Source organism: Pseudorca crassidens, chromosome 1 (assembly GCF_039906515.1).
Source record: "Pseudorca crassidens isolate mPseCra1 chromosome 1, mPseCra1.hap1, whole genome shotgun sequence".
NCBI lineage: Eukaryota > Metazoa > Chordata > Mammalia > Artiodactyla > Delphinidae > Pseudorca > Pseudorca crassidens.
Window position 1 is genome coordinate 145,964,648 of NC_090296.1, and position 267,471 is coordinate 146,232,118.

The window sequence follows — 267,471 nt, forward strand, 5'->3', positions numbered from 1 at the left end:
TTCTACCAAACATAAGTTCTGGAGCTACAGACTTTCAGAGCCATTCTTCTCACTACGCCAACTGATATTTTGAGCCCCTTTTAAAATTCTGTTATGGATTTCAAAACTCTTTACCTCATCCTCTGACTACTCTTAGAAATCTGCAAATCCTACCCAGTTTATCTTTTGATTTTATTTTATATTTCTTGGTTTTTAAGATATATACATGTTTTTATTTTAATTCTAAAGACCTTTGTAATGGATGAAATTCAAATGTGTAAATGCATTTCCTCTCTAATCATAAAGGTTATGAAACTAATGGGCTCTTGCATTCTTTCTTATTCCTAGAACCATACAATTCTAACAGGTATTTAAACTAATATCCCATTGAGTTTCAGATATCTCAAATAGCTTCATCTGATTGTCACAAGTTAAGTCATTCTTCATAACTATAATAACTGAAATGTACTGAGGCTTTACTGGCCTCTGTGTTTTGTATTTATTTTCTAATCTGAGCCTTATAATAATCCAACAAAGAACTATTATTATCTCCAATTTACAGATGAGAAAATGGAGAACTACATAACTCAACTGAAGCCACACAGCAAGAGGCAGAGCTGGAACTCAAACCCAGGTCTGTCTAGTGACAAAACCCACATGCCTGGTCAATAAATACAAGTTTCATAGAAATTCACATTAAGGTCATAACTGACATCAGAGTAGCAATGTTTTCTTTTGTTTTTTTAATTGATACTATTGGCAAAGGGGTGAAAAAGCAACCTTTCTCACACACTGCTGGTTTGGCTATAAACTGGTATAACCTTTCTGAAGTCCAACTTTGTGTTATGCAGTCATCCTTCAAACAACAAATTTTACTTCTTGGAATATATCATAAAGAAGTTATTTTTTAGTGTGCAAAAATTAGTGATGAAGATGCTCTTTGGAAATGTCTTAAATGCCTGCCACTGGGTTGTTTTTCTTTGTTTCTTTGTTTTTTACTCAGTGATGGCAACTCCACACAATGGAATTCTATACAGCCATAAAAGTCATGATTTGTGGTTCTGGTCAGGCTTGAATGGCTACAAGGAATAGAGACCCACTTTTCTTTTTCTTTTTTTTTTTTTTTGCTGCCCCGCACAGCATGGGGGATCTTAGTTCCCCCACCAGGGAATGAACCTGTGCCCCCTATAGTGGAAGTGTGGACTCCTAACCACTGGATAGCCAGGGAATTCCAGAGACCCACTTTTTTACCTCTAGAGGAAAATAGGCTGGAAGGGAGGTATTTATAATAAAGCTATATATGGACTAGAACTGGAGCAAGAAAAAACAGGACTAACAGAAGCCTGAAGGCATGGCTCTGTTGCTCTGGGCATCTCGGCTTCTCCACAGGTCTACTCTACCCTCCTCTCTTTGACAACCAGCTTCCTCCATTCTAATATTTTGTGCTCCCTCGCAACTCTGGCTTCTATTTGGTGGAAGGCCATGGCATCCTTACACCATCAGCTCCATTGAGGATATCAGTTGCCCAATTTCATAATCCAGTGGCATCTGATTGGATTAGCTCATCTTTCCACCCCATGAGTATGTCTCTGACTACCTACAGGTGGGCTGTTCTTGGATCAGATGCCAATCCTTTAGTTCAATTAGCTGGGGTCAGGGAATCAATCAGTTAAGAATAGAAAACTGTGAGCTGGCATTATTTCCTTCAATGGGAGACTGGGTAGGCAAACAATGATCAGTATTTTAAATGTTATGGTTAAGTGAAAATAACATTATGAACTAATAAATATATTATGATATCACTTTTGCTTTAAAAATATAGATAGATATAGATGTACATATAAATAGAAAAAAGGCTTGAAGCACATACACCAGTATAGTAACAGTGGTTTCTCCAAATGGGGAATTACAATGGATTTGTGGCTTTGTGTGTGGGATTTGTTTATTTGCTTCTTTCTATTTACCAAACTTTCTAAATGAGCTACTCAAAATATTATTTTGTCAGTAAGTATATATATGAATAAAGTTAGTAAATATGAAATGAATAAATAAACAAAAATTAAATGGCAAAATAATGAGCTAATGGGTCGCTTTGGAGATAGAATTGGTTCATGACCTCAACGAACTTACAGATTCATGGGAGTGGAGCAATATTAACAGAATAGCTTCAGATAAGCACCATAATAGAGATTTCTCTTGGCCTGGGATACCTTTTAGCCTCTTATCTGCCTGGGAAACTCCTACTCAACTTCCCAGACTCAACTCAAATGTCACCTCCTCCCCAAGCAAAATTAACCACTTCCTCATTTATTTTCCATAACACTTAGAAGCATATGTCTTCCAAAAAAATGTCCCATTTCACATTTTTAATACTTCTGAAATCAGGATAGTCTTACAACCAGTAATAAAAGAAACTAGTCAGGGCTTCCCTGGTGGCGCAGTGGTTGAGCGTCCGCCTGCCGATGCGGGGAACGCGGGTTCGTGCTCCGGTCCGGGAGGATCCTACATGCCACGGAGCGGCTGGGCCCGTGAGCCATGGCCGCTGAGCCTGTGCGTCCGGAGCCCGTGCGTCCGGAGCCTGTGCTCCGCAGCGGGAGAGGCCACGGCAGTGAGAGGCCCGCGTACCGCAAAAAAAAAAAAAAAAAAAACAACTAGCCAGCTGCCAGGTAGAGAAGTAGTTGGGAAAGTACCATAATTGTCATTGTAGATGTGTTAATTTAACTAATTTCTCAGAAAAGATCAGAGAATTTTCAGAGCTGGAATCCATGACGGATTCATGCTTTAGGAATGGCTAAGTGGATCCAAATAGAGTTAGACTCTTCACAAAAAGCTTGGCTCCAACTTTGATTTAGAGAAGAGGCTAGTAAGTAATCCCAGTGATAAATGTACGCTACTGTCAATCAAGTTTTTTAAAACATATACATTTGATAAGATATTCTCAATGTCCCAAAAAGCTGTTGGAATTTGATGGTGTACCCCACAGTCAAAAGTATCTTAAATTCCAGGAAGTGTGTACCTTTATATGGCTCTATTATAGCACTTAACTCATAGAATTACAATTAGTTATTTACCTGTCAATCTTCCCAGAGAGATCATTAACTTCTCAAAGACAGAAATTTGGGTAAATAAACCCCGTGTGAATAGTTAACAAATGTAGCATCCTTACTGTTGGAGTTTTAAGATTTGCTTTTTATATAGTTCATATAGAAAATTTCCAGAAGGATGGATTCCTTAGGACAGATGGCAACACTTTGGACTGCTTTGGTTCTTTGTCTTGTATGAATACATGTAGGGCTTTTGATACATATAGCCTCTTTTATAAAAGGCTGGAAAATCTGAGGTTATAGCTTCTCATCACTCTTAAAGATCAAATGTTAAGGAATTAATTTGAGGGATAGCTTTTCAGGAGGTTGTAGCTATGCTGGGGTAGGCAGAATTTTAAGATGATGCCCAAAATTCCATGCTTGGTTATCCATTCAAACACTAATCTAGGTAATGTTTTGAAGGGCTCTTGCTGGTGTAATTAAGGTTACTAATCAGCTGATCTTAAGGTAGGGAGATTATCCAGGTAATCACGTGAGCCCTTTAAAAGCAGAGAGTTTCTTTAGGTGGTAGCAGAAGAAGTCAAAGAGGCTCAAAGTACAGGAAGGATTTGATGGGCAATTGACAGTTTTAAAGATGGAGGGGGCCACATGGAAAGGACCTGAGAGCAGCCTTGAAGAGCTGAGAGTGACCCCTGACCAGCAGCCAGCAAGGAAACAAGGACTTCAGATCTACAAATGCAAGGAACTTTGACTCTGTCAACAATTTAAATGAGCTTGGGAGCAGATTCTTCCCCAGATCCTCAAGATAACAGCTCAGTTCAGAGAACGTTTTTACTTTGGTCTTATAAGACTTGAGCAAAAAATCCAGTCAAGCTTGCTCAGACTTCAATAGAAAACTAATACATATGTCCTAGGACATTTGGGTGTATGGAGAGGGGAATAAGGTTGTTCAAAGGTAGTATTGCCAAATATGCTGATGATAAAATTTTGCATTAGAAGAACTATGAGCTAGCTGGGCACTCTGCTCCGCTCTGACAAGTCTGTCTCCATATATTCAATGAGTCTTTTGAGCAGAATTAGCTACAGGACTACATGGCTGGTGGTTGGTTGAATCCCTGGATGCTGAGGAAGCACGGATACTGAGGGCTGACTATATATTACATGAAGATTAATCTAGGAGTTGTTCAAGGGTCAGCTATAGTAGAATTCTCCAATTTAAGGATGAGGAAACTGAGACTCAGAAAGGTTAACTAATTTTCCAAAGATTACACACCTAATTAGTGACATAGGCAGGATTCGAAATGCGTTTGACCCAAAACCCATATATACTATATATAAAATAGATAACTAATAAGAACCTACTGTACAGCACAGGTAACTCTACTCAATACTCTGTAATGATCTATAAGGGAAAAGAATCTAAAAAAGAGTGGATATACGCATATGTGTACTGATTCACTTTGCTGTACAGCAGAAACTAACACAACATTGTAAATCAACTATATTTCAATAAAATTTTTTTTAAAAAACCCATGTATATGAACACTACTGTGCGCTGATGTGCCAATCCTTGTTCACGGTAGGGGCTACCTAGTGAGCTGAGTTGAGAGATTTGTGAGGCCCCATTTGCCAAGAACATGATGCCCAGACATGGCAAAGCACTCCCAAGGAACTTTTAGACATCAAGACAGATTAGGGAGTACAGATCAGAGAACAGTTGATTTTTACTAGGTGATATAAGAAGATTTTCTAGAAGAGGTGTCATGTAAGCAAGGCTTCCAGGGAAGGCCAGTGGAAAGGATGAGAAAGCACAAGTTGGGGAAACAATGTAAACAAAGTCAGGAAATTGTGAAAATGTATGGTGTATGGGGCATGTGCATGTGTGTATGTGCCCTGCTTACTTCCTAACTCACTTCACTGCAGCCTCCTCAAAGAGCAGAAGCCACATGATGCTTCAAAAAGTCCAAGTGGGGACTTCCCCGGCGATCCAGTGGTTAAGACTTCGCCTTCCAATGCAGGGGGTGTGGGTTCGATCCCTGGTCAGGGAGCTAAGATCTCACATACCTCGCGGCCAAAAAACCAAAAACAGAAGCAATATTGTAACAAATTCAACAAAGACTTTAAAAATGGCCCACATCAAAAAATCTTTTAAAAAAAAATTGTCCAAGTGGAACCTCTTTGGAAAGACACCCCATCTTTGCAGAGGGTATAACCTTCTCTTTCCTTGGGTACCACGGATTTTTGGTTGGGGAATGGGTAGACCCTTTTGGTGAGAGGGATTATAAATACCCTCTTCCTTTGTCACTCCTCATTCCCTCTGATTGGTATGCAGATGGCAGAATGCTCACCTCCTTTGTGGAATGCCACTTTCCTATGGGTTCCTCCAGAAGTGGAGTATGGAAAAATCTTCCTGGGCCTCTCATGAGATTACAGGCAAACTGGGGACATTTCTACTACCATTTGTATTTACAGAACAGGGCAATGTAGAATACTGTGAGACTCCAAATATATGTAAACTATCACAGAAAAAAAATGGGAGAGACACACACATATGTAGCCATGTTTCTCCCTAAGACAACAGTCAGTTAACTGACCCATGTCCAGTCTGGTAGGAAAATGGCCAAGTTGGAACTGCCTCCTCACAATACAGAGATGGGCTTTCCAAATCATAAGTACCAATCACATTATTCAGTTCAGGAATCACTGGTAACATCCCATGAATCAGAGTGTCTTATGTGGCAGAATTCATGCGTGAAGCTTAAAGAAAGTTTAATTTCAAGATCATGCCTTGTATTCATCTACTCATTCATATACCAATTGCTCTAAGTGACATCTCCTCCAGGAAGTCTTCCTTGACTCTCAAGATAGCACTTCTGTGGCTCCCATATTCTTCTTTGTATTGAAAATATGTGTCTGTTATGTCTGTCTCCTTCAACTACTCTATGTGCTCCTCGAGAGAACGGTCATGTTTATATCTGTATCCCTAGCACCTTGGACTGAGCCTAGATGTAATAGGTAAATAATAAGTGTTTACTGAATTAAAATGAATCAGTTGGGAAAATACAATGTGGGTTGGCCATGTATTCATATATTCTGTTTGTGATATGCCTCTGACTCTGAAGAGGTAGGACAGGCTGCATCCAGGCCTAGACTCTAGGCTAAGGTGCTGAAGTTAAGTGCTTTGGGTTTTCTTCATTTGAACCCAAGCCACCTAGATAAAGAAATGTATGAACTCTTAGTACACAAATGACAGATTCAGGGCAAAATCCCTGCTCATTAATAAAAGCAAGCTTCTAACTTCAGGATCCCTAGATTTTCTCTTATAATCTGATGGGCAGCTAAAACAGGTGGGATCAACCTGCCATCCTGACTGCAAGGAGAGAAGCCAAACATTTGAGTACTGGGACCTCATTGTGGACAAAGAACCCAGTATCTGGGGCAGAAGGCAGGGTCATACCAGGAGAAGAGTCAGGAAAGGAAAGTTGTTGCCAGAGCCCACATAAGGGTCTTAAATTCTATACTAAGGAGATTCGACTCTCCCCTATAGACAACAGGAGACTAAGATTTTATAAGCTGGGAAGGAGTATGATTTGATTCAACAAAGATTTATGAAATGTTGTACTTAGGTACTAACGTGGTCATAAAGTTGAGTTAAACATAGTCTCTGCTCTTTAGACAAGTATACAAATGAGAGTACAAGATGTAATAAAAAGTGAGTGAAACCCAAGATATGGAAAGGGTTATAGAGATCCAAAGGAGAACTCATCTGCTTGATGGAGGAGATGTAGAAATATTTCCTGGAGAGGGAATGTTTTAAAGGGGAGCTAAAGAATGGGTACTTTATGAACATAGAATTCACTCAACAGCCAATAAACCTGTAAAAGTTGTTCAACTTCCCTACTAATCAGGGAAATGCATGTTAAAACCACAATGAAATGTTATTTCATACCCATCAGATTGCAAAAATTCAAAAGTCTGACAAAACTAAAGATTGACAAGAAAGAATAGTAATGGAAATATTTATATACTTCTGGTGAGAATGGAAATTAGTACTACCACTTTGGAGAATAATTTGGCAATATCTAGCTAAAGATGCACTCAGCCTGTGACTTCAGAATTTCACTTCTAGGTATGTATATCCAGAGAAACTCCTATCTAGGTACACAAGGAGACGTACCAAAATACACAGAAATACCTGTGACAGCAAAAACCAGAAATGACCTAATAGCTATCATCAGGAAAACAGATGAATTGTGCTGTGATTATACACTGAATATTAAAGCAAGGAAATTAAGTATATGTGCCAACATGAATGAATCTCACAAACATAATATTTGGGGTGGTGCAGGATACTTACCTTGATACTCATTCATATATAATATAAACAAGTTTATGCAAAATAATATTATACATTGCTTAGGGATCTATATCAATATCTCCATACAAATATACACAGAGAGACAGAGAGCATAAATAAATATAAAGGCATAAGAGTGAGAAATACCAAATTCAGGAGAGTGAAATATGGGTTGGAGAAGGGCTATATTTGGGGAGGGGTTCACAGGAAACTTTAGTGTATTGGTGTAAACTTTAAGTGTAAAATCATTTTTCTTTCTTTCCTTCTTTTTTGAAATTTCTTAAGCTGCATGGTAGGTACATGGTTGCTTTTGCTCTACTCTTTATACCTTTTGTATATCTTTTTTTTTTTCTGGCCACACCACATGGCATGTGGGAACCTAATTCCCCGACCAGGGATTGAACCCTGGCCCATGACAGTGAAAGTGCTGAGTCCTGACCACTGGACCACCAGGGAATTCCCCCTTTTGTATATCTTACATATTGAATTAAAAAAAATAAGTGAATACTTGTTTAGTCTGAAGAATTGAGGCAGCAAGTCATTCTAGAGAGAAGCATGTTCTGGAGAGGGCAGGCTACATTCAGGGAACAAAGTGTCACCGTTCTGTTTGGCAGAATAAAGGGTATTTTATGGAATAAGCACAGCAACTTGCATTTATATTTATATAACATCCTGCAGCATATAGATCATTTTCACATACACCAGCTCATTTAATTATCAACTTGAAGAAAAGTATTCTCATTTTATAGATGGGGAAACAGGCTCAGAAAGGTTATGTGATATGTTTGTGAAAATCTTTGTTAGAGAAAAAGTTTAAAAGGATGTACAATAAACAGTAGTGATTATCTCTGGAAGGTGGGGTAATAGGTGATTTTACCTTTCTTGTTTGCTTAATTATATTTTCTGATATTTCTAAAATGAACATGTGTAATTTATGAAGTAAAAAAGTAATAAAGCAGGGAGGGGAAGGGAAGGGAGCAGGAAAAAAGTAACTTCCTCAAATAGTGGAGTTCTTTGATTCTGATCCTATACCCTAAATACAAGAATGACAAACAACAGAAGAAATAAAGAAGCTAACATAGGAAAAAATGTTCAACTTCACTGATAAAGAAATGTACATTAAAACAAGATGTAAGAATCATGTCTATTAAATTAGCAAAAATGTTTTTTGAGGGTGAGGGTGTGGTGAAATTGGTAGTCATTTATTGCTGGTAGCATTATAAATTGGTACAGTTCACTCGGAAGATGATTTGGCAGCAAGCAACGAGAGCTGTAAAATGTTCACACCCTGTGGAAATAATCTAAAATGTGGAAACATTTTTTTCTGAGAGGAAAAAAAAAAGGATGTTCGCAAGAGCATTATTAATATAGCAGGGCATCCTCCATTCAGACAGCAGTATGAAGTTGGCTATTTATAGGAGGGTGGGCTTGTAATCTTCTGAACGGTCATTTGCACTAATTGATATACATAAAGGGAGGGTTTGTTTTTTAGCTGAAGGAAAAGTGAGAAAGTGTGAGTGTGTGATTGAGAAAAAATGGAGGAGATTGGCCAGGTGTCTGTTCAGACCCAGGCATTTTGGATGGTCTTTTTTTATTTTTTTCTCTCTTCTTTCTTAGTGTAACTCAACTCTACGAGGTTTAAGTGGAAAAGGTCAGGGACTTCCCTGGTGGTCCAGTGGTTGAGACTCTGTGCTTCCAATGCAGGGGGTCCAGGTTCAATCCCTGGTCAGGGAACTAGATCCCACGTGCCGCAACTAAAGATCTCACAGGGCCGCACACGGCAATTAAGACCTGGCGCAGCTAAATAAATAAATAAATTTTTTTAAAAAAAAAAAATGTGGAAAAGGTCAGTCTCTGGAAGACTATTCTGTTTTCCTATTTGCTTTTTTCTTGTGAAATATCTTGTAAATAAAAAGTATATAAATAATGTATATTAAAGAATTATAATAAAAAGAAACTCTGTGTGCTCAGCACCCAGCTTAAGAAATAGAAACTTAGCATCCTTCTTCCCCATTCTAGTTAACCTCTACCCTGAATTTTATATTAATAAATACTTTTCTTTTCATTACAGTTTGTGTGTCCTTATTACTTAAGCAATATAATATTTGGTTTGGCCTGTTTTAGTCTTTGTTGTATTTTGACATTTACTGTATGTATTTTCTGTGTCTTATTTTTTGTGCTTAATATTGAGTTATTGAGGTGTATCTGTGTTAATGCTTACAACTGTAGCTTGTTCATTTGTCCTGATGCATTCAACATTTCCACTGTGTGAATTTACCAAATTTGCTGGAGGTGGGGCCACTAAATCTGCATTTTAAACAAGCACCCCCGAGTAGGACTAATGCAGGTAGTTTTGAGAAATATTCTTAGAGGATAAGTCCAAGCTGTTACTTTTTATTCTTCCAGCTCTCTAAATTTACCTTTTAATTTCATTTAAACTGCTTGTCTCTGCTTTTCCAAAAATATTTTCCCATCTTTCTTCACCTAGGTAATTCTTATTCTTCAAGTTTCCTCATTAACCTATAAACTCCTCCAAGGCAAAGATTATCATCATTATCATTGTTGTCATTGACATTTATAGAGCAGATACAATGTACCAGGCACTATGCAAAGAGTATTCTATGTATCATCTCATTAATCCTCATCCAACCCCATAAAGAAGGTACTGAGCTTATCCTCATTTTACAGATAAGGAAGTAAGTGTCAAAGAGAGTAAGTAACTTGCCCAAGTACAACAGCTTTTTAAATGTGGACCTCTTTCACTGTTTTGTCTTTGTACTTCCAGTGTCTGGTGTAGGACTTGGTACATAGCACTCAATAAATGTTTTTCAAGCTGAACTGAAGGGAAAAATCAAAGAGAAGAGGTGGAAAAACCATGCCTTTAGTTCAGATACTGGAGTGCGGATGGAAAAGAGGAGCTAGGAACAAGATTTGGGATGCCAGATTATCACAGAGTTGAAATCCGGGGAGTGAGGTTGTGGGAAGGAATGAGGAAAAGACAAGGCATTTCCATTTTTTTACTTTGGGCGCTTCTGTATTTTTTGGAAATTTTTACAGAAAGCACGTGGTGCTTTTACAATTAAGGGGGTGGGGGCAGTGTGGAGGCAGAAGCTACGTGACTTGGCACCAGCAAAATACAGGAAACGGGGAAAGTGAAATCTAAGCCAGAGGCACGCTGGAGGTGGGAAGCCTGATTAAAATAGCCTAGACATGACAGCCCTGAGAATATAATATATATTAATATTAATGGAAGTTTGACAAAAGGGGAGGGAAGGAATGTGACACTAGGGTTTAGGAAGAATTCTTTTGAGGTAGAAAGGTTTATTGATCTTGCCTTTTTGTTCTGTATCTCCCAGTGCCTGCCACAGTGCTTGGTGATAACATTCATTTATTGGAGACTCACTATGGGTCAGACACTAAGCTCTTTATGTCATGGATTGAAGCAACGTCTTTAATTTTTCTCTCTTGAATATGACTTACACATGGCTGCCAAATCAAACTTCCTCAAATGCTGACCATGCTTCTCCTCTATTGGAAAACCATCAATGACAGACACTCCATTCCCCAGAGAATAATATCCAAACTCAGTTTGGCAACTAAGAGCCTTCTTGGTGTGACCCTCACTCACCTGTCCCGCTTTGTCTCACACTGCTGCTTTTCTAGCACAAGTTCCTTGCCTGTGAGCACGCCTTCATTAATTCATCCAATGAACATTTACTGAGCACCTACTACATAGCAGGCACTGTTTTAGGTGCCAGGGAAAGAATGGCAAATAGGAGAAATGGCTCCCTCCCCCCAGTGAAGTTTACCAAAACAAATAAGTAAACAAGAAAAGATCAGGAAGGTGTAAAGCCTTTGATGAAAATAAAAGAGGATAAGGGCTTCCCTGGTGGCGCAGTGGTTGAGAGTCTGCCTGCCGATGCAGGGGACATGGGTTCGTGCCCCGGTCCGGGAAGATCCCACATGCCGCCGAGCGGCTGGGCCCGTGAGCCATGGCTGCTGAGCCTGCACGTCCGGAGCCTGTGCTCCGCAACGGGAGAGGCCACAACAGTGAGAGGTCTGCGTATCGCAAAATAAATAAATAAATAATACATACATACATAAAAACAAAAATATAAAATCAAATCAAACCTGCGACGTCAGTTGGGAGGCCACTGCAGGAATTCAGACGAGAGATGGTGGTCCCCTGGGACAAGAGCTTAGTGGTGGAGATGGGACGGCTGACAGATGGGGTTGAGAGGAATCTGGGAGGTAAAGCTGATAGGGCTTGGTGATGACGTGGATTCTGAAGTGAGGGAGAGAGGAGGTGTGGAGAATGTGCAAGAAGCCCAGTCATAGGGTAGAAACAAAGGGAACTCTGAAAAGTCAGTCATCTTGACTCTCGCCAATACCATTTAAGTATTCCCTGCTCATGGCTGGGGGGCGCGGGGTAGGGGGCAGGTAGCAGAGCCGCAAAGCAAGTCATGCATCGCCCCTCAAGAGCTCACATCTTATAAGGTAGACACATCTGTACAATATGAGAAACAGGGTGAAAGAAAAAGACTATTTATGTTATAAGCCAGTGAGCTGTCTGTTAAATACTACTAGGAAGTCTGCATAGGAGGGGCCGGAGCCTGGGGAGGGCCGAGGAGTGGGAGAGAGAGAGGGAGCCAGGCTATCGATGACCTGCTTTTATCCCCTCAGAGCTTGAAGGTGTCCGTGTGGAAGCGCTTGCTCTCGACGTGGACGATCCTAGGGTCTGTGAGAGCCCCAAATTTGTAAAGTGTTAGAGACAAAGATGTTTTTTCTGATTTCTCAGATAGACTGAAGCCTAGAGTGATCAACTGACCTGTCCAAAACCAGATGGCTAGTAAATAACCTCACCAAAACCAGAGGCTGGCTCTTCAGACCCTTGGTTCTGTGCTGCTTCCACACCCTGCCTCCTAAATCTAGGGTTGCTCACAGACCATGAGCACACATCACATTCCTAGCTGGGGTGAGGGTCATGCCTGCTTGTGCTAATAATGCAGCTTTTGTGTCCCTCCATGTCCTCTAACTGACTCCTTCTTGCAGGACACTCTTCTAGGACATTTCACATTAATCCAGTGCCAGATTCTCAGAATGTCCGAACTTTCTCATTCCCTGTTGTACCCCCGCCCCAGGCCGAAACACTTCCTCCCCTGGAGAGATGGTACGCCTGGATTTCACATGAATTACCCCGTACCTCTGCCTGCCAGTTTTTTTCCTTACCTTCTGATCTGATTGTTATACCTTATTGCTGTTATTATTTAACATACTGATCATATTTGATTTAGAACAATGCTTGGGTAGATAAGATAAATGAAGATGGTATACTCTCATATTACCATGAAAGGGATGTAAAACCATTCCCAGCTAATGGGAATGTAATTTCCTCTCCTGTTTTCAGGCCTGGATAGTATCGGGAAATATTAATTGGCAACTTAGCAAGTCCATCCCTGAGGAATCACTCAAGTATTTAGTGAGCTCTTCAGCACAATGCTTTCTGGCGAACCTAGACAAACTGGAGAGGGGTAGGCAGGAGAAAAACATCAAAGGCCATGAGAAAAGTTATTCTGAGTTGTATGCATGTATAAATGTCCTGTCAGAGAAGAGTCTCTCACTGGAAGGGGCTCCGAAATCTAAGGCATGGAGGCCAAAATTTATATAGTGATATTAAAAAAAAAAATCAAAGGAGTCCTAATCAAGCAGCTGTTGTGCTGTTCCTATACAAACTGTACCTCAGGGAAAAACCAAATAGTTGATTAGGGGTAGTTCTCTTTATAGAAGTATTTCAACTAATAAATGAAGAAGGAGCGACGGATTTAAAATATCATCATTTGGCAAACCGAAGTGAAATCAGGGCTTATCGATGGCTGCTAACATTACAAGAAAAGAGACAGAAAAACGAAAACAAAAACAAAACGCCAGGTACCTCTTGATAGAAGTTACATAAGATCACTATGGAGTATTCTTGCCCCCCCTCTCCCAAATCTGAACCTGATCATGTTTACAGATCCAACTACCAATATTAGGAAAGCAGAGGATAGAGGAGCATGTTAAAGGACCCCCATAGGATGGAATTAGCCAAATACAGACCTGTGGGAGACAGTTAAAGGACAAGGTTTTTTTTCAACAAATGAAATACAAGAAAAAGTGAGAGAGAGAGAGAAGAGGGAGGATTTTGTGAGGAATATATCAACCAATTGAATGTAGAGACCTTATTTGGTCTCTAAAAAATAAAAACAGGGAATTCCCTGGCGGTCCAGTGGTTAGGACTCGGCACTTTCGCTGCAGCGGCCCAGGTTCAATTCCTGGTCGGGGAACTGAGATCCCGCAAACCATGCAGCAAGGCCAAAAAAATAAATAAATAAATAAAAACAAAAAACACAAGATAATTAGGGAAACGTGAAAATTGACTGGAGTATTTGATGATTACAAAATCACTGTTCATTTTTGGTAGGAGCAATAATAGTACTGTGTCTACATTTAGTAGAAGAGCTACCTTTTAAAGCAGTGGTTCTCAACCTTGGGTATGCATTATAATCACCTGGAGGGCTTATTAAGCCACATATTGCTGGACCCCACCCCTAGAGTTTCCAGTTCAGTAGGTCTGGGGTGGGGACTTAGAATTTGCATTTCTAACAAGTGTCCAGGTGATGATAATGCTACTGGTCTGGGCTCACATTTTAAGAATTTACATCTCTGGATTAACCAGATTTTTTTTTTTTTTTTTTTTTGCGGTACGCGGGCCTCTCACTGTTGTGGCCTCTCCCGCTGAGGAGCACAGGCTCCGGACGCGCAGGCCCAGCGACCATGGCTCACAGGCCCAGCCACTCCGCGGCATGTGGGATCTTCCCGGACCAGGGCACAAACCCGCGTCCCCTGCATCGGCAGGCGGACTCCCAACCACTGCGCCACCAGGGAAGCCCCAGATTTTTTTTTTTCTGATAATTACCTATTAAAGAAAGAGTTTAGGTTATCAGCTGAGTTCTATCCCCACATGAGTTACAGCACTCAGGTGGTACTCCATATAATGGAAGAGAACTAGTGTTCCAAGGCTGATGTATTAATTTAGTCTGTATTGACACAGGAAAGCTTGAAAGAAAACACCTTCAGTCCCCCACTCTTCTCTCTGGAGTGTTCAACACCCAACTCCCTCCTTAACCACTTATATCTGCCATGAGGATCGAGGACCCCAGCACAGGACCCTATAAAGCTCTCGGGCATGTAGGCTACATCCCTCCATCATTTCCAAATTCAGAGTGGTTTGATGGATATAATATGGGTCCTCCAGGCCTGTGGTGTCTCAGAGACACTCTAACAAATCCTAGAGCTGGTCTGTTCCATGTTGTTGAAGAGGAGACCTGCAGAGATATCCTGGCTCTTCTGTTAGTTCATCACGTGACCCGTAATGAGTCACATAATGAGTTGAGCATTTGAAGGCCTTAGGTTTTCAATAGGTAAAAAAAGAAGTCCCTCAATATGAGAGAAAGTGGGACACCTTCGGAAACATTAGCCACAGCTCCTTGGAAGAAAAGACACTGGCAACAATACCGTAACATTAAACTTTACAGGTATTACACTTTATAGTTTAACAACAAAGTGCTTGCGTGTGTGTGCACGTGCGTGTATATGTATCAGATCCTCACAGTAACCTTGTGAGGTAAGTAAGGTAGGGCCTGAGAGAAGGGGAAAGTCTGGCCAAATTAAGTGTCAAGGGGCCAAGACACAAACACCTCACCTTCTCAACGAAGTTGGTGTGCCTTCCAACACACTGCCTTCCCTCCATTTCTTCAATTAAATAGAGGACTATACTAGTGCATAAAATGAATGACCCTAAAAGGATCAGAGACTTGCCTTAACTTACAACTAAAGGGCCAGTGACCCAGCAAATTACAAAACAAGGGTTACATCCTTCAGCTAAATGCCGGGAAGGATCCCTGCAATATCATTTAACATTCTCAGCAACTTTGCTTCCAGAATTTTACAGTCCTCATCCAGGTTCCTCTGGACTGTTCATCACAGGATATTTTCTATGCCTCAGATGGCAGCAAACTTCCAGGGGGAGTACCTCATACACTGCTGTACAAAGAGCTTCTAAAATTCTTCTAGTCTCCAAGTCACAAGACTGCAGACATCCTCTATGATAATTCTGCCTTGTCAGGGCAATGAGACATCTGGTGACTGCATAGCACTGGATTAGGAGAGTGTTTTCTGTTTTATTAAATCTATGTGTTCACACCCCGAATCTTCTAGTTCCAGTCTAATTTCTTGCAAGTTCTGGGCTTGTGGGGCTGCAATAATAAATTCCTCATTGAGTAATAAGGCTGATGAAAGCAACCAACCCTGTACTGAGTGTCTTTTAAAGGCCAGGCATTGTATCAAGGGCTTTGTATAAGATATCAAATATGAATCATTAACGATGAGAATGTGACTACATTTATCTCACTTCTCTTTTAGTAACCAGGCATCAAGCATTAAACTCACATTTTTCTGTCCAAGAGTCAGTCAAAAACACTGAAGGAATGCCTTTTGTGTTTAGAACATTATTTGGACCCTGTAGGTTTATCCTCACCATTAAAGCACGGAAAAAGAGAACAGATCAGGGCCCGACTTGAGCCGCCGACACCCAGTTTCAGGTTTTCTCTATTTGGAGCGCTTAAAGATAATAGCAATGGAAATTTGAAAGGGAGGAGAAGAACCATTAAAGACTATCTCCTAGATCAAATGGGTGTTCTGATGGCATAAAAGGTGTGCCTTCTGTCGGAAGCTCTTGTCACATTTACTACAGTGAAACGGTTTTTCTCCCGTATGTGTTCTCTGGTGTGTGAGAAAATGGGAACGCTGATTGAAGGTTTTGGCACACTCAGGACAGTGATAGGGTCTGTCTCCTAAGTGGATTCGTTGATGGGTAATGAAGTGGGAGCTCTGATTGAAGCTCTTCCCACACTCGCCACATTTATAGGGTCTTTCTCCTGTGTGGATCCGTTGGTGCTTGATGAGGGCAGAGCTGTCGGCAAATCCTTTCCCACAGCTGTCACACTGAAAAGGCCTCTCACCTGTGTGTGTCCTCTGGTGCGTGACCAGATGCGAGCTCTGACTGAAACTTTTGTGGCAGTAAGGACAACTGAACGGCCTTTCTCCTGAGTGAGTGCTCATGTGAGCCACAAAATGGGAACTATCTCTAAAGCCCTTCCCGCACTCCGGGCACTTAAAGGGCCGTTCTCCTGTGTGGGTTCGCTGGTGCTTAATCAAATCCGAGCTCTGGCTGAAACTCTCCCCACAGTCATTACACCTGTAAGGCTTCACTCCCGTGTGGGTCCTCTGGTGGGTGATGAAATTGGAGCTGCGACTAAAGCTTTTATGACACTCGAGGCACGTGTAGGGCTTCTCTCCTGTGTGGGTTCTTTGGTGCATTATGAGGTGTGGTTTCCGTCCGAAAGTCTTCCCACACTCCGGGCACTCGTGGGGTCTCTCACCTGTGTGGGTTCTCTGATGTTTGATGAGGGTTGAGCTGTCGCTGAATTTTTTCCCACATCCATGGCATTGGTAGGGTTTCTCCCCCGTGTGTGTTCTGTGGTGGGTGACAAGGTCTGAACTCTGTTTGAAGCCTTTCCCACACTCCATGCATTTATAAGGCCTCTCACCGGTATGGGTTCTTAGGTGTCTTATGAGATAGGAACTCTGGTTAAAGCTTTTTCCACATTCTGCACACATCGGCTTCTTTCCTATATATCCTTCCAGGAGCTTGTTTAATTCCTTCTCCTGTGAAAAGGGCTCCTGCTGGCCCTTTCCTAGAAGGGTTCCATGCTGCCCTTCTAATTCAAGACCCCTCTCCCAGTTTCCTCCCCAACGAGGAGCATGAGAAATATCTTTCTTGGCCCTTTCTGAGGATGTTCCACATTGTTCTGCTGTTTCAGAAATGTCCTGATTGAGTTTTACCACCTGATTCTTAAAGTCTGAAAAATTAACAGAAGTAACAGAGAATAAAGTTATCACTTATCAGGAAAGATCATCAGAAAGCAGCAAGAAAGATAAAAATTAGTGTTTTTGCAACAGACCACATTTAGTTTGACTACTCTCGTTTTCACTTTGTGAAAAGTTTATTGAAGATCATTGAGCTTACAGAAAACATGAATTCCTAATCCCTTTTTATTTTAAAATGGTCAGGTGAATCTTGAGGGGACCTTCATATCAAGAGTATACCATATATTGTCAAAATTGGGCAACTCCTCTCAAAGATGTTAGAGTCTAGACAAAAGTGAAATGTTTACTTAAAATGAAGACTTTATCTGGTCAATGACTGATTGCCCAGGAAGTCAAATTTAACCTTCTAATAGTAAGAACAAAAGTCTAGGGCAGCATTCCAAATTCCTCATTTAAACAAGGGCTGAAACGCTAGATTTCTGCCCACTGGGTAACACATCTCACCTGTGTGACTTTCCCTCAGGATCTTCCTAGTCTCAAAATTTTGGAGTGGTAGGACCCATGGCTCTTCCTTCTGCTCTAGCTGGGAGATTGCACTTGGTCTAGAAATCCTATAAGGAAGGTGAACACAGGATGTTAATGTGAGCCATCACACAAGGCCTGAGCAAAATGCAATCCCCCCTTCTTCCCTAGGTGGAGTAGAACACCCCAGGAAACTCTAATGTGTGTTAAGTCTCTTTAAAAGGGCAGCCATGATGAAGTGATAAAAAAGGGTGCTCTCCCCAAGAGGCTGAGAAAAAGCTCTTTTCCTCCCATTAAAAAAAAAAAAAATCAGACTTGGGTGATAGAAATTCTAGAATAAGCACAATAACTCATCTCTCAAGGCACAAGGCTAAACCCATGTGGAGATATAATTTTGTTTTGTTTTGTTTTGTTCGGTACGCGGGCCTCTCACTGATGTGGCCGCTCCCATTGTGGAGCACAGGCTCCGGACGTGCCGCAGGCTCAGCGGCCATGGCTCACGGGCCCAGCCGCTCCGCGGCATGTGGGATCCTCCCGGACCGGGACGCGAACCTGTGTCTCCTGCATCGGCAGGCATACTCTCAAACACCACGCCACCAGGGAAGCCCACGTGGAGATATAATTTTATCAAAACAAAGCTGCCATGACCTCCCCCTTAGAAAGAATCAAGGAAGTTAACTATAACTATAATGTTTACTTTTTATTTTTTATTTATTTATTTTAAAAATATTTATTTATTTTTGGCTGCGTTGGGTCTTTTTTGCTGCGCGCAGGCTTTCTCTAGCTGCGGTGCGTGGGTTTCTCATTGTGGTAGCTTCTCTTGTTGTGGAGCACGGGCTCTAGGCATGTGGCTTCAGTAGTTGTGGCTCGCGGGCTCTAGAGCGCAGGCTCAGTAGTTGCGGCGCACGGGCTTAGTTGCTCCGCCGCATGTGAGATCTTCCCAGACCAGGGCATGAACCCGTGCCCCTGCATTGGCAGGCGGATTCTTAACCACTGCACCACCAAGTAAGCCCCATGTTTACTTTTTAAATTTTCCCAGAAGGGCAGCAGTCGGTATTGCCATGAGAAAAAGACAAACACTTGTAAGAAAAAACAAAAACAAAAAAATGGACAAAGAACATGAATAGGCAATTCAGAAAAGAAAGAAATACAAGCAGCTTATAAATATGTGGAAAACTTTTAACCTCAACATTAACCAAAGAAATTCAAATTAAAACAATGATATACTTAGGCAATATAGTGTAGAGGTAAAGAGTGCAAACTCAAGAGTCATATTGCCTGAATTTGAATCCTAACTCTGCCTCTTACTAGCTGTGTGACCTCAGGAAAGTTACTTAAACTCTCTGTGTCTCAGTGTCTTCATCTATAAATTAGGGATAATGATAAAACCCACCTTACAGAGTTGTCGTGAGGATTAAGTGATTAAGTCCTCAGTAAATGTTAGCTATTACTATTATTTTATCCAGACTCTTAGATTATGATACCTACCATGATAGAATATGAAGAAATGGACACTTTCATACAATGCTAACAGAAATAAATAGCTTGGTTCAATCTTTTTGGAAGGCATTTTTCAAAAACACCAAATACCTTAGAAATCTATTCTCAAACCCAGCAATTCTAATTCTGGGAATTCTAAGGAAATGAAAAAAAGTAAAAAAAAAAAGAAAAGAAAAGAAAAAGAAAGAAAGTTGTGCAAAAGATATATTAGCTAATTATTAACTCATTATGCTTCAATAAACAATACTTTCAAAAAGACAATTAGCTAAGAGATCATCATCACAATATAGCTGAAAATTTGAAATAACCTAAATGTCCCTCAACGAAGAAATAATTACATTTGATTGAGCCATATGAAATTGGCAGTTTATAGGTAAAAAGTGGTCAAAAAATGGTCACATATATGGTTCAATTTAATGTAATTGCTGTATTCCATAAAACAAAATACTAAGTGGTTATTTTAAGTAATGTACAGATATTTATTGTCAAAATATATTCACAATACAATGTGTAAGAAAGTAAGATTTACAACTGAATATTCAGTATGATCCCAATTTTTTTCTTTTCTTTTCTTTTTTTTTTAATTGTATATATGCTTAGGAAAATGGCTGGAAGGATCGTAACTCTTCAGCAGTGGGATGGATGACTGTTGTTTTCATTTTGCTTGCCTTTTTTTGTGAGTACGTATCACTTGTGTATTAGATATGAAGTAAAGCAGGGAGAAGGCATTGCCATGGTATTTTTTCCCCCCTTTTTTTCGTTTTTTTTTTTTTGGCCACACGGTGCAGCATGCAGGATCTTAGTTCCCTAACCAGGGATTGAACCGGCGCCCCCTGCAGTGGGAGCATGGAGTCTTATCCACTGGACGGCCAGGGAAGTCCTGCCACAGTGTTTTAGAAAGAGCACTGGAGGGTTGTTTTTTTTTTAAGTGACAGGAAAAAAGCCATGGGGAGAGCTCCCCCTTTTCCACAAAGACCTGGGTTGAACTCTCACCTCTGCCACTTAACTTTTTGAGTCTCAGGATCCTGAGCTGGAAAAGGGGGATGAAAATATATCAAAGAGTTATGGTGAGATATCAGTAAGACAATAAATATCAAATAAATCTGCAAACTACTAAGTGCCATAAAAATGGAAGTCATTCTTTTTCTGCCAGGGAGGTAACAATTACTCTCACAGAGATCTGAAGCTCTAAGAGACCAACAACCCTCTCAAAATATCTAAGATAAAGGAGAGTAGCATCCTTACCCTTTGAGAGCCCATTCTTCTAACTGTGCTGGGTGGTATCCCTGAAGAGGACTCTCTAAGCAGTGTCCAGGTAATCCACTCGTCCCTGAAGTCCCCAGCCACATCATCAGTTCCTACAGCAAGAGACCTCAGTATGCATCAAGAGCTCTTTAGATATTCTCACCATTGTCTCAAAACCAAAATACAGCCACTATGGCCCCAACATACCTAAAGAAAACCCGCTGACCGGAATAGATAGCTCTGAGGTAAATGCTGTCAACCACAGAAGGGATGCTTTCCTTATTCTGTTTTAACATAACCTTTCCTTTGGCCAACTTTCTCATCACAAAATGAGTCCTGGACCTCCCAAACACATCTGCAGAACGCTCAGTCTTTTGGAGACATTAACTTTTTGAGGAACAAATTGTCCATGATGGACAAGATAAACAGAGGAGAGAGTGCACAGGTATAACTCAATTTCTGGAAAGCTTTGGATTCTCTCCAACTACATTTTCCTCAGCTAGGTAGGAAATTGCGGACTTCATTAGACTCATATTAGTTATGAGAATAGCTGACTTTTCCTGGCTTGTAGATTTAGTGTCAACTTCAAGGGACAAACTATGCAGAAGCCCAAAAGGAACTGCCCTAGGTATCATTCTATTTCAAGGTTTAATGCAGTCAGAAATGGGACTTAAAAAGACATGGATTTTAAAAAACAACATGGATAAGCTGTAAAATTAAGTGAAATTCAATGGCGATAAGCACAAAACAAAATGCTTGGGGGCTGAAAACAATCATTAACACATTAATAAAATTAACATCACTATCATGAAAAAATTATTTGGGGGGAGATGGTCAGGTTACTGGATGGATCAGTAATTTATTCAATAATTAATATTCTGTTAGGCATTAGGAGTCACAAAGTAATATAGGATAATGTTTGTTTTTTTGTTTGTTTTCCCCCTTGAAGAGTTTCCACTAAAAACAAATATAGTCAGCCAGCTGATTGAATAGATGAACCTTCTACAAAGAATTCTGCATTTCAGTGGAGGATGGATCATACCGGGGTGAGGAACTTTTACTCTTTCACATCTTTTGTCTCACCAATCAGAGCACCTGTGCATTACTAGAATACACACACTTTTCATGGAAACATTTATGCATTCACACATATTGCTATTGGTCACTTATAAAGTACTGGGTTTTTAGGAGCCTAAAAGCCGTGGGAATACATTTCATCTCTCTGGTTTAAAACCTTAACAAACAAAAATAATGTCATTAGGAAGTGAAAACTGTAATGAGTTTTGAGCATACATTTTATTTCTCCATTCATTACAAAACCCAACAGCAGGGCCCACCTGCAGGAGACAGCGGGATGGAGAGTTCTCAGCCAAGGTTAGAGAAACCCTGTTTCCCACCCGGTCTCCTGCCACCCGGTCTCCTGCCCCCCCGTACAGGAGACCTCAAAGGCCCTAGACCGCTGAGGTGCTGTGACTAAGTGCCATTGTGAGAAGCACTAGTTTGTTCACTGGGTTTATTAATAGGAACATGACCGCACGGGTAGGGCCGACACCCATTCTCCTCCCTCGCGGTGCTGTAGGCCCTAATCTAGGTGCAGCGGTCAAAGGGTCGCAAAGCTAAACTGAAACCAGAGGACCACCACCGAGGAGCAAAAAAATTAAGAGGATGAGCTATCCCGACGCCGGCAGAGAAAAGCGCAGCTACCTCTCCCCACTCCTCAGCAAGACCCGCGGGCTCGGAAAGGCGAGCGCGAGGACCCGGCAGAGACAACGCCGGGGCGGCGGGCGAGCCCCATCCACGCCCCTCAGCGGCGCCCGGGCTGCAGCCGCAGTCTCCTTCCCCGGATCACTCACCGCCCCGGGGCCCAGCCCGGGATGGAGCACGAAGTGAGAGTCCTCCACCGCCGAGCCGCACCCGGCCCGCAACGCCGTGGCAGTCCCGCCCAGAACCCGACTGGGATTCGTGACAGGGCTGTGGGGACACAGGTGGGACTCTGGACAAGACAGCCAGCAGCCGGAAAATACCGCCCCCGTCCTCTTGCCATTGGCTTCTCAGTTTCTGGGATGAGAAGTCTCCCCCGTCCATAGGCTGATAGAGCTTTCAATCACCGCGGAGCCTTTTGGGAAATGTAGTCCTGAGCAAGACCTAAAAGGACTGGGAGTCCCGGGACACCCAGTTCCGAGCGGTGACAAGGGCTAAACCCAGTTCACCCGAGCTACCCGACCGCTGGAACCGCCTCTTCAGAGCTGAGAAGAGGATCCAAAGACTGTACACCCAAAGATGGATCTGCAGATGCGAACCTCCAGGCCTCACCTGACTAGCGCCGAGCAGCCTTTACCAACCACAGCATCTCCCGCGCTCTGGCACCTTCCAGAGCGTGGAGCAGCTCAGCGCTATAACCTTGCGGTGCAGTCGCCTCTGCTGGGTCCCCCGCCTTACCCCGGGGCGGCCAGAGCCGCGGCCAAGTTCCAGGTCAATTCAGACTGGGCATAACAAACCCCAATCAGGAGCCATTAGTGGAAAATAGACGTTCTGCTTCCTTCTATTAGCAGCACAGTTCCCAGGCATATCCCTTTTCCATTATAGCCAGAGGAGGCCTGCGAGGGCGTCAAGTATTCTAGGAAATGTGGTGTTGGGTTCCAAACTGCGGAGACTCCTGGATCTTACGTGAGAGCCAGTGTTGGCTCTCTTTGCGGGGGTGCTGGGGCAGAACCTAAAAAATAATAAAAGCCTTTCCTCACAATGAAAAAAACATGCCTGTCTACTCTTGATTCACTCCAACTGAAAAAAGGAAAGTACATTTTGCGATGAACTGTAAAAAGCTTAGAATTACCAGCCAATGGGCTAATGTATTAGACTCCTTTGATGCCAATTCAACCATTCCTTCAACAAACATGTATGGTGCATCTTCTAACAAATATTCACTGGGAATGTTCTGTACTCAAGACTGTTCTGGGCACTGTGGTTACCCACAGGAATCACACGTGATCCTTGCTTTCATGAAGCTCACAGTCCAATAGGGGAGATAAACCATAAAAGACACTAAATATGAAGTAATATTTTGTCTTTTCTTCTTTTTTTTATATAACCAGTGGCGTCTCAGTATTTGCTATATAATTGTAGTCATCTGTGAGATAACCACAATCGCAGTTTAGGGAATTCTGTCCACTATAAACAAATGTCTGGTCTTGCTTTGCAGGAACAGCAAGGAACGTCCAGGAAACCTAGAGGTTTCCAGGCCTCATGTGACTGGAACATAGCTCAGGCCCTAGAGAATCAAAGGTATCTCTAGGCCTCTCAGAAATCTTTCTGGTATTCTGCCATCAGGGGAGATTCTGTAGTTCTTCAATCAATCAGCAGGGAATGTGGAGGGAAGATGAATGAAGAATCACAGAGTCTGGCTGATGCCTATCACCTGCCCCTTCTCTCTCTCTCTCTCTCTCTCTGGCTTATTTCTTTTGCCTCAGTCTCTTATTTACCATTATCAGGTGTGTGGGGAGAAGGTGGAAAGGGTGGGAAGGGGGGCAGAGAAGCTTGGTTTCCACAAGGAAGTCAGTAGAGAAAACAAGACCATGTACCTCAGGTGGCCACTTGGAGAGAGGACCATAACCTGTTTTTGTTTTGTTTTGATCTTCATTTTATTTTATTTATTTATTTTTACTTTTTTTTTTTTTTTTAAGGACCATAACCTGTTGGGATTTGGGTGCTTAAGAGTGTGGCAGAGAGGAACTTCCTTAGTGGTCCAGTGGGTAAGACTCCGAGTTCCCAATACAGGGGGCCTGGGTTTGATGCTTGGTCGGGGAACTAGATTCTGTATGCATGTGTGCCACGGCTGGGAGTCTGCATGCCACAACTAAGAAGTCTGTGTACCGCAACTACGACCTGCCGAAGCCAAAATAAATAAATAAATAAATATTTTTTTAAAAAAAAGAATGTGGCAGAGAGGAGGAAGTGGGGGAGGGAGCGAAACTGTGAAAGGACCTCCTGGAGAATGAAAAGAGAAAGATTTTTGGCAGGTGCTATAACTGAAATTTTTATGAGAGGGAGTATATTCGTTATCTTTTGTTGCATAACAAATTACCCCCAAACTTAGTAGTTTAAAACAACAAACATTTATTATCTTACAGTTTCTGTGAGTCAGATTAGCTGAGTGTCTCTAATTGAGGGTCTCTCATGAGGTTACAGTCTGGATGTCAGTTGGGGCTGCAGTTATCTGAAGGCCCTACTGGGGCTAGACCTGCTTCCAAGATCACTCATATGACTGTTTCCTCACGCAGGCCTGTCTTCATAACATGGCAACTGGTTTCCCCAGAGTGAGTGATCTATGAGAGATAGGAACCTCATCTTAGTAGGGATATGCCACCCCTCTGCCGTATGCTCTTGGTGACACAGACCAACCCTGGTACAGTGTGGGAGAGGGGCTACACAAGGACATGAACACTAGGAAGCAAGAGTCATTGTGGCTGGCTCCCACAGGTCTAAAGCAGATTTTAGGACATTTTCCTTGTGACATAATGTCAAACTCCTGTGACACCTCTTTAAGGAAACTTATAGTAGAGATCTATATGTATGGGGAACTTGGGGTTGGGGGGAGTCACAATGCATACACTATGAGCCAAATGTACAAAAATTTTAAAAATATCTCTATAATTGAACTTAGATTTCTCAGGAGATTCTCTTTACTGGGCAGTTCTTCAGCTTACCAGTTAACAGTCTCTTCTGGGTTAAAAAAAAAAAGTCTACTTTTGGGTAAATCTTAGTCAATTTGAAATTCATATTCCCTCTGAAAGCTGTCTCCTCCAAAGGTCTTCCCTCCACTTACTCCCTTCCCAAGACGTTATTTAGGTGCGAGGAGAAAGGACCCTAGTTCTCCAGCTGATCTTCTCCACCAGCTCCTGCTCACTCCACTTGAGGTGCAGCTCACGCCTAACCAGATCTCTGCTCTGGCCTCTGTACTGGTCGCATCCCCTCCTTCCCCATTCAAGCCTGGTGGTCTTTTTTCTCTGGTGCCTTCTTTGTCTGCTACCCAGAAGCCTTGGGTCACATGGTGACGCTTTGGGATGCTTCCTAGCTCCAGCTTCAGCTACTTCCATCCCTCTCACTGGGAGCTCTTAGGGACTTCTGGAACCCTTCATGCTACCTAGCATCAGAGAAGCCTTGGGTACTACCTCTAACCCTCTTTCTGCTCAGTTCAGCTGTGGCTGCCATTTCCACCCTGCTGTAACTGCCTCAGGTTGACTCAGGGATGCTTTATGGGTCAGTTTCCTTTAATAGTTCAAAAAAAAAATAGGCTGTACTTTCCATTATTTCGGTTTCCCTTTCAACCTCTCTGGGGTTTTTATCATCACTGCCATCCCCCTTCACTGATGATAAATTTCCTGGCCTACTTTTAATGGCTGCCTGGAAGTACATTTATAGGGAACAGCACTTGACCACTGTGGTTTAGCCAAATCAGGTGTTATTTTTCTCAGGTATCAAGAAGTGTAGGACTTCCCTGGTGGTGCAGTGGTTAAGAATCTGCTTGCCAATGCAGGGGACACAGGTTCGAGCCCTGGTCCGGGAAGTCCCACATGCCGCGCAGGAACTAAGCCCGTGCACCACAACTACTGAGCCTGTGCTCTAGAGCCTGCGAGCCACAACTACTGAGCCCATGTGCCACAACTACTGAAGCCCGCGCACCTAGAGCCCGTGCTCTGCAACAAAAGAAGCCACCGCAATGAGAAGCCCATGCACTGCAACAAAGAGTAGCCCCCGCTCGCCGCAACTAGAGAAAGCCTATGCACAGCAACGAAGACCCAACGCAGCCATAAATAAATAAATAAATGTATTAAAAAAAAAAAAGAAGTGTAGGGCTGGACTTCCCTGGCGGTCCAGTGGTTAAGACTCCGTGCTTCCAGTGCAGGGGACGCCAGTTCACCCCTGGTCAGGGAAGTTCCACATGCCCTGAGGTGCGGCCTAAATAAATAAATAAATAAACCAAAACCCAAAAAACAAGAAGAAGTGTAGCGCTGGTGCAGCGACTCTGAGATGATATCAAGAATCTAGGCGTCCTCTCTTCCTGCTCTGCCAACATCAGTGTGTGGGTCTTGTCCTCATGGTCACTTCCAGTTGTCATGTTTGCATTCCAGAATAGAACACTATTCTGCCATTATATTCTATTATCATTGAAATTATGTTGTAGAACATGGAAAAATGAAAATTTTTTTATGAGTCACAAAACAGTTACTGGAATATAATCCCATTTGTATGTAGTGAGTATCTGTCATTTGTCTACCAGCACACTATCCTTCTAGGGACAATAGCACCCGATCTTTCTTTAGGAAACAACACCCAGTGGTTCAGATGGGAACTGCCATCTGATTACGTGACCGTCCCTCTGTCACAGGGTTTGGATTAGAGGTGGCACTTGACCAACACTGAGGCAATCACAGAACTGGGCCAACTTGCCCATGACAATTTGTCAGGGAGTATGCGAGTAACCCAAGCTGAGCCTATCAGGGACCTTCCCGGGGACTTTTTAAGCTAGAAGCAAAGGAAAAAGACCTTTTCCTTCTTGGAAGTGAAAATGGGAAGAGGTGAAGCTGCAGGCTACTGGCAGCCTTGTTTCCCACCAGCCGAACTGCAGTCTGAGAGAATGAGGTGAACGCAGAGAGAGGGAAGCAAAGAGCAGAAGCCAGGAGGCAGCCCCGAGAATACTTGAGTCTTTGGTCACTGAGGCCAGAAATAACCCTGACTTTTCTTAGGTTTGTTTTACAAGTCAATAAATATTCTTTTCTTGACTAAGCCAGTTTGAATGATACAGTTCAGGCACTCAAAATTTTAAAATTCCCCACTAATGCACCATTTCTATTAAAAAACATATCCAAGCATCTGTACGCACATACACACAGACACACACACGTGTATACACATAAACATAAAAATACTTTTTGCTCATCTGTATTTTAAATATTCCTCAGTGAACACATTTTTTTAATGCCATATTTTAGAATGACCCATTTAAACTTAGTGAAAAAGGTTCAGATAACTCACATAAAAGGGAATAAAATTAGAAACAAAATGAGAAACTTAAATTAACTTTGTTAATAATAAAGAATAGTAAAAAAATTTTAAGCCCTTTTAAGCCGAATCACTTCTAGGATAATTAACCAATTCAAATCCTTGCTAGAGATTCAAAACAAAGCATCTAGTGCCTAGGTCTACGTGATAAAAAGGATCAGGCATGGATTCTCACCAATTGGTGTAATAATGGGGTAGTTCTCTTAAGAACCCGCTCTTTTACTGAAGATAGAGTTCAGCATGTCCTCATTTAGAGGGAAGCCTGAGATTTCTAGAGGGCCTCCCCACCACACCTCCTGCCAAGATCTGGGAACCAACCTCATTTCCTGTCTCTGGTAACCCTACATCCCATATAAAAGACTTTTCTGTGTACTGTGAACCGTATGAGGAGGGCTTTGTTACCCTCGGAGGCCAATTTTTGCAAGACAGAAATTCGCTACTTAAAAATGTATGTTGAAAACACATATTCCATCATCATGGGGAGTTTCTTATTTCCTCTAACAAAACACTTTATTTTTATGAGTATATAAGTAATATGCATTCATTCATTTTTGAAAAACTAGAAATATAGATAATTAGAAAGAAGAGAGACATCCTATCACCCACTAAAAAACTACTGTTGATATTTTATTGCATGTCAGAGTGTGTGTGGGTGTGTGTGTGTGAGACAGAAAATTTTAGCTGGGCAGAAGCTAGAGTTCAGATATCTCTGGGGAGAAGAGGAGACTCCTCCCTTTCTTTCCCTACTCCATTGCTTATTAAGCGTGTGGGCATCTGGTGTCTTTTCCTTTTTTATTTGAAGGAGGAGAGAGGAGTGTTTTGATGCAGAGGTGCCTGGGGAGGAGGAGAAGAGAGGAAGACAATTTAGGGAATAGCGAGGTGTCTGCCTTATTTTTTCTGCCACTCCATCATGACAGTAGACCGAGAAACAGAGAACCATGTTCCACAGAGGCTGACCTTGACCTTGGCCACTGGCAGTGCTCTTCAGGGCACAGGAGAAGCCATACAATCCAGACCTGGAGCAAGGACGGTCCTCTCCTAACCCGTGGGCGATGGTAATGCTGCCTGGTGGAGCAGCTCTCTGACTCAGGGCTGTTGCAGACAGGCCAGGGGTAAGGAGGAGGACGTGGGATGCGCAAAACAAGTGAAATAGTGCCACATCTGGGGATTCTGAGGAAAAAAAGGAAGAGTTTTCCGGGTGAGGGTGGGGAAGGACACTGAGGTCTTGCAGTCAAGGAGATGGGATTTAGAGCAATGTTTTCAAACTTGAACAGGCATATGAATCACCTGGGGATTGAGTTTTGTTTTTTTTTTTCATTTTTAAACACCTTTTATTATTTTGATCATTTTTCCTTCAATGACGTTACGACAGCACTCTATTTATGGGGGAATTTTACTTTACATTCACTTACATGGAGGATCCAAAATAAATCCCAAAGGTTTCTAAGTTGTACTACTTGGGGAACAATAAATATCAGATGGCATTTCTTTCTAACATAATGATTTAAGCAGCATTTTCTTTTCCTATCCTGTGCGAATAAAAGAAAGCAATATATGATTTTTTTAAAAGGTTGCAGGCAATGTGCTACATTTGGCTTCATTTTTAACACTTTTTGGAGGTAAAATTTATGTAACATAATATTCAAAAAATTTAAGTGTACAACTCAGTGGTTTTTAGTATATTCACAATGTTGAGCAACTATCACCACCACCTAATTCCCAAATATTTCCATCACCCCCAAAAGAAACCCCTTACCCATCAGCAGGAACTTCCAATGCCTCCTTTCTCTCATTCCCTAAGCAAACACTAATCTACTTTCTGTCTTATGGATTTGCCTATCCTGGACATTCATATGAATGGAATCATACAATCTGTGGCCTTTTGTGTCTGGCTGCCTTCACTTAGCATAACGTTTTCAAAGCTTATCCACATCACAGCATGTATCAGTACTTCATTCCTTTCTATGGCTGAATAATATTCCATGGTATGGATATACCACCATATTTTGTTTATCCACTCAGCAGTTGATGTGGGAGCTTGCATTTTATTTTATTTATTTTAATTGATTAATTTGTTTATTTTGGCTGCACTGGGTCTTTGCTGCGGCACGCGGGCTTCTCTAGTTGCAGTGTATGGGCTTCGCTAATTGTGGTGCGCCGGCTTAGTTGCGGCATGTGGGATCTTAGTTACCCGGTCAGGGATCAAACCTGGGCTCCCAGCAATGGAAGCACGGAGTCCTAAGCACTGGACCACCAGGGAAGTCCCCGTGAGCTTGCATTATTTTTAAATACATATTTGGATTCAGCAGGTCCAGAGTGGGGCCTGAGATTCTGCATTTCTAGCAATCTCCTGGGTGTTGTCCAGTACTGCTGGTTCAGGGACTGCACTTTGAGGAGTGAGGATTTAGTCTCTAAAGACTACACTTTAGAGCATCACAATTTGGGATGTTAATATAAACACACACCTGGAACATAATGGTTAAACACACTCATACACACTTTTAAAAAAAAAAGAGTGGAGTCATGTTGTCACACTTCTTTTGTCAAGGCTAATGAGGTATTTATTAATCTTTAGCATGGAGTTCTGCCTTCATTAAAGCCATTACTCACCATGAACACATGAAAGAACTTCTGTTTCACAGCTCGGACTTGACCTAAGCAAACATTTTCAGGCACGGATACCTATAAACAACGAATGGTCATATTAACCATAAGGACAGTTTATTAATCGACAATGGAAATTCGAGATCCCTGATTTATGAATTTGCTAATTGCTCTTCCCTGTTAAGGGTCTTTCCCATAGGAAGTGGGAGTGCCTCTTTTGTGAGAACATTTCTGGTCCCAGGGTATCAAGAGACGCATTGATACACATCAGCCTAAAGAAATTAATGTATTTCATCTAACCTGCCACTTATGTACTACCAAGAAAGGGAACAAAACGGCTAGTTACACTCAGACATGCTGTCAATTGTAAGACGCATCCTGATTTCAATGATGCTAAAAGGTTATAAATGTACATCCCAGGGTCAGTGAAATATGGCAATGTTCCCACCTGTATCAGACTCAGTTTATGTGCCATTACAAGTCCTGCATTTGCCTTGCTTTCTGGCCAGAACACTAGCAATGAATGACTTGCTCTGTGGCGGCTGTTCCATGTTCCTCATGTGACATGAGGGCATGAAACAACAATGCCAGGCCTCATACCAGCATCTATGCTTCTATCCTCTGCCGTGTGGGTTCCCTACTGCTGCTGATGTAAGAGACCCAGTGGACCACCTCAGAATCCACGGATGCACACTGACTCACCTGCAGAGTGACACTGGCCACAGAGCCTGACCCTGCTGTCTTGGGTTCTAGCTTTCTCTGTGGCTGCCCGAGTAGTGCAGCTCCACTCATAAGAGAGGAAGAGTTGACACAATGAGGGGCAAACTTTGACCAGTGGGAGACGGCAGCCTATGGATCAGTTTATCCCTCCTCCTTGCCCCTCCTCCACAGGGTGCCCCCCACAGAATGCTCAGAGATGCAGAAGCTTTACCTGGCTTCTCAAAGATGTCCTGTGATTCCCAGGAAGCAAACTGTGCTTGCAGAATCAGTGGCTAGCACGGCGCTAACACGTGCTCTTCTATTTGCTCTTCCTCGTTCCTTCACCCCCTTTCCCCTTCACCCCTGTTTCCCTGGGATACACACCCTCATAAGGTGCCAGTATAAAAACTTTGCCTCAGGCCCTGTTTTCTAAGGAACCCAGGCTGAGACACCATCTCAGTGTCAGTTGAGGGATGGAATTGAGGAACTTTGTGGGAATGGAGTCATGTGCCACTGTGAACGGGGAAAGAAGGAGGGTGTGAAAGGAGAGAAGTAGCAGAGGCATCCTAGAATTTTCCAAGAGGTCAGCACCAGGACTTAATGACTTCTTCCTCACAAAGGGCACAGATATAGATCTCTTTATGCTTAGGTGAACAGCTACTATCTGCCTTCAGAAAGGAAGAGTGGATCCAACATCTGACTTCTTAGAGATTAATAATAGTAATAATAATAATTAAAGATAATAATAGTTCCGTTGACCCAGTATTTCTACATCTAGGAATTTATCCTACAGACACACTTATGAATATGCACAAAGATGTGTATACTAGATAATATTATATTGTTTGCCATAATGTTTCAATTAACCAAAGACTAGAAACAACCCCAATGTCAATCAGTAGGAGATTGGCTAAAGGAATTATAAATCCCCAGACCAGGAAATACTATGTAATCATTAAAAATAACGAGGCAGATCTAAATGTTCTGGTGTGGAATGCCTTCCAAGATAGAGTATTGCATGAAAAAAAATGTTATCAGCAGAACAGAATGTGTAGTCTACTAACATTTATATTTAAAAAAGGATCAGTTGGGACTTCCCTGGTGGTCCAGTGGTTAAGACTCCATGCTCCCAATGCAGGGGTCCCAGGTTCAATCCCTGGTTAGGGAACTAGATCCCACATGCATGCCACAGCTAAGAGTTTGCATGCCACAACTAAGACCTGGCACAACCAAATTAATAAATAAAATAAATATTTTTTAATAAAAAAAAGATCAGTATACATATTCCTATAATTCACAGACTATCTCTAGAAGGATACACAAGAAACTGTTAAGAGTGGTTACTTCTGGGGAGGAGACCTGTGTCCTGAGGGATAGAGGTGGGAGTGAGATTTTTCTCCGTTCATTGTATTTCTACTTTTTAATCATGTGTATGATTACCTAATTGCCTACTTTATTGAGTGCTCACTAAGTGCTTATCTCACTCTATGAGGTGGGAAATATTATTATTCTCATTTTACAAGGAAGAAACTGAGGTGTAAGAGATAAAGTGACTTGCCCAGTGTCACACAGCTATAGCAGCTGAGCCAGGATTCAAAACCAAATCTAACTCCAAAACCTAGGGGGCACAACTCATCCTGATTTGCTTAGAATTTTCCCAGTTTGAGGAGTGATTATCCCCCATCCTGGAAAACTCTTAAAAACTATCCTGGTTTTAAAACTAAAAGCCCAAATTTTGGGGAAACCGGGAGAGGTGGTCCCCCTACCAGAATCCCAGATCTTGGCTACTTCGCTCTGCTATCTCCCTGATGAACTAACATGTTCTATCAGATCCAGCATTTATAGGGCCTGTAAACGTGTAACTTGTAGCTGCAACTGTGGAGGCTTTTTGAGGCCCCTCCCCAGGTCACACCCTCCATCTCTGAGACACGCCCTCCCTGCTGCGGTGGGGCCCGGGAGCCAATTATGCACCAGGGGATCGCATTTTTCCCTTGACAGGTGGTTGAACGGGGAGAGGATATTTGGTCCAGCTCAAGAACTCACTGGCCACAGTCGAATTCTCTCTCCCAGAAATACCACTTACCAGACTCCTACTCGAGGGTGCAAGAGGCCACAGAAACCCCAGGCGTGAGCTGAAGAAGCAGGCTTACCAAGGAGAAGAATGAATCAAGTGTCAGAAAGCAGCAGATTCAGGAGGCCAAGGAGGCTGGCTCTGGGCCAGGCCACATGGCTTTTAGCATTTACTTCTAGTCCCCTGTGGGCCTGGTTTCATTGCTGCCGCGGGATGCTACCAGATTGCTCCTTCCTACCAAATCCTCCTTTGGTCTAGAGCTGTTTTTTTGTTTGTTTGCTCTTGGTCACCCGGCATGTGGGATCTTAGTTCCCCGACCAGGGTTGGAACCGCACCCCACTGCATTGGAAGCACAGAGTCTTAACCACTGGACCGCAGGGAAGTCCCGGTCCAGAACTATTTTGAGTGGGTTTATATTGCTTGAAAACAAACATTCTCTAAATAAGTAAAACAATGGTAACTTAAAAAGCAAGTTAGAGGCACTTCCCTGGCGGTCCACTGGTTAAGACTCTGGCTTCCAGTGCGCGGTTGGGGGGGGGGGGAGTGCAGGTCCCATCCCTGGTTGGGGAACTACATGCTACATGCCATGTGGCACAGCCAGAAACTGAAGAAAAAAAAAAAAAAGGGAAGTTAGAAATACAGATACAATCTTTGCAATCTAAGGCAGAGGGCACTAATACTGCCCAACCTCAGGGGCCACAGGAATAATACTCAGCCCTTTAATTCATAGGGCTTTTTTCCCTTTTAAAGTAGATAATATATAACTATACTTTCATGGCCAAGGTCTCAAACAATACAGAAAAGATGAAGACCCACCCCTGCCTTCAACAACGCTATTCTTTTCCTCTACCCCGAGGTAACCACTGTGAATGGTCTGGTGGATGTGTATCTTTTCAGACATTTTTTCTGTTTATATCTGTACTTTTCTCATACATACTACCCCACACTGGGGAATACAATCTGGCAGCTTGTAGGCCAAATGTAGCCTATAATGGGTTTTGTTTGACTCACATAGAATTTTTTTAAATTTGAAATAAGTTGTCAACATTTTAAATTGGGATATTTCATGAAAATCCTTTCTTTTTTTTTTTTTAAGATTTATTTCTATTTATTTGTTTAGGCTGGGCCGAGTCTTACTTGTGGCATGCAGCCTTCTTAGTTGCAGCATGTGAACTCTTGGTTGTGGCATGTATGCGGGATCTAGTTCCATGACCAGGGATTGAACCCAAGCCCCCTGCATTGGGAGCAAGGAGTCCTACTCACTGGACCACCAGGGAAGTCCCATGAACATCTTGAAAACCTGGAAGATAAGGCATCACACTTCTTCTACCAGGAAAAAATTGACTATCAGTGAGCAGTGGGCTGCCCCCTGCAGGTGGGATGAGCTCTCCTCTTCCCCAGTCTCCACTCTTCCCAGATGTCTTCCCCACGCCCACCTCACCATTTTACATTACCTGCATGGCTCTTTTAAGCATTTGCTTTTTTCACCTTTATACATGTTGTTCTGAAACTCTTTTTTCACTTAAAAACATACCATGGGCATCCTGCTAAGCAAATACAAACTGATCTATCTTATTCTTTTTTCAAAAAAAAATTTTTTTGGCTGAGCCAGTGCAGCATGCAGGATCTTAGTTCCCCCACCAAGGATGGAACCTGCACCCCCTTCAGTGGAAGGACTGCCAGGGAAGTCCCTATCTTATACTTTTTAATAGGTACAGTTCATCCTCATTATCTACAGATTCCATATTTGTAAATTTGCCAACTCTTGAAAATTTATTTGTGACTCCAAAATCAATACTCATAGCACTTATGGGGTCATTTGCAGACACGTGCAGAGCTGCAAAAAATTTGAGTTGTTTGATGAGCGTATTCCCAGCTAAGGTTGAACAAGGCCATGCTCTGCCTTCCAGCTTCAGCTCCAGCTCTCGTACTGCAAATGAGTGTCCTTTGTGTGGTCTATTTAATGCCAGGTTTGTGTGTGTGTGTGTGTGTGTGTGCTTTTTGTTGTTGATTTCACTTTTTAAATGGCCCCCAAGCATAGTGCTATAGTGCTATGTAGTGTTCCTAGGATCAAGAAGGCTGGGATGTGCCTTATGGAGAAAACATGTGGGTTAGATAAGCTCCCTTCAGGCATGAGTCATAGTGTCCTTGGCTGTGAGGTCTGTGTTAATGAATCAACAATACCTTACACCTAGAAAAAGGAAGCGGAATTTGGCCAATCTGTACATGAGGCTGCTCCAAAAAGTGCTAAAGTATCATTTATAGTGTGTGATGAAGCTATGGAAAAGGTAGACAAGTAGTTAAATCTATAGATTCATGAGATGACAAGCAATAAAATAGCATAATTGACAGCATTGTTGTGAGGCTTGAAAGACAAAGCAATTTATAGTCACGTTGAATCAGGAAAATGTTAAATCCTTTCAGCAAATGATGGCTGGTTGAAACATTTCAAAGGCAATAGGGCATGTTGCCTGTTGCCTAAATGTTAAATTCACAGGCAAGGCTAGTTCTGCAGATCAGGAGGCTACGGAAGAATTTTTTAAAAACCTGCTAAATGTTATACAGCAAAAAGGTTATGTGGAAGAGCAGGTTTACAATGCTGATGAAAATGGCTTGGTTTACAAGGACGTTGGCAAATGAGCCCGTATAACTCAAATAGCCTCAAAAGCTCTGCCTCTAAATCATTGAAAGACTATGCAATCAATTATTTGTTAGAAATATATATTTAATAAAGTGTCTTTAAATAGAAACACACATAAAACAAGGTTATATGTTGATTAGTTGATGAAAATGTTGTGACTAGAGGCTCCAAGGAACCTAACCCTGTATTTCCGGTAGGAGAGATGGTTCTATATTTGCTAATTCAGTGTTTGCAGTGGCTTTTTAGAACATAATGACTGTTGTTAAGAAACAAAATTTGACTGAGTAAATCTTTTTTTTTTTTTAATTTATTTATTTTTGGCTGCATTAGGTCTTCCTTGCTGCGCACAGGCTTTCTCCAGTTGCGGCGAGCGGGGCTACTCTTCGTTGCGGTGCGCAGGCTTCTCACTGCGGTGGCTTCTCTTGTTGGGGAGCACGGGCTCTAGGCACGCAGGCTTCGGCTCCGTAGTTGTGACTCGCGGGCTCTAGATTGCAGGCTCAGTAGTTGTGGCGCATGGGCTTCCTTGCTCTGTGGCGTGTGGGAACTTTCCGGACCAGGGCTTGAACCCTTGTCCCCTGCATTGGCAGGCAGATTCTTAACCACTGCGCCACCAGGGAAGCCCTGATTGAGTAAATTTAAAAATCAAATTGGCTTTATTCAATGATGGATGAATCAAGCAGCATCCCATCTAGCAAACAGAAAGGAGCTCCAAAGAGCTGCTGAAAAAGAAAGGTTGTTATAGACAAAAGGGGGTAGTGACAAGGAAAAAAGTGGATGACCTTATCTTTCTCGGGGATGGAAGGGGTCTACCAGGAGATTACCACACTACTGTTGACCAGGAAATTCCAAGAATTAATTAAATTCTTAAGACTGACCAGTTAAGATGACATTTCCGTGGGAGACTGAAATTGCAGTTAGGTTTGGTACTAAGTTTTGGCTTGGTGACTTGGGCTTAGCACAAGTAACTCCATTTTGGGTCTCTTTTTTAATACTGTAAATAGTGAGAATCGACTGTACTTAGAATCAAACAATATGCCTCTATCATAATCAAAGTAATCACTCCACTATTGAACAATATTTAGGTGGATTCCAGTTTTTTTTTATATTACATCCAGTTTGTACATGTCTCTATATGCATGAATATGATACCGAGAAGTCCAAAGCTGATTTGAAGGGTTCTGCCCATTTAAAATATTGACAGATACTGCTAAATCATGTTCCAAAGGCTCGCTCAATTTATACTTCTACCAACTGTCTATGAAAGTGCTTGTTGGGAGTTCCTTGGTGGCCCAGTGGTTAGGGCTTGGTGCTTTCATTGCTGTGTCCCGGGGTTCAATCCCTGGTCGGGAACTAAGATCCCGCAAGCCGTGTGGTGTGGCCAAAAAAAAAGTGCTTGTTTTTCTGAATCTTCATCAGACTGGGTATTACCAACATTTTTTTTTTTTGTCCAATATTATTGTCATATAATGATATTTCGTTTTAATGTGTATATTTGGATTATTGGTGAATTTGCATATCTTTTCATATGCTTAGTGACAAATTCATAAGGTTTTACTTGAAAAATGTAATAGCTGGATTCTCATATAATATCCTGACATTACAGACATTATAATAAACCTACATATTTATTGACCCATACACCTCACCTTACCCAGGGCTGACATGATCTTGCATTGGTCTTAAGGAAGCTCCAAGTTTGGCACGAGCAGTGGCTTACTGATGTCATCAAAGACCTAGGTTCTTTCTATTTTTCTGCTCTGCCATCTCAGGCTGGCTTCCCCTTTTGCCACAACATGGCTGCAACAGTTTCAGACATCACATCAGCTATAGAAAAGTCCATAGATAGAACAGGACCATCTCTCCAGAGTATGGAAACCGTTCCCAGGAGCCCCCATGCCGATTACATTTCTCATCTCACAGGTCAGAATTGCGTCACTGTTCACCCCTTAAACCAGTCGCTAGAAAGGAAAATAGGACCACCACGATTAGCTTAGAGTCTTCAAATAGGCCAGGCCCTTGCACTTACAGTCTTCTGCCTGGAATGCTCTTCCTTCAGATATCAGCAAGGCATGGTCCCTTTCCTCCTTCCAGTCTTTTCCCACTTCTCACCTTATCAGCAAAGCCTTTCTTGACCAACTTGTTCACAATTACACCTCCAGCACCCTCCATTTCTCTCCTCTGTTTTAGTTTATTCTAACATACCACGTGCTTTACTTATTTTTTAAAATTTATTGTCCATCTCTTTCAACCAGAATGTAAGCTCGATGAGGGTAGGGGTTTTGCTATTTTATTCGTTGCTGAATCATTGGCACATCCTGGCACATATAAATAATACTCAATAAATATTTGTTTTGCAAATAGGTTCATCTGTACCATTTTTCTATATGCGTTAATATGAAATATTGTTTTTCTCTTTCTGACTTACTTCACTCTGTATGACAGTCTCTAGATCCAACCACGTCTCTACAAATGACCCAACTTTGTTCCTTTTTATGGCTGAGTAATATTTCATTGTATATATGTACCACATCTTCTTTATCCATTCACCTGTCAATGGGCATTTAGGTTGCTTTCGTGACCTGGTTATTGTAAGTAGTGCTGCTATGACTATTAGGGTGCGTGTGTCTTTTTTTTTTTTGCTGCATGTGTCTTTTTGAATTATGGTTTTCTCAGGGTATATACCCAGTAGTGGGATTGCTGGGTCCACAGACACAGAAAACAAATGTATGGACACCAAGGGGGGAAAGAGGGAGTGGGATGAATTGGGAGACTGGGATTGATATATATACACTAATATGTATAAAATAGATAACTAATGAGAACCTACTGTACAGCACAGGGAACTCTACTCAATGCACCGTGGTGACCTAAATGGGAAGGAAATCCAAAAAAGAGGGGATATATGTATACGAATAGCTGATTCATTTCACTGTACAGCAGAAACTAACACAACATTGTAAAGCAACTATACCCAATTTAAAAAAAAAAGGAAAAGAAAAAAAGCCTAGAAAAAGATAACTAAAAAATATTTGTTGAATGGGAGTAATCCATCTGAATGAATTCCTCCTGAATCCATCTCTCAATGAATGCTAAACTCAGGTGAGGGAAAGAGGGGAGTCGTTTACTGACCTCCCCCAAACTCCAGCAATAGTTACATATCAGCAGGATGGCTACACGGCCTCTCCATCGTCACCCACCAATCTTTGCCCCCCCCAGCACTGCCATCTAGATTTGGGGTTGCAGCTGCTCCATGGATGGTGGCACAAGTCGGCTGAAGCACAGCTCCTGATGCGGGTTGTGCTGCCCCAACATTCCCCTCAAACTGATCTCAGGCGGCCTCGTCCTGCAGCGGCTTGAAGCAGAATTTTGATTCCCAGCCAGAGATTGAAGTCAGGCCACGGCAGTGAGAGCGCTAAATCCTAGCCGCTAGACCACCAGGGCCCAGTGGCCAGTGACAAAGCCCTGGCCCATCAGCTGTGTAGAAATGAATTTCCACGTAGAGACAGAAAGTAGTGAAACAAGTAAAGTGTTTATTAGAAGGAAAAAGAGTATGTGTGGATAGACACATGGGTGGGCTCAGAGAGAGAGGCGTGCCCTCATGGTAGTTTGAATCACTTATAGGGGGCATTTCTTCCAGGTTTCCTTTGGCCAATCATCTTGCTTTGCCTGATTCTGAGTCCATATTTGATTTATGTCAGGGTCCTCCCATGTGTGCATGCATCTCTTAGCCAAGATGGATTCTAGCGAAGAGGCCTAGGGTAGGTTGACATCACTTACTATGGGGTGCTGCCACCTCCCTTTTGACCTCCAAGGAACCTTTCTGTGCATGTGTAGTCGGGAACGTCTCCCTGACCTCAAGAATGAAAAATATGTGCTCTTTTATCTCTTATCTGGGCAGGGGTCATCTCCTCTCTCGCTCCTCTTTTTTTTGAGTATCTGTCCACAGGGGAGAAACTCCAGCTGCTCAGCATGGGGCCCATCTATCTCCTGCCTCAAAATGACCACACCATGCCTGGGCGCCACACCTTAGCTGAGAACCTCTGCTCCTGGCCTCTCTGCGGCCTTCGCTGATGGCTTTGGGACCTGGCTAGCCGGCTCCTCTCATCCCAGTGTCTTGCCCTCATCCTCAGTGACCTCAGATGCATGTTGATGACATTTCCACCACCTGTGCTCATGGTCCCTTGGCCTCCACTGCTCCAGTGACTTCCACCTCCTTCTACTCAACCTCCAAAGGCCTGGCCGCATCGCACCCTGCTTCCAGTTCAGGACCTCACCTCCGTTCTCCTTATTCCATCTCTCCCCCACCCTTATGATAACTGGGACCTCTTTTGCTTCCTTGCTTATTGTTCCCTTGCTGCCTCTTACTCAGTCTAGACTCTGGTCGGCTTTTTAATCATGTTCTTGCTAGTGCCCTGGAATTCCTGTTTTTCAACTTTCTAATTCACCCACATGCAGGGGGTTTCCTGCCTTTACTTGTGCAGCTCTCAGTCTGGCAGAAGTGGCCTCCACACTGCCTAGCCAGACGGGCTTGTCTTCCCACCCCGGTTCCATCTGTCACTCTTTTTCCTCCTGTTGTGCTGGGTTCTGCCATCTGACTTGCCTGGGGAGTGGGACAGAGATGGGGAAGACAAGGGAGGGACAAACATCTGGGCCTAGTGCCCTGGGCTGTCCGCCTGGGGGGTGTGGGGGGAGAATCTCCTTCCTCCTTGAGGCCCATCTGATTCCGTTACATAAAAACTTTCACATCATTAGGGAAATTGCTTAATTTCACAAATGTTTTGAGTCAACTGGGAGCTCATTACTAGATATGAAAGAAAATAGTGCTTGCCTTCCAGGAACTCCCCAACGGCTCACTAGAGTTTTAAGCCCTTGAGAAGAGGCTGGGGTGAGAAACAAAAAACAAACAAACAAACAAAAAAGACTACAGTGTATGGACTTCACCTTGTTTTATTGGAAATTTGGAAATGTACATGAATACATTTCTTTATGTTTTCTAAGCACAAGAAGGAATTCTAGCTTTTGGTGATGATTCATAGTTATGAACTGTTAAGTCTTGTCCTAGCCTTTTTATTTTATTTTATTTTATTTATTTATTTTTTGGCTGCGCAGCACGTGGGATCCTAGTTCCCTGACCAGGGGTGGAACCCACGCCCCCTCCAGTGGAAGTGTGAAGTCTTAACCACTGGACCACCGAAGAAGTACCTGTCCTAGCCTTTTTAAGACTCAGTTTGACCTTGAAAATGAACTGTCTCCAGAATGAATCCAGGCCATAACCTATTAACCCATGCCTTGAATATGGGTGATGTTTAAAGATAATTTTTTAAAGAGGATGGGCTTCCCTGGTGGTGCAGTGGTTGAGAGTCCACCTGCCGATGCAGGGGACACGGGATCGTGCCCCGGTCCGGGAAGATCCCACATGCCATGGAGCGGCTGGGCCCGTGAGCCATGGCCGCTGAGCCTGCGCGTCCGGAGACTGTGCTCCGCAACGGGAGAGGCCACAACAGTGAGAGGCCCGCGTACCGCAAAAAAAAAAAAAAAAAAAAATCAAAGACATGTACATCAAGGCATATATACTTGTTGAAACTCTTTGTCAAGCAGCATCTTTATTTTTTTTTATTAGATATCGGATCTGTGCCTTTCATTGTATATAAATTTTATCTCAGTTGAAAATATTTTTTTAATCTTAAAAAATTACAAATTGAGAAAACTTGTGGACATTAAAAATATTGTTAATAAAATTAAAAATTAAGCAATACACTGAGACTGGTGGGGCCTGAAAGGGCTGGAACTAAGAATGAAGGCTTGGGAGCTGGTAAAAAACTCCTGAGGGAGTGGAATCCCCTAACAGGCCTGTCTGAAGGACTGGCCTGCAGGGTCACCTTGGTGGGAACCTGCACGGGCATCGGAGAGCGACACCTTGTGGTGGTGAGGAGCAATTGCAGAAACAGCCACCATCCAGAGCTTGGGACGTCTGGGCTTTTATCCCACTGGTGTTAGCTTCCACAGGACTCCTTTGTCAGTTACATAAACCCCAAGGCCCTGGGCAGTCCAAGAGAAGGGGAAGCTCCAAGAAAGAGGTAATGGGCTAATTCAGTAGTTAAAGGCTAGAGCTAGTTTTAGTTTCATTTACTTTGGAAAATGTTTAAAGACATCCTGATTGGCCACATTCATATGTATAGAAAAAAGAATGAAAGGAAATCCACTACAACGGTAACAGGTTATATTTGGGTTGAGATTATATATCATTTTTATTACCTTTTTAAAGGTTTCTGTATCTTCCAAAATTTCAACAATAATTATATATCACTTTGCTTTTTTGTTTTGACAGAAATATTTATTTTTCTCATAGAGGGTGAACAATGGTATGCTACTGTAATTTTTAAATTTTTTAAAAAAGTATTTATTTATTTATTTGGCTGCACTGGGCCTTAGTTGCAGCATGCTAGGGATCTTTTAGTTGTGGCATGTGGGATCTAATTCCCCGACCAGGGATCAAACCCAGGCCCCCTGCATTGGGAGTGCGGGGCCTTAACCACTGGACCACCAAGGAAGTCCCTAAATTTTAATTTTTTTTTTTGAAGACTTAATTTTCTAGAACAGTTTTAAGTTCACAGCAAAATTAAAAGGTAAGTGCAAAGGTTTCCTGTATATGCCCTGCCCTCACACATGCATAGCCTCCCCCGTTATCAACATCCCCCAACAAAGTGGTACATTTGCTACACTTGATGAACCTACACTGACATACCATAATCACCCAAAGTCCATAATTTACCTTAAGTTTCACTCATGGTGTTGTACATCCTATGAGTTTGGATGTGTCCATCATTATAGTATCACACAGAGTATTTTATTTATTTCTTTTTTTTTCTTTTCTTTTTTGTTTTCAACACAAACTTTCTTTATTTAGGAAATAGATGGAATTGTTAAATTGCTGCTAGGATAGAATAAGATGCTTTTGGCCTCAAGTCGCAGAAAATATAACTAGCAGTGACTTTACAAAATAGATGTTTATCTTATATAACAGAATTCTAGAGGTAGTAAGTTTCCAGATGAGTCCAGCGACTCTGTGATGTCAAGTTCTTTCTCTCCTAATCCACCATCTGTGTTGACTTCTCACCTTCAAGCTTTTCTCCTTCACATGCTAAATGGCTACTGTAGCCTTGGGCATCCTATGACCTCACAGGACCACTTTCAAAGCAGGAAGCCGTGAGGACAAGCAACAAGAGAGCTTTCCTTCTTTGTCTCTCTCTTTACCGTTTGTCAGGCAGCATCTTTATTCTTTTTATTAGTTATCTATTTTATACATATAAGTGTATATATGTCTATCCCAATCTCCCAATTCATCCCACCACCACTTCCCCACTCCTCGATTTCCCCCGCTTGGTGTCCATACGTTTGTTCTCTACATCTCACACAGAGTATTTTCACAGCCCTAAAAATCTTCTGTGCCCCATTTATTCATTCCTCCCTGCCCTAACTCCTGTCAACCACTGATCTGTTTATTGTCTCCATAGTTTTGCCTTTTCCAGAGTGCCATATAGTTGGAATAATACAGTATGGAGCCTTTTCAGACTGGCTTCTTTCACTTAGTAATATGCATTTAAGGTTCCTCCACTGTCAACACTGCTGTGTATTATCACACATTTTCATGACTTGATAGCTCATTTCTTTTTAGCACTGAATGATATCCCATTGTCTGGATGTGCCACAGTTTATCCATTCACCTACTGAAAGACATTTTGGTTGCTTCCAAGTTTGGGCAATTATGAATAAAGTTACTTAAACATCTGTGTGCAGGTTTTTATGTGGACCTAAATTTTCAACTCCTTCGGGTAAATACCAAGGAGTGTGATCGCTGGATCATATGGTAAGACTATGTTTAGTTTTATAAGAAACCACCCAACTATATTCCAAAGTAGCTGTACTATTTTGCATTCCCACCAGCAACGAATGAGAGTTCCTGTTGCTCCACATCCTCATCATTACTTTTATTTTAATACAAAAAGATTTAAGAATAACACAAAATTCCTCAACATTTTTAGTGAAAAAAATAAATAAATGCACACACATGGTAAAATGTCAAACATTAGGAAACTATAAAATTAAAAGTAAAAAAGTCTCCCTCCTGTTTTCTAGTAACTCTTGATAGAGCTACTCACCATTCACACTTCCTTGTATATGCAACAAGAAAAATTTCTGCATGTATAGTAAATGTTTCTTTCCTTTACATTTTTTTTTCACAAAATGTATCATATTATGTGCACAGCATTTTGTACCTTGCTTTTTTCACCCACCTGGAGATCTTTCTATGTTAGCATATAGAGATAAATCTCATTTTTTAAAAGGCAATAGAATTCCAAGGAAAGATATTCCAAACATTATTTATCTAGGCCTCTGTCTAAAAACATTAAAATTATTTCAAACTTTGTTATAAATATTCAGTAATAAACATTCTTGTATATACCTTGACATATTTTTATTATTATATCAATGGGATATATTCCTAGCAATAGAATTGTTGGTTCTCCTTCCAAAATGACTGTACCAATTTATACTACCACCAACAGTAGGAGAGTGAATTATTTTCCTCACTGTCAACACTACTGTGTATTAACACACTTAAAATTTTTGCCAATACCATAGGAGAAAAATGGCATCTATATTTGTTTTGATTTGCATTTAAAAAATTATTAGTGGGGTTGAGCGTGCTCTCTCCCTCTCTCTCTCTCTCTCTCCCTCTTTCTCTGTGACCTGCTTATTCTTATCCTTATCCTTTACCCATTTTCCTATTGAGTTCTTGGTCTTTTTCATACTCATTTGTATAAACTCATAGTAAATTAGAAATTAACCCTTGGTTTGTCACATGTGTTACAAATATTTCCCCCACTTTTTCATTTCTTTCTGACTTCATTTACGGCCTACTATGCCTTGCAGGTGTTTTTATTTATTTTTTAATAAATTTATTTATTTATTTCATTTTTGACTGCACTGGGTCTTCGTTGCTGCACGCGGGGGCTACTCTTCGTTGCGGTGCATAGGCTTCTCATTGCCGTGGCTTCTCTTGTTGTGGAGCACAGGCTCTAGGCACGTGGGCTTCAGTAGTTGTGGCACGTGGGCTCAGTAGTTGTGGCTTGCGGGTTCTAGAGCACAGGCTCAGTAGTTGTGGTGCACAGGCTTAGTTGCTCCACAGCATGTGGGATCTTCCCGGACCAGGGCTCGAACCCATATCCCCTGCATTGGCAGGAGGATTCTTAACCACTGTGCCACCAGGGAAGTCCTTCGCAGGTGTTTTTAATTTTGTGTTTTCAAATTTATTTTTCTTCCTGATTCTGAGTGCATTAGTTTTATAATTTACAAAAATTCAAGTTGGTTTTGTGTGTGTGTGTGTGTGTGTGTGTGTGTGTGTAAAGCATATCAAACACACAGTAGTAAAAGTCCATTAGGGGAAAGTCTATGGCACCAAACCATTCTCTGGGGATTTGTCTACCTCCCAGGCCATGTGGCTCAGTAAGTATCATAGTCGGTGGCTAAATAATTTTGTAAAGAAGTATCTAGGAGCAGCAATCTGATTTGACAAGCCAGTTAGACTCTGAATCCTCTTTTGGGTTCCAAGTGCATTGGAAGCTTTTACTAAAGGTCTCCAAAAAAATTTTTTTTTTCTCTTTCCAATGGTCAAGTAAGTATTTTAGTGATAATTTTCCTCCTATGAAGTAGCCTAGGGATACACTAGTGTGTGTAGTGTGTGATGTGTGTATAGTATGTATGTGTGTGCACGAACATGCAGGTATTTAATTTTTTTCCTTTTTTCTTCCTGTTTTTTGTAATAAGTCTTTACTTGTAATAGCTTGGGGGACACTGAAGATTATGGAGCTAGATTTCCTCTAAAACACCTCTCAAGCCACCCCTGATGCCACCCGGGCCTCTGTGTCCTGGCAAGCACCACCCCACACTGAGGCCACCTCCCGAGTCATTATGTCCAGCCCAGAGCACACTTGTGTCTCCCCAGAAATATCCTTGAATAGAGCAGTTCAGAATAGGGCATGGGAACGGGCCGGAGGTTGTAAATCCATTTTCCTTCTTGGCACCAGCGGGCTAGAGGAGCCCAGGCCAGCACAAGACAGCTGAGAAAGAGAAAAGTCGGCATCCGCCGAGGGGCAACACAAGGTCCAGAGGGCCTCCCTCTGCCACACTAAATACCAACCATTCATAAAAAACCGGAAAAGATACTGGTCTTGGGGGTAAAAAAATTCCGTTCTAAAAAAGAAAAAATCCTGCTCTAGCTCTTCTTTTTACACAGGTATGTGTCATGTGATACTTAATTTCACAGTTGTTCAGTAACACTTCCTTGGACCGAATTTCACCTTTCTCTCTTTAAAATAAACATTTCCCTGATCCCATTCTCTAGTTTCTCTTCCTGTCTGGGCATTCCTACGATGGAGCCCCTCTTTAGCCCTTTCTTTTTCTTTAGGCTGGTCTTACAGCATCCTACAACATTGTTCCTTTAAATGATCTTTTCCCAATCACACTTAGTGGCCGGGCTCTGTGGCCACTAAGTAACAATGAGACAACTAGCAAAAATGAGACACACCTTTCGCACAACCAGAGCAGTCTCCCTTCTTACTCTGTCACAGAGGACAGATTAAGCAATGATGGGGGTCTTGGGTAGGGGGAGTTACTTCCTGCATCCTCAAGGCCCAAAGGCCCCTCTGCCTCACCTGCTCAGGTGTCATTGGCCCTGCTTTTTTTATTATTATTATAAATTTATTTATTTATCTTTGGTTGTATTGGGTCTTCGTTACTGCGTGGGCTTTCTCTAGTTGCGGTGGGCTTTCTCTAGTTGCAGTAGGTGTGGGCTACTCTGTTGTGGTGCACGGGCTTCTCACTGCAGTGGCTTCTCTTTGTTGCGGAGCACGGGCTCTAGGCACGCGGGCTTCAGTAGTTGTGGCTCCCGGGCTCTAGAGCATAGGCTGAGCCATTGTGGCACATGGGCTTAGTTGCTCTGCGGCATGTGGGATCTTCCCAGACCAGGGATCGAACCCGTGTCCCTTGCAATGGCAGGCTGATTCTTAACCGCTGCACCACCAGGGAAGTCCCCACTGGCCCTGATTTTAACTAGGTGTTACAGAAAGCAGGATCTGCCCATCCCCATCTTCTTCACCTCCATCAACTTGAGATGAGCTGGGAGCTCCCTAAAGGCCTTAGGCCGAGCATTCCTTGGGGTGAGTTTCCTTCTCGCTCAACATCTAAAGACAAGTAGTGACTCATGTAGTTTCTGCCTGTCCAGTTTTTCCTAGAGGCCTTCAATCTCCAGATTGGAGAATTCACCTTTGTGTGGGAGTAACAGTAAGGAAATCTAGGAGCCAGATCCAATCCCCTCTCCCCTGGTGGGTCCAGGGAGTGAGCATGTGACTTAGACTCAGCCAACCAAATACTCTTTCCCTGGTCTGGAACCTTGAGAAGAAGGCAGGCAAACAGAGATGGCTGTAGCATCACTAGGGCTCATGGGGTGGGCAGACTGGGCTGTTTGTGCTAAGAGGTTGTTGCTGTGGTTTGGGGGGCTTTACTCTCCTTTTCTTAGCCCCTAACTATTTTCAAGCCTGATACTTTACCTCCCATTTACTCTGTAAGTTCCCTGATATTCTTTCAATAAGTCCCTTTTAAGTTAGCCAGAGCTGTCCTTTGAAGCTTTTAGTCAAGAGTGCTCGCTAGTAGAACGGAGCCTCTGTCATCCTTGTGGTTTGGTGGATGGAGAAAGGAATCACTTGGAGGACCAACCCTACTCACTGAACTGGGCTGTGTTTCCGGGCTTGCTTGCTGCCCCAGGCTGGTCTTAGGGCACTGGCTTGGGTACCAGAACCATTATGCCAGGAATTTGGTCTTAAATGTGACTTGCTCTCTATCTAAATGTAGGGAAGTTCACACTGGCCAGGACCAACTTCTCAGAGAATCAGGCACAGGACAGAGATGGCTGGGTCCAGGATTCTCCTGTGACAAGATGGTGCCAGTTTCTTGTGGTCATGAGTTGGCTTGGGATAGAAGCAGAGAAAAATGAACCCTTAGGCTGCTGGGAAGTTTCAGCTGTATCCCACCCTCTAACCCCCCACCCCAAGCAAACAAATATTTTCCCTTTTGTGTAAATTTCCATTCCTCATGAGGATGAAAAAGTGGAGAAACAAACTTTGTTAATGTAAGATCATGTCCAAGAATTATCATCCTCAATCATTTTGGAGATCTTGCTTTCTAGGAATGCTGACCACTGGAGAGGTGGTGGTTGGAAATTCTGCATCCGGGCACTCAGTGCAGACTTCTTAGGCCAGCCTGGAGGTGGGGCTGTCTGCATGTGGTCACTTTGGGCTAATAAATTAAGATGCTACCCTACCAGGGATGTAGCATTCAACAGATGAACCTCACTTTGCATTTTTATACTTAAAGAGGTTAATTACTGAAAAATGGGTAAAATTCAAATAATCTTTAGAGTGGTGGACAGAACTTTCTAAGAGTGACACAAAACTCAGAAGATATAAAGAGACAAGACTGACAAATCTGACGCCATAAACATGTCAAATTTCTATATTAAAAAAAAAACAGCAAAAAGCAAACAGCAAAGTGAGAAAACTAGCAGCAACTTCTATGACAAACAAAGGAATCATTTTCTTAATATACTAAGAGCTTTTACGAGTAAATGCAATTTAAAAAAAGGGAAGGAGATAGGAACAGTCAGTTCATAGAAAATGAGATTAAAATCACCAATAATCATGAAACATGTCTCAAACATTCATGAAATGAAATTTTCATGAAAATGAAATTTAAATGAAAATTAAAACAAATGTAGTCATTTAATTGGGCATGCCCCCAGTAATTGCTCTGTACAAAAATACACCACTGTTATATCACAGGCCATTAAAAGTGTCTTTCTCTCTTTTCTTATATTTCTCCCTTGGGTTTCCAGGCAGTTACTCACCTGCTGTCATGGGACAGCCATTTCTTTAAAAGCGCCAACCGTGGGAACCCCACAGTAGAAGCCAATTTCCCACTCTCACCTCCCTGTGCTGACACTGACAATACGTAACACTGGGCAAGTATTGATACTAAAATGGAGACTTCGAGCATGTGTGCTAGGGACGGTGTCCCTGCGAGGGAGGTGATGATGGGGCGGGTTCCATGCAAGAGGAGATAGACGAAAGAATGGGAGTTCTGCTGCAGAAGAGGCGGGACAGGGCTTTCCTCCAGACCCTGAAACACCACGTGCGAAAACAAAGGGGTGTGCAAAAGCCAGGTGCAAGTGTGGATCTGCAAGCTGTGGGAGGGGAGCCGAGCTCGGCGGGAAGGGACTTCTCCCGAGCGGATTCCTTTCCTGCTCAGGGACTACTTTCGGCCGTCGAGGGGCCTGACAAAATTACTTGCCTCACAGTTCACAGCTGAAAGGGAGCGTCCATTCAACTTTCCCTTTTCATAGAGAACTATATGGAGGACTTAAAGAAGTGAAATGACCCGTCCCAGGTCACAGCTCTGGCCCACACTGGGGTCCTGACTGCCAGTCGGCAGATTTTCCTTCCTCTGGCCCTACCGCACTGCACAGGGTATCAATCCCAAACTCTGCTCCGTGCCCCGCGGTCGGAGTCTGCTCGATGGACTACACCTCCCACAATGCCTTTGGCCCAGGCTCCCTCCCTCCGCCCAGCTGGGTCCGTATCCGCCAATAGGAAAGCAGAGTTTCCAGGTGCAGTTCTCGGTGGCCAATGAGCGCGGCGGAGGGCGGGCCTCTCCCGTCCATTGTTCTCGGTGCCCCTCGGGCTTGAGCCACCTTGACTCCGGAGGTGCCGGGCAGTGCCCGGGGGCGCTTTTGCGCGCGGAACGACCGCGGGATTGGCATCTGGTCTCTGGAGAGGTGAGCCCGGAGAGTCAGAGCTGGAGCCGCGCGGGCCGGGAGAGCAGCCCGAGGCAAGGGGATAACGGGCCTGGAGCCAGTGCGGGCAGCCCTGTTGGGGGAGGGGCGTCGGGGGCTCTGTCCCCGTCCCGCGGGCCCCCGCTCTCCCGGTTTAGGTGCCCGGTTGGCTCAGCGACCGGACATGGACTCTTCTCCCTAGCGGTGAGCTCCGTGTACATCCAACCAGGGGCGCAGAGTTTAGACTGGAAGGCACAGTGGACGACATCCCGAGCAGCTCATTTTACAGATGGGGAAACTGAGCTTCAGAGGGGGCGTGGCTTGCCCCAGGTGAGACAGCAAATTAACTGACTAGGAACGGTTTTCCCGGGCTCCCAGTTAAGAGTTGTGTTATACCTGTGTTTCTTTTAGCCATTTGGTGAATACATATTGAGAGCTTCGGTGTTTCCACTAGCTTTTCTTTTTTGTTCTTTTTTTAAAAAGTTTTTCCTTCCCTATTTTTTTTGTGTGTGGGGTTTATCGGAGTCTACGATGTAGTGACGATTTTTAAAAATAACTTTTCATTGCCTTTTAGTCTTTATTTTAAATAATTTGTCATTTCACTGCTCTCAACATTTTGTAGAATTTTTGTCCAGGTTTTTTTTTTCCTTGTGTATGTGTTCATTTTTAAAAGGAATTGGGGTCATACTGTGTCTATGGTTTTTTTGCTTTGCTGGTTTTGTTTTTATCCATTAATTTTCATATTATGAGGATTATTTTAAATAATTAATGATTAATAATTATTGTCAGCATAATTTTTAAAAATACATAGAGCAGAGTGCACAAATCTTAAATTTCATATGTATGCTCTTATGCAACCATTGTTAAATCAAGATATAGAACATTTCCAGCTCCACTGAGCCCCTTCTCAGTAACGGTCCCTCAAAAGGTAGCCATTATTACATTAGGACAGTTTATTTAATTTTATTTATTTGTTTATTTATTTTCGGCTGCGTTGGGTCTTTGTTGCTGTGCGCGGGCTTTCTCTAGTTGCTGCGAGCGGGGGCTACTTTTCGTTGCATTGAGCGGGCTTCTCTTTGCGGTGGCATCTCTTGTTGGGGAGCATGGGCTCTAGGCGCGCGGGCTTAAGTAGTTGTGGCACACGGGCTCAGTAGTTGTGGCTCTCAGGCTCTAGACCGCAGGCTCAGTAGCTGTGGCGCACGGGCTTAGTTGCTCCGTGGCATGTGGGCTCTTCCCGGACCACGGCTCGAACCCGTGTCTCCTGCATTGGCAGGAGGATTCTTAACCAGGGAAGTCCCACATTAGCATAGTTTTTAATATATTTTACTGTATGAATGCGCCATAATTAACCATTCTCCTGCTGCTGGAATATTAAGGTGTCAAGTTTTCTTTTTGCAATTAGAAACAATGTTATGGTTGTGTGTCCTTGCAAATAAATTTCTCTTTACAAAGATGGTTATTTTAAAAAATAAATTCCTGAGGGGCCAAGGCTGGATCTAAGAGTACAAACATTTTAAAACTTCATATTTAAAAATATGGTAATAATGCAGTTGAGGTATTTCCTTCCTTCCAGTGAGCGTCAAAGTGTCTTGACATCTGATCCTCTGCAAATCCTTGAAAGGTCCCCTTAAGATAAGAAGGATAGGTGTTATTATCTCTACTTATTAGGTGGTCAGTGAGGTTGTGTGACTGAGTTGTATGTTAGGTCAAGGTCACTCTGCAGCAAGTCTGAACTGACTTAGGGCAGGATAACTCAGTCCTGGGTTCTTGCGAGGACTTTGAATTTCTGTTAATCATGCTTTGGTCTTTTGGAAAGAAAAATACTCTATTTTTCGTGCTTGTGATTCTTCTTAACTTCTCTTGCCATAGAGATGTTTTCAGGAATAAGCCATTTTTCCTTTAAGAGGGACAGGAAACTTCTGTTGATTTGCGGATGTAAGAATCATTTGGTGGCCTGACCTGGGCTGCTGTGAGTTAGATTGTTTTAGGACAGTTTACTTATTGATTCTAGTTCTCTTTCTCATTCTTAGCCAGACTCCTTGTTGAAATTTGAGGAGGGTGCTGTCTTCTCAGAGAGCCTGGCTGGAGAAGACTGAAGGTCAAGGTTAGAAGCCTGAGTGATTCCCCCCAGAACGTGGATCATGGCCTCGGAGGTGCCGAGAGTAACCACTCCCCTGAGCCCCTTAGTCCGTGTCCCTCAAGAGGAAGATGACCAGGAGGAGGAGGTCGCCACCATGATCCTGGAAGACGACTCCTGGGTGCAGGAAGCTGTGCTGCAGGAGGATGGCCCTGAGTCGGAGCCCTTTCCCCAGAGCGCCGGCAAGGGCAGCCCCCATGAGGAGGTGGCCGGAGGGCCACAGGGTGCCCTTGGCCGTCTTCGAGAGCTCTGCCGGCGCTGGCTGAGGCCAGAGGTGCACACCAAGGAGCAAATGCTGACCGTGCTGCCAAGGGAAATTCAGGCCTGGCTGCAAGAGCATCGGCCCGAGAGCAGCGAGGAGGCGGTGGCCCTGGTGGAAGATTTGACCCAGACCCTTCGGGACAGTGGTGAGATGCAGAACCTCGTAGGGAGAGGGTGGGAGCAGCCCTCTGAGATGGAAGAGTGTGGTGTTTGCAGAGGAGGAGAAGGTGGTATCCAGGACTGAGTTCGGGTCAGCCCCATCCCTCTACTCTGTCTGCAGGTGATCAGCCCATTGTCACCCCAAAATGCCCTGGTTGTGTGCAGTGACAGTTCCAGAATTTCGGTATAAGAGGGGCTTAGAGGACTATTCTCAGAGCCAGATTTACGTAGTTAGCACAGTTTTTTTGTGTGGAGTTGGAGCGGTTGGGAAGCTGATGGAGGTTATGGGGTGAGGGGCTGAAGACCCCCATAAACCACCCCTTGGCACTTTCACCCAGTTGTGCAATAAACTTCCAAATATTTAAGTTCCAGCAATTAGAAAAACCAAATCCTGTTTTAAAAAAGTGATTATTTTTGTGAAATCAAGGTGAATGACGAGTAAGCCAGCTAATAACTAGGGACTTATCTGTGGTATAAAGTCATCCATCCCAGGCTCTTAAAAGAATAATTCCAAACCTGAGCTTTTTGCAACAGTTAATATATTTGTCTCTTGTGTTATTAATACGTTGTGGGACCCATGCACGCCGTTCAACCACTCTGCCTCCATTCTGGTCTTCAGTTGTAAACTGGACTGCCTTGCTTACCAGATATTTACTTCAGATCTACCTGTGCCCCTAGGACTGTTTCAGGACCCCCAGGAACCAATGGCTGCCTCTGTGAGGATGTTCAGGGAACGGAGTGGGGAGAGGAGAGGAGAGGTCAGAGAAGGCTTCACAGAGGATGTGACACTTGAGCAGGAGTTGAGCTGGAAGGGGGTTTGGAAAGGCGCAGGGCAGGGGGAGGGTGTGGCATCCCAGTGGAGCTGAGGCTCAGAAGGGTGGACCGGTGTGGGATCGGTGGGATGACCATATAAGGAAGGCTGGCTGATTGGAGTGGAAAGTGTGTTTTTAGGAAGGGGTAGGAAATAGGGTCTGGGGGAAGGGTGGGTGAGGCTTAGACCAAATGTCTTTGGCCTCAGCAAATTCTAAACTAGGGCCCCAGGGGCATGGGAGGAAGCTGAACTTAGCAACAGGATGCAGGTTTGATTACAGGAGGGAGAGGCCAGAGGGAGGAGAGCAGCCAGGAAGCTGTCTGGATGCTGGATGGGCAGTGATAGGGGTGGGTCCAAGGTGGGGACCGCAGGGGAAGAGGAGGAGACTGGACGCATGTGAGAAAGAGCTAATAGTAACCGTAGCCAGCACTGATGGTTCCTTTTTGTGGGCCAGCCAGCGTGCCTAGCATCTGATATGCAAAACTCACGTAAACTCTCAGAGAGCCTGGCTGGAGAAGACTGAAAGTCAAGGTTAGAAGCCTGAGTGATTCCCCCAAGACCGTGGATGATGGCCTCGGAGGTGCTGAGAGGAACCACTCCCCTGAGCCCCTTAGTCCAGGTCCCTCAAGAGGAAGATGACCAGGAGGAGGAGGTCACCGCCATGATCCTGGAAGATGACTCCTGGGTGCAGGAAGCTGTGCTGCAGCTTGGAGACAAGAGGAATTATCATCACCGGGGAAGATAAGTGACTCCCTTAAGGTCGCGCAGCTAGTATGAGGCTGAACCAGGATGCCAGCTCAGGGGTCTGAGGACGTGGCTAATGTTCTTAAGCATTTCGTCACATCTGATGCAAAGTCATAGTTGCCGGTGGGATGTTGGAAAGAGGGGCTGCAGATGAGGAGTAAGACAAAGGTGACTAACTCAGAGGCATCTAGTCTAGAGGATTCAGAAGGCTGGAAAGGGAAGGTGGTTTGGGGACAGAGTTGTAACAATGCCCAGGGACTTGGGAGATGTGAGTATAAAGCTGTCCTTTGGAGAAAAGGGTGGTCATGGAGGGCCACCTGTGAGCCCAGGCCTTCACTGAGCACCTCACATGTCCATCTTGCTGATAATCCCGTGAGGTGGGTGGAACTGTCATTTTACAGATGAGGAAATGGAAGTTCAGCAAGGTCAAGCTGTTCCTTGAGGTCACACAGCTGGTTAGTGATGGAGCCGGCCTTCAAACTCCAGTCTGTTTGCTTCCACGTGTGTTTGGTAGATCCCAGGTTTTATTTGAAGCAAAATACCTGATTTTCTTTGGCCCTGAAAAATAGCTTTTAATTTTACTCTTCCTACTTAAAAAAGCAAAAGCCTCTCATCCTGTTTAAAAACCTGTTTACTGTGTAACGAGTTTGTGATGAACCTCAGGCTCTTCAGTGAGATGCTAAAGAGGGGCCAGAGGGGTGGAAGGCTGAGGAGAAACCTCTGGGGTTACTGTTCAGTTGGGGAAGTCACAAAGCAGGGCGTCAAGTCTCATCAGGTGTCTCTGAGGCAATGACAGGCTCCCACTGTGACAGCCCTCCCCACCTGGCTTGCTGGAGGGGCTTTGTGCCTTTCATCTTTCACGGAACATCCCGGATGGGGAATGTCCCAGACTGAGTGGGCTCGTCAGTGCTCTCATTTCTGCCATTGAGATCGTCTTTGTTGGTTTTCATTTGTCTAACACATGCTCCTGACCTGCCTTATGATTACTCAGAGGAACCTCTTCAGTGATCTCCATCCCTTCTCAAACATTTACTCAACATAAGACCACTTGATCTCTAGTCTGTTTGTCTAGCTCGGGACCTTTGGTCACATTTACCCAGCACATTTTCAAGGCCTGGCTAGACAGTGGTTGTTTAATATTTGACTAGCAGGCACCTCTAGGTGTTCACAGTTAAAATATCTTAAAATTCCAGTTGAGATTGGACCTATATCAATAGTTTAAGTGGTAAAGCTCATCTCTCTTTGTGTTTCCCAAGGGCATTTTGATCCCCATACCCAGCCCTATTTCAGGCTCTTGGTATTTCACCTGAACTCTTGCAGCAGCCTCCAAAGGGAACCTGCCTTCAGCCTCTTTCCCCTGCATTGCTCCACTCCTACCTGAGTGATCGGGCACTCTCCTGCTTAAAAATCTTCTTGAGTTCCCCAGTGTCTCCAAATCAACCATGACCTCTTTGTCCTGCTCGCAGCCCGTGGCCCTGTGTGACCTGGCCCAGGTGCCCATGGCTGGTCCTTCTCTGATCCCCTTGCCACAGCTCTTGCTTCATTCAGACCAGATCTTGCTGTTTCTTGAACATAATCTGTATTTGCTGGCATTCACCTGTGCTCCTGAGTTTTGACTTGGAGTGGCCTTGTCCATCCCTGTGTGATAAAATCCTGGTCTTCCTTTGAGTGCACACCTTTGGAGACCTGCTCCATAAAGCTGTCCCTCCGGCCCCTGTTTCCTGTCCCCAGTTCCACCCGCCTGAGAGCATCTCTGATCACCTCTGCTAGAAGTCATCTCCCCCAGAACATTTGGATTCTCCTCCTCTTTTGGCTTTGTATCGTATTCTGTCTTGTTTTCTATTTGTATGAATACTCATCTTATTTCTTCTAGGAACCTATAAAATCCCCAAAGTCAAGGAACCTATCTTTTTCTTAACCTTTTTCTTTTTTTTTTTTTTTTTTTTTTTTTTTTAAGCTCTCGCAGTACCCAGCACAGTGCCCTATACATAGTGGGGACCCAGTAAGTATTGTCGGGATGAGGAAATGAATCCTTCGAGCCTCCCTGCAGGTGTGGAGAAGCTCACCTGCTGGGTCCATGAAGGAGGCAGATAGCTGCTTCCTTCCAGGCTTATCTGCCTCTCCTTGAGAAAGCCAAGCTAAGTTTTGTTTTGTTTTAAAACAAAATGGGGTCGGGACTTCCCTGGTGGTCCAGTGGTTGGGACTTCGCCTTCCAATGCAGGGGGTGCAGGTTCAGTCCCTGGTTGGGGAGCTAAGATCCCACATGCCTCGTGGCCAAAAAACCAAAACATAAAACAGGAGCGATACTATAACAAATTCAAAGACTTTAAAAATGGTCCATATCAAAAATATCTTAAAAAAAAAAAAAGGTCAAGCCCAAAGTTGGCAGCACGTAGCCAGGTATATTTCCAAATCTAGAAAGGGAGACTAGGTAGGACTGCAGCTTAGACCTGGGAGAATTCTTAGGCTGGTAGGCAAGTCAAGCAGCTTAGTCCAGCAAGAGAGCACCTACTCTTAGGTTTTTGTTCTTGGAAGCTCTGTATTAATCCTTTGTTTATGTTCAGCAAACTCAGTGAATATTATCATATTTATGCTGTTAACCAAGATGTTTATAAACATAGAGAACATGTTTCTGAGTGTGGAGGTGGGTACTATTGCCGTTTCTCAAATTCCAGAGGCTCAAGGATATCTCCCTTCATGGCCTGAGAATAAACCAGTAGGTGGCCTTTTTCACCTGTTGTTATCCAGCCAAACTGGTAGGAGTAGTCCATGGGACTGGCAGCATTTACTTGAAGGGACAAGCTTTGGATTTGGAAACCTAAGGTATGGTGAATCCACACCCCAGGGAGGACAGTTGCCTGGAGGTCTCTTGCACCGGGGAGCTGGTCTTGGATGTGGCCACCAGCGCACAAATGCCAGAGAAAATGAAACTGTCGTGGGCTGGACGTGGAAGCCGCAGTAGGGCATCACTTGTCCTGTGGAGACCATCCATCCAGTGATGTGCTCTTTCTTTTTATTTTTTAAAAAATAAATTTATTTATTTGTTTTTGGCCGTGTTGGTTCTTCGTTGCTGTGTATGGAGTTTCCCTAGTTGCGGCGAGCAGGGGCTACTCTTTGTTGTGGTGCATGAGCTCTACGCGCGCAGGCTTCAGTAGGTGTGGCTCGCGGGCTCTAGAGCGCAGGCTCAGTAGTTGTGGCGCACGGGCTTAGTTGCTCCGCGGCATGTGGGATCTTCCCGGACCAGGGCTCGAACCCGTGTCCCCTGCATTGGCAGGCAGATTCTTAACCACTGCACCACCAGGGAAGTCCTGTGCTCTTTCTTTTTAGATGAGATTGGCCCACATGGTTCACGCCTGGCAGCTGTGTTTTTAGCCTGTTTCACAGGCCTGTTGAAAGACCATTTATGAAAAGCACTAGTTACCTGTGTTGCTGGTTACAAATTACTGATGTAAAACCCAATACACTTCCTTTTTTTTTCTGGTGACTTGGAGAATGAGAACCCCAATTTTCCAGGGCAATCTTGAGTATTTGTCCTTGTAAAGCATCAAAATGTCTCAAATTCCAATAGCTGGCAGCCAAACCATACCTCTCAGAATGTCTCACATCGGTCTGTAAGAGGCCTGGGCCCTGGGGCCAGAAGTCGTTTCTCAAATTGTATGGCCTCATTTTCGGTTCAGAAAGTATAGTCACTAGAGTTGAGACAGCTTGTCCTTGAACTGTTCTCTAATTGCTCTACCCACCCTCATCTCACTTTCTGTATGAAGTAAGCAGAAAAATACCTTTAGAGCCCGGAGACCAGTGGACTCATGCCGCAGCAGCCTCCCCAAGATAACCCCAGACCAGTGTGGTTGCAGCATCAGGCTGAAAGGGGAAATGCTCCTCTCCTAACAGATTCTTTTTTTTTTTTTTGGCCGAATAGCACGGCTTGCAGGATCTTAGTTACCCGACCAGGGATCGAACCCAAGCCCCCTGCAGTGGAAGCTCGGAGTCTTAACCACTGGACCGCCAGGGAAGTCCCTAACAGATTCATTTTATCTCATAGAAGCCCCACCACCCGAAAAAGAAACTGCTGCCATCAGAGGGGAGCAAAGGGGAAATTATGGGGCTCAAAATTGATAGATTCGTGACATGTAAATCCTCTGACCATTAGTGTGGGGTCCCTGTGCCATCAGCATCATCTGGAAGTGTGTTAAAAATGAAATCCCCGGGCCTCCCTTCAGACCTACTGAACCGGAAACTCTGGGGGCGGCGTCCAGCACGTGGGTTTAACAAGCCCTCCAGGTGATCCTGATTCAGCCACCAGTTTGAGAACCACTGTGCTAGGCCTATGGTTCTCAGACTTCTCATTGGGGTCCTGGAACCCACTCCAGGGATTCTGATTTTCTGATTTAGTTGGCATGGGGGTGTGGCCCAGGCAAGGGAGTTTTGAAAGCTTCCTAGGTGGTTCTAAGATGCAGTGAAGTTTAAAAACCACTGCTCTAGAGCCTTGTTACTCAGAATGTGGTCCATGCACCGAAAACATAGGTGTCACCTGGGAGCTTGCTAGAAAGGCATACCTCAGTCTCAGCCCAGCCCCACTGAAGCAGGATCTGCATTCACCAAGATCTCCAGGTGATTTCATATGCACTGTGAAGTTCGAGAAGCACTCCTCTAGACTAGTCAGGAATGGAGATTATCAACTTCAAACCTACTCTTGTCCAACAGGTGAGCTGAGAGTCACAGCTGACCTCTCCAGCCATCCTCAGCATCACACCTGGCTTTTGGTGGGCACAGGCAGCAGCTTACCTATTTTGAGCTTGCTGGCCCAGCAAAAATGCTCCCTTGGTGACAGCAAATGAACAAATACTTTCATGTTTGTTAATAAGGGGAGTGAAGAGCGGTGCAGGGTTGTAAAGGTATATGTCTTTTTAAAGCCACAACTCTCAGTTTCAAGACAAAAACGCTTTCAGTTCACTTAAATATTTGAAGTGTATACCATACAGAACTCTCAGAGAGATGTAACATTATAACCGTAACTGTTTGGCAATCATTCATTTAAACCAATAACATCTCCTTGCTGTTTCGACCAGCGCTTTGTCTTTCAGGCAGTGAGAGTTCAGGGGGAACAACAGTCTCAGTCACTCAGGCGCTATCAGGTTCCCGCCAGTCTTGCCAGGGCAGCGCCCCGATAGGGAGAGCCCTACTTGGGCATCAGCTGTATCAGAATTACAGACCCACTTCTGCATTTTAGACCAGTGGCTCTGACCATGGTGTTGAGACACAGCGGTATGTCACAATCAGGGGGGAAGGACCTTACAAGAATTCTGAGCTTAACACACATTAAAGCACCAAAGTTTGTGACCAGTTATGTCACTGTTATAGATAAATTACAGCAAATTCAGGCTTATCCCCATATTGACAGCAATTTTTCTTACACTTATTCTGGTACGCTTTGTAGCATGGGAGAGAAAGCAGAGGCCTCTGACCAGGCAGGAGGACACACGTGGCCCTGTGCATTCCATGGGAATGTGCTGTGCATGTGAGTCTAGAGCCCATGTCAAGGGCAGGAAAATACAAGATCCATTGATTTAGACCGAGCTGCAATTGTCTAGTAACCAATAAGGGCCCTATGGCAATTCAGGAATTATTCAGTGGATGGACCGTTCAGTGGATGGTGTTTGGACAGTGTTCTGACCCTTTGAAAAAACTAAAACTGGATCTCTACTTCACAAGTTACACAGAAATCAATTCCAGATGAGTTATAGATCTATACTGTAAAAGATCTGGAATCAGCTATAGGAGAGGATTTTTATAATCTTGCAGTGGGGTGGGACTTCTTAAACAAGACAGAAATCGTCAAAGCTAAATTGAACTCATGGAAACAGAAAAAGTCTTTTATATTAAAAAGATACTGTGGACACTTCCCTGGTGGCGGAGTGGTTAAGAATCCACCTGCCAATGCAGGGGACACGGGTTCGAGCCCTGGTCCGGGAAGATCCCACATGCTGTGGAGCAACTAAGCCCGTGCGCCACAACTACTGAGCCTGCGCTCTAGAGCCCGTGAGCCACAACTACTGAGACCGCATGCTACAACTACTGAAGCCCGCATGCCTAGAGCCCGTGCTCCACAAGAGAAGCCACCACAATGAGAAGCTTGAACACCGCAACGAAGAGTAGCCCCTGCTCGCCGCAACTAGAGAAAGCAAGTGTGCAGCAACGAAGACCCAACACAGCCAAAAATAAATAAATAAGATACTATGAACAAAGTTCAACGAAAATGCACAGACTGGGAGGAAATATCTGTAACAAAGTCTGCAGTGTAGCAGATAAGAGTCAAAATCTTGCTCTGTAAGAGCATCTACAATTCATAAGAAATTGTCAACCCAGTAGAATAGAAGGTAAAAGATATGGTCCGGCAATTTAGAAATGAATAAAAACAAATTATATCCATATGAAAAGATGTTCAACCTTACAAATTACCAGGGAAATACCCATTAAAGCAAGATACTCTTCTTTTGCCTGTTAGGCCATCAGAAATTGAATAGTGTTTCTAAGAATTCTCTGCCTTTTTGAGCATTAACTTCATCTTTTAAAATTAATTCCAGAATTTTTCTAGTAAGGTATCAACTATTTTAAATTTGGTAAGAGTACATAAAATGATATATAAGGGCCATAAATTCTTTTTTCTTGTTATGGTGGTAAAATATATAACATAAGATTACCATTTTAACCATTTCTAGGTGTATAGTTCAGTGGCATTAAGTACATTCACATTGTTGTGCGGCCGTCACCACCATCCATCTCCAGAAATTTTTCCTCTTCCCAAACTGAGACTCTATACCCATTAACAGTAACTCCGGGCTTCCCTGGTGGCACAGTGGTTAAGAATCTGCCTGCCAATGCAGGGGACACGGGTTCGATTCCTGGTCCAGGAAGATCCCACATGCCGCAGAGCAGCTAAGCCCGTATGCCACAACTGCTGAGGCCCGCGTGCCTAGAGCCCGTGCTCCGCGACAGAAGAAGCCACCGCAATGAGAAGCCCACGTACCGCAACAAAGAGCCCCTGCTCACTGCAACTAGAGAAAGCCCACGCGCAGCAACGAAGACCCAACGCAGCCAAAAATAACTAAATAACTAAATAAAATCTATTAAAAAAAAAAAACACTAACTCCCCTTCTCTCCCCACAACCCCTGGCAACCACCATTCTGATTTCTGTCTCTATGAATTTGCTCTAGTAGTTTCGGGGGAGATCAAAACATTTAGAAAATGAGACCCCTTCTTTCCTGTTTCCTTAATGCCTGACTCATCTCTGAGTTTTCTCTACTGGAGATCTGGCTGTCCAACCGCTTGCTCACAAGCCTGCTTCCTCAGAAGCCTGCCTCCCTGTATCCAGTCTCATCCACAAAATATGCTCATTTTGAAATAGCAAACACTCTTTCTACTGGTGAAGTTCCTTTTTAAAGAAAATTCCCAGCTCCTACCATCTCATCCCATCTCTACCCATTAATATGTTGATGATATTCCCCTTTTATCTGACCACATCAGCTTCTGAGTTTTCACTTTCTTAATTGACCACCCACAAAAAAAGAGAATTGCCCGCAGTTGAATGTACTCTATACTCTTGATTTCACCAGTATCACCTTTTCTTGAGGAGGAGCTTGGGAGGAACCAGGATCCCTCATCCTTCCCAGCTCAGTGATTTTTTTTTTCCCATTTGGAGGCCCTTGTTAAGTCAGATCGCCCGAAGGGTGCTCTTTTCTGTCCTTTAGAAAGGCTCCCGTGCCTCTGTGTTATCAGAGACCAACCTTAAAAGAACTCTCAACCTTCCTTTGGCCTTCCCTGGAGTATAACAGTCTTGAATCTTTGTCTACATAAAGGAGGATAGGACTGGTCCTTAAGCAGCAGACAGTGAGGGGGTTATTGGGTCAGGATTCCGCTCAGATGGGCCTCTGCAGTGAGGTGGCAGAGGAAGATAATCACACAAATTAAGCATCATGTCTAAAGGCTCCCAGATTATAAAGGAATTCTCTCATATTCTTGTCTAATAGTTCAGTACTAATTTTTTTCCCTTTAAATCTTTGATCTATTTGAGATTTGTCCTAGTATGGGTCCAACTGAAATTTTTCCATTTGACTTAACTGCTTGTTCCCAGCATCATGAATGCTGGTGTCTTTTGGATGTGGTGTCTTTTCTCCATGGATTGGAGAGGCTACCCTTATATTCAACATATGTGAAATTCCCATAGTCATAGAGATGATTTTTTTCTGTTCCACTGGTCTGTCTATTCACGAGCCACCTGAATTCACATGTATTAAATTCTGAACTCACATGTCTACTGAGTCTATTTCTGGAGGTTTGGTTTTGTTTCATTGGTCTGATTGTCTATTAACGTTTTAATTACAGTAAGTCCCCTACATACAAACAAGTTCTGTTCCGAGAGCATGTGCGTAAGTCCAGTTTGTTCATTAAGTCCAACAGAGTTAGCCTAGGTACCCAACTAACACAATCGGCTATGTGGTATTGTACTGTAACAGGTTTATAATACTTTTCACACAAATAATACATAACAAACAAACACAAAAAATAAAACATTTTTAATTTGAAAGTACAGTACCTTGAAAAGTACAGTAGTAGAGTACAACAGCTGGCATCCAGGGGCACGTTCATGTCTTTGAAAGTTCGTAACTTGAGGGTTCGTATGTAGGGGACTTACTGTATTGAGATTTTATGTTTTAACATTTGACAGAGATAGTTGCTCCCCGCCTTACTCCCCTCATTTCAGTCAGTAATCTTATCTACAATAATGTTTATTTTTGTACTGTTAAAGACTCTTATACTTCAGTTACATGATTTGCCAGTTTTAAATGATAACCTTTGGACTCCCAGGTATACAGATGAGGCAGTTAATGAATATATCCTATATCCCAGTTTCTTCCCCACAACCCCAATTTTGGTTAGCATGTCATTCCTACATGTCTGTGTAACATTTACATTCTCTTTTTTCACTCTAATTGCCACAGTAGTTTTAGACGTTGTTCTAAAGTTAAATGTATCTGTTCAGCCCCAGTCCTTTTGCTCTAGCATTGCCTTTGTCTCGTGGTTGACCGAAATTCATCTCCCAATAGTTTCCTCAAGAAGGGTCATAGGAACAGTATTCTGCGAACTTGTGTATATTCAAAGCTGTTGGCCTGTAAACTTCATGCTTGAAGGACAGTTTTCTTCACATTCGTTTTCTTTGCTTGCATGTCTTGTAGCTCTTGCTGTATTATCTGCAGGGATTGAATGTTACCGGAGAGAAATTTGAGACTGGTTGATTTTCCTCCCCCATATAAGTGATTCGATCTTTTTACCTTCTTGTCCCCTGTCTCATTAGTAACCACCCTGGGTTAGTTTTCCTTGGCACACAGTGTACCTTTCAAGGGTTTTTCTGTCTTTTTTTTTAATGTATTTATGTATTTAATTTTTTGACCACGGGGTACATGGGATCTTAGTTCCCCGACCAGAGATCGAACCTGTGCCCCCTGCATTGGAAGTGCAGAGTCTTAACCACTGGACTGCCAGGGAAGTCCCATCAAGGGTTCTTCTATCTTTATAGATTATACTTGAAGGATTTGTTCTATTCCTTTGGCTTAGTTTCCTTTTTTGAGAACTCTAGTTATATATTTATTGATTCTCCTTTTATCTCACTTTGGTTTCTGTCATTCTCTTTAATCTTTTTTTTTGAACTTTATTTTTTTTTTATACAGCAGGTTCTTATTAGTTATCTATTTTATACATATCAGTGTATACATGTCAATCCCAATCACCCAATTCATCCCACCACCACCACCCTGCCCCGCTTTCCCCCTTGGTCTTTAATCTTTCTAACTTCTTTCTTTGTTTCCATCTCACTTCAATTCTCCCTTTCCCTTCCTGTGCTTTCCAAGGTGCCTATTTTCCGTTGAGTTCCTCCCCATTTTGTCTTCATTTCTCTAGATTTTTTTCCCTTCTTCCCAGATCACATTTCCTCTCTTCCTGTTGTCTCTTCTCAATTTCTACTTTGTGGTCTTCCTTCACAGAGGCGGTTGCTTCACTTAACATTTTTTAGGGATGAAAAATGGTCATTTTTCTCAATAACAATAATTCCTGTGATTCACTTGGGAGAGTCAAGGCTCTCTCCGCTGCTTTACAGAAACAGAAAGCTTCCTGCACACACAGCTCATCTGTGTGATTCTGTATAATTGTAGCCTCACCTCCCTTGCTTCTCCGAACCAAAGAAGCCAGCCCTGCTCACCCCAGTTCCCAAATGTACCGATGTACTTGAGGGTGAGTCCCTGACCCTCAGGAAGTGATTTTCTGCCTGAGCTTTTTGAGACACTTCCCCCAAGAGCGCCCCCCTCCTGCTTTCCATGCTTGTTCTCTTCACGTTTTCCCTCCTTGGCTTCCGCCCGGTCTCTGCTGTTTTTGGAAGCCCTTACATGTATTTTGTTGTCTGCAAATTGATCTCCCTCCTGATCTCACTGAAAATGAAGTCTGAGTTTTTGTTTTTCCTGTTGCTTCTGAGCTCAGCCTGGAACATACCAGTTCTGATTTTAGGGCAATGAAAAACTCTATTAACTACTGTCCCTATTCGGAAGAGAAACTACAAAGGTCATCACAAAAGGGTTTTGGGTCATGTTAGCTTGAAGAAAATGAATCAGGGCCTCAGCCTGGAGGTTCTTATAGAAGAGATAATAGCAGAGCTCTGTGATAGAAACTTGCAAAAGAGCAGTCTTGCAGGATGTTGAGGAAGCACAGAATTTCTGGCCCTAGCCAGGCAGGAGCTTGCATGGTGCCCCTCATTCCTGTATCCATCCCCTGGAGATCTGGGGGAGGGGGGCCCGAGGGCAATTATAGGAGTCCACAGATTACCAGCAGCATCTGTGTCAGTGTGAGCATGAAATGTAATTATATGCTTAATTGCAAGTTTAAGTAGATCTTATTTTGACTAAAGACATGAGTGGAACCTAGGTTCAACCTGAGAGATGTAGGCCACATTGTATCATGTTCATATACGGAAATTTACATTAACTTATAGAGACTAATAATCACTGAATTGAGCATCTAACCTTAAACAGTTTATCAGCATTAACAATGGAAATGTCACTAGGCCTTTGTGTAATTATTTTGCTAATTGTCTTCCTTGCTATGAATGGAACTACTTTCTTATGAGGTCTGATGTGTGATGTTAGGTCTTAGTAATAATCAGGCTATCACCTTTATCAGTAAAAGCATTGACTGACTTCTGTATACTCTATAGAATTTTAAAAAAGGGTTGAAGATACCTTACAGAAATAGAGCACAAAGAAATTATAGTAAAGAAGAAAATATTGGGAAGGAAAAAATGAAAGAACACAAGTTGCATGCTGTAAAAACATCCAGTATTCCTGCTCTGGGCTTTTGGCTCCAAGCTTCCAAGCAGGCAAGGCAGAGAGGGAGCCACAGTCAGGGGCGTGAGGCAGACACAGATCACTCAGAAGAGAAGCTCCTTTTGATACTTCCATCAGAGAGAAATTTCCTCCTCTGGCCGATCAAGAGGATATTGTGTGGTATAAACAATGTCGTCAACAACTTCCTGGCAGCCTTAATGTTCCTGACAGCTGCTGACTTAAAAAAATGCACAGTGTGAGAGTTGAGGGTTAAGTTTTATTTGGGAGAAAATGAGAACTATAACTCGGGAGACAGCATCTCAGGTAGCTCTGAGAAACTGCTCCAAAGACGTAATGGGGGAGGTCAGTATATATGTGATTTTGGTGAAGGGGGAGTATACACAATCAAGCACATATTTTTTTGCAGAAGGTTTCTGCTAGTCTCTTGAAGGTTACTGCTAATCCCGAGGGGCAGACGTCACCATGAAGGAATTGAGTGCTTTTCTAGATACGAGGAGATGCAAGAATTGGGCTCATAAAATGGTCTCCTGAAAATATTAACTATCTGAAGACCTGTTCTGCCAGTTTTTCCCAGGGCATGGAGGGCCTCATTTCTGCTCTCCACCCTGAACTCCTTTCAGGGGGAGTTGAAAGTCAGCAGCTGCAGCAGCATGTGATTTAGTCCTTGTAGAGGTAGATGGCAAGTGCCAGTTTGTAGCTGACACAGCCATTAATTTCTTTCTTTTTTTTTTTTTAATATTGATTAACAATGTAATGTTAGTTGATAGAAGTTCATTTCTTTTTAATTTTTTACTTTTTGGCTGTGCTGTGCGGCACGCGGTATCTTAGTTCCCCGACCAGGGATCGAACCTGTGCCCCCTGCAGTGGCAGCACGGACTCTTAAGCACTGGACCACCAGGGAAGTCTGTGATTAATTTCTAATGACCCTTCTTAGAGTGTTCATCAGTGTCAGCCAGAGTCATTAAACCAACACACAGTTCAGTGAACACAGTTCTGCCAGTGTCGGAGCAGTGTGATCCAGGCCCACAGCTCTGCTGGCTTAATCCTGGGATAGACTTTAGAGTCTCTCATTTGAGGAAGAGACTTGTTCTTCCAGCAGTCCTCCCTCATGATTTGTTTCACCCAAACGTTTGATAAGTATTGGGCAGTAGTTTGGCAAGTTTCTGGAAGGTAGATACTTTGTATTACCGATAGGAGATCTATCTGTAGACTCTCACTGCAGGTAAATTTGAGGGCTCTTTTTTTTTTTTTTTTTTTGGCTGCGTAGCATGTGGGATCTTAGTTCCCTGACCAGGGATCAAACCCGTGCCCCTATAGTGGAAGTGTGGAGTCCTAACCACTGGACTGCCAGGGAAGTCCCCAAATTTGAGGGCTCTTTTAACTGCCCACTTACTTGTTTCCAGTCATGTGTATAGACACATAGAGTCCTTGTTGCTGGTGCCCTGTCATCTTGTCTGTATCTTACTTAAATGCCAACTAATAAGATTATAAGCATCAGACATTTTAATGCACAGAATTATTATATAAGCTCCATTTGAAAGGAGACTGAGCTTTAGGGGAATATCTGTGGTATCAATAAGAAACTCATTCATTCATTCATCAAATTCAATAGAGCACCTACTAAGCATCGAGCACCATGGTGAGTATTGGGGACTGTGTACCCTGTTGCTTTCCTTTGATCAGGAATTTGAAAATTCCCACCTGATCTCATTTCCCAGTGGAGAAACAGGTAGAGACCTGAAACCCACATCTTTAAGACTTAGAAATTCTGGGTGATCACCCTAAAGATATGAGACCTGGCAACTGGATAACCAGTTAGAAGGAAATAAACCTGTCTTTTTTTTTTAAGTTTTGAGGGTTCTCTAGCCTTTTTATTTTCACTCGAAGTTTAATTCATTTTAAATTTCCCCTTTGGTTTTCTTTTCTCATCATTACAGGAAATTGAGTACAAATTGTACAATTTTCTTCATTGTTTCAGATTTTGAGATCCAGAGTGAAAATGGGGAGAACTCTAACCAAGACATATTTGAGGATGTTGAATCACATGAAATGTTCTCCGAAATGCCTGAAGGGGAAGGCATTCCACAATCTGACTGGGAAAGTGACTTGGAGAGAGACTGCAGCTCCCGGGGGCCCCGGGGAAACACCCCAGGGGAGGACCATGGGGAGGTGCCACCCCAGAGCAGGGAAGTTGGACAGCTCATAGGCCTTCAGGGCACCTACCTGGGTGAGAAGCCCTATGAGTGTCCCCAGTGTGGGAAAACCTTCAGCCGGAAATCCCACCTCATCACGCACGAGCGGACCCACACAGGAGAGAAATACTACAAATGCGATGAGTGCGGAAAAAGCTTTAGTGATGGTTCCAACTTCAGTAGACACCAAACTACTCACACCGGGGAGAAACCTTATAAGTGCAGGGACTGTGGGAAAAGCTTCAGCCGGAGTGCAAACCTCATCACCCACCAGAGGATCCACACGGGAGAGAAACCCTTCCAGTGTGCTGAGTGCGGCAAGAGTTTCAGCAGGAGCCCCAACCTCATCGCCCATCAGCGGACTCACACGGGGGAGAAACCGTACTCGTGCCCCGAGTGTGGCAAGAGCTTTGGAAACCGGTCCAGCCTGAACACACATCAGGGGATCCACACGGGAGAGAAGCCCTACGAATGTAAAGAATGCGGTGAAAGCTTTAGTTACAACTCCAACCTCATCAGGCACCAGAGGATCCACACAGGAGAGAAGCCGTACAAGTGCCCCGACTGCGGGCAGAGGTTCAGCCAGAGCTCGGCCCTCATCACCCACCGGAGAACTCACACGGGAGAAAAACCTTATCAGTGCAGCGAGTGCGGGAAGAGCTTCAGCCGCAGCTCCAACCTGGCCACGCACCGGAGGACCCACCTGGTGGAGAAGCCCTACAAGTGCGGGGAGTGCGGGAAGACCTTCAGCCAGAGCTCCAGCCTGATTGCACACCAGGGGATGCACACGGGCGAGAAGCCCTATGAGTGCCTGACATGTGGGGAGAGCTTCAGCTGGAGCTCCAACCTCATCAAGCACCAGAGAATCCACACGGGTGAGAAGCCCTACAAATGCAATGAGTGTGGGAAAGGCTTCAGCCAGCGCTCCCAGCTGGTGGTGCACCAGAGGACCCACACGGGTGAGAAGCCCTACAAATGCCTCATGTGCGGCAAGAGCTTCAGCCGGGGCTCCATCCTGGTCATGCATCAGAGAGCCCATCTGGGAGACAAGCCATACAGGTGTCCCGAGTGCGGGAAAGGCTTTAGCTGGAATTCAGTCCTCATCATACACCAGCGAATACACACCGGGGAGAAGCCCTACAAATGCCCCGAGTGCGGCAAAGCCTTCAGCAACAGCTCCAATTTTATCACACATCAGAGAACTCACATGAAGGAGAAACTTTACTGAAGGGGCAGAGAGGGAAGGTGAGGGACTGGCCCAGGAGGGCACTTGCCACTCTGCCCCCAGACAGGGATGTGTCTGTAGAAGAGCCATTCTTCCTAAAGGCTTGTTGGGGATCTTTGCCTTACCCCTACTCACCCTCATTTCTAGGATCCCATCGTCTTAGTGGTCAGAGTCAAACCCCGAGAACAGAGCGTAGGAATGGAAGGTTGGAAAGCTAGGGCTTTTTCTGTCACGTTTCTTGACTTGATTGGCTCCTTCTCTCTCCATCCTCTGTGCCCCAGTTTCCTCTTTGGTAGAACAGGGGGGATATTTCTCTGTGTGGAACAGAAGACAGCATGGCCCACATTTTAGAGAAATACCAGAAACCTGTTGGTGTTGTCTGGTCGTTCTGCTGCCAGTTGTTGGGCTAAGGTGCCTTCACCCGAGCTGCTAGCATCCCAGGGCCCCTGCCATGGCAGAACTGGCCCTTCCTGCCTTTGTGTCCTGGGGTTTGATTTCGGGTCAAGGTGGAGGGGCTTCTCCCATTCTGAGTCATCCGCATGAAGCTAAAGCCCTTTTCTCGTTCTAGAAAGTGTCAGGAACACCGGAACACGAGGGAGTCTGGCCCAGAACCAGTGTCCCAGTACCTTCCCATTGATAGGAGTTGCCCGGGGCCTGCCAGGGAAGGCATAAATGGAGATGTATGTGTTTGCTCTTGTCTCTGCTTACTGTCCTGGGGTAAGTCGGCTGTGGGTCGGTGGGGACACATTTATTCTTGCAGGGTTTTAGTTTTTGAGCGTGAGGTGAAGTCAGAGCCGCCAGCTGCCTCCCCCTGGTGGATGGTATTTCTGTCTTCTTCAGGGTGAAACAGTCCTGCACTCTGCAGGGTTGCCTTGTGTCTTTACCCCCCAGATACATGGCCCTGTAATCATCACTCTGTGCACTTGTCGTTTTTATCTTATATATGCAGATCTAGAATTCTGTCTGGTAGCTTTTGTATACAAAGAACGTTATTTTTAAGGAAGTGTTGATTTTGAGGACACATCACCTGTACCCTGGAGAGATTTGGGCTTGAATCAAGAGTTGTCCTACAGATGTCGCCCTTGATCTTGGGATGCTACCAGGGCTTTGTTCTTGGGTCCTTGAGCTATGAAACAGTAAAGACAGGATGATAGCAGGTGAAGGGCTTTGTTAGGAGGGAAGAGGAGGGTAAATAGGCTTTTCTCTCCTACGCGTAGGGCCTGCCTTCAGAACGCACCTTGGTTCTTACAGGGTGGATGCTCCAAATTGCCTAATAAAGTACAGTCCCACTCTTTTCCTGAGTCTGTCTTTTCACATGTGTTAAAAACCTGAACTTGACAAACCCATATCTCACTTCCCCACCCAACTCACCTCCTGCCCCAGGCTGGAAGTGGTCCAAGACCTTTAGGGGGAAAGAAATCACTTGCTTCAAAGAGCACACCTTTGGGTGAACCTAGTCCTGTGTGCTTGACCAGTGCACCCACCTCTCCACTGCTCTTTGCTATCTCTGCATCCAGTCTGTCAGCCAACACTTGGAGAGGCAGCTTTGGCTAAGGTGCCAGATGATTCCCAATGGTCTCCTTGGGAGGCCATCTCCATCCAGAATCAACTAAGTTAGACACAAGGAAGCTCTGGGCAGTAGCAGTTGTTACACCAAACCACGTAGGCTGTGAAATCCCCGTCACCGATTCCATTCCTTCACTTACAGGGCAAACGTTTACTGAGGGCGTGTGTACCATCACCATGCTAGGTGCTGGAGAAAGGTTGTGAACAAGAAGTTCCGTTACCTGTCGTCATGCCGCTTTACTAGGAGAAAGATTTCCATCTGTCTGGGAAGATACAAGAGCTGCCCTGCCTGTAAGGGAGAGTGGACAGGCGGGTTTCCTAGGTGGCATTCAGTTCTGGAATTTGGGTTGTAGAAATGGTGTTTTTTCTCTTTCCCTTAAGCTCAACTTGAGAAAAGAATTGGTATTAAGGTTTTTAAACCTTTCTAACTAAGTTTCTTTTTTTATTCCTCCCTACCTGGTATAAACACAAAATGTCCTGGAAAGAAAGGAAGCCAGATTAGCTGAAATTGCAGAATTAGACTGGAACCAGGTTGGGGAAATGACAAATGGTGGTTCTAGAAAGGTTGAGAGCCCATTGCTTCCTGTCCTGCTTGCACCTAGAGGGGGTCTGCAGAGGCAAGGAGGGGTCTTCATGCCGGATGTGTTGGATGGAAGGACACGGCCTTCTTCCCCTAAAAACAGTCAAGAAGCCCCAGCCCCCTCGGCAGATCTGCCTCTGCTACATCTCTGTTCACAACTCAATTACACCTGTGTCTCTGTAACAAAGACTATTTCCCCTTCAAGGTACATATATTTAGGGACCGAGTTTTTGTTACCAGTTTGTTTCTAAGTTCATGGGAACAGCCTTGGGACCATTAAAAACCTACAGTAAATGGTTTTTTTTTTAAGGCATCTTCTTTACCCTCAGTGTGGCCCCCAGGCCCACCTCAGCAAGTCTTTCACGTGACTTTGGTCACTTCCCTCTCCCCGGCCCCGCAGTGGCCGCCCTGTACCCATTGCCCCTCAGACCCACGCCAGCCCCCAGGCTCTGCTCACCTCTGAGAACCTTGAGCCTGCCAAACGTGGCCTCCCTCAGTGTCCCAACCAGCAAACTTCTGTGTATCAAACCCTGTCACTTCCTTGCCTCCGGGCTCAGCCGAGATGTGTGCTTTTGGTTTAATAGTCATCTATCTCCACCTGTCACTTGCCTCCACCTCCCTCCAGGACCCAGGACCTTGCTTATCTGCTATTTCCTCTCTCGATTTCCAGTCTCTCCCTCTCTACTGGCTTCTTCCTGCAACTTACTCACCTCCTGCCCTTGTTCCTAGAGCCTCAAACTTGCATGTTCAGAACTCAAGTCCCCCACCTGCCTCCCTTGATCAGGGTGCTGGTTCCACAGGTGTGTTTCCTCGTTGTGAGTAGCACTGCCATCCACTCGGTGTCACCCAACCCAAAAACCTAGGAGTCGTCCAAGACTCTTCTTCCCTCGAATCCCTTAGAGCCGTTTGGAAATCAAGCCCTTCTCAACTTTTCCCAGACCCGACCCCCCTGGCGTAGTTCAAACCCCTGCCCGACACTGCAAAAGCCCCCTTCCTGGTGCCCCCCAAGCTCCCTCTGGCCCTGCTTCCCGCTGCTCCATCCTCTGTTGTAGCCAGAGTGAGCGTCCTTCCACAGCAAAGAACTGAACCTGTCACTACCTAGCTTAAACCCTCCGGTGCTCCCCCATCCCCCTAAGGAGGGCAGATGAGGTCTTCCTGATGGGGGCCTTCCTGATGGCCTTCCTGATGGGGGCCTCTGTGGAACCTTACGTTCATACCTGGCCTTGCCCTCGTCACCACACCTCTATGCCCTTGACCATCCTCGCCCCCTGGCAGCTCCCCTCAATGAGCCCTGCTGGGCCTCGTCTCTCTGCTCCCTCTGCTCCCTCTTGTGGATTGCTGGGCTGCCCTGTCTGCCCAGGGCACACCTGCACATCTTTGAAGACTCAGCCTGGGTACCACCCCCTTCGTGAGGTCTTCCCTGCACTTGCCTGGCGGACGTGATCCCGCCCACCACACCCCTGAGCTCTCCAATTTCGGTGCCTGTGACTCTCATTGCATTGACCTGTTTCGTGATTCTGCCCTGTCCCTCTTCGAGTTTTTATGCTCACACCCCTACTGAGGTTCCAAACTCTCTCTCCAGCACTCAGAGCAGGGCCTGGCATGTGATAGGAAGTCAATAAATATATGCCAGTTGGGTTCTCTCCATACAGTTGTATGTAAATGCAAGAGGCGGATGGAGCCCAAAATTCTGACCTGGAAAATGGGTTAGGTTTCCTACACTTCCCTTTGGTAAGATGATTAAGTTATTTTTAACTTCAGTGACCTTTCACCTCAGTTACAATTTATTGGTATCAGTGAATGGAGACACAGCGAAAGACATTTATAAAAACCAACCCACCAACCAGAATCCTAACGAAAAAGCTTTTGTTTTCAAAATGTCACAGATCATCAAAAGTCAGTGAAAAACATGCATCCCCTTTCTTATAGCTAACTCCGTAGTACACCATCTATTTCTCTTCTCTCTGGGCAAGCAGTGAAGCTTGGAGACTTTATCTTACTCTCACCCTTTTAATCCCAGGGTATTCGTATAACTATATCCTGAGACAGTTCTTGTTTTAACTTTTTGTTGAAACATAACACACAGTGACTTCCCTGGCGGTTCAGTGGATAAGACTCCATACTTCCAATGCGTGGGGCACGGGTTCAATCCCTGGTCAGGGAACTAAGATCCCACAAGCTGCCCGGCACAGCCAGAAAAAAAAACGAAATATAACACATAGATAAGTGTACAGCTCATATAATTTTTACAAACTGTATACACCTGTGTAAACAGCACCCTGGTCAAGAAACAACTTAGCAGCACCCCGAAGTCCCCCCATCAGGTCCCCTCTGGGTCAGTAATTTGTCTCCTCCTGACCCTGTTCTGAAGTTTGCAGTGGGGCAGGTGGAGTGTTGGGAGCTGAACCGACCTGGCTCTAGACACACTTGTGCCACTTGTGTCACTTTTAATAGAGATTTTACATTTTGAGGCAGGTCATCATGAGACTTCCTCTTGTTTTTCATGGAATTTTATTTCCTTTTGGGTTGCATTTCTGGTTTACAATAAGCCATAGTAGCTTAGTGTAACACAATTCATGGTTCAGTATGTACCTTGCCCTGCACCTGTGGCTTAACACGCTACTCCTGAAGTCAATTAACCCCGCTGCATTATTACAGCCACGAGAAACACCTAAGGAACCAATGGAGAGAATAACAAAACACTAAAATAAAAACAGCATATTGGCTACTCCCCTAGTATCAAGATGATCCACAACTGTAACTGGTCCTTCCTTGCACGTGACTGGTGGTCGCCCTCCCCAACCCTTTATCCCTGATGGGAGTCCTGTCTCATAACCAGGGAGCTGTGCAGGGGCCCGGTGTGCTGGGCTTGCCCGTCCCACAGTCTTTCACAGACAGACCTGGAGTTTTTCAAATACAGGGCCATTTTAACCTCCCTGCTGCCTGGCCCTGTTAAGCTATTTCAAATCTCTGGACAGAATATTAGAGTCTTTCCTTTCTCTCACCCTCTTGACTTGATAAAATAGCCCGTGGCCACAGAGGAGGTGAAGGTGGAATCGCACGGATGATGCTCAGGTCGTGAGACAGAAGGTTGCAGAGGCCGGTGGAGAGTAGGGGCTGTGGTTAATTCCCTTTGGTGCTCCACCCAGCCACTGGTGCAACTGAGCTCTTGCCTCTGGCATCAGCAGAGACTGTGGCTCCTGGGCCTACCTGCCCCTCACTCCCTCTCCCCTGCTCACTCTTCCCAGTGTCCCAACTCTGTGAATTTTCCATCCATTCAAAGGCCCACGGCAGCTGTAGAAGAATGGCTGCTGGGAGGAGGAAGGTCTGGCTCCGAGGAAACACTTTGCCCAGGCCCCTCACAGCTCACAGGCCTTGGCAGGCACAGTGTGTCCGCCGTTTGTTTGCACTGTCGGTGTCGGGGCAGGAGGCCTGCCAGGATGCCTCGGGGTGGCGCATCTTGGCAGATTTACCACTCACGAGTTCCAGTCCCCAAGTTTCATGGTGCAGGCACCCAGAGATGACCGGACACTGGGTGGGAGGCTCCTGGTAACTAAATTTCCGAGAGACCAATATTCCAGAAGCCCAATTATTATTCATTTACTTGGGGATCTCCAATCCTAAGCCACTTTCAGAGCACCCCTTGTTCCTGGTCTCCAGTGACGGAAAATCGAAATGGTGGCTTTGTGATCAGACAGTGGCTGTTGATGAGCACGGATTGAAAGAAAGGGGTCATGTGACGCACCCCCCTCAGGTGATGAATGCTGCACTTCAAAATCCCCTTCTCTTCCCTGCCCCCCCAGCGCTGTCGGCTCCGTCCCCAAGATTGCCTCGTTAACTTTTTTTTTTTAATTTTATTTTTATTTTTGGCCGTGTTGGGTCTTTGTTGCTGTGCGCGGCTTTCTCCAGTTGCGGCGAGTGTGCGCTGCTCTTCGTTACGGTGCGCGGGCTTCTCATTGTGGTGGCTTCTCTTGTTGTGGAGCACGGGCTCTAGGCACGCGGGCTTCAGTAGTTGTGGCTCGCGGGCTCTAGAGCACAGGCTCAGTAGCTGTGGCGCACCGGCTCAGGTGCTCCGCGGCATGTGGAATCGTCCCAGGCCAGGGCTCGAACCTGTGTCCCCTGCATTGGCAGGCGGATTCTTAACCACTGCGCCACCAGGGAAGCCCTCGTTAACACTTTCTTCCAGGTTTCCCTGATGAACACGCCCCCTTCCACAGACAGGTTAGTGTCACTGGTTAAGTTGGAGTTAAGTGGACGATCCAGTGGGCTTAGGAGACAGTGGTCTCCACTCAGTACACGTGGCTGTAATTAGTTGAATTCTTAGAGCATACGCTTATTTCTTTCATCTCAAAATCCTTGTCTCCTTACACACTGCTTGTAAATCCCTCTGTGCCATGTTTTTCTAACATATCAATGGTCTAGAAACCACCCTCTTGCTGAAGAGTTTCAGCACTATTGTCACTTGCCTCTCTCAGCTGTCCCATGTGATGCCGCCTTTCTGAGACACTAGCTCCTGCCTGTCTCCCTCCTGTTCCTGTCCTGAGATCTGTGGTGCAGCGGATGGGGTATTGGGAGCCAAAGAGACCTGACAGGCCTGGTTCTAGACACACCTGTGCCCCTAACTAGCAGCATGACTAGGGCAAATCACTTCTGGAGATCTCGTTTTGCCTCACCGGCTCAGCTGATGCCCGTACTTGCCCATCCCATTCCAGAAGGCTGCTCGAAATCACTCGGTGTGGCGGTGAACGTTGAAATCCTACTGTCTCTGGTAATATTGATAACTCAGATCAAATGGAACCTGCTTTCACCAAAGAATGGACCTTTCTAGGTTTCTGAGACCAACTGTCCTCTGAGGAACCAGAAAGCTTTAGCTGGGAAAACATCTCATCTGTGTAGACTCTTCGGGGGCCTCTAGTCCCAGTCCTTGGGGAGTGTGGCTTGCAGCTCAAGGGCACGTATGCAAGTCTTCTTGTTTGGAGGATTGGATGTGGTTTTGACAGTGAAGGTGATAGGAGCTAGGTTTGGGACGACCCTTTCCAGGTTTGGTTTTGCTTCCAGTGAAAGTTCCATTGGCTCAGGAGATCCCTGAGTTAAGGGAATGGCACATGGAATACTTGGATTAGTCATTTTCCATTTTCTTTTTGTAACAGTGGAACCACTTTTTCAAGTGAAACCTTGAAATAATAGAAAACATGTAAAAGCAGAGATGCTGTGGTGACTGGATGGTGAGAACCCAAAGCGCTCTCCCGGGCTGGGTCTTTGCCCCACCTCACTGGTCCCTGAGGCAGCTCTCTGGAACTTCTGGGCTGTGTGTGCATGCTGAAAGCGCTGGCCCGAGTTTTCCACATTAGCCCTCTTGGAACTAAAATCAAGAGGCTAGAAGGAATCTCCATGGCCCAGACTTGTAACTGGATTTAGGACTCTACGGAGAGCCCCTCTTGTTGTTCTGTCTTTCCCTTGCCCCACCGCAGGCTGCCCCTCCTGGGGGGGAATTGTAGCTTCACCCACCTTCTGTTGAATTTTAGACCTTTTATCTGTTAAATAGGGAGTGAGACCTAACTAGGCAAAATTTGTTTTCAGAAGCAAACCAGATAAAATATGCAAAAGTGAAGTATAGTTTCCTGCCCCCTTTCCCTGAGGGTGCACCTTCTTTCCTCCTGGGCTGTCCCAGCTGCTCTCCAGTATTTCCTTCCAGTCATTTAATTTGAAAGCACCTCCATTTAGCACTTACCACACTGCATTGGAGTTGTTCACCATTTCATTTTAGAAAATGCATCCTCTGCCAGACTGCACTCCTTAAGAGGAGTGCAGAGCAGGGGCTGCACTAAGAGGAGGAAATTTTTCACTTGTCCCAAAGTATATGCTCTACAATTGATTGTTAAATGAATAAGCGTCAATGATATTTATCTTGAATCACCCAGGACCGTGCACACAGGAAATAAGGAAGTGTGTGTGTGTGTGTGTGTGTGTGTGTGTGTGTGTGTGTGTGTGTGTGTGTGTGTGTTAGGCAAGGGGGAGGATCCACAGTGGGCAACTATGCCAGAAAAGTACTTTAAGAGGCAAAACATCTGAATTGGAGTCTCAGCGCCACTCTAAAAGAGACCTGGGGTCCAAGCTGCCTGGGTTTATTCACCTGTATAATAGGATTAAATACGGATTAACAGGGATAAACACCCGCTTTCAGCTGTAAGGGAAAACGCTTTGGAAAGGGTCTCTCTTTCAGTGGTCCCCGGGCGGAGTAAGGCGAGAAGCCGCCACCTCCCCAAATTATCACGGGGGTGGGAGAAGCGAGGAAAGACTACCCGCTCCACGTGCGACGATTATAGTTGCGGATCCGCACCCCCAAATCCGGCGTGTAGGAAAGTCCCACCCGTCGTCAATGATTCGTCTGAAACAAATGGGCGCCCAAGCCATCCGCATAGATTACTGGTTAATCATGCTGTCAGTCTGCAGGGCCTTGTGGAGGCCTATGGGAAATGTAGTCCGGCCAAGCCCCAGTCTTTCTGGGGCTCGCATTTCCGCTTCCGGTGTTTATGGCTTTCCGAAGGTCGGGACTTGGGCTCTGGTCTCGTAGTGGGAGTGTCGTGTGGGGACTTTGCGTGCCCACAGAGAAGGTACCGCGGAGTCGGGGACCTCCAGTGGTCGCAGGGCCTCGGCGGACAGGAGCGGCCCTCACCTCGGGCCTGGGCCCGCGCGGGCTGGGCGTGACCGGGCGGAGACCCCGGGTCCCGCGTCCCCGCGAGCAGACCCCGGGGCAGGATGCGCCCCTCATGCTGGCGGCGTCCTCCTTCTCCCTGTCCACCTGGCCCGGTGGGGATGACCCTGGCCTCGTAGCCAACGAAGCGACCCTGTCCCCAGGACCCGCGTTTACCCCATAAAGCTTCTAAAGAAGGTCGCCCGCGGAGCAGAGTAGCCTTCCAGTGTAAGTCACGCTCTGCGGGCCAGTCAGCCGGTCCACCGTCACCGGGCTGAGCCACTGCCCATTTCCTGCCAGCTTTGTGACCTTGGGCAAGGTCCTGGGGGTCTCTGAGCCGTGACTGCCTCAGCTTTGAGGGAGTTGAAGCCTGACTATCTCTTAACTTTCGTTCCAACTGTAACATCCTGTGAGTCTGTGATCTTATTATCCTTGCTGTTACATCTTGTAACCTTAACCAGGGTAAATCTCCCTGTTTGGGAGAGAGTTACGATGCCAAGACTGAGGAATACAGAGAGGGCCCGCCCAAATCTGAGAACCCACCCAGAGGCGAGGAGAGTTGAGGGTTGGAGCGGTTGAATCTCTGACGCTTAGAGCGGGCTCCACTCAGGCTCTGCTCTCCAAGGTGCTGCTACCTTGTGTGCCGTCTGCCTCTTGTACTGCATGTACTTGGCAACACTCTGAAGACCAGTGGCTTGGGAGAATGAGCAGTTTATTGTCCCCATTATCTCCATCAGCTCATCCTCATTCTTCAGTATGGATCATTGGCATTTTCTTGGCGCTAAGTAAATCGCTATGCAAACACAGCTTCACGCTCCTCTGCTTTCCAACCAGACCACCAGCCCTTGACCCCTACTGTCAGACTTCTGGAGCTGCGTCCCCAGTGACAGAGGGCTAGACTCCATGGGCATCAGGACATGGGGAGGGAGGAATAGGAAGATTTTTCTTCACCTCAATCCCACTGGGCTAACCCTTGTGATTTTCACTAGAATTCACTCTGTAATGTATGTCTCTGGCTCTAGAATTTCAAGTTCTACTTAGACTCCTATCTAAAGGTGGCTTCCCAGTGAAGTAAAGGAAGAGGTTTGAACTTCAGGTCACAGCTGCAGGGTTCTTCTCTGATCTGAACAATAGCTGTAGCTGTGGATGAACAAATCCAGACTCCTCAAGTACAAGAAGAGCTCCAAACAGTGAAGCTGAAAGAAGATTCCCACTGGGAGCAGGAAATTTTCTTTCAAGGGAGTATCCCTGAACCAGAGACCTGCCAGCACTTTTGGTACTTCCACTATCAAGAAGCATCAGGACCCCGGGAGGCACTCCATCCAACTCCAGAAGCTCTGTCATCAGTGGCTGAGACAGGAGAAGTGTATGAAAGAGCAGATCCTGGAGTTGCTAGTCCTGGAACAGTTCCTGGCTGTCCTTCCCCAGGAGATCCAGATCTGGGTTAGACAGAAACATCCAGAGAGTGGAGAGGAGGCAGTGGCTCTGGTGGAAGACTTGCAAAAAGAACCTGGAAGACTGGGGCTGCAGGTGAGATATGGAAACTTAGTTCTGAGTAGTTAAAATAGAGGAATGTGAGAGACAGAGCCACCTTGGGTTGCCAGCAGTATGGGTGATGTGTACACTTTGCTGTTGGTGTCGGCATGGAATTTGCTTATTCCCTGGGCCTGGTAGCTGCAACTTTCCTTCCATTTTCAGACTGACTTTTCAGAGGACGCACAACATTGGTTGCTCTGAGTGTTGGTCCCCACCAGTAAATAAGAGAATTGTTTAAAATAGTTTGAGCACCACTCTGATCCAGGAGGAGCAGATACAACCTATTTTCTCTTTGGAGAACAGCTCTCATTCAGCAGCAGCCAGCCTGAAGCAAGGGGTTTCACTGGTCTTTATTGACATTTTTGAACCTTTAGGTCCTATTGCAAAATAGCTGCCTTGTTGCTTGCTCTCTCTGTATTGTTAGTTTTGCCTAGAGGTTGACAGGAGCAGCCCTGGGAGAGCTGGGTGGGCAGATTGCAGTGGGCCTGGGTTCCAGATCTTATCTCCATGGCATCTCCCACACATCCACATTCCTTACTGCCCCTGCAGTGATTTGCATAAGACTGAGTTCCCCCTTTGCTTCTTTATGTCTGGGGATGATTAAGTTTTAGTGCCTACAGAATTCTGACCATTTCCAGTCCTTGAGCAGGGACAGGAGGTGCTGTCAGAGGAGAAGGAACCCTCAGGATCGGTACTAGGTCCCCTAAACATCCATCTGAAGCAAGCACAGACAGAATCCATGTATCTGTTCCAGGCAGTGGTGAAGAACTCACAGCCAGAACCAGAAGACCAAATGAACCACAGCCCCAAGGTAAAACTTGGATCCTTCCACGAGAGCGGTAAGCAGCAGCGGTGTAGGGAGGGAGAAGGGACCCTTCTGTGGGGAGGGCGCGAAACCCGCTCTGAGTGCAGGAAGTGGGGTAGAGGGTACAGCTCCTTTCCCTGGGAGGATGTGGCATATAAACTGAGGCTGACCACATGAATCTGTGGAATCCTCAACAGGCACCTCCAAAGGGAAGAAGAACCTTGGTCGGCATGTTTTGTAAAACTACACAGCAGAGCTGGTGGCACCTCTCCTTATGTGAGTGAGACCTTACTGGTCCCAGGAGGTAAGGTGTGGGTACCAATTTTAGGCCTGGGTGGTAGGAAAGGCACAAGGTAGGGCTAAACTAGAGTGCGGTAATTCCCAAAACAGGTACGTGTCCCCAGACCAATTCAGATGATTCACCTGTGTTATCAAAACTGAAGAATAAAAGCATAAAACGCTGACGGTCAGTAACGTGGATGGATATGGAAGGGAAATCTGGAACTCTCCTTTGAGAAATGTGTTGTTTTGCTTTTTCACCAGTCCTTCTTTGATGGGACAAAGCAGACAATAAGAGGAGGAGGAAGACTCTTCTGTTTCCAAACCCGATGGGCTGGTCCCTGGTGGGGGGGGGGCCAAGAAGCGTTCCCTCTAATGGCTCCTTTCTCTCCCCCGAGGCCTGCCTGATTCTCAGGCTCTGGCTCTTTCTCCAGAGCACAGCTGTGACCAGGGGGGGCCATAAGCAGCTTCCAGGTGGGCCAGACATTCCTCTTACTCAGGTCACCTTCTACTACTGAGTGGGGCCCTTTGCACCAGTTCTCTTGCCTATCGGAAATTACAAAGGAACTTTACCCAGCGGGCAGGCCCAGTAACTTTATAGATGAGGCTCCAAATTTCATCACCTTGAAAAATGTTGCCCAAATCTCCTTCCTTGTGTAAGGCAGCGCCACAGCTGAGGTAGTGAGGGGTTGTATTAAGTCATTCTTTCCTTGACTCTAAGATTGCTTGTTTGTCTTAAAAGTAATGGCTACTTCCTTCTTTCGGTATCTGGATCTCGTCCTCATAGTATGCAGGATTGTGTAGTGGGAGAAAAACAAAAGCTTCAGATTCAGACAGTCTTGAGTTCAAATCCCAGCTCTGCCGCATACTAACGGGAATTTTGAGCAAATGTGAAGTTTCCAGTGCAGTGCCTGGTGTTCAGTAAATGGTAGCTTAGTTCTTCCTTTGCTTTCTCTCTTCCCTGTCCCACTCATTGCATTTATTTATTTATTTTAATTAATTAATTAATTTATTTTTGGCATGTTGGATCTTCCCAGACCAGGGCTTGAACCCATGTTCCCTGCATTGGTAGGTGGATTCTTAACCACTGCGCCACAGGGAAGCCCACCCTTGGACTTTTTTTTTTTTTTTTTTTTTGGCGGTACACGGGCCTCTCACTGTTGTGGCCTCTCCCGTTGCGGAGCACAGGCTCCGGACGCGCAGGCTCAGTGGCCATGGCTCATGGGCCCAGCCGCTCTGCGGCATGTGGGATCTTCCCGGACCGGGGCACGAACCCATGTCCCCTGCATCGGAAGGCGGACTCTCAACCACTGTGCCACCAGGGAAGGCCCCCCTCCCTTGGACTTAAAAAAAAAAAAAAATCTCCTCTCCCTGGCATATAAAGTGGTTGGGATTATTAAATTCACCCAACCATTATGTCTTCTTCTTGTCTCCCTGCAAACAGCCTTTCCAACCCACAGCCCCTGTGTGAGCTCCCATGTGGAGCAGGAGGAAAAGCCACAGAGCCCAGGTCTTCAGCGCTCCAGAGGGAAGGAGAGTGTGAGACTCCCTGGTGGGTTGGGGCAGAGTCAGGCCTGGCCAGGTGCCCATCTTGAGAAAAGCCAAGATGGGGGATGAGCTGGAGTGGCAGGGCCTGGAGGATGAGAAGGTGGCAGGGATGCATTGGGGCTACGAGGAAACCAAGATTTTCCTGGGAATTCACAGTGAGTCCTGGATTCATGAGAAGCTCTGTACGTGCCATGGGAACCGCCAGGTGTACCGGATTGTGGCTGAGCAGCTGCGGGAACGGGGCTTCCTGCGGACCCTGGAGCAGTGTCGCTACCGGTTCAAAAACCTCCAGACTACCGCAAAGCCAGGAGCACCCACACTCCAGGCACCTGCCCCTTATACGATGAGATGGATGCCCTGATGAGTCCCTGGACCCTGGCCAACACTTTTGATGCCTTTGAGGTGGCAGGAGGCGTTCTGCGGACTAGAGGGGACTCCAATGAGAACCAGAAGGCAGTGATGGGATGGTAATGAGGTGACAGAGGAGCCCCAAGAGGAGCCCGGGAGCCTCGGCCCCCAGGCTTTGAGGGGGTATCCCAATGGTAAGCTCTCTTCCCCGAAGTGCACTTCAGAACAGTGGGAGAGAGGAAGCCCCGCGGGAAGATTAGGGACCGTGAATCAGGAGACATGCTTATGTCTGTCACTCTGGTATCACTAGTCTGTATGTGAATGGGCTTGTCAGGAGGAAAATCGTTGATTTCTATAGAGGAATACTATTTACAGCCGATCTTTAAATACTGATAGAAACCAATAGTCCAGGGTGACTCAGGAAGATGATTTTGAGGATTTTGCTCTGCTTGCCAGCAAAGGGATCTCCCTGCCTGCTTTTAGTAACAATATTAGAGAAACAGGAGAGTTACTTAAAGTTTCAGTTGTTTGTTTCCACCTAAAGTGCCCCATAGGTGTGAACTCTGCATATATTATATATAACAGTCTGCCACTTTAAAGACTTGTCTGTTCCCGGGTACATTGGTTAAACACCCTGAGCCCCCATTTTCTTATCTGCAAAATGGACACAGTGATGGTAACTACCTCCCTGGGTTGTTACATTGTTTGCATTCAGCAAATGTTAGTTCTCATTGTCATTGTTATAATTATTGTTAAAATACATAAGCACATTGCCCTGTATGCTGAACTTAAGGGGGAAAATTTCCTAAGTCATTAACTTTTTCTTCTGAAAACTAGACCTTTCTGAGGCGTGCTTCCATTCTCATCCCACCTACCACTTCCACATATGAGAACAGAAGGCAAATTACGTAAGAACCCCATGTCCCTTCTTGCTTTTCCTTGGGCAGGACCTCCAGTTCCCCCATCAGATGGGGTCTCAAGTCTGGAGGGAAGTGAAGAACTTTGGAAGGACAGTCTCCAGGATTTCAAGGAAATTTGGAAAACTTCCTGTGCAGGTGGGAAATGAGTGAAAGCTAGTATCGTACCAACAAAGAAGTCAGACCTGTAATTCTGAACATGGATGAGCCAGCACTGGGCAAGGGCGGGAGAGGAACCCAGGCACTTGATCTTCCCGGGTTATTGTTCTGTGGTGCTGAAACCACAGGAGTTGTGAGAAGAACAGAAAAGAAAGCCTGGTCTCTTTAGTTACCTTGGAATATGTAGCTATAAACGAAGTATTAGTGTTTATGATTTCTCTCTTAAATTTCTATCTGAATTATAATTTTAATTAACTATCACTTAACCAGGTTAGTAGAAAAAGGGAACATGGATGACCCTAAATTAAAACTACAGTCAACCTTAGATTATTGAAGGGGTGAATTTCTCATGATTAAGATGAGCTCCCTTCCGTGGTGGGGCTCAGTCATTTTGCTGGAATTTCAGGTGATCTGGTAAATAGAACTGTTCTCCTACTCAGGTTCTAGACCGACTGAGAGAGACATGAGTAAGACATTGAGATCAGAATGGCAGCTTTCTAAATGGTGGAGCTCTTGAGGGTGTGGCTTAGCTGTGGGGTCACACAGAGCCCCAGAACTGAGCCACAGGCAGCACTGGACAACCACCACCTCGCCCTGCAGGGATAGAGCCTTCACTGCTGATCTGAGCCACGTACACCAGCTGCTTGTTAACCAAGGAGGTCATTCCTCCCACCTGTAAGGAAGGGGATGGAGAATGGCCAGGAGAATTATTCTAAGGCACATCTCTCTACCCAGAAGGCAGTATCAGGAAGAGAAAGGTGGCTTTTTAGTACCGATTGCCAGTTCGTAGGTGATGGGAGGAGAGGGGGAGCTGAGCTTGGCGACAGAGCCTCTGAGGAGGGGGGAGCAGCTCTGACTGAAGAGGAAGAAGTGCGCCTGGACCTGCCTCCAGCCTTTCTCCACATGACCTTCCTGCTTAGAAGCTGGGGGAGTGAGTGAGGCCTGGATGTCTGCTGGTCTTGACAATGGTTCAGCCATATTCCAGCTTATTTGTTCCTGGTTAATGGAAAATTGATTAAGGTCTGTCACCACCAATAACTTGTTTTTAAGTGACCAGTAAGGACCTCTTTCACATTGTTTCCATTCTTCTGAATCAGAAAGTAGGTAACCTTTGCAGTTTCATTTCATTCTTTCAGATCTTGAAACAAGGACAGAGAATGAGGAGGATTCAAGCCAGGACATTTCAGAGGCAGTAAAACTACCTGGGGTGTTATTAGGAAGATCCAGCGTGGATGGTTCCCAATACCTCAACTGGAGGAAAGACTGGGAAAGTGAATATGGGGCAGAGAAGCAGTGGGAAATATCCTTAGAAGATGGACAAGAATTGCTCTCTCCTCCAGAAAGAGACCTAGGTAAATTCATAGGTCCTCAGGGAACCTATGTTGGAGAAAAACCCAATATATGCTGTGAATGTGGAAAACATTTCAGCCTGAGCTCACACTTAGCTGTCCACAGATTAGCCCACACTGGAGAAAAGAAACCCTATAAATGTGGCCAGTGTGGGAAAAGCTTTGGCCAAAGCTCATATCTGGTTTGCCACCAGAGAATCCACATGGTGGGGAAGCCCTACAAATGCCCCAAATGTGGGAGAGGCTTCAGTGATCATTCTGACCTCATCACACACCAGAGAATCCACACAGGAGAAAAGCCCTATAAATGTGGGGAGTGCCGCACAGGCTTCACGCAGAGCACAGGCCTTATTATGCACCAGAGAATCCACACAGGAGAGAAACCCCGTAAGTGTAGTGAGTGTGGAAAGAGTTTCACCAACGGCTCGCGCTTGAGGACACACTGCTGAACGCACACTGGCGAAAAGCCCTACCAGTGCCCCGAGTGTGGGAAAACGGTCAGTAAGAGTTCCACTCTGACCAGCCATCAGAGGAGAGAAACCCTCTGAGTGTCTGGAATGTGGGAAACGTTTCAGTGACTGCTCAAACGTCATTACCCACCGGCGAATCCACACTGGAGAGAGACCCTATAAACGTGGGGAACGTGGGGAGAGCTTCAATCAGAGCTCAGGTCTTATTACTCACCAGAGAATCCACACGGGAGAAAAACGCTATGGATGTGCTGAGTGTGGGAGCCAATTCAACAATAGCTCACGTATTAGTGCACGTCAGAGAGCCCACGCCGGGGAGACTCTAGGTGTAGGGGACCTATCTTGAAAACACTGCAGAATCTACCCCCAAAACGGGTTTGTATGGCCCTTGATTCTATACCACGACACCCACAGGAGAAGGAGAGAGAGCTCAAAACCCAGTCCAACAGACCGTATTTTGTTTCTCTCACTCAGTACCCGCTGGGCTTATGAAATACCATGCAAGGCTTTCCTGTCCATGCTGTTAAAATGGAAGCTGATTTCCAGAGGTTTCAGAGACTCGTTCTGAATCTGACTGTATCACCATCTCAGTGTGTCTTCACTGTGATTCTGTGCCTTAATTTGCACAGCATGGTAATGTGAGGGTGAGATCCAAATCCTCCTTCCAGGCCGGAGGCGGCTCTGCCCTCCCGTGGTGATGGCATTAAAGATGTAGAACCAGCAGTGGCTGAGCAGTTTACTCCCGGCACTGGGCAGCTAAACAAGGATTTGTTTATGAACTAAATACATTTCTAAAGGTCTTCCCCTGTTCTCCCTCTGGGAGGACTGGAGCCTCGGAACTGTCTGTGTTTCCCTACATCCCCTGTCTTAGATTTACATGGAGTTACTTGAGAGGAAAACATTCTGTTGGGTTATTTGGAGGAGGGAAGAGGAGGAAAGATCAATGCTAAAGGCTGACTTTCTAAACCATACCATACCCTACTCTTCCTCCAACATATTAGGTTGAACCAAGGGAGATTGCCATTTTTGGTCTATAAAACTAGCGATTTCATGATTCAACCGAAGTAGAATTTTTGCATGGTTGAATCACTCCAAACTGCCAGCAGGGCTGCTGCAGAGCTTTAAAGCTCATACCGTATCCTACAAATGTGAGACCAGGTCTAGAAGATCGTGAACCAGGGTGATAAAGTGGGTGAAGTCTCTTCTGTTTGTAAATATGTCCAGAGCAATAACTAGGAACCATGGCGTTGATTAAGAAGACTCCTGGTTGGAGGAGTTACCGCTCTATCACCTGCCTCTGACGAGCTCACTAGTTCCCGTCTGTGCTCAGGTGTCCAGGTCCGACGGGGGAGGCCAAGTGCAGGTCGACAGGTTCTGGAGATTTGGGTATCTCTCTGGGAGCAGAGTCCCTGGAGGGCCTCTGACATACACAGCAAATGGTGCTTGGAAATAAAGGGAACACAGTTTCTCCCTCTTAAAATAATTTCCTTGTGTGTTTGATTTTAAAGGATTTTCCCACAACTTTCCAGAAACCCATCAATTATAAAACAAAGCACAATCTACACATAGTACAGTTTTATCTAAGTAGATTTATAAAGTATGATTATGAAGTAATTAGTCTTTCTTTAAAAAAAACATAAAAGAACTTATCTAAATAAGTATCTGTCAAAAGTAGTCATTTTGATGCACTGTGGACTTTATATGTTGTTGCCATTGTTGAAGACATCCTTTGGGTTTTCCTTTAAGAACTGTCTTCAAGCCACCTTAGAAAGCCTCGTGTCCGTGTATCTCCAGCACACAGAGATACACGTGGGGAAGGCTGGATAAACACTGACAGAAAAGACAGTTTGCTTATTGTCTAGCCTGATCACCTCCCTTATCCACGAGAGGTGACTCTGCCCAGTATCTCCTTTCCAAAAAGGGACTGACATCCCTTCAAAGCATGTCAATCTGCTGCCATTGAGGAGACTTTTCAAAGAGCCTTTTTTGGAAGATGGTTTTTCCAGGTATCCCTGGGAGTTCCCTGGTGGGCCAGTGGTTAGGACTCCACGCTTCCACTGCAGGGGGCACGGGTTCAGTCCCTGGTTGGGGAACTAAGATCCTGCAAGCTGTGCAGCATGGCCAAACAAACAACAACAAAGGTATCCCAGAAATCTGAGCTTAGAGTTTTTTGTGTAGCCAGGAAATAAATCTGATATGGAATATTTTCAATAATTTCACTCTTTTCAATGAGAAAGTCTTCACTTAGGTGGAAATTCATCATACTAAAACCTAGTGTAGCTCTGCATTATAAAAATACTTTGGAAGTAACCAGATTTCCTTTTAGAAAATTTGCTATCATACTTTGGAATGATCCAGAAGATTCAAATATAATACCCACACAATTTCATCTCACATGTGTTTTTCCCCTTAGCAAAATAAGGGAAAGTTGAGCTGGAGATTGTATATATTTCATATGTATTTTATCATCCTTAGAGCAATGTGACATGTTAGTTGCTTTAAGTAACGTTTGCTGTTAGTACTCCTACATGGAGTACTTACAACAGTGAGTTAAGTGTGGGTTAGTAGCTGCATGGAGATGTTTCCCAGTGAACCAAATGTAATATGATGATTTTTACAGCGTCCTAATTTTTTATTTGAAACTGTAGCCATCCATTCTCTTGCTCAAAAGTGTTTTGATTTACCTTTTCGCCTGCCACTGTGCTCAGCAGGAGCTAAGCTCTGGAGGCTCTTATTTTTAACTCAATTCAAACTCATAATTATGCCTTTAAAGTATCTGAACCAGACAAGCAGGGTGGCTTTTGGAAGCTACTTGAAAATCCCTCAAGAAAAAGAAGTTATAACTGGGGATGCATAAAATTCACTTCTTATAAAAGTTGCAATTAGGTGACACAAATTATGCATTGCCAAATTTTTATCGAAGAAACTCATAGCAAAAATACCTGTCCTTATTCTCATTTACAGATAGCAAGAAACACCAGGGTTGGGTCTCAGGGCACTGATCCTGCTTAGACAAAGCTGATGCAAAATATTAACCCACCAAATAAATGAATTCTAAGTGAATCCTGTGAGTGGAACGGTCCAAGGGAGAGACATTTTAATCAAACTTATTATGAGACTCTAAGCCCCAGGGCAGAGACTTGTGTGAGACTGATGTCTCCGAAGAGTATAATAAGCCACGTGGGACTTGCAGACACCACTGTCTGGTGAGCGTGACCCAGGCCTCCCAGCTGGCTCAGCCCAGGGCAGGGGGCTCCCACTCGCCTGCCTGGATAACTTTGCACCACCCTCAGAGAACATGACCTTCTCCCTTCACTTCTCTTCAACACAACTATAATCAGTCCTCCAGTCAAGAACGCAGAGTGAATATTCTAGTAGGAGCCAAGTTTTCTGATATTTCTTGTGTGTCAGGCCTCTAACCACATTATTGCAGGGGCTCATTTACCCATTTCAGCCACTTCATGAGGTGCTACTATGATTAGGCCCATTTTACAGAGGGGGAAACTGAACACAGAGCTGGGACTTGGGCCCTGAGCTGTCTGACTCGCAACCGTGCAAACTGTTGGTAGCTACAGCGTATGTGGGGTCGGGCAGTGAAGTCAGTACATAAGGGAATTATTGTGTATGGTCCAAGTTAGTCTGTGGACTCCCTTCCATAGCCCATTAGGGAAGGGCAGCCTCTCTCAGGCCTGCGAGGTGCTTGAATGCTGAAAGCCCATAGGACAAGGGCGCAGCCAGAGGAGGGCTGGAGTGGGGCTGGGCCTTCTATAGCATGGAGCCCTGGCATCCACTTTTTAAAAACTGTGGTAAAATAAACATAATCTAAAATTTACCCTTTTAACCATTTTTAAGTGTGCAATTCAGGGGCATTAAGTACAGTTGCACTTTTGTGCAACTATCACCATTATCCAACTCCAGAACTTTTTTATCATCCCAAACTGAAACTCTGTATCCATTAAACAGGAACTCCCCATGCCCGCCTCCCCCAGCCCCTGGCAACCACCATTCTGTTTTCTGTCTCTATGAACAGGCCTATTTTAGGCTCCCCATGTACGTGGGATCATATATTTGTCCTTTTGGGTCTGGCTTAGTTCATGGCATCCATTTTGCCCAAGTCTAAGGGTGGCACTGGGCAGAGAAGATCTAAACCACTCATTGGCTGGCTACACTGAAATGAATCCAGAAAAGCAGATGAGCTCTACAGGCAGGCTGCCGCAGGTGTGAGCGCTGTATCACGTGCCCTCGCTCTTCCTGCCTGGAGGAGGTCTCCACCCCCTCTTCCAGGCCATGGCCGCGGCCAGCCGCCCTCTCACGCCGAATCCTTGAGGGACTCCCAGCTCAGCGCCTGGGCACAGCACTCAGGGCCAATGCTGACCAGCTACGGCCCATTTTCTCAGCTGCAGTTCCAACTTCCTGGGGCTATGCCTTTTTCCACTTGTCCTTTCCTTTGCTGTTTCCTCTGCCTGGAACACCCTACCCTCTCCTTGGCCTGAAGGAAAGATGCAACCCAAATATCACCTTTCCTGATCACACCTGGTCTCTAGCCAAGCGGAGGCGGATACTCAGCCCTCTGTGCTCCTACAACACACGACCCCTTCCCTCTATGGGTGTTCCCCCCAAATCCCCCACCAGTGGGGCTATATTTCTATATCTCCGTATCTCCTATCCCAGCATCCAGCATGGTAGTCGGCGCACAGCAATACTCAGTAAATGCTAGTTGAGAGAATCAGAACCTATAGCATCACCTCCTTCTCCCACGGCTGTGGGAACACCTGCTTCCCTCCCTAACCTCCAGTGACTCGACTCGTTCATAATAACCAATCACGGAGATCATGTGTGGGAGGGGCGATTCATGTTTCCTTCATTCATTCAACCTGTGCTGTGCTCTGTCTCAGCCTGCCAGTTTCTTTCTCACCTCTGCTTTTCTCCACAGGTGTCTCAGTCTCTGAGGAATGGCCTCTTCCACAGACCCTGGTTCCTGCTCCCCAGAAACCCAGCCCCACCCACGCGGAGCCGACCCTGGCCCTGACTCCATTCTCCCTGGTGGACTGGAGTTCTGTGTTATGTAGTTCAAATTCTCTGAGAGAAGTTCAGATTGGCTCATCCTAGTGAAAGGATTTGGGTCCCTGGGTCACACGTCCCTCCCTGGGCCAAGCCGCTGTGGCCGGGCGGGGGTGGCTGACTCACACTTTCAGAGGACCTGGAAGAGTGGGAGGCAGTTCCAGAGAAGGGTCTGGGCTGAGACCCTAAAGACACAGCCTTTAAAAGTACCCCTTGCTCCCCTGGACACGCCTCAACATGCCTCCTCCTCTGGCCTGGTGACACCCTTCTCACCTTGACACATTCTGTTCTGGAACACATCCTTCTGAGCACACATATGCAAGAGCTGCCCCAAATCGAATTACTCACCTTCTTTACGTTGCTATTCGCAGGGTTTCTTGCTTGCTCCTCTTTCATCCTCTCTAAATAGCTGCTTGGTCTTTCTTGTATCCTTGAGCTTTTGTGAGGCCAAAACAGTTCCTAAACTTTCTCTGCTGTCCATGCTGCTGGGTCTTCTGTCCCGCTGCCAGAGTGGATCCTGTGCTGATGTCAACGTGAGTCGCTTATTTTCTTTCGGTCCCTTAAGGGGTTCTCTGGGGCATCTTCCTAGAATTGCTGAGAGAACCCCAGGAGTTCCTCCCTGTGGAATATGTCCGTTCTCAAAGAAGCATTTTGGCAGTCGGAGGTGGGGATTTGTGCTTGTCATAAAAATTGGGGGCACACCCGGTGTGCAGTGACGGGGGCCACGTAGATGCAATGCAATTGTTGAGGCAGTCCTGCACTAGAGTCCTGCCGGGCATTCTTGGAGGGCGGTGATCCTCAGCCTGGTCCAGACTTGCAGCGTGCGCATCACCCGGGAGCTTATCTGAAGTGCAAATTCTCCAGCCCCACCCTCAAACTTGAGGTGGCTTTTTAATGTGGTGACTTGGCTGGGCGGAACCACATGCCCCAGAATTCACTCCCCTGTGTGTTTCTGGGTAGAGTGGACCACGAGAGACGTTTCTGAGTGAGACGTGGTGGGTGGAAGGGAAGCCGCAGCCGTGCTGGTTTTACGCTCGGGCGTTGGGGCAGGTGCGGCTGTGACTCACCGGTCAGTGTGGATTATCTACCTGCAGCTGCTCCACCTTCCCGTGACCTTCCTTAAGCTTCTCCCACCCCTAGGCCGGGGGCGTGTTTAGCTCAGTGATGAATCGTGCAGGTGACCTGCATCAAGACTGGAGACAGCGAGAGTTGACAGGTTCCAGCTGGTCCTTGCCATCCCCTTCCTGCCTGCCCTGTGGGCCCCAAGCTCCAGCAGCAGATGGACAGGAAGACAGCAGCCTTACAGAGACTGTGGGCCCAGCTCCCACAGGTACTCCGTGTGTGTGTGTGTGTGTGTGTGTGTGTGTGTGTGTGTGTGTGTGTGTGTGTGTGTGTGTGTGTGTGTGTGTGTGTGTGTGTGTGTGTGTGTGTGTGTGTAATAACTCCTATTGGTCTGCTTCTCTCACAACACCCTGGGTAACATTCCTACTGATCAGAAACTCTGGGAACGGAGCCCAGCAGTTTGTGTTTTAACCAGTCCCCTAGGTGATTCTTATGCATATTACAGTTTGAGAACCACTGATGTAGGGGAAAACCTTTTTACAATTATGTGTGCCTAAAACCTAACTTTTTTTCTCTCTCTTTTTTAAAATTTTATTTTATTTTTATACAGCAGGTTCTTATTAGTCATCAATTTTATACACATCAGTGTATACATGTCAATCCCAATTGCCCAATTCGTCACACCACCCCCACCCCCGCCGCTTTCTCCGCTTGGTGTCCATACGTTTGTTCTCTACATCTATGTCTCAATTTCTGCCCTGCAAACCAGTTCATCTGTACCATTTTTCTGAACCTAACTTTTTACAAATACACAAGGAAAGTTTTGCACAGTTTTAATACACCTGAATTTCCCAAAAACTCAACTACTGCGTAAAACTGGAGAAAACAGTACTTTCTTTTGTTTAGAACTTTCCAAAGAGTTGTTCACCAACTCAGAAAAATCACGTTCTTGACTCTTGGGTGTTAGTCACAAATGCAGCACACCAGTCTGGCTGTATAATCATGGCTGTCCTGCTCTTGATGATTTTACTACATACACGCAGGCATCTGATTACCTCATTATGTGAAAGAATGAGCATTTACACTGAAATACAGAATCTTTTGTATTTTATTCCCTTATGTTTTAAAGTGATTTTGATATTAGGTTTGTAAACAATCAATATTCCCTGTAAACTTTTATTTCAGGATAGTAAAGGGGTGTTTAAAATACTGGTTATATACCATATGACCCAGCAATCCCACTACTGGGCATATACCCTGAGAAAACCATAATTCAAAGAGAGTCATGTACCACAATGTTCATTGCAGCTCTATTTACAATAGCCAGGACATGGGAGCAACCTAAGTGTCCATCAACAGATGAATGGATAAAGAAGATGTGGCACATATATATAATGGAATATTACTCAGCCATAAAAAGAAATGAAATTGAGTTATGTGTAGTGAGGTGGATGGACCTAGAGTCTGTCATACAGATTGAAGTAAGTCAGAAAGAGAAAAACAAATACCATATGCTAACACATATTTATGGAATCTAAAAAAAAAAAAAAAGGGTCATGAAGAACATAGGGGCAGGACAGGATTAAAGACACAGACGTACTAGAGAATGGACTTGAGGACACGGGGAGGGGGAAGGGTAATCTGGGACGAAGTGAGAGAGTGGCATGGACATATATACAGTACCAAATGTAAAACCGATAGCTAGTGGGAAGCAGCTACATAGCAGAGCTCGGTGCTTTGTGACCACCTAGAGGGGTGGGATAGGGAGGGTCGGAGGGAGGGAGATGCAAGAGGGAAGAGATATGGGGATATATATATATATATATATATATATATATGTATAGCTGATTCATTTTGTGAATAAAACAGAAACACACCATTGTAAAGCAATTATACTCCAATAAAGATGTTTAAAAAAAAAAGTGTTTTCACCAAAATCTTAATATAGTTTGTCTATGGGGAATAAACAATAAAAATGTTCCTGGTTTGTAATAATAAAAAAAAAATCCAGAATGAAGCCATTTATTTCCAATACATTAAAAGCTATTTGTGTATACTTTCTTTTTAGTCTTTTTGTAGCTTGTGTCTGTTTCTAATAACCTATGCCTGTTAGGCTATTTTATTTAAAATTATACTATCTTTTGGAATTCCATTAAAATGAGTACATTTCTCCCCATTGAAAAAAAAATATATTGGTTATAAAAGGACCGTTGTGGAGTATAGTGTTGAGGCCACTGCCTAGTGTGAAAACCTGAGCTTGAGAGAGTGTGGTGTTGTGTTTGAGCACAGTTTCTTGGCCAAGTTTTGTTATTAGGATTACAGTACCTTCATAAAATGAGTTTTTAGATTTTTTATGTGAAATAGTCTCTATAGCATGGGAATTTTCTGTTCTTTAAAAGTTTGAAAAAAAATTATTTACAAAATTGTCCCCCCTCCCCATATTCTTTTTGGTGTTATTCCTTGAGTAGTTTTTTCTTTCTTATTGGATAATTCAGATTCTCTACTAAAAAAAGAAATTCATAAAAATCAATGTATATTTTCAAGAAAATTAACTGTTTGAGATTTTCAAATTAATATTGTGCACACTATATTCTCTTATAATTCTTGTTCTCTAGATCTGTTGTGATATCCTTGTTCTATTTTCTTTATTCATTTTATTCCTTTTTCTTGCTTGAGGAGGTTTGGCTGTGGTGCCAGTCATTTGCCTGTTTGTCCTCAGATCCATCCTGGCCCCGTACCCTGCTTGCTGCATTTCCCAGGCTCCCTTGCTGACGAGCTCCTGCCAGGTTTGGTCCATGGCACAGGCAGGATGTTGGAGGGTGGAAGGAGAGAAGCCTGGGGCCTTCGTTCTCTGTACTTCCTGTAGTCTAGCTGTTTGCAGTCTCAGATCCTGCCACGGCCCCAGCCACAGCCCGGCAAGATCACTGTGCTCAGTTCCCACTGGGAGGCCCCATTCCTGGGCTCTGGGCAACACACCCACCACCTCCTTTAGGGCCTCACCTTCCCTTGCAACCTCTTTCAGATTCCACATAATGAAATTCCCTCCACTGAATTATCTGGTGTGGATTCAGTCTTCCTGGCTGGACCATGACTGACTGATGTATCAGTATTTTTCAGAAAAGTAGCTTTTCTTCTTTTAAAGTTTTTTTTTTTTTTTTAATTTGGCTGCGTTGGGTCTTCGTTGCTGCCCATGGGCTTTCTCTAGTTGTGGTGAGCGGGGGCTACTCTTCGTTGCTGCTTGTGGGCTTCTCATTGCGGTGGCTTCTCTTGTTGCAGAGCACCGGCTCTAGAACGTGGGCTTCAGTAGTTGTGGCTCATGGGCTTAGCTGCTTCAGTGTGGGATCTTCCCGGACTAGGGCATTCCCTGCATCGGCAGGCGGATTCTTAACCACTGCGCCACCAGCGAAGTCCCTAGAAAAGCAGCTTTTCAATTCATGTATCAATTCTACTATTTTCTAAATTATTCATCTCTTTTACTTGGTGAAATAATATAGTTTAGCCAGTGCTATGCTGGTAATCCAACTCTCTTGAAAAAAAAAAAATCCCTGATTTGTCATATAGGTTTCCTCTTCTATCTGAAAGCAGAGCGTTCCTGTTAAGCTTAAGCCGAAATGGCGCACAGCAAAGAAGAAATTACCTTTTTCTGGAAATGAATCTATAGAATCAGTTCTCATGGGGCAATGGAGGGGAAGAAAAGGATTAGAGAGAAGACTCCAGACGATGGTAAAAAGGATCACATCTTGAGTCTGAAATTGTTTAATTACATCTCTCCAAAATGTAATGCTCGGGCTTCCCTGGTGGCGCAGTGGTTGAGAGTCCGCCTGCCGATGCAGGAAACACGGGTTCGTGCCCCAGTCCGGGAAGATCCCACATGCCGCGGAGCGGCTGGGCCCGTGAGCCATGGCTGCTGAGCCTGTGCGTCCGGAGCCTGTGCTCCGCAACGGGAGAGGCCACAACAGTGAGAGGCCCGCATACAGAAAAAAAAAAAAAAAAAAAATGTAATGCTCATTCATTACATTTGTTAAATTAATTAAAAAAATCATTTCATTGGAAAAATTATTAGGTTTTTCTTACTTCAAAATAATTCCTAAATGCTATGGGTCAAATTATACCCCCTCCCACCCCCATAACCCCCAATGTAACTGTATTTGGAGATAGAGCTTTTAAGAGGTAATTAAGGTTAAGTGATGTCATAAGGGTGAGGCTCTAATCTGAAAGGACTGGTGTCATAAGAAGAGGAACAGAGACCAGGGCTTTCTCTGCAGGAGCACAGAGAAGAGGTCATGTGAGCACACAGCAAGATGGTGGCCACCTACAAGCTAAGAGAAGAGGCCTCAGGATGAAACCCACCTAGCCCGCACCTTGATATTGGACTTCCCAGCCTCCAGAACTGTGAGAAGGAAATCTCTGTTGTTTTAGACCCCAGTCTGTGGCATTTTGTTATAGGAGCCCAGCTGAGAGCCAAAAAACCAGAGCCCACAATAGTCAGTTTGTTTGGGGTGATGAAAAGTTTTGGAAACAAATAGTGGTGCTGGTCATGCAACATTGTGAATGTAATTAATGCCACTGAGTTGTACACTTAAAAATGGGGAAAATGGCAAATTGTTAGATATATTTTACCATAATCTTTAAAAACTAATAAAGTAGTATACCAAAACCCATTAAATTGTACATTTTAAATGGTTGAATTGTATGGTATGTGAATTATGTCTCAATAAAGCTACTTTAAAAAAAAATCAGAGCCCAAACTGACTAGTAATCACATAATTTCAACAAGAAAATTGCTGAAAATCCTTTAACAAATGTGACAGTGAGGAATCACATGCAGGTACACTTTCATATTTGCTACGGGCCACCAAAAAGAAATGTCCTTTGGGCCTACTCCCCTGGGGGGCAGGGGTTGGAAAGCATCACCCTGGTGAAGGCCGTGTTCCAGTGAGAACCGCCCAAGAGGAGGGTGGCCAGTCTCTGCCTGAATGCCAGCTGCAGGTGGTACTGATGAGAATGCCTAGCTCCCCACCCTGGCTGTTACCACCTTTAAAAACAGCTGCCCCCAAAGAACTAAGATGCTCCTCTGTACCTTCTGAATTGTGTACCATGTAACCTCTAACAGCTGTTCAAGGCAAAAATGTTTTAAAATTTGGCAATTTAGTAGATAAAAATGGCATAACCTTATTTTAATTGCTATTTCCTTAATTGCTACTGGGGTTGACTTTTTTCATGATTATCTGTCACTATACATTTTCACTTCTGTAGAAAAGTTCACAGAACCTGTTTACATTCGTTGGCTCTTCAGATTCCATGATGTTGTGAATGCAGACAGGGGTAAAATGCTGCCATTTTACACTTGGGGGAAATGGGGCTCCCAGATCTAAGAGTAGCTACGAAATCTTTATTGTGCCATGAATCCTACCAGTTATTATTATTATTTTTTATTATTTATTTGGTTGTGCTGGGTCTTAGTTGCAGCAGGTGGGCTCCTTAGTTGTGGCTCGCAGGAGCCTTAGTTGCAGCACATGGGCTCCTTAGTTGCGGCAGGCAGGCTCCTTAGTTGTGGCATGCGAACTCTTAGTTGCAGCATGCATGTGGAATCTAGTTCCCTGACCAGGGATTGAACCCGGGCCCCCTGCATTGGGGCGTGTGGAGTCTTAACCACTGTGCCACCAGGGAAGTCCCCTTACCAGTTAGTTTTAAATATGTTACTTCTAACTTTCCCAACAGTCCTACCAGGTAGTTATTACCAGTCTCATTCTACAAATAAAGAAACTGGGACTGAGGGGCTGGTTAACTTGCCCACAGCCACTCAGCTGGTAACAGGGCTCTGTGGTCACTTGAATCTTGAATCAATATCCTTGCTACACAGCAGCTTCCTAGGGCCTGGGCGGAAAGATGCTGGAGTCAGCGGGCAGCATGGAGGTCCACCCAGTCCCATACGTGCAGAGAGGCATCACTTGCTGCAGACAACAAAGTCCTCGGTTTGCAGGGGTGCCAGGTGTGGGTGGTGACCAGTGGAGCAGTGTCCATCCCATTGCCGTCTAGGAAGATGTGACCTTTGTGAGTGAAGAGAGGTTCTACTTGGCGCCCCCTTCCACCCCAAGACGTGACGTCATAGACCTGGACCGTCCCATCAAAACCTGAGGAAGAACAAGAAAAGCGAGCATTGACGCTGAATCTCTGAATGCTCTACGGAACCAAAACAGGCTAGAGGATGATGAATCAAATAGCCACAAGATACTTAAAGGCCAACTGAGGGAATTCCTTGGCGGTCCAGTGGTTTGGACTCTGCGCTTTCACTGCTGAGGGCACGGGTTCTATCCCTGGTCGGGGAACTAAGATCCCACAAGCTGCGCAGTGCAGCCAAAAAAATAAATAAATAAAATTAAAGGCCAACTGAAGGGCACGTAACATCTGCCGTCAATGTCAGCAGCTGATGACTCCAAGGAGCTATAACAATAAGCATCTGTTGTCCATCTATCACGTGCCAGGCCCAAGGCTAATCTTGCACTCTCTCTTTTAACCCTCACAACTGTATGAAGTAGGTACTATTATTTTCCCCAAGAAACGGAGGCTTTAGAGACTTTTCAAACCTCTTCCACTTGCCCCCAATTCTAATCCCTCCACATGTGAGTCCCTCTCAGCAGAGGGCCTTGTCTCCTACTTGATGGGGGAAAGAGAAGCCTTTAGAGAGAACTACCCAAGCCTGGTTCTGCTCTTCTGCTCTTTCTGGATCCTGCCGTGACCAATGACCCTCTCCTGCTCTCTCAACTATTCTTTCAACCTCTCCCCCCGTCAGAAGATCCTTCCATCGGCTTTCAGATACCTCATTACACACCCTCATTCAACTAGATACTGCCGGGCCAGACCCAGGAGCCTGCTGACCTAGCTAGCTTGCTGTAGTTCTAAAAGCGAGTAGACTGAGCGGCACCGCTGAGACCCTATCGCCTCTCCCTGGTGCAGCCCGTGGCTGTCCTAGTGTCTTACCATCCGCAGCCTCTCCACCAACCTCAGAACTGAATTCCTGCTGCGACAGGAAAGGCCTGCTACCAGCGTGGGGAAGTCTGGTAGCCAGGATGTGGAAGGGCCACCACTAAAGAACCTGGAGAGCTAATATGGAGCTTTTCTGTGAGCAACCTTAACTTCTGGGGCCAGATTTACTACAGGACTACGGGCTCCTTCCTGAGCACCCAAGAGTCCCCGGAAGAGAGAGATCAAGTGACAGACACAAAATCCTCTCAGCGTACCTGAAATGGCCAAGCAGTTGTCCAGGCCTGGAGCCCAAGTCACTCGCAGCAGCTCTGGGTCAGGGCTAGGCATGGACACTGGGCACTGGACCAAGCTCACCGGCTGGCAGAGATCCCGGGGGTCAAGAAGACAGAGCTGCCCGTCCGAGCCAAGGCTGGCAATGCTGGGCCCAGGGCCCCGGCCCCCAGCTTCTGCACACCACCTCCCTCCAGCGGACCCAGAGCCGGGCCTGAGGTTCTCTGACGGGGTCCACTTCTGGCGGGTGTCGACAAGCCCCAGGCGGCCCGAGGTGCAGCAGAAGGCAAAGGTGTCTGCGTCCAGGACCTGCAGGCTACTCAGCAACTCGTCATCACTGACACCTGGACAGCGGGGCGAGAGGAGAAAAGTGGCTGCAGTCAAATGGGTCCAGTGGTTTGGCGCCGTTGGCTGGTCCAAGCCCCTTCCTCTGGGCAGCTCCCCACCAGCCCCCCGCCGAGTGAACCACATCCTGCCGCCTTCTCATCTCACACGGTCCGCCTGGCTGGTTGGGTGCCGGTCCCGGGACTGCCTTCCCCAGCCCCAGAACAGGGGCCCCCGAGGCCTGGCCCTGCCTCTCACTCATCTCGTTTCCCCAGCAGCTGGCACACAGGGTTGGATTCGGTTTCCAGCGTGGCTGGGTGGGGCTGGTAGGAGCCGGCAAGGGGCTGCGGTACCTGAGCTGTAGGTGGTCTTCTGTGATTCCAGATCCACCACCTTCAGACTGCTGAGCCTGGCCCCGTGGAGGACTCCGGGCGCCGCCGACGAGAAGATGGCCATCCTGGGCCAGAGACGCCCCTCCTTCTCGTGCACATCAATGGTGCTGACGGCCTTAATGACATCTGGGGGAAGATGGAAGTGGCTGAAGTCCAGAATGTTAATGCAGGTTTGAAACATTCCATGGTGAAGGCCTGCCAGAAGGTCAGGGGAGACAGGGCCTCACGGCTGGTGAGAGAGGATGTGGAGACATCATCACTGTGCGTTGTGTTTACTTTTTGGAAACTGTCAGAAGCACTGTAGTTTCTCTGTAATTTGTCTTATGAACTGTTTTGCAAATGGGAGATAATGAATCATAGCAGCCATCTCAAAACCTCCCCAGCAGTTCTGGCTTTTTATAGTTTTGCAGAGAACAAATAAAGGAAGAGAAAAGGAGAGCACACGCCGATGATGTTATTTACCCCTTAACTGGAAATAACAGGAACGGAGTCCATGAAGTAATATTATTTCTTCAAAAACATGTCCCATGACCTCAAGCAATTGGCCGAATCCTAACAGGTCAAGGTTATAACACAGATGTCTTTGTCTTCAAACATAAACAGGGCAAGAAAGTCCACATCTTTTTTACACTGAACGTTAAAAAGACATACTTGCCCTCAGGTTAAATCAAATTTTAGCTTTGTTCACCTCAGTCTGCTTCGACAGCAGACAGGTTCCCATCTCTGCATTCTCCATTTATAACATAGTTCAGAACAAGTAGTTTGCTGTACAAACTACTTAAAGGGAGATGCATATTTTCCATTTTATATTTTCTTGCTCCAAGAGGGAGCTCACTGTTTGGTTTCACATTCTCTGAAGAAAATGGAGATCTATGTATTTTTAAATTCTAGAGGATAGGTAAGAGGATGAGGAAGAGATGGATGAGAGAAGGAACACTAACGCGGCTTATCAAGCGAGCACGTGGCAGTCAGTTCCCTGGAGACAGTTCACATACAAGGAGTCACAGAAGGTGTGGCCAGGCTGGGCTAGGATGCAGAGGCCCCTTGGGTCCTGCTCCCCAAACCACAGACTCTCAGTGCACTTTGTCTAGACTTGCTGAACATAACTGCTCTACCCTAGGAGCCGCGGAGTTCGGAGCAGACACAACAGCTGAGCCTCAGGACCGTGTGTCTCCGGGGAGTGCCAGTGAGGCTGCGATTCAAACCAGCCCAGCACAGCTTGCCTCACTTCCCCAGGCCCCACTTAAGCGGCTCCCTTTTCCCTTTCCAAAGACTTAGGAGCCTGGAACAGATTCCCCAGTACCTGCTGCTCTGAGCCAGGGCTGGTTCTCAGGTGTGATTTGTCCCCTGACGGCGGGGAAGGAGGAGGACAAGGGACAGCCTGCAAAGACCTATTTCAAAGATGCCGTAGAAAACAAAGGCTTCAGAGCTCCTGACTGGAGAGTTGTGCTCCGTAGTTACAACAGGAAAGCAATGCAGGTTCCTCCTCATCCCCTCTCTTGTCAGTGTTAAAATGCCCCCTTTAGGAAATCCACACCAACTAGCCAAATGAAAAGAAAAACTACTACAAAATCAAAGCAAAAGATGCAGTGAGGCACCTCCAAGAACTGGGCAATAAAAGAAAGAAGGCTGTCAGAAGATTAAACCAACAGAACGGGTCGGAGCTGCGGTGCGCACACTCCTTAAGGAGTCAGAATGGCTCCACACCTGCAATACTGAGCTAACGTTTTACCACGTCTAAAGGAAAAGTGGTGCCCATGAGAGGGGGCTGTTCTGCCACAACGGCAAAGAAAATGCTGGGGCCCCGTCCACGGCAGAGAGAGCCACTCCAGACTGAAGTTAACTTCAAAGTAGAGGCTGCGGGAGACATTCAGCTGAGGCTGTTAGGTATGTCTCCACCTAAAGACCTTCTCAGTGGACTCCTCAGCCCCAGAGCTGAGAGGAGAGGCCACAGGCCCTCCCTCCAGGGGCCTGGAGAGCCAAGCCTTCACAAGTTCTATACCCTCTGCCTAAGAGAGCTTATGAAAACACCATTTGGAAGCCTCGGAGCTGATTCCTCTTGTTATGGTTATGTTTACCATGCAGGCTTTGACTAGGTTAGGTCTTCTATAGGAAAAGAATAAGGATCTGGAATATTCCACTTTTAGGGACACTTATTTTTTCATTATAAACTAATAAATCTGCGTTCTGGTTTATACAGCAGTCCTGTGAGTCTGGTGAGCGTGTCTGCCCCTAATAACAGATTAGATTTGTTCTGGGTGTGCTGACAGAATCAGGTTTCTGAGATACCAAAGCTGTGGGTCAAACCTGGACCTTGGAAAATTCACCAAGATAATGCTACATTTTTAGGCGTCTAGGAAAACAGCTGGCCAGCCTTCCCCAGATTCTGGAATATTCTGCACTAATATCCAGGGGAAGGTAACTATCTGATTTCCTACTCTCGTATGAGTGTCAGAGCAAGTCTCCTTGGGCCTAGCTCTCCTGGGCCTGGGGCTACAGGTTCTATACGGCATCTGGTACCCCAGGCACCGTCAGGACAAAAGAGCTCCAAGGCGCCCCCCTCATCTTTAAACCATTGCTGCCCCACGCAGCCTATTTTTAGGGAAAGATAAAAAACAACTATAAGTTACTGACATAAGGGTAGACATAGAGATCACTGGAACCGAACGGAGAGTCCAGAAATAAATCCTTATATTCACAATCAACTGATTTTCACCAAAGGCACCAAGGCAGGTCAGTGGAGAAAGGCCAGGCTTTCTGACAAATGGTGCTGGGACAACCAGACATTCATACGCAAAAAGATGAACTTAGACCCCTCCCTCATACCTACCATACACAAAAGTTAACTCTAAAGAGATCACAGACTTAAATGTTGGAGCTAAAACAATAAAACTTTTGGAAAAAACACTGGGGAAAATCTATGGATTAAGTAAAGATTTCTTAGATATAACACTGTTTTATTATTAAAACGGACCTCATCAAAATTTAAAACTTTTATGCTTCAAAGGACACTATTAAGAAAATGAAAAGACAGGGAGAAAATATTAGCAAAACATATATCTGATAAATAACATGTATCTAGAATGTACAAAGAACTCTCACAAGTCAATAAAGACAAAACAGCCAATGAAAAACTGGGCAAAATATTTCATAAAATATAAGCACCAAGAAAGCAAGGAACATCTATGTGAGTGCTTGCTGTTATATCCCCAGAACCTTGCCCAATGCTTGACACACCGGAAGCACACAATGAATAATGACTAAATGATGAAATGTTAGCTACTGCTACAAATAACAGTAATAATAATAATAATAATTATAATATTATATATTATATTATATATAATATATATAATATATATTATATATTATACATTATATATTATATAATATATATTATGATTATATAATTATAATTATTATAATAATAATTATTATTACTGTTATAATTATTATTATTATTATGTGCCCTTTCATAAGTAGATCTTACTTCCAGGAACCAGATCTAAGCAAAATGGTGGCACAGACTATGTTGCCAGTGAGTAAATACCCTATGACCTTTTTTTCAGAGCCCCTACATACTATACTGAGATCAATTATTATTATCTAACTATAGTTACCACCAGGCAGAGTTATAAGCAGACTTTGAAGTCAGACTACATTTAAGTCTTGGTTCTGCAACCATCTTTGTGACTCTGAACAAGTTAGCCTCTCTGGGAAAGAGTTTGTTCTCAGACTTATGAGAATTTAATGAGATCACACATGGAAAGTGATTAGTACAGTGACTGGAATATAATATACACTCATTAATATTACTGTTACATCTTATAGATTGTTAATTAATCCGAACAAGTATCTATTAAAATGTACAGTGAAACTGGCATATCAAAGGCCCTGTGACAGCATGTTATCTCAGCCTGCTAAGGGGGAAAAAAATAACAACAAAACACCCTTAGGAAGATTTGAATAGGCATTTTACCAAAGATACATGAATGGCTAATAAGCATACAAAAAGATGCTCAACATTATTAGTCATTAAGGAATTGCAAATGAAAGCCACATGATATACAATTTCACATCCATTAGGACTGCTTTAATAAAAAAGACAGATAGGGCTTCCCTGGTGGCGCAGTGGTTAGGAGTCTGCCTGCCGATGCAGGGGACACGGGTTCGTGCCCCGGTCCGGGAAGATCCCACGTGCCGCGGAGAGGCTGGGCCCGTGAGCCATGGCTGCTGGGCCCGCGTGTCTGGAGCCTGTGCTCCGCAACGGGAGAGGCCACAACAGTGAGAGGCCCGCATACCACAAAAGAAAAAAAAAAAAAAAAAGACAGATAATAACAAATGTTGGTGAGGACATGGAGAAACAGGAACCCTCATACACTGCTGGTGGGAATGTAAATGATGAAGCCATTCTGGAAAAGAGTTTGGGAGTTTCTTAAAAAATCAAACAAACAAACAAAAAATTTTTTAAAAATCAAACATAAGTTTACCACATGATCCAGCAATTTTATTCCTAATGTCTATCCAAGACATATGAAGACATAGGTCCACAGAGACTTGTACATGAATGTTCTTAGCAGCATCATTCCTAATAACCAAAAATCAGATCCATCAACTGGTGAACAGATAGACAAATGTGATACATCCATAAATGGAATACTGTTCAGCCACAGAAAGGAACAAACTGCTGATACACGTTATGACATTGTATGACAGGGTGGACCTCAAAAGTACTATGCTCAGTGAACGAAGCCAGATACAAGAGACCACATGTTGTATGATTCCATTGATATGAAATATCCAGAAAAGGCAAATCTATCATAGAGACAGAAAGCAGATTAGTGGTTGCCTGGGGCAGGGTGTGCGCATGGGGGTTAATCGTAATTGGCATGATGGATCTTACTGGGGTCATGAAAATATCCTAAAAGTGATTATAGTTGCACAACTTGTTAAATTTACTAAAAAGAAAAAAATCACTGAACTGTATACTTAAAATGGGTGACTTTCAATAAAATTATGAAAAAATAAACAATCATAACTACAAATAAGTATATACACACACCTGGAAGCTACAGCATAAGACAAGTGACAAGGAAGAAACAACAAAGGAAAGTCCACAGGGTCAGTGACCTCAAAAACCAAATGAGGACCAGAACCACATTCCTGCAGCAGTGAAGCTTGGGGAGAAGCCAACAGCTGCTACCGGTTTCTGGGAAGCATCCAAGTGAGGCAGAGGACCACACAAGCCAAGGGGCAGTTCCAAGAGCGGCTGCCTTTGCCTCTGAGGCCCGCTTCCATGCTGGTCAGCAATGCTCTAACCCAAGGAGGGATGGCAGGGGCTGGATCAGGGCTGCAGGCTTCGGTGCCTGCCTGACAGGGGAACCGCAAACCTCCTGCTGGAGGGGATACTATGAGGGAACTCCCCCGACTCCCAGAGGAACAGGACTAACGCTTCCTGCGCCTTTCCCAACTTTCCTGTTCCTGTTGGGCAGCAGAGCTATGTCTCTGAGTGGGAGACTGGTCAGCCCAGCCTTGTGCTCACTCACTGTTTTCCCTCCCTGAGAGCAGCATGCCTGCAGTGAGAGGTGACCTCCCTGCTGCCTTTGCTCTGCCCCTGCCTGGGGTGGGAGGGGCCCGAACTTCACCAGGTGCTCTGCCTCTGGCTGGGCTGGTAAACTCAATTCCTGAAGCAAGCTATAGGAAGCTCCACCTGGGGCTTGTGTGCACTGCTGTGGCTGCTAATTCACCTTTGCTGCATTAAAGTAGATACTGCATTTAAAAAAAATTTTTTTGGCCACACCATGTGGCATGTGGGATCTTAGCTCCCCGACCAGGGACTGAACCCGTGCCCCCTGCAGTGGAAGCACAGAGTCTTAATCACTGGACAGCCAGGGAAGTCCCAGTAGATACCGCATTTTAATTCCCACTGGCTCTGAGTCTGTTTCTTAACTGGCTCAGATTAGGGATTGGGGGTGTGAGAATAACAGGCTTTCCTACAAACCCAACCCCGCCGAGTCAAAGTCACTTACCGCTCTCCTCTGCAACCTGCCACACCTGCAGGTAACAACCGGGAAGGCCACTGGTCACCAGCAACCTATTCAGGATGGATAAGAAATCTCAGCCCAGACAGTGGGGAGCTCACCCATACAGCCCTCAGCCTCTCCCTCTCCAGCCCACTCAGCTTGGGATTCCTACACTCCCTGTATCAGGAGAGCTTACGCAGGGAGGGGGCATCAAGATCAGTCACCCTCATTTAACAGAGGAGGAGCAGGCTTGTTCCCCTTTAGGGACAGGTCCACAGCTCACAGAGAGTCGTGGGACTGAGCCCTGGCTTCCACGTGGCATGAAGTGTGCTAGAGGACCCAGCAGGGAGCCTGAACACAGAAGCCTCACCCAGAGGCTCTGGCCTCTGCCAACTGAGCTATTAGCCCCAACTACCCACCACCAGCTCTCTGAGAAGCTAAGAGCATCCCTTCTACTTTATATCTATTCCCTAGAGCAACGCCAGCAATCTGTGGGTTACCATAGTCAAGAGGTCTGTGAGGGACCGTAAAGCCACCGAGCACTGGTTTCTTTGTATTCCAGATCTGTGTGTGCACATGCCCTCCCATGTGCCCCTGTGCTGAGGTGGGATGGGGAGGGGTGGTGATAAAGATACAGGATACCCCTAAAGTTCCAGCCACTCCATCCTGAATGGAAGGTCTGGGTAACAGAGCTGACCATACCTGGTGTCTGGCACATACTTCAGATCAAAGACAGACCTGTCTGAAAATCCTCCATGGCGTACCTTGAAATCTCTTTCAGGGAATAAGCCCTAAAATACAAAGGGGTGGCCAGTCAGATAGGGGACCGCTCTCCAAAGGAACGTTTCAGACAAGTTCTAAGTAAGGAGCCATATCCCAGCCTGGCAGGAAGCCATGGAAGCCGCTCAGGTGGCAATGATGCTTCTCTGGGCAGGGCCTCAGGGTGCTGTTATTTGCAAATATTGGTCTCAGCTGCTCACACAGATAGCTTCCTTTCTTTCCTGCACATCCAAAACCTTTCTTCTAACCTTTCACCACAGCACAAGTGTTATATTCCAAGCCTTCTTAGAGGAGTCACAGAGGCTTAACAGAGAAAGGTGGAATGTATCAGCCAACTAACACAGCCCCACTCCTCCCCACACCTCGCACTGGAAGTTAGGTGGGTTCTTCCAGCAATAAAAATACAACTGCCAGGACTTCCTTGGTGGTTCAGTGGTTAAGAATCCACCTGCTAGTGGTTAAGAATCCGCCTGCCAATGTAGGAGACATGGGTTCGAGCCCTGGTCCGGGAAGATTGCACATGCTGCAGAGCAACTAAGCCTGTGCACCACAACTACTGAGCCTGTGCTCTAGAGCCTGCGAGCCACAACTACTGCAGCCCGCATTCTAGAGCCCGTGCTCCGCAACAAGAGAAGCCACCGCAATGAGAAGCCCACAAGCAGCAACGAAGAGTAGCCCCCGCTCACCACAACTAGAGAAAGCCTGTGCAGCACCAAAGACCCAATGCGGCCAAATAAATAAATAAAATAAATAAAATAATTAATTAAAAAAATACAACTGCCAATTATCCAGTGCTCACTGTGTCAGCCACCCTGTTTATATGACCTGGGCAGTATAATTATCCCTGTTCTAAAATGACAAAGCCAAGGCATAGGGAGCTTAAGCAACTTTTCTAAGGTCACAGGGGTTACGTTATACATCTGAACCCAAGTCTGTCTAACCGAAGGCCATGCTCTTAGCCACTAGACTCTACTATCTCCACGTGAGGAACCAGAGGCAGGGGAAGAGGAGGTGGCCACAAGAGAACAGAGGGAAAGCCAGGGGTGAGGCAGGAGGTAAATCAGGTCTCTCATCAAGGCTCAATTTTGGTGAGCTCCTGACTCAGCTTGAGGGGTAGGGATGAGGAAGATCAAAAACATTAGGAAGGAAATTTACCCAAGGGCAATAAAGGCAGGACTGATCTAGCCAATGAGCCTGAGTGATTTTATAGTAACATTAGGCAGCTATCAACTCTTCGTGACACATTCTTATCTCTTGGCTTCTGGATCACTGGCCTTTTCTGAGACTCCTCCTACTTCAAAGACTATTCTTTCTCAGTACTCCTTGTGGCTTCATCATCTTCCTCTACCCATCCATTTCTTTTTTTTTCTGTTTTTTTTTTTTTTTTTTTTTTTTTTGCAGTACGCAGGCCTCTCACTGTTGTGGCCTCTCCCTGTTGTGGCCTCTCCCGTTGCGGAACACAGGCTCCGGACACGCAGGCTCAGCGGCCATGGCTCACAGGCCCAGCCGCTCCGCGGCATGTGGGATCTTCCCGGATCGGGGCACGAACCCGTGTCCCCTGCATTGGCAGGCGGACTCTCAACCACTGCACCACCAGGGAAGCCCCTTTCTACTCATTTCTTAAGTGTTCTCCCTGATGTTCTGTCTTTAGCCATCTTCTCCTCTTATTCTTTATATACTACACATTCATCCTAGGTGATCTTAACCATTCTAAGGTTTCAACCACCCTTCATACTCTAATTGCTCCCTAAACTTTTTTTTTTTCCGGCCGTGTGGCACGGCTTATGGGATCTTGGTTCCCCGACCAGGGATCGAACCCGGGCCCCCTGCAGTGGAAGTGTGACGTCTTAACCACTGGACCACCAGGGAATTCCCCCTAAATCTATTCTTGATAAAGTATAATTGACTTCTTGCTCTAGGAGCCCTCTGTAAATCACAGGATTTTCTGTACAACCTACCTCTGTGCACATTTGCCTCCCTTTATTAGACTATAAGGGCAGGCCCAGGGCTTACAGTTTTTCTCTTTCTAGTATCCAGGACAATATTTAGTAGACAATAGGAGCTCCATAAAGATTTAATAAATGAGTAGAAGTAGACACATATACTCAGCATAAATATTTCAAGTTACCTGGTTTTCTTTTACAGAAAGTCTGAGAGGTAATATCAGATGAAGAATCTCATTTTTTTTCAGGCTTTCATAGCCAGCAACCAAGATTCCTGGAAAAAGAAGCAGAATAAGCTGTGACAAAGTGCTAGAAAGATTCTGGACCACAGCTGGGTCCAGACACTCTGCCAAATCTCCCAAAGCAAAGACAAACTCTTCTGCCATTGGTATGCAGCCTTGTACTGAGGCATGGAAGAGATCTAGATCTTCATAAGAGAAATATAATGCTGATGGGGCATGAAATTGCTACAAGTGACCAAGAGGCCCTCAAGCTCCCAGAAGAAGGGCTGGGTCCCTCTGGGCTGAGCTCCTGAGTTCCAGCTTGAGGAGTGGTTCTTCAGGGCCAGGCAGGGCACATCACCTTTGTCACCAATCCATTCAAGGACTCGAGTGGCTCCCGAGAGGTCGAATGCATGGAAATCCTGGTACCTGCATGATAGAGACACAACATCACACGATGCATTGCACTTTACAGCTGTTAAAGAACCTGAGATGTTAGCATGGTTCGGCAGCTGGGGGCCCAGGCTCTGGAATCAGGCAGAACTGGGATCAAGCCTTGTTACACATTTCATCCCCTGTGTGACTGGGGGCAGGCCAATCACAGTTTCCCTGAGTCTCGTCCTCATCTGTAAAATGGAACTCCTAGAGTACTCAGACTTCCCAAGGTTGACGTGAGGAATCGAGATAATCTTTGTTTAAGGTTTAACCCAGAGCCTGGCGCAAAATAAATAGTCACTTATGTTATTATTATCCTCCACAAGCACTGCCCCTACTAGTACTTCACACAATTTGCGCACACAGGAAGGTGCCATTTCCCAGCTGCGGGAGTCGAGGCCCAGGCAGAGTTCTCCGTACAGGTCCCGCCCCACATGCCGCGGGTTTCCTGCGTGCTCCATGCCGCGCCCGTCCGCCCCCAAGCCAGCTCCAGACCCGGATTCCACGTCCCAAGCCCACACGATTTACAAGCGCAAGGATTCCACCAGCCAGTCCTCCGCGGGCTCCATGGCAACTGTCGCTTCCGGTACTCCACTTCCGCCTCTGAACCATCCTGGGCAAGAGCGGCCCTCTCGCGAGGAGTGGGGCGCGGCCTGGTCTGACGCGGGGGCGGGGCCTTAGAGGTCCCTTAGCGCCGCCGCGGACCTGCGGTACCCTTAGCTAGCTATGTCCGGGATTCTCCGGATAAACTCTCCTGGAAACAAGACGAAAATTCAGGGATTCCCAGGATGTCAGTTCCGGGCGGGGCCTGAGGGACCAAATACACCCTCGTTTTATGACCGGGTATTTGCAGATCAGAGGAAAAGGCCAGATAAAATACAGGACGCCCGGTTAAATTCCAATTTTAGGTGAACAACGAAAAATTTTTTTCGTTTAAGTATGTCCATGCAATATTTAGGATATCTTATACGATAAGATAGGGGCATCCTGCCATTCCTAAGTGCTAGGCATCCACAGAGGTAGGCAGGGGCAGGCCCCCAGTGCCTCTCTCCCTGAAGGGCCTGGGAGGGGTCAGGGTAGTGGTTTTCTCAGAATAACAGCCTCAACCTCATAGAGTGGTCATGACAGTCAAAGGAGATCATAGAAGTAAAGTCCAAGTACCATGCCTGGCCCTGGGCCGGACAGTGTTTTTACTCCCCCACCTCCAGCTCTGCCCAAGACCTCACTTCTGAAGTCCCACCCCCTAGGGCTAAGTACTGCTTCCTCTGAGATTCTCTAGTTGGTCTTCATGTTTCAGGCCTTCGAGACCAGTGGCCCCGGAGGGGACATTGTCTGCCTTCAGACTCAGCCAGCCCGAGCACCTGGCCCTTACATCTGAGGTCTCCAGAGGCTGGTGGCTCTTTTTTTTTTTTTTTTTGGCCACACTGCGCGGCATGTGGGATCTTAGTTCCCCATGGGGCTGGGGATGAACCTTTTGTAGGGAATGCCCCTCCCTTCTTTCAAGATGTACATATTATATGCTAGGCATGGTGGGGGACACAAAGTTAAGTCAGCCACTGGTGCTGCCAGGAAGCTCACAGACTGGCAACAGCTCCTGTTTACTAAGTGCTTTCTATGCATTAGGCATCATGCTCAGCATGTGACACAAATGGTCTCATTTAAGAGGAGAGGGGCACTACTGTTCCCATTTAATGGATGAAGAAGATGAGGCTTGGAGAGGTTAAATGACATGTCTAAGGTCACACAGCTACTAAGTAGCTAGCTTATGAACCCAGCATGCTGTCACCAGAGCCCCCATTCTACCACATTACACTGCCTTCTTCACATAGCAACGAAGTACCAGGGAAGGTGGTGTGGGATGGGGACAGCGCCAGGGACAGAGAATGGAGGAGTTGCCCCTCTGCCAGGCTGGAGATGAAAGCTGGCTTGGCTTCAACTCTGGGGCCTTGAACCCCATAGGTCAGTGGTTTACAACCCAGGGTGATTTTGGCTCCCTCCCCTGTCCCCTCCCCAGAGGACCTCTGGCAATGTCTGGAGGCATTTTTGGTTGTCCTAACAGTATCTATCCATACTCTAGTGGATAGAGACGAGGGACACAGCTAAGCGTCCTACAATGCACAGGACAACTCCCACAACAGAGAATTGTCCAGCCCAGAATATCAAGTGCTGGCGTTGAGAAACCCTGCCACTGGTCACTGAGGCAGACGAGAGACTGGGAAGAGCACTGGTCAAGGTGAACAAGGTCTAGACTCTGTGTTAGCTGCTGACTAACTCTTTTCATCCCTTCTCTGAGCCTCAGGGTCCCAACAGGCACATACAGGGCACAGCAAAGGTGGACAGCTGGGGTGGGGCAAGTCTGTGTAGACTGGGGTGGAGGTAGGGGAAGGTCCTGCTGGATAATCCCAGGCTGTGACTTTAGACTGGGCAATGGGTGAGGGGAACGTCTTCCCTTACTTTTTGTTCCATGGGGTTTGCTGGGAAGGTCAGCTTTCTTTCTTCAGAATCCTCTCCGTTTGAGCTCTAGATCACAGGGAGAGCCTAGAATCGCTGACTTTCTTGGGTGGACCTATCACACCCTGGCTGGGCACTCACACCGTAAGCCCAATGCTGGATCCAGGGGCAGCCCTGGCTGAGCCTCTCCCGGGCCTGGCTCACCTGGGTGTGAGGTGCTGGGCCGCTGAGGCTCATGCCCAGAGCTTTCTTTTGCAGGAGGATCCTGAGCAGATCATGACTCAGCTGCAGTCTCTGGTCCCTCAGGGAGATGTGGGGAGCTGTCCCCAATAGGGATGGGCTGGGGGCTCCAAACTCTTCTTGCCCATGAAGTGACCTAGAAAGGAGGTGCCGAGGCACAAGGAAGTCAGGGAGCAAGGATCCTATCCCAGTGGGAAAGCTCCCCATCTCTCTCACTTTTCAGTTCTCATGGCAGGAAGATACACAACCTTCCTCCTCCTCGTCACCAGGAGCTACAAAGACCGCGGGTGGTAGCAAAGCCTGTACCTCAGCTTTTCCTGAGCAGGTAGATGGGGTGGAGGGGACGGCACAGCTGGAAGGAGGGTGGGATGCCCCAGGGCCAGGAAGAAACTCTGCCAGTTGTGCTGTCTGCTTAGAAGAGGGACGGGAACGGCAGAGAAGGAAGTGGAGAACAAGAGGTGTCTGGAAGGTGGAGGTGCAGAGAGAAGACACACCAGAGGTTAGAAGATTCAGTAAAGTCTTGTCTAAGAGAAGGGGCACGGCGGGCTGGCAGGTAGATTTAGGATCCAGCCCCAGCTCTGCTTTAAACTGGCTGGGTGAGTGATTTAACCGTCATTGGGTCTGGGTCTCAAGTTCCCCATCTGTTAGATGAGTTCCAGGGTCCCCTCTAGCCTGGACACTAGTGTCCATGGCTGAGGAGAGGCCAGAGAAGGAAAATGGGGTCAGAGCAGGGTGAGGGGCGCTTGCCCGTACCGCGAAGACTTACCGGTGGCCCAGAGATTGCCCCGCGGGTGCACTCGGATCTTGCTGGCCCGGCTGCGGGGCTCCGGGAGATCCCAGCTAAACGGGGCGGCGGCGGCAGCGAGCAGAGCGAAGAGCAGAAGGCCTCCGAGCAGCCGAACACCCCGCGCCCCGCGCCCGCAGGGTCATGGCTGTGTGCCGGCCGCGCCTCAGTTCAGGTGCACTTAGCCACGGCTCAGGTCCCTGACGCGCGCCTTCCCTCCTTTTAAACCCGCGCCCCTGGGGGCGGAGCCTGCCCCGAAGAGCCCGCCCCGGCGCGCTCGCTGCCGCTCCTGCCCCGCCCTCCTCCGACCCTCCTGTCCTCGCCAGCCCTTGGGTGGGGGTCTCGGTCAGGGGCCCCCTCCACAGCCCGCACGGCCGCACTCCTAACCCCACGTGGGCACCGTTTCCTCAGGGCGTTCGGGCCCAAGCCCACCACCTTCAAGCTGGGGACCTGGGCAAAGCCGGCTCCCCTGGCCCTCCCTCACCGCTCCCAAGGGCTTTCGGCCAACGAGCGGTTCCTTCACCTCTGTGCCTCTTTCTAAGGGTAGAAAAGGGGGCGAGGATGCCTCCTGTGTAACACAGGCGTTACAGTGCCCAGCATAGTGCCAGGCACTAGAGGAGCTCCATAAAATGCCAGTTGGCCCTTCCCTCCTGGGGAATCTGACCGGGTTCACCCAGCTCTCTGCCTTCTCACAGCCGGCACTCACCAGGTGCTGTGGAAATCACAGCAGGTGCTCAGGGTAGGAGTGCAGAACGATGGATGGCCGAGCCCTCCCCTCCCCCACCCTCCCCCCACAAATGGGCGCCCAGCTTGGGAGAGACTGGCTTATCAGTTGGCCAGGAGGCAGATCTTTGGGTCAGGGGAGTGAAAAGAGCACTGGACCAAGAGTCTGTATACAAGCTGTGTGACCTCACTGACCCTCACCTTCTTCAATTGTAAAATGGCAATAACCACATTGCCCTATTTTTAATAGTTTTACATTTTTTAGCCCAATTATTTTGTGGCAGGAAGCAACAGTCCTATAGGACTCCCTCTCAAAGTCAGCACTCTCCTCCTCCAAAGGAGCTGTCCAGACTTGTCTTGGAAATTTTGGGTCAGTGGCAGCACTTAATGAATAGAAGACACTGTGCTCCAAAATAATACATTTATTTTTGCTTAAATGTTTACTAAACACCAATGTTCAGAGCACTATGCCAGGCACAGGAGGGCAGGGACACAAAAGATAGTGTCCTGCTCCCACAGGAGTTTACCATCTCATTAGAGAGACAGAGTACAAAAGGAGTGAATGATGGAGGAGCAGGGTACTGACCAACCCCTGAGCCCTGGACTCTTCTCAGAAACACTGCACAGTGTGGCTGTGACCGAACCTACTCCCCAGTCTGGCTCAAAAACGGTACTTGCTATTATTATTCTTGCCATATCTAGCTCAGCAAGGCCTGCTAGCTCTGTGGATCACCATCTTAAAAGGGGAAGCGTGTATGAGAAGCTGGTTGTCATGCTGAGCTCCCAGAAAGCACGACACACAGGACAAGGACATTCCATTTCCGGCTTTTTTCCCAATCTCCTTCTCATCTCCCACCCTGGCATTTACACCTCTCCGTACTCTTGTCACTGCTTAGCCATGGTGTACAGATATAGCTCTTATCACCTTCCCATAATAATCATTCCCTTTTCAACCCCCTCCCTCTCCTCTGCATCAATCACAGCACCCATCCTATCTTCTCTGGTCCTCGGTCATAGAAATTAGGAGGTGGTACTGAGTGCCGCCTCACTTAAATGCTTGAAGGAATCTTATTTGGTAGGTTTATCTCTCCTCATTTTATAGCTGGAAGCTGGCTCAGAGGTTGAGTCACTTGCCCAGACGTCACACTGGAATCAGACTTTGGGTCTGTTCAGATCACTCTGTCAGGCCCCCAGAGTCATCAGGGACAGATGCTGCTTTCCCTAAACCACACCCACTCCCATTTTACTTTCCCATTTAAATATCAAGTTGGTTTAGATTTCTCAAGGGGGAGAGGGAGCAGGCACTGAGAGTTTCATCTCTCTTCTGCAGGTGACCCTGGGACCTTGGTTCTGCTCTGACAGGTTCATTTATACTTAAGCAAGCCTCCCCTGACATAGCCTGCACTCGCAGCTCCAACCACAGCTGTGAAAATGACCCCAGATGCCCCTAGGATCATTTTATCTGTCAGCTTAGCACAGGAAAAAAGGGGCCTCCGAGGACCCTGGGAAAAGAATCAGGGCAGCAGCTCCACAGCCAACTATCAAACACTGTCCCAGGAATGTGAAGCATCAGGCACTGCAGAGAGGCGGGCTTGCCCAAGACAGCACTTCCAAGTCGGATCCCTCATGGAGTGCTAGGCTGAGTTTAGAATGAGGATCTCAACTGCAGACTGCCTGTTCCCCAAGTCCTCTCTCCCACCAGGGAGAATGACAGTGAATCACATGCACGTGCATGGAGAAGCTCTTCAGAGCTCACTCTTTTTAATAAATTTATTTATTTATTGGCTGCGTTAGGTCTTCATTGCTGTGCACGGGCTTTCTCTAGTTGCGGTGAGCGGGGGCTACTCTTCGTTGCGGTGCGCGGGCTTCTCATTGCCGTGGCTTCTCTTTGTTGCGAAGCACAGGCTCTAGGCACGCAGGCTCAGTAGTTGTAGCTCGCGGGCTTAGTTGCTCTGCGGTATGTGGGATCTTCCTGGACCAGGGCTCGAACCCGTGTCCCCTGCATTGGCAGGCAGATTCTCAACCACTGCACCACCAGGGAAGTCCCCAGAGCTCACTCTTGACCCTCTGAGGTTTCTACAACATTCAAGGACATTCACAGACGATGTAGAGAAGATTCAAAGGACAACCCAAAAGATGATTAAGGGGTGAAAGATACACGGCAAATCTTCTTATAACCAACACCAACAAAACATTTAAACTGCACCATGTTTTTAATTAAAAATTGCTTGAAATAAAGGACATATATATTATTGTCTGCTATATTTCATTAAATTGGAATCAATTACAAATAATGTCTTTTCACAGCTGAATCTTTTTTTGTTATTGTTTTCCAAAAGCACTTACATGCATGCTCCTTTGATCACCAACACTATTTTGATGTAGTAAAGACTAGTATTATGCCCATTTAATAGATGAGTTAACTCAAGTAAAAGCAAGTTAGCTGCAGACAAACTAAACAAACAGAGAAAACCAGAGTGTACACATCAAACAGATGAAAGGTACAGAGGACAAAAGAGAAAACAAAAAGCAGAAATTTAAATTAGACATAAATGAGCCTAGAGAAAAAGGATGACAAACCTATTAGAGCTGCTCAGGATAGGATGGTGTAAAACCACTCTTCTGGCAAACCTCTGAGCACAGATCCCATCTGTATGGGTTGCAGAGAGAAAGAGAAATATCGTGGGGTATCTCAGGTCCTGCTCTTTAGTTTCAAAAGGGGAAGGGGCTGTAGAATCAGGAGAAGAGTGTAATCTTTAAGAGAGGAAGAAAAGAATCACGGATATTTGATGCAACTTCGCAAAGTCAGAGGGAACACATAGGAACTAGCTAGAATATCAGAACATTAAACATTGATAAGGAACTATTTCAGAAACTTAAATTGCCAAAATACAAAAAAAACTTTTAAGGCAATATTCAAAAGAAAAGAGAAGATACATCTAATGAGAAAGTGATGACAATGCCAACAGTGGCTAAGCTAAGCAGCTGCTGCTCAGCTAAATGGCATAGACGCTCAGGGAAGTTATGAAAACCTAACGAAGTGAGAAGCCCCAGGCCCAGCATTCATAAGATTATTTGGGTTTAACAAGCAGGTACTTCAGGGAGGCATTTCAATAACTGAAAGAAATAATCTTTAAACTCCGAAGAGGTTTAAATGCTTGGAAATCTGCCTGAGAATCTCCCTATTTCTAGGAGATTTACTAATCTGAGCAAATCGATGAAAGAACAACCTAGGGCTTCTAAAGAAGAATACCCAAGGGCCTTGCAATTGTGGGGTTTATTCCAAATAAAAGAGTCTCATTAGATTTTACAAAGGTAGAAGAACTGGGTATGACACCCAGCATTGTGAGGTGATAAAAGCAAGACTTCTGGCTCTGCCATCCATGGACCAGAAGATCCTGGGCAAATCTCTTAACTTCTAGTTTCTCTCTTTTGTAAAATGGAGTTATTCTGAGGACTAAAGGAGAAAAAATTAAAATCTGTTATAAATTCAAAAGCATTTAGCAGAGCACTGGAAACTTCTAAGTACTCAGTATTATTAGCTGGATCCTAGGAAAAGCAAAGCCTGCTTTAAATCTGAAGCCCATTACAGGGAAAAAAGATTCCCTGGATAGCAGCTAAGACCATGGTGTTGACACAACAGTCAACAAAATGCCTTGGCAAAATGCCTATTACATTGTGACTCATTTGATAAACTAAAATGCTGGCGTATCCACCTCAACTATTGACCAATTCCAAGAAACGTGTTCTATACAGCATTCTCTTTTCTTGCTTAAATAAGTTGTCAGGCTGACAACTCTGATCAAAGCTTCATGCTAGCTGATTTACTTCCTTGCCTGATCTAAGTCCTGAGTACAAATTATTTTAACTAGACTCCTTGAATTAAAGCTGGGATCCAGCTTAGCAATCCAAATAAACCGGCCAATTAAAGTAAGGGTTCTACAGAAATGATTCTTGATGGAGAGTAGGTGGCATTCCAGAAACTCCTAAGATTAGTAGAACAAGGATCTATAATTTGAAAGTCATATTGAATATAACTGTATATGAGAGATGAGTAACTAATGTTTTTATAATGCAAACTTAAGAAAAAGCAAGATAAAATATTCTTGGCTGCTAAGGATAAGAGGTTGGATATAACAGACCTGAGAGGAGGTTTACCAGAATGGAGAAGAGGTATGAAATTTTGTTTCTTATAAAAGACCATGAGTTTTTAAAGATTAAGGAACACTGTTCTACAGGAAAACTAACTGAAGGTTCCTGGCTGTTTAGATGGGTAGCTGATCTTTTGTGAGGTGGCTTTCTGCAGAAGTAGCCAAACTACACCTATACTAAAGGAACATTCTCTGAAATAGCTCTATGAAAATCATTAGGCTAATTAATATAGAGATTATTGCATAACATTACACAGTGTCCTTGCAGTGAGGTCCCAGAAGAGAAATTTCTTGATCTTCAGGTATCATTACAAGTTTTAAAAAATTTCCATTTTATATCCATTCCATGAAGCATAGACATTAGCCCCTAGGAGTTGAGAGCTGATGCTGTGGATCTCCTCCAGCAGAAAACAGAATCTTTTGATGTGTCTTGCAGGTACTAATCTAACCTTTGATTTTAAGCTTTTCTCCTCCCATGCTTATTTCAACACCAGATTCTTCAGTTGTTTTATGTTTTATCACATAGTACTGGATGTATCTTTGTGAGCCACTCCAAATCTTTTTTGGAACAAAGCAGCGTATAAATAAATCTAAAATGTATAAAAGCACTGTGATAGGGACTAAGGGATATACAAGGATGAATCAGAGGCTGGCCCTGTCTTAATGCCTTCAAGGAGCTAATTGCGGAGCAGGACACAAATAAGACAAACCGCTCTGAGGGCGATGAACAAAGTACTGAGTAGGCAGCACCGAGAAGGAGGCACTATATACTTGAGATCTCGTTTGAGAATTAAAAAAAACCCTCTTTGAGCTCCCTGTGAATCTCTAACGTTGCACTTATGATCCTACGTGGAAAGATTTGTATACACGTTGCCCCTATTAAGGCACTGAGTTCCTGGCAGAGGAGGGACCCTGTCTTACTCATCTTTGTATCCCCAGGGCCTGACCCAAAATCTGGCAGAGCAGATGCTCAATAAATGTCTCCTGAATGAGAAAGCTTTTAGCGAGTAGAGAAGTGAGCAGGCACTCCAGGCAGGGAGACCTAGCGTAAGCAAAGACTGGATGTCTGTATAGTGAGACCAATATCAAGGGTATGAGAACCTGGGGTCTGCTGGGAGCTGAGGTTGGAAAATTCCTGAGGGCCTAGAATGCTACATAACTTGGAAGGCAATGTCCTCACTATGTTTTGATAACCCCTGCATATTCTAGTTCCTAACACCTCTTGGTTACACAGAATTCTTTCTACATCCAGACTCACCATAATTACCTGTGAAGAGTCATATTTGTTTATTTCTGAAACTTCTCTGGTATTACTTACGGTTATAGTAAGGGAGAATAGTGACAAAGATATACCTGGACAGAAAACAGCTTGAGTAGGCCATCCCGACTAAGGAGCATCTTGAGGAAGGAGGACGATCCAGTTAGTCAGCTAGAATTTCTGAAGCACCACAGAGTGATAAATGTCATAACAAAGGTACCCTCAGAACCTGGGGTAGCTCCCACACCTGAGGAGTTATTAGGACTTGGTAACACTCTTATGCAAATGACTAAGAAATGCACTCAGGGATAACAGCCTTTATTCCAAGCCTAGGCTCTTTGAGAAGCCTGTCACTCCCTAAGAAAAGTGACAAATGCCAATATTTTTCCCACTGAGAAAGAGAACACGAGAAGAGACCAAGGACACACACACAAAAGAAGAAAACAGGGTTAACATCAAAAATTCTAGAAAGGCAACATGCTGTTTTAGATGGAACCATAGGGAGATAAAGTTTTTAGATTTAAATGTGGCCAAGACCAAGATAAGGTACTTACTAAATAACAGGCAAATAAAAATCACGTTAATGATTCATACGCTCTGCTCCAGAATAACAGCACAACAATAATGCTACCCTTAGTTACTGCCTCTGGTTCCAATGCACGATTATACTGAACATTTAGTATATGCAGCTAGATGCTACTGGGAAAACAGAGTACGGTGTCTATAAAATGGGGCTCCTGCACTGGAGGAACTTACAGTCTGATGAGGAAACTTGACTCCAGATCCACAAACTTAACACAAATAGCATAAGTCTGCAAATGCTGAGTGACAGAGAAAGAACAATTACTTTGTGAAGAAAGTGAGACTCAGACAAGCATAAATGAGAGTGTAAGATAATATAAGGGAAAACATAGTGGTATAGCAAAGACTGCTTCATGTTAGCTGAATTCAAAGTTTGAACTTCAAATGTAGGTAATATGTAGGATAAATACAAAATTTATGGTCCAAAAAGAGATACTTTTTAAAGGTGAAAGGAGTAGTAAAATGAACTAACAGGTGGAAATGATCTAAAATAGGTACAGACTGCCATGTTACAGGAAAACTGGGACATAAAGACACACAAGCAACAGGGAGCCCCTGAGTATGTTTCTGGATTCGGGGGATGGCAATGAGAATGGAATGACAGGGGTAGATGTTGGCTTTTAAGTGACTAAATATGGTAAGAAAATGAAAAAAATCTAGGTGAATACTCCTTCAAAGGAAAGTGGAAATTTGGAAGGGAAGCTTGCAGGAACTGCTAAGAGCTTAAGTTTAAAGACAGGACAATCAACTGGAAGTGTCCAGTGGGAACAGAGAGAATATAACTGAGGACAGGCACTTGGAGATAAGCTGTAGAGACTAATGAGAGTGGATGACTAACAGCCAACAGAGAATCCCATTATTATGTTCTCATTTGAAGTTTTATCAATTCTCATCCTCTTCCATTCCCTTCACTCACAATTAAACCCTCCTAACTCCCCACTTGCCCTGTGAAATCTCAAAGAGCTTATAATTCCATTAAAACACCAAATTAAACATCTCTGGCATTTCTTACATTTCCAAAGAGCTCTGAAATACATTATATTTACTGGGACTTCCCTGGCGGGCCAGTGGTTAAGACTCCGCACTTCCACTGCAGGGGCACAGGTTCAATCCCTGGTTGGGAACTAAGATCCCACAAGCCGCTTGGCATGGCCGGAAAAAAAAAAACAACCCACAAAAACCACATTATAGGGCTTCCCTGGTGGCGCAGTGGTTGAGAGTCTGCCTGCTGATGCAGGGGACATGGGTTCGTGCCCCGGTCTGGGAAGATCCCACATGCCGCAGAGCGGCTAGGCCCATGAGCCATGGCCACTGAGCCTGCGTGTCCGGAGCCTGTTGCTCCGCAACGGGAGAGGCCACAACAGTGAGAGGCCCGCGTACCGCAAAAAAAAAACAACAAAAAAACCCCCAAAAAACCCCACAACACATTATATTTACTAATAAAATCTCCCAGTTTTAAGTCTTATGTTTTAGCACTAGACAATATAAAAACTGGGAACACAGTACCTGTCTCCACAAATAATCGTTTTATTTTTGGCTAGTAGAGTGATTGAAATATTTTTAAATGATCTGGTTACTTTTCAGAGAATTTAGCTGTTGCTTCAAACTAGAGCATCCAGCAAAGGAGGAAAAACAGTAATTTTACAAAACTGGGTGTGAAAATATGCAAGTGAGGAAAATATTAACATTTCTCTCCCAACAAGTGTAACAGGAGGAGAAATCTGGACAGCGGAAGATAGAAGCACAAGGATGTTTACCCTCTGGCAAGCTAGGATCACAAAGAACTTTGGGATCCCAACCTTTGCCAAGAGAACACACACTGCTTCTCTCCCAGAGAAGTCTCTGAAAGGCTGGTACAAAACCAGCCAGGGCACCATTTAGGCTGAACAATTAACCCCGTCATCTGCAGGTTACTAGGAGGGAAAAATGGAGGAAGCAGCAATTTTCGGCCACACACGGAGGTGGGAGAGGGGCGGGGCGGGGGGGCGCATTTCAGCACTCTCCTTGGCTCATGAGAAAACATAAGCACGATACAGACTTCAAAGACAGGTTCAAGAAGCATCTGTCAGCAATAATTTGCCAAGTTTCATACTCTGTTAATATCATTAAGAGCCCATATCCAAAGTTTGAAGGCTAAAGCCTGGATAATGAATTTAGCATGGCCCATCTCTACAGGGGAGGGTTTCAAAAGATTAACTGTCCCTATTCTCATTCCATTAGCATTAAAGTACGGGCTGATTTCCACCTCAGTTGAACAAGTAATAGAAACCATTCATTTAGCCCAACATTTTGCTTACTTTGAGATTTCACACTAATACAAAAAGAGAACAGAGAGGATTAAGAGTATTTTGTGCTTTAAACACACTGAGTTACCCCATGCTCCCTATTTCCCTGTCTCAATATTAAAAGAAAAAAACACAGGTGGGCTTTGCCTTTACTACTTTAAACCTTCCCTTCTTAAAGTCTGCATTAGAGAAAAGCAAAGTCAGTCACCTACAAGAACAGGTTCAGGCAAATTAGAGTCTAAAGAAAACAAGTAGCACACTTGCCCTCCAGCACCTTCCTCATGCCTCCCCAGATGCTAATACTCACTACCATCTCGTAGAAAGAGTTGAGAACGTCTGAAGTGTAGAAAAGGTTATGAGTCTACAGCCAAGTGAGATTTTCTGAACCTCTCGGCAACCAGCTGGGTTTATACACATCTGAGACCCCCTAGTGAAGAATCAATTTTATGACTAAGATTTCTTACGAATATCAACGGCTACTTTTGCTTCACAAAAACAAAAACAAAACAAACAAAAACCAGTTGTCAGTATTAGGACAACCTTCTTGGCTGAAGAATTGTTCACATCAAAGCCTGTATCTCCCCAAGGGCGCTAAGAACCAGCACAGGAAAGCAAATATCAAAAGCTTTCCCAACAAACACAAGTCAGGGATAAGGGGTTTCGATATGCAAAGTCTTTTATTTAAAATTTTGAAAAGTTAAGACGACGACCACCTCAGTATATGCCATTCCCATTATAAGGAGGAATGACAGTTTCAAACTCGTGCAGAGCTGCATTTTCATTTACAGAACTCTGTAGGCACTTTAGAAGTGAAGCTTGGCTTCAAAATACAAACACTGGGGGCTTTGGCTCAATCTTTTAATATAAAAAATTCACTGATGTACAAAAATGCGAAAGTATGACAATGACAACTTATGAAATTCTGTGATTAAAAGTCCCCTCGAGTGCACGCTGTGGTGCACATGCACCCGCCCACACGTACTCTGGTGTGGAAACATAAACTAATGCAAACCAGTGCTACCAAGAAGCGCCAACATGTGTTCTCCATTCCACCAACCACAGATTGATATCTACTCCAAACATTCAGGAACAAAAAGTACAGCATCTTCCAGGAACAGCAAGGCAGACTTCTTACTCACGATGGACCAGCACAAATAAACCCAGCAAAAACAGTACTGCATACTAGAAAACAAACACAGAATCACAAGTCAGAGAAGCTTTTAAAAGTTCACAAATCCTCAGAGTTAATTAACAAACTGGTCTTTGTGACTATGATAAATCACTAAACTATCCAACTGGTCTTCCATCTTTTAACTGTAATCCATTTAACGGTTTCCAAAATTAATGAAACATATAGTACAGGATCTTACCTTAAATTTAGGATAGTCATTCATGAGGATCGTCACAATCCCAATGTAAGGAACGAATCTAAACAAACAAACAAAAAACTGATCATCACAGAACTTTCTAAGTAGCTGTTATCATTTACTGAACATTCTCAATATCTTCCATAGAATACTAATTTTCAGCTCACAAAATCCATTTGTATATACTGTCCTATTAGACACTTTCAACAGCCCATGTGATAGGGAAGTTAGGGGTATAGCCATTTTATAGATGAGGAAACAGTTGCTCATGTGCAAGGTACATGGTGGAACCAGTACCAGATCTGAGGTCTCTGACCTCTAGTTGGTGACTCTAATGCCACCTGCTGATTCAGTGTTAGGGGTTGGGTTTGTTGTTATAACCTGTGGAGAGTTGTCAATCTAGTTGGGGAGACAAGGCAAACACAGCCAGAACATTACAAGGTACTTCATGTTAAGTGTCCAAAAAGTGAGTGTACAGCTCTATTATAGTACTTAAGATTTCACCACCCTCTCATTTTTTAACCACGTGTAATCTGGCTTTGGCTCTCTTAATCCTGAAACTTCTTCTAGAACAGTTTAAATCATTGTATGCAGAAGACCAGTCTCAGCTCCTACCTTCCTTTTCATCTCTGCAGCACTTGACTTTGATGACCAGAAACCTGCCCTTGAAATCTTTCTCCTTGGTTTCTGTAACATACCAGTCTCTTTCTCTACCTACCTCTTGGCTGCTACACCTTTGCTTTTTCACTAGCTCTTGCTTTCCTCTTGTCCCTAAAGTTTGTCCCCTCAAACTAGGTAAAACCACTTGTTAAATAATCTCATATCACCTCATATATTTCCTTTGAAGTCTTCATCATGAGTTTAATTACAGAATTAGTTGCCTAACTAGCTGGATAGTGTCTGTCTCCCCTAGTAGACTCTAAGCTCTATAAAGGCAGAAACAGTGCCAATCTCTTCTCCACTGTATCTTCAAGGCCAAACTTGACACTTGGCACATAGCAGGCATCCAGTAAATACTGCCTGATTGAATGCTGGAATATCCAGGCCTCTTCTTTTCTCTTTCCCTTGGGGATCTCACTTCCTCCCAGGACTTCAATTCTCCCCGCAAAACAAAAGACTCTTCAACATCATAAGAATTCAGGGTAGAGAGAGATGTGGGAGGAAATAGCAGTTAGAAATATACAACTTTCTTCTTTCTCTTCCTCTTCTACTGTTGGATTCCAGAGTGGACTGATACCATCCTCGAGCCTGTCCTAGAGAAGGGAGGTTGACCTTTGCATACTTTAAAATATCCCAGATACTTTTATTCAGGGCACCCACGACCTTAGCACACACCGAAGGTACACAAACAGAAATTACCTCCTATATAACACCTCTAACCATCAGAGGATTTGGCAATCTTGAAAAACAGAAGCTTTGTCTTTGGTGCATTTTACTTCCTTTTAAGAGCTCTCTTACTTCCCGTCTCCTGTCCTCACCCCATCCTGCCCCTCTCCCTCTGGCAGCACTACCCAGACTCATCTCTCTCTCCCCATCCCCAAACTCCCATTCGCATAAGTTGATGTTTCTTAAAACCTACACCTCCATTGTGAGAATCACTTGGACAGCTCATTAAAAATGCAGATTGCGGGGCTTCCCTGGTGGCGCAGTGGTTGAGAGTCCGCCTGCCGATGCAGAGGACATGGGTTCGTGCCCCAGTCCGGGAAGATCCCACATGCCACGGAGCGGCTAGGCCTGTGAGCCATGGCCACTGAGCCTGCATGTCCGGAGCCTGTGCTCCGCAACGGGAGAGGCCACAACAGTGAGAGGCCCATGTACCGCAAAAAAAAAAAAAAAAAATGCAGATTACGGACTTGCCCGGTGGCATAGTGGTTAAGAATCCGCCTGCCAATGCAGGGTACACGGGCTTGAGCCCTGGTCCAGGAAGATCCCACATGCCGCAGAGCAACTAAGCCTGTGCACTACAACTACTGAACCTGCGCTCTAGTGCCCGCGAGACACAACTACTGAAGCCCACACTCCTAGAGCCCGTGCTCCTCAACAAGAGAAGCCACCACAAAGAGAAGCCCGTGCACTGCAACGAAGAGTAGCCCCCACTTGCTGCAACTAGAGAAAGCCTGCATGCAGCAACGAAGACCTAACGCAGCCAAAAATAAATAAATATATTTTTTTAAAAGTGCAGATTGCTCTATCTTCCCAGATTTATTGAGTCAGAGCACCTCTGGAAGGTCGGGCCCAAATGACGCTTCTGCACATTAAAGTACAAGAAGCACAGTTCTAGCAAGCAAGATATATGGAACAGGCATGTGGTGACAAATCATATTCCCTTTTAGGGTCCATGCTTTATTTTCAACCTGTGGGACCTCTAAGAGCTGAAAAGTAACAGTCACTACAGAATGGCCTAGCTAAGCTCTAGGAGGGTAGATAAAGGTTTTCTATATTTTTAATACACATATTTTTTCTTTTTAATGCAACAACTCTATTTCTTTTGTCTCACTTATAACATCTTCATAAAAGCAACAGTTTCCAGTCCTTCAGAAGGAAAATCGTCTAAATTTAAGAACATAAAGGCAAATGCCTTACAGTAAAATGCAGATTAAAAGCTATAAAAGCATCTGTGACTTCTATTAAAACAACATCAGGGGCTTCCCTGGTGGCACAGTGGTTAAGAATCCGCCTGCCAATGCAGGGGGACACGGGTTTGAGCCCTGGTCTGGGAAGATCCCACATGCCATGGAGCAACTAAGCCCGTTCACCACAACTACTGAGCCTGTGCTCTAGAGCCCACAAGCCACAACTACTGAGCCTGTGTGCCACAACTACTGAAGCCTGCGCACCTGGAGCCCGCGCTCCGCAACAAGACAAGCCACTGCAGTGAGAAGACTGCGCACCGCAACGAAGAGTAGCCCCCGCTCACCGCAACTAGAGAAGGCCCATGCATAGCAATGAAGACCCAACACAGCCAAAAATAAGAAAATAAAAATCTAAAAAAAAAATTCTGTTTTAAATAAATAAAACAACATCAGACTGCTAATTCTGGCCTGATGATCAATCAGCAGCCATGCTCATGGGTAGAGACTTTCACTGTTACCTCCATACAATGATATCTATGCTCAAAGAAGCACAATGATCACATAGTCTGCTTATGGGTTATCCATGGAAACATATTCCCCCCCTACGGTGGTTTTTCCTTGCCCACCGTAAGTGTGAAATAGAAGCAACTTGATCTTTAGGAGTAATAGAAGCAAAACATAAGGTTGCCAGAATATGACAGGCAGTCCAAAGTCAAACAAAAGATTTAATTACCTATACTACTGTTTTCCTCCATGGACACAGACAGTCAAGAGTCGCTAATCAAGTGCATGATGCTGCTATCATCAGTCATCTTAAATTCAAATCAGTTGCACTTTTTTCCTACTGAGTTCAGATAAACTCTGCTAAAGCAGAGTTGATAATAAGCAGAGGTTTAAAATAAGTAAAACAAATGCCATCCACAAAGCCAACCTCAACACCAGCCTGTGGCAAGTTAACATCTAGAAGGTACAGTAGGGGTAAATACGTGTCCCTGGGAGTTCTTGGAATCAAAGGTGCTGCCAAGAAAGGAGCCTCAGAAGGAAGAACTATCTGCTGATGCTCTGGGTGAAAATAATCTGTCAGATGTCAAAAGGGATCTACATCTGGGAAGTTTGGACCCCAGTAGCTGCCTTAAAAAGGAGCATTGTTTCTATCCCAGAACAGTCTGTTTCAAGCTAAGTAAAAAGTACACTGTAAAAGACTCCTCCAGGATTTCCCCGGTGGTCCAGTGGCTAAGACTCCATGCTCCCAATGCAGAGGGCCTGGGTTCAATCCCTGGTCAGGGAACTGGATGCCACATGCATGCCGCAACTAAGAATTCGAATGCCACAACTGAAGATCCCACACGTGGCAACAAAGGTCCTGTGCGCCACAACTAAGACCAGATGCAGACCAAAAAAAAATTAAATAAATAAATAAAAGCCTCCTCCATAAAACTGATTTCAGTCAACAGAGAGCTCATTACTCTGCTCCTTCCTTTATTTTTATTCTTCTTTTCACTATCAATATTTCTCTATTCCCTGATCTTCTGCCAGGTTTTCGTCCTCTTTTCCTGTTGCTTTCTACTCGTCTTTGACTAACAGGTTCTCTTGTGTTTTTCAACTACCTGAATTTAGAAAGAATCACCCCTATTCTTACTTGGTTCAGTATTAGTTTCACTTTCTAAAAGTGTTTTATTACATGCTATAACATGAATGAACCTTGAAAACATTACGCTAGGTGAAAGAAGCCGGACATATTGTAAGACCACATATTGTAAGATTCTGTTTATATAAAATGTCCAGAACAGGCAATCCATAGAGACAGGAAGTAGATTAGTGGTTGCCAGGGGCTGCAGGGAGAAGGAGATGCGGAGTGACTGCAAATCAGTACCAAGTTCTCTTTTTGGGGTGAGGAAATGTTCTGGAATTAAACAGTGGTGACGGTTTTACAACTTTGTGAATATAATAAAACTCGCTGTACTGTACACTTTAAAAGGGTAAATTTTATATCCTAATATATGTGAATTATATTTCAATAAAAAATTGTTTAAATTTGTTTTTATTTAGGGCTTTAGGCTTCAGTGTAAAATTTTTTAGTGTGCAGCTGTTTGAAAAAAAAAAAATTCCAAGGTTTGGGTACAGTCTGACTCTGAAATATAGTTTAGCATTTTATAAACACAATTTTCACAAAAGGAGATGATGTGCCTCATTATGTGTCAAGGTAAGTGGTGACATAATCAACGGAAAGTGAATTTGTAACAGTTAAGAGTCTGTGCTCCTGCTGTTCATGTCCCAGATGTTTATACTTCATGCAAAGTTATTTAATTAAGAGAGTACCAGACTATAACATTTTTAAAATTAATAGCCAGAAAAAGGCCTATAACTTTCAATGCTGGGATTTTAGAAATAACACTGTACATAGTTTGGGACTTTTAAAAAATTCTTTAGAAAAGACAAGTTACTTGAGTAAAAGAAAGCCTGGTTCCTCCACCCTTCCATAGGATGATGCATTTTTTACCCAAACAGGGGGCAAGAATGAGCAGACAGAGCTGCACTAAACACCTAAGAATCAAGATCCAGATAAAGGGACCCTCTGGGAGGAGTACAAATAAAACTGTACAACAAAATTTGTCCAAAGCCTTAAAATATGCTTATGTTTCACCAGGTCATTCCAAGTATAAGAATTTACTGTGAAGAAATGACTGGGCAGAGGCACTGAGATATATGTAACAGGGATGCTCATCATAACACTGCTCACAATCAAAGGCATCTGACAATAGGAGATTTTGGCTAAATAAAAATATGGTCTTTGCACACAGTAGAGTAGCATACAGATTTGAAAATGATGATATGGAAATAAATCTTTTGATTTATAGATACTAATAACATTGGAGGATAAAAAAGAGGTTATAAGCAGTGTGACCATTCTCTCCCCGTACACAAAATGTGTTTATGTATACACACTTATACATTAAGATCTGCATCTTTACACATATCGGCTAAAAGAACACAAACCAAAAAATTAAATATTTATGGAGGAACTGAAAGGAAAGAAGTGACTCTGCTTTTTGATGACTGTTATTTCCTTATGTTTCTACAAGAATCTGTACATTTGCAATTAAAGGAAAAGCAAAAAGACTCTAAGAGGCTGATATTAGCAGCACCTTGGGAACTGAGGGAAATGGGGACTATCACTTCTCAGAAGCACTGATAATCTAATTTGAATTATAAAAGTATGTTTAGCTCCATCATAGGAAATCAAGTTCCCTTGAACTGGAGGTGTGCACAAAAAACCAGGTCTGCTGAAGACAAAACACATTGGTGCTTTTTCTGATCCGATCTCTCTGGCCCCAAACTGAACATCTCTTCTGCTGTAACCAAGGCAGCTTTTACTTAATAACTTGAATTTATTTCTTTATGGGAACACAGCTCCTCAGCTCCACTGTTCACTAGTGGTATCACTGAATCCACAGTGTCTGTTCTAGGTTAGAAGGAGCAGGTGTTCTGACAGTGGATAAGAGTGCCATGTAGCATCTAAAGAGTGAGAACAAGCAGCTACCCATCTCAGAAGTGTTATACCAGTAATTTTGCTATGACGGTAAAAAGGCTGGGCTCTGGAGTCAGCCAGCCACTTACTATCATCAGTGTGACTTAGATAAACAACCTAACATGTCTGTGTTTCCTCATCTGTAGAATGGAAATATTAGGGTTGTTCTCAGGTTAAAATGAGGTAATACTTGTAAAGAAAGCACTTAGAATGAGTCTCTGGCACAGAGTAAGCCCTAATAAATGTGAGTTATTGTTAATAGTATTAATAACATGAAGGTAGTAATAATCCCATACTTCCTCATACCAGTAACTTACAATTCCTGTCCTTCACTGATCTGTTCTCCTGATAAAATCTGAAATAAACAGGCTTAATATAACTTTTAAATTTCATTTGACCTCAATAATTTCAAAACTAGAAATAAAACAATATGGAATAAATCAACATGATGAAATTAATCTAGATGAACACTTTAAGTTGTTGACTCAGTAAACACTTAAGAAATGTAAGTTTCAAGAAGCAGGATTAATACCGCTCTGGATCCCCAGAGCCTAGCACAGTATTAGACGTCAGAGTACATGGAAGGTGCCCAGTAACATTTCTGAAATGAATTAAACAGACAAATGAATTTTTTAAATTGTCACTCTAATTCATCCTCATCACTAATATTCTGTTCTTTTATAGCACCCCATATCCTCCCTTCTGGAGCAGTAAACCTGAAGTTTCAGATGCAATTTAAGAAGCATACTTTTTCAAAGGACACAAGGTGATTTGGCCGAACCAGGACCAAGCCATTATATTCAATTGTGTATGATCAGACACTATGATCGAGAGAGCCAATGTTTCAGTAAATCTCCCCTCTATACTTACCCCCTCGCTCTCCCCACGACATCTTTTTTCTCTAGCCAATGTTGTCCTTGTTTATAGAGGCCTCGGTCATCAACCGCATTATTATCTCCTTTGGTCAAAAACTTGATATGTCCATTTTGCCTTAAAAGAGTAAGGGAAACCCAAGTCACCAAATACCTTCATGCCATTTGAAAGTACAAAATTTGTTCATGTTAACTGAAAATTCCTGTGGAACTGTGGCATTTTATCATCATTCCCAATATCAAAATAATTATTTATTTAGCTAAAAGGATGTTCATAGCTATATTATTTACAATAAGAAAAAACTGGAAGCAAACAAAGTCTAACAGGAGTTGAAATCTATGGAAGCATTAAGGCCGGTGATACAGAAGAAAATTTAATGACATCAGAAGATCATACAAATTTTATTAAGTGAAAAAATATTACAAAATAGCATGTACAGTATAATATCATTTTCATATTAAAATAAACACAAACCACCAAATTTTGGAAATACAAAGCGCAAAGGAACACATTAAACTACTTCATTTGGATATAATCTTCCAAACGAAGACTGTGGGAAACTACAGAATGACCCAGTTTCTTCAACCAATAAATTGCAAGGGACAAAGAAAGTTAGAGAAGGAATTTACAGATTTAAATAAAAGACATTATAAAGCCATATCAACCAACTGCAACTGAGGACCTTCTTTGAATCTGGATTCAAACAAATTGTTAAAAAAAGTTAAGACACAATTGGAAATTTGAACAAAGATTGGAAACTTAATGATACAAAGGAATGATTGTTCATGTTTTTAGGTGTAAGAATGTTAATTACAGTTATACTCTTTAAAAGCTCACTGGTTATGTTTTATAGCTATTTATTGAAATATTTACATATATACCACATGATATCTAGGATTTAATTCAAAATAATACAGGCAGGAGAAGGGGAAGAGGTGGCAATGTAGGCAGAATTGGCTATAGATTAATAATTATTGGAACTAGGTGACTGGTACATGGAAGTTCATTATACTGTTTTGTCTACTTTTGTGCATGTTAGAAATTCTCCATATGAAAAAAAAAAGTAAAAAAGAAAAATATTAAACAAGGTCTAAAATGATAGACCAAGGTGTAAACAGCAGCTATCTACGGCTTTTTTTTAGCTGGCTTTTAGCTTCTCATTTTTTTTCTCCAACAAACATGCACTACTTTTACAAGCCAGGGTCTATAGAAACATCATCCTACTCGATCAGATAATTATTAATTTAATTCTACTAAAGAACCATGAGGCTTCTAGTAATCTTAAAATTTAACTGAAAGCAAAGTGCATTTTACAGTTGATAAAGACTATCTTAAAAAATTAACTCAAGGGCTTCCCTGGTGGCGCAGTGGTTGAGAGTCCGCCTGCCGATGCAGGGGACACGGGTTCGTGCCCTGGTCCGGGAAGATCCCACATGCCATGGAGCAGCTGGGCCCGTGAGCCATGGCCGCTGAGCCTGCGCGTCCGGAGCCTATGCTCCGCAATGTGAGATGCCACAACAGTGAGAGGCCCGTGTACCACCAAAAAAAAAAAAAAAAAATTAACTCAAGTGAGTTTGGGTTAACAGCTACACTAGAAAGAAGAAAAATAGCTTTAACTCCTACTGACTAATATCCACCTAGATTCTAAGCCAGAAAATGGCTCACTAGACACTAAATCATCTGCAGATAAAACTAAATTGGGAGGTGCTGCAACAACAAAAACAGTTAAGTGCAAACAGTCTCATTAAAAATGAGATTCCAATTAGAAAAAATGCTAATATATACAGAGAAAAATAATCTGTAGCTGACAACTCAGTAAGTGAAAGAATGTCTGAAAAATCCTGGAGGGTAAAAGAGGACAGGTGCCAAGGGGGGGCTAGCTGCAGAGTGAAAGTCAGCAGCAGCAGGAAGAAGAGTCCATTCAACCAGGAAATAACACCAAGAAAAGAGGCAGAAAAGTAAAGTATGAGGAAAGAAAAGCTGGGAAATGGGAAACTCCCCAGGAAAGGAAAGGGATGCTACGAGAGATCTGAGCTATTCCCAAAGACTAATTTGTCAACAAAACAAACAAACAAACACAATTTCCCACCCTCTGGGATGTAATCAGGACCCACTATAGCTGTTTGAAAAAGCACAGGTTTCCTTCATCTACTTAATAGTGCAAGAGGGCTTCCCTGGTAGCGCAGTAGTTGAGAATCTGCCTGCCAATGCAGGGAACACGGGTTCCAGCCCTAGTCTGGGAAGATCCCACATGTCGCGGAGCAACTAGGCCCAAGAGCCACAACTACTGAGCCTGCGCGTCTGGAGCCTGTGCTCCTCAACAAGAGAAGCCGCGATGGTGAGAGGCCTGTGCACCACAATGAAGAGTGGCCCCCGCTTGCCCCAACTAGAGAAAGCCCTCGCACAGAAATGAAGACCCAACACAGCCAAAAATAATTAATCAATCAATTAATTAATTAATTTAAAAAAAATTTTTAAAAATAGTGCAAGAAATATTCTCTGGTGGCAACCAGCTCCTATTAAGCCTACTATGAAGACCTAGTCTAGCACTTCACAACCCACGAGCACCGAATCCTGATTGACAACACATTTATATGGGACTTTTCCCTCGCTAGCATAGGGACCAAATATTTAGTATTATCTATCTCCAAGGAGCTCAAAGCACTTAAAATTCAACCATTACAATACTGTGATGTTAGGAGGGAGGAAATAACTTAGATAAGATAAAGTAAGACCCCAAGAGCCGAATGGGTGCAAAATAATGTATCTATCTGCACAGAAAAAGCAAAGCAAAGGACTAAGTCACCCCAATGGAGAATTCTCCTTCTAAATACTTGATCACATGCCAGTATTCAATATCATCAAATTATAATACTACCTATAGGCTGAACTTACTAAATACATATTAGAGTAGGCTATACAATAAGATAAAGTAAGAGTTTATATGTGGGAAAAATGTAAGTATTACGAATTGCTGACTAACAGGCTAATACGAGGAGCTATCCATGAAAATTAAGTCAACTGATAAACATTTAATAGCTATCTCACCTTTTAAATTAAAAAACAAACTTCACTATCTCTGCTTTCCTAACTCGTCCATTTTGGAAGAAAATGGAAAGCAAAAAATAGGCAAGGGGAGAGAAGGATTCAAAGAAGATGTTTTTTGCTGTTTGCCACAGTACATATAACCTTTCTGCATGCATATCTCATAGCCCTCCTTTTTTTACTTAATTAAAAATACAGTATTAACTATAATCAGTGCAGGAGGTGGTTAAGTCTTTTTTTTTTTTTTAAAATAACAATGCCAGGGGGTAGGGATAAATTGGGAATTTGGGATTAACAGATACACACTACTACGTATAAAATAGATAAACAACAAGGACCTACAGTATAGCACAGGGAACTATATTTAATATCTTGTAACACGTTTAGTTTAAAAAAACAAATAAAATAATTTTTAAAAAGATAAAATGATTAAGGGATAACACAATCTCCAAACAAAAACAAAAACTCCAATGCCAACCACTTTCTCACAATTTCCTATTGTCCCCAAATATCGGAAATTACTTAATGTTTCTGTTAAGGGAATTTTTCCTGAGCTCAGTAGTGCACTAGAGAGAAGCCCTTGATAACGTGCACTTTTCCATTGCCTAGTCAGATAGCTCAGGACACAAAATTAGTCTCACGTGGATAACAGGCAGGACTAGATGAACTACACTGGGCACAAAGAACAGATTCAAATTCATGGACCTAGTACCATCGTATTAAGTAGTACTTGGCAAGGTCATCTTTTAGTTCAGGAATTCTTTGCATATGTGGTAATACCAGGTATATTCTACCATATGCTCATGAGATAATCATGTTACAAAACAGTACTGAGGACACAGCTGACTCCAAGTTTCTGGGAAACAACTGAGGCAAACATCTCATTGTTTAGGTTATGTGCTGCTTGGAGGGCAGATATTCTACAGCTGGAGAAGATGGGAAAAAGTCAAGTATGGATTTTTCCAGATAGTTGCAGAAATAAGTTCTGATGTCATATCAGAGCTTTTCCCAGGTAGCTGAAGTCGTGCCCACAAACCTTGCCTGCCACGGTCACGGTGATGGAGAGCCAGTCAACGCAATGCCGTGCAGCTGACAGGGTCCTGGTGCTCCGGCCTGGTGTCACGCCTGAGCCTCTGAGGTGGGAGAACCAAGTTCAGGACATTGGACCACCGGAGACCTCCCAGCCCCATGTAATATCAATCAGCAAGAGCTCTCCCAGAGACCTTCATCTCAATGCTAAAACCCAGCTCCACCCAACGGCCAGCAAACTCCAGTGCTGGACGCCCCATGCCAAACAACTAGCAGGACAGGAACACAGCCCCACCAATTAGCAGAGAGGCTGCCTAAAATCATACTAAGTTCACAGACACCCCAAAACACACCACTGGATGTGGCCCTGTCCACCAGAAAGACAAGATCCAGCCCCACCCACCAAAACACAGGCACCAGTCCCCTCCACCAGGAAGCCTACACAAGCCACTGAACCAACCTTACCCACTGGAGGCAGACACCAAAAACAACGGGAACTATGAACCTACAGCCTGCGAAAAGGAGACCCCAAACACAGTAAGTTAAACAAAATGAGAAGACAGAGAAATATGCAGCAGACGAAGGAGCAAGGTAAAAACCCACCAGAACAAACAAATGAAGAGGAAATAGGCAGTCTATCTGATAAAAAATTCAGAGAAATGATAGTAAAGATGATCCAAAATCTTGGAAATAGAATGGAGAAAATATAAGAAACATTTAACAAGGATCTAGAAGAACTAAAGAGCAAACAAACAATGATGAACAACACAATAAATGAAATAAAAAAATTCTCTAGAAGGAATCAATAGCAGAATAACTGAGGCAGAAGAACAGACAAGTGACCTGGAAGATAAAATAGTGGAAATAACTACCACAGAGCAGAATAAAGAAAAAAGAATGAAAAGAACTGAGGACAGTCTCAGAGACCTCTGGGACAACATTAGTTGCACCAACATTGGAATTATAGGGGGTCCCAGAAGAAGAAGAGAAAAAAAAGGGTCTGAGAAAATATTTGAAGAGATTATAGTTGAAAACTTCCCTAACATGGGAGAGGAAACAGTAAATCAAGTCCAGGAAGTGCAGAGTCCCATAAATAAAACTCTTAGAGGAAAACATAGGCAGAACACGCTATGACATAAATCACAGCAAGATCTTTTTTGACTCACCTCCTAAAGTAAGGGAAATAAAAACAAAAATAAACAAATGGGACCTAATGAAACTTAAAAGCTTTTGCACAGCAAAGGAAACCATAAACAAGACGAAAAGACGACCCTAAGAATGGGAGAAAATATTTGCAAACGAAGCAAATGACAAAGAAGTAATCTCCAAAATATACAAGCAGCTCATGCAGCTCAATACCAAAAAAACAAACAGCCCAATCCAAAAATGGGCAGAAGACCTAAAGAGACATTTCTCCAAAGAAGATATACAGACTGCCGACAAACACATGAAAGGATGTTCAACATCACTAATCATTAGAGAAATGCAAATCAAAACTACAATGAGGTATCACCTCACACCGGGTCAGAATGGCCATCATCAAAAAATCTACAAACAATAAATGCTGGAGAGGGTGTGGAGAAAAGGGAACCCTCTTGCACTGTTGGTGGGAATGTATATTGATGCAGCCACTATGGAGAATAGTATGGAGGTTCCTTAAAAAACTAAAAATAGAACTACCATATGACCCAGCAATCCCACTACTGGGCATATACCCTGAGAAAACCGTAATTCAAAAAGAAGCATGGACCACATGTTCATTGCAGCATTATTTACAATAGCCAGGACATGGAAGCAACCTAAGTGTCCATCGACAGATTAATGGATAAAGAAGATGTGGCACATATATACAACAGAATATTACTCATCCATAAAAAGAAACGAAATTGAGTTATTTGTAGTGAGGTAGATGGACCTAGGGTCTGTCATACAGAGTGAAGTAAGTCAGAAAGAAAAATAAATACCGTACGCTAACACATATATATGGAACCAAAAAATAAAAAATAAAATGGTTCTGATGAAGCTGGGGCAAGACAGGAATAAAGATGCAGACATAGAGAATGGACTTGAGGACACGGGGACGGGGAAGGGTAAGCTGGGATGAAGTGAGAGAGTAGCACTGACATATATACACTACCAAATGTAAAACAGATAGCTAGGGGGAAGCAGCTGCATAGCACAGGGAGATCAGCTCAGTGCTTTGTGACCACCTAGAGGGATGGGATAGGGAGGGTGGGAGGGAGGTGCAACAGGGAGGGGATATGGGGATATATGTATACATATAGGTGATTCACTTTGTTATACAGCAAAAACTAACACAACATTGTAAACCAATTATACTCCAATAAAGATGTTAAAAAAAAAAAAAAAGGTAGTTATTGAGCAGATCCCAGTGTTGCACGGGGAGGAAAACGTATGTTTATAAGACAAAAAGAAAATGACCCCCAACTTAACATTTTGTCTCTGGATGCTAGGATTACAGGCAATTTTGTATTTTCCAATTTCACACAGCATCATGTGTTAAGAATAATAATGTAATAAGAATGTTCATAAGATGGAGATTCAATACATGAAAAAAAAGTTTTATGTTATATTTACAAATTTACATAAGAAGCAGATGGAACTTTTAATCTGAGGGCCCAGGGTTCAAGTCCCTGTCCAGGTTCCAAAAAAAAAAAAATTAAATAAATAAGTAAAATTTATTAGAAAAAAAGAGTAGGGCTTCCCTGGTGGCACAGTGGCTGAGAATTTGCCTGCCAATGCAGGGGACACAGGTTTGAGCCCTGGTCTGGGAAGATCCCACATGCCACAGAGCAACTAGGCCCATGAGCCACAACTACTGAGCCTGTGCGTCTGGAGATTGTGCTCCACAACAAGAGAGGCCACGATAGTGAGAGGCCCGTGCACCGCGATGAAGAGTGGCCCCCGCTCGCTGCAACTAGAGAAAGCCTTCACACAGAAATGAAGATCCAACACAGCCAAAAATAAATAAATAAACAAATTTATATTAAAAAAAAGTAGATGGAGAAGGAGGAATGAGACAAGAGAGAGGTTAGCTGAACAATTCCTACCTCTATTTTTTTTTTTTCCTACCTCTATTCTTAAAGCTCAGGATTTCATTTCTTAAAACAAGGTTCGGATGACAGAAACGTGTTAACAGTGCAAAAACCAGCTTGAAAACGTTCAGGACACATTTACTACAAAAACTTAATCCAGGGCTTCCCTGGTGGCGCAGTGGTTGACAGTCTGCCTGCCGACGCAGGGGACACGGGTTCGTGCCCTGGTCCGGGGAGATCCCACATGCCGCGGAGCGGCTGGGCCCGTGAGCCATGGCCGCTGAGTCTGTGCATCTGGAGCCTGTGCTCCACAATGGGAGAGGCCACAACAGTGAGACGCCCGCATACCGCAAAAAAAAAAAAAAACTTAATCCATTTTGGTTGTCATTTGGTCCCATAGTTAAGAACAATGTTAATACTATTAAATCAAATGATTATTACAACCAGGTATTTTAGTCTTTCCCCCACCCCAAAAAAGGAAATTTGAAACTTCAGAAGATTAATAGGATCTGTTATTTAAACAGGCCTGCTAATTGAAGGCATCTCAAATGTTTAAAGTAAATGACCAATAACGTCAGATTACAAACACCATACAGTTTAAAATGTTCACAATTCTGTTAAATTTAAGGAATCTGTAATTGATATATCTGTCAGTGAACCTGTCCTGAAATAAGATAACTGTTTTAAAATAAAAAACTTGGGACTTCCCTGGTGGCACAGTGGTTAAGAATCCACCTGCCAATGCAGGGGACACGGGTTTGAGCCCTGGTCTGGGAAGATCCCACATGCCACGGAGCAACTAAGCCCGTTCACCACAACTACTGAGCCTGCGCTCTAGAGCCCACAAGCCACAACTACTGAGCTCACCTGCCACAACTACTGAAGCCCGTGCGCCTAGAGCTGGTGCTCCACAACAAGAGAAGCCACCGCAACGAGAAGCACGTGCACCACAACGAAGAGTAGCTCCCGCTCGCTGCAACTAGAGAAAGCCCATGCGCAGCAACGAAGACCCAACGCAGCCAAAAATAAATATAAATAAATAAAAACCTATTCTAAAATAAATAAATAAATAACTCAATGTCAAAAGATCACACATAAAAATGGACAACTTCTGCTCTACCCAAAGCAGGGCGTGATTTTTTTCTGATAAATTCAGGGGAAAGTTGGTTTTGATTTGTTCACAACAGGTAGTGCTGAGAACAAACAACACAAATATACTTTGAGAATGTGGAAAACACTACCTGTACTGAATAAACCTTCACAATAAATAAAAGTAAAATTAAAGAAAACTAAGTTATTCCTTCCTAGTCACTAATAGAATGCAATATAAAAATTATAATCTTCCAATATACTGAAGTATGGAAAAAAAAGAGCAGTAAGGTCTTTATTTATTTTATTGATTGATTGATTGATTTTTTTTGCAGTACGCGGGCCTCTCACTGCTGTGGCCTCTCCCACTGCGGAGCACAGGCTCCAGACATGCAGGCTCAGTGGCCATGGCTCACGGGCCCAGCCGCTCCACAGCACGTGGGATCTTCCCGGACCAGGGCACGAACCCACGTCCCCTGCATCGGCAGGCGGACTCTCAACCACTGCACCACCAGGGAAGCCCAAGATCTTTATTTTATCAGTGAAGAAAGAACTCTTCTAAGCTAGAATGTTTACAGGGATTTTTCAAAAAAACAGTTGTCAATTCCCTCTTCTGGAAGTGGAGAATGTAAACCACTTGAGAGGGTGGTAAACATGAGGTAGTATCTATTTAGGGCTTCCTCATACTCAAGAACCTACATCACTCCCACTGTTTTACTTCCCTCTGTATGTCCTCCAGGACACTCCCTTTTCCTTCATTTCTTTCTTTCCTTCCTTCTGAAAGTTTTCCTTAACTAGAAATATTACAGACTTGGAATGGAGGGGGTGAGGAATATGTAGCTGCACAGGGAAGCATAGGCTTAGAGCCCAGAGATCTTTTTTTTTTTTCTGCATACTTTATTATTATTTTTTATTGAGGTATAGTTGATTTACAATATTATATTAGTTTTCAGGTATACAACAGAGGGATCCAAAATTTTTACAGATTATACTCCATTTGAAGTTATCTTAAAATATTGAACCCAGAGATCTTATAGTTCATCTTCCCGAACCTCTTTCTACTACAGACAGGGAAACTGAGACCCAGAGAGGTGACATTTTTTGCTCATCGTTATGTCCCTCCTCCACACCAGGGGATTCTCAAGGTTTTACATATATCCTTTTCAATTCTAAAACGCAAGAGTCTATATTTACAAGAATAACTTAGATTTCAGAAATTTTCTTTGGAATTTGAAAAAGTTGACAAACTTATTCTTATTTAAAATATCTGTGAGATTGCCTTAAAGATTTGTTTTTGAAAGGCTAGGGCTACCTCGTCCATTATATCAGAAGATTCTATTTGGGATCAACCTTTGTGTCATGTTTTTTCTGGAGCTATATACAAACAGGGTTACTGATCTGGTTGGGAAGTGGAAGGGAACCAAGAAAACCCTCCAGAAAAGCCTTCAGGGAAAAATGAATTACTAAATAAGTATTTAGTCTTCCAAATGTTCACCAAACCTTCAGACATTCATAAAAATGGACTGGAAGAAGGACCTAGGAGTTCCCCACCCTTTCTTAATCTTTAGGCTATCAAAATTAAATGCTGCAAACACTAAAACATAAAAATGTTTTAAAATAGAGAAGATATAGTTTGCACATACTTTTCATGAATCTTCAAGACTCGGTGAACTATAGGAATCTCTCTTCCTTCTATCCTAAAAACAACAATTTCTCCCACTCGTATGGGATCTTCAACTCGATTTGTTAGAAAGAGAAGATCTCCTCTATGAAATGCAGGTTCCATGCTGCCACTGGGAGGGAAAGAAGAATATAATAGCAAAAGAAAGCCTGAGATTAAATTTACTTTCAAAGTTAGATATGCAACAAACAATTAGAAGTATCATCTTTGGAATATACTTAATATCTTAACAAATATATCAACATAAAATGTGTATTGTCCTCCAAATATGGTTTCCTCAGACTAGTTATACTACAGGTTTCCTTTAGTTAATAGCCTTCATAACTAGTTCCATTTCAACTATTACTATTCAAAGGAGCTTAAATTTTGAAAAGGGCAATGTTACTAATTCTTTAACCTTTTAAAACTTCAAGTGACAAACAATATATAAAAGAGTGAACTTTATAATCACTGTCCTTATTCTCACTTCATCTGAAAACGCTAAAGATATTCAGATGAGAACTGGATCATCTTTTCCTGACATTTATAAAGATACAGACCAAGATGACCTTATGGTTTCAACCCAACAAGAAGGAAAACAGCTCATCAAGTCAAAGAACAGTCAGCGACAGAGATAATGCTTGCGCTATCAATTTATTTATTTAAAAAAGAGAAACAAGAAACAAAACCAAGGACAAGACCAGAGATTTTTGCCTAAGAATTTCAGAAACAAGCGAAGAATTCAATTCCATGGTAATTACGGATGACAAACTTCTAGAGTGTCTTCTTACCCTCCTGTTCTACCTTATACCAAGTTCTTCAAAGGTCCTAAGATATTTGCACTAATTAATGAAACTTTTCTTTCTATAAAGAAGTAGCCCATCAGTATTGTTTTCAGAAACTCAAGCTCCAGTTTTCATCAACAATAAATTTAGTAAGAAAAAACAGAAGACAAGGAAAAAAATTCAATACAGCAAAAATGACAAAGTCCAAACACTTCTGTTTGAAGACTCTGGTCCCTCTACATACATAAGGGAATATGGCAGTGGTTCCCAAACTTTGGTGCACACAAGAATCACCTGAGAAACTTAAAAGTCCCCACGCTCAGGTCATATCTCAAACCACTTAAATCAGAATGTCTGTGGATGAGAGAAGCTGGCATCAGTATTCTGTAAAGATCCCAAGTGATTCTAATATGAGCAAAATTCGGGAACCACTAGAAATGTGAATTTTCAGTACACGTTTATTCTTAAAAGTTTTGTTTAGGTTCCTCTTGGGGCAATGAGTTCCCTTTCTCAGAAGGTGTTCAGACAAAAGATAGAACATGTGTTTGGTGAAAATATTACAGAAGGTATTCTAGACATGAAATTTTCAAGTTTTTATTTTGGCTCTTTTTTAAAATCAGTGACATCCTTTGTTCAAATAAAACCTTGCTTGAAAATGATATAAATGAAATAGATAAAAGCTGAGTTGTTCTGGGTGAATGACTCATCTTTATCGAGCACTTATTATATGCAGAGTGCCAATTTTAAGAGTTCTTTTTTTTTAAAACTATCTTCAGAACAACTCTATGATGTAGGTACTATTATTATCCCAACTTTATAGATAAGGAGACTGAGGCTTAGAATGGCCTAGAGTTGTAAATTAAAAAAATGATAAAGGTGAGATTTGAACCAAGGAGGTTCACTCTCACTGTGCTAAACTGCTTCTGAGATACTCTAGAATTTTAGCAGAGAGCATCATTATCATATTTGCATTTAAGAAACATCACTTCAGAAACTACAGAGTACACAGAAGACATTCAAATATTTATTGAATTGATGAGTAAACTGAAAAAGATGAGAAGGTAAATTGGGAGACCAGTTGTCCAGGCTATTACTTACAAGTGAATACTTGGTAATTATTAAAAGTGTTATTAAAAACATGGACACTGGAGAATGATAAGGGGAAAAGATTGAGAAAAGGATACACATACAGAATTACCTCAATTATGTAAGAAATAATATACATGAAAAAACAGACTAAAATGTTAATAGTGATTATATCCCAGAACTATGGGTGACTTAGTTTCATCTAGATTTTTTCTGTGATTTCAACATTTCATATAATGAAAGTATATTAACTTTTTTCTGATTATAAAAGCATTTTTTTAAAGGTTGTTACAACAGCCCAGGCAGGAAATGAGGGCTTGAAATAGAATAACAGCAGGGAGGACAGCTAAAAAAGGGTAGAATAGAGAGAGGGATAATAACAAATTCGATGGCCAACTGGCTATGACAGAAGAGGGGATCAAGAATGACTCCTAGGTTTTTAACACTGGCAACTGAGCAGATGGCTGTGATAGTCACAGAAATAGGAGGAAGAAGAACAGGTTTTTGGGAAAAGGAGATGAATTTTACTTTTATTAGGTGGAGTTTCAAATGCCTGGTCAACATCCAGATAGAGATGTTAGTGTAGGATGAAAACAAGAGTGTAGATTCAGGGAATAAAGTTGGATTAGAAAAAAAAAAAAGATTTAAAAATTCAGATACAGGATTTCCCTGGTGGCACAGTGGTTGAGAGTCCGCCTGCCGATGCAGGGGACACGGGTTCGTGCCCTGGTCTGGGAAGATCCCACATGCCGCAGAGCGGCTGGGCCCGTGAGCCATGGCCGCTGAGCCTGCGCGTCTGGAGCCTGTGCTCCGCAACAGGAGAGGCCACAACAGTGAGATGCCCACGTACCGCAAAAAAAAAAATAATAATAATAATTCAGATACAGATGGCAATTAAAAACAGATAAAAGCATGTGGTAAGAGGATCATTAAAGAAATAACCAGGGGAAACTTTTAAAAAATTAAATAAATTATTGATAAACATCTTACTGTTATCTGATTAAACTATACTTTCAAATTTAATACATCAATCATGATCAATTTTATAAGAAGTTATATATAAATAATTTATATATAAATTAAACTGGGGAATTCCCTGGCGGTCCACCAATTAGGACTCCGCACTTCAACTGCAGAGGGCCCGGGTTCGATCCCTGGTGGGGGAACTAAAATCCCGCAAGCTGCGCGGCTTGGCCATAAATAAATAAAAATAAAAATAAATTAAACTGACTTCAGCTTCACAAAGGGGGGAAAAAATCAGTTTTCAATGTTCCCTGAAACTTCAGTTAATAAAATAAATAATAAGAAAGTATTTTTGTCTTTATCCCCAGTGGTTTCACGAAAGTCCTAAAAGTGGATTCTCAGTTGGCCTGAGTCCTCTGAGGCACATTTGGTTCCAGGTAAAAATTATATTCCTTGAAGTTTTATGAAATCACATAAATAACACCCAATCACATAAATTACCTTTCTCTAATGACTACTCCCTCCAGTCTTGACCAGATTCTCTTCTAATATGACCTGTCTCTTTTCATTTTTTTTCTTTATTCCAAACCAGCAATCAGAAAAGTTTAATATACAAATAACCTAGCTACCAAATAACTTATCCAAACACTCCTTTTAAGCCCCAACTGATATTTTCAGGACCACCAAAATGTTCCACAGGTGCTTAGTCTAATCTCCTCTTCACTCCATCATTCCCAGTTTAAAGGTCATTAGATTGTACTTAAACATCTCCACTGAACAGAACTCACTCTGAAATAATTCCAGAAGAATCTTCAAAAGAAGCCTCCCTGGGCCTTCTCTCTACAGCTTTTCCCCACAGTGCCAATTAGTGTGGCTTCTCCTTCTGTTAGTGTTTGAACACTTCACAAATTGAAGCTCTCCACTGAGTTCAAGACTGGGAACTTAGGGCCACATAATTTTAAAACTGGAAAAGTCTTCTGACATCATCTAGGTCTAGTCTTCATTTTACAGATGAGGAAACTATGGTTCAGTCTATAAATGACTTGCCCAAGGCTGTAGTTAGACAATGAAAAAGCTAGAGACCCAAGTCTCTATACCCCTAGAATAGTACATTAAATGTTTTCCCAGGTAATAAACTCCAGACATTTCATTGTATCTCTAAAATCACAGTTGCATTTGATTACTAATAAATTCAGACCGAGGGTATGGGTATGAGTAAGGGAGGAGTAAGATACTGGGCACCCAGTGCTTCCAACCACTTGTTGCTGGAAGCATATCCTAGTATGACAATGAAAGAGTCAAGTTCATCTTGTTAAGAATAATGTACTATTATCTAGACTTTAGGTAATGTTAATGATTCAATTTATTTTATAGTTATACTCCATTATCTCCAGAAAAGACTTGAGATAGCTTACATAATTAAGCCCCAAATAAGACAGAACTACAATGATTCAATTAAATCACCAAGTGGTAATTCTCCAAAAATGAATTGCTAAATTAGGTTTTTAAATCCCTAAGAGTATGAGTACAAGGATAGGGAAGGAAGACAGTGGAGAAAAAAAAGTCAGTACTATTTGTCACTTTAAGAGATGGCATTAATATACTCAGAATTCCTGAAGTCTATTTAGAAGTGATATTTAAAGGTCAGCAGGAAACATGGAAATAATTAGTGATGCTTCTATACTGACACTGAAAACATGCTGTAGAAAAATTCTTAATTTGTAAAGATGATATATAATCTTGTAAATCTTGTAAATTAAATTTCCTGATATTCCAAAGTAAAGAATGTAAGAAGACAGAAGGATTTCAGGAAAATAAAGTATACCGAAATACTTTCTTAACAGATGTGCCAAAAATAAAGCTCACATAAACATTTCATAGAAAAGTCATGAGCCCTTTGGGATCTGAATGGAAAGTGCCTAACAAGGTTTAGAATTTCTCACAAGTGAGAAAGACTAACAAATTTTCTTCCAGGCCGTCTTCTGGGAAAGAGTAGTGTCTAAAGGAATGATACATCAGTTATTAAACATTTCAATTTTTCTCCCAAGTAATGCCATGCAATTCCATGCCTTGAAAAGAAAAACTGTTACCTGAGCACCACTACAATTGGACTTTCACTTCCAGTTATGACCATTAACCCCTTCCAGATCATTAGTGCCGAGGAGACAATCATTCCAAAATTTAGGACTTGATAATAGAGCTGTAAGAACAAGAGAAGATATCAGATCCATAATTATCCTCGCCTAGGAAAGCACTGAGTAGTATCAATTTTAAAGTTTTAAGTAGTACTATTAGGGCACCTGAAGTTCTAAGAAACTCTTTAAAATACTGTAATGATTACACCATCAGCATCCCAGAACATCCCCACCCACTCACCCAAAGAACCCTGCTGTTTTGTTTGTTAAAATACATTACATTTATATAACGTTTTTTCAGAACTTTTCACATAAATTATTTTACTTGGGCTTCACGAACATTCAGCTTAAATTCAATCACATACATGACACATACCAGCCAACAGCAACATACCTCTGCTTCTAAACTCTAATACTTACTTTTCTACAATACTTATCCCTTGATAATTATGGGCTATTCAATGACATTTAACTTGACCCCTCATTTTACAGCTGAGGAAACTTAGTCTCAGAAAGGAAATGACTTATCAAAGTCATACAGCTTGTCAGTCACATAGTTAGGACTTGAAGGCCAGCCTTATGCCCTACAAAATTTACACTGCTCAACAAATTGTAAAATTCTATGACTTAAATAAGCAAAGGTATTTCAAGTGAGGGAAACATATGAGCTAACTGTGTTGGACTAATGCTGGATAATGAATAAAAGTAGAGAGGATGACTGGACACCATGGCAGATAGTTCAGGAGAGGAAAAGATGGGGCTGGAGAGCAGTGACAGAAATCTGAAAAAGCATATTAAGCTCAGATTATGAAGACCCCTGAATGTACGAACGAAAATGTGAACTTATAAAGACAGTCATAAAATACTTTAAAGTGAAAAAGCAGAAGTTTCAAAAATATGTCCAATGTTAAGTTCACTTTCGTTATTTTAAAAAATATATGTGCTGGGACTTCCCTGGCAGTCCAGTGATTAAGACTTCATGCTTCCACTGCAGGAGGCGCAGGTCACGGGTTCGATCCCTGGTAGGGGACTAAGATCCTGCATGCCGCGTGGTGCGGCAAAAAAAAGAAATTATTTACGTACATATATATATGTGTGTGTATATATATATATATATATATATGCACACACACATATATATATGAGTATATGGGCATTCTACAAGACAACTGTTACAGTCTTCAAAAATTCAATGTCACGAAAATAAAGGTGGGGTACTGGACTAAAGAGACGTAATAACCAAATGTAACGCATAAACTCTGGTTAGATCTTGGTTCAAAAGAACAAAATGCATATAAGAAAAAACCCTAACTATAAAAGACATTTTGGGGTCAATTGGGGAAACTCAAATTATTACTTAAATGATACTAGGAAATTAGTGTTAATTTTCTTACATATGATAATGGTATTGTGGTATGTAGGACACTGTCACTCGTAAGAGATGCATGCTTAGCAGTAATTAGCTAGTAGTAGTAGTTAAGGGTGAACTGTCATATCTGCAATTTGTTTCAAAGGATTCAGAAAAAATTATATATATATACATATATATATACACACACACATACACATAAGTACATACAAAGCAAATATGGAAAAATGTTAAAAACTGTTAAACCTGTGATAGCTTACAGGTGTTTGCTGTACTATTCTTTCAAACTTTCTTTTTTTTTTTAGCTTTATTGAGGTATAACTGACAAAATTGTTAAGATAGTCAATATTCATAGTACAATGTGATGATTTGATATACCCTGTGAAAGAATTCCCCCAAGTTAATTAACACATTCATCACCTCACGTATTTACCTTTTTTTTTCCTTGGGGGTGCGGGTGATACCTTTCAATTTTTCTTATTTTTTAAAGTATAGACAAAACTGGAAGAAAATAAACTGGTTACACCTGGGGTTACAATACCAGGCAATTTTGTTTCATTTGTTTATCCACATTTTCTTTTCTCCTTTTAAAATTAATTTTTATTTTTATCAAAAGATTACATAGAGTCAAGAGATACATATTTTTAAAAAAAAACCCTGCATATCCTGGCCATGGCAAGCCACCCCCAGCAATCCTTTTCACCTCTTTTAGCTATTTTACCCTCATGCTTCTAAAAATTAATTGCTTCTCTTTTCATAAATTTGGAACATCATCTATAAACTATTTATTATGATGAGGATTTTAGCTCTCATACCACTTTCTACTTTTTCCCCTGCAATTAACCTGTTTTTCCTGCATACTCTAAAAAAAGTTTCAGGTTGCATATTATTATAAACATATAGTTAATCTCTGGATGCACACACAAGAAACTGGGAACAATGGCTGCCTTTGGAAAGAGGAACTGGAACTCAAGGTGGAAGGAAAATTCTTTCCAATATACATGTGCACGTTTTTTAAGTTCTTACTAAATGCAAGTATCACCTATTCAAAAATAAGTTGTTTAGGTTTTTTTTTCTTAAGTCCATGCTAATGGCCAGAACATACTTCCAACGAAGTATGACATATTCTATCAACATAACATCATGCACAAAGGAAGAAAGAAAATATGGACGTTTTCTTGCGGACACTTAGAAATACCTGCTGTTCTTTGAGTAATATAGTAATATGACTATACAGGTGTGATTTGAAACCTAGTTTGACACTCCCATTTATGGTGAGAAAACTGAGGCACAGAGAAGCTAAGCGATGCACTCATGGCTGCACAGCTCTTGGCAGGCAGAGTAGCAACTAAAACTTAGGTCTCCTAAATTCCATCTCAAGACGGTAGCTTTTTTGTTTTTTTAATAGATCTTTATTGGAGTATAATTGCTTCACAATACTGTTAGTTTCTGTTGCACAACAAAGCAAATCAGCCATATGCATACACATGTCTCCACATCCCCTCCCTCTTGAGCCTCCCTCCCATCCTCCCTATCCCACCCCTCTAGGTCACCACAAAGCAGCAAGCCGATTTCCCTCTGCTATGCTGCTGCTTCCCACCAGAAAACTACTTTACATTCCGTAGTGTATATATGTCGATGCTACTCTCACTTCGCGTCAGCTTTGCCCTCTCACCCCATGTCCTCCAGTCCATTTTCTATGTCTACCTCTTTATTCCTGCCCTGCAACTAGGTTCATCACTACCTTTTTTTTTTTTTGATTCCATATATATTTGTTAGCATATGGTATCTCTTTTCTCTTTCTGACTTACTTCACTCTGTATGACAGACTCTAGGTCCATCCACCTAACTACAAATGACTCAGTAACTTTTTATGGCTGAGTAATATTCCACTGCATATATGTACAACATCTTTATCCATTCATCTGTCAATGGACATTTATGTTGCTTCCATGTCCTGGCTATTGTTAACACTGCTGCAATGAACACTGTGGTACATATCTTCTTCTGAATTATGGTTTTCTCAGGGTATATGCCCAGTAGTGGGATTGCAGGGTCATATGGTAGTTCTACTTTTAGTTTTTTAAGGAAACTCCATACTGTTTTTCATAGTGGTTGTATCAATTTACATCCCCACCAACAGTGCAAGAGGGTTCCCTTTTCACCACACCCTTTCCATCATTTATTGTTTCTAGATTTTTTGATAATGGCCATTCTGGCCGGTGTGAGGTGATACCTCATTGTAGTTTTGATTTGCATTTCTCTAATAATTAGTGATGTTGAGCATCTTTCATATGCCTCTTGGTCATCTGTATGTCTTCCTTGGTGAACTGTCTATTGAGGTCTTCCGCCCATTCTTTAACTGGATTGTTTTTTTTGATATTGTGTTCCATGAGCTGTTTGTGTATTTTTGAGATTAATCCTTTGTCTGTTGTTTCATTTGCAAGTATTTTCTCCCATTCTGAGGGTTCTCTTTTTTGTCTTGTGTATGGTTTCCTTTGCTGTGCAAAAGCTTATAAGTTTAATTAAGTCCCATTTGTTTATTTGTTTTTATTTCCGTTACTCTAGGAGGTGGGTCAAAAAAGATCTTGCTGTGGTTTATGTCAAAGAGTGTTTTTCCTATGTTTTCCTCTAAGAGTTTTATAGTGCCTGGTCTTACATTTAAGTCCTTAATCCATTTGGAGTTTATTTTTGTGTATGGTGTTAGGGAGTGTTCTCATTTCATTCTTTTACATGCAGCTGTCCAGATTTCCCAGCACCACTTATCGAAGAGGCTATCTTTTCTCCACTGTATGTTTTTGCCTCTTTTGTCGTAAATTAGGTGCCCATATGTGCACAGGTTTATCTGGGCATTCTATCTTGTACCACTGATCTATATTTGTTTTTGTGCCAGTACCATACTGCCTTGATTACTGTAGCTTTGTGGTATAGTTTGAAGTCGGGCAGCCTGATTCCTCCCCCTGCAATTTCCTTTCTCAAGAATGCTTTGGCTATTCAGGGTCTTTTGTATTTCCATACAAATTGTAAAATTTTTTGTTAATTCTGTGAAGAATGCCATTGGTAGTTTGATAGGGATTGCACTGAATCTGTAGTTTGCCTTGGATAGTATAGTCATTTTCACAATATTGATTCTTCCAATCCAAGAACATGGTCTATTTCTCCATCTGTTTATGTCATCTTTGATTTCTTTCATCAGTGTCTTATAGTTTTCTGAGTACAAGTCTTTCGCCTCCTTAGGCAGGTTTATTCCCTAGGTATTTTATTCTTTTTCTTGCAATGGTAAATGGGAGTGTGTCCTTAATTTCTCTGATTTTTCATTGTTGGTATGTAAGAATGCCAGAGATTTCTGTGCATTAATTTTGTATCCTGCGACCTTACCAAATTCACTGATTAGCTTTAGGAGTTTTCTGGTGGCATCTTTAGGATTTTCTATGTATAGTATCATGTCATCAGCAAACAGAGGCAGTTTTACTTATTTTCCAGTTTGTATTCCTTTTATTTCTTTTTCTTCTCTGATTGCCATGGCTAAGACTTACAAAACTATGTTGAATAAGAGTGGTGAGAGTGGACATCCTTGAATTGTTCCAGATCTTAGTGGAATTGCTTTCAGTTTTTCACCATTGAGTATGATGCTTGCTGTGGGTTTGTCATATACGGCTTTTATTATGTTGAGGTAGGTTCCCTCTTTGCCCACTTTCTGGAGAGTTTTTATCATAAATGGGTGTTGAATTTTGTCAAAAGCTTTTTCTGCATCTATTGAGATGATCATATGGTTTTTATCCTTCAGTTCGTTAACGTGGTGTATCACATTGATTGATTTGCATATATTGAAGAATCCTTGCATCCCTGGGATAAATCCCACTTGATCATGGTGTATGACCCTTTTAATGTGCTGTTAGGTTCTGTTTGCTAGTATTTTGTTCAGGATTTTTGCATCTATGTTCACCAGGGATATTGGTCTATAATTTTCTTTTTTTGTGATATCTTTTTCTGGTTTTGGTATCAGGGTGATGGTGGCTTCGTAGAATGAATTTGGGAGTGTCTCTCCCTCTGCAATTTTTTGGAAGAGTTTGAGAAGTATCAGTGTTAGGTCTTTTCTAAATATTTGATAGAATTTGCCTGTGAAGCCATCTGATCCTGGCCTTTTGTCTGTTGGAAGATTTTTAATTATGGTTTCAATTTCATTACTTGTGATAGGTCTGTTTATATTTTCTAATTCTTCCTGGTTCAGTCTTGGAAAGTTGTACCTTTCCAAAAATTTGTCCGTTTCTTCGTGGTTGTCCATTTTATTGGCATATAGTTGTTTGTAGTAGCCTCTTATAAGCCTTTGTATTTCTGTAATGTCAGCTGTGATTTCTCCTTTTTCACTTCTAATTTTATTGATTTGTGTCCTCTCCATTTTTTTCTAGACGAGTCTAAGGGTTTATCAATTTTGTTTATCTCCTCAAAGAACCAGCTTTTAGTTTTATTGGTTTTTGCTATTGTTTTCTTCATTTCTATTTCATTTATTTCTGCTCTGATCTTTATGATTTCTTTCCTTCTACTGACTTTGGGTTTTCTCTGTTCTTCTTTCCCTAGTTATTTTAAGTGTAGGGTTTACTTGAGATTTTTCTTATTTCTTGAGGTGAGGTTGTATTGCTATAAACTTCCCTCTTAGAACTCCTTTTGCTGTGTCCCACAGGTTTTGGGTCATTGTGTTTTCGTTGTCATTTGTTTCTATGTATTTTTTAATTTCTTTGATTTCTTCAGCGATCTCTTGGCTATTTAGTAGCACACTGTTTAGCCTCTATGTAATTGTGTTTTTTACAGTTTTTTTCCTGTAATTGATTTCCAATCTCATAGTGTTGTGGTCAGAAAAGATGCTTGATATTATTTCAATTTTCTTAAATTTACTGAGGCTTGATTTGTGACCCAAGATGTGATCTATCCTGGAGAATGTTCCATGTGCACTTGAAAAGAAAGTGTATTCTGCCACTTTTGGGTGGAATGTCCTATAAATATCAATTAGATCTGGTCTATTGTGTCATTTAAAGCTTGTGTTTCCTTATTAATTTTCTGTTTGGATGATCTGTCCATTGGTGTAACTGGGGTGCTAAAATCCACTACTATTATTGTGTTACTGTCGATTTCTCCTTTCATGGTTGTTAGCATTTGCCTTATGTATTGAGGTGCTCCTATGTTGGGTGCATAAACATTTATGATTGTTATATCTTCTTCTTAGATTGATCCTTTGATTATTACGTAGTATCCCTCCTTATCTCTTGTAACTGTCTTTAATTTAAAGTCTATTTTATCTGATATGAGTATTGCTACTCCAGCTTTCTTTTGATTTCCATTTGCATGGAATATCTTTTTCCATCCCTTCACTTTCAGTCTGTATGTGTCCCCAGGTCTGAAGTGGGTATCTTGTAGACGGTATTTATGTGGGTCTTGTTTTCGTATCCATTCAGCTAGTCTGTGTCTTTTGGTTGGGGCATTTAATCCATTTGCATTCAAGGTTATTGTCGATATGAATGTTCCTATTACCATTTTCTTAATTGTTTTGGGTTTGTTTTTGTGGGTCTTTTTCTTCTCTTGTGTTTTCCACTTAGAGAAGTTTCTTCAGCATTTGTTGCAAAGCTGGTTTGGTGGTGCTGAATTCTCTTAGCTTCTGCTTGTCTGAAAAGCTTTTGATTTCTCCACAGAATCTGAATGAGATCCTTGCCGGGTAGAGTAATCTTGGTTGTAGCTTCTTCCCTTTCATCACTTTAAATATGTCATGCCACTCCCTTCTGGCTTGTAGAGTTTCTGCTGCGAAATCAGCTGTTAACCTTATGGGAGATCCCTTGTATGTTATTTGTCATTTTTGCCTTGCTGCTTTCAATAATTTTTCTTTGTCTTTAATTTTTGCCAGTTTGATTATTATGTGTCTGGGCGTGTTTCTCCTTGGGTTTATCCTGTATGGGACTCTCTGCGCTTCCTGGACTTGGGTGGCTATTTCCTTTCCTATGTTAGGGAAGTTTTCTACTATAATCTCTTCAAATACTTTCACAGGTCCTTTCTCTCTCTCTTCTCCTTCTGGGACCCCTATAACGCGAATGTTGTTGCATTTAATGTTGTCCCAGAAGTCTCTTAGGCTGTCTTCATTTCTTTTCATTCTTTTTTCTTCATTCTGTTCCACACCAGTGAATTCCACCATTCTGTCCTCCAGGTCACTTATCCGTTCTTCTGCCTCAGTTATTCTGCTATTGATTCCTTCTAATGTATTTTTCATTTGTTATTGTATTTTCATCTGTTTATTTGTTCTTTAACGCTTCTAGGTCTTTGTTAAACATTTCTTGCATCTTCTCCATCTTTGCCTCCATTCTTTTTCCAAGGTCCTGGATTATCTTCAGTATCGTTATTATGAATTCTTTTTCTGGAAGGTTGCCTATCTCCACTTCATTTAGTTGTTTATTTGGGATTTTATCTTGTTCCTTCATCTGATACATAGCCCTCTACCTTTTCATCTTGTCTATCTTTTTGTGAATGTGGTTTTTGTTCCACAGGCTGCAGGAATGTAGTTTTTGCTTCTGCTGTCTGCCCTCTCCTGCCACTCCCTTCTGGCCTGCAGAGTTTCTGCTGAAAAATCAGCTGTTAACCTTATGGGGTTTCCCTTATACATTATTTGTTGCTTTTCCCTTGCTGCTTTTAATATTTTTTCTTTGAATTTAATTTTTGTTAGTTTGATTAATATGTGTCTTGATGTGTTTTTCCTAGGGTTTATACTCTATGGGACTCTCTGTGCTTCTTGGACTTGGGTGACTATTTCCCTTCCCATGTTAGGGAAGTTTTCAACGATAATCTCTTCAAATACTTTCTCAGACCCTTTCTTTTTTCTCTTCTTCTTCTGGGACCCCTATAATTCGAATGTTGGTGCGTTTAGTGTTGTCCCAGAGGTCTCTGAGATTGTCTTCAATTATTTTCATTCTTTTTTTTTATTCTGCTCCTCTGCAGTTATTTCCACCACTTTGTCTTCCAGCTCACTTATTCATTCTTCTGCCTCAGTTATTCTGTTATTGATTCCTTCTAGTGTATTCTTCATTTCAGTTATTGTGCTGTTCATCTCTGTTTGTTTGTCCTTTAGTTTGTCTAGCTCTTTGTTAAACATTTCTTGTATTTTCTCAGTCCATGCCTCCATTCTATTTCCAAGATTCTGGATCATCTTTACTATCATTACTCTGAATTTTTTTTCAGGTGGACTGCCTATTTCATCTTCATTTATTTGGTCTTGTAGGTTTTTACCTTGCTCTTTCATCTGTGACATTTTTTTTTTTTTTTTTTTATTAGTGGGATTGTGCTCCTGTCTTACTGGTTGTTTGGCCTGAGGCTTCCAACACTGGGGTTTGTAGGCTATTGGGTAGAGCTGAGTCTTGGTGCTGAGATGAGGAACTCCATGAGACCTCACTCTGATAAATATTCCCTGGAGTCTGAGGTTCTCTTGTTAGTCCAGTGGTTCAGACTCAAGAGTCCCACTGCAGGAGCTTCAGCCGGACCCTGGGCTCGTGAACCAAGATCCCCCGAGCCGCCTGAGGCGTAGAAAGAAAAACCAAAAAACATACAAAAAAACAAAAAACAATAACAAAGTAAAAAATAAAATTAGACTAGGAAACTAATAGATAAGTTAGGAAGAATATAAAAATAAAAGTATAGATGAATCAACAACCAGAAGGTACATCAATACCACAATAGTAAAAAAGAGAAGGGGAAAAAGAAAAAGGCAGGGGGAGGCCTTGGTTGTGGAGGGCAGGGCCTAAGCAGGGGCGAGGTTTGGGCGGTAGGTGGGGCCAATGCTCAGGACCCACAGGACTGGAAAAGGCCCTGGGGGCTGTGGGGGGTGGGGCTCAGGCTCAAGGGACAGAAGGGGCCCAGGCGTGCCCCCACCTCTAGTCTCAGAGGGCGGGGGACCTCACCTGGGAGCCCAGCAGGCTTCCTGGTCTTGAGTGGGTAGGGCAATCGCCCTCTGCTCCTCTCTTGCTCCTCCTGGAGGGCCCCTCCCACTTGCCTCTCCTGATCTCCCAGGTCTCCTTCCCATGCCCTCAAGGACCCACATGGCCTGGAGGGGGCTTTGGAGAGCAGGGGACCCGCCTGGGAGCTTAGCAGGCTCCCTGTGCCTGAGTGGGTGGGGCAACCGCCCTCCACTCCTTGCCTGCTCTTTCCGGGGGCCCCTTCCGCCTGCCACTCCTGATCTCTCCGGCCTCAGGGGTGCTGATCCTGTCTGGCCTCCACTTCTCCTCCCCCCTCAGTCCCCCTACATCCTACCGGTTTGCTTTGGGGTTCCTTCCGTCTCCTTGGGCATCAGAGTCCCCCACCAGTAGCTGGCAGGCACCCTAGTTGTAGGGAGATGCTAACTCCACGTCTTCCCACACCGCCATCTTGACTCCACCTCAAGACAGTAGCTTTTTAAAAGACAAAAAATGGTCTTTTTATTCCAAAGACAGATTTGAGGAAGTAGAGTGGGAGAGGCTAAAAGCAGGAAAACTAGCTTCTAAGAAGTGATTATGGTCAACCTGTGGATCAGCAGTCAGGAATTCAGCTGAAGGCTCTATTTTCCAAACTTCCCATGCTAAGAAAGCCACCTATACTACTGGTTAGGACAATAGATTATGGGCCCCGATCCAGAATCACTGAAGGAAGGGCTGTGGGATTCCATAAAAACTATAAACTATAGTTTCATGATTCCTTATTTAACACCCTTGGGGGTCAGAAATGCTTCGTAATTCAGAATTGTCCAGATTTTGAAAAGGTAACATACCATATAGCACATAACACCCCAAGCAGGCAATATCCCATAATCAACCATATTAATATTTCTCCAGCAAAACATAAAAAATTCACACTGAAATAAATAAAACTAAAAATAGCTACATGTCAGCCAGTTCAAATCTGTTTTGTTGAGGAAAATCTTTCCATTTTCAGAAGGGCACAGATGTAGCATTGTCAGAACAGGTGTGCAATATCTAATAAAATAACTGTTCTTTTTTTTTTTTTGGCCATGCTATGCAGTGTATGGGATCTTAGTTCCCCAACCAGGGATGGGACCCGTGCCCCCTGCATTAGGAGTGCAGAGTCTTAACGACTGGGCTGCCAGGGAAGTCCGTAAAATAACTGTCCTTTAAAAGAAAAATGAAAGACTTAAAAAATCGTGATTTTCTCTGTCCCTGCCAGGAGGTCACTATAATTACCCTTCTCTTTTTCTTCAGACATGTAATACTACTTTTTGCTATAGAATCATTGTTGTGAAATGCATCTAATCATCAAGATTATCCTCATCATTCTTATTAGAGAAAGAGGTTAAAAGTCCCTCAATACATGTAACTGGCAAATGTTCCTTTAAAGGTGCCTGTTTGAATACTGCTAAGTCAGTATGTGAGCCAAAACCTAGACAGAAGCACACTATTTGCTAAAACAAATACTCTACCTGAGCAAGTTTGAAAATGTCCTATTTTTCTCTTTCTTTTCTCCCCTTTTTCGTGACAAAAATCTTTACTGAAAAGACAAACATATTGCCTCCCTAGCCCCTGCTTTCTTTACCACTATATCTGAATGCTAATGAATATACAGAATCAACGTACAGAAAGAAGTGCTTTTTTGGGTATTGGCAGAAATAAGGTGGCAGCTACCTAACCTTCTCATACCATTTGGCCACATCAAGCTAACTATTAATAAGACATTGTGACATAAGTAGAATAATAACCACAGAATTGAATAGCCCCATTATTTTTTCTAAGAAGTGACTGGAACATTATATTCCTCAGTGTTCAAGGTGTAACTAGAAAAGAATGTTATTAAAACCAGTCAAAGCTCTATGTAATATCTTTCGGTAGCTATGGTATAGGGAGATTTGTGTGTGCTATTTTTCTTTTGCACTTTTGGGAAGTAGTGTGTGGAGACTTCCCCCAAAAGTTCCGTGACTAGAATAATCCACATGACAACTTAAAATAAACAGTAAGTAATAAATAACAAGAATTTAAGAAAAACCTACAACAGAAAATTCAGCAAAATAAAGCTGATAGTAAGTTTAAATATTATAATTTAACAAGCCACAATCTGGAAATTATATACTGTGCATTTATCCTTTAGTTATCAAATATACCATTATATTTCCTGTTCTTGTAAGAGGTACTTGAAGTTCAACATATAGGATATTTACATAGAAGTCAGACTTCTAGCCATCTCAAGCAAAGACAGAAGTGACCATGGAAGCAAAAATGTGTCTTAGAGCTACAAAATAGCCATTGGCCTAAGTCTTAAATTCCACTTACCATGCGACCTCAAACTAAGAGACTCATTAATTCATAACCACAATTCCACTGGTTTCTAACTCATAGAAGCAGGAGCAGAAGCTAGGGCATTAGAGGCAGATACACGGACAGCAGGTACAAGTGAAACTGATGGTGTTGGAAAAACTGAAGTATATTCAGAATAGACACTGTTATTATGGTCCAATAAAGTCACTGATAGTCCCAGTGAGGATCTTAAAAGATTAACAACGATAACAAAAGTTCCTGAATAGTCTAAACAGGCATAATACCAATAAGATAATTTTCATTTTAAAAAATCCATTAAATCTTTTAAAAATCTGACAAATGAAAACACAACACATGTACAGCAGTTTCATTCGTAACAGCCTCAAATTGGGAGAAAAAAAAAGACAAAAACCCAAATGTCCATCAACAGGTGAATAAATAAATTACAACATTTCCAAGTAATGGAAAACTACTCAGGAATAGAAAACATGAACTACTGAAACACACAACATAGATGAATCTTGAATATATGCTATTCAGGCCAAACTGGAGGAATAGGGACCAAATTTACCTCTGAAATAACTAAAACACTGGACAAAGTATATGAAACAAAGGTTTTCAGACACTGGACATGTGACTGTGTCCAGGTAGCATAGGACTATGAAAGGAGAAACAAGGTGAGCCCTACAATTGCCCCAATTTACAGAATGGATAGTTTCCAGGCCACAGGGCAAAACAGAAATGTAGCCAGAGCCTAGAAGTCTCCTCGACTTGAGGATAAAGAACTGGGAGTTTGGGGAAGTGAAGGCAACTTAAGATTGTAGGGCAGTACAGAAATGAGAACTACACAAAGATCTACAGATGGTCTCTCCTCAAGTCTTCAGCTGAGTGATGATCAGCAATGATCAGCACATGCATTTCAGGGAAGTACCAAGGACGGAAAAAGAACCAACTAAAAGGAGCAGATAGGACAATTCTAAAAGTTCATATGCGGCAGGGATAATTTGCTTCCACCAGCCAGAGTGGAAATGTTCATAACACATGGGCTTTGGATAGCATACTCAAAAGTTATTGCTCAGTTGTGGTGCAAAATTAACCTTAGACTGAAGGCTGCTCTGGACTTGCCTAACAAAGCCTTTTAAAAAAGCCTTGAGGGCTTCCCTGGTGGCGCAGTGGTTGGGAGTCCGCCTGCCGATGCAGGGGACATGTGTTTGTGCCCCGGTCCGGGAGGATCCCACATGCTGTGGAGCGGCTGGGCCCATAAGCCATGGCTGCTGAGCCTGTGCGTCCGGAGCCTGTGCTCTGCAACGGGAGAGGCCACGGCAGTGAGAGGCCCGCGTACCGCCAAAAAAAAAAAAAAAGCCTTGAAACAGGAATTCCCTGGCAGTCCAGTGGTTAGGACTCAGTGCTTTCACTGCCGCGGCCCAGGTTTAATCCCTGGTCAGGAAACTAAGATCCCACAAATTGTGTGGTGTGGCAAAAGAAATAAAAATAAAAGGTAGGGGGAAAGACTAAGCACATTAAATAGAGACTTAGATGATAGAAAATATATCCAAGACCCAGCCCAAACCTCTGGAGATGAAAAAGAATATGTCTGAAATGAAAACCACACAGCATACCACCCTGAAAGCACCCAATCTTGTCTGAAAACCACACAGAATGGAATAACAGCAGATTAGACATCACAGAAGAAAAGTTTAGTGAAACTGAAGTCATAGCAATAAAAAACTATTTCAGGATGCAACTAGAGATTATCATACTAAATGAAGTCAGAAAGAGAAAGACAAATACCATATGATATCACTTATATGTGCAATCTAAAATATGGCACAATGAACCTATGTACAAAACAGAAACAGACTCACAGACATAGAGAACAGACTTGTGGTTGCCAAGGCGGGGAGGGGGAGGGAGAGGGATGGATTGGGAGTTTAGGGTTGGTAGATGCAAACTATTACATTAAGAATGGATAAACAACAAGTTTATGTATAGCATAATGTATACTACAGGGAACTATATTCAATATCCTGCGATAAACCATAATGGAAAAGAATAGGAGAAACAGAAAAATCCATAGTTATAGTCAGAAATGTCAACACCCCCTTTCAATAACTGATACAGCAGGAAGACAAAAAAATCAATAAGCATAGAGAAGATTTGAACAACACTACCAACCAATTTGACCTAACTGATATTTACAGAACATTCTGCCCGACAACAGCAGATACACATTCCTTTTAAGTACACAGAGAACATTCACCAAGATAGACCATATTCAAGACCACAAAACAAATCTCAATAAATAGAAAGGGATTTGAATTATGCAAAGAGTATTCTCCAATCACAATGGAATGAAAATAGAAATCAGTAACAGAAAGATACCTGAAAAATTCCCCCAAATGTTTAGAAATCAAATAACACTTCTAAATCACCCATGGTAAAAGAAGAAATCAAGAGAATAAAAATACAACATTTCAAAATTTGTAGGATGCACCTAAAGTAGTATGTAAAGGGAATTTTATAGTAGTAAAGGCCTATGTTAAGAAAACAGAAATGTCTCAAATTATATGTTGTGTTTTTGTTTATACTCAGTTCAAAATATTTTGCAATTTCCCTTGTGATTCTCCTTTGACCCATGGGTTATTTAGAAATGCACTGTTTAATTTCCAAATATTTGTGGATTTCCCAAATTAAGCTTCCACCTTAAAACACTAGGAAAGCCAAATGAAATCCAAAGTAACTCACAAAAAAGAAATACTAAAAATATGAGTAGAAATAAGTGAAACTGAAGACAGGAAAACAGTAAAGAAAAGCAAACCAAAAGTTGGTTCTTTGAGGAGATCCATTAGCCAGACTAATGAGGAAAAAAAGAAAGATATGAATTACTGATATCAGGAAGGAATGAGAGAGGTGACATCACTAGACTAATACTTATTAACTTGTATTAATATACAAATATCAAGAGGATAATAAGTATTGTGAATACCTTTATACCAATATATTAATTCTTGAAATACACGCTACCAAAGCTCACTGAAGAAGAAATAGATAGACCTGAACAGACCTATTAAAGAAACTGAATTTATGATTTAAAAACTTTCCCACAAAGAAAAACTCCAGGCTCAGACAGTATTCACTAATGAATTCTACCGAGCATTTAAAGGAAAAAATCATAATTCTATGCCAACTCTTCCAGAAAACTGAAGAAGAGGGAATACTTCCCAACTCACTTTATGAAGGCCAACATTACTGATACCCAAATCAGATAAAGATGTTACAAGAAAACCACAGAATGGTATCACGGATATAGACATAAAAAGTATCTGTAACATTTTAGTAAATGTTTAGACCAAACAATATATACCTTATGACCAAGTAGGATCTATCTCAGGATAGAAAGTTAGAGACTTCAACATCCTCTTCTTAATAGTTGATAGAATAAGACAGAAAATCAGCAAGGATATAGAAAACTTGAATACCTCAACCAACTAAACATCTATAGAACAGTCCACCCCACACAGGAGAATACACATTCTTTTCAAACAAACATGAAACATTCTCCAGAGACCAGGCTCTAGGCAAATTTTAAAAGGGGACTCAATTTTAAAACACTGTAATCATACAAACTATTCTCTTCAACTACAATATAATTAAATTAGAAATCAGCGCTGGAGAGAAATTTGAAAAACCCACAAATACATACTTAGAAACATTTTTTCCCAAATAACCCATGGTTCAAAGAGGAACCACAGGGAAATTACAAAATATTTTAAACTGAGTGTAAACAAACACAACATGTCAAAATTTCTGTAATGTAGCTAAAGTACTGCTTGGAGACAAATCTATAGCTTTAAATACATATATTTGAAAAGAAAGACCTTAATCCAATAACCCAAGATTCCACTTTAAGAAACTAGAAAATATAGCAAACTAAACACAAAGTAACCAAGGAAGGAAATAAAGTTTAGAGCAGAAATCAGTGAAATAGAAAACAAATAATGAGAAAAAAATTAATAAAAGCCGAATTCACAGAGACAGAAAGTACAATGGTAGTTTCTATGGGCTGGGGGAAGGGGAGAATGGGGAGTTTTTAAATGAGTACAGAGTTCTAATTTTGCAAGATAAAAAGAGTCCTAGAGACGGGTTGTTCAACAATGTGAATGTACTTAACATTACTGAACTCTACACTTAAAAAATGGTTAAGATACAACAAGGACCTACTGTATAGCACTGGGAACTATATTCAATATCTCATAATAACCTATAATGGAAAAGAATCTGAAAAAGAATAGATACATATATATTTGTGTATAACTGAATCACTTTGCTGTACACCTGCAACTAACACAATATTGTGATCAACGACATTTCCATTAAAAATAAATAAATAATAAAGTTTAAAAAATGGTTAGGATAGAAAATTTTGTTATGTATATATTACCACAATTTAAAAAAATCATGTGAAATGAAAGCAATCAGGGACTTCCCTGGTGGCACAGTGGTTAAGAATCCTCCTGCCAATGCAGGGGACACGGGTTCGATCACCAGTCCGGGAAGATCCCACATGCTGCGAAGCAATGAATCCCATGCCCCACAGCTACTGAACCTACACCCTAGAGCCTGCAAGCCACAACTACTGAGCCCACGCACCACAACTACTGAAGCCTGTGCACTCTAGGGCCTGAGTGCCATAACTACTGAGGCCATGTGCTGCAAATACTGAAGCCTGTGCACCTAGAGCCTGTGCTCTGCAACAGAAGCCACTGCAATGAGAAGCCCCGCACACCTCAAGGAAGAGTAGTCCCTGCTCGCCGCAACTAGAGAAAGCCCGCATGCAGCAATGAAGACCCAACACAGCCAAAAATAAAAAAGCAAGCAACCAGCTACAAATGACTACATTTTATAGGATTCCATTTATATAAAATGATTTAATAAAAGCTAATTGTTGATAAAAATAAAATAAAAAAATAAAATGTCTAGTAAAGGCAAATCATAGAGATACAAAGCAGATTAGTGGTTGTCTGGGGCTGTGAGTGGAAACAGGCATTGACTGTAAAAATGCACGAAGGATCTTTCAGGGATGATGGAAATGTTCTAAAACTGGATTGTGGTGATAGGTGCACAACCCTATAAATTTGCTAAAAACCATGAATTATACACTTAAAATGGGTGAATTTTATACTTTATATGCCAATAAAGCTGGTTTTTTTTAAAGCACATAGTCACAAAAGTAATAGAAGAAAATAAAGTAGGAAAGGCCTTGAAGTAAAGGAGGTTTTTTAAACTGACCTGAAATCCAGAAGCCATGAAGAAAAGATGGGTAAATTTGGCTACCCAAAACAAAATAAAAGAGCAAATAACCAAAAAAATCTGACAACTATGCATGGCAAATTATACTATAAGCTAAATCAAAAGACAAACTGGGAGAAAATATTTACAATATATACGACAAAAGACTAATCTTCCTATAAACAGCTCCTAGAAATCAATAACAACAATCCAAAAGGAAAATAGGCAAAGGATTATGAACTGCTAGTTCACAGAAAATGAAATAAAAACAACTCCAAAATCATATGAAAATATGTTCAACCAAACTGATAATGAGGGAAATACAAAGTAAGACTGTCCTGAGATACCACTTTTCATTTATTAGAATGGCAAAAATCTAAGTCTGAAAACACACAATGCTGGCGAGACTATAGGAAAACGTCACTCTCACTTTTTTGTGGGGGTGGGGGAGAACAATGTAAATATATTACCTATTTAAACTATTCATTAAAAACCAGGAAGAGGGGGACCTCCCTGGTGGCGCAGTGGTTAAGAATCCGCCTGCCAATGCAGGGGACATGGGTTCAAGCCCTGGTCCAGGAAGATCCCACAAGCCGTGGAGCAACTAGGCCCATGCATCACAACTACTGAGCCTACGTGCCACAACTACCGAAGCCCACGCACCTAGAGCCCGTGCTGAAGCCACCGCAATGAGAAGCTTGCGCACTGCAACAAAGAGTAGCCCCGGCTCGCCACAACTAGAGAAAGCCTGCATGCAGCAATGAAGACCCAACACAGCCATTAATCAATCAATCAATTAATTAATTAATTTTAAAAAAACGGAAGAGGGAGTCCATGAACTTATTTTAACTACCTTGTCTTTCTGAGTCACTTGACACTTGATTAACTTTCTTCTAACTCCCTCATCCCTTGGTTTCTATGTCACCGACCTCAGACCCTGACCTCTTCTCTGGCATCCCATTAAATACAAGTGTTCTAGCAGTCCAACCTTTGCCCTTTTCTCTTTCCATTCTGCATGCAATCTTGTCTATTCATGGTTTCAATTACAACATATATGCTGATGACACCCAAATCTCTTCTCCATACCAGACCAATTATATCCAATTGGTATGCATATCCAATTACTTACTAAAAATCACCTAGATGTTAAACAGACACCTTAAATTCAACACATCCAGAGCTGAACTCAATCCTTTTCCTCAAATCTCTTCCTCCTCCCACATTCTCTTGGTGATTAGTATCACCATCCACCCAAGTCCTCTAAATTTTATCTCCCCAACATTTGTCACATCCATCCCATTGGCTTTATTTCTATGACTATTGCCTTACTTCACGTCTCATCTCCTCTTACACAGACTACTGAAACAATCTGAGAGTCCTACCTCTAGACTTGTATCCTTCTAATTCATCCACCTATATATAATTATTGTTCGCAAAGTGAAAATAAAATTATTGAGGTGTCTGCTCAGAAACTTCTCTCAGGGCTTCCCTGGTGGCGCAGTGGTTGAGAGTCCGCCTGCCAATGCAGGGGACATGGGTTCGTGCCCCGGTCTGGGAAGATCCCACATGCCGTGGAGCGGCTAGGCCCCTGAGCCATGGCTGCTGAGCCTGCGCTCTGCAGCGCGAGAGGCCACAACAGTGAGAGGCCCGCGTACCGCAAAAAAAAAAAAACAAAACAAATGTCTCTCACTACCTACAGGATAAATTCTGAACCTCCGAGTATACAGGGCCTTCCATGATCTGGCTCTTGCTATCTTCTCCACTCCTATTTCTTGCTACAAGTGATATTCTAGGCTCAAACCATAATTTAGCTTGTAATGCAGAATATCATAGTCCTTAACAATGCTACTACATGTAGCAATAACTGCATAACCAATCAAAACTAAAAGTTACATATTCTTAATAAGTCTAGATGATTAAAATAAAAAGTTAGGTTCCCTGTCTTAGTAAGACAATCATCAGCTTCTAGCAGTTCCAACTTAAGAGACTCATTCCGCGTTTTTGACAGTTTCCTATCCCTGAGGACTCCTATAGCAAGAGAAATAAGACCACCAGAAGCAGTATGCTTTTGGTGGCAGAGCCTACTTGAGGGCTCAATTAGCCCTAGAGCTTTCTATCATAAAGGTCCATGGGGACCTTGATTGGTCCAACATTCACAGAGTAAACATGTTCACTATATTGATGATATCACAGTGACTAGACTGGGTGGTTGAAGCTCATGACCTAGACACCTTGGTAAACACATATGTGGCCAGAGCGTGAGAAATAAATCCCACAGAAATTCCTATCCCCATGAAAATTCTTGGGGTTCAGTGGTCCCAGTCATGTTAAGATATCCCTTCCAAGATGAAGAACAAGTTGCTGCATCTGGTTCCTGTTACTACCAAGAAACTTAAAGCCTAGTGGACCTCTTTGGATTTTGGAGGCAACATATACCTCATTTGGGTGTGCTACTCCAATGTATTGACCTAGTAAACCAATTTTGATCCAGTTTTGAGGAGGGCTGTGCAACAGGTCCAAGCTCCCATCAAGCTGTTCTATCACTTGGACCATAACACCCAGCAGCTCTCATGGTAACTGAAATACCTGTAACAGATGGAGAGCCTCTGGCAGTCCTCTATGGGTGAACAACAGCACAGGTCTTTGAATTTGGGGGCAAAGCTATGCTATCCTTTGGAGAACTATTCTCCTCCTCTGTAACAGCTTCTAGCTAGCTGCTGAATTCTAGAAGAGACTAAACACTAGACCATGGATCACCAAGTTACCATATAACCTGAACTCCTCAGCATGAACTGGATGCTGCCAGATCCACCAAGCCATAAAGTTGGGCATTCACAGCAGTACTCCATCATCCACTGTAAGTAGTATATACAAGATTGGGCTCAAGCAGGTCCTGAAGACACAAGTAAGTTGTATGAGACACAAGTGACTCAGATACTCATGGCTCCTACTCATGCTACATTGCTTCTTCTCTCTCAGCTTACACCTCTCGCCTCATGGGGAGTTCCCTATGCCCAGCTGACTAAAGAAGACTTTAGGCCTGGTGTTTAGATGATGGTTCTACATGAACCATCTAGCACCAACTGAAAGTAGACAGCTGTGCCATGACATCCCCATTCAGGGTTCACCATAAAGGATTATGATGAAGGGAAATCCTCCCATGGGCAGAACATCAAGTGATACAATAATTGTTTGCTTTTCCTGGAAGGAGAGATGGCCACAGGTGTGGATTTACACTGATTCAAGAGTGACCAGCAATTTGGCTGGATGGCCAGGGACTTGGAAGATATATCACTGGAAAGTTAGAGACAAGAGGTTTGCGGAAAAGGTATGTGGATGGAGCTTTCCAAGTAGGTACATAGAATGTGAAGATATTTGTGTCCCACCAAAGAATTACCCCAGCAGAAGAATATCTTAATAATCAGGTGGATAAAATTACCTGTTTTGTGGATGTCAGCGGCCTCTTTCCCTAGCCATCTATGTCTTACCCAATGGACTCATGATCAAAGTGGCTGTAGCTGCCAAGATGAAGGTTAGCAATGTGGACTTTCACTCACCAAGACCAGTTTGGTTCTAGCCAATGATGAGTGCCTAGACTGCCAACTGCAAAGACCAACAATGCCACCATTCCTGATACTGGATCACTTCCAGCATGGAAGGGGCAGCAATTTCTTCTATCTAGAATAGACTCTGTATATGGATCTGTCTTCCTTGTCCTCAGTATTTCTGTCAAAACCACCATTCATGAACTTACAGAATGCCTTATTCCGCATCATGGTATTCCATACAACACTGATTCTGACCAGGGAACTTATAGGTAATTAAAGCACAACAGTGGGCACATGGTCATGAATTTCACTGGTCTTACTGTGTCCTCCATCATCTTAAGTGGCTGGCCTGAAAGAACAGTGGAACAGTAGGCATTATCAATTTATTGTCTCTCAGCACCAAATCCATCCTTCTTTGTGTTACCAGGCTGAGCCTATAAACAAGGGCACCTTTTCCAGTTGGCTCAATGATGTTAGGTTTTATTAATAAAGGGACTGCAGGGCCACAGCAAGGTGATAGAGAGTGGGAGGGGCTTCTCTTCCCATGGAGTGTTTTTATTTCACCCAGTAGCTAGTGGATCTGTGTACTGGAGGTCTCTTATTAGTCACTTCAGAGACCATCACAGACTGACTCCTGCCCACACATACTCTGGCAAATTTCTCAACCTCCCAGCGGGCCACTTCTAAGGTCCAGCTCCAGCTCACTGCTCTGGCAAATGTCATTGCAAGTCCCTGTGACAGCCACACCCTCTCCAAAGAGGTCTACCTCTCCGGTTAAGAAGGGGTGAAGGGGGTTGGAGGGAGGTATTTTGCTAGTTCTTTCTTTGTTCACTCCCTTATCCTAGAAGGTAATAACTGTTTTCTGCATACGCTATTTCTGAACACCTTAAGAGTCCTCTTTTACACATTTTAGTGGTTGAGCATCTTTGCCAGTTAACAATTCTTTGTATTTAATTTTTCCCTGTTCAATTACTGGTGTTGTTTCTATCTTCTGAGTGATACAAATGGCCTTTTGAAGACAGCTACAGTACCAGCCAGACAGCAGCAACACTTTGTTGGGCTGGGATAATGTCTAATGTCCTCCAGTATGTGGTATATGCTCTTAATCAGCAACCAATATCTTCTGTAAGTAGGATTCACTAGTCCAGAATTAAAGGGTGGGAATGGAAGTGACTCCTCCCACTACTAATAATCTGCTAGTGAAATTTCTGCTTCCCAGCCTCATAGTTTTGGCTGCTGGTTTAGAAGTTTTCATTCCTGGGAATTCGCTGGTGGTCCAGTGGTTAGGACTTGGCGCTTTCACTGCCATGGCCCGGATTCAATCCCTGTTCGGGGAATTAAGATCCCACAAGCTGCCCAGCGCAGCCAAAAAACAGAAGTTTTCACTCCTAAAGGAGATTTTCTTCCACCAGGAGACACAGTGGTTCCATTAAACTGGAAGTTGAGTCTGCCCCCTTGCCACTTTGGGATACTCATGCCAGTGAACCAAAATGCAGGGAATGGGGTGGTTATTTACTGGCAAAGGGGATTGACCCTGACCATCAGAGAAAAACAGAGGTTTGTTACTACATAATGAGGGAAGTGAATATATAGGAATATAAAGAATCCTCTGAGGCCTTTCTTAGTACTTCCATGTCTTACAATAAAAGTTAGTGAAAACTATAACAATCCAGTTCAGGCAGGACTCCTCATGACATTACCCTTTAATAATCACGGTTTGGGTAAGGCAAGAAACTATGACCAACTTAGGATCCTGCTGAGAGCAAAAGGAATGTGGAATGGTTAAGAAGAAAGATGACAGCTACAACCATGTAGCCAATTACAGAAACAAAGGAAAGCTGCATATAAGACAGAAGTATAATCTTGCTTTTATGTTTATTTGAAAAGTGAAATATGATTAAAAGAGGTGTGTATAAATGCTGAGTTGACAAAGGGCAGACTATAATAGTTTTGAAAACTACAGTAGTTTTGCCAAATTGGCTTAGCTAGAACTAGGCTTCCCCAAACCCCCCTCCATGTATGGTTCTGAATTAGATTTAGCAAAGAGAAAGCTGCCCAAGACCTAGAAGGTGAAAGAGTAGCAGCAGCTGCTATTATGCTGAAGGTCACTGTGGTTAGACATGGTGAGAGACAGACATTAAAGGCCTGGCAGAATCCAGTTTGTCCTCGCATTCCCCTGCTCCACATCCGGAAACGAGCTGTAGAGGCAACAGCCTTCCACAGACTTCATCTACTCTCCTTTGGTGTGATTCCACTCCATCAGCCAGATGTGGAATCTAGCCCCAGATTCCATGGCAAGCTTCCGTCTACCCACAACAGTGCTACAGAAGAACTGGTGACATTCTGTTTCTGCATCTCTGTTTTAGACTCCTGACTCATCCAGCTTCTCCTACAATTGTATAAAATCTTATTCCTATAATAAATCCCTTAATTCTAAAATATTCATAGTGGTTCTGCTTCCCAGACTAAACCCTGACCGATAAGCCAAATTTTTCAGACAAAGCATTCTATCCCCATGAACATATTCTGTGTTTGGATACTCTACCTCACCTCCCTCCTTGAAGTCAGAAAAGACAACTCTTTTTTTTTTTCTTTTTGTCTGCACTGCATGGCATGCAGGGTCTTAGTTCCCCAACCAGGGTTCCAACCTGTGCCCCCAGCAGTGGAAGCACAAAGTCTTAAACCACTGGACTGCCAGGGAAGCCTCAAAAGACAACTCTTTTGAAGAAGAGTTATGGTCATAATTTCTGCTTAAGTGGAATTTGTCTTTATTGTTGGAGGCTTGTGCCATCTGGCATGAGAATAAATAATCATGCTTGTCTGTATGTCCATGGAGAGAATACTATGGGGGAAAAAAAACCTAAAAAATATGAAGTATCTAAGAACCATAACAAGTAAATGCCTTATCCTTACTATGGCACTGTATTCTAGATTTGCTCAAAGTTATACAGGATGAAGAATGATTTTTGGATGCTCAAGAAGAATATATTCGAGGACAGTAAGCGCAGTTTTTAACATAATTTTACTTGTGATTTCCTTGTGTATGTAACAGAGACTGATGTTTCTACATTGAAACTTGGCAATTTATTACTGAATTTTTATACCCTGCCAGTGATAAAGAGTTTCCTGATCCTAAACAAGACCAGATTAGTTTTCAATAATCAAAAAAAGTAATGGATCTGTCCTCTGTACTGTATATACCTCCTATTCGCAGCACACTTACTCATATTAGGTCCAAGCCTAGGAAGAATCTAGGCTTCTATGTGCTTCACCAGAGGGCCAATTCATTAAAAAAAAAAGTTACCAAAGATATCCGGAATTCAATCAGGTATCACTACAATAGCCATTAAGAGTTAAGTGAACAGGACTTCCCTGGTGGCTCAGTGGTTAAGAATCCGCCTGCCAATGCAGGGGACACAGGTTCGAGCCCTGGTCTGGGAAGATCCCACATGCTGCAGAGCAACTGAGCCCGTGCGCCACAACTACTGAGTCTGCGCTCTAGAGCCACTGAGCCACAACTACTGAAGCCCGCATACCTAGAGCTTATGCTCTGCAACAAGAGAAGCCACTGCAGTGAGAAGCCTGCGCACCACAACAAAGAGAAGCCCCGGCTCGCCACAACTAGAGAAAGCCCGCGTGCAGCAACGAAGACCCAATGCAGCCATAAAAAAATAAATAAATTAATTAATTTTTTTAAAAAAAGAGTTAAGTGAGGGACTTCCCTTGTGGCCCATGGGTAAGACTCCGCACACCCAATGCAGGGGGCCAGGGTTCAATGCCTGGTTGGGGAAGTAGATCCCACATGCATGCCACAGCTAAGAGTCCGCATGCCACAACTAAGACCCTGTGTGCCAAAATGAAGACCCAGCACAGCCAAAATAAAAAATAATAATAAGTAAAAAAAAAAAAAAAGAAGAGTTAAGGGATCCTAAGAGACTGAAAAACATAAAAAGAGGGACTTCCCTGGCGGTCCAGTGGTTAAGACTCAGCGCTTCTACTGCAGGGGGCAGGGGTTTGATCTCTGGTCAGGGAACTAAGATCCCACATGCTGTGAGGCACAGCCAAAATATTAAAAAATAAATAAATAAATAAAAAGAAAGGATCGTGCCAAGTCCTAGGGTCTTCAGATTTACGTAGGAAAACATACAGATAATTAAAATCCAAAGAAATGCAAAATTCAATCAAGTAATGCAAAAGGCCTAAGGAGGAGCTAATAAAGCAAATTCTGTCAAAGTCAGATTAGTCCCATCAGGGCTCAAACATGGATCTAGTCACATGCTGGCCAATATCCTCTGATCATTAAGAATTCTCAGCAAGCAGAGAATTACACATGAAAATAATATAAAAATTACTTGGCATGACATACTTATTTAGTGAATAAGCATCTTTTCACTCCAGGAAAATTCATAATTAAGAACAGAAATGCTTAAAGGAGATTATGTATAGTATTAATACTTTTATGTTAAGGGTACTGTGCATATTTGGTATCTTAAGTTTTTGTAAGTTTTGTAAGTTTTTCTTAAGTTTTGTAAAATTTAAGAGAATTTGGAATATAAAAGTAATAGGTCAGGTTTGTAATTCCAATTTAAAATGTACAATCAATTGTAGATTTATTATTTTAATCAGAAAGCTTACTATTTATACCTTATATTCAAATGTTGAAACATTTAGGAGAACCTAAGCTCCAGATTTATAAAAATTATATAAGTATGCAGTGGTGTTTGTTGAATAATCGATGTTCTTAAAAAGGAACTTCTTTAAATTTATAAGTTAAATTTAACGTTTTTAAGATGTCTGTTTATAAATTAGCCCAAATATTCAAAGGCCCTTAAAAGTGATTGTTAAAATTTGCTAGACCTGGGAATTCCCTGGCGGTCCAATCTGGCGGTCCAGTGGTTAGGACTTGGCGCTTTCACTGCCGAGAGCCCGGGTCCAATTCCTGGTTAGGGAACTAAGATCCCACCAACTGCTAGATTTTAAATAGGATAAGATTTGAAAACTGATTCTGAAAGGTTTAAGAACTTTGTTTTAAAATTTTAGGTTTTACAAATCGAATATTATGTTTTTAAATATAAGAATTCTAAACAGGCTTTTCTGCACACAAAGGTTACCTCAATGGGCATCAAGAAACTAACCTACAACCAGAGGTGTGCTGGAGCCAACCTGCTAAATTTTCAGGAATCTTGCAAGCTGGTTGTTAAACACAGTGTTATTAAAAATTAGTACAATTAAATTACTTAAAAAACAAAGTCAATAAATACTCTAAATCAGTTTCTAACTATTTTACTACATTTTACTATTATCTGTGTTCTTGAGATTATTTTTTAAATTTTACCTGTAAGGTGGAAATTACAGTTGCATGCTACCACATTTCTTCCTAATTCCACATTCAGTGATGTCATGTTAGCAGCTTGAAATCAACCATGTTGGAAGTATTTACCACAGAAACAGGCAAACTACAAATCAGGGTTTCATGGATTAAGAAAAGCCTCAGGAACACTGTGCTCTGACACTACAGTAAAAGAGCCACACTGCAAAGGGGAGAAGACAAATAGAATAGTACATAACAGCTAAAAGGCCTTTAGAGATCACCTAATAGTCTAGGGCGGTCCACAAAGACTCAAATAGTAAAAGGGGAGTTCTGAAGACAGTTAAGTACACAAAGTTTGAATAGAACAATGTTCATATACACAGTGAAATGAAACAGGCAGGAAGAGTAAACTGGGACAAGACTGAAACAGTGAGAAACGGCAGACTGTAAAATGACTGGGACTTACTTCAAATGCCATTCTAAGGGGGTTGGACTTAACCTACAAGGCAATGGGATCTACTGAAGGTTGGAGGGCAGGAGAGAAGACATTAATCTGGCAACAGTGTATTGGATGCCATGAAAGTAGTGAAACACTTTAATTTTGAAAACTGTGAAGGAGACAAAAATAAAAATTACATACCGTAAACAAAAGTCTTGAGTAAGGTCTTAAAAATCAATTAAAACTTACAGCTCAAAAGAATACATACTCTGTGATTCCATTTCTATCAAATGCAAACCAGGGACTTCCCTAGTGGTCCAGTGGCTAAGACTCCACGCTCCCAATGCAGAGGGCCCGGGTTCGGTTCCTAGTCGGGGAACTAGATCCCACATGCCACAACTAAAGATCCCTCATGCTGCAACTAAAGATCCCACATGCCGCAATGAAGATCCCATGTGCAGCAACTAAGACCCAGTGCAGCTAGCTAAATAAATAAAATATTTTTTTAAAAAAAAGCAAACCCATCTATATTGACAAAAAAGCAAATCAGTGGTTGCCAAGTGCTAAAGAAATGAACTACAAAGGGATCTTGTGGGTGACAGAAATGTTCTGTATCTTGATTGTAATGGGTGTATATAATTGTTTGTTTGTTTGTTTTTGGCCACGCCACACAGCTTGTGGGATCTCAGTTCCCAGACCAGGGATCAAACCCAGACCCCACCCAGTGGAAGTGCGGAATCCTAACCACTGGACCACCAGGGAATTCCCCTGGATGGAGTTTACTGTACTAAAGTATTCCTCTATGAACCTGACAGGAAAAAAAAACTACAACTCAAATTAATCAGATATTTGATGAAATTTCTAGTTTCCCTCTTTTCATCTAATTAGCTCTTGGTACCTACAGTCAGTATCAATTTTTCCCCCCAGATATTATGTGCAGGTAAAACCTCATTTCTAACTTTCCCTCATCCCATCCCCATGCTATCCAATCCTTCACATCCCCTCTTAACAATCTCTGGGAGGTTGCTCATTTTCTCCACTTGTATAATGGGAATAACATTATCTACCTCACAGGTATATAAAGCATTTCACACATAGCAAGAGCTCAAAATAGTTACTGTTTTGCCTTAGTCATTATCTACATATTTATGCTCCTTGAAGGCAGAATCTGTCTTATCTATCTTCGCATTTCTCTCATTGTACCTAGCACAGGGTACAATAAACAGTAGGCCCAAAAGAAGAGTTTCTTCAAAGCAATGTCTCTGCACCTAGAAATTCAGATATGGATGGAAAAAAAACACTATACAAGTGAGAATCTGAAACGTTTTGTGCAATTTGGGGAAAAAATGATCAATTATGACTGAAGGAATTAGCAAACATGTCTAAGAAGAGGTCTGAAGGGGAGTAAGGGGAAGTTGTATATCTTCTTCCCTAAATGGTAAATATAAATAGTGCATAATAGAAGTCCAAGAGAAAAACCTTTAATAGTGACATCAAGACAATTCTTAACAGCAAAACACTGTAAAAAGGTCCGAGGCAAGCAAAAGTGGGCTCCACAGACACACTTGGTGTAGAAGACAAAAAGGAGCAACTTTTCCCAATGACTAAATAATTACAACAGTATTCCCAGTACCATTTGGAATATGATCTGTAAGTTCAAGACGGAGTAAGATTTAAGGACAAAATCAGGAGATGGAAGTTTCAGGATCCCGGTACCACTAATACTGGGAGGTATACCCGAGGATCCTGAGGTATACCTTAATGCTAAGCGGACTCAAGGACAAGGGGAGTAAACGTTTCAACTCTGAACTCGGAGGTGGTTCAAGGAAGTCAGGACAGCCCGCTGAGACCCAGCTGTACTAGAAGGGTTGTAACGGGCTCAAAGTAGCCAAACGGCTTTTGTGGGGCCTTACAACCGCCTTCCCGAGCATCCCAGAGTAGCGGTGAACTGCTAAACCTAGCTACTGGAATCCATCGGAAGTCGCTGCTACTGGAGAAATCACGAGTTTGCCGCCTTACTAAGCCTAAAACAATAAGCAACCCCAACTCCCACTTACAAAGAGCCCTACGGTTTCCACTTGCTTCCCTGCCACACAGGGGGCAATGGAACGTGAAGATCAGGCTTCCCGCTCCGCCCCTAGAAGGCCCCGTATAAGCCAGCGGCTAAAAATATGGGGCGGATAAAGCTACCTCTGGACACAGACCCCACAAAGAGATGGAAATCCAGGCGTCAGACCCGCTCCGGCCCTCACACTGGGGCCCAGAGGTCCGCGGGGCACCGCAGTGGCAGCGTCGAAGGGAACAGTGGGAGGTAAACCTCACCTGCCGCTTGTTCATCCGCCGCACATCGTCCAAAAAATCTAGAGACAGCATGGCGGGGCCGGCGAGGGGACACGGGCAGAAGAAACGGCGAGATGTGACCGGCAGGAGGAACGGCTGGCGCACGGTCCAAGATCTCACTGGACAGAACCTCAGGGTGCCCGCACTTCCGCTTCCGGGGCGGGACCGGGGCGGGACCGGCGCGGCTCCGCCCCTTCGCCGGGGCGAGCAGACAAAGGGTCTCGCGACCGTCCTAATCCAGCCTCCTCGCCTGACCTCGCTGTAGGAGGGCTCTCGTACCCCTAACCTCGTCTGCTGAGAAGAGAATGAAGCCCACTTCCCGCTCTCAGCCGCGTGGCCCCACACGGAGGCCGCCACTAGGGGTTAGATAGGAGGCCGCCCTGCAACTTCCAGGAGGCGGGCCCTGGTGCACGCCTGGCCAATAGGGAAACGTGTTTCTGGAGTCTGAGGGCAGAAAAGGCCCCTGAGCGGCCAGCGCGGGGCCCCTGAGCGGCCCCGGTCGTGGGTCTGGGTGTGGCCCTGGATGTTCCGACAGGCCTTGCTTCCTCTGCTGCGGCCGGTCTCCTGCGCTACGGGAAACTGACGGCTGAGGTGTTTAAATAAGTGCTGTTGGGTAAGGGCGGAGGATGTGACTTTCAAAGCACTGCCTGACACTTTCAGGAGTTTAAGAAACTCGTGGCTGGAGAGAAAACAACCCGGTAGGATTAGAAAACTACCAAACCATACAACCGTGTGATGAGACCACCAGTAGTGCGGTTTGTGAGGTAGGCCCTTCCTCCCCGAAATTGACCTTGCTAACAGGATCTGATTGTCTACTAGACGAAAACCTCTTGGTTTTGTTACCTCGGGCACCATAATGTGACCCTGTTATCGCTGACTTCTGTCTCTATACAGCTCTTCCTTGACTTACCTCCCAATAAACCCATGGTAAATTGAAAATACCATAAGTCAAAAATGCATTCAATACGCCTAATCTCCTGAACATCGTAGTTTGGCCTAGCCTACCTTAAGCAAGCAGAGCACACACTAGCCTACGGTTGGGCAAAATCATCTGACGCAAACCGTTTTTTGTTTTTATTTTTTTGCCGCACTGCTGAGCATGTGGAACTTCCCGGACCAGGGACCGAACCCGTGCCCCCTGCAGTGGAAGTGTGGAATCTTAACCACTGGACCACCGGGGAAGTCCTACACAAGTGTATTTTATAATAAAGTGTTGAATATCTCATGTAATTTATTGACTACTGTACTGAAAGTGAAAGACAATGGTGGTGTGGCTACAAAAGGTTGTAAGTATACTGGTTGTTTGCCATCTGTGCTCATGTGGCTGACTGGGAGCTGTGGCTTGCTGCTGCTGCCCACCATCAGAAGACAGTATCATACTGGGAAAAGAAGTACAGTTTCTAGTGAATGCTTATCACTTTCACCATGGTTAAAGTAATACAAAAATTGTAACACACCTAACACACACCTAGGACAAGAAAACCAGAACTGGTCTCTGGCTATTATTTCTATCTTTTTCAAAATATTGATTATCTCACACCAGGGGAAGCTGAGTGAGGAAATATCACTGGAACTCTTTGTACTATCCTTGCAATTCTTTTTTTTTTTTTTTTTTTTTTGCGGCACGTGGGCCTCTCACTGTGTGGCCTCTCCTATTGCAGAGCACAGGCTCCGGACGCGCAGGCTCAGCGGCCATGGCTCACGGGCCCAGCCGCTCCGCGGCATGTGGGATCTTCCCGGACTGAGGCACGAACCCGTGTCCCCTGCATCGGTAGATGGACTGTCAACCACTGCGCCACCAGGGAAGCCCTATCCTTGCATCTTTAAATTGAAAATTATTTCACAATAAAAAGGTAAGTATATTTGAGGATGGTTATAATAAAAAAGACAGTTTTTATTATGAGTTTGGGGGAGGATGGAACACTGGTGGTGGGTATGTAAAATGGTGCAGCCACTTTAGAAAATAGAGCAGTTCCTCAAAAGGTTAAACATATTAACTATATTACTGTAGTTACTATCTTGACCATATTAACCAGCAATTCCACTCCAAGGTGTATATCTAAGAGGACGAAAAACATATGTCCACACAAAAACTTGCACATGAATGTTCATGAGAGCATAATTCATAATAACCAAAAAGTGCAAATAACCCAAAAATATTCATCAACTGATGAAGGGATGAACAAAATATGGTATATCCATACAGTGGAATATTATTTAGCAACAAAAAGAAATACTACAACACAGATGAACCTTTAAAACATTAGGTTCTTAAAACATTTCTTCTTCATGAGAGAAGCTAGTCACAAAAGACCATGAATTATATGATGCCATTTATGTAAGATGTCCAGAATAGGCAAATACATAAAGACAGAAAGCAGTGGTTGCCTAGGGCTGGGAGCGTTGGGAGAAATGGGAAGTGATATTAATGGGTATAGGGTTTCTTTTTCTGTGGGGTGTTGAAAATGTTCTAAAATTGATTGTGGTGATAACTGTACAACCCTATGAATATACAAAAAAACACTGAATTGGCACTTTAAATTGGTGAGCTGTATGGGATGTGAATTATATCACAATAAAGCTGTAACAAAAAAAGAAAAAGAAAAAAGAACCATTGATTTCTTGTTTGTTGTTAAATTCCCAGTGGCAAATGTACAACCTGACAAGTATTGGGCACCCAACAAATATTTGCTGAATTTAAAATACATGTGTGTGTTGGGGGGGGGGTGAGGTATCCCTAACTGTTGCCCATAGGTAACCCACACTTACTGAGTTGAAATATGAATTCCTGATTTCTCCAAATTAGGAAGGCCTGTGGAGGAAAATACACATAAACTCTGTGAGGGCAGGGACCTTTTCCACCCTTCTACCCCCAGCTTTCTTAACAGTACCTGACTCTTTTCTCCATATGTTTTAAATTATACAAATACATGAGTACATTCTCACCATAAAAGATTAAAACATGACAGGTAACCTAGCCACTCCACTGCTGGGTATATACCCAAAAGAATTGACAGCAGGGTCTTGAAGAGGTTTTTGTACACCCATGTTCATAGTAGCATTATTCACAATACCCAAAATGTGGAAGCAACCCAAGTGTCCCTTAATGGATGAATGAATAAACAAATGTGGTATAAACATCCTATGGAATATTATTCAGCCTTAAAAAGGAATGAAGTCCTGACATATGCTACCACATGGATGAACCTTGACGATGTTATGCTAATTGAAATAAGCCAGATACAAAGGGACAAATATTGTCTGATTCCACTTATATGAGGTACCCAGGGTAGTCAGATTCATGGAGACAGAAAGAAAAACAGTGGTTAAGGGGTTAGGGAGATGAGATGGGGAGTTACTATTTAAGGGATACAGAGTTTCATTTTTTCAAGATAGAAAAGTTCTGGAGATTGGCTGCACAGCAATGTGAATGCACTTAACACTGCTAAACTCTACACTTAAAAACAGGTAAGACGGGCTTCCCTGGTGGCGCAGTGGTTAAGAATCCACTTGCCAGTGCATGGGACACGGGTTCAAGCCCTGGTCCGGGAAGATCCCACAGGCCACGGAGCAACTAAGCCCGTGTGCCACAACTACTGAGCCTAAGTTCTAGAGCGGGTGAGCCACAACTACTGACCCTGCGTGCCACAACTACTAAGGCCCGCACGCCTAGAGCCCGTGCCCTGCAACGAGAAGCCACCACAATGAGAAGCCCATGCACTGCAACGAAGAGTAGCCCCCACTCGCCACAACTAAAGAAAGCCCATGCAGCAATGAGGACCCAACGCAGCCAATAAATAAATGTTCCTTAAAAAAAAAAAAAAAGATAAGCATATATAGAGTATAATGTGATGGTTCCCTTTGCTCTCCTAGCCTCTCCCCTCTCTAGACTGATCACCACTACACACTTTTTCCTTCTAGTGCTTTTTTCCTATGTACTTAAAATTTACGCTCACTTTTTAACATAAATGGGATCACACTGTACATTTCCTTTTAGTTTTTGCTCTCCTTTCTCTTTTTCCCTTCAATGAGTCCTCTAGTCATGTGACTGCAATTTTCTCCCAATCTACCAGCACTTTTCCAACATGAAGTCCCTGAACCAGTGATCTATCAAGTTATCTACAGGATATTTCAGAGGGATGAGAAGCTTTTATTCACATCTACTTCATAAATTTTAAATGTCAGATTAATCATGATTTTCTCAAATCATGTAACATCTCAATAGTCGTTTCACTCTTAAAGTTTAGGTTGCTCTATAGTTTGTCTCAGCTAATAATGTTCAGTTGATATGATGCAGTTAATCTAAACTAATGTATTTTTTCATAATATGTGTTATTGTTTATGTGTTAAATTTTAAATTTCATTGTGTTACATTTTATTTTCAATTCACAAAAGTGGATCATTAATTCAAATCAGTTAGTTGAAAGTTAAATCAGGACGCTGAATACTTTCAAACTCAGAAAAAAGTTGTAACTGAAACATTGCCCAGGAATACAGTGCAAACACATATACTGGGTGAATCTGACTGTGCAGGGGCTGGGTAATCCACAAGTGTAATGAATTATGATGAAGAGCTGAAAAAGAAAAGTGCTAATTATGGGACTTCCCTGGTGGTGCAGTGGTTAAGAATCCACCTGCCAATGCAGAGTATGCAGGTTTGATCCCTGGTCCGGAAAGATCCCACACGCGCAGAGCAATTAAACCCGTGCGCCGCAACTGCTGAGCCTGCGCTCTAGAGCCACTGAGCCACAACTACTGAGCCCTCGTGCCACAACTACTGAAGCCTGTGCACCTAGAGCTGGTGCTCCACAACAAGAGAAGCCACCACAATGAGAAGCCCATGCACCGAAATGAAGTATAGCCCCCATTTGCCGCAACTAAAGAAAGCCTGTGTGCAGCAACGAAGACCCAACGCAGCCAAAAAAAAAACCATTCTGTAATGACCTATACGGGAAAAGAATCTAAAAAAGAGTAGAGGGACTTCCTTGGTGGTCTAGTGGGTAAGACTCCATGCTCCCAGTGGAGGGGGCCCAGGTTCGATCCCTGGTAGGGGAACTAGATCCTGCATGCATGCCACAACTAAGAGTCTGCATGCTGCAACCAAGATCCTGCATGCCACAACTAAGACTCAATGCAGCATAAATAAATAAATAAATATTTTAAAATGTATACATTAAAATTTTAATAAATAATAATAAATTAATAAATATTAATAAATATTAATTAATAATATAAATAAATAAATAAGAGTAGATATATGTATATGTATAACTGATTCACCTTGCTGTACACCTGAAACTAACACAGCATTGTAAATCAACTATACGTCAACAAAAATTTTTTTTAAATAAATAAATAAACTGGTAGTCTACTTGCCCCTGGTTCCTAGTACACTACATATGTTTCATTATATAGATTATGAAACTTGGTCAAATAGTGTCATAAAGTCAATGAAGTTTTAGTGCCATTTTTTAAAAAGCACAGTGGCCAATCCGATAAATCAAAAATATTTTTTTCTAGAGGAAGAAAAACCCATAAAATAATGCTTCCTAATGTAACTTTGATAAGATTTCTTCCCAAAGATAAGAGAAGGGATCAAAAATATAAAGCTATCGGGCTTCCCTGGTGGCGCAGTGGTTGAGAGTCCACCTGCCGATGCAGGGGACACGGGTTCGCGCCCTTGTCCAGGAAGATCCCACATGCCGTGGAGCGGCTGAGCCCATGAGCCATGGCCGCTGAGCCTGCGTGTCCGGAGCCTGTGCTCCTCAACGGGAGAGGCCACAATAGTGAGAGGCCCGCATACCACACACACACACACACACACAAATATATATATATATATAGCTATCCTTTAAAGTTACACTTTTTGTAGCCAAAACAGTGACAGGTCACATTCCAGCCAAAAAGCTTTTAAAGTCAGTCATAGTGTTAATGATTAATAGCTCAGTAAGAAAGCTAAATAAAATTTTGGAAAAAATCCCTTTATCAAAAGATACTGTTGAAAAAAAAGATACTGTTGGACATTGCATAATATCAGTGGCATATGAAGTAGACAAACACATGGTCTGGAGTTGTCTAGGGTGCTGGAGAAGTCATCCAACCATGCTAGGTCCTGGAAACCTATCACACAACTTTCCCCTCATTTTCATTGATCTGATGATTAGTTATCTATTTCTGTATAAGAAATTACCCCAAAACATAGCGACTTAAAACAAGAAACATTATCTCACAGTTTTTGTGCGTCAGAAATTTGGAGCTCCCTGGTGGTTAAGGTTCAAGGTCTCTCATAAAGTTATAGTCAAGCTGTGCAGAGGGGCTGCAGTCTCATCTGAAGGCTTAACTGAGGGAGGATCTGCTTCCAAGCTCACTCATGTAGTTGTTGGTAGGTCTTGGTTATTCCTGGGCTGTTGGACTGAAGCCTCAGTTCCTACTTGGCTGTTGCTCACAGGTCTCCCTCAGTTTTATGTGGACCTCTCTTTTGGCAGCTTATAACATGGCAGCTAACTTCTATCAGAGTGAATGATCCAAGAGAGAAAAGAACAGGATCAAGCCTAGGATAACCAACTCATCCTGATTTTCCCATAACTGTCTGGGTTTTTGCACTGAAATTTCTGCATCCCAGAAAATCCCTCAGTTCCAGGTAAATCAGGATGGTTGGTTACCTTATCAAGACAAAAGTTGCAGTCTTTTTTTATAGGCTAATTTCTGAAATGACATATCATCATTTCTTTCATAGTCTATTCATGAGAAATGAGTCTGGTACAGACTCAGAAGGAGGAGATTAAGTTCCACCTTTTGAAGGGAGGAGTATCAAAGAATTTGTAGGCATATTTCTAAAACCACCACATTTGGAGTCCAGTTTCATGGGAAAAGAAAGTATTAAAGAGAGACTCAACTTACTACCTTACTTCCTATCCAACTTATCCACTTCCATAAACATTCCTTTTCCTCATTTCTTCCTCTTATCAGTGAAAGAGGAAGGCTTCTTTCTAAAGCTAATCCCTTGTCTAAAGCTAATCCTTCCACCTGCTCAAAGCTTCTCTCTTCCACCTCCTCAGGACCTTTTCCCCTTAATCATCCTTTCTCTCCCTTAATTTCTTTCCCTCAGTATGCTCTTCTTCCAGCATATTTGATCACATTCAAATTTTCTTTCAAAATGTTTATGCTGAGTGCTTTATTGAGGTACAATTTACATACAATAAAATGCATAAATAATATGCATACAGCTTGATTAATTTCAACAAATATACATATCCATTTAACCATCATTTACATCTTTCTTCAATTCACTGAAAGCTCATTCGTGGCCCCATCCTGCGGCTAAAAGTCATAAAATAACTGATTGAAACCTCGAGGTCCATTAGGTCCCCTTTTCCAACTTGCCTCCTATCTCTCTGGCTTGTCATTCTCAGCCTCCATCATGGACTCTTTCGCTCACTCCTTTTTTTTTGGCTGTACCATGCAGCGTGCGGGATCTTAGTTCCCTGACCAGGGATTGAATCCGTGCCCCCTGCATTGGGAGCGTGGAGTCTTAACCACTGGACCGCCAGGGAAGTCCCATAGCTCGCTCCTTAAATGGTGAAATCCCGCACCATCTTCTCACCCTACACTGCCTCTGAGAGATCTTATCTGTTCTCATGACTTCAACTATCTTCTCTATGCATTCAACTCTCCAATATCTACAGCTCTGATCTCCTCCTGGAGGTCAGGCCATTATATCAACTACCTCTAGACAGCTCCACTTGGATGTCCAGCAGACACCTCAAATTCACTATATCCAAATGTCTCCATCCTCACTATTCTCCATAAAACAGCTATTCTCCATAAAAATCTTTCAGTAGATCCTCCTGACTTGTGGGATAAGGTTCTTCCTTTTATGTTCCAAATCTCCACAGAGGCACCACCCAATCACAGAAACAAGAAATCGGACAGTGGTGGTCCAGTGGCCAAGACTCCGCGCTCCCAATGCAGGGGGCCCGTGTTCGATCCCTGGTCAGGGAACTAGATCTCACATGCCTCACCTAAGAGTTTGCATGCCGCAGCTAAAGATCCCACATGCCACAACTAAAAGATCCCGCATGCCAGTGAAGATCCCTTACCCGGTAACGAAGATCCTGGGTGCCTCAAGTAAGACGTGGCACAGCCAAATAAATAAATATTTTTTAAAAAATAAAAAAGATCACAGTTTTCGTTTTAAAAAAAAAAAGAAATTGGATTGTGATTCTTGATTCTTCCCTCTCCCTCAACTCCCAAATCCAATTAGTTACCAACTCTTATTATTCTACTTTCTTAATATCTCTCTTATCCGACCACTTTCTCTATTCCCACTGTCACCAGTTTGGTTCATGCTACTGTCACTTATCCTGATTATTGTATTGAACTCCTAATCGGTCTTCCAGCTGCAGTCTTTCTCCATGTATTGCCTCACTCCAGTCTACTCTCTATACTGCAGCCAGAGTGATTTATCCAAACCATTAATTTGATGATGTTACCTCCTTACATAAAATCTTGCAGTCGATCCTCCTGACCTGTGGGATAAGGTCAAATTCCTTAGCATGCTCCAAAAGGCACTTTGTGATCTGGCCCCTGCCTACCTCTCTGACTGGTCTCATTCCTCTCGCATTTAAGAGCGTGTAGTTCCCTGAACACTGCATACTCTCACTTTTGTGTAAGTTGCTTCCTCTGCCTGAAAAGACCTCCATCTCACCCCAGTGCTTTTTATTCTTCCTTGTCTTTCAAATTCAGCTCATGCATCACCTTCTCTGGGAAGCCTTCACTGCACTTCTCCTACCTGCATACTTACCATCATTTGTGTATTGTGTATCGTGTGTCTGTTGCTCTCACCAGACTCTGAGTTTCCTGGGGGCAAGAGCCTTATTACTTATCTTTTTACTCCTGAAAACTTACGTGAAACGAACACATAAAAAAAGTTGTCAAATGAATGAAGGGAGGTCTTAAAGCCGAGGAGGCCCAGACATTCCAGAGACAGATGGATCAAGAATAATTCTTCTTTTTTTTAACTGTTAATTTTATATTGGAGTATAGTTGATTAACAGTGTTGTGATAGTTTCAGGTGTACAGCAAAGTGATTCAGTCATACATATACATGTATCTATTCTTTTTCAAATTCTTTTCCCATTTAGGTTGCTACATAATATTGAGCAGAGTTCCCTGTGCTATATGCTAAGTCCTTGTTGGTTATCCATTTTAAATATAACTGTGTGTACATGTCAATCCCAAACTTCCAGTCTAACCTTCCGCCCACCCCCAGACCCAAGAATGATTCTAAGGATAGGATTATCCTCACTCAGATCCACAGGGAGAGTGGCCCACAGTGTGTGCTCTAGGCTGAAAATGGATTTATCAAAGTAAAAAGCAGAAGATATAGCCCTAGTTCTTGAAGAGCTTTCAGTATCATTTGCAGCAGAAAGAAAAAAAAGGTATCTTTATGAAAGAAAACTAGTTAAGGTATAACTGCTAGTCTATACATGCTGTTGAAACTTAGAGAAGAAAAGAATCTTTCAGGCATGCCTTAGTCAAAGGAGATTCCTGAGGGAAGCTGGGCCACAACTGGGCCATCTTTGCACTGTAATAGAGGAAGCATAAGCACAGATTAGAAATGGGGTTAGGTATGGGGAGATGGCTAACAACCAGGCTTCGTTCCTTGGAGCTTACAGTTTTGAAGAAAAGATAGGCTGAGTAAGAAATAATTGGGCTGAAAAGAATTCGTTAGGAAGGAATAGGACCTGGAGAGAGTCATATAAACTGGGTGGATCTGGAAAGGCTTAAGGAGGTTTCCCTGCAGTGCTGGGGTGGAAACAGTATCTCTTATGAAAACAATTCAGATATTTAGGACAGGTGATCCCACACTAGATAAAGATGTAAAGACTAAGGAATTAACTTTTCTGAATGTGGGACTCTAACATGCTATTTTCTCTGCTCACTGGACTGCCAGTCTTTCCAAACACATAAGTCTTTTGGACCCCATCAATCACAATGGCATGCCTAGTATTTTCCTTTATATCAATATATAGGCCTGCCTGAAGGAAGCATCTTACAGAGTGTGTCAGGCCCAGTTGCCTTTGAATTACAGATCAACCACTCACTAGCTGTGTGATCTTGGGCCAGTCAGTTAATTCTTTTTATCCTCAGTTTTTTGATGTGTAAAATGGGAATAAAAATCATTTTCATCATTTGAAGGTTAAACAAGATAGTACATGTTAGTAAAGCTGTTAGCACAATGGATGACAAATGGTAAGTGGACAATGAATGATAATAATTATGAAAAATAGGAAGTGGGTTCAAACTGATGTCCAAATCCTCAGGCCTGTCATTATATAACTTAGCCCCAGTTAGTCACTTCTATACAAATCAAGGGTGTCTACAGCAGAAGCAAAGTTGATTCTATTTTTGAAAACCCTATTCAAAAAAACTATGATCTCACCAGTTTCTCCTTGACCTTCCCAATGAAGGAAGTGGTGGGTGGAAGGAGAAGGACTCTTTATGACCCTGAGAGGAAAGGAAGTGGCCCAGGCATATCAGGGAAGGCCAGTGCACAGACCACACTGGAAGCCTAGCTCTTCCCCGGTGCCACCTCCCAAAAGGATCTATCTGGGTTTGCTGGGAGGACCCATCCACACAGCCTCCCCAAGGTCAGGTCAGGGGCTCAAGAGATGAGACTTTCTGCCCACCAACCCAGTGGCTATGGTCATCAGAGACCATGGTTTTAAAAGTTGCTGTAGTTTGGGACTTCCCTGGTGGCGTAGTGGTTAAGAATCCACCTGCCAATGCAGGGGACACAGGTTCGAGCCCTGGTCCGGGAAGATCCCACAGGCCACGGAGCAACTAAGCCCATATGCCACAGCTACTGAGCCTGCGTGCCACAACTACTGAAGCCCGTGTGCCTAGAGCCTGTGCTCTGCAACAAGAGAAGCCACTGCAATGAGAAGCCTGCACACTGCAATGAAGAGTAGCCCCCGCTCGCTGTAACTAGAGAAAGCCCACGCGTAGCAACAAAGACCCAATGCAGCCATAAATAAATAAATAAAAGATGCAGTAGCTCTGTCTAACATGGGGCGTCAGGAAGAAATATCATTCCCCGAAATCAAAGGTGCCTTCTGTGCAGAGAGATTACTAGAGTCACTCAAGTTTCCCTGGAAGATTTTTGAAGCGCTCTCTTTAAAAAGTCCTGGACAGCTGCAAGGGCAGCTGGGAGAAAGAAGCGCCGGCTTTCCGGGTTGGTATGTGTGTACAAGGGGCCGGGGGGTGGAGGGTACCAGTTTCCTGTTTGCCCATTCTACTTTGGCTAAAAAGAGAAAGGGGCCTTGCTGTTTGTTTTTTAGTTCTTAGAGAGGAAAGAGCCGTGTTGTGAATGTGGAGGTCCTGTGGGTGAAGGGCCAAGAGTGGGGGCAACTGTAGCCTCTCCCCCTAACTGGGGCTTATACCTCCTCTGTCAATGATGAGTTGCCTTTTGAGCTTTTGCATCTTACAGCTAATGACAGGGGTTGGCTATTCTTGATAGCTTAGGGATCCTGTGAGAATCTGTTGGGGCAATAATGAATCACCACTCGAAATGTGGTTTGTGTAAATCTGGATTTGAATATAATGTTCTCTTAATGTAACTACATTCAAAGATATGATCACTAGCAATCATTTATACATGCACTGAAATAGTAAAAAACATTAACCTAAAGGCTATTCTGAGCCTGTCTTCAAGGTGCTCGTGCTGAAACTCTGCATGGTTTGGCCACTGCCTCTCTCATCAGTCTGATCTCTGATTCTTTGTCAATGCTTCGCCATACAATCCAGGCATATGCAAACACCTGCAGCCCCAGGATGTGACAGAGGGGTTAATGAAGAGTTCTGGAGCAAACTGCTTTACCCTCTACAAACTGTGTGACTCTAGACAAGTTATTTTACTTCTTTGTACCTCAATTTCTTTATCTGTAAGCAGGGATTGTGGTATCTAAAGCTTTTATGAAGATAAAGTGAGCTAAGAATGTAAACCACTAGAACGGTACCTGATACTTAGTAAATAATGGCTATTAAGTGTCATCTGCTGTGTGAAGCCTGCTCAGACCTCCCCTGGGCAGGATTAACACTGCTTCATGAGTTCCACTCCTGAATTTTATACGTACTTTTATTTGTCCTTTGGTACATGGAACTTCAATCATGTTCAATTTTCTGAATCAGAAATACAGTATCAAGGCCTGACATAATCTGAAAAGAGAATAATCACTGTAGGAGAAATTCTTGCTTTTATAAAGAAGAGCTAGTTAACCCACTTGAGTCTGTAACTAGTAAAGTTGAACTGAACTGGTGAAGGAATACTTTTGGGGTGGAGTACTTCCTGTGCTGGGCCTGCCTATTCCAGATTTGTCAACATCCTGCCTTCCAGCTCCCACTGTTAAATAGGCTGACCAGAGAAAAATGCATGATACCAGCCTTACCTCTCACCCTGGGGGCCCCAATCGCACCAAGCTTTTTTCAGTTACACAAAAAGCTTCTGGGCCTTCCCTACCTCTGCTCTTTCTGCCTCGAGCATTTTTTAGCCCTCCCTTCTCCCTTTTCTTAGCCACTCTTCAGGCAATCTTCATTCCCTCCTCCACTCCAAAGGCCTTCTCTTATCTCTCCAAGATGGGTCAAATTATTCTCCTAAGTAGCCACTCAGCCCCTCCCTCATATCTCCCCTATCACAACACTTACTACATTTTATTTTACATATTTGCCTGGATTTTCTGCTAAATTGTAGGTTTCACAAGCCAGGGAATATGCCTGTAAAACTAGCCCTAGGTGCAACTGACCCTTGGTTGGTGTTTAGTAACTGTTGTTAAGAGGAAAAAAATAAACGAACAAGTGAACAGAAGGAATGAACATTTGGTAGCAGGCACCTGCATCACATTCCCTGCCTTTTTAGCTTCCCAAGCGATTCTGTGCACCGTGGATCTAAAAACAAACAAACAAATAAAAAAAGCCATTTCTCAGGGATAGAAAGAAAATCAACTGGGAGTGCTGTACCTGAAACATTTAAAATTTCAAACTGGAAACTCTTAGAATATGAGAGTTTTCATCCACTTCTTCATAATTCAGTCCTACCCAATTCAACATGTTTTGAAAGAAAGAAAGAAAAAAAGAAAGAGGAGAAAAATATTTAGACAAAATAATTCAATTTTCTTTAAGCTTGGGCTGCTTGATACATGGTTCACTGAGCACTTGAAATGGGGCCAGTCTGAACTGAGATGTGTGCTGCAAGTATAAAATACATCCAAGATCTGGAAGATGTTGGATGAAAAAAGAAATGTAAACTATTGACAATATTGGTTAGAAGTTGTAGTGATAATACTTTTGATATATTGAGTTAAATAAAATACATTAAACTTAATTTCACCTATTTCTTTTTACTCTTTTTAATATGCCTATTAGATAATTTAAAATTGCATTTGTGGGCATATAGAGGTTAATTTGCAAGCTGGGTCAGGTGGCTACCTCTTTTCTGCTCAGATCTGCTTTTTCAGTCCTTTCCTGGTCTACTAAATACCCATGAACCCTGGCATTTTCTCCCCTGCCTTTGTTGTGACCTCTGGGGCTGGGACTTTGGTGTGGCAACAGGGTCTGCCCCCTGTGTCCTGACCTTAGGCCCTAGTTGCCCAGTTTGCTCACCAAAGCTCTGTTTCTATCCCCGGCCAGAGCCTGTGACCCGACCATAACACTACACAGTTCCCTTTGGACTATGGTTTGGTTTTGATTTACTCTGTGTTCATTGCACGTGGGAGTTTAGCAAAAAGAAATGAGATCTGTTCTTCAGGCAGATATTTTGAAGTCACCTCTCAGAAAACATTCATAGATGAGAATATACCACAAAAGGTCTCAGGTTGATAATCGTAATAAACAATTTGTCAATATGTGCAAACTGTTTTCACCTCCATTCCCTTGAACTAGGAGATTGATGCTCCAATGAAGCAACCATTTGGGTAGAGGGTTGGGTGAATCAATTGACCACACAATTGTCCTGAGTCTTCAGCTGTAACTTTTTAGACCATGCCCACAAATCCTCTTACTACAGAAAGGTCACCTCAGTTCTCTGGCTTGAATTTTCTCCTATGTAAAGCAAGGCTTTCTCAATAATGCCAACTTCAACAGTCCATACATTTACATATGTGAGTGGGAAGGAGAGTAATTCTAAATAAACACAAATCATTAGCACACACATCTCTCCCACCTCCTTCTTCCTTCCCTCAGTCCCTCCTCCTGAGTAGTGCCAGCTTTTCTGCTTATCTGTGGTATACGAGTAGACAAGCATTGGTGCTTTAGAGCCATAAGACCTGGGTTCACATCCTGACTCTGCCCCATACTAGCAGTGTGATTTGGGGCAAGTGACTTCACTTTCTAAGCCTCAGTTTCTTCCTCTATAAATTGGTGATAACGTCGTCTTATGGAAAACATCTGGCTCAGAGGAGCTGTTTATTACCATGTTATGCTTGTATCATACCCCTGCTGACTTTGGGGAGCCCTAGTACAATTGCTGCCTTTGCCTTATTAAAAAATAATAATTATTAGGGAATTCCCCCGCGGTCCAGTGGCTAGGACTCCACGCTTCCACTGCAGGGGGCTCAGGTTCAGTCCCTGGTTGGGGAACTAAGATTCCTGCAAGCTGGGCGGCGCAGTGAATAAATAAATAAATAAATACATACATACATAAATAAAATAATTATGTATACAAAGCTTTCCCGACCTTTAGAAAGAAAAATACACCTCACTGACTTAGTTACTTTCTTTGGTTAATGTCTTACTTTGCCCTTTCATTTCACAGTCAGTATTCTTGGAGTGCATGTGCTTTACTGCCCTGCCGTTTTTTTCTCTCCTTTCTTCTCTGCCATGTGTCATCTGCTTTGACACTACAGTGACCCTCCAGACCCTACTTCAGTAATGACCAGTCAGCTGGCAAATCCAGCGGTCCCCTATCCGTCCCCATTCTCCCCAACTTCACCACCGTGACATTTGGCACTCACCACCCCTTCTTTAGATGCTTCCCTCCTCCTGGAGTTCCCAGGACTACCGGAAGTTACCCAACCAGGCAGATCAGTACCCTTACAAATTTACCAGCTCCTGGGAGTCTAGTCTGCTTCCTCTAGTTTCTGACCATCCCATTTTTAAATGGTATGGCACAATTTTTTCTTCTCTCTCCTCAGACCTCCCACCAGCCGCCGCTCCTCGCCCCTCCCCCACTGGTGACATTCCTTCTCGCTTGCCTGTGGTTACTTCTGAGCCGGCACCTGCAGCCAGGCAACGCTCAGCGCCACTCCTCCAGCTCGCCAGCGGAAGTGGCTTCCTAGCTAAAGCCGGGCCTTTCACCTTTGCCAGAAAGCCCTCCCCTCCTGACATCTGGGTACCCTTAGCGGGAAGGAACAGATCATCAGTGATGTGTCTTTAGCCTCTCCCACTCTACTACATCCTCCCTGTGAGCATTTAGGATATCTTTTCATCTTAAAAAACAACACAAACAAACAAAAAACCTTCCTTGGCCTCACTTCCCCTTCTAGTCTTCTCTCTCCTCTATTTTAACAAAAGTTCTTGAAATCAAGCCCATGCCCTCTGCTTCCTCCTCTTGCCCTCCACTCTGGTTTCTGCCTTACAACTCTGCTGAGGGCTCCCTGCATGTTGTGAATTCTAAGTGCTTTATACAGATGTAAGATCCCCTTAATCACGAGGGTGGTGATAGTACTGTCTCTGTAAAACACCTGTGGGGTGTAGATGACTTCAGTAAATTAGCCAAGGTCCCAAACCTCTGGCAGGGGTTTGCAATCAGACCGTTGGGCTCAGAGTCTATGCTCTTGGCCACCATGCCATACCATACCCCACGCCTCAAACTGTTCTCAGCACTCAGCCCAGTGCCTTGCATGTAGCAGGTGATGGATAAACATGTCTGAATGAATGAACACATCCTGGCCCCATAGTTCAGGTTCTTATTCTCTCACTCTTAGACTAACAAACCCAAGAGCAAAGGGTTCTTAAAAAGTGCATGGGCTTGGGTTTATGCCTATTTTTCTGACAGAAACATAGTTCTCATGTTTTTCATGGGTGCCTATGTCCCCCCAGAAGTTAATAACTTCTTGATTCATTCATTTTTCTGTCTTCAGTTTCATTTTCCCCAACCTCCTCCGCTTTACATCCTGTACATTGCCATTAGATGACTGGATTGTCAATGTTTTGTTCTAATTCTGTTGCTGGTAAAAACATAAGAACAAATAACTTCCCTCCACCTGAAAAGTCTTGAATGCCTCCCTGGATGACTGCCTCCAAGATAAAAATCAAACACTTTGGCCTAACGGCCAAGACTTTTGGTAATCAAGCCCTAACACATTTTACCACTGCTATCTCCCACTTTTACTTGAATCCTCTGTTCCAAACTGAAGTCTTCTTGTAACTTCAAATTTTCTGTTCTAACCCAACTTTCAGCAATTCATTCAACAATAATGTATTGCGTTCCAGGTCTAAACCAGGCACTGTGCCTGGGCCTGAGGATACAAAGATGAATACAACACAGTCCTTACCCTTGGGAAATTACCAGTCTAATCTGGGAGAGAGATGTGACAACAAAATCCTCAAAATATGGGATGGCAAACAATTCATGGGAATTATTCCTACTTGGAGGTGGGCTGGAGCTGACAGCAAGGAAGACTTTCTAAGTTAAACATGTCTGTACTCTTTACATGTTTCTTTTACAACAAGCATGCATTAATTTTGTAACCAGGAAAAAGGTAATATTCAGTGAAGATTATGGTTAATTTGATTTTGAGCTTCTGAGTTTCAAAGGAGAATAACCATAACTGTAAAAGAATTCGTAAAATTAATGAGGAAAAGACAGTCAAGCAATGGAAAAATGGGCAAAAGCTTTGAAGAGACATTTCCCCAAAGATGAAACATTTGTGGTCAATAAATATATGAATACATGTTCAACCTCATTAATCATCAAGAAGTACAAATTGAGACCACAATGAGATTCTATTCGATATCTATTTGAGAGGTGAAAATTAAGAAATCTGACAAAACCAAGTGTTGAAGAGGATTTGGATCAATAAGATCTTGTATACAATGTTGTTGAAACCATAAATTGGTAAAAACCACTTTGGTAAGCAGTTTGGAATTATCTTGTAAAACTGAAAGTTCACTTAGTCTTTGACCCAACAAGTCTACTCCTGTATAAATATGCAAGAGAAATTCTTGCACTTGTGCACCAGTGGGTTTTATACGAATATTCTTAGTAGCACTTTTGCAATAGCAAAAACCTGCAACAATCCAAATGCTCATTATCAGGAAACTGGTTGTATTAGTTTGAAGTCCTCAAAAGCAGAGACTGGGATGAGGACTTGGGTGCAAGCTGTTCATTTGAGAAGTGACCTCAGGCAGCAGGGGTGAATAAGAGGGTGAGATTGAGGCAAAGTATCAGGAAACACCAACATAAGGAGTGTGATTCCATGGAGACCTCTGAGAAATATACAAAATGCCTCCCAGGGACTTCCTTGGCAGTCCAGTGGCCAAGACTCTGTGCTCCTAATGCAGGGGGCCTGGGTTCGATCCCTGGTCGGGGAACTAGATCCCACATGCCGCAACTAAGAATTCACATGCCACAACTAAAGATCCTGTGTGCCGCAACTGAAGATACTGCGTGTCACAACTAAAAGCCCTCATGCAACAACTAAGAGCCCACATGCTGCAACTAAGATCCCACACACAGCAACAAAGATCCCGCGTGCTGCAACTAAGACCCAGCACAGTCAAATAAATAAATAAATAAATATTTTTAAAAATCCCGTATTAAAAAAAAAAATGCCTCCCAGAATTGTCCATCTGAAGAAAGGGAGCTTGGGGCATCTATCCCTTGGCTCACACCCCCCATTGGTTGAGGGTTAATGCTCTTTACTTTCAGTCTGTGTTTGGGAGAGGGCTGAGAAGGCTCTTGTGGCTTTTGAGAAGGCCTTAAAGCAGAAATTGGAGAGGCCCACGGCCTAGCACTTGCGGTGGGCATTGTCAGTAAATGGGAGGCCCCACAAAACTGGCTACCACATATTTGACTAAAACCAATTGTGGGCCAAAGGGAAGAATACAGGGCACCAAGAGCCTTTGCTGCCAGCAACAAAGTAATATTAGCATATTTACACATTGAAATAGTCGTCAGCAGCAACCGTAAATAAACTCAGCTCCAGGCAACAAACCTGAGATGGATTTTAGCAATAAAACATGAAAAGTGAAAAAGAAGTCCCAGGACACACCACTATGTATAAAATATCAATACATAAAGAACAAGGATTTACTGTATAGCACAAGGAACTATATTCAATATTTGTAATAACCTATAATGGAAAAGAATCTGAAGCTATACACCTGGAACTAACACAATATTGTAAATCAACTGTAGTTAAATTAAAAAAAAAGTTCCCAGGTTATTATGTAGGGAATGATACTACTTTAATAAACAAAACAACTAAAATTAATAATACATGTTTTGGAAATATGTATGCATGTTCACACACACAAATATATACTTATGTATGTATGTAAATACATAGACATATACAAATTTTTAAAAAATTTATTTATCTTTGGCTGCATTGGATCTTTGTTGCTGTACACGGGCTTTCTCTAGTTGCGGTGAGCAGGGGCTACTCCTTGTTGCGGTGCGCAGGCTTCTCATTGTGGTGGCTTCTCTTGTTGCAGAGCACGGGCTTTAGGCACACGGGCTTCAGCAGTTGCAGCAAGTGGGCTCAGAAGTTGTGGCTCATGGGCTCTAGAGCGCAGGCTCAGTAGTTGTGGCGCATGGCCTTATTTGCTCCGCAGCATGTGGGATCTTCCCTGACCAGGGATTGATCCCACGTCCCCTGTATTGGCAGGTGGATTCTTAACCACTGTGCCACCAGGGAAGTCCCTCCACTCTTTTTTAGATTCTATTCCCATGTAGGTCATTATAGAGTTCCCTGTGCTATACAGTAGGTTCTTATTAGTCATATATTTTATATATAGTGTTGTATATATGTCAATCCCAATCTCCCATTTTATCCCTCCCGCCTCCCCACCTTTACCCCTTGGTAACCATAAGTTTGTTTTCTACATCTATGACTCTATTTCTCTTTTGTAAATAGGTTCATTTGTACCATTTTTTAGAATCCACACACAAGCAATATCATATGATATTTGTCTTTCTCTGTCTGACTTACGTCACTCAGTATGACAATCTCTAGGTCCATCCACGTAGCTGCTAATGGCATTATTTCATTCTTTTTAATGACTGAGTAATATTCCATTGTTTATATGTACCACATCTTCCTTATCCATTCCTCTGTTGATGGACATTTAGGTTGCTTCCATGTCCTGGCTATTGTAAATAGCACTGCAATGAATATTAGGGTACATGTATATTTTTGAATTATGGTTTTCTCCAGATATATGCCCAGGAGTGGGATTGCTGGATCATACGGTAGCTCTATTTTTAGTTTTTTAAGGAACCTACATACTGTTCTCCATAGTGGCTGTACCAATTTACATTCCCACCAACAGTGTAGGAGGGTTCCCTAAAGAAGCAAGACTTTTTAACTTTAAGTTTTTATAAAGCTAGGACAATTTTTAAAAATATTTTTTTTGGAATTCCCTGGTCGTCCAGTGGTTAAGACTCGCAGCTATCACTGCTGAGGGCATGGCTCCGATCCCCGGTTGGGGAACTAAGGTTCTGCAAGCCGCATGGTGCAGAAAAAAAAAACCATTATTTTTTTTAATAAAATGTTTTTTGTTTTTTTTATTTTTTAAAATTTTATTTTTTTAAATTTTTGGCTGCGTTGGGTCTTCGTTGCTGTCTGCGGGCTTTCTCTGGTTGTGGCGAGTGGAGGCTACTCTTCGTTGCGGTGCACAGGCTTCTCATTGCGGTGGCTTCTCTTGTTGCAGAGCACAGGCTCTAGGTGCGTGGGCTTCAGTAGTTGTGGCACGCGGGCTCAGTAGTTGTGGGCTTAGTTGCTCTGCGGTACGTGGGATCTTCCTGGACCGGGGCTCGAACCCTTGTCCCCTGCATTGGCAGGCGGACTCTCAACAACTGCGCCACCAGGGAAGCCCTCGGCCATATGTTCAGATGGTTCTCACATTGCTATATGATCACATACCTGCTAGATAATCTGCTTCCAGATCCACTCCTCTCCATCCTTCTCTAGAGGCTGACCTTGAAGGGCAGTGTCATCTGGAGTCACTTGCCCTTAGGCTTCCTCTTGGGTTCAGCCAGTGGGAGGTACCACAGGAAGAGAGGAGAGAGAGAGAGAGAGAGAGAGAGAGAGAGAGCGCTGTATTCCTCAAAGTTCCTACTGGCCCTCCCTCTCCTTCAGCTGTTGCTCTGAGCACTGGTTCCATCTCTTTGCCCCTTCAGGCCTATGGTTGATAATGGCTTCTCAGCATTAGCCCTGGGGTATTTCATTATCCCTTGTTGGTTTCCCTCAACCCTGCCAGCATCTTTATACACTGTCCCTTCATTAACTTTCTTCAGTTACACACATTGAGCAGGCCATCTGTTTTCTGCTGATCTTGGCTGACACAAAAGTAAAAATGGAGAATTTTATCTTTTTAAAAGAAATTGATATGATTCACAAAGTTCACCCTTTTATTTTTTTATATTTTTTTGGCCACACGGGGATCCGACCAGGGATTGAACTCAGGCCCTGGCAGTGAAAGCACAGAGTCCTAACCACCGGACCACCAGGGAATTCCCAAAAGTTCACCCTTTAAAAGTATATAGTTCAGTGGTTCTCAGTATAGTTGAGCAAATTATATCTTTTTTCATTTAATATGTAATCAAATGTTTTCTGTTACATACTCCGTGGTAAGTTATACAATGTTGCATGCCGTAAGTTACTTATTCGTATGTTTCAAACTTTCACTATCACAAATAAGGTTGTAGTAAATATTAGGCATGTGGCCATTCTCTTTTGGATAGAACTTTCTTTCTTTCTTTCTCCCTTTCTTTCTTTCTTTCTTTCTTTCTTCCTTTCTTTCTTTCTTTCTTTCTTTTTTCCTTTTTTTTTTTTTTGCAGTACACGGGCCTCTCACTGTTGTGGCCTCTCCCATTGCGGAGCACAGGCTCTGGACGCGCAGGCTCAGCAGCCATGGCTCATGGGCCCAGCCGCTCCGCGGCATGTGGGATCCTCCCAGGCCGGGGCACAAACCCGTGTCCCCTGCATCGGCAGGTGGACTCTCAACCACTGCGCCACCAGGGAAGCCCTCTTTCTTTCTTTCTTTCTTTCTTTCTCTTTCTTTCTCTCTTCTTCTTTTTTTTTTTTTTTGTGAAAACTTTTATATTTAGAATTAGCCAGCTGGACTCAGTTTAGGTGATCCCAATTTTGTTGGCAACATCCAAAGCATCATAGTCAGGAGCCAGGCGAACATATGCCTTCTTTTTTCCATCAGACCTGGTCAAGTTGTCCACCTTGGCCACGTCAATGTCATAGAGCTTCTTCATAGCCTGTTTAATTTGATGCTTATTGGCCTTGCCATCCACAAGGACCACAGGTGTGCTGCCTTCTGTCTTCTTCATGGCTGACTTGGCGGTGAGGGGGAACTTGATGATGGCATAGCGGTCAAGCTTGTTTATCCTAGGGGTGCTCTTTGCAGGATATTTGGGCTGCCTCCTGAGCCTCAGTGCTTTGGGCTGTGGCAAGGTGGGTGACAGGCGATTTTTTTTTTTTTTTTTTTTCTGGCCGTGGACACATTTCAACTCTGCTTTCTTGGTCTTCAAAGCCTTTGCTTTGGCTTCGGCTTTGGGAGGGGCAGGGGCTTCCTTCTTTGCCTTTGGTGTCATCTTTGTGAAAAGGAGGGAGGACTTTTTCTTAAGGAAAAGTTTCTAGGAGTGGTACTGATGAGTCAAAAGAGAGTCACATCTCTGTTAAGGCTCTTTGCAAGTACTGTCAAATTGCTTTTTAAGAGAATTATACCAATTCCCATTGCCACAGCTTTCTCTGAATGGACCAATTGCATCATCTCATTAGCACTGGAAAGTACATAAGGTGTGTATATATATATATATATATATATGTATATGTATATATATGTATAAAATACATATATATGTATATATATATATATATACATATATACTGTTAATGTAGTAGGTGGTATTGTGGTATTACCATGGGGATTTCTGTGATAGCCATGCCAATCCTAAGATATTTAAAGCCATTTTTTAGCTAAGTGGGAATGGAGGGACAGTGATTTTGAAGGGATGGAGTAGAGAGAAGGTAAAGGGATGTGCTCCTTAACATTCCTCCTTCTCCATCCTGCCTCTTCATCCTGTTTACATACCAGTTTCTTCCTTTTCAGTGAGCTGTGCTTCTTCAGGGCCTAGAATAGTGCCTGGCACTATCCTGAATATCAGTAAACATTTATAAAGTGGATACATAATGGAAGAAGAATGTTAAGATATATGCACCCAGAGTTGGTTATACTAGTATATGAGCATTAACCGGTTTTGTTTTAATGAACTCTCTGGAATCAACACTTTCCATTCCCTCCAAATAAACATATTGACTAATGCCCAAGCCTGCTAAATGCTTTGGATTAGTGAGTCCATCTCTGGAATATCTACATACTTCTTCTTACCAGTTTTGTTAGATGCCTAATAAGAATCTGTTGTGTTTGATCCCAAAATTGCTTATGACAGCTGTTTGCCAGAGTATAATTAATTTAATTAAAATTACATAAACTGATGACACATAAGCATGAAAAAGAAAGAGTTGTTTCTATGAAATGTCAGTTGAATGTTTTGCAAATATTAGATAGAGACCAGTTGAAAATTACTGTCAAACCAGACATGAGTGAGAGAATTAAGAAGGAATTTTTTTTTTTTTAAGAGGGAGCCTCTAGTTATATTGCTTTGCAAGAAGCTCTAAGTCCTCAGTCAACTTTATTTTTTAAATTTTTTATTTTTGGCCATGCTGTGGGGCATGTGGGATCTTAGTTCCTGGACCAGGGATCAAACCTGTGGCCCCTGCAGTGGAAGCATGGAGTCTTAACCATTGGACCGCCAGGGAAGTCCCCCTCAGTCAACTTTAAAAAAACGAATTGGAAAGCATAGAAAATATATCATGGATATGAATTATGTAAGAAAGACAACTCAAGAATTCTAATCGCCACTGTTGCTCACATAAAAGGTTTGACCTCACATCAAAAGATTCGCAAGTGGGTATTCCTTATAGGTTTGAAATGAAAATGAAATATTAAGGTTTGTATTTGTCACTTTTTATAATTCACTGCTTTAATATACTTTTCCAATTAACTGACCAACTACTGGGCTAGGTCCAATTTGTTTGGGCAGGGATAAATCCTTATTCCCCATTCTTTTTTTTCCCCCCCATAGGAAGTCAGGTAGGAGAACTTGTCCTGGTTCTTCCAGGTGACCTACCTAATTGGTGAATTTGGATCTGCTTGCCCTTATAGAGAGGGCAGTCTTCTCTAATCATACATGGTTAAAGTTGCTAGACCTCTACAAGTTGTAGGTTGGAGTTTTGGGGGAGAATATTTTAATTCAAAGAATAGTAAAAAGACTATTGGTCATCAACCAGAACATTCTTCAGCTCAGCTTTATTGGTAATAAAGTTGATATTTTCAGCTTTTCACTGGTTCCAAACTTCTAAGTAAGGATAAAATTTACTGTCCCTGTAGTACTCCAACAGCGTTGGATCAGATGGCTTCTATGTGTTGCCACTATCCAGACATATTATTTCCCTTTTATTTTAGTCCATGATTCTGTTCATTCAGATAAATAGTTGTCTCTGGTAGTCTGCAGGCAGTAGTCTAATCTTGTTTGAAGTTCAGTCTGTATCGCAAGCTAGACAAAGGAGAAAACATTTATGCCTCCTGAGAAATATTGAAATCAGGAAATATTTACTGAGAAGGGAAGAGAAACTCAAACATGGCTCCTGCCAATCCTTCTATTCTCTCCCCCACCACATCCTGAGAGAGTCTTGCCTGTCCTGAGGCTTTCTGGGACATGTAAACATGGCAAACTTAAGGTCACTGCCTGTATGGATATTTAAATGAGAACTGCAAACATAAGGAATAATAGTCTAGCCTTTTTTCAATGTCCTTTAAGGCATTTTGGAGCCCTATAATGGGTCATAAGATCAATGACCAGTATTTAAAAAGAAATAAAAATAATAAAGTTGAAAATATCAGAATGCATTGCATACAATGGTAACATTTCATGAAATGTTTTGTTTCAGAGGTGTGTGTGTCTGTGTGCACATGTGTATATATTCTGGGTTGAGATGTGGAATATATTTCTTATGGAAATTCAGAGTCAGAAAGAGTGCAAAGAATATTATTCAGCCATAGAAAAGAAGGAAATCATGCCATTTTTGAAAACATGGATGGATCTTGAGGACATTATGCTAAGTGAAATAAATCAGAGAAAGACAAATACTGTGTGATTTCACTTATATATGGAATCTAAGAAAAAGCTGACCTCATAGAAAGTTGTAAAAAAACAAAAAAGTTTTTGCAAGCATTGGTTTAAAATGCACATTTCTTCTTCCTTTCATTTTCACTCTTTGCTAATTTGTTCTCTGAAACTTCTGCCTTGTGAATAAAAATTGTAGTAATGAATAACCAGAGAAGCAAGGGCCAGTTCTCACTCTGTGAAAAGGGAATGCAAAAACTGTTGCCCCTACCGCTTCACTCTGAGTCAATCAGATGCCCAGATATCATTAGGGTAGAAGGGTTAAGATCTAGAATCTCATTAAGGAAGAGGATACAGGAACATTTATTTTAAAATTTATCACCTGCACAGTTCAAGCTCCAGGGTTCTCCCAGCTGTCAAATTACAAAGGGTTCAACTTGGCATTCAGGACTATTGCCCTACTTGTCCAGACTGATTCACCTCAATTTCTTCCACATGAATCTGTGCTCCAACCAAACTGACCTCTTGGTGTTTGCTGAACTTCTCATTCTGTATCATTGTACTGTTCCTTCTGCATAGGGCAGCCTCCTCAACTAGCCCATCTCTGCTTGTCAAAGTCCCATCCATCCTTCAAATATCCATTTCCAATTTCCTTTCCTGACTCCTAATATCTTTCTTCTGAATTCCATAAATATCTTTTAAAAATAACTTTCATAAAAATACACTTTAAAATATCATTTTTCCTGATTTCAAGGTAAATATTAATGTACTACTGTAAAAATAAGAAAATAAGAAGTCACAGAAGAAAATAAAAATACCATTTAAAAATCTGTGTGTGATATTATTTTATATTACGAAGCTCAAAAGTACTATTGCCTCCATTTTACCGAAGAGGAAAGGGATGATCAGAGAGATGAGGTGACCGGTCCAGGGCAGCACAGAGAGTTGGTAACAGAGGCTGGACTTGAAGCCAAGTCTCCTGATTCCCTCTGTGATGTTCTTCGATGGACACCATGCAGCCTCTGGGCACGGGAGGGGACTTTGGAAATAGCTAGGTCTGGGACTTCCCTGGTGGCACAGTGGTTAAGAATCCACCTGCCAATGCACAGGACACGGATTCAAGCCCTGGTCTGGGAAGATCCCACATGCCGCGGAGCAACTAAGCCCGTGTGCCACAACTACTGAGCCTGTGCTCTAGAGCCTGTGAACCACAACTACTGAGCCCGCGGGCCACAACTGCTGAAGCCCGCGCGCTCTAGGGCCTGTGCTCCGCAACAAAGAGAAGCCACTGCAAAGAGAAGCCCGTGCACCGCAATGAAGAGTAGCCCCTACTCTACACAACTAGAGAAAGCCTGCACGCAGCAACAAAGACCCAACGCAGCCAAAAATAAATAAATAAATAAATAAAATAAAATAAAATAAAAAGAAATAGCTAGGTCTGCTGTCCAGAGCCCTGCTTTATTTTCCTGTTTATACCTGGTGATCCAGAACACTACTAAAAAAGTATATGCGTTAAAAAAAATTAAATTGCATTTATTTGTTCTTTATTGGTAAAGCACATAGTATAAAATTCAAAGGGCACAAAAGGGCATACGGTGATAAAAGGTCTCCCTCATGCTCCTGTCCCCCAGCCATCTAGTTTCCCTACCCAATCTCATTTGTGTCCATCAGATATGTGCTATGCTTGGATAAGCAAATATATATGTGTGTAAATATTAATTATATATATAATTTTTATAAAAAATGGAAGTATATTCTACCCTGCTCTCTACCTTGCATTTTAAAAAATTTGAAGGGAAGGGGCAATATTGGGGTAGGGGAGTAATAGGTACAAACTATTAGGTATAAAATAAGTGACAAGGATATATTGTACAGTATGGGGAATATAGCCAATATTTTATAATAATTATAAATGGAGTATAACCTTTAAAAATTGTGAATCACTATATTGTACACCTGTAACTTGTATAATATTGTACAGCAACTATATTTCAATTAAAAAAAATAAGCAGATTCTGGGATTAAAGATATTCAATATGGTGTTATCCAATAAACCCAATGCAAATAAATGTAAAAAAAAAAGCCTTTGCGTGATACACGTTTATGTATATTTATATATTACAAGCTGGTATCATATCTTTTAAAAAAATATTTATTTATTATTTAGTTAGTTTTGGCTGCGGCATGTGGACTCCTAGTTGTGGCATGCATGTGGGATCTAGTTCCCTGACCAGGGATTGAACCCGTGCCCCCTGCATTGGGAACACAGAGTCTTACCCACTGGACCACCAGGGAAGTCTCGGTATCCCATCATCTTATGATGTGCTTTTTTTTTTTTTTTTTTTTGCGGTACGCAGGCGTCTCACTGCTGTGGCCTCTCCCGTTGCGGAGCACAGGCTCTGGACACGCAGGCTCAGCAGCCATGGCTCACGGGCCCAGCCGCTCCGCGGCATGTGGGATCCTCCCGGACCGGGGCACGAACCCGTGTCCCCTGCATCGGCAGGCGGATTCTCAACCACTGCGCCACCAGGGAAGCCCCTATGATGTGCTTTTTAATTACAAGTATATACCATGTCATTAATCTTTTTCTTCAACATGATTTTTTAAATTTTTAAATTTTATATCGGAGTATAGTTGATTTACAATGTTGTGTTCAACATGATTTTTAATGGTTACAAATGAACTATAATTTAACAATTATATAACACTGGGCATTTTGCTTGTTTTCACAAGCATGGTACCGTATTTGGGGGGAATATACATGGAGAGTATCCAGGGAATAGTGACAAATTTCCTAAAAGAGCACAATGGAGTATAATTTTGGAAATAAGAAATTGGGGCCAGTGATAATTTGAAGAAATGTTAAGTTCTCCCGTGAATCTTTGGAAATGTTGGCAGGTATGCTGCGTTTCCTACTCTAAGTGGAATAGGGGTTTGAGCCAATTGCACTTAAATTGCAAAGGGCAGTGACCCCCCAGCAGAATTATGGTTGACTTTGGGGGTCATCCAGGCAGCTGACCCATGGAAACATGCAGGGCTGAGTATGCATGCCTCCCCACCTCAAAATATTTCTATCTTTGTGTATCCTTTAAATCTAGCAGGAAGAGGTGTGCCTCTTCTCTGATTTCTTCCTCCCCCTTCCTCAGCCCTATTTCCTTTTTCTTTTCTGAGATCACGCATCATTAATTATCCTATCCCTTATCTTTTATTCTCCCCTCTCAGCTCCTTTGAGAGCTCGTCCTCAAGTAGGAAAAAATAAAAATAGGGCCTCCCTGGTGGCGCAGTGGTTGAGAGTCCACCTGCCGATTCAGGGGACATGGGTTCGTGCCCCGGTCCGGGAGGATCCCACATGCCGCGGAGCGGCTGGGCCCGTGAGCCATGGCCGCTGAGTCTGCGCATCCGGAGCCTGTGCTCCGCAACGGGAGAGGCCACAGCAGTGAGAGGCCCGCGTACCGCAATAAATAAATAAATAAATAAATAAATAAATAAATAAATAAATAAATAAAAATAAAAATCACCTCTCTCTTTTACTACCCCTGGAGCTATAGGCTTACTCTTTTCCCCCTCTTCCTGCCAAACTTCTGGAATCATCACCCTTTACTGCCTTCATTGCTTCACTACCACACACCCCCTACCCAAGTGGTCAACTCAGCTTAGAGCCTGGCCCACAGCAGGCCCTGGCTGAAAATCAGTTGCACCCCTCGAGCAAATTGGCGTCTCTTTCCCGGTTCTTCAGAGGGCATTTCTCCGTGGTTAGCAGTGGGTGCTCACTGCCAGACACCAGGGCCTCATCTCCGTGCTCTCACACCCTCAACCTAGTTGCCACCTTAACACCACCAGTTTCCAGGTACTCTAGGTTCTTGGAAGGTCCTGCCCTGGCCATCTGCCCGTCTCTCCGAGTTCTCACCTCGCACAGTCATAGCTTCCCCTGTAACTCAGAGATGTTGCAGTCTACCCCTGGGAGGCACCCGTTGCCAGGCCTCCAACTCTGTTCGCCGCGGGTCTCACGGTCATCCCAGAGACAACATGTCAGAGCGCCCCGCACCTCCAGGCCTGCTTGCAAGTCCCTAGATCCAGCGATGACCGAACATTTAGGGCGCACCTACTAAGTGCCAGGCCCACGCCACCTCTGCTACCTTTCACTTAACAGCCTACTAGGCCCCACTAGGTGCCAGATCTGAGGGAAGAGGACGCCGTGCCGGCTCCAGAGGCGCTCGCTGTCCGCTGGGGCGACACAGTCGCGTAGGCAGATCGTGGCCCTCTAGTGGGGGACCTCGGCCCTGACCGAAGGCCCCTGCCCTGGAGGCCGGTCAGAGAACGAGAGGCCCAGGTTGCAGGGAGCGGCCGCCGGGCCGGAATCGCGCCGGGCGCTCGGCGGGGCAGACGGGTCAGGCGAGGGCGGGGGCAGGGTCTGGGTCTGCGAGGTCTAGGGTCCAGCTCTGCCCGGCACCGCCCCCGCCCCGCCCAGCCCGTCGCTGTCGCCACCGCCGGGTCGGTGCCGCGCAGCCCGCCTGGGGCGGGAGGCGGTAGACGGTAGGCGAGAGGCGAGAAGCCGGGCCCAGGCCGGGTCAGCCTCTCAGCCGCACCGCCCTGGGCGGGTGCCCAGGTCCGAGCCGCCTTCCGCCTGCCCCCCCCACAACCCCCGCCAGCGGCCCCAGCCAGGTCCCGCCGCCAGGCCGGCTCCCGCCCCCGCTCCGCCCCCGGAGCCGCAGCCCCGCCCGCCACCGCCGTCGCCATGTTGTGGCTCCCGCAGCCGGCGCTGGGGACGCGCGCGGCCGAGCCCGGGGCCTGCAGCCGCCGCCGCCGCCAGGTAAGCGCCCCCCGCGGGCCGGGCCGGGCGGGGCTTGTGGGCCGGGGCCGCCGCCGAGGCCGCTCCAGCCCGAGCTGGGGGCTGAGCGGAGCCAGGGCCGAGGCCGAGCCCGCGCCCGCACCGCGGCCCGGCCCTGCAGCCAGGCGGACCCTGCTCGCCGCCTGAGGCGGCAGCCACTTCCCCTGACCGCCGCCTGGCGGGCCCCGGCCGCCACCCCACCCCGCCCCCGGCGGACGGGCAGCCTGCCCCTTCCGCCACCCCGACCCGCCGCTACCCCGCCGGGCGGGCACGCTGCTGTCCTCCCGGCGCGGGACGGGCGGCCGCCCTCGGCGTCGGCCCGCGGCCCCCCGCCCAGGCACGGATAACGGTGCCACTTTCCCCCGCTGGGGCGCCCTGTCAGCTGGACTGTCCCGGTCGCCCGAAGAGCTGGTGTCGTCACGGGACAGACATTTGGGGGATCGACCTTTTTTGGCGCCCCTCAGTCCTTCCCCCCACCTCCGCCCAAGTTCTGACCCTGGGGGAGGTTTTTTCGGGAGCAGACGGGTATTCCTGCTCCAGAGTTGGGGGCCCAGGGGGTGACCAGGCCTGTTGATCAGGGTGGAGATTGTCTTTCTACAGGGGCTCTTCCTGCCAACCCGGAGGGGAAAGGCTCAATGTGACCCAAGGGAGGACGGGGAGCGTCTGCTGGACAGATGGCCTCCTGGCCTTGGATCAGCGCATGTGAGGGGGAGGGGTCCGTACGACCTTAGGTATGTCTGCTTCTGAGAACCCCAGGATTATTCGAGCTGCTCAGGGATTTTTAACTTTTTTTTTCTTTTTTGAGTAGGCTAGAGGTGGCATTAAAAATCCTAGATTGGAATAAATCCATGGGCCCACCCAGGGCAGCATGTCTGGCGCCCAGGACTAGCCTAGAATAGGACTGGCAGTCAGAGAATGGGACTTGGGGTAAGGTGGTATTTGGCTTAGGGTTGGCCCACTTGCCTTCAGCTCTGTGTTCTGGAGGGCCTGTACAGTGCATTTGTTGGTGTGTACAGTGTGGCTGAGGATACAGGATGTGGACAGATAGATGCCTGGCAGGTGCTTGGTGGGATTTCAGGGGTCTGTTTCCTCAAACTCACAGGTACATTATACAGTGAAAGAGAAGAGGAAGCAAGGTGCTAACACATATTTTGACCATTTTCCAATTTTTCCACTGGTCATGGCTTTGATTCATTTAGTAAAATTTTACTGAGCACTTATTATGTGCTAGGTACTGGACTAGGTGTTGGGAGTACAGTGGGAAACCAGATAGACGTGTTTTAGCTTGAGCTCATAGACCAGTGAGAAGGCCCGATAATAAATAATCTTGAAATTTCATTCAACAACAGATATTTGTCAACCAATATGTGCCAGCCATTGTTAGATGTTGTGAAGAAAGCAAGCAAAAATAACTGCCCTTGTGGAGCTTTCATTCTAAGGGGCCAGACAATAAAATATATAATAAAAATATAGTCTGTTAATAAGTGCTAATGAGAAAAAGAAGATAGGGAAGGAGGATATGAGTTACTGGGTAGGGACTGAATTTATATTTGAGTGGTCTGAAAAGGCCTCCTGAGAAGGTGTCTTTTAAATAAAACTTTGAAGGAAGTGGTAAACTAATCAGTTCAGACTGTGATGAATACAAGGAAAGAAAGGTGAAGAGAGTGGTAAGAGATATGGGCCTTGATTTGGGTTGGAGGCTCAGGGAAGGCTTCCCTTGAGGAAGTGACATTTAGGCTGAGACCTGAAGGAGGGTGAAGAGTTAACCATGTGTGGAGCAGCAGAGAGCTTGGCAAGTTGGAGGAAGTGAAAGAGGCCTGTATGGCTGGAGGGGGAAAAGGAGAGGGGAGATAAGTTTATAGAGAGGTGTGTCCGATCACTGGGGGCCTTGGGGACTGAATGCCTTCCCTCCTTAGTTTGGATTGTATCCCTGGTGTAATTAGGAACCTTTGAAAGGTTTTAAGTGAGTGACATGATGATATTTACATTTTGAAAGGACTCTGGTATGGACAGAGATAAACAGGTAAGGCAAGGCTTTCTGTGTTGAGTGGCCACACTACTTGATCTGCTTCGAAAAGCCTCACGCAGTCTGGGGGAGGATCCTTTTCCTCAGACTATTTTGCCCAGCTTTTATGAAGGGAAAGGAAAATAAATGAACATTTATGGAGTGCCTGTTAGGTGGGAGAATCCATTTTAGAGACTTTTGCAAACATTATCATATTTAACTTAATCCTCCCTGCACTCTAAGAGAAAGGGGTTGTCCTGCCCCCTTTACATATACAAGCTCGGAGGAGTTAGATGACTTATCCAAAGCCATATTTGTAACATAATCTGTATTAAAACCTAGATCTTCCTGATTCCAGAGCGCACTGGCTCTGGAGCCAGACTACCGAGTTTGTGTCTTGCTTTTGCCACTTACTAACTGAATGATTTTGAGTTATTTAAACCCTCTCGTGCCTCAGTTTCCTGTTTGGAAAAGCCTCAAGCTTTTCTCAGCTTAAATGCAGAAAAATGTATCTACCTCCTAGCGTTGTTGTGCTGATCAAATTAACTTAGTACAAATGTTAGCTGCTATTATTACTTAAAATTTTAAAACGCCCATGCTGCCTCCGTGCCCTATTGTCATTTTGGATGAGATTAAGTATATAGACAATTTAATTCTTGAATATTGTGAGACTCTTTTCCTCTCAATAACTTAATGCCAATGTTCCATGTGATCAGTCCTTCAAGGTTGATCTCTTATTTCAGTCTTGACACTGTGCTAGGGCTTATGGATACAATGTGAGTTCCTTGCCTCAAGAAGCTCAGGGTATCCAGGGGAGGTTAGATAATTAAAAGAATGAGCTACAATGTATTTAACAAATTCTCTAAAGCCTTTGTAGTTAGAGAACTACAGTTGGGGGCAGTAAGAACTAAATGCCTGGGGAAGTAGGGAAGGCTTTAGGGCCAGGTGACTTCTGAACTGGGCTTTAGAGGAAGAACAGAAGTTTTGCAGGCAAGCAAGACTGGGCAAAGGGCAGTCTATGAAGAGAGAGTCATGTGTGAAAGCATGGAGCCATGAGAGACTTGGCTTGTCCAGGGATGAGGCTGGGAAGCTGATTTGGGCTTGTGAAAGGCAGGCCAAGTTTGGATTTAATTCTGTAAGTCACAGGGACATATCAGAGACTATTGGGTGCATCAAATACATATCACGTGATGGGTGTTGCTGTTAGAGAGTAGAGACAGATGTCATCCTGGGAGGTGACTTTAGTTTGGTGGGATCTCTGTGCTTCAGGATCTTGTGCTCAGTTTCATAAACCTGAAATTCAGTTTGTAGGGCACGCAGAGCTGATTGGATCCAGGGAGGCTGATTAACCAAACTTGGAAGAGACTGATGCATAAACTCAGGGTATTAACTAGCCTTGAGAAATGAAACTGCAGAATGACAGATGTTTCTCTCCTCTGGCCATGGCCCTCCCCACCCCCACTCCCTGACTTCTGGCCAGGGCTGGGACAGACTAACAAACTCTTGCTCCTCAATTCCCATTTGTTTTTCTCAGGCTCCATGAAAACTAACCCTTTTTGTTAACATAATCTTTCCTGAAGCTCTATACAGTATAGTTAACAATGATTATTTAATTGATAGAATGAATGATTCTGTACTGTTTGGGTGGGATCCTGTGTTTGTGAGACTTAAGGAAAAGGAGAAATAACTTTTTTAGAGATAAAGTACTGGAAAAGGGGATTACTGGAGAAGGTATGCAGATACCAAGTGGTGTGGGTAATTTTGTGGCCAAGGAGTGGTTGTGGACAGATGCACTGGAAATTGTTCGGAGAGTAGAGGTCTGTGAACTCTTGGAAGAGATGGGGCAGGGGTGGTTTCTTTTGGTTGCACTTGAAGGAGAGATTGGTTTAGGATTTTCATCTTCCCTACACATTGGAGACAGAAAAGAAGGTAATAATTCTTGCCCTCTATTCAGCGTGGTCATGGTGAGCTTTCCTGTTGGATTGCAATCTTCATGAGGTTTGAGCTTCGTCTTAACACTTCCTTCTGCTTCCACAAAACTGAGAAGAGTTGTGGACCCTCTAGAGTTTTGAATCTGTTTTTCTACAGCAAAAAATAAAATCCAAATAGACCAACCTAGATTATGGGTTAATTATTTTTCTTTTAAAACTCTAAAGAGCATTCATGTAGAAAATTTAGGCAATTCAGATAGGTATACAAATGAAATAAAACTGATAAATCTTATACCCTAGAGCTACTGTTTTAATATTTAGTGTTTTTATTAGATGTTTATCTCCAGCGCTGTCTTTATATACGTTTGTTTTAACTTTTTCTTTTCCTACAAAAATAGGAGTATCCTGAATAGGAGAGAGTTCCTAGTGTTGATGCCTGTGAGGTGGAGCAGTTGCATGTACCCACAGTCTGTGTATGTTTCCATTTGTGGGCCTCTGGTCCATTGTTCTCCCCCTTCATGCTTTAGGAGTGTAGGATGGGATATCCATTAGCTTATTAATTTGGGGAAATGTTTTTAGGGATAAAAGTGCTACTTCAACCAACCATTCATTTTTATTTGACAGTGGGAAGTGTTTATGTATGTGTTGAAATGGCACATTGGATCCTTTTTATGACTGAAAGAAAAGTTAATGAACGCCTTTTGAGTTTGGTGTCACCACAGAGTCATTCCTCAAATCCATCAGCAGAGAATAGGTGTCCTCTGTTTGCTGTGTGACTTTGGGTAAAGTCACATTTACCCACATACTCCATTTCAGATTCTAAAGGTATTGTATCAAGAGGTAATGGTGTCCCCCTTCCTCTCATTTACATGCTCCAGGAGATAAAAAGTATGATGATGTCTATTTATGTGATTGATTGTAGAAAGACTTATGCTATGTTGAGTGAAAAAAGGGGTATGTCTGCTGAACAGATGAACTCCTGGCCTCAAGTCAGTATGTGTGTGGGGCAGCGAGTCTTTATGACTTCATTAATGTCCATTTGTGAGCTCCAGAAATATTGGAGACCCCTGAAATTTTTTCGAGTAGTTCAGGGGTGGCATTAAGGGTCTTCTGAAAACTAAATCCACAGACTTTTCCAGAAAAGCAAGAGCAACACCCTAGGTTTAACTCAGAATAGGTTCACTTCTTCTGCAGAGCAGAGTTTATGTCAGATCTTACCTCTGAGTGGTGGGATTAGAGTGGTTTTTACTTTTTTCTTTATATTTTTGCCTGTCACTTGAATTTTCTATAAGCTTGTATGTCATCATTACAAAAACAATGGGTAAATCTGTGTTTAATTTTAGAGACAAACATTGAATGTCCTAAAGCAAAAACTCAAACTGCCCAGAAATATGTCCCTCTAGAAGAGGTATGATGTTGGAACTGGCTATCCCTCCTTGGTAGGCAAGGAGGCTTGCCTTTGGTAGATGTGCGGTAAAGACAGCTCTCCCCAGCAGGTGACTTAGGCTAGAAACTCTGATCGGGATAGTTCCTGAATTCAGGGAGCCACAGCTGCACCCATCTGGGAGGAGCTGATGAGCAGAATGAATTGGCTTCTAGCTTCATTTGTTGGGTGTTTTTTGGGGGCATGCTTCTAAAGAAGTCACTTCTTTTGGGCATGGCCCTGGGCTCTCTCCCATGGACCACAGTGCTCTTAGTCTCCTACACATTGACATGGGGGATGGTAAAGAGAGGGGTTCCTATGTATGAACCTCACATACATTCCTGGAATTTCCCTCCTACTGGAGGTTCAGCCCATCCTGGGAGTGAGGCAGGGAGCTACTTCATCCTTATGTCCATCCAGTCATTGGGCATAGGAACGTTTACCCACACTGCCCTTAGCAAGCTGGAGCTGAATGTGAGCCAGTGGAGTGGGTTCTGGCTCCGCTTTTATTCCCCTGGTTTGCTGCAGTTCACAGCATTCTACTCCTGTCTGCCAACTCAGTTCTGAAGTTAAAGTTGTTCGTTAGCAAGCCAAGGGCAGAGTGAGACCTGAGAGAGAGGTCTTGAAGGTAGGTGATCTTCAAGGTGACCATTGTAACTGCAAGCCTCTCAAGGCTATTCCAGGGCCCGAAAACACCTCTGAGGCAGAGCTTTGGCATTTTTGGAGGAGAAGGGAGTCCAGGGGTGGGCAGCAAGCAGCTGTTCAGATTCTTCTGGGGCTTGGCCCAGCCGAGGCTCGGGTGTGTGTGGACAAGGGCTGCTCTCTCCCTTTGCCTTGTTAGACAGACTCTCCAGACCTGAACTGAACTGGCTGAGGTTGTAAAAACTGCTTCACTGTCTGAGACTTCATTAAGGCTATAAATCTTCAGGCCCTTAAAAATATTAGGTGTGTGATTAATACTACTGTTGTTCTTAGTTAGAATGCTTATGTGTATTTAAAATCCTTTGGAAAAAAAGTCCTTTGGAGCCTTTTTACAACTGGGCCATCAATGATCAATTATCTACAGTTGTTTATGAAAGGCCCACCCTGGGCCCAACACAGAGCTGGATGCTCTGTGGAGCATAAAAGAATCATGTGAGATGAACTTTGCCCTCAAGGAGTTCCCCCACTGAAAGCAATTGGAGAACAATTTGCTTCCAGACCAGAAGTGTCTTAAGGGGGCTTTTCTTTCTGATGGTGGTAGTTACTTTCACACAAGTCACCCCTCTGAGATGGCTGGGGTTACCTCTGGGGAACATTCTCTGGTACCCAAAATGGATTGAATGGCCATTTGGGAGGAGAGAGGTGGTGGCAATGACGTAATCTCATCTTTCATTACTTCACTTGTCTCCCTTTGACATTGCTTTTCTAAGCACCTGTACCCTTTAGGAGAAGGTAGCCACCTACCCACAAACTAGGCACCCCAGTGCCTATCGTTCCAACATTATAGCTGCATTCCTCTGAGTCTTAAGACGTTTGCATTTCCACTTAGTGTCCCCATTTAAAATATTTACACCTGGAACTTCCTTGGTGGCGCAGTGGTTAAGAATCCGCCTGCCAATGCAGGGGACACGGGTTCGAGCCCTGGCCCGGGAAGATCCCACATCCTGTGGAGCAACTAAGCCTGTGCACCACAACTACTGAGCCTGCGCTCTAGAGCCCACGAGCCACAAATACTGATTCCGAGTGCCACAACTACTGAAGGCCGTGTGCCTAGAGCCTGTGCTCTGCAACAAGAGAAGCCACCGCAATGAGAAGCCCGCGCAGCGCAACGAAGAGCAGGCCCCTGCTTGCCTCAACTAGAGAAAGCCCGCGCGCAGCAACGAAGACCCAGTGCAGCAATCAATCAATCAATTAATCAATAAAATTTATTTTCAAAAACTGTATAAAGAATTTAAAAAACTGTATAAAGAATAAAAAAAATATTTACACCCCTTGAGAGGTCAGTCTTTTAGCAGTTCATCACTAAACTGTAACTTTAATTACCAGGAATTAATTAAGTTAATGGAGAGAAAGAGTGGGACCCAGGCAGGCACTTGGGGCAAGAGTGTCCGAAGGGACATGTTCCTGCATGACAGGAGAGAAGTGAGGGGAGCAGAAGAAACTTTCATGAAAATTAGTTGCTGTAGGCCGGTACTGCTAACACTGGGGCCACCCCAGTGGTCCTGATGGCCAGGGTCTAGGGTACAGCTTGGCCTAGCACTGGTACAGGGGGCTTTGAGTGGAGGTGGAATTTGGGCTCAGTCTTAAAGGATTAGGAAGATTGTTTTTCCTTCATTTAAAAAATATGGTATGGCTACAAGGGGGTAAGGGAGTGGGGGAGGAGGGATAAACTGGGAGACTGAGATTGACATATACACACTATTATATATAAAATAGATAACTAATAAGAACCTACTGTATAGCACAGAGAACTCTACTCAGTACTCTGTAATGGCCTATATGGGAAAAGAATGTAAAAAAGAATGGATATACGTATATGTATAACTCATTCACTTTGCTGTACACCTGAAACTAATGCAACATTGTAAATCAACTATATTCCAATAAAAATTAAAAAAAAATTGGGGCATTCCCTGGCAGTCCAGTGGTTAGGACTCGAAGCTTCCACTGCCGGGGCCCAGGTTCGATCCCTGGTCGGGGACCTAAGATCCCATAAGCTGTGTGCTGCAGCCTTAAAAAAAAAAAAAAAGAAAAATATATCTTCAGTTTAGAAAATTTTGGAACATTCAAGAAGAAAATAAGTCCCTCATAATTTTACTACCTGATGATAGACGGCAGAGAGGAGTAATCCTTTTACAGTGAAAGTCAGAGCATGTCGCTCCTTTACCCCAGGTCCTCCTATAGCCTTCAATCTAAGAGTGAAAGTCAGTCCTCACAGTGGCCCTCCATTATTTGCTTCCCACCCCCATCTCCTGTGACTGCCTCTGCTCTGGTTTGGGTTCCTTGAATGCATCAAGCATTTCCCTGCTTCAGGGCTTCTCTACTTGCTCTTCCCTCTGCCTAAAACCTCTTCTCCCCTGTATTCACGTGGCTTGCACTCTCACTTGCTTCAGAATTGAGAATGTAGTCGTTCCATTTTATGATTTCCTACTGAACTCCTATTGAGAAAGGCTATATGACTACCTGACATATCATGAATTTGCTTGTTTGTGTCCATTTGTCTCCTAGTGGAATGTCAGCCCTGCATGGGGAGGGACTTAGTCTGTTTGTTCACTGTGGTATCCATAGTGACTAGGATAAGGCCTGGCACCTAGGAGGTGCTCAACTAATATTATCAGTTGAATGAATGAGCATGCATGTATGTGTGTAGTGTGTGTTTGTGTTGTGGAAGTCGAGTGGGAAAGGACAGTGTGGCTAGAAGCTGTTGTGGGGGGATGGGTATGGATGGTGTGGAGAGTGAGGATGCTTTGGGCAGGAATGGAGGTTGGAGATGTGGTCCAGTCTGTTCCAGGCTCTAGGGTCTCATCTCTTACTGGTGCTGTTGAAGGTGAAGGCAGTGATTTGGTGCTTTGAGGTGGGTGAAGAAGCAGCTCCTGAAATTTAAAGTCTAGGCCTAGAGGACAGGTTCTCAAAAGTCTGGCCCGAGGGTTGGAGCTGATGTGATCGGCTACAGGAAATTATTGTAAGTTTTTGAGCAGAGTGAATGACCCGTGAAAATGGTGTTGGGGAAGATTGGTCTTAGACATGTAGGATGACTGTGGGAAGAGACCAGAGGTGGCGAGGAAAGCGGTAACAAGGACAAGGATGGAGACATGGAGCAGAACAGATGACATCTGTGAGACTTAGTAATGGCAGAATTCTCCCCAGCTGCTGTGTGGCCTTGATAAAAGCTTCTAGTGCTCCCGACTTGGTAGAGCTTAAAGTACTGTCCATGGTTTCAAATGAGTTTTGGAAGCAGGTGGGGAAAGCAGGCACAAGGGAAAGAGGACGAGTCCTCTCCAGGTTCATTAGGTTGATGGATTTGGTGGGAAGCGGGCCGTCATATCCTGCACTGGGCCTGCATCTCACCGACTGTAACCCTGGATGGGAGCCTGTCCTTTCTGGTCCGCCGGAAACTTTCCTGTCTGAGAGTAGCTGTAAGTGCTCTCAGGTTTTCTTCTGAACCTACACATATACCAGGACAGTATGTGAAATCTATTTGTTCGATTACCTTCTTTCAACTCCATTTTCTGTCTCCATAGTTTTATCTGTTCCTCGGAACAAATTGTCTTTGACTGACAAACCCATTTGGATTGGATTAATTGACGGGAAGTACTTATTTCTAAATGGTTTCTGTTTCATTAGGCCTCTAGCCTGTTTTTAAAAAGGCTTCTGCCAAGATGAGATCAGTGGAGAAGTGATTTCGGTATAATCAGCTTCTTTGATCTTTTGGTATAAGTTATGTTTTGAGATTGGTGTTCCTGATGTATTAATTCCTAGAATAAATATTTCAGTGCCTGCTCTGTGCCAGGCACTATAGGCACTGGGACTATAACCGGGAACAAAATAAACAAAAATCTTACTTTCATGGAGCTTGTAATCCAGTGTGTGAGGTCTTATAGATAATAAACAAGTAAAACATAAAGTATGAGAGATGGTGAAAAGTATTACAGAGAAAAACAGCAAAGCTGGGATGGAAGATAGAGAGGTTTGGTGGGGAGGCAGATTTTCTGCTTTAAGTAAGGAAGCCTCACTGATAATGGACGTTTGAACAGAGTTCTGAAGGAGTAAGAGAGGGAGCCATGCATTTATCTGAGGGAAGAGCAGTCAGGGTGGAGAGAAAAACTGGAGTGAGGAGGAGGAAGGTATAGGAGAGGAGGCCAAGGTGGTCCCACTGGGCTTGTAAGTCCTAGTGGGGGCCTGAACCGAAGCTCTGAGTGAGATGGGAAGCCCCAGGTGGCTGTGTAGAACCACGATGGACTCCAGCTCTGTTTTTGAAAGGTTTGCCACAGCTGCTGGTGATTGAAGCAGTGGGGCTTCTGCAGGGGCTCTTAGCTTAGAGTGGGCACCAGAGTCTGAATCATCTGGGAACCTTTCCCAGGCCAGCTACTGGGGCCATCCAGGACTCCAGGGTCAGCCGGAGCACAGGTGTGACTTCTGAGACTCACTCAGTGCCACTGCTGTAATTCTCTAACCACTGGGTGACTGTCACAGCTTCAGATTCCTGAGACCCACTTTCTTTCTTCTTTTTTTAAAAATTTATTTATTTTTGCTGCGTTGGGTCTTCATTGCTGTGCATGAGCTTTCTCTAGTTGCGGCGAGCAGGGGCTACTCTTCGTTGCGGCACGTGTGCTTCTCATTGCCATGGCTTCTCGTTGCAGAGCACGGGCTCTAGGCACGCGGGCTTCAGTAGTTGTGGCACGAGGGCTCAGTAGTTGTGGCTTGTGGGCTTAGTTGCTCTGCGGCATGCGGGCTTTTCCCGGACCCAGGGCTCAAATCCGTGTCCCCTGCATTGGCAGGCGGATTCTTAACCACTGCGCCACCAGGGAAGTCCCGAGACCCACTTTATTTCTATTGAGTCAGTCTGCAGGTGGACTTAGAAGTCTGCATCATTAACAAGATTTGGGGGTGATTTTTGAGGCCAGTGGTCCCTGGACTATACTTTGGTCTAAAGACTGTGGTTCCCAGCCCCAGACAACATCAGTCCTCTAGGTTGTTTTCTAAAAAATGCTCAGCCCCACCCCTGAAGATTCTGATTTAATTGGCCTGAGGTGGAGTTAGGTATTAGCACTGCTCCCCATGTGTTTCTAATGTGCTTCCAGGGCTAGAATCACTAGTCTGCGGGTTAATAAGCCTTATACTGGGTGTTTGATGGAGAGATTTGAATGGGTAACTGTGAGTAGGAGACTTCAGGCCCTCTGGGAAGCTAAGGCAGGGCCAGTCATGTTGCCAGGAATAACAGGAATCTTTCACAGTAATAAAAACTCTCCAGTTTATGTACTTTATCTCATTTGATTACCTCACCTCTCTGGGCCTTCATTTCCTTGCTTGTAGAGTTAGCAGCTTAAATTTAATGGTTTCCTAGAATCTCTTGGGCTCTTAATCTTTCTGGTGTTGGAAGAACCTCTAATCCAGAACAGTGTTCTAGTACGTTGTTTCCTAATCTCAGTCTTACAACACCCTAAGGTGTGTCATAATTGTGGCAAGGGCTGTAGTGAATGTCTCAATACCAGTTGAAGGAAAATGTGTGCCATATGCAGTAGCACCTTGGGAAGATGAGGATGTTGGGAAACTGAAATGTGAAGTCAGACCTCCTGGTTCAGAATTCCTGAGTGGAAGGGCAGTCTGGTTGTTGGAGGCAAGCAGGAGCCTCAGTATTAGTCTTGGTTCTGGCGAGTTCCCTGTGAAGTGGCAATAGTGTTATATAAACTGTAAAGTTCCTATAAATCCACATGTGTGTATGTGGCCTGAGAGAAGCAGCCAGCCTGGGCCAATGGAGCCTGATTCTCAGGTTTGCCAGCCCCTCTCTGCAGCCAAACTGTGTTATTGGGCACCAGAGATGGTCTGAATAACCCTAAAGAATCCAGTGTCTGCAGGAACTGAGGTTACCCTGGAATAAATAATCAGGCACACTCATTGGAGCACCTCAGAACTAACTTATTTTGGACATCAGATCTAAGACACTCCCTACCCCATCCCCTGGTTTCTGACTTTATCCTCATCTGGACAGCACAGGGTCTGCTTGTTAGTTTATGTTTTGAAATGTGAAGATCCAAATAAGAAAAGGAAAAAAGTTTTCTGTATTTCCCTTCTATAGAATTGGAATAATGAGTTTCCTTCCATTCCCTTGTAAGTTTTTCCATTAATATTGTCTATATCTCTATTTAGAATCCAAATAAATGCTGGTCTGTCAAAGTTAAGACAAATGAAGTCAAGCGAGGGAACGCAGAATTACAGTGAGAGTGAGCGGAATTAGAAAAGAGACTCTTTATTCTGTCATTTGTGGGTACATGCACCTGATAGACTGTTAACTAGTTTCTCCACACGGGCCTCTAAAATTGGAATCTTGGGAGGTTATGGCCAAGCATTAGTAGTTTCCAAAGTTCCCAAGGTGATTCTGATGTCCAGTTACAATTGAGGACCACTTAGATTAAAAAAAAAAAAAAAAGGGTCTGCCAGCTTTCCCCATGTCTTCTCTTATTCTCATCCCCTGCTTGGTGCTTGTCCCTTCCCTGCCTCTCCCCCACCTGTGACTTTCCCCCAGCCTACCTGCCCCTTGGTCCCCTTGCTCACTCCTTGATCCTCTGCTTCTTCAGCCCTCCTGAGCACTGGAGGATGAGCTGTGAGGAGGGGTAACCGACCTTCACTTGCCCTGTCTCTGTCCCCTGTGCATGCATCCAATCAGCCTGACGTTTAGGGATTCAGTGGTCTGCAGGGGCACTCTGAAAAATTATGAGGTAAAGCTTGCTGGCCACTGAGGTTGGTGGCAGAATACTTAACAAACATGTGTATTTGCTATGTTTAAGGCAGTGTTGTAAGAGCTTTACAAATATTAACTCATTTAACCCCTATAACCCCCATTTTACTTATGGGGAAACTGAGACACAGAGGTGGAGGAACCTGGCCAAGGTCACATGGCTAGTAAGTAGTAGAACTGGGATTTGAACCCACGTAAAGTCTGGGCTCTGAACCAGCACACTATGCTAGGCGAAAGGGAGAAGATCTGGGACTGGGGATAGTACTGTCTTTGACTACATTTGAGGCCCGCTTTGAATTAGGTTTGGAGATTCTTCTCAGGGTCTGACCTACACTTTATTATTATTAACTTACTTTAATTACATTTGCCTTCAGACCTATTAAAAAACATTTTATTTTTCTTCTTTCCTTAGGTGGTGTTTGGAAACTAGACCATGTGCCTATAGGTAGAAGTTATTCCTTTCTCCACAGCTGTACACTCCCAGCAATATTCACCACACCCTTGTTTTGAGAACCTCACTGAGGTATGATGTCTAGGCTGACCTGAGCTGGCCTTGAAGAGCTGAGAGTTTGGACACAAGTGGTTTTTTTTTTTTTTCAATGTTCCTTGGTAGTTATCATTATTTTTAAAAATTGTGGTAAAACATACATAAGAAAATTGACCATTTTAACCATATTTTAAGGGTATCCAAGAATTTTTTATTAGTGTTTTTGTTATTATTTTTATTGAAGTATAGTTGATTTACACCATTTTAACTATTTTCAAATGTATTGTTCAGTGGCATTAAGGACATTCACATAACCATCACCACCGTCCATCTCTAGAACCTTTTCATCATCCCAAACTGAAACTCTTCACCCATTATATAACAACCCCTTTTCCTTTCTCCCCTTTATCCCCTGGTAACCACTGTTCTACTTTTTGTCTCTATGAAATTGACTGCTCTAGGTACCTCATTATCAGTGGAATCAGACGATATTTGTCCTTTTGTATATGGCTTATTTCATTTAGCATAATGCCTTTAAGGTTCATCTATGTTTTAGCATGTATCAGAACTTCATTCCTTTTTAAAGGCTGAATAATATTCCCTTTTATATTTATGTCACATTTTGTTTATCCATTCATCCATTGATGAATACTTGGGTTGTTTTCACCTTTTGGATATTGTGAATAATGTTGCTATGAACATAGATGTACAAATACCTCTTTGAGACCCCTTTCAATTCTTTTGGGTATATACCTAGAAGTGGAAGTGTTATATCCACTATGTGTAATTTTTCTTAGGAACTGCCATGCTGTTTTCCATAGTGGCTACAGTACATTCCCACCAGCGATTCACAAGGATTCCAGTTTCTCCACCACATTCTCACCAACACTTGCTATTTTCTGTTTTGTTTGATAATAGCCATCCTAATGGGTGTGATCTTGGTGGTTAGCTAGTTGCACCCAGAGTCCACTATCCAAGAGTCTGGTTCCTAGTGTGCTGAAATGTGCATATGTAGAGAAAAATAACATGATAAACTCCCATGTACTCCTCATGCAGATCCAACAGTTATCATTTCATGGCCAATCTTGTCTCATTTATACATGCCCTCCCTGCTCTCTTCCTCCTGCCCTGTGTTATTTTGAGGCAGATCCCAGATATCACATCATTTTATCTGTGAACATTTCACAGATATCTTAAAAAGATATTCCATTTTTTCTGATGGTGGAAGGGCACATAGGGATGTCCTTTGAACACGTTATTTTCTGTCATTCCCTTGGATCACCAGGGACATATGCAGTGGGCACACATTGCAGATACCTGGATGTTGGGTCCGTTGCCATGCTGGGTTGTTGGTGAAAAGCTGCCGTGGCTGGCGCCCTGCTTTCCTGCAGGAGGCTGGCTGCACTTGGGTCTGAGCAGTCATGGTGAAAGAGCGCACCCAGATCTCTTTTGAGAGGGGAAGGAGAGAAGAGAGAGGAAGAAGGGGATAAAGAAGAACATCTGTGAGGGAGACAAGAGGGGGGAAGAGAGAAAGGGACGGAGGAATGGAGAGGGGCATGGAGGAAGGAGTAGGGGGAGAGAGAGGAACAGGAAGGAGAAGAGTATGTGTGTGTGTGTGTGTGTGTGTGGAGGTGTGGAGGTGTGAGAAAAAGAAAAGGGGAGTGAGAGTAGAGTACCTGGGAGAGGCATCCTTTACCAGGCCCTTGACTCAGCAGCTCCTAAACTCCTTAGTGACCTAAGGGAACTGAAGAGACACCCCAATACTAATAGTACATTTGGCCCCCACCCCAACCTTTTAATTTCGGGATATTTGGGACTGTGGTTTGCCTGTGGTAGATGAGATTGGTGGCACACCCAGAGCCACCAAACACAGGGGTACCAGAGCTGGGGAAGGAGTGATCTGCGGAATGGCCACTTTTTCTTTTCTGGGGCCCTTTTATTTGGGGAGTGGAGGCTTGGTTCCCAGCAGGTCTGAGGCTACTGGCTTCCTACCTAAATTTGGGGATCCCTACTACCAAGAGATGATGCTTTTACAAAGTTCAGTGGGGGGAAACTCCTCAAGGATGGTGTGTGAACAAGAGGAGTCCTGTCTCTCTTTTTTCTGTCTCTGGGTCTTTTTCCCTTTTAACAAAGTGCAGTGTCCCTTAGTGCTGAGCTCTGTTTCAAGTAATGAAAGGAAAAGGGGGTACTGGTTACAAAGTATCAGTTTTTATCTCAGTTCTTAGCTCTGCTTAAACTTTGTTGCCTATGCCTAGTTTCCACTTGTATCATCCCAGTCAGTTGTACAGTCTTTTATAATCCCAATTCCTTTCAGTTCTATCCTCTTTTCTTCCTTTTTATCTTTTCTAAAAATCTAACAGCTTTATTGAGATGTAATTCACGTGCCATACAGTTTACCCATTTAAAGTGCGTAATTCAGTGGGTTTTGGTATATTCACAGAGTTGTATCCTCTTGTCTTAAGACTCAAGACCACCTTGTGTTCTCCTCTTCCCTGCGGTTCTCAGAGCTAGCCTTCCCCCTCCACTGGCGTCACACTGATCCAGTCCTCAAGACAGATGACCTTATTGTGGGGACAATGGCCAGTAGGCACTTAACACCAATAAAATATAATATTTAACTTAGTCCTGCAGGGGCCTAGGGTTCATAGACAAGTGTGACTTCAGATAGACCCTTTCCCACTGGCAAGGCCCCATCACCACTCAAGGTCTCTCTATTTATAAAAAGTTTTCAAAAGCTAAATACAAACACTGTAGCAAATTTGCCAGCTGCTTGACTGGTAATAAACTTGCTTAGGAATCTGTGACTATCCTTGAACAATCTTCGTTCTGGACAGATGAGCCTGTCACATCATTCCCCCTTTCTAATGGTGGATTACCGTCTAGTAAACATAGTGGAGCTTGCACACAGAAAATAAATAAATGAGCAGTTATATAATGTGTCAGATGCTATAAGGGCTGTGAAGAAAAACAAAGCAGACTAAAGGGACAGAGATTGATGGTGAGGGTGGGGATTGGTATCTTATGCACAATGGTCATAGAAGGCTCCTGACAAAGTGGTGTTTGAATAAAGACCTGAAGGAAGTGAGGAGTGGGCCCACAGAGATCTGAGGGGAAGAACATTCCAAGCAGAGGGGATAGTAAGTGCAGAGGCTCTGAGCAGGAGTATGCCCTGCTTGGTTGAGGAGCAGTAAGGAGTCTGGAGCAGACTGGCAACAGAGAGGTGTAGGAGACAGAGGGCGGTTAGATCGTCCTGGCCATGTAGGCTGGGGTGAAGACTGGATTTTACTCTGCGTGAGGTGGGACGGTGTTGAAGGGTTTTAAGGAGAGGAGGAACATGATCTGGTGGATGATTTAAAAGCAGCACTCTGGCTGCTGTGTTGCGAGTGAGTAGTGGAGGCAAAGAGGAGAGACAAGGAGACCAGTCATCAGGCTTTTGTGGGAATCCAGGAGAGAAAAGAAGATGGTTGGAGGTGGTGAGAAATGGTTGGATTTGGTTACATTTTGGAATAGAGTTGACGGGATTTGCTTATGGACTGGATTAAGGGTATGAGGGAAAGAGAGGACTCAAAGATGTCAAGGTTTGGCCCAAGCAACTGGAAGGACTGAGTTGTCATTTACTGAAATGAGAAAGAATGTAGGAGGAAATCCAAGAGTTAGATTTTGGACATATTAGATTTGAGATGCCTATCCAAGTAGAAATCCAAGTCTAGAATCGAGGGATACCAATTAATTAATGATTCAGTGAGTGCCTGTCGAGGGGCTTATGAAATAGCAGAAGAGAGAACATTTTACTGGTAAGCTACATTAAAGGTAGTTTGAAGGTACTACATTAAAGGTAGAAAATTATGAGGAGAAATAAGTAAAACAAAAGGGAGCACAAGGGAGGATGAGATGACTTCTGACAAGGGCAGTCAGAGAAAGTCCCTTTCCCTTCCTTGCTTGTAGGAAGCCTGTGTCCCCTTGATGAGCCTTTTTGGTGGCACTCACAGGTATGTGGTTGAGAGGTGTTTTCAGTGGGTTGTGGAGGGGAGGGCACTCAAAAACAGGGTCTGGGCCTTCCCTTTGTGTCCTCAGTGCCTGGCATAAGTCTTGGCATTTGGTAATTATTTGATGGATGAACTTCCCCTTTCTGAGCCTCAGTTCTTCATGTATAAAATGAAGAGGTTGGACTAGACCAGTGCCCTGGAATCAACTGGGAAGCTTTTTAAAAAAATGCAGGGATCCATCCCAGGCCTACTGAATCAGAATTCCCACAGTGGAGCCTGGGATTCTGTGTTTTAAAGTCACTCCCCATGTTATTCTTTTGCAGTCAGTCCAGCAGCAGTCTGCAGACGGGCATTTGGAAGCCACTGGACCAGGTCATTTCTGAGGTCCACTTCAGCTCTAACATCCTGTGAGTCTTGTTAGAATGCTTGCAATGCAATTCTGTTCTTGGGAAATGGAATTTTTGGTTGGGGTGGAAGGGCTTAGACAGGGAGAAGAGAAGCTGCCTCTGGGTGACAGACATCTTGGGCAGGGCAGGCAGGGACAGGTGTATCAGCCAGGGTTTGGAGAGGCTTCAAGGAAAGGTTCTGGGAGGGGTGGGAGCAGTGACAACCCCCATAACATTGGGAACTAGGTGTGTTAGGCCCTGGGCATAGAGGTAAAGGATATGACCCCAATTTTCGGGAGACTCACAGACTGATGAGAAAACTTAGGATCCCAGCCTACTGTGGGAAGTGCTGCCATAGAGGAAGGGAGGAAGGGAAGGGCAGAGGACTCAGAGAAGGCATCCAGGAGGAGGGGCCCTGGAACAGGAGCTTGGGGATGAGGAGTTCTCGGGCAGATTTATGTTTGGGGCCACTCAGGAGGAACAGCTCAAGCTCTGACACCAGTGACTGAAATGTACCCTGGGAAGTGGCTGGAGAGGTGGACACAGACCAGATGGGAATGGCTTCTGCACGCTGGAAGAAGAGTTTACTTACTGAAGGTGATGGGGATTTTGAACTGGGACGTCTCTGATCAGATAAGTGTTTTACAGCAACCATTCTGGCAAAATATGCATTGGCAGGACTAAGACCAGATAGAGGAAAAGACAAGTGAAACGCTTTGTTGTTTTGCCTGGGTCTGTTGGGGCACCTGTTTTCTTGTATACTGCTGAGAATCTCTTTGGGCTGTTCTTTGCTAATGATTAGAATGCCAGGTGCCTCATGAAATGAAGCATTGACCACTGATTGACTCAGAATGTCTGTGACTTGGGATCACTTAGACCTATAAGAAGGCCTCAGATGTGTATTCAGGAGGGCAGTAGTATGTATGTGGCAGAGAGTCTGCTTGTCTACTTTAGGACTTAAGTTTTATGTAGAAATCCAATAGTTCTAGATTAATTTGCCCAGCTGTTGTAGCCTAGCCTGTTCAAGGTCTCAGAGACCCTTCAGGTTAGTTTAATTTTACATATTAAACCAAGGCCGGCCTAAGATCCTTACATAGGTAATTGGTGACAGCATAGGGGTGAAAGCTAGTTCTCCGTGGTTCACAATTTCTTATTCTTTTAGCTCTACTATTCCCAGTCTGGGGCTTCATTCTGGGTCCAGGAACTCTTTTTTTCTGTTCCCTTTGATCCAGCTAAAGTTTCACTGAGCTCCCTTCTCCACCACCCATAGAAGCAGTGTCTCTTTCTGATCAGTGTTCCAGCCAGAGTCCAGATTGAAGTTCCTGCAAGTCATGGGAGTAGCAGCTTGCTCTTGTGCTTGCTTGCTCATTCTCTCTTTCCCCTTGCCCAGTTTCCATTCCTGGTACAGAAGTTCTCCCACCTGGGAACAAACTCAAGTACTTTCTTAGGGTCTGCTAAATAATCTCTCTCTCTCTCTCTCTCTGTGTCTCATACAGTTTGAGTTATTTTTTGCTTTATTATCCCCTGGGATGTTCCTTCTGAAATCGAAAGCTGGGGGAAATTTTATTTATCCATTTTTATTTATTTATTTATTTTTATAAATTTATTTTATTTTTGGCTGCATTGGGTCTTTGTTGCTGCATGTGGGCTTTTCTCTGGTTGTGGCGAGTGGGGGCTACTCTTCGTTGTGGTGCACGGGCTTCTCATGGCGGTGGCTTCTCTTGTTGTGGAGCACAGGCCCTACGTGTGTGGGCTTCAGTAATTGTGGTACGCGGGCTCAGAAGTTGTGGCTCACGGGCTCTAGAGCGCGGGCTCAGTAGTTGTGGTGCGTGGGCTTAGTTGCGCCGCGGCATGTGGGATCTTCCTGGACCAGGGCTCGAACCTGCGTCCCCTGCATTGGCAGGCAGATTCTTAACCACTGCACCACCAGGGAAGTCCCTATTTATCCATTTTTAAACTCTTAACTGTTATAACAATAATTGAACACAGTTTATGTCAATATCTACGCCATATTCAGTCATGTGGGGCAGTAGGGTAAAGAGTTCACCTACAGGTTGTAAAACATACATACTCATCCTTCCTTCTAGTCCTCATCCAACAAGGTGGCAAATAAAAGGAAACAATTTTGTTGTTTCACAGCCCAGTGTTCCCTAGATCATGTGGTCTTTCATTTTCATCGTATAAATCTGTGATGTTATTTGTTTCCGTGTTTCGTGAGACAGAATATACTGAATAGAGATCAGACTTTTCTTAAATTTGGAGTGTATCTGCCCCCTTGATGTTCTGTTATTGCTGAACTTAATATTATTAAGAAAAACAGGTGGGGCTTCCCTGGTGGCGCAGTGGTTGAGAGTCCGCCTGCCGATGCAGGGCACATGGGTTTGTGCCCCGGTCCAGGAAGATCCCACGTGCCATGGAGCGGCTGAGCCCGTGAGCCATGGCCACTGAGCCTGCGCGTCCGGAGCCTGTGCTCCGCAACGGGAGAGGCCACAACAGTGAGAGGCCCGCGTACCGCAAAAAAAAAAAAAAAAAAAAGAAAAAGAAAAACAGGTGACCAAGTTTAACGTTATTTGAAATTCAAAGGCTTCAGTGCTGAGGGAAAGAAAGCTCATGGATTTAGTGACAATTCCTTGTTTTTAGTTTCTCAGAGCCTTTAAAAAAAAAAATTATAGATTTGAATAAGTGTGGATGTTACTACATTTATATATTTTACCTTTAACAATATCAGTATATTTTCTGACTAATGGATTAAGTTGTTGTTGTTGGTTTTGGTCTATATCTTTTATTTACTTCAAACTTCAAAAATGCTGCCCTCTGCTCTCTAGTGTTTGAGGTTTGATGAACAAACCTATACTTCAATTATGTTCCCCCTTTCCCCTAAATCTTCATCTCTCTAGAATAAAATAGAGTTCTAATTTTTAGGCTCTTATTAGAAAGCTCTTCCATCTACTCAGTCTCATTTCTCAGGACCTTTTCCAACTCTCGTACATCTTTCTCTTTTTTTTTTTTTTTAAGAAGATGTTGGGGGTAGGAGTTTATTAATTAATTTATTTATTTTTGCTGTGTTGGGTCTTTGTTTCTGTGCGAGGGCTTACTCTAGTTGTGCCAAGCAGGGGCCACTCTTCATCACGGTGTAAGGGCCTCTCACTATTACGGCCTCTCTTGTTGCAGAGCACAGGCTCCAGACGCGCAGGCTCAGTAGTTGTGGCTCACGGGCCTAGTTGCTCCGCGGTATGTGTGATCCCCCCAGACCAGGGCTCGAACCCGTGTCCCCTGCATTAGCAGGCAGATTCTCAACCACTGCACCACCAGGGAAGCCCTGGTACATCTTTCTTAAAGTGTGGGGAGCCAAAACTGCTCAGCACATCTCTCTGTGGACACTGAGTGGTTGTGAATAAGGGCAGGATCACAAGTTTTATTTTGTTTCCAGTGTCCTTTCTGATAATGCCCAGTGTTTTCTGGGCCTTTTGTGATGAAACATGCAACGTGGTGTCTTAAGGGAACAGTCTAAGCTGATGCTTCTTTATTGAACAGTTTAGCTTAGAACCCATTATTCTAACCATAACCATATATATTCTAGTATAATTGGAATTGCTTTTCCCTAAACGTTCCTTCACATTTGCTTTCACTAATGCTACTTTGCCATAATATCGCCTATTCATACAGCCTCCTTAGAACTTGTCTTTTAATTTCGCATTTTCATTTCTGGAACAGCTTTTAGGCCATTTGCAGTCTTGAAGGTTTCATTTTATTGCTTCAACAAATATTTATTGACTGCCTAATGGAGAATGCAGTGGTGAATGAGACAGATAAGTCTCTTCCCTCATGAATCTTACAACCTAATGTTTTTCTGCTAGATTATTGGTTACCAAAGCATTGAGACCTCCTTTTCAAATTAATTTTTTCATGGACTCTCATTCAGTAATGGTGTTTTTAATGGCTGGTCATTGGGAACATATTTGTGGATATGAAGTTGGGTCCCCAATGGGTTGGGAACTATCATTCTAGGCAATTTATGAAAGCATTGTGCTCCAGTCCAGAACTGGTCAATGGGTTAAAAAACACTGTCGTTCATGGTTTCCCATAAATGACAATCACATAAAGACAAACATACATGCAACATGGAATTCAGTGTGTTGTTTTTTTGGTGGAATTTTGGCATTAGAAATTCTGCCTACTAGTTCTGCCATAATCATATTGTTTTTATCTCCTCAAAGAATTCGAATAGGTTAATTAGGCCTGATGAGGCCGTTTTAAAATTAAGGTGTTCTTCCCTCCCTCTCACCTAGTTGATATGTTTACTTAACTGTTTGGCAAAATTTCCTGGGCAGCTAGTAGACCCTGTAATAAATACTGGGTATTTATATTCACTTTAACATTTTTTTTAGTTTCCAGATCTTCCCTGAATAGAAACTTACCCTGAGAGGATACAGCGTCAGTCTGCCAGTTCACCCCCAAGGGGGTTGTATGTATCGTAGCATGGTTCCACCTTCTCACCTTTGAGTGAAATTTGCTCTTGGCCTAGGGCTCAGAGAACCGGGGAGCCTGCCTTGTCTGTTGACTAGGCCATTCTAGATCACTGGGTGAGCTCACCATGCGTGGCTCTAGCTTGTTCAGATGCTTCAGGGTAAACCCTGCTGAGTGCTCTGCAGGGTGAGCCATGGTTCCTAGGCTGGTATTTGTGGGCATGGGGCAGGGGCCATCACCTCTGGGTCCTGAGGACTGCCCCCAGGCAAGGTAGGCAGGCAGCCGTCTGTGGTTTGCTCTTTCCAACTTCGGCTGCTTGCAACAAGTTGCAGACACTGGTGTATGCTGAAGCTTTTTATTTTGACTACACCTTTAATTTTAATTAAGTTACTTCACCGATTTTTCTAGCTGGCAGTCCCTTGCTGAGTCATGCCAGATGTGCTTAAAGAGTTTTATAGTGATGATTTTTAGAGTCCTCTGTAAGAAGCTCCCCCAATTTTTTTTTAATATAAATTTATTTATTTTATTTTATTTATTTATCTTTGGCTGCGTTGGGTCTTCGTTGCTGCATGCGGGCTTTCTCTAGTTGCGTGGGTGGGGGCTACTCTTCATTGCAGTGCATGGGCTTCTCATTGCAGTGGCTTCTCTTGTTGTGGAGCTCAGGCTCTAGGCACGAGGGCTCTAGAGCACAGGCTGGTAGTTGTGGCGCATGGGGCTTAGGTGCTACGCGGCATGTGGGAATCTTCCCGGACCAGGGCTTGAACCCGTGTCCCCTGCATTGGCAGGTGGGTTCTTAACCACTGCACCACCAGGGAAGCCCCAAGTGCCTCAAATTTTTTTGGCCTGCCTAATTTCTTCTTTTCATAGGTTAAAAATATAATTTAATAAAATTACTTAAGCAATAAAATTTGAAATAAATCGTTTGAATAAATAATTTGAAAATGTAGATAAAAAGGAAAGAAAATAATTTCATTATCTGTTGAGATATTTTTGACATTTTAGAGTATTCCTCTAGGCTTTTTCATAAGAACTATGTATAGTAAAAAAATTGTTTTAAATAAAGATTGTACTGTGTGTACACTTCAGTATCTTTTTTCTTCATTTTAGGAGCATTTCTCATAGTCTTAAATATTGATCTATAATGATGCCTAGTATTTAATTGTGTAAATAGACCATAATTTATTGAACCAGCTTCCTATTGTTGGGACTTTAGGTTGTGTCTCATTTTTTGTTATAAAATAATTTTGTTATAAATAATTCTGTAATGATTATTTTTGTCACATGCATCTCTATTTCCTTAGGATAAATATCTGGAAGTGGAATTATTGAGCCTTATGTATGTATTGCTAAATTGCTCTTTAGACAGGTTATATCAATTTCTATTACTTTCAAAATGCTTATTTTGCTACATCTCTGCCAACACTGGGGATTATTAGTTTTTGAAAACTTTGGTCAATTTAATAAGCCAAAAATGTTTCTCATTATTTCAATTTGTGTTTCTCTAATTTTTTGTGAGGTTGCAACTTTTGTTACGTATGAATTGTCCGTTTGTGGTTGTTCTTTTTTTAAGTGCCTGCTCATCACCTTTGCTTATTTTTCTAATATGTTGATTATCTTTTACTAACTACTTTTTAAGGGCCTTTTACATATTAATAAAGATATTAATGATAGTAATTATTATATGTTGCAAATCTTCCTTTTGGTTGTTTGCTTTTTAACTATGTGTTGGCAGGTTTTTGATGAATAGAACTTTTTATTGGTAGTCTTTTTCTTTGCAGTTTCTCCTTTGCTTTTTTTTTCTACTTTGTTTTTTTTTGGCTGAGTTGGGTTTTCTTTGCTGCGTGCTGGCTTTCTCTAGTTGCGGTGAGCAGGGGCTACTCTTTGGTGCGTGGGCTTCTTATTGCGGTGGCTTCTATTATTGTTGAGCATGGGCTCTAGGTGCACGGGCTTCAGTAGTTGTGGCGCACGGGCTTAGTTGTGCCGCGGCATGTGGGATTTTCCCGGACCAGGGATCGAACCTGTGTCCCCTGCATTGGCAGGCGGATTCCTTTTTTTTTTTTTTTTTTAACCTCTTTATTGGAGTATAATTACTTGACATTGTTGTGTTAGTTTCTGCTGTATAACAAAGTGAATCAGCTATACATATACATATATCCCCGTATCCCCTCCCTCTTGCATCTCCCTCCCACCCTCCCTATCCCACCCCTCTAGGTGGTCACAAAGCACCAAGCTGGTCTCACTGTGCTATGTGGTTGCTTCCCGCTAGCTATCTATTTAACATTTGGTAGTGTATATATGTCAATGCCACTCTCTTACTTCGTTGGCAGGCAGATTCTTAATCACTGCACCATCAAGGAAGTCCCTCTCCTTTGCTTTTATAACAGGGTACATTTTGATTAATTTCTACTTTCTACTTATAAACAATACGATATTTACTTTAGAGCAGAGTTTAAAGAAATACAGACACTTGGGCACACTGTGAGTCTTTTTTTAAAAAATATTTATTTATTTATTTGGCTGCACCAGGTCTTAGTTGCAGCGTGCAGGATCTAGTTCCCTGATCAGGGATCGAACCCGGGCCCCCTGCATTGGGAGCACGGAGTCTTAACCACTGGACCACCAGGAAAGTCCCCCACTGTAAGTCTTTTAACAGTTATCGATTGCTGCTGATTTTGGTTGTCCTTACTAGGGCTAAATAGAAAACAGGATTTGATCTTTGGCTTTTAAAAAGTATCAGCCTTGGTATTTAAAATTCAAAGGTTATAAAAGTTTTTCCTGCTGCTGATGTTGAGCTGCCACACCATTTATTAGCTCTGATTTTCCTAGCAAAAGATACCTTTTGCTCTGACCTCTGACCATCCTTGGCCAATCCCTGAGATTTCTCTGTGTGGAGAACATCATTACTTTCATGTTGTATCTCTCTGCTTCAAGCCTCTGTGACTTGGAGTTAAACAGTAGTAGGCTTCTCGATAATCCTTGCACACACTGCCAACTACTACCCCTCCTCCCCCACAGGCTTTTCCCAGCACCTTAAGAAGACTAATCTATTCCACCCTTCTCCCTCAATCTTTTTTTCCTAGACTGAAGGGGGGTGGGGGGGAGTTGGAGATAAGCTTATAAAGCAAATACCACATAGGTGTTTCCTTATAGTTGGGATCAGCCTGCAAAGTAGTTCACTTGGTATTGGGATGCTGATTGCTTCCAATGATATCCAGTATATTCCCCTCGCTTATGGGCTCCAACAGTTTTATTCCACCAAACAATCATTTGTTGTCCAGAAACTTTACATCTCATTTCAGCGAGATATTCTGCCCACTCATATTTAGTTAACTGGTATTTCACTTTATTAGTATCTACCATAATTAGATATCTTCCCAATGGGACGGTCTGTTTCATTTTCCGTGAGAACTCTCTTAAGAAGGCAGATGTGTTTTGTTGGGGCTTGGTGGGGTGGGACAAGAAACCAAACCTGCAAGCCTGTTGATCCCATGGGATGGCAATAGATATATCTCTGCCAGCTGTTCCCCTGTGGTTCTAATTTTTGTTCTTTTCTTTATTTTCCCTTTTTAAAATTATAAAGGCAGTCTACCAGCACACACACACAAAAGTTGTGAAAAATTAACACACCAGTGATCCCACCACCCTGCATAAATTACTTTTCTCTTTTAATCTTGGCTCAAATGGATACTTAGTTTTACATTGTCATAGTTTGACAACATTTTTGTATGTGTTTTTTATTTTAATCTTAACACTGTAAGTAATTTTTCATGTTGCTACATAGATTTCATAATTGGGATTTTTAATAACTACATAATAGTCTATCAGTTACTTAACCATTCCCTGTCCTTGGACATTTAGATTCTTTGTGTGTATGTGGGTGTCTCCTTTTTGTGTTGTTTTAATAATGCTGTATACTTTTGCATATAGCTTTTGGGAATTTTTGTTCTTAGGATAAATTTCTGGCAGTGGGGTTCCTGGACCCAAGGATTTGCCCCTGACCTGGTTCTGTGCAGCTACTGTACTGCTTTCTAAAAGAGTTGTGTCAATCTGCATCCACAAAGGCTTTCAGTACAAACATGGTGTAGGAAATACTGAAGCAAATAAGGCTCTGGGATGCTGAAGCAGATGCAGGATTTATGGGCTGAACAAGGGAGATAGTGGGTTTTTTCTTCCTCTTTCCAGCAGGTTTGAGCCAGGCAGCTTCATGTCTTATCTAAGTGTGAGTATTTTAGTAACTTCCTAAGGGAAGGCCTCTTTCATAGGGCCTTGGGTTTCCTCCTTTGCAGTAGTTATTGTAGCTCTGCTTCTACAGATCATGAAGGAAACAGGTGGATTTTCTTTCCTTTGTGTATTAAGTTAAAATAAAATTTAGGGCTTCTCTAAAACTATTCTCTGGCCAGTTTGATAACTGTGTGTTTCTTTGAGAGTCACCCTGTCCCTCAGGTTTAGTGATCCATTCACCAACCAATAACAGATTTGGGGTGAAAATTAAGGAATCAAGCAGACACTGACTAGAGAAAAAAATACCTAGGGGATGACATAATCTGTTAGAGTTTGTTTAATCCTGGCAGTGGTAAATCATTTTGGATTTGCTTGGATTCATGCAGCAAAAAACCAAGTTATACAAAGTTAATGATTAATTACTAAGTAAATTAGCAGAAGTTATAGCCAAGTCTCATATGAATCAGAAGTTTTCTAAAGAACGGAGGTGCTGAGCCATGCTTTTTTTTTTTAAAAGGGCTGAGTGATTGGTTTTTTGCTAATGCTTATGATCATCGAGTGATGATATTCTCTGAGAAATTGAGGGAGTGTGGTGTGAGTGTACCCTCTTTTTGGCTCTGGAGTGTGGTGTGAGTGTACCCTCTTTTTGGCTCTGCAACCAACCAGGAATTTCAAGGTATTAATGTGTAGAGCCTACCAGGCAGACTTGTCACTACATACTAACTTTTCTTTCCACTCCTCCCCCAATGTCCCCAGCATTTTGGAAACCTGTTGGGGTAAAACTCAGGTGTGTGACTTCCCATAGCGTGGGGATTTGTGCATGTGCGTGCTGGCTGCATGTGTGTTAGCGAGATGGGTTTGTGATGAAGATGATGCTGGACAGAGCCCAGTGGGATCCTGGTGATCACTGATTCTGTTCTCTGTTTCTGTTACAGCCCTTGCCAGCATCCAGCCATGGGGGATATGAAAACTCCAGATTTTGATGACCTTCTGGCTGCCTTTGACATCCCAGACCCCACCAGCCTTGATGCCAAGGAGGCCATCCAGACCCCCAGTGAGGAGAATGAGAGTCCCCTCAAACCTCCAGGCATGTGTATGGATGAGAATGTGTCCTTGTCTCACTCAGGATCAGCCTCAGATGTGCCAGCCGTGAGTGTCATCGTCAAGAACACCAGCCGCCAGGAGTCATTTGAAGCGGAGAAAGACCACGTCGCTCCCAGCCTCCTACACAATGGATTCCGGGGCTCGGACCTGCCTCCGGATCCCCACAACCTAGGCCACAACTGTGGGAAGTTTGATTCCACTTTCATGAATGGAGATAGTACCAGGAGTTTCCCCGGCAAGCTGGAACCTTCCAAGTCAGAGCCCTTACCAACCTTTAACCAGTTCAGTCCAATCTCCAGCCCCGAACCCGAGGATGCCATCAAAGATAATGGGTTTGGGATAAAGCCCAAGCACGCTGACAGTTACTTCCCACCCCCTCCTGGGTGTGAGTCTGTGGGGGGCCCGGTCCTGGAGGCTCTGACTAAGTTTCCAGTCCCAGAGCTGCATATGTTTGATCACTTTTGTAAGAAAGAGCCCAAGCCAGAACCCCTGCCCCTGGGGAGTCAGCAGGAGCACGAGCAAGGTGGGCAGAAGGCAGTGGAACCTCACAAGGAGCTGGATACCAGTCGATTCTTTGGGGAAGCTTTGGAGTTCAACAGCCACCCCGGCCACAGTATCGGAGAGCCTAAGGGGCTTGCCTCGGAGCTAGGTACCTGCTCGTCAGTGCCCCCTAGGCAGCGTCTTAAGCCAGCTCATTCCAAGCTGTCCTCTTGTGTTGCAGCCTTGGTGGCCCTGCAGGCTAAACGAGTGGCCAGTGTCACCAAGGAGGATCAACCTACCCACACAAAGGATCCCTCAGGGCCCACAAAAGAGGGCTCCAAAGGCAGCCCCAAAATGCCCAAGTCACCAAAGAGTCCCCGGAGCCCTCTGGAGGCCACTAGAAAAAGTATCAAGCCATCAGACAGCCCTCGGAGCATCTGCAGTGACAGCAGCAGCAAAGGCTCCCCTTCTGTGGCTGCCAGCTCCCCACCAGCAATTCCCAAAGTCAGAATCAAAACCATTAAGACATCATCAGGGGAAATCAAACGGACTGTCACAAGGATCCTACCAGACCCTGACGATCCCAGTAAGTCCCCTGCTGGGTCACCTCTAGGAAGCGCCATTGCTGAGGCCCCGAGCGAGGTGCAGGAGGATGAGGTCACTGCCCTGTCTGGGGCGGAGCACTTTCTTGAGGTGGGCACAAATTCAGGGAGCCCTCAGGGTGACAGGAAGGGGGATGAGAGCATGACAAAAGCCAGTGAATCTTCAACTTCCTGCTGCAGCTCTGGGTCCCGGGGCCCAAAGGGGGCTGCCTCGGGCTCACAGATGGGCAAGAAGCAGCAGCAGAGCACAGCACTGCAGGCATCCACCCTGGCCCCTGCCAACCTCCTGCCCAAAGCCGTGCACCTGGCCAACCTGAATCTGGTCCCCCACAGTGTGGCCGCGTCCGTGACGGCCAAGTCCTCAGCACAGAGGCGGAGCCAGCCACAGCTCACGCAGATGTCGGTGCCCCTGGTCCACCAGGTGAAAAAGGCCGCCCCACTGGTTGTGGAGGTCTTCAACAAGGTCCTCCACAGCTCCAACCCCGTGCCCCTCTACGCACCAAATCTCAGCCCGCCTGCGGACAGCAGGATCCACGTGCCGGCCAGTGGGTACTGCTGCCTGGAGTGTGGGGATGCGTTTGCCTTAGAGAAGAGCCTGAGCCAGCACTACGGCCGGCGGAGCGTCCACATCGAGGTGCTGTGCACACTGTGCTCCCAGATGCTGCTCTTCTTCAACAAGTGCAGCCTGCTCCGGCATGCCCGTGACCACAAGAGCAAGGGTCTCGTCATGCAGTGCTCTCAGCTGCTTGTGAAGCCCATCTCTGCGGACCAAATGTTCGTGTCGGCCCCCGCGAACTCCACGGCACCAGCAACCCCGGCTCCCCCCTCCTCCCCCAAACACGGCCTCACTTCAAGCAGTGCCAGCCCCCCACTCCCAGCTTTGCCACTCTACCCAGACCCTGTGAGGCTCATCCGGCACAGTATCAAGTGTCTCGAATGTCACAAGCAGATGCGAGACTACATGGCTATGGCTGCACATTTCCAGAGGATGACGGAGGAAACCGAGGGGCTGGTAAGCAGACCCTCTCTGTGATAGTTGTCAGGCCCCTGATTCGCACGGTTCCATGACTGGGCATGGAGAGAGAAGCTCATTGATGTGGGGCAGTGTGGCATCTTAAGAGTCCTAGAAGAGGAATCTGGCTTGCTGGTTAGCGACCCACCTGGATATTTAGTGCTTGGTGTTTATTGGGAAAAGCATCCTGCCCACAACTGAGGGGAGACCCTGAAGATTTAACGAGTGTATTTACGGACACTCCGCTCCCACTCCAGTGGGCTCTCAGGGTCCATTGTTGGGCCGGGGCTAGGGCTCTGCTGGATGGTCCCCTGGTCTCTGGCAGCTGTCAGCACAGTCCTTGCACGTGCCCAAAGAACTTGGGGGCAGAGGTAGGTGCATCACTGCCCTGCGCCTCAGTCTGTACTTCTAAGAACCTTGTCTTTACCAAGTTGTTGTGCCCCACGGTGGACATAGCTGTTTTTGCAGAATCCCTTTGGGGAAGCTGTCATAGGGCCAGTAGCAGGGTTGATGTGGAAGGAGAGTAGACTGACATGTGGGCCCTGAGTCAAAGGCTTTGGGGCCTCTTCCCTTCATTTCTGTTCTCACTACTAAGAAAGCAGCTGCCCTTATCTCTTGTTCCGATTCTTGGTTATGCTTGATGAGAACTTGATGAGTGTGTGAGTGTGTGTGTGTGTGTGTGTGTGTGTGTGTGAGTGTGACTTAAGGCATTCCATGCTGAAAACACCCTTTGGCATCTTGTGTGTTGGTTGTTGTCTGTATTAGCAAGGTACTCTGAAGAAGCAGGCCTCCAGAAGGCTTTTCTCTTCCCTCTTCAGGTGGCTCCCTTAACAACTTAGCCAAGCCCAGCCCCTCACCAAGCCTCCCTAAGCCAGGGCCACAGAGGCCTGGAAGGAAAGCAGACCAGCTCTTTTTACTTCAGTTCACAGTGACCCACGCACCTGTTGGTGTCTTGATGAGCTCTGCCCTTGTTTATTGAGTGTTCCCCGTGTGCACAGAGGCTCTGTGTCAAGAGCAGGGTTGCCCGTAGGAGGAAGTCACACCATTCTTCCAGGAGCTCACGATGGCTCAGCAAGGGCAGGGCTCCCCACCCGAACTGCTAGAGTGTGCGGCAGGCTAAGGGCTGAAAACAGGCTTGTAACATAGTTGCATAGAGTTCCTCAGAGGGACTAATTCCTCGTGGTTCCAGGCATAGGGAGGGTGCCACGTGGACATGACATTTGAGCTGGACCTGCAGGGATGAGTTTGGAGGAGGGGGAGGGGCAAGGGGTGTTCCAGGTATAGGGCAAAGGTATGGGAAAGTGCAAAGTGGTTTGAGGAACAGGGAGTTGTTGGGAGGGAGACCAGCCTTGGGAGTGTTGGGCTAGAGACAGGAGGTAGAATTCAGTAGGCAGCCCCTGAAAGGGGCCAGCAAGCTGCTGTAAGTCCCTGTTGCCTCTCATCTTCACCTTCTCTGTTTCAGTTTGCATTTTCTTTCTAATGAGTCAGGTGGAGTGTGGGTCCCCCAGGCCCTTTCCTCTGGGGCTTCAGGTATTCCTGCTGTACCAGCATGATTAACTTGGACAGGATCACTTCTTCTGGGTCATCTGATCAGAACCTTTGCCAGTGAAGGTCTGATACCTGTGCCTGTGGTTTTTCCCCCACACTTTTCTTCACTCGCCTTTTAAAATCTGAGCAGGCTAAGGTCTGGGTGTAGGATCCCAGGCTGGCACCCATCTCATCCTGCATCTTCTCTGTGTCATTCTCCTTCAGTGGGAGCTGGACAAGAGGGCCCCCCCAGAGGGAAAGGGAGGGGCTGCTGTGAGGCTTCTCTCAGTCCAGCTCTGTTCTCTCACAAAATCTCCTGCCAATAAATGTGGCCTCAGAGTCTCAGGGAAAGGGGAAGGCTTGAGTTCTGGGATCAAAATCTAACCTTGATGGCCGTTGGCTTTGGGTTTCCCAAGATGGTACCCAAGCTTTAGGCCATATGAGGGGCAGGCAGTGGACCAGTGGGTGGGGTTGGGCTCCACTCTGCTGGAGGGACTGTAGGACAGCATGTTTGGGCCTTTGACTTCTTCCTGGGAGTCTGAACCACTTATGCCTCCCTCTGCAGTGGCTGGAGGGGGTCCTTCCCCTTACATTCCAAGCCACCTTGTTGGGCAGATGTCAGCACAAAGAGATTACTTCTTCTTGTTCTTAAGCTTTTGTTTAACTATGTCATTATCACACCTAACAAAATTAATAACAGTTCTTTAACATTGTCTAATACAATTCATATTCAAATTTTCCATTCATGTCAAAATTGTATTTTTACAGTTGAGCTTGTTTTGAATCAGAATCCAGATGTGGACCAAGTGTTGTGTTTGTTTGTTATATCTTTGAAATTTCTCAATCTAGAGCAGTACCTTTTCCTACTCCACCCAACAAGGGCTCCCCGCCCCCCCTTATTTTTCACATCATTGTTTTGTTGAAGAAACTGGTTCGTGTGTCCTGAGAACTTTCCAGGACAATTCTGGGTTTCACTGATCGCTTCCTGAGAATTTTTCAGGATAATTTTGAGTTTGATTGCTTCCTCATACAGTTAATTTGTTCTATACCCCATATTTTATCTGTAGACTAGAAGTTAGCAATGAAGACTTGATTAGATTCATCTTGAGGAATGGGAAATCTGTGTTCTTCATAATTCATTACTTCAGGGAGGCACAATGTGCTTGATTGTCTCCGTTTTAATGATGCTAAACTTGATCAGTGAGTTTAGGTTGGTGATGTTCAGATCCCTTCCTTATAAAGTTTCCTATCTTTTTACCTAATGATTTTAGCAGCCGTTAATAATTGCTGCTTGAGACAGTAATTTTATTAGGAGTTGCAGGAGGTTGTTTTAAATTTTATTATTTCTTTCTCATTTATTAGCTGGAATTCTGTATAAAATCTTTTCCTCTTCCTTGAGGGCTATTAGGTTACGCTGAAATACAGTTTATGTTGGAAAAGTGGATAAATTTGTTTCCCTCAGTTAACAGTTTTCACAGTAGTGAATTGATGCCCCAACAATCTTAAATGGTGTTTTGAGAGTCCCTCCTCTATTATTTTTAAAAATTGTGGTAAAATACACGTAACATAAAGTTTACCATCTTAACCATTTTTTAAGTGTACAGTTTAGTAGCGTTAAGTACATTCACATTGTTGTGAAGTCAGTTTCCAGAACTCTTTTCATCTTGCAGAGCTGAAACTCTAAACCTATTAAATAACAACTCCCTATTCTCCCCTCCCCTTTCCCCCTGGCAACCACCATTTTACTTTCTGTTTCTATGAATTTGACTATTCTAGGTAGCTCACATAAATGGAATCATACAGTGTTTGTCTCTTTTTGACTGGGTCATTTCACTTAGTATAATATCTTCAAGGTTCATACATATTTTAGCATTTGACAGAATTTCCTTTCTTTTTAAGGCTGAATAATATTCTGTTGTTGTATATACCACATTTTGTTTATCCATTCATTCACTGATGGACACTTGAGTTGCCTCCAGTTGTATTATGAATAATGCTGCTATCAACATGGTGTACAGATAACCTTTTCAGGACCTTACTTTCAATTCTTTTTTTGTGTGATCAAGTATTTTATTTTATTTTATTATAGTTGCTGTACAATATTATGTTAGTTAGAGGTGTACAATACAGTGATTCACAATTTTTAAAGGTTATACTCCAAAATTTATAGTTATCGTAAATTACTGGCTATATTCCTTGTGTTGTACAATATCAGTTCTTTTGGGTATATATCCAGAAGTGGAATTGCTGGATCATATGGTAATTCTATTTTTAATTTTTTGGGGAGCCCCCATACTGTTTTCTACAGTGGCTGTACTATTTTACGTTCCCACCAGTAGTGCACATGGGTTCCAATTTCTCCACATCCTCACCAGCATTTGTTATTTTCTGTTTTTTTCATAGTAGCCACCCTAATCGGTATGAGGTGACTTCCTCTATTATTTTTAGTGGTAGTGTTATAATGAACTTATTGGTTTCTATATATTCAGTATGTTTATATGTTCAGTCATTCTTTTTTTTTCTTTTCCATTATGGTTTTATTACAGGATATTGAATATAGTTCCATGTGCTACACAGTAGGACCTTGTTGTTTATCCATTTTATATGTGATAGTTTGCATCTGCTAATCCCAAACTCTCAATCCATCCCTCCTTAATCCCCTCAGCCCCTTGGCAACCACAAGTCTGTTCTCTATGTCTGTGAGTCTGTTTCTGTTTCATAATAAGTTCATTTGTGTCTTGTTTTGGATTCCACATATAAGTGATATCATATGGTAGTTGTCTTTCTGACTTAATTCACTTAGTATGATAATCTCCAGACCCATCCATGTTGCTGCAAATGGCATTATTTCATTCTTTTTTGTGGTTGAGTAGTATTCCATTGTGTGTGTGTGTGTGTGTATGTGTGTGTGTGTGTGTGTGTGTGTGTACACGTGTGTGCATACATACATACCACGTCTTCTTTATCCATTCATCTGTCCAGAGACATTTAGGTTGCTTCCATGTCTTGGCCATTGTAAACAGTGCTGCTCTGAACATAGGGGTGCATGTATCTTTTCGAATTATAGTTTAGTCTGGGTATATGCCCAGGAGTGCGAATTGCTGGATGATATGGCAACTCTATTTTTAGTTTTTTGAAGAACCTCCATACTGTTTTTCATAGTGGCTGCACCAATTTACATTTCCACCAACAGTATAGGAGGGTTCCCTTTTCTTCACACCCTCTCTACCATTTGCTATTTGTAGACTTTTTAATGATGACCATTCTGACTTGTGTGAGGTGGTACCTCTTTGTAGTTTTGATTTGCATTTTTCTAATAATTAGCAATGTTGAGCATCTCTTCATGTGCCTACTGGTCGTCTGTATGTCTTCTTTGGAGAAATGTCTGTTTAGGTCTTCTGCCCGTTTTTTGATTGGGTTGTTTGTTTTTTTGTTATTGAGTTGTATGAGCTATTTGTATATTTTGGAAACTGAGCCCTTGTTGGTTGCATTGTTTGCAAATATTTTCTCCCAGTCTGTAGGTTGTCTTTTCGTCTTGTTTATGGTTTCCTTTGCTCTGCAAAAGCTGATAAGTTTGACTAGGTTCCATTTGTTTATTTTTGCTTTTATTTCTATTGCCTTGGGAGACTGACCTAAGAAAACATGGGTACAATTTATGTCAGAGAATGTTTTGCCTACATTCTCTTCTAGGAGTTTTAAGGTGTCATGACTTATATTTAAGTCTTGAAGCCATTTTGAGTTTATTTGTGTGTATGGTGTGAGGGTGTGTTCTAATTTCATTGATTTACATGTGGCTCTCCAGCTTTCACAGCACCACTTGCTTGAAGGGACTGTCTTCGCTCCATTGTATAGTCTTGTCTCCTTTGTCAAAGGTTAATTGACTGTAGGTTTGTGGGTTTATTTCTGGGCTCTCTATTCTGTTCCGTTGATTCATGTCTGTTTTTGTGTCAGTACCATGGTGTTTTGATTACCGTAGCTTTGTAATATGGTCTGAAGTCTGTGAGGGTTATGCCTTCTGCTTTGCTCTTTTTCCTCAGGATTGTTTTGGCAATTCTGAGGCCTTAATGCTTCATATAAATTTTAGAATTATTTGCTATTTCTGTGGAAAATGTCCTGGGTAATTTGATAGGGATTGCATTAAATCTGTAGATTGCTTTGGGTAGCGTGGCCATTTTAACAATATTAATTCCTCCAATCCAAGAGCATGGGATATCTTTCCGTATCTTTGAAACATCTTCGGTTTCCTTTATCAGTGTTTTATAGTTCTCATCACATAAGTCTTTCACCTCCTTGGTCAGGTTTATTCTTAAGTTGTTTTGTTTTTGTTTTGTTTTTTTAATTAATTAATTTATTTATTTATTTGGCCGAATTGGGTCTTTGTTGCTGCACGTGGGCTTTCTCTAGTTGCAGCAAGTGGGGGCTACTCTTCGTTATGGTGCGTGGGCTTCTTGTGGAGCACGGGCTCTAGGCGTGCAGGCCTCAGTAGTTGTGCCTCGCAGGCTCTAGAGCACAGGCTCAGTAGTTGTGGCGCACGGGCTTAGCTGCTCCGTGGCATGTGGGATCTTCCCGGACCAGGGCTCGAACCCGTGTCCTCTGCATTGGCAGGTGGATTCTTAACCACTGCTCCACCAGGGAAGCCCCCTGTTTGTTTTTTTTTAATGTGATTTTTTTAACATCTTTATTGGAGTATAATTGCTTTACAATGGTGTGTTAGTTTCTGCTTTATAAAAAAGTGAATCAGTTATACATATACATATGTCTCCATATCTCTTCCCTCTTGCGTCTCCCTCCCTCACACCCTCCCTCTCCCACGCCTCTAGGTGGTCACAAAGCACCGAGCTGATCTCCCTGTGCTATGCGGCTGCTCCCCACTAGCTATGTATTTTACATTTGGTAGTGTATATATGTCCATGCCACTCTCTCACTTTGTCCCAGCTTACCCTTCCCCCTCCCCGTATCCTCAAGTCCATTCTCTAGTAGGTCTGCATCTGTATTCCCGTCTTGCCCCTAGGTTCTTCTGACCATTTTCTTTTTCTTTTCTTTTTTTTAGATTCCATATATATGTGTTAGCATATGGTATTTGTTTTTCTCTTTCTGACTTACTTCACTCTGTATGACAGTCTCTAGGTCCATCCACCTCACTTAAATCTGTAGATTGCTTTAGCGTGGCCATTTGTGGCCTCACTGCAAATAACTCAGTTTCATTCCGTTTTATGGCTGAGTAATAGTCCATTGTATATATGTGCTACATCTTCTTTATCCATTCATCTGTTGATGGACACTTAGGGTGCTTCCATGTCCTGGCTATTGTAAATAGAGCTGCAATGAACATTGTGGTACATGACTCTTTTTGAAGTATGGTTTTCTCGGGGTATATGCCCAGTAGTGGGATGGCTGGGTCGTATGGTAGTTCTATTTTTAGTTTTTTAAGGAACCTCCGTACTGTTCTCCATAGTGGCTGTATCAATTTACATTCCCACCAACAGTGCAAGAGGGTTCCCTTTTCTCCACACCCTCTCCAGTATTTATTGTTTGTAGATTTTTTGATGATGGCCATTCTCACTGGTGAGATGATATCTCATTGTAGTTTTGGTTTGCATTTCTCTAATGATTAATGATGTTGAGCATTCTTTCATGTGTTTGTTGGCAATCTGTATATCTTCTTTGGAGAAATGTCTAATTAGGTCTCTGCCCATTTTTGGATTGGGTTGTTTGTTTTTTTGATATTGAGCTGCATGAGTTGCTTGTATGTTTTGGAGATTAATCCTTTGTCAGTTGCTTCATTTGCAAATATTTTCTCCCATTCTTAGGGTTGTCTTTTCGTCTTGTTTATGGTTTCCTTTGCTGTGCAAAAGCTTTTAAGTTTCATTAGGTCCCATTTGTTTATTTTTGTTTTTATTTCCAGTTCTCTAGGAGGTGGGTCAAAAAGGAACGTTCTGTGATTTATGTCACAGAGTGTTCTGCCTATGTTTTCCTCTAAGAGTTTGATAGTTTCTGGCCTTACATTTAGGTCTTTAATCTATTTTGAGTTTATTTTTGTGTATGGTGTTAGGGAGTGTTCTAATTTCATTCTTTTACATGTGGCTGTCCAGTTTTCCCAGCACCACTTATTGAAGAGGCTGTCTTTTCTCCACTGTATATTCTTGCCTCCTTTATCAGAGATAAGGTGACCATATGTGTGTGGGTTTATCTCTGGGCTTTCTATCCTCTTCCATTGATCTATATTTCTGTTTTTGTGCCAGTACCATACTGTCTTTTTTTTTTTTGCTGTACGCGGGCCTCTCACTGTTGTGGCCTCTCCCGTTGTGGAGCACAGGCTCCGGACGCACAAGCTCAGCGGCCATGGCTCACGGGCCCAGCCGCTCCGTGGCATGTGGGATCTTCCCGGACTGGGGCATGAACCCGTGTCCCCTGCATCGGCAGGTGGACTCTCAACCACCGCACCACCAGGGAAGCCCCATACTGTCTTGATTACTGTTGCTTTGTAGTATAGTCTGAAGTCAGGGAGCCTGATTCCTCCAGCTCCGTTTTTCTTTCTCGATTGCTTTGGCTATTCAGGGTCTTTTGTGTTTCCATACAAATTGTGAAACTGTTTGTTCTAGTTCTGTGAAAAATGCCAGTGGTAGTTTGATAGGGATTGCATTGAATCTGTAGATTGCTTTGGGTAGTAGAGTCATTTTCACAATGTTGATTCTTCCAATCCAAGAACATGGTATATCTCTCCATCTATCTGTATCATCTTTAATTTCTTTCATCAGTGTCTTATAATTTTCTGCATACAGGTCTTTTGTCTCCTTAGGTAGGTTTATTCCTAGATATTTTATTCTTTTTGTTGCAATGGTAAATGGGAGTGTTTTTTTTTTTTTTTTTTTTTTTTGGGGAGTGTTTTCTTGATTTCATTTTCAGATTTTTTATCATTAGTGTATAGGAATGCCAGAGATTTCTGTGCATTAATTTTGTATCCTGCTACTTTACCAAATTCATTGATTAGCCTAGTAGTTTTCTGGTAGCATCTTTAGGATTCTCTATGTATAGTATCATGTCATCTGCAAACAGTGACAGCTTTACTTCTTCTTTCCAATTTGCATTCCTTTTATTTCTTTTCTTTATCTGATTGCTGTGGCTAAAACTTCCAAAACTATGTTGAATAATAGTGATGAGAGTGGGCAACCTTGTCTCGTTCCTGATCTTAGTGGAAATGGTTTCAGTTTTTCACCATTGAGGACGATGTTGGCTGTGGGTTTGTTATATATGGCCTTTATTATGTTGAGGAAAGTTCCCACTATGCCTGCTGTCTGGAGGGTTTTTATCATAAATGGATGTTGAATTCTGTCGAAAGCTTTCTCTGCATCTATTGAGATGATCATACGGTTTCCTCCTTCAATTTGTTAATGTGGTGTATCACGTTGATTGATTTGCGTATATTGAAGAATCCTTGCATTCCTGGGATAAACCCCACTTGATCGTAGTGTATGATCCTTTTAATGTGCTGTTGGATTCTGTTTGCGAGTATTTTGTTGAGGATTTTTGCATCTATATTCATCAGTGATACTGGCCTGTAGTTTTCTTTCTTTGTGACATCTTTGTCTGGATTTGGTCTCAGAGTGATGGTGATTTTGGAAGAGTTTGAGAAGGATAAATGTTAGCTCTTCTCTAAATGTTTGATAGAATTCACCTGTGAAGCCATCTGGTCCTGGGCTTTTATTTGTTGGAAGATTTTTAATCACGGTTTCAATTTCAGTGCTTGTGATTGGTCTGTTCATATTTTCTATTTCTTCCTGGTTCAGTCTCCGAAGGTTGTGCATTTCTAAGAATTTGTCCATTTCTTCCAGGTTGTCCATTTTATTGGCATAGAGTTGCTTGTAGTAATCTCTCATGATCCTTTGTATTTCTGCAGTGTCAGTTGTTACTTCTCCTTTTTCATTTCTAATTCTATTGATTTGAGTCTTCTCCCTTTTTTTCTTGGTAAGTCTGGCTGATGGTTTATCAATTTTGTTTATCTTCTCAAAGAACCAGCTTTTAGTTTTATTGATCTTTGCTGTTGTTTCCTTCATTTCTTTTTCATTTATTTCTGATCTGATCTTTGTGATTTCTTTCCTTCTGCTAACTTTGGGGTTTTTTTTTTGTTCTTCTTTCTCTAATTGCTTTAGGTGTAAGGTTAGGTTGTTTATTTCAGATGTTTCTTCTTTGTTTTGTTTTGTTTTGTTTTGTTTCTTAAGGTAGGATTGTATTGCTGTAAACTTCCCTCTTAGAACTGCTTTTGCTGCATCTTTTTTTTTTTTGATGTGATTGTGAAAGGGTTTTGCTTTTTTTTTTTTTTTTTTTACTTTCCCTTTCTGATATTTCATTGTTAGTGTAAAGAAGTGGAATAGATTTCTATATGTTAATCTTGTATCCTGCTACCGTGCTGAATTTGTTTATCAGTTCTAGTAGTTTTTTGTTTTTTGTTTTTTGTTTTTTTGCAGTACGCGGGCCTCTCACTGTTGTGGCCTCTCCCGTTGCGGAGCACAGGCTCCAGACGCACAGGCCCAGCGGCCATGGCTCATGGGCCCAGCCGCTCTGCAGCATGTGGGATATTCCCAGACTGGGGCACGAACCCGTGTCCCCTGCATCAGCAGGTGGACTCTCAACCACTGCGCCACCAGGGAAGCCCAGCTCTAGTAGTTTTTGTGTGGAGTGTTTAGGGTTTTCTCTATATATTATCATGTCATCTGCATATAATGATAATTTTACCTTTTCTTTTTTTTTTGTGGTACGCGGGCCTCTCACCGCTGTGGCCTCTCCCGCTGCGGAGCACAGGCTCCGGACGCGCAGGCCCAGCGGCCATGGCCCACGGGCCCAGCCGCTCCGCGGCATGTGGGATCCTCCCAGACCAGGGCACGAACCCGCGTCCCCTGCACCGGCAGGCGGACTCCCAACCTGTGCGCCACCAGGGAAGCCCAATTTTACCTTTTTTTAAAAAACTAAATTTATTTTATTTATTTATTTATTTTTGGCTGTGTTGGGTCTTTGTTGCTGCGCGTGGGCTTTCCTCTAGTTGGGGTGAGTGGGGGCTATTCTTCATTGCAGTGTGAGGGCTTCTCATTGTAGTGGCTTCTCTTGTTGAGGAGCGTGGGTTCTTGGCGTGCGGGCTTCAGTAGTTGTGGCACACAGGCTCAGTAGTTGTGGCTCATGGGCTCTAGAGTGCAGGCTCAGTAGTTGTGTCGCACAGGCTTAGTTGCTCCGTGGCAGGTGGGATCTTCCCGGACCAGGGAATGTGTCCCCTGCATTGGCCCGCGGATTCCTAACCACTGTGCCACCAGGCAAGTCCCAATTTTACCTTTTTTGAAAACATTTTTATTTATTTTTAGTTTTTGGCTGTGCCCCATGGCTTGTGGGATCTTAGTTCCCCAACCAGGGATCAAACCCATGCCCCCTGCAGTGGAAGCACGGAGTCTTAACCACTGGACCACTGGGGGAGTCCCTATCTATTTCTTCTTGATTCGGTTTTGGTGAGCTGTATGTTTTTAGAAACTTGTTCATTTCTTCTATGTTGTCCAGTTTGTTGGCGTATAGTTGTTCATAGTATTCTTTTATGGTTTTTTGTATTTCTGCAGTATCAGTTGTTATTTCTCCTCTTTTACTTTTTACTTTGTTTATTTGGGTCCTCTCTCATTTCTTCTTGGCGACCTGGGCCAGAAATTTGTCAATTTTGTTTACCCTTTCAAAGAAACAGCTCTCGGTTTTATTGGGTTTTTCCTATAATTTTTTAAATCTCTATTTTATTTATTTCCTCTCTGAACTTTATTATTTCTTCTGTCTGCTGACTTCAGGTTTTTTTGTTCTTTTTTTTTTTTTTTTTTTTGGTGGTACGTGGGCCTCTCACTGTTGTGGCCTCTCCCGTTGCGGAGCACAGGCTCTGGATGCGCAGGCTCAGCGGCCATGGCTCACGGGCCTAGCCGCTCTGCGGCATGTGGGATCCTCCTGGACCGGGGCACGAACCCGCGTCCCCTGCATCGGCAGGTGGACTCTCAACCACTGCGCCACCAAGGAAGCCCTGTCTCAGGGTATTTTAAAATTTTCTCTTTGATTTCATCATTGACCCATTGGTTTTTTAGTAGCATGTTGTTTAGTCTCCATGTAATCTTTTTTTCTCATTTCTCTTTCTGTGGTTGATTTCTTGTTTCATGCCCTTATGGTCAGAAAAGACGCTTGAAATAATTTCTATCCTCTAAAATTTGTTGAGGCTTGTTTTGCATCCTAGTATGTGGTCAGTCCTAGAGAATGTTCCATGGGCACTTGAAAAGAATGTGTATTGTGTGTTTTTTGAATGTAATGTTCTGAAAATATCAATTGGTCTACCTGTTCTATTGTATGTCGTTTAGGATCTCTGTTGGTTTATTGTTGTTTTGTCTGGAAGATCTGTCCACTGATGTGAGTGGGATGTTAAAGTCTCCTACTATTATTGTATTCCCATCAGTTTCTCTCTTTATGTCTGTTAGTATTTGTTTTATACATTTGGGTGCTCCTGTATTGGCTGCATATATGTTAACAAGTGTAATATCCTCTTCTTGTATTGATCCTTTTATCATTATATAGTGTCCTTCTTTATCTCTCATTTTGGCCTTTGTTTTAAAGTCTGTTTTGTCTGATATATTACTACCCCTGCTTTCTTATTATTTCCTTTTAAATGAAATATCTTTTTCCATCCCCTTACTTTCAATCTTTGTATGTCCTTCACCCTAAAGTGGGTCTCTTGTAGGCAGCATATTATAGGCTCTTGTTTTTGTTTTGTTTTGTTTTTTAATCAACAGTCTGCCACTTTGTGTCTTTTGATTGGAGCATTTAGTCCATTGATATTTAAGGTAATTACTGACAGATATGTATTTATTTCCATTTTAAACCTGTTTTCCAGTTGATTTTGTATTTCTTCTTTGTTCCTTTCTTTTTCTTTTTGTTTTTCCTATTGTGGTTTGATGGTTTTCTTTTGTGTTATGCTTGTGTCCTCTTCTTTTTGTTTTTTTCTGAATCTGTTGTATGTTTTTGATTTGTGAGTCATTCTTTTTTTAAAAAATATCTTGAGTATTTATTTTATTTTTTTATAAATTTATTTATTTTTGGCTGCATTGTGTATTCATTGCTGCGTGCGGGCTTTCTCCAGTTGTGGCATGTGGGGGCTACTCTTCGTTGTGGTGCCCATGCTTCTTAGTATGGTGGCTTCTCTTGTTGTGGCGCGTGGGCTCTAGGTGCACAGGTTTCAGTAGTTGTAGTGTGTGGGCTCAGTAGTTGTGGCCTGTGGGCTCTAGAGCGCAGGCTTAGTAGTTGTGGCACACGGTCTTAGTTGCTCTGTGGCACCAGGGATCAAACCCGTGTCCCCTGCATTGGCAGTCAGATTCTTCTTTTTTTTTCATTGTTGTACACAACATTTATTGTTTTTGCATTTGCTGCCAGGAATGTTTGCCACGAGTTCACAGCGAAGTTGTAGATAGTGATCTGTGACCCTCAAAGCATGATGGTATCCACTCTTCCTGAGTCCATACCTGGACTCAGTCTCCACTTGGCTTGTTTGGGTTGGTTTAAGCTGTAAGCTGATTCAAACCTTTCTACACAAGCTGTGTATACATTCCAAACACAGACCATCTATCACCCTGGTCGTGAAGTCTGAGAGGAACAACATAAAGTGGTTTATAGCACTTATTGATTTTAACTTGGCTAATGTCCCAAACTAGTTAGGAGATAAGGCATTCCTCAGCAGGCAGGCAGATTCTTAACCACTGTGTGACCAGAGAAGTCCTGTGAGTCATTCTTTTTGATGCTCAATTGTCCCATCTTTGATCAGTGGGAGCCCCTTCAAGCTGGCTCCTATGTCCTTTTGATATGAACTCATTAAACCTTGAGAAGCTTTCTTACTTTGAGCCCCAACAAGATGTCCTGGGCACATTTCTTGTACTAAACCTAGAGTCAGTTGTTTTTCCAAGAAGCCGGGGTTTTTTTGTGTGCATGTGTGTGAGAAATGATATTTAGAGGCCACATTCTGGGCACCAGAGATGCTTATTCTGCTGGATATATCTGTTCCTAGGCCTTTTCAGTGGTCAGAACTAAAAAGTATTTTTTGAAAAAGAGGAAAGGAAGATCATGAGTTTATGCAGGTATTAAAATGTAAGATTATCCTTTTTTTTTTTTTTTTTTGCGGTACGCGGGCCTTTCACTGTTGTGGCCTCTCCCGTTGCGGAGCACAGGCTCCGGACGCGCAGGCCCAGTGGCCATGGCTCACGGGCCCAGCCGCTCCACGGCATGTGGGATCTTCCTGGACTGGGGCACGAACCCGTGTCCCCTGCATCGGCAGACGGACTCTCAACCACTGCGCCACCAGGGAAGCCCAAGATTATCCTTTTTATGTAACTGATTTTATACTGAAAATCTTGGTTCCTAAGATTTTCTTACTACACACATAAACACACACACACCCATACACACCAATTTTTAAATATCAAAATCAATATTGTTTCTAATGTTAGGACAACTGCATAAAGTTGAGGGTGTATTTGCAGTTCTTTTTGTCCTTAGAATATATCATATTAAGAATGTATAAGTCAAAATACTGTGTTTTAAAAGTCACTGGGGATAATTTTTTTCTCTACATGGTTATGTCACCTACTTGATACATAGTTAGGTTGTTTCTGTTTTTCAGTTTTTAGGGAATGCTTTTGTTTATTTAGTTTAATTTTGTATATGTATTTGAAATTATGTAAAACATTTATGTGATTCCAAAATTACATAACAAGGTATATGCAGAAAAGTCTTGCTTCCATTCCTGTCCGTTTCACCCTGTTCCCTCCTTCCCCATAGGTAACCATTTTTTATTGACTTTTGGTTTACTGCTCCATTGCTCCTTTTTTGCAAATATGAACAAATGTGTGTGTGTATGTGTGAGAGTGATTATTTCCTCCATTTTTACACAAAAAATAGCATACTTGTTTACTGTTTTGCACCTAGAGCAATAGTGAAAAAACAACAACAAAACCTTGTATTATGGAATGTCCCAAACATATATAAAAGTGGAAAGAATGGTATAATGAACCTTCTTTTAACAGTTACCAACTCAGTGGCCCATCTTGTTTCATCTATGTTCTTACTCACCTCTCCCCCAGTGGATTGCTTTTAAACAAATTCCAGCATTATAGTATCTATTTCAGTATATATATCTAAAAGATAAAGTTTTATCCTCAAAAAATACCAAAACATAGACATAATATCATCACATCTTAAAATTAATAATAATTCCTTATTATCAAATCTTAATATCAAATGGCAGATGTCTCAGTATTGTCATCATTAAGTTAGGGTTAAAATATCTGATTGTCTCATTTCATTTTACACTTGGCTTGCTTGAATCAGGATCCAAATAAGGGCTATACATTGCAGTTGTATACACTGAAAATGTCTTTTAAGTCTCTTTTAATCTGTAAATTCCTCTTCCCTTAATCTTTTTTTTCCATTGAAATTTTTTTTGTTGAAAACGCTGGATTGTTTGTCCTGTAGAGGCCCTATATTCTGGATATTGCTGCTTAAAGCAGAGATCTTTTCCTGACCTCCCTAACAACTTATCCCTCTAAGCACTCCTCTGACCCCAGGTCAATGGGCCCCTTAGTGAGTAGTACAGTTGTCCCTTTTTTCCTAAGAAGGGCCTCTTCAGATGCAGGCACCAGATTAGTCTCTTGATTTCCCCCTCTGGGCTGTCTGGGCTGTCCCCATTAGAGAGCTTCAATGAGTCTGCCTGTAGGACTTGTTAGCCTCTGGTTCTCTCCTGGGACTGAGAACAAAGGAGCTGCTGCCTATCCTATTCTTTCCTGTGGGTGTATGTGGTCAGTTGTGGCTCAGGGCACCCCTCAGAGTGGGCTGAGGTTATGGAAGCTCAGTTAGTCTGCACTGGGGCTTCTGAGCATTAACCAGGGTAGGCTCAGGTCTACTTTGGAAGTCCCTGAGTCAGCTGACTAAAGCTGTTGAGTAGGAACCTGCTGAGCTAGGGTAGAGGCCCTGGTGAGTCTGGCAGTGTAATGAGGTCTTAGAATTCAAGAAGTGCCTTGGGCCTCTGAAAAGGAAAACGTGGTCCTCTGCTATGCCAGAGGAGAGAAGTACTCACAGTCCTACATGTAGGACTAACCTTTGGGAAAATACGGTCAGGTCTGTTTTTGATTAATAAGGTGAGAGGCAAAGCTAGCTTGGGTGTCAGTGTCAACACTTCATGAGGCCTGTGGATTTCACTAGTGTCCTAGGAGAGCTGGAAGAGAGAATGGTTGGGGGAGGAGGTCATTCTGACCCATGTCCTAGGAAAGCCAGACAGCTCTGATTGGAGAGCTACAGGCCTGTGTCTCCTGCGTGAACTGCTTTCTTGCTGTTCTTTCCTAGACTTGCCAGGTGTGCCAGATGCTGCTGCCCAACCAGTGCAGTTTCTGTGCCCACCAGCGGATCCACGCCCACAAGTCCCCCTACTGTTGTCCGGAGTGTGGAGCCCTCTGTCGCTCTGCCTACTTCCAGACGCATGTAAAGGAGAATTGCCTGCACTATGCCCGCAAGGTGGGCTACAGGTGGGTGCTACCTGACTCACTGTCCTGGGCTTGCCCAGTGGCTGGTTATTTTTCTGGACCAGAACTCATTTAAGACTTGACCTTTGGGAGTTCCCTGGTGGTCTAGTGGTTAGGATTTGGTGCTTTCAGTGCTGTGGCCTGGGTTCAATCCCTGGTTGGGAAATTGAGATCCTGCAAGCCACGAGGCACGGCGGAAAAAAAATGAGTTTTGATCTTAAGAGGCCTGGGCTGCAGCCTAATAAGAGAAGAATGTTGATTGGTATGTGGACAGACATTTTTAATCTTGTAGGGAACCAGAATAGCAAGGGGAAGAAGAATAAGGAGTTAAAAAGTTAAACATAAAAAAAAAAAAAAAAAAAAGCTTTGGGACTTCCCTGGCTGTTCAGTGGTTAAGACTCTGCGTTTCCACTGTAGGGCACGTGGGTTCGATCCCTGGTTGGAGAACTAAGACCCCACATGCCATGCGCAGCACAGCCAAAAGATAAAAAATAAATAAATTTAAAAAAAAAAAAGCTTTAAATGGGAAGATTTGGGGAAGATTAGAATATATATAAGCATTCACTTTGTCAGTTTGTTTTTTAAAAGTATATAAATTTGTTCACAAAGTTATCATGTTTGGCATATTAATTTTCAAGTACCATTTCAGTAATAAATTTACAACTGTCAGTACTTTCAAATGTTCTCAATTTTTGTTAACAAATGGCAAGATGCCAAACTCAAAGGACTGTAGTATCTTTGTGTTGATTAGTTTTTGTCACTTTGTGAGAAGCAAAGCCTAAGCATGGAAAAAATCATCAGCTTCATGGTAAAACTGAGAAAACTCTATTTTAATTAAACTGAATCTTCTCCATTGTGTTGAACAAATATAAGCAAGAAGTCATTTTCAGGAAAAAGATCAAAATGAGGGAGAACACTCCCTCCAAAACTCATTGATCCATCATTTTACATTGACGCAATCAGGTCTCCTTTACTGGTTTACTGGTTGCTCGGGAGTTTCTACATCTTCTCATGCTTTACTTGATTATTTTTACTTCAGAAACATAATTTTGCCCAAATTTATTAAGGTTTTCTTCTCTTTGGTATTAAATTTTTTTTATTGATTTAGTTCATTTAATAAACATTTCTTGAGTACTTACTGTTGTCTTTAGCATTGTGCCAGACACTCAAGATGCAAAGATGATTAAGACCCAGCTCCTGCCCTCAAGGGGCTTCATTCAGTCTGATAGGTTACAGACATGCGCACAAGTAATTACAATTCAAAGTGGTAAGTCCCATAGTTGAGGAATGGTCAGGAAAGCTTCACAGAGGAGATACTAGGAGGTTTTAGGTAGAAGAAAGGCGGAGAGCATATCTGGCAAGAGCATAGGCAAGGGATACCAGCACACATAAAAGGGCTTACAGGAATGATGAGCATTTCAATAGATGTAGGTCAGGATGAACCGGAGGAAGGGTGAGAAATGAGACTAGGGAGTTGGTAGAGGCCAGGCCATGCAAGACCTTGTATTCCTTGGCAGACGTTTGGACTTTATCCAGTGGACAGTGACGAGCTACAGAAAGATTTGCAGCAGGGGAGTGATCCAACTGGATCTGTGTTTTAGAAAGATCATTCTGGAAAGCTGACATGTATATTAGAGGGGAGAGATTAGAGACTGGTCGTGTGGCAATCCAGATGAGAGACAGAGGGATTCAGCTAAGGCATGGCTGTGGGGATGGAGAGAAGGTAAATTTGAGAGAGATTAGGAAGTAGAAACATTAGGGCTTGATGATAGTTTGTATACTGGGGTGAGGGATGGGGAGTGGTTAGTGATCTTCCAGGTTTCTCTCTTGGTATAAGCATTTCCAAATGTAGACTGATTTCTTTTACATGTTATGGAGAATGGAGAAGCTAAAGTGTATGGGAAGAAAATAATCCAGAGATGGGGTTATACAAAGCCCTTGCCTCCGTGTTGCAGAAGAGCATTGCTGGGCAGCATCCCAGGCTACATTTTAAAACCAAACACCTGAACCTGTGTTTTTTGCAGCATTCATAAAGTTTGAAAATACCTTTCTAACTTTGACTTAAGTGTATGCTGCTTGTTTCAAGATCAAATCGAATCCAATAGCAATGCAATCAACACTTTAATTTTTGTATTTGAATCTTGAATCCAAGAAATTTTCAATAACACAGATGGATTAATAGCATTTTTTGTCTTTTAATTAAATATTTTACTTTCTTCTGTAAGAGTAGAAAGAAACCTAATGTCTCAAAAGGAATTTAGTTTATCAAGCCTTTGTAAGAAATGTCAGACAAAAAAGTATTATGATTCAGCTAGAGGTATTACTGAAGATATTGACATTAAAATTTTCAATGATCTATGGTTGAACTCAGAAGATATACACACTAATACAGTATTCATTATACTTAAGATCTTCAACTATTAATGTGTTTTTCTGGTAACAGTTTTATTCAGAGGTAATTCACGTACCATCCTATTCACCCATTTAAAGTGTCCTATTTGGTGGTTTTTACTATATTCACAGAGTTGTACAATCAGTCACCACAGTCAATTTTAGAATATTTTCATCACCCAAAAAGAAACCCTATATTTGCAATCCTCCCATCCCCCCAACCCTAAGCAACTACTTTCTGTCTCATAGATGTGTCTCCTTCTGACGTTTCATATAAATGGAATCATATAATATGTGGTCTTAGCCTAATGTTTTCAAGATTCATCCATGTTGTAACATATATTAGTATTTCATTCCTTTTTTGTTTCTACCTGTTGGCTATTATGAATAATGCTGCTAATGAACATTCATGTACAAGTTATTATGTAACACATGTTTTCAGTTCTTTTGGATATATACCTAGCAGTAAAATAAGGAACTACCAGATTGTTTTCCAAAGTGGCTATACCACATTTATATTCCTATCAGCAGTGTATGAGAGTTTTGATTTCTTCACATATTTGTTATTGTCTGACATTTGCATATAGCCGTTGTTGTGGGTATAAAGTTGTATCTCATGATTTTGATTTGTATTTCTCTGATGGATAATTATGTTGAGCATATCTTCATAAATGTATTGGCCATTTGTATATTTTCTTTGGAGAAATATCTATTCAGATCCTTTGCCCATTTAAAAATTGTGTTATTTGTCTTTCTGTTGTTGAGTTGTAAGAGTTCTTTATATATTCTGGTTACAAGTCCCTTGTCAGATGTATGATTTGCTAATATTTTCTCCCATTCTCTGGGTATTAATTTTTTTTTTTTTTTTTTTTTGGTACGCGGGCCTCTCACTGTTGTGGCCTCTCCCGCCGCGGAGCACAGGCTCCAGACGCGCAGGCTCAGTGGCCATGGCTCACGGGCCCAGCCGCTCTGCGGCATGTGGGATCCTCCCGGACTGGGACATGAACCCGCATCCCCTGCATCGGCAGGCGGACTCCCAACCACTGCGCCACCAGGGAAGCCCTGGGTATTAATATTTTTTAGGAAATTCTCAGAAGGTACCTATGTTCCATTTCACTGAGCTCTACTACAGAGTTTTACAATATTATATTTTTAGAATTCTATAAATTATTCTGCTCTTTCTTGAAAATTTGTGACCAGTGTCGTAAGGGAGCAAGTTTAGACTGTTTAATAATGTGTTATTTTCTTATTATTTGTGGTTATTGGCAAAGCTAAATATTTTACTGCTCTTTATCTTTTCTGAAACTGTATATGTTTGACAGCATATGGTTCTATAATTGTCTGTTTTCTCTTTTTCTCTTAAACAGTTGGTAAAGAGCTGTGTCATAGGGTTGGATTTCTCTTCTGCAGATTTTTTCATCAGTTTGTAAACCCTGCTTGATTCAGTCCTTCACTGAGGCTACTTGGCACATGTTCTTTTACCCCTTTATATTCTTACTTTCCATGAGGTTTCTTCCAGGAATGTCTGCTGGGTAAATAGAATGGATTTTCAGTCGCATTTACATTGCTCCTGTAGGAGTTTGGTCAAACTGCACAAATAAAACCACTTAAGAGATTCCTTACACGTCAGGTGTATTTGCCACTTTGGATGAATTTGGAAATATGTGGATTTTTTTTCTCCTCATAATTACTTGTGGTATGGATGTACTTCTGTGTGCTAGGAGTTGGTCACTATTTTGTTTAGCAGGAGAGAAAAGAAAATATAATTTAAGTGTAAGTAGTTTGTATAGTTGCTCTAACACATGTACACATTTAGTAACGAATGCTCACAGACCTCAGTTGCTAACAGGCTTTGAGTTCTGTGCACTTCTCCTCATTGCTAATTAAGTTTGCAAAAGGTGATTCTGTCCCCCACTGCCACTCCCAACACACACAAAAGGAAGAAAAACAAAAAGGACCGGTCAGGATTCTGTGATGAGTTATGTGCATTGCAAAAATGGGCTAATGTATTGAAATGCAGGCTAATATTGGGAGTCAAAGAATTCTTAAGTGAAGGGATGTCCTTTCAGTAAAGCAACAGCCTCTCTACTAACCTCTATTTAGCCTACTGGGATGTCAAGTTTATAGGAGCAAGCAGTATTGCAACAAATGGAAAATAATAGTTATCTCAAGAGGAATAGCTGGGAGCAGGGAAGGTGTTTTCTCATGTAGGGGAGACCTGTGTGTGTTTATAGGCATGAAGAAAGACTGAACACATGAGAGGGTCTAGGAACCTGAAGAGATGCAGGTTAGCCTGGAGGAAGGTCACATCATTTTCTGATACTGAAGGAAGGAAACACAGTATTTATAGAGAGATATTCTGAAGTTGAAAGAAGAGTACAACAGACCTCAATTTCAGAAAAACGGTTTAAGACAGTTGATACTTTACAAAAATAATATATGCCCTAAACAAAACTCAGAGAATTTGAATTGGTAGGGAAAAAGAAAAATGTTATCCATAGTCCCACCAAGGAGACACTAGAACACTTATGAGCTGCACGGTCCAAAATGGTATCAGGGGGACTTGCCTGGTGGTGCAGTGGTTAAGAATCCGCCCCCCAATTCAGGGGACACGGGTTTGATCCTTGGTCTGGGAAGATCCCACATGCCACAGAGCAGCTAAGCCCGTGTGCCACAACTACTGAGCCCATGCGCCACAACTACTGAGCCCGCGCGCCTAGAGCCCGTGCTGTACAACAGGAGAAGCCACTGCAATGAGATGCCCACACACCGTGACGAAGAGTAGCCCCCACTCACCGCAACTAGAGAAAGCCCGTGCACAGCAACGAAGACCCAACGCAGCCAAAAATAAATAAACAAACAAAAAATACATTTATAAAAGAAAAAGAAAACCCAAAATAGTATCAGGCACATGTGACTACTGAGCACTTGAAGTGTAGCCAGTGCAACTGGCCATTTTATTTTATTAATTTAAATTTAAATAGTCACATGGACAGTGCAATATAGAACATGTCCATCATCACAGCAAGTTCCATCAGAGAGCGCTGCTCTAGAGCATTTTTTCTTGGGCTCTGAGGGCTGTTTATTTTAATGTGGTTGTTATGGGGAGTGTAGCATTCCGTAGTTGTACATTTTATTCAGTGAACATCCCTGCCTGTTCGGCTCCAGCTTGCGGAAGACACAGGCTTTCTGCAGTCTCCTTCTGAAATTCCTCTTGGACTCCTTCAGTTGTTATCACACTTAAATGGATACTGTTGATGTCATTTTTGAACCATTCTCTACCCTCTCCACTCCCACCAGATTCTCTTGGCTGTGTTCAAGTTTTTGGTTTGCAGAAGAATATTTTCTGGCCAGTGAGGGGAGGGGAGGCTGTCTTCCCCCTTTTCTACCAGGTTGGGTGTTGGGCTTGGGGCACCCTGGATGACTGCATTGTGCCAGGTGGCAGCAAGCAGGCTCTCGAGGTGTACATGTGGAGGATAGAAGACTGAGTGCATGAGGGAGGAGGAGAGGGAGGGTCCCTGAGATGGCCCTGTTCCTGTCTTCCATTCCTCCTTTTCCAACACTACTTCTCGGTCTGACATGCCTACTCCCCCTGCACCCCCCAACATCTGTTATCCAGGTGCATCCACTGTGGGGTAGTCCACTTGACCTTGGCCTTGCTGAAAAGCCACATCCAGGAGCGACACTGCCAGGTTTTCCACAAATGTGCATTCTGCCCCATGGCCTTCAAGACTGCCAGTAGCACCGCGGACCACAGCGCCACCCAGCATCCCACCCAGCCCCACAGACCCTCCCAGTGAGTGCAGCTCCAGGGCCAGCAGGCCTGTGGAGCAGAGCTGATAGATTGGGTGCTCTGTGGGGAGGTGTTGGGATGGACTGGGAAGCCTGGGCTAGTGGCAGAGATGCCTGGAGTCCTCTAAAGACATCCTGAGTCTGCTGAGTATCAACGTTGGCTCAGAGTATTGCTTCCCCAAACCTGACTCTGGTTCAGAGAGATCAGAGATGGGGTGGAGGGGCCTTGTGGTTCTGCCAGCGCAGCCTTGGGTACCTCACACGCTGGGGCTTGTCTCGTCAGGCTCATTTATAAGTGCTCCTGTGAAATGGTCTTCAACAAGAAGAGGCACATTCAGCAGCATTTTTACCAGAATGCCAGTAAGGCGCAGGTGGGCGTCTTCAAGTGCCCTGAGTGCCCGCTCTTGTTCCTGCAGAAGCCAGAGTTGATGCAACATGTCAAGGTGGGACGCCTTGGGGAAGGAGGCTGGGGAGAAGGGCACATGCCTCAGGCCGGGGGTCTGACTCTGTGCATCTTTCCCCTTGCCCAGTCAGTAATCGCTCTCCCCATCCCCAGAGCACCCACGGTGTTCCCCGAAACGTGGACGAGCTGTCAAGCCTCCAGTCTTCAGCAGACACATCTTCAAGCCGCCCTGGCTCTCGAGTTCCCACTGAACCCCCAGCCACTAATGTGGCTGCTCGGGGCAGCTCCCTGCCCTCTAGCCGCTGGGGCAGGCCAGAAGCCCATCGCAGGGGTGAGGCCAGGCCCCGGCTGAGGAACACTGGCTGGACCTGCCAGGAGTGCCAGGAGTGGGTTCCTGATCGGGAGAGCTATGTGTCCCACATGAAAAAGAGCCATGGTCGGGTAAGTGTAGCCACACGGGCACAGTGCAGCCCCAGATTCTCTGGACTTCTGTCCTGTGGGGTCATAGCCCCCTTGTATGGATGACTTCCTGGTGCTTTGGGCATGGTGGGTACTACAGATCTTGAGGTCTTGGGGCATCCTCGTTTCTGCCTTCATCATCTGAGAAGAAGGACGCACCCAGAACTGTCTTACGGTTCTGATGCTTTGCATCCTGTCATCTCCCATAGACGTTGAAGCGGTACCCATGTCGGCAGTGTGAACAGTCCTTCCATACCCCCAACAGCCTGCGCAAACACATCCGCAACAACCACGACACAGTAAAGAAAGTCTACACTTGTGGGTGAGTCCCTGGGGGCGGGAGCCAGGAGGCCTGAATTTATCAAGACTGTCCATAGTACCACTGGGGCTTTTCTCTGCTGTGAGATTAGGGCCCAAAGGCAAGAGATAAGCAGGTTTCTAACGGGAATATGCTGTGGCTAGGTCAGAAATGAGGGCATTCCGGAAATAAGCTGCTAGAGCCTGGTGGCTCTGGAGCCCTCCCCCTTCCCAACTCCCTAACCCCAGGCTGGCCTGCCAGTCAGCAGTGGAGGGCCCTGAGGTTTGAGAGGAGTGGTGGCAATGTGAGCATGTGCCCCGTTCGGCTGTGAGGCTGCAGCACCATCTGTCCGAGCTTTAGGACAGGACAGGCCACTCTTTCAGGCTGACCACTAGCCCAGCAGTTGGGTCTCTGGACCCTGATACCAGAGAGTGGAGAGTGCAGTCATAGCTCAGGGCCAGTACAGATACTCTGATATGCTGTTGTTGTCTGCCACCTTGGCTGGCTTGCTGGCTAGATTTCTCTGGGGAGTACCCAGCACCACCCAGCCAGCCTGAGGGCCACTCTGCCTGCTCCAAACTCTCTCCCCGCTGGAGCCAGAAGCAGTTTTGCCTCTGCCTGCCTGCCAGACCTGCCTGGCCCCCCTGGGCCCCGGAGCCTGTCATCTTACATGACCTCTTTCGGCTGTACTTTTGCAGGTATTGCACAGAGGACAGCCCCAGCTTTCCTCGGCCCTCCCTCCTGGAGAGCCACATCAGCCTTATGCATGGTATCAGAAACCCTGATTTGAGCCAGACGTCCAAAGTCAGACCTTCGGGCGGACATTCCCCTCAGGTGAGTGTGGGGCCCCTGCCGACTGGAGCAGCTTGCCCAGTGCGGCTGGAGCTGGAGGGGCACTAGGAAGGCTACAGGGAGCCCATTTGTCCTTGTGGCCATGGAGCAGCCAGCAGTGACAGCGTCCCTCAATGCCAGTCACTCTCTAGTCTTGTGTGACCTGCCTGGGGACTGCACACAAAGAAGGGACAGGAACAAAGACTCACGAGGCAGCCCGTTGACCGTTTTTTCTTTATGTTTCCCTGTCACTGCGACCCCCTTCCTTGGGTATATGCTGCATTCTGTGGCCATCGGAGTACTTTCACACATACCCTCCTACTTCTGCCCCTCTGCAGTCCTAGGAGGCAGGGGTAGGCAGGGCTCACTGTTAGGTGAGGGTGGCCATGCTTGGCTGAGTCACCTCCCCACCCCCACCCCCAGTTACAGAGGAGCCAGACCTAGACTCCTGCTCTCCTGGACCTTTGTCCTCTGGCCTCATCCCTATTTCATGACCTCGTCCATTTCTGGTCAACTTCTGGAGCAGCCTCCTCACAGTAGGGCCTTCCCACTCCACGGCGAGGGGCTGCTCCTCAGAGGGGCAGGCATGTCTGGGAAACTGCCTGGATTTTGAGGAGTTTCTTTAATGGCTATTCAGAGAAGGGCCCTGGTCTGCAAAGGCCCTTTCACACACAGCAGGAAGGGTGTCAGTTGACATTTTGGCAACATCTGTCTATGATTAAAATGCATACCCTCCCTTCTCTGCCAAATGCATACATCCTCTGATCTAGCAATTCTGCTTCTAAGATTTATCTGTCAGATATCTTTGGCCTTGGGCATAAGGAAATGTGTCAATATATGTTTTTAAGTGAAAAAAGCAGGGTGAAGAGAAGTGTGCGTGTAATGCTATCATTTCATAAGAGGCAGTAGTTTTACTTCTGTGTACGGATAGAATATCTTTTGGAGGAGCCACACAGAACCCAGGTAATACGGTGTTCTCTGGAGAGCAGGGCTGGGGAGCCGGGTAGGAGGGACTTAATCTTTTCTGTACCCTTCCCATATCTTTGGAATGTTGTGCCACATGCATATGTTACATTAAACAAACAAACATAAGAAACAAACCAAACCTAAACCAGAATTTAGGGCTGCGGTGAGCCTGGCCTGGGTGGTGATTCTGTGAGTCCTTGGGCTGCATTTATCCTGTTTGGGGGGCTCGTGTCTCGGGCTCACATCGTTTCCCCTTTCAGGTGAACCATCTGAAAAGACCAGTCAGCAGAGCAGGGGATGCTCCAGACACCAGCAATGGCGCGACTGTCTCTTCCACCAAAAGGCACAAGTCCCTTTTCCAGTGTGCGAAATGTAGCTTTGCCACAGACTCAGGGCTCGAGTTTCAGAGCCACATACCTCAGCACCAGAAGGACAGCTCCACAGCCCAGTGTCTCCTCTGTGGCTTGTGCTACACCTCTGCCAGCTCCCTCAGCCGCCACCTCTTCATCGTCCACAAGGTGAGAGACCAGGAGGAGGAAGAGGCAGAGGCAGCAGAGCCAGAGGAGGGCTCTGGGGAGGAGGTGTCCGTGGAGACCAGGGAGAACGGACTGGAAGAGTGTGCCGAGGAGCCTCTGTTGGGTGACTCAGAGGCCAGGAGGTCACTGGGCCTGGCCCCTGACGACGATGGTGCCCAAGATGCTCAGAGTCAACCACAGGCCTCTCAGGACCGGGACAGCCACACACCGTCCCCACAGGTGTGACTGGAAGCTTTGCAGTGCGCAGTCGGGTGGTGCCGTGGTGTCCTCCGCCTGCCACGCGGACAGTGGGAAAGAGAAGGCTCCACCCCGGTGTGAGTGTGGCTGGCTGGGCCCTGGAGCAGTGTCTGCCCTGAGCTGCTGGGGGCTGGGTGTCCCCCAGCCCCAGGAGATGGCGGGGTCGTCCAGGACCCTCACAGCTCTGAATTTGCTTCTGTTATTTATGGCTTTGTGCTGCTTCCTGGTACCCCAACTTTTGTCTGCGTCCTTCCAGCCCCAGGCTGCTTAAGTGGCCCAACCCCGATGCTGTCACCTCAGCTAGAAACCCCTCAGCAGCTGTGCTCTTCTGGGAGGCTCCCCGCTCGCTGCCTTCAGCCAGGGGCTCCTGACAGCAGCTCTCTTTCTTGCCACTGGAGCCTGAGAAGGGGGATGAGGGTGCTGGTGCAGTCCCTCTCAGAGAGCTCGCCCAGCCTGGCTTGCAGAGGGCCCTTGGTCACCATGCCGTTCCTTTCTGTCTTCTCTGATTCGTTCCCCAAAAAAGAGTCCTGGAGAATTAATTGTCACACTGGCCCATCCTGTCTGTGTGGGGGGAGAAACTTCTGCAGCACACCTCTGTCTGGAACCCGGGAGAGCAGGAAACGCAGCCAAGTCAGGCAGGCACCGAGAGGCAGACCCCCTTCAGAAGGAGCTGTGCGTCCTTGTTCTGCTGCTGTTCTGCCTTTCCTGACGAGCGGGGTTTGGGGCGCAGAGACACTGGGATATTTGTACTCTTGCTCCTGTGCCATTAGAGAGGCTGCTGCCCCAGGCAGGCCAGCCCCTCCTCCTCTCGGCTGCACCCGTGTTGCTCAGACTATATTTCAAATAAAAAAATCTTCTTACCATGCAGGTAGGCTCTTGTATTCCTCTTCCAGTGAGCCTGGCCCTACCCTACTCCACCTAAGACTTCCCTCATTGTCCCATCTCTGAGGGAGAACAGTGTTTCCTGCTGCCCAAGGACAGTCCTCTCTAGATTTTGGAGCTGTGGTGTGGAAACCAGGAGCTCAGTACTTCTGAAGGGGTGAGGGGAGGGTCTTATGCTGGTCAAGAGTCACCTCCAAGTTCTCCCCTGAGCTAGCAGCCTTGGTTTTTAGGGCTTATTGAAATTTTCCTGGGCACCTCCATCTTTCCTACAAACGGTTTTTCAAACTAAGAGAACCCTTTACTGGTGGGAGGAGGGAGAGGGATAGAAGGGAGGAATTCTGTACTTTTCTTGCACTGTTCAAGAGGCCTTGATATCACCCCTGCCACAGGGAACTCGGGCGTGGCAGAATTGGGATTAGACATGGGAGGCTGGGCTGTCTTTTCTCTGATGGCAGAGTTAGGACCTGACCTAGCACAAGGAGCCGGCTGTGCGGAGGTGTCCTCTGACCTCTGCTCCGAGTAGCTGCTGCAGCCCTGCATGGGTGGGATGTGGGGCTGGGCCCAGCAGGATCTAGTGCAGCAAAGGGAAGTGGGTGCTGACTGCATTCTTAGAGGCGATCCTTCAAGGAAGACATTGAATATCAATGATAAATTATTAAGTCAGGTAAATATGCCTGACCTTTTCACAATTGAAAAAAAAATTTCTTCCTCTATCAAATGCCAGATTTTTAGTGGAAATGCTAATGGCATTGGGAAAGGTTAGCGCTTGTTTCAGTTTCAGAGAAACAGTGCTTCTTAATGATTGCCATACCTGGCAAGGCCACCATGTCCCTGCTTCCCAAGCAGGCAGCGAGGGCAAACCGGGCCTGATTCCGGCTGCATGCAGAGCCAGAGCTGGCCCCAACTCAGCTGTCATCCCTTCCTAATTCCAGTTGCAGGGTGCCTACCCTGCACCCGGGGCCATTCACAGGAACAGATTATAGAGGAGGCTGATAGAAGCGTTTGAAATGGATGGCCGAACCACTTTCAGAGACAGTATAGCTGGAGCTGGGGGAGAGGAGGTGGTGAAATCACAGGTTTGACCTGTCCTGACCTCAGATCTATCTCCTTCCTGGGAATGGTATGGAGTGGAAAGAATGTTGAGCCACTCACCAAGAAACCTGGGTCACAGCCTGGGTTCTGCCCTCAACCAGCTCTTAACAAACCCTCTTAACTTCACCAGCCCCTCCCCTTCAAGATAGACCTAGTATTTCCCATCCAACTCGATTCACAGGCTTTTGTGAGGTGATAAGTATGGAAGCATTTTCTAGTTTATGAAACACTATCAATGTCAGGGATTATTGACTATGAAACACTATCAATGTCAGGGTGGAGTGTACCTTGCCGGCTATTCAGACTTGATGCTGATGGTCAGTTATGATCGGTCTGGGACATCTCTCCACTGTTTAGTAAGAGTGATGATTAACAGCACTTTAAGTCCTGCTTGTGGGCCCAGCATCTTTCTAAAAACACTTTGCAGTGATTCTCACTTTGTCCTCACAGTGATCTCACAGTTAGCCTCCACTGTACAGAGAAGAAAACCGAGGCTCAGAGAGGTTAAATAAGTTGCTGGGTGACCTTGTAAGTCAAGCCCATCTGGTTCTAAAGTCCATGATGTCAGCTGCTGTGTTGCCTTAGTGACCCGGCTACTTTGGCTGGCTGCCAGCTTATCAACAGTTTGCAGCCATCCAGACAACTGCTTTCCTACCTCCCCTGCAGTTGGGGTGCCCCACTGAGCACCAGGTTCTCTTTGGAGTCAGTCTGTGCCTTTTCACCCCAAGGAGGGCCCTGTGCATCACATTTGCTTGTGGCGTTCCAAAGCACATGCAGTGTCTCTGTGACCTTTCATTCTCATTGGGATTTATCTTGCCATTTGAAGATCATTATTTTGGTGAGGCTATTACAGAAAAAGTGGCCCAACCCTCACAGGGAACATGGTTCCCTCAGGGTCCAATATCTTCTGATCTTTTTTTTTAAAGATGTTTTAAAATAGTTGTGCTATCATTTGTTATCAGAAAATGCTTGCTGTAACAAGCACTTATCTGCTGGAGTGAATGCTCTACTGATCAAGTTAAACAGATAAGATCCCCACCCTTGTAGAAACTACAATTTAATACACTCTAAGGCTTGACAAATGACTAGTATTTATTTTCCAACTCCTTTATCTCTGTAAAATGATATGCCGAATTACTATAAGCTAATTGGTGTAGAAAGAGCTCTTCCCTTAACTTATGTAAACAGTCTGGCTTTTGAAAACAGCTGTGGTTCAGCAAGTTCAACACACTTTGCCTTCCCCGAGACTGCAGAAAAACCCCTCTGCCTGCCCTGGTCATCACTGTGTATTCAGCTCTGGGCACACTTTCTTTTACTTGTTTTTAATTTTTTTTTTCATTTTTGGAAAAAATTAATACACATACATGGTAAGACGTCCAAACAATGCAGAAAGAGAATACAATGAAAAGTAAGCTTCCCAATGGAGGTCAGCCTTCAGTTCCACATCCCCCTCTCCAGAATTAATCACTGTTTCTATATCTTATGTATCCTTCCTGAGCAATTCTATGCATTTACAAGTTTTTAAATATGTATATTTATATATCTATTTTTAATACAAATGGTAGCATTCTATACACAGTGTTCTGAAGCTTGCTTTTTTTTTTCACTTATATAATGGAGATTGTTCTAAATTCATCCAGTGGGTCAGTCTAATTCATTAAAAGCTCGTAGTACAGTTCCTTGTATACACTAGTGGTTCAAAGAATGTTTGAATGACTGAATTAATGCATGTATGCGTGACTGAAAGAATCTGATTCAACCGGTAGCTACAAAGTTCTCTCAGGGTCTGATCTGAGACAGAATCTTCTGGATTCTGGAACATTTCTCCCTGTCTTTTCCAGGGGATTCAGGCTGTTGTCCAAAGCCTGACCTTTTCCACCAACAGTTGCCACAGCAGTCTTAGAAACTGGGAGCCTTCAGTCCCTCTGGAGGAAAGAGCAGACTAAGACTCAAGTCCCAGTATGGGTTTGTTTTTTTGTTTTAGGTCTCTATTTAAAATGCTTTTTTCTTGGGGAATTCCCTGGTCGTCCAGTGGTTAGGGCTCCATGCTTCCACCACAGGGGTCTGGGTTTGATCCCTGGTTGGGGAACTAAGATCCTGCAAGCCGCGCGGTACGGCTGAAAAAAAAAAAAAAAAAAACCACCGTTTTCTTATTGGAAAATGATATAGCATTATTAGAGAAATAAAAAACATGCATATTTATAATCCCATCTTTGCAGTTGTTTTCATTTTTGCATATCATTTTCCAGTCCTTGTTCTGTTCACAGCTGAGTTTATGGTATAATTATGATAATAACAGTGGTTAACATCAAACATTTCTATATGACAGACATTATTCTCACATTCCTTCTCCTGTTTAGTCTCATAACAATCCTATGAGATAAATATCAATACTACTATTATTCTTTTGGAGGTTCAGAGTGGTTGACCCTAAGGTCATGGAACTAGTAAGGGGCAGATCTGAGATTACTCAGGTGTGACTAGCACTGCACTGCCTCTGATTTTGTATCCTACTTTTTTCTACTTAACATTATGTCTGGACATTTTCCCTGTTTCTACATAGCCTTGAGAATAAACTCACTGGCAGTGTAATGGAATGAAGAAATCCAGGGACTAGAAATCAACAGCCCTAGGTTCCAGTCTGGATTCTGTAACTAAGTCATTTGATCTCTCTTGGCCTCAGTTCTTGCATCTGTCAAATTGGGGGTGGGGGGGGCGGGAGTTTTAAATTCCTGGGGATCTAGAATTGAGCCTGGTTAGATTTTATCTTCTTGATCCTGTATATATTTATGTAAAAATAGAGGGGACTTTCCTAAAGGCAAGATCTCTTATTGAATTTCTTCCTTTGTTTAATTGTTTTATTTATGTATTGACTTTTGGCCTAGATATATACAAAAATGGAAGACCCCCCCCCCACTGGCCCCCTCCCCCAAGGCAATATCACTTTTATTTGCATTTATTTATATTTAAATTTGCATCAGATTTCTGCTTTTTCAATTAGAATTCTAGTTCTTTTATGAGTAACTATTTCTTTTGGCTTTTGTCAAGCCTTTCCAAGTTTGAACTGTTTATTTTGTAATTCCAAAGCATCTTCAGATTCTTCTATTTCCCAGGTATCTATTCATTAGAGACCTAGGTCCAGATGAATTCTTGAACTAGTTCATTGTGTCACGTATTGGCCTTTTAACATGCTCTTATTTTTTATAATATTTACTATTATTTGCAAATTGAAATTGAGTTTTTAGTGCATGAATACTGAAAACTCAACAAATGTGTAAGTGATTGTATGGAAAATGTGTCAAAAGGATACGATAAAGCCATTTAAGTCAATTCTAAAATTGGAAAAGCCTCCACCGTAGTGAGTGCTCATGTGACAGTGGGTCAGTAGCACCATCTCATTTCATGGATGGGCATGGTATTATTTATAGATAGATAGATATAAATAGACTAAAGTCTACTAGATATTACTTGTAAAACTTAATCCCATAGTCTTTGCCTCTATTTTCTGTGAAAACGGAGAAAGTTGATTGTACCTTTGATGCTTGAAGTGAGTAATTTAGCTGCTCTTTGATATTTTAAACTAGGATCTCCACTGTTTCCAGGCCTCCCTTTTCAGTTATAGCCCAGGGCACACTGTATACAATTCCTATTTTCCTCCGGGGGTTTTCTAGTCCTTAGACCAAGTTGCTTGTAATTTTGCCCTAAGACCCATTGTGCATATAGACAAGGTTGCATATTTTTGGTATCTGAGGAGGAAGGTGAGTTCTGCTTTCTAAGAAGCTCTTCGCCTGAGAAGGAGGTGTCGCATTTCTACCCTCGGCTGGATCTGAGGAGGGTTTTGAATATGATTTTTAAATGGGGAAAAGGAGAACATGAGGTGAGGGGAGTGGGGAGGTGATGGTAAGGAAAGGCACAGAAAGTTGGGAAGGAGCAGGCAGGAGAGTTAGAACAGGCAGAGAGTTTAGAACCTGGAAATAACACTTGCCTTTTAGGATGGGTGATGATGGTGGTGGTGGGGTTAGAAAGTAGGAGTAGCTGATTAGAAGGAAGTGTGTGGCAGGTGCTAGCAAAAATGGAGGCAGTGGCTTGGTTTGTCAATGGCATCCCTTGGGTTGAGCAGTAATTGCAGCAACTATTGCCAGGAGGTATTGGCATGTTTTAAAGAATGAGAAGATATAGCTGTTGTGGAAAAGGAGGGCCGGCTGAGATACAGAAGGACCCTTAAAAAAAGACTTGAAAGGAAGGAAAAGGACCAGTTCACTCTGCAAGAAGACCCGGAGAGGACTGGGCTGGGATGGTGTCTTTCTAAGAATGTGGAGTTTGTGTCCTGGGCCTGACCACCTAACTGCTGCCCCCTGACCACAGAGTCACCCGCTCAGGTAATGGTAACTTTATTCTGGAAGGGACCTACAATTTGAGGCAGAAATTCCTGGCCCCTCTAATCGGATGTTGAATCAGAATAGGTGGACTGGGGAGGGCACCTGGCTGGGGCAGCTCTACACTTGAGTCCCAAATTCCCTGTCCAATCAAACCAGAATCAGGAGTGGCTTCTTGTTGCCAGTAATCCTTTAATTGGTGTCCACTTACCCCGGCATGGCTGTGGCCACATCTCCAGTCCCTGGAGTGCCAGAGTGGCCAGCTCATCCCAGAGCAGCAGGACCTAGAGTCTCCACCCTCCAGCATTAGGGACTCAGCTGCCTTGAGCTGGGAGCTGTGGGAGCTCTTGGAGGGAGGTCAGACAAGCAGTCTAGAGCACTGCAGATTGGCTGGCAGGAAGGGCAGCTTGCAGCAGAAGGGCAGAAGTTTCCTACAGGAGGGCAGGGCCAGCAGAAATCTAGGGCTTTGTTGAGCTCAGGGCTGAGACCTTTAAAACGAGTGGAATCAAGAGAAGGAAAAATAGAGCAAACTGGGGGGATGGACCTGTGTTTGATTAACTTACTATGCTACTAATGACTTGCACTGAGATGGGCCATAGGTCTGGGGAGCTTTGATAACTGGTGTGGAAGCTGATGATGCTTCATAAGGAAGGTGTCACTGACCTCTGACCTCAATTCCTGTGCCAAAGCTTGTGGAAAAGGGTACTTCAGCCTGAGTCCACACAGGTGCCAGAAAAGCAAAATAAGATCTTGAAAGTCTACTGACCAGAGTGAGGTTGATGATAGTTGTACTTTCCCTTGAAGAGCTCACCTGTGAAGTGTGACATTCATGGCACAGTAGCTTAAGGTGGACATTGGCAAAGTGGACATGTTCAGAGGGGACCATCCAGCTTGGTGCGGGACCCTCAGTGCCATTTCACTCAAGGCGCTCTTGAAGGAACTTGAGGTTTCATCAAGAAAAGAGATGTTTCATGATCACTTTTTTTATACCTTTGCAGGGCTATTATATCAAAAAGGAGTCTAGATTTCCTCTGTGTGGCCTCAGAAGGCAGAACAGAATTAGACTCCATAAAAGGAAGATCCTCCTAAAAGTGAAATGGGCCACCTGGAGGAGTAGCATATTTCTAATCCCTGGAGATGTCCATACACAGGCTGGGGGGACCCCCAACAGAAGTGTCCTAGAGAGTGCTGAGGCTTCACAGTGGCAGGACAAGGCTAGAGGTAGAGGCCAAGTTCTCTTCCTGCCAACCCTGAGTGGTCCCTGCCCCCATTTCCTCCCCTCCTCACAGCTGGGGCCACATGTGCTTCCACTCAGACTTCTTCCTACCCCCGGCCAGGGACCTCTTCTGACCCCTAGGAGCTCCATGGTGACACTCAGGCACTGGCATCTGGCCACTCTTGTTGGGCAGGCCTGGCTCTGACGTCTGTTTCAGCTCTGGTCGTGGGGACGCTTCTGCTTTGTTCAGGAGGCCAAAGTTTGCACTTTATCACCCAATTCTGGTAACCCATTACTGCTTGAAAACGTGACTGGTTTCCTTTGATCTCTTTGGAGAAGTAAAGGTAGTAAAGGGAAGTGAAAGATAAGGTAAATATTTCAGGGAAAACAAACGTGATCATCCTCACAGGTTGTGAGGAAGGAGGCTGGGCAGGGGAGGATGGGAAGAGCTGATAGAGCAGAAGTTTGAGTGCCTTGGAAGGAACAGTATACATTTTGAAGCAGAGATTAGTGCAACTCAGGAATGATACAGCTAACCTGTCCTCCTTCAAAGTGGAAGTTCTCACCAATGGTCTCACTTGTCCCTGTATTTTGAAGGAATAGTTGACCACTGCAAGCGAGGAAGGCGAGGGGAGGTTGGAATCTTGTTTGGAACAGTTGCTATAGGGAAAGGAAAAGGTCAGATTGGGGAAATGTCAAAGGATTGCCAAGCTGCCTGAGATCGGACTCTGGTTGGAAACCAGAAATGTTGGCCAGCCTCAGAGCAAGAAGCCCACAGCCAGACTGCAGGTTATGAACCAGCAAGGCAAACTTAGTAGAAGGTCAAGGGGCAAGTGAAATGAGATCCCTGAGGAAAGTATGGTTGTAGTTGAAGTTACTGTCCACTCTACACTGTGTCTGTGTGTAGATGGGGATGGGATGGGCATCATAAAGAAGTCGGGAAGGAACTCATGAGCGGAGAAGTTATGGGGGAGTTGGAGACTGGAGTTGCCCTAAAGCCGAAGGCAGGCTTGGTACATGGAAGGATAACAGGATGGCATTTTAGAGGTGGAGAAATTCTTCTGACGAGGTTCAAGTGGTGGACATTTGATTGGGTTGCTAAAGGGAGGTGGGGGTGAAGGTCTCTGAGAGGATGAAGTCCATGGACCTGCTGCCAGGTTGTTGGCTGAGTTATTAGAGAGGCAGGGGACCAGAGCCTGCTGCACGGTGGCACTCAGTGTGAGGTGGCCTGAATTCAATAAGTTCAGGTAGAAGATGATGAGAAATGTGGAATGGTGTCCTGATAGCTAATAAATATGAGGTAACGTATGCCCTTGGCCAGTGCTTCAAAGGAAGGTGGATTGTTCCCTTGGAATTTTGTTAGTATTAGTAGAGAGAGAGCTGAGTAGGAAGGGCAGGGATGGGACTAATTCAAAATAAAAGTCATGTTCAAACTCATCCAGACCTTGTTGAGAGGAGCTAATGTAGTTGAGTCGGAATGTCCTGGGAGACCCTGTCGTAGTCTGAGAGTAGCTTCCCTTGTTACACTGAGCTAAGGATGTTAATTAACAGTAGCCCAAGATTTTCTTACCACGGGCACCCAGTTTACTCTGGGGCCCCAGGAAGTTCAAAACAATCGGGAGAGGGGATCCTGGCACCAGTAGCAAGTTCCTACAACGCTTCATCAGTACTCCTATTTAATAGCAAACACTGCCTGCCTTGTATTATGGTTATTTCCAAACACAGAACCACAGCACGCGCTCCTCTGTGCTCTCATGTGCAAACCTCTATTAGAGGATTGATGGCGATTCTGTTTTTATTTTCTGTCTTTCTTTCAGGCTTGAGAGGTTCTCAAGGGTAGAGACTGTAACATTCATTTCTGCACCCTCAGTACTGCCATAATGCCTGGCGTGTAGTAGTCAGCAGTGAGACTTAATAAATACTTGCTGAATCAACAGCTATAACCTTCAGGATCATAAAGGATCATGACCTCACTCCTGTTAACAAAGGAGAAAGATAAAGCTCAGGGATGGTGAGCCACTTGCCCAAGGTCACACAGCCACTCAGTGGAAGAGCAGGATTACAACCTGAGTCTCTGGATTTCTAGCCTAGTGCTTGTTAAAACAACACTTTACATATCCTCTCTCTCCTGCTAGGCAGTAAATCCAGGAAAGAGACTGTGCCTTTTCCATCTCTCCATCCTTGAATGCCTTGACACTCCTTACTCAGCTGTGCCCGTATCATCATGAAAGTCTGCTTGTTAAATTGGCATATAGCAAGAAGCTGGGAAGGACAGATTATACAATGGATGACAGGAGCAGAATTCAAAAAGAGTCAGATAAGAAGGAAAGGGAACGTGTGATGAAGAACATGAGATTTAACTTTAAAAAAAAGGTGAAAGTTTGCACTTACGATAAAAAAAGACTTTATAAGCAGGAGTGGGAAAGACTTAGGGGAACAGTGGTTCATGTTGAAACTTTACAGGCTCGGGATCAGTGAAATAATTTGGCTGCCAAAAAAGTTGTTGCTGGGACTTCCCTGGTGGCGCAGTGGATTAGAGTCCGCCTGCCAATGCAGGGGACACGGGATAGATCCCTGGTCCGGGAAGATCCCACATGCTGCGGAGCAACTAAGCCCGTGCACCACAACTACTGAGCCTGCGCCCTAGAGCCCGTGAGCTGCAACTACTGAGCCCGCAAGCCGC

At 43.6% G+C, this 267,471-nt stretch overlaps 6 protein-coding genes, 1 non-coding gene and 1 pseudogene across 37 annotated transcripts; 4 read left to right on the forward strand and 4 right to left on the reverse strand.

Annotated features, from left to right (window-relative positions):
• Positions 1-15,819: 15,819 nt before the first annotated feature.
• Positions 15,820-22,576, reverse strand: ZNF774 (zinc finger protein 774). 7 transcript variants are annotated; one of them, XM_067697520.1, is made up of 5 exons: positions 22,428-22,576; positions 20,575-20,687; positions 20,323-20,354; positions 17,812-17,918; positions 15,820-17,339 (listed from the first exon to the last, which is right to left on the reverse strand). In XM_067697520.1, the coding sequence occupies exons 2-5, from the start codon at positions 20,587-20,589 to the stop codon at positions 16,099-16,101; spliced, it is 1,395 nt and encodes a 464-aa protein (XP_067553621.1). In that variant the 5' UTR covers positions 20,590-20,687; positions 22,428-22,576; the 3' UTR covers positions 15,820-16,098. The 7 variants fall into 7 exon arrangements, 4 of the variants coding, with proteins under 4 accessions (XP_067553621.1, XP_067553617.1, XP_067553613.1 ...); XM_067697516.1 differs by having other exon boundaries at positions 22,279-22,576; XM_067697512.1 differs by lacking the exon at positions 20,323-20,354.
• A 9,455-nt stretch (positions 22,577-32,031) lies between these two features.
• Positions 32,032-32,104, forward strand: TRNAW-CCA (transfer RNA tryptophan (anticodon CCA)). The gene has a single exon. It is a non-coding gene; the product is annotated as a tRNA-Trp (tRNA).
• A 17,296-nt stretch (positions 32,105-49,400) lies between these two features.
• ZSCAN2 (zinc finger and SCAN domain containing 2) lies at positions 49,401-86,184 on the forward strand. The gene is given in 5 exon segments (XM_067697570.1): positions 49,401-49,536; positions 51,564-52,077; positions 67,012-68,406; positions 84,322-84,760; positions 84,762-86,184. Coding segments are annotated over 4 exon segments (2,523 nt in total). The 5' UTR covers positions 49,401-49,536; positions 51,564-51,674; the 3' UTR covers positions 85,048-86,184.
• On the forward strand, positions 77,783-85,424 carry LOC137207063 (putative SCAN domain-containing protein SCAND2P). Its single transcript, XM_067706452.1, is given in 5 exon segments — positions 77,783-77,855; positions 78,425-78,609; positions 78,611-78,820; positions 79,581-79,665; positions 80,309-85,424. Coding segments are annotated over 5 exon segments (618 nt in total). The 3' UTR covers positions 80,374-85,424.
• A 7,766-nt stretch (positions 86,185-93,950) lies between the features above and the next one.
• WDR73 (WD repeat domain 73) lies at positions 93,951-111,878 on the reverse strand. Of its 3 annotated transcripts, XM_067697560.1 has the most exons (11): positions 111,657-111,878; positions 111,197-111,352; positions 110,855-111,026; positions 108,728-108,953; positions 108,126-108,193; positions 107,729-107,817; positions 105,523-105,611; positions 104,827-104,891; positions 98,759-98,923; positions 98,066-98,425; positions 93,951-96,958 (listed from the first exon to the last, which is right to left on the reverse strand). In XM_067697560.1, the coding sequence occupies exons 4-11, from the start codon at positions 108,766-108,768 to the stop codon at positions 96,723-96,725; spliced, it is 1,113 nt and encodes a 370-aa protein (XP_067553661.1). In that variant the 5' UTR covers positions 108,769-108,953; positions 110,855-111,026; positions 111,197-111,352; positions 111,657-111,878; the 3' UTR covers positions 93,951-96,722. The 3 variants fall into 3 exon arrangements, with proteins under 3 accessions (XP_067553661.1, XP_067553653.1, XP_067553643.1); XM_067697552.1 differs by lacking the exon at positions 111,197-111,352; XM_067697542.1 differs by lacking the exons at positions 108,728-108,953; positions 110,855-111,026; positions 111,197-111,352; positions 111,657-111,878 and adding an exon at positions 108,562-108,692.
• A 9,453-nt stretch (positions 111,879-121,331) lies between these two features.
• Positions 121,332-172,584, reverse strand: SEC11A (SEC11 homolog A, signal peptidase complex subunit). 6 transcript variants are annotated; one of them, XM_067697585.1, is made up of 7 exons: positions 172,410-172,563; positions 163,555-163,682; positions 143,819-143,928; positions 138,878-139,027; positions 129,013-129,132; positions 122,044-122,101; positions 121,332-121,855 (listed from the first exon to the last, which is right to left on the reverse strand). In XM_067697585.1, the coding sequence occupies exons 2-7, from the start codon at positions 163,639-163,641 to the stop codon at positions 121,805-121,807; spliced, it is 576 nt and encodes a 191-aa protein (XP_067553686.1). In that variant the 5' UTR covers positions 163,642-163,682; positions 172,410-172,563; the 3' UTR covers positions 121,332-121,804. The 6 variants fall into 6 exon arrangements, with proteins under 6 accessions (XP_067553686.1, XP_067553696.1, XP_067553714.1 ...); XM_067697595.1 differs by lacking the exon at positions 172,410-172,563 and adding an exon at positions 128,449-128,497 and having other exon boundaries at positions 163,555-163,646; XM_067697613.1 differs by lacking the exon at positions 172,410-172,563 and adding an exon at positions 128,460-128,497 and having other exon boundaries at positions 163,555-163,644.
• Positions 172,585-193,489: 20,905 nt separating this feature from the next.
• Positions 193,490-194,253, reverse strand: LOC137202563 (large ribosomal subunit protein uL23 pseudogene; annotated as a pseudogene).
• A 7,302-nt stretch (positions 194,254-201,555) lies between these two features.
• On the forward strand, positions 201,556-258,087 carry ZNF592 (zinc finger protein 592). Of its 18 annotated transcripts, XM_067697725.1 has the most exons (13): positions 202,450-206,437; positions 214,886-214,996; positions 219,270-219,353; positions 219,808-219,929; positions 226,326-226,436; positions 228,956-231,218; positions 247,134-247,312; positions 253,320-253,496; positions 253,776-253,935; positions 254,049-254,336; positions 254,564-254,676; positions 255,351-255,486; positions 256,710-258,087. In XM_067697725.1, exons 6-13 carry the CDS (start codon positions 228,975-228,977, stop codon positions 257,208-257,210), a joined length of 3,798 nt encoding a protein of 1,265 aa, XP_067553826.1. In that variant the 5' UTR covers positions 202,450-206,437; positions 214,886-214,996; positions 219,270-219,353; positions 219,808-219,929; positions 226,326-226,436; positions 228,956-228,974; the 3' UTR covers positions 257,211-258,087. The 18 variants fall into 18 exon arrangements, with proteins under 18 accessions (XP_067553763.1, XP_067553798.1, XP_067553857.1 ...); XM_067697662.1 differs by lacking the exons at positions 202,450-206,437; positions 219,808-219,929; positions 226,326-226,436 and adding exons at positions 201,556-201,658; positions 218,906-218,949; XM_067697668.1 differs by lacking the exons at positions 202,450-206,437; positions 219,808-219,929; positions 226,326-226,436 and adding exons at positions 202,296-202,407; positions 218,906-218,949.
• Positions 258,088-267,471: the final 9,384 nt, after the last annotated feature.

What these genes read in the sequence shown, in the direction of transcription:
- ZNF774 (XM_067697512.1), bottom strand. Translation starts at nt 20,681, where the DNA reads ATGATGTGGCTGGGGACTTCAGGGACGAGTGGATTACCTGGACACTGC. An exon ending in GAAGAATGGGCTCTCAAAGG is followed by an intron (nt 17,919 to 20,574) that starts GTAAGGATGCTA and finishes CCTTCCTTATAG; the next exon opens with GATTTCTAGACCAAGTGCAA. An exon ending in CCTGAGGGAAAGTCACACAG is followed by an intron (nt 17,340 to 17,811) that starts GTGAGATGTGTT and finishes TTAATTTTTCAG; the next exon opens with ACTTTAAGAATCAGGTGGTA.
- WDR73 (XM_067697542.1), bottom strand. Translation starts at nt 108,635, where the DNA reads ATGTGGGGCGGGACCTGTACGGAGAACTCTGCCTGGGCCTCGACTCCC. An exon ending in TTTCTGTAAAAGAAAACCAG is followed by an intron (nt 105,612 to 107,728) that starts GTAACTTGAAAT and finishes TTTGTATTTTAG; the next exon opens with GGCTTATTCCCTGAAAGAGA. An exon ending in AAGTATGTGCCAGACACCAG is followed by an intron (nt 104,892 to 105,522) that starts GTATGGTCAGCT and finishes CATCCTGAATAG; the next exon opens with GTTGCTGGTGACCAGTGGCC.
- SEC11A (XM_067697585.1), bottom strand. Translation starts at nt 163,641, where the DNA reads ATGATGGAGTACTGCTGTGAATGCCCAACTTTATGGCTTGGTGGATCT. An exon ending in TGAGGAGTTCAGGTTATATG is followed by an intron (nt 143,929 to 163,554) that starts GTAACTTGGTGA and finishes TTGTTCTTACAG; the next exon opens with CTCTATTATCAAGTCCTAAA. An exon ending in ATGACTATCCTAAATTTAAG is followed by an intron (nt 121,856 to 122,043) that starts GTAAGATCCTGT and finishes TTTGTTTTCTAG; the next exon opens with TATGCAGTACTGTTTTTGCT.
- ZNF592 (XM_067697662.1), top strand. Translation starts at nt 218,924, where the DNA reads ATGAGCCTTTTTGGTGGCACTCACAG. An exon ending in CGGAGGAAACCGAGGGGCTG is followed by an intron (nt 231,219 to 247,133) that starts GTAAGCAGACCC and finishes GTTCTTTCCTAG; the next exon opens with ACTTGCCAGGTGTGCCAGAT. An exon ending in CGGGCGGACATTCCCCTCAG is followed by an intron (nt 255,487 to 256,709) that starts GTGAGTGTGGGG and finishes TTCCCCTTTCAG; the next exon opens with GTGAACCATCTGAAAAGACC.